A 288,358-nucleotide genomic window follows, 5' to 3' on the forward strand; every position below is an offset into this window, starting at 1 on the left:
CTCACAGCCATCCACTCTTTTAATCCTCTAAGGCCAGTAATTGTAAATATGGAACTAGCAAAGCTACTATTTCAACTGTTGCCATACAATACCTTCTGCATCAGCTCACCTGACTACTCTGTTCAGTGAAGGAAGCATGGAGGGAAGTAATGCCATGGAGAACATAATGTTGAGTTCAGGATAAAAGGGGCACACTGACAAGAAACATACAGATTTTACTGTTCTTTCAGTGTCGCCTCTTCAGTGCCCTATCAATGGTCATTAACTTTACCATAACAGAATGGTTATAAGGAAGATGCTTTTAAAAAAAGGACTGTGGACTGCACGGTGTCTAATACCTATGATTTGTTGCTGCATGTATTGTTGCATTATGTGATATCTGCATTAATTTGAATTGTCATGTTAATACTTAACGCTTTGTTTTAACTTTGTTCCAGATTTTTACTTGGTTTTAGTTTCTGCAATCCTAAATCTATGGCATTGTTATTGGATGTCCCATTGTATTGAGTTATAACAGGAGCCCCCAACCTTTTAAAGACTGCAGGCACCATTAGAGTTCTGGCATACCATGGTGAGAGCTGCCACAAAATGGGTGCCACAGGTAGAACCAGCCACAAAATGGCTGCTGCAGCTCAGCTTCACACAGCAAAGATCCTTGGGCACTGGTAGCAACTGCCTTTTAAAAAAACCTACACAGCCAATTAGAAGACTTGCTGGGCAGAAGTCTCACCTGGACCCGTCCACTTTCTAAAAACACTTTGCAGGTGTCAGGTGTTGGTGGGCACCATGTTGGGACACCCTGACTTACACTGTGTAGGCTGCCTTGAAACTTAATGAGATTCTACATAAGAACATAAGAAAGGCCCTGCTGGATCAGACCAAGGTCCATCAAGTCCAGCAGTCTGTTCACACAGTGGCCAACCAGGTGCCTCTAGGAAGCCCACAAACAAGACAACTGCAGCAGCACCATCCTGCCTGTGTTCCACCGCACCTAATATATTCAGCATGCTCCCCTGATCCTGGAGAGAATAGGTATGCATCATGACCAGTATCTATTTTAACTAGTAGCCACAAATACCCTCTCCTCCATAAACATGTCCACTCCCCTCTTAAAGCCTTCCAAGTAGGCAGCCATCACTACATCCTGAGGCAGGGAGTTCCACAATTTAACTATGTGTTGTGTGAAGAAATACTTCATCAGTTTTGAACCTCTCACCCTCCAGCTTCAACTATTCTACTCTAAGAAACTTTTTGCAAAACGAGAACCAACCAGATCAAGATTTTGAGAAGCCTCCGTTTACTGAATCTCTGTACATCCAACTTCTTCAGCAAACATGGGCCATGCTCTTCATATTGTGCTTAGTCATTCATAATCCAGTTTTGCCCAGTAAAAACTGTCCTATCAATACAAACTGAGCATTCTGCACAATCATGACAGTGTGGGAAACATATATAGAAGTAGTAATCATTTATGGGTTTGGTTTAATATTGAAGCATTGAGATGTGCCCACAGGAAGCTGCTGTGAGGACACATTTATGGTAGAGGTTTTCAAACTTTCCAGTGAATGTTGAGATTCCCCAGAAGTTTATCAGAGATTTCTCAATGAGAAGCCTAGTAACTGTGAACTTTTCCAAAACTCTGTCCCCTACTACCAGTGATATGGGTCTTCTGAAAAAATCTGAATAGGAAAAATTTCCAAGATCTTAATTACAGTGTGATCTGATTTAACATGTTTATTCTATTTAGGAAGCAAAATTTAAGTAGTACTGCCACATTAATTTTATATCTCAGCCGCAATATGTAAACTGCAATATTCAACTAGGAAAAAATAATTCATGGTGTTCAACATCTTTATAAATGACTTGAAGAAATAGAGGGAATGCTCATTAAATTTGAAGATGATACTAAATTGGGAGGGGTAGCAAATACAGTAGAAGACAGAATGAAGATTCAGGATGATCATGACAGGCTGAAAAACTGGGCTAAAACTAACAAAATGAATTTCAACAGAGATAAATGTAAAGTTCTGCATTTAAGCAGGAAAAAATCAAATGCATTATAGGATGGGGGAGACTTGTCTTGGCAGTTGTACATGGGAAAATGATATTGGGGTCATAGTAGACCATACACTGAACATGAGTCAGCAGTGTGATGTGGTAGCTAAAAAGGCAAATGCTATTTTGGGCTGCATCAATTGAAGTATAATGTCCAGATCACACAAAGTGATGGTAACACTTTGCTCTGCTCTGGTAAGACCTCAGTTGGGAGTAGTGTGTTCAGTTTTGGACTCCACAGTTTAAGAGGATGTTTACAAGCTGAAACGTGTCCAGAGGAGGGCCAGAAAGATGGTGGTGGGTCTGGAGACCAAACACTATGAGGAAAGGTTGAAGGGCTGCGTATGTTTAGCCTGGAGAGGAGATGACTGAGAGGTGATAGGATAGCCAGTATTTAAAGGGCTGTCATATAGAGGATGGAGCGGAGTTGTTTTCTGTTGCCCCAGAAGGTTGGACCAGAATCAACGGATTTAAATTAAATCAAAAGAGTTTTCAGCTAAACATTAGGAAGAACTTCTTGACAGAACAGTTCCTCAGTGGAACAGGCTTTCTCGGGAGGTGGTGGTCTCTTCCTTCTTTGGAGGTTTTTAAGCAGAGGCTAGCTGACCATCTAACAGAAACGCTGATTCTATAAATTTAGGCAGATTGTGAGAGGGAGGGCAGGAGGGTATGAGCCAGTGCTCAGCTCTCATGGTCCTTTCTTATATGCCATGGGTAATGCTGATCACCACTTTGGGGCCTAGAAATTTTCCTCCCGGCCAGGTTGTCCCAGGAATCCTGGAGGTTTGTTGCCTTCCTCTGGGCATAGAGTAGGGGTCACTGGGGGAGGGGGGGAAGTAGTTGGGAATTTCCTGCATTGTGCAGGGGGTTGGACTAGATGGCCCTGTTGGTCCCCTACAGCACTATGTTTCTAAAGGTTATATTCAATCTTAAATATCTACATTAGGGTCCCCAATGTGGTACCCATGGGCACTATGGCATCCACTGACACCTTTTCTCATGCCTGCCAAGTGTTTTAAGAAAGTGGGTGGGGCTAGGAGGGGCTTTTGCCCTGCAAGGTTTCTGATTGGCTGCGCAGATTTTTAGAAACATTGCTTGGCAACATCTGCCATCACAGTACAAGGATCTTCACTGTGTAACTGAAGGTAAGCTGGGCAGCCATTTTGTGATTCCCCCCCCCCCCATGTCCTGCAGCAGCCGTTTTGTGGCTGCACCCACCACACTGTGTCAGAATTCCAAATGTGCCCGCAGGCTCAAAAAGATTGGGGACCCCTGCTCTACACAGAAACTATTTGTGTTGGAATACTTTAAAGATGACATGGCCTGTACATTCCCTTGCAGTTTAAGAAAAAACCTGGAGGCAGGGAAAATTAAATTTTAAAAGAAGTTATTAAGCACATAGAAAGAGCTATGCACGATGTGCCATAGCCATGACTGTCTACACATCTATTTCAACAGAATTTCACTCCTCCAGCAAGGTCACTGGGGCACCTCAGTTTCAGTCTCTCCTCGAAGCATTACTTGCATTATTTGCTACTTTCACATCAGATTTGCTGTGCAAAGCAAATAAAAATCATACCTGAAATTCTTATTTATATGTCTCCTCTTGCCCTGTGGATGGGACAGTGTGATTATTCTTCTGGTGAATTCATAACTTGATTTTTTATTTGGATTAATGTATGTATTTGTAGTTTAATCCCCCTCCACCCACACCCCGTTTACGTCAATGAAACATACAGTGTACTCTCACAAATTCCTAGGTATAATCACCTGAAAAACAATTACAACTTTGAAACTGCCATGCTTGCCTTATATTTTATTGGCAATGGTATCCAGTGACTATTAACTTTATGAACCTTTTTAAATGGAAAATTATGCATGGAAAAATAAAAGCCCTGAACTAATTTCCACCCACATCTCAGACTGCTGCTGATGTTTCCATGCAACTCACAGCTGAAGAGTGCTGGTTGCCAAGATGGCCTGGCTAATACCTCACATGCAGTTCATGAATTGCACATACATATGAGAACAGAATCTTCTGCAATACACCATAACTAATATGGACCAGCTCTTCAGCAAGCAAGGCAGAAATCAGGAGAATTCCCTAAAGATAGTTTGAAAACCAGTGGCTTTTGGGAATCATAAGCTAAAAGGCATTTTGCCTAAAAACAATGACCTTCCTTTAAAAAAAAAAAAAATCCAATCCCATGGTAAAAACTTTCCCCACTTAGCTCAAACCCATGCTATAGAAATTGCTATTCTTAAAAACAGAAGAAAACTAATTTTGGGAGCTGTGTAGTTCAGTTCAACCACCACCACCACCCATTTTGGATTTTTGTTCCTTTCTTCTGAATCTGTTTCAGTTGTTTCCCTGTGCTGAATTCTGCCCAGTAAAAATGTGCATTTTTCAAAGTTATTTTTGCATCATTTGCACATATGGCATACAACAAATGGCATACAACAACAATGGCATAGAAACAGCAACAAAAAACTAGGCTAACTGAAATTGATGACAATGAAAACATTAGGCACACTGAAACTGAGGACAATGACAACAATGACCAGCCTCATGGGGATCTCTGCTCTCAAGAATTTTTGAACATACTTCCCACTGTTTATTTTCACTTTCCCATACCAGTAATCATTATGCAAATTACCCTCCAAAACAGTCACCCATTTTTTCAGGATGGAAGGTTACAAATGAATACTCCATTTGAAAGATTCTTCCTTTTCTAATTTAATAGAAATAACCAAAACAAAGTGGTTTTCAAACAATGCTTCTTAAAACTGTTCTAGTACAACTGCTACACCACATTCCAGAGCATTTAACAAGAAATATTTACAGGCTGCTAAATGTATTAAATAATCACGTAAAAGGGGAAAAAATGCCTTTATTACACACCAGCCAAAAACACAGGAACTGAACAATTAGGAACGTTAACTTGTTAAAAAAAATTAAATATTATTCAGAGAATACAATACCACAAAAACAGCACTTTTTTTGAAGAATCAGTAAAGTTAACTATGTGCAAAAAGTACCAGTTTTAATTACCGTTAAGAGATTAAGAATGCTGGGAACTGAACCCTTTGATTTGTATGTTTACATATAAAATTAAAACAGGCTTTTAAATTGCACAAATCTTTATAGACCTGTTATATACACGTTTAATGGCATTTTGAACTGAAGAAATGTCCACGTCTGCAGGCCTTTAACAAACATGCATCATCTTCCATTTTGAAATTCATGTTCCTACTAAGGGGAATGCTGAAACAAATGAAAAGACCTAGAAAATTCTTTGCATTTCTTTGTACATAGTCACAAATCATGGTAAACGAAAGCAGCAGCTCCTCAACTGCAAAAAGCACTCCAACAGGAAAGGGGCAAACTGCATTTTGTTATTGTTAACTCAGCTACCAAATTAAGAACCAAATCAACTACAATTTAAAAAAATTATTTCAATTCAGACACATCACCAAAAGAAGAGGGGGGGAAACAAGCAGGCGAACACAAACAGCTATGACAGATGGAGTTTCTGTGCGTGCAACTGAGAAAATGGAAAACGTGGTAGCCATATCTGACATCACAGGTCTTGTGCATTAATCTGAAATAGGTCTATGTAAATTGTGGCATATAAAGTTTTTAGAAAAGTACCTCCGTTATTTACTCAAACACCTACTTTTTAAAAAAATATGTTAACTTTCCCCAATTTTTAAAATAAAATGCCACACTATAACTGCACACTTTTATTATTTTTTTAAAAGCTAGACTTGGGCAATACACATAAAACTTTCCTATAAAACCACTATCCAAAAGAAAGGATTCCTGCCATGCTAATAGGCAACAGACAAAGCAGTTTTATTGCTTTTTCCAAGGAAGAGAAGGAAAAAGAAAAAAAGCCTACAACCAACACATTATACACTCAACTTCAACATAACGTTGCCATTACCTTAAATAGGGCTGGCTAATAAACTAGGTTATACAACAGAATGGCAAATTGGTAGTGATTTGTTCAAAAAATATTGGTTGGTTGCAGATATGTTTATAAAACATTCCACATTATCTCTCCAGTGCTGAATATGCTATCAGTCAATACCACTCCAAACAGTATTAATGGGAATCTTTTCATTTGAAAAAGGCTATCTACATTTAACAGCATTTCTACTTAAAAGCTTGGGGGACACCCTTTTTTGGATAGTAACTCAGCCTTAATAGTATATGGTAGGACACTTAATTCCAGGGTACAATTAAGACCTGAACATACTTAGCTGGTTAAACTAACACTAATCACTAGTAATTACATGGCAGGGGACCTGCTGAGGTAATTGAGAAGTCCACAGTCAGCACGCTGTACACTTGTCCTTCCTGTTTCAAAGCAAACTGCCTTTTTCTTCTTTGGATTAACATAAACTTTAGGAACACACACAACTGAGATATTGGAGATTTTTGTTTTGTTTTTACACGAACATTTAAAACCAGAGCTTAAGAGTCCAATTAAGCAACAGAATATCTTGGAACCACATCATACATAAATTACATTGTAATTATGCAGCACAGGTAAACCCCTATCACATGCCAGGGAAGCCCCACTATCTACTACAAACCGGTGTGTTCTCAATCCCACTCTAACAGAATTATTGCACAGGCATCCTGCCAAATGGAGGCTGCTCTGACTGCACACATTTTGAACAAAAATTGTGCTGAGCTGCCGTTGATTGGACATAACAGGCTGGCAGGAGAGTTACTTTGGCTGACTGAATCATCAGTTCTGGAAACATGTATGAAATCTAGATGGACATATTCATCTAGCTCAGACATCCTTCATCACTAACAAAAATGTGGTAGCTGTACAGAATTTTTCAATTATCTACTGTCTTTCAAATACCAGATGGAAAAAGCAACAAAAATTAACTTGTTTGAGAAGGCTATTTATTTATTGTCTTGTACAAAATAGAAGTATCCTTACAATTTGAAAACACTATCGTTTTCTCTCAGTACTAAACTCTGCAAGGTTGCACAAATCAAACCATGGCAAATGCCAAATGATGTTTGCAGGAGGGGATACAGCAGATGTTATAGTTAGCTCCCCAGAAGAGCAGATCTTCTACTTTTATAAGTAGCATAGAAACATGGAATTAACCCAACATACTGAGAGGATAGTTTAAAAATTGTGACAATCAGATAGCAGCTTTCGGGCAATATGGAAAACCAGCTGATAAAACGTTCTTTAAAGTACAAAAGACAGAAACTCTAGGTGCCAGAGAAACTAGAAAATTTAAGTTTAATGGCACATGTTCGAATGCACACTGAGTCACACCAGAATATATGATGCACAATCACGTTACACTCTCTCCCAATGAAGTTATCAGTGTTTTGTTCTAGTTTTCCCTATGGACACTCAGCGGTGTTCCAAAATGTCAATTTTAAGTACACACACAAAACTTCCATAAGATCTGGCTGGAAATCCAACACAGTAAGAGGTGATGTCTCAAGTCCACACTCACCCAGCCCTGAAGTGCACACAGAAGGAAACATTAATGCTGGATTATACTGAATTTATCTGGCCTTGGGAATTCCCCAATGTCATGAACCCATACCTGGATTCGGTGGGTTCTAATGTCAAGAGATCCCATTAATAAAATATAATGCAGGCCAGGGTGAATATTGTTTTCGGTATTCTGAAAACAGTAAAGGGGGCAAGAGTTGGAGATTCATGTCCATTATTACTGTACTGAATTTCTATTAGGGAAAGTAATATTTGACCAGGCTATTAAATAGGGCAACTACCCACTAGGTTTAATACAGACAATTTTAAAATTACTTCATTTGCTAGACAAATGCCTTTTGAGTACACTTTACAAATTCTAGAATTCAGAATCAATTTGATTCTGATTGAAATGCTTTTTTAAAGATGGTTCAAGAAACTGAATCAAAAGCCATGCACTTCCGTAACCATTTTTCACATCTTAGCCACATACTGTCTTGAACTGTTACTTTGTCTGGATATGGAAAATGAAGACAGACATTTACCGTACATTAAAATTCTGTAGAGCATAACTGAGTCAATACATTGTGCAATAATAGCTATTCATTTCTCCTGTAGGGATGAATTACATTTACATGTCATGATGAATTATATGCTCATTACACATGTAAAAAATTTAGCCATTTGCTACCCAAAAGAATCTCAGTGTCACAGCAATCTTTACATTTTGGTCACCTCAATATGGTCTGCATTTATTCAAACTGGCATAACAAAAATATTCTGTACAAGGACTTAAAACCGAATAATACCTGGGCTGCTGTCCAATCAAGACCAGGCCAAGCATATGAGGGATTTTACCTGTTCAGAGCTAAATTACAATAATGCAGAGATATTCCTGCCCTTCAAGGCAGAACTGAAGAGCCTGCTTATGTACACGTTATCTCCCACTGGAGCTAGCCCATCTACCGACAGGTCTCTTGTCTGATGCACTGTCTATGCAAATATTTCATGCTAAGGAGGGACAAGACACGTTGTTTTCAGCGGGCTCATTCTCTTCTCCCTTAGACATTTCACTTAAGCTGCTTCTGAAGAAAACTCTGAGTAGCTCTAACAAAACAATATATAACTTCAAACTATGAACACGGTTTTAGAAATAGACAACATATTACAAATCTGTTCTTGATTAGGAACATTAGTAAGAATACACATTAGCTTAAAAACAGCACAGCAAATGTTGCTGTCCTGAAAGGATTTACAGTACCACTATTTACAAATAAGACAGAGTGAATACAGGAAAATTTTACACATTTGGTAATTGACAAAGTTATTGTTTGCTGATAGTGATCTATCAGAAACTGGTATTAGGGAAGACTGGATAGTCACCAGTTATTAACATCAATCTAATTCTTAAAATACTAAAAACTATGTAACCAGTATTGCAGCCAACATCTTGCCTCTAAAGGGGAAAAATTAGGATTAAATTCCAAGAGGAAACTCGCTTAAGTGTTGTGTGCATAGGACTTCCATTCAATACCATCAAATCCTACTGAAAAGCATTAATTTAAACCACACTTAAATGTTACATATATGAAGAACTCGCACTCCTGCATTCTCCAATTCGAAATGGTTTAATCATCAAGTTGAAGTACTTCTTCTACACAAGGCCAGTAAAGAAAAGCAGAACCTAGCTATTTGACCCAACATGAAATATGGTATCCGCAATACCATTTAGGTGAGACGATGATTAAAACACATTCCAGTTCACAATTAGGGACTGCACGAAGATGATCTTGAGGAAGGCTTGTTGCAGCTTAAGACTGCAGACCTGCATGAAAAGCGAAGCACGACTGCCTTGGTCCAGTCCTGCAGAAATTACTAAGCAGTGAAAGAATTCACTGTCTGTACAAGTATCATACAAAACCTGCATTGTCTTCATCCTGCACCTCTGTATCTGAGAAATGAGAGGGCAATCTCTGCGGAAAGGGAAAAGAAAATCCAAACACTAAAAAAAAAAAAGTTAAAAGCTTCCCCCCCTTTTTGACAAGAATGTTTCTGCACAAATTTTTTGTAATCTAATACTGTCTGAACACTATCAGCTTCATCAAGATGGCCCCTGAAGGCGTGATAATATCCCAGGAACACTTAAATATGTTTGTTTTTGCTTTTTACAATAGTTTAGGTCTTTTTTAATCAGGTTACTTTATATGCACCGGTCTCTCATCTGATTTTAGACGTTTTCTACGAGGCTGTATAAAATCTTCATCGGAGTCATCTGTAATTTCAGCATCATCCTCTTCTTGCTCAAATTCAGGTAATGGCTGGAAGGTCCTGTCTGGGTAGATCTCTGTAAGTTTATCTTCAAAGTACAATGCAACTGCCTTCCCTGCCTGTGCTACTTCTGAATCAGCCTGCAAAGTAAACAGACAGTAATAGTCACCATTGGGTAATGCACATCCCTTCAGCAAGTGTGCATGGTCTGAAAAGCTTACCTTCAAATTAATCTCTTGTGTTTCTGCATAAACTTGAACAACTTTCATCATCTAAAAAGGATACCAGAGTCAAAAAAAAGGAAATTATAATCCCTTCTAAAGTTATGAGACCACATAGGATCGGATGACTGAAGTCAGCTATACCAATTTATTTTTAAAATGCAGTGACGTAGAGGCGACTCTCTCTACGAGGCTCTGTTACTGAGTTTACAGTATGCAACCCTTAATGGAATCGGTGCAGATGTGGATCCCAATCACAGAAGCCCAATATTGTTAAACTCACAACACACTTACTCAGGAGACTGAGGTGAGAGTTGTCTCATTGGTGCACAGCAGCCATTTATTTCCTCAGGGCCCCTATGGAAACGTCTACTAAAGAAAAGGCTAACAGTTGTGTTCCTGTTGGGTCTTTTCTGATTTTGATAGTGTTAATCCCAACATGTTAAAAAACACAGAGAAAATCGATGCGACTTATGGTCTACAAATGTAACAAAAGAGCCAGATTTCCTACATTGTTGTTTCCTAGAGTTGGCATGGCTCCCCTTAAGAGCAACAGAAGTTCTTTCTCGTCCACAGTGAATGCTTTTCTGTTCCTTAAATCAATAAGCTCTGAGAAATGCAGCTTTTCCACATCAGTTAAGCTCAGTTAGTAAGGTCAAGTTACAAGTCATAAATGCATAGTGACTCATTTGGGGAGAGGGTTAAAGCTTTTAGTTCTTTACCATCTCAAAAGAGGAACCCAAAATATAATAAGTAGAATATATCACTGTTTTAAAAACTTAAGAGAAAGTGAGAGCTGTCTGAAAGCACCTCAAGAGAAAATAAAGAATATGCTGATGTTTCATCCTATTCCTTTCATATTTACAAACAGTTCAAGATTGTCCAGAGCAGGTGGAAGAATGGATCCTCTTTAGTGCAAGCACTAGCAAAAGCAAACTTTTTTGACATTTCCTGTGCAATCCGGAAGGGGGGGATGCTCTTAAGAGCCAGCGTGACCCCTATGACCCCATGCAAAGTAGCATGGACGCCGATGTAGGACCACTTGGCCGGCCCTTGTGGACCACCGTGGCAGCAAGGCCCTCGGACACTGGCGTGGCCTCCCACTGGCATTCTCCTGGTGCAAGTCCCCGCACCAGCATCCCGGTAGGCATTCCAGGGGGCAGAGCTGCCATTAGGGAGCTGCGTAATCCCGTTTGCCCTGGGAACACCCCCAACGCAATGGCATTGCTGTGTCACCATTTTTGCTGGCACTGCATCACTGTTTCCAATGGGGCCTCCCCCCTACCCCCCCCCCCATTTTAAGGTCTTTTTTGTTTTTTAACCCCTTTTTTGTCCGGGAAGCCTCTGTGGAGGCGCCGCAGCTGCACTGTCCCCAGGATTGCTCTGTACCTCGCCTGCTATGGCTCCTCCTCCTGACACTCTGCTCATGGGGGGGGGGGGGTTTAGTAGATTCCAGGAACAGAAAAGGGGCAAAATGGCCGTCTATAGTTGAAAGGTGCTATCAGCAGAAAAAGAACCGCTTTCCCACTAATAGATCCAGGCCAACTTTTCAATTAATAAACAAGGAGACTATTTCATATCTACAATGTCTGAATGGATTAAATCTTCTATAGCATCTATACTAGCTTTCTCACTATCCATCTCTATTTTTCTTCTAGTATTATATTACTTTAAGGCATTACCAGTATTTGAGTTCATAAGACATATTATTTATTAATTTGTTTATTTATGAGCAGGTTTGTGTCCTGCCTTTCCTCGTGGGTTCAAGGCAGCTTTTTGCAGGATGCAAGTGCGCTGGTGTGCATCTGAAAGTGTGCATTTGAAGCATTCAGACTTCTACACAGTGGTTGGACACCCATGCATTATAACCCCTTTCCGGACATTACTTGCCCGACACAGCCATAGATGGTGGGTCTTATGTTAAGGGCTCTATGTTATGTGGAGTAACAAGAAATGCTTTTGAGCCTTGCAAAAAGAAAGCGCACCACGAGATGTCAAAAAGCAACAAAATCCAATAAGACTTCCTTGATTCGTTATTTTCAAGCTATTTTGTTTGGCATTTTATTTACGTACCAGGGAGCAGCTAATGAGCTCTGCAGGATCAGACTGAGGATTCACCTAGTCCAGCATCTTGTTTCCAACAGTAGTTGGCCAGGAAGCTCAGACTGAGGGCAGGAAGGCAGTAACCCAATCCCCTTTGAATGTGAAACCCCGTTTAACTATTATAGCTGACAGCTATTGATAAAGGTATCCTCCATAAATTTTGCCCAATTTTTTGAAAAAGAGTTGTATCCCAAACTCATTTCTCAGGTTTATAAGTTCACTGGAGTGTTTAAGCACAAACCTTGTATATGTAATAAACAGAACTGTAATATACTTTTATTTACAAATAAGGTAACTTCTGGTTTATTTAATGACGTCATACAGCTGCTCACAGCTTTTTAATACAACTTGAGACATCTTGACAAAGAAGTCGCCTAGGCCAGTTTTGTCTCATCAGACAACAACCTGTCAACCCACACACACACACCAACCAAGATTTATACCCAATATACACAGATAGATTCTTCCCCTAGGCAGTATCATCCACAGTCTATCCAATATCATTAATCATAACATGCAGTATATTTGAACTGAAAGAACTACGATTAAGTACGTGTTTGCTAATTGTCTATGGACTGGCATGTAGACTGCACATCAGTGGATGTGAGGGTGATTGTTACATGTGCCCACCTTCATCGTGCCCAGCAATTTGAACAGGATCACAGCCCTACGCATGGAAGGGGGTAGGGGGAGGACAGATTGTAGATGATCTAAACATTGGGGCTTCACTATGACTTTTTTAAAAATTAGATATTTATACCCACTTTTCTCCCCAATGGGGACCCAAAGTGGCTTCCACCATCATTCGCCTCTCCACCGTTTTATCCTCACACCAATTAGCCTATGAGGAAGGTTAGGCCAGGAAGGAAGGAATGGCTCAAGGTCACCCAGTGAGCTCCCAAGCCAGAGTGGGGATCTGAACAGATCTCCCGGATCCGAGTCCGAAGCTCTAACCAATACACCACCGTGGTTCTCTCATGTATCAGCCATAAAACTGCCTCTGTTTCACTCACGCAGAAAACTCAGAAACAGTCTCAGCTAAGAAACTGTGTAGAATAAGTGCAGAATGAAATTCCAATATTAAACAAAACAATTCTGCTGGTTGGAAGTTAACATACTTCATTAAACCTTTCACAGTTCTTGAAGATCAGCCGCACATCTGCCACAAAATCTTCAGGTGTCTGGTAGTGCTGGGAATGTTTCTTTTGCAGTTTCTTTTTTACTGTAGATAAATCCATTGGTTTCTTTATTATTTTATAGTAGTTTGGTATCTGTTGAGAAAACATGCACTGGGGTCACAAGACAGCACAGTTATAGGGTGTGTTTGTATTGTGAAATCTCATCTCTCTCATAATGGAATATTCACTTTCAAGAACCAAGCTCATTCTTCTTTTCTACTTGTGTTTCTACACAGAAAATGTCACCCTCTTTGTTTTATCTGTAGACATTGGATTCTGCAGAATCCTTTCTGCTAGAAGTGGCACTTGCATTAGGAAAAGGCTCCTTGCAGCCCATTATGAACTCCTTCAATCAGCTACCCTTATTCAAAGAACACTGAACAGATGAACAACTCCAATGTATGGCCATTATAGGTGTAACAAGTGCAGCAGGTAAATGCCACTCATTCCAAATTCAGACCTACTCAACGTACAATCTCCCTTTTACCATCTTCAAGGTAACATGCAATAATTGACTCACCGAGGCTGGGACGGGCTCCTGGAATTCAATGCTCAGCTCATGACAATACAGGTAAAGGAGGAGGCGTTCACATTTCTTAGAGGGGGAAAAAAACCAATGAATTTTTTTTTCTTTTATGTTTTTGTTTAAAAGTTTCATACACCTACTGCAATTTTCATAGAAACAAGATTTAACAAAGTCTTACTCAGCCTGAAACAAATAAGCTTCTTATTCTGCTGTAGTCCCTTGGGGTTACAAGACAACTTCCAAGTTTTGCTATTTGCAGCCTACAGCCAGGATTCAAAGAAACATACAGCCTACTGTTTCAGGCCAACAGGGATTTTGACTCATGTTTCTCAAAACAGAAGTCCTACATGCCACAGGCCAAACAACCTTTGGAATCAAGGGGAGTCTCAAAAGCAGTCTGAAAAACAACATAAAGAATCTGTTGTTCCAAGTTAAAAAAAAAACATCCCATCGGGCTACAGCAAGTCCTTGAGCTCACCAAAATAGCTCTTTGAATTCCAGCTGTTGCCTTTAAGAGTCACTTTCAAAAGACTATGAACCTGAGCCAAAGTCTGTGCATATGCGCAAGGAGTTCCTTCTCTAATGTTTTAAAATATTTTTATATATATGTTTGTATTTTAAATGTGGTTTCAGTGTTTTAGATATTTACCGCCTTGGGGACTCAGAACAGAGTAGAAAGGCAGCAAAGACAAGTTTAAAATAAAAAGATCCCCTTGAGAGCATGTGGAACACATGCTCCTGAAGGCAAGGTCCTTTGTGTATGGAGCTCCATCCAGGAACCACCAAAAATTAAGCACTTATGGACAGACCAAAGATCTGTCTAGTCAGTCCAGTACACCTTCTCCAGCAGTGGCCAGCCAGATGACTCAGGAAAGCAAAGCATTATGGAAAGTTAGACTGTCCCCACCACCTGGCAATCAGAAATAAGATAACTCTGAACATGATGGTATCCTTTCTATCATGAGAGACTTATTCTCTGCAATCTTTTTAAAAGACTTCATATGCTAGTGGTCATAAAATTCTATGGCAACACATTCCAGAAGTCAGTATTGGTTGCTATTCACACACACATGAAGCTACTTTATACTGAATCAGAACACTGGTCCATCAAAGTCAGTACTGTCTACTCAGACTAGCAGCATCTCCCCAGCATCTCAGGTAGAGGTCTTTCACACCACCTACCACCTGATCCTTTTAGCTGGAGGCGCCAGGTATGGAACCTGGCACTTCCTGCATGCCAAGCAGATGCTCCACTACTGAGCCACAGCCCGCTTCTCATCAGAGGAACTGAATAACAAACTACACCATTAAATTGTGAAAGTGCTAGATACTAAACTATTCAAGATTATTCCCCTCCCATTTTCTTCCAAAGAACTGTTTGCTGGTCCCTTCATAGATATGCCATGTAACAAGATAAAGTAATCGTACAGGACCACTGTGATGATACTCTAGAGACAGGCAATAGTCAAAGCTATATATAAAAATGGATTCTTTGGGTAGTAAACACAGTTTATATTCTGGCTGCCAGAGGAAATCCCTTCCCCAGCTCAAGGATGGTTCATGTCAATTCAGTCAGGCAATACTTCTCTAAATATAATTATATTTTAAATACATTTTTGGACATTTAAGAGTATTTCTGAAAGTATCTCAAAGCATGAAATAATATGGACCTCATCAAAATAAGAAGGATTAAAATCAACAGTTATTTTAAACAGGTCACTCTCTAAGAACATTTCCTTTAATAGTCTTTTACCACAATGGGCAATCTCACATTCACACCACAAGTGGAAGTCAGAAGTAGATGCAGAAATTTAAGAGGAAGGTACTGTTTAAGGGACAAAAGAGAATAGAATTGATCATCAGGTCAAAGTGTGCAGGATATGAAGGGCACAAGTCAGAAGGGAAATAGAAAACATCTTAAAACCAAACACTGCCAGATGACTGATTTAAGTACAAGTTCACCTGTCAGAAACAAAAACAGAATTTAAAATACGCAATAAATACATGTATCACATCATCTGCTATCTAGCAGCACTGACTGAAGAATGCATAGTTGCACATTTTTAAAAATAATCTAAGAGAGGGAGGAGACAGCAGAAGATAAACCAAGAGCCTATGCTACTGCTAGGAACTAGGTTTCGGATGCATTACAGGAAACATACCCTTTGGTCCACAGGACTCAAACCTTGTGCAGTTTTCCCCTTCTTAGTGTGCTGCAAATTGTCACAATCATACTCTACTTCAGGTTTCATTAGATCTCGGCAAAACGTACATATCCACTCTCCACTAAAAAGGAAAAAAAATCAGGTGAGTTCTTAGCGCTATGTACTCTTTAAAAAACTGCAGCCAAAACAAATAAGCTGAAATATTTGAGATTCCCAGAAGGCCTGGAAGGAGCAGATGTAACACAGGGATCTTACGTATGCAAGTAACTCTGGAATGAACAAATTCCACTCGTCTAATAAGTGCCTGATAAAGAGTCTTTTATTTACACGTTGAGGTGTTCCTGCCTCACTACGAGAGCTACTGAATTTGCTCTTAGGACTGGAATTATATTTAATACTGTCGAAGGCTTTCACGGTCAGAGTTCATTGGTTCTTGTAGGCTTTCCGGGCTGTGTAACCGTGGTCTTGGTATTTTCTTTCCTGGCGTTTCGCCAGCAGCTGTGGCAGGCATCTTCAGAGGAGTAACACTGAAGGACAGTGTCTCTCAGTGTCAAGTGTGTAGGAAGAGTAATATATAGTCAGAAAGGGGTTGGGTTGAGCTGAATCATTGCCCTGCAAAAGGTATCAAAGATAATGTGTTAATCATTGTTAATATGGAACCATTGTATCCTGAAGTGATCTGTTAATGTGTGAAATCCAAAAGCTAATCTGCATGGCTATTGTTGACTGTAGTCTTTGTTAGTCTGGAAGTTTTCAGGACAGAAAGCCAAGCCTTATTCATTCTTAAACTCTCTTCTTTTCTGTTAAAGTTGTGCTGATGTTTATGAATTTCAATGGCTTCTCTGTGCAATCTGACAAAATAGTTGGTAGAATTGTCCAGTCTTTCAGTGTCCTTCAGTGTTACTCCTCTGAAGATGCCTGCCACAGCTGCTGGCGAAACGTCAGGAAAGAAAATACCAAGACCACGGTTACACAGCCCGGAAAACCTACAAGAACCAATATATTTAATATTATTTCACTAGAAATCTTTATTGACTGCACTTGCGATTTCTACTTAATAGGACATGTCACACCTTTCTTGGCTAAGTTTCCTACAATGAGAGCGATGTTTTAGAAGCTGACTCAGAAAGAATTTGAAAGCAATATGAAAGAAGCGTGAAAGAAGACTAAGATACATAATGGTAAATATATTATGACTTTATTACAACATTTTGACTATGCTTGTGAGGTTCATGTTCTTTGTATGGGTTGGCTAGAAGATGTTAAAGATATGGTTAAGGGCAGGAGTATTGTGTTTAGGCCTTATGGGGATCAAGTGACTGATGAAGCCACTGGCGCAAATGGAACTTAATCTTCTATCCGGAACTTCCGTCTCCCTTGATTTACCTTGGATATAGCTGGCTGTCTGCCATAAAAGAACACTTACCAGACCATTTTGGCGATTACCCTCTGCAGAAGACACTTTACCATGGAATTTGTTACATCTTTGTTAGACTTGATTCTTCTTTACCTCTCTTGTGGGGTTGGGTTGGTGCATTTGCGTTTATTTTGTGTCATTCATAATTGGTATGCTAGACCCTTATATTGTTTCTATGGGCATTCTTATCTATATATAAATTATGGAGTTTTCATAGCCTGGTGTTGTTTTGTTTAGTTTCTGCATCATTGTATACAACACTATTTTTTTTATTAGCCTCAGCTACCAGATAATGGCATCTTGCCCAAGAGCCCCTCAGAGGCATCTGATACACCCAAGGACAGAGATTGCCTGGTGTACAGTAGGATCAAGATACATTGGCTTGCTTTCTGTGTACTACTTAATTTGGCACTAGGGGCCTATTAAATTTGTGCACAAAATACGTGGCTGCTGGCCATCACAAGAGCAAAATATAACTGCTATAACATCAACTCTATGCAGTTGCCCAAGGGCTAATAAAAGGTAGATGCTGCTTATAGCCGAACATTCTGACCAACCCTACTGAGCCACTATTGCATAAATCAACAGCTTTTTTATTTTATTTTTAAATACCTTGGAAAGCTGAGGAGAGTGGGTACGTGACATGTGAGGTGGAAAACTTTGGGGCACTTTTCACAACATAGCAGGTCTCCTCCATTTTGGCACACAGCACACCAGTCCTCGTTGGGATCGTCATCTTTGTTGTTGCCTTCTGCTCCAGTCCTAGCTGATCGGTGCATGAGGCTGCGAACGGGAGACTTGCCATTGACAAGGCTGTGCCCCGACTGCTTGCAGCTTTCGCTTAGGTCTGCTGGTTCAGTCTTAACATGGTTTTCCATACTTCCCAGTGCTTCTAATTCACTTTCAAGATGCAAGTTGGTAGAAAGAGGTGGCGTCAAGCTGCTCTCAGGACTGCTGAGCTGAAATAAAGGCATGAGATGAAAATGTAAGAGGGGTTCCACCAGGTGTGTGTGTGGGGGTGAGGCCTCCTACTCCTCACTCCCTGCCTCTAGCACCCACTTTGGCTTCCGGCTCCTGCTCCCCTGCTTACTATATACTTTATTTATTTTGATTCAGCTAACCTGCCCCTAGGTTCCCCGCCTTTTCTTGGCCCTCTTCCCATCCAGCACTGCTTTTGTCAAAGTTATTTTGTTCCCCCATGTTTTATATGACAAACAATTTAAAAAGTTCTTGGTAGTCACTCTGCCATGTATTATTGCTATCTCTTACTTTCCGCCCCCACCCCCACCCCTGGCTGGATAATTAACTGGTAACAAGGACTTGGAACATTGGCCAAGACAGCGAGCAAGTATTTGTTCTGACTGACTCTCATGCAAGTCAAGACATGGGTAGAAGGCTCCTTCCTCCCACCCTTTCTTCCATGATGCAGGTCAATAGAGGCTTTGACAAAATCCTTCCTTAGCCACTTCTGCTCACCGCTACTTACCTGTGGCTTAACTTGTACATATGCGTCAACAGCCAAGTTGTCACTTTTCCAAAGCCTTGGTGCTTATTCATGCTGGGGGGGATGGTGTTAGACAGCCCTATGTCAAGTAACTAACTGACAAGTGGCCTGTGATGCATAAGCACAGAGGTGGAGGGGAAACCCCTTGGGAAATGCCATGGGCTAGACAGAAAGCCCCTGGGAGCAGGACCAATCCCAGCTTACAATCTGGATATCCAGTTCCAAGCAGAAAAAAGAACGGCAATAAATGGAATGCAAATTTTCTGCATTGTTTAACATGCCATGTTTAAAATACTTATGCTTCGTTTCAGATGTCTGCAATCCTACTCCTGTTACACTGCTTATTCGACACCTTATCCTGTTGATTGCATTGACTTACATTGTGCAATCTGCACTGAGTCTCAGTGAGAAAGGTGGACTATAAATTACACTATTTATCAATTCATTCCAGCAGCACTAGGTCTGTGGGAGGAGGCTAGTGTTTCTCTATACTATTAATCCTTAGATCCAGGAAGCATACATATGTATTTCCAAGGTGGCAGTCTATGTGTAAATCAAAGTCATGACTGAAAACAGCTTCACATGCTACCATGTGAAAACCTTCAGGCTGCTCCCAGATGGGGGAAAAACATGTTAAAATGATAATGTGCAAACTTTACATCCTCAGAAAAACATACAGTCTTGCATCCTGCCTAAAATCTCCTTAGATGGAAGAATTCTCATTCATGATGTGCTACATGCCTGCCTCCTGCTGAAGCCCAAAATACTCCCCATGCTACTCCTGGAGAATGAGGGACCCCAAGAATAGCTTGGGGGGGGAGTCAGTGGTCTACTGCAGTGGGAAGGGGAGACTTCACAAAAAATGACCCCTCTTCCAAAACTTGCTCGGTTTTTTTCCCTATTACATCACAGAAAGATACAACGTAGAAGACAAAAAAAAAAAGAGTTTTACCATGCAGGCACTCCTTCTTCCATCCTCTGATTTTTCTTGCTTTACCGGTCCTGAGAAACCGCATACCTCTTCTTCTGTGCCAGGCTCTTGCTTAACTTTCACATGGTCAGTCTTGAAACTAATATTATTCTTCTCAACTGTTCTGCCTGATGAACCACAGCTGGAAAGGTTAAGCACATTTTAATTGCAGATCAAAACACCCAAATGCTAGAACTGTGAGAATTAAGAATTGCCTATGGGAGCAAAAGCTCTTGTTAAAAGCAGATAAAGATATAAACTTTGCGAGGCATCATAACCAGGTTTGTTATTTAAGAATTGCAAGAATAGCTGTACAGTTCAGATAATTTTTTTCACCCTCTCTTAAAACCGGAATTCTACATCTACTATCTTCTACATCATGTATACGTCTGTAAATTTCTATTAGTTGTATTTTTTCCAAACTGTGAAGCCCCAATGATCTACCTTTGTAGGAATGGTGCTCCAACCTCTTCATTGTTATAGATACACCTTTTCCCAGGTCTAGGATATCCTTTTAAAGATGGTTGACTAGAACCAGATGTTTAAATTTGGACAAAGATCTTGGCTAAGAGATGATGATCTATTTTGGAGGAATACATACAGGAAAATCGAACTGGCTACCTCCTAAATAGATGTATGGCACTTAATGCCCACTGTTTAACTGATGTATTAGGTAAAATTAAACACAAGGAATGCCAAGCGCTTTAATTTTTTTTAAGATTCAGAAAAAGACTTGAATCAGATGAAATGTTTATTTTTTAAAAAGATTCTGGAGTCTTTCAACTGTGGAGGAAACTTGGTAAACTGGGTTCAAGCGAATTCTGCAAATTGTGGCCATTTACATGAAGACTTCCTTCTGCTGGAGTCTGGCATATTCTAGAGCACCAGGCAAGGATGCCTGGTAACACCTGTTATTTGTGCCATAGAATCATTTGGCTATAGCCATCACAAATCATCTAGGGATCTCTGGGACAAAATCTGGCAAACAAGAATGAAAATTAAATCTTTATGCAGATGATATTGTGTTGGCAAAATAAAATCTGTCCAACTGATGTAGGGTTTTGCTTCAGATATTGCAGGAATTTAGTGTTGTAACTGATTATAAAAATATAACTAAATCACAGTGGTTGGGCTTAAATATGCAAATTTACATTAAAATGACCTCCTGAGGACTCTCCTGGAAAAAAAACATGCAATAAGGTGACTAGGAATATAGATAAAAGATGATGTTTGTTTAGATTAGGAGTTTTAAACAATAAAAGAACAACTGAAGGTCTGGACAAAGCTCTCTTTCATAGCTAGGAGCGTGGCTTTGATAAAGATGGTTATTTTACCAAATACTTTGTTTTTGTTCTTGAATATAACATTAATATTCACTAATGAAAATCTTAGAGTGGCAGAAATGAGTAAATAATTTTATTTGGATAAGTAAAACTCCCAAAAGTTTCAAAGAATGTTACTGTTAAAGATAAACAAAAAGGGGAATAAGCTTGCCAGATATTTATACCGTTATGCATATGAATTAAAAAATAAAACTTAACAACCAAGTGCAAGGTGGCTCAGGTGACAAAGACAGAACAGGAGGCGGCTGGAATGGATCTAAGAGATATAATATGGTTTCATAGATGAAAGAAATAAAAGCAGGTTGCAATCTACTCAGTCCATTTTATTCGTTTGGGGGAAGTTCAAAGACACGTTGAGCCCTGGATTGTTACCTTTGTCACTGATAATGTAGAATTCTCTTCCTCTGAACTATGTGGAGACGCAAGTTATTGGCACAAATCTGGTTTACCACAAATTAGTGATTGGTTGGAAGGACAAACAGATTTGGTCTGATTATGTGGTATTATAAAGGTGAATGGGTTTTGTCCATCTTTGTTTCGAAACTTTCAGGTAAGGTCAATCACTCACATAATACTTTCAAGAGAATTATATAAGCGGAATAAATCTGAATTTGGAAAAATGTACAGAAGAGGGCAACCAAGATAATTAGGGGGCTGGAGCACCTTCCCTATGAGGAAAGGCTGAAGTGTTTGGAGGTTTTCAGCTTAGAAAAGAAACTACTAAGGGGGGACATAATAGAGGTTTATAAAATTATGCAGGGGTGGAGAGAGTTGGCAAAGAGAAACTTCTCTGCCTCTTCCAAAATACTAGAACTCAAGGGCAGCCAATGAAGTTGATGAGCAGCAGATTTAGAACGGAAAAAGCTTTACACAGCTAGTAATTAAAACGTGGAATCTGCTATCAGAGGATGAAGTGATGGCCACAAGCAAAGACACCCTTTAAAAGGGGATTAGATAGATTCATGGAGGATTCATGGCTACTAGGCAACCTCCACGTTCAGAGGCAGTTAACCTCTGAATTCCAGTGCCAGGAGTCAACACTGGGTAAGGCCTCGGCTTCTATGAAGCTAGAGGACAGCCAGAAAAATTGGCTGACCGCAAAGACACCCTTTAAAAGGGGATTAGATAGATTCATGGAGGATTCATGGCTACTAGGGAACCTCCACGTTCAGAGGCAGTTAACCTCTGAATTCCAGTGCCAGGAGTCAACACTGGGTAAGGCCTCAGCTTCTATGAAGCTAGAGGACAGCCAGAAAAATTGGCTGACCGCTGTGTAAGACAGGACGCTGGACTTGATGGACCACTGGTCTGATCCAATAGAGCTCTTCTTATGTTCTTAGGAATTATTATTAGATGGGAGACTTTATAAAGGCTAGGTGGGTCATATATTACAGATGGTTAGTAGTCAGAAAATAGGAAATATTACAGATATAAAGCAGATAAAGATACTGAGATCTCTATTCTGCTACACAAGTGGGATCAGATATGGGAGAACACATCCAGGAATATAATCAATAGACATATGAAACAAAACTATCGTAAGTTACATTGAAGATAGTATCTAGCACCATTACAGCTGAAACATATCTATGATTTAGGTACTGCAGATTGTTCAACGAATTCAGATTATACATTCAGAGATTATCAGTTACGAAATACCTTTAGAATCCAAGATATTCTTATTGGGATTTGTAAACAATCACATCAGAAACAATGATGTAGAATTAACTGTAAATTTGATCCCTGTTGCTAGAACGTGCATAGCAAAAGCATGTAAGTCAAAAATACCAATCTTAATTAGGGTATGGTTGGTAAGAAGGTATGGTTGGTAATGGCACTGACTAAATTAACTTTTTATAAAAGGGAAGCAGACAGGCCTTGTTAAACAAATTTCTGAAAAACTGGATTTTATTCCTTGACTACTGAAACTCAAGCTTCTCAGACTGCATACAGACTTGTGTATATTTTTCACTTATATCATGATCAAAACAAAAAGGACAAAAGAGTTTGAATTTATAAACTAAACGGGGGGGGCTGTGAGGAATTGCAGGGGGGTGGGGAAAGAGAACAATCTGGAAAATCTATACCACGATATCTCCCATCGCAAGATTCTGTAAGTGCTCAGTGGCTTGAACAAGCTACTCATCCCAGTCTCTCCCCTTCCCACCCCGAGACTCTCAATTGTCCTTAGCCTTCCGTGCCACATGCAGAATGTTCAATTTGTCACTGGCCTTCTTTACTGGTAGTTTCTCTCTTATCTACAAAACCACATTTTTATTTTTACATATGGAGGAAATATATAAAAACCACTGTGGTTTGATTTTGACACTTTCACAATCTCAATAGTGGCCAGCCACTTTACTATTAGAAAGAGTTGTTTATCTTACTGAAGACGGATATTGCCCTTGCACAGCTTCAGGGTTTTTAACTTGCAGAAGAAAGACCAAGAAAAAGTGAAGGTGCACAGAACATAACGTACACTCACCTATACCATGAGACACTGTAAGCCATCTTTCCTGCTTACATAGTACAGAAGATAGCATGGGAACCATAAACTTGAATTCACTGGAGTGTTTCCAGACCCACCCGCCCTGCTCCTGCTGCAGCCCACATGCTGTGCTAGGAATAGCATTTTAGAGGCATTTTGGGGTGCAGTGGGAAAGTCATGCTTCATGTGCAGAAATCCTTCCACCCATGGAAATGCTCCAGTGGATCCAAGCCATTACTTACAATTCCCATATTTTTTAGGTGCATGCATTATTTTGAATAGCCTTGTAGTTAAATTGAAGGCTTTCTGAGCTATAGAAAAGGCATTTGTTTCTCAGTAAACTTCAGCAAGACCTCAGTGACTGGTTTTCAAGCTATGCAACTCACCTGCCTCTACTGCCTGTACTGGAGGTACTGGGTGGCCTTACAGGGATGTGAGAATTCGACAAACCTAAAAGAAGGATGAAATTATGTTTACACCATGACCAGCTTATAACTGTTCATTTATAGCTTTGGAGATGATACTCTAGATGGTACCACCACTGGTAATGAAACAAGGATTTCCCCAAATCAATTACCTTCAGATAAGGAAATCTTCCCTCCCCCCATGAACGACAGCCACTACTTCATTTAGTAGAAGTTATAACATTCCTAGCCATAAATCCTTTCTAATTTTCCAATTAATTTTATTCCAGAGTGACTACATAATTGCTATGTTTTAAGCAATTTATATGCATGCATGACACATTCAATTTATATGCATGCATTCAAAAGAGAATGCATACTCATGTATGCTGACAACAACAAAAATGAGAGATGGACAATAGTTGGACAGGTGCCATTAAAGTGGGACTCAAAGCTATTTTATGAATTACTAGCAATAGTTTTTGAAGGGACTATTCAAACAATGGTAAACTGAATTCACTGTGACTGTAGTAGTCTCACCTGTCCAGATGTATAGGGAAAGGCCTATATGTTGAAAGTTCCCCTTCCTTGTATTTTTCAGTTTAAGACATCAGAATAACAGCACAACTAGCCAAATATGAGAGAATGAATTTCTGTAAGTTTTTTGCGGCTATCCAATTTTGGGAAGGTCCACTTTGGCAAAGTTTATTACATTGTTATAAGCTGTATATAATACAGAAGCATCAGGGTGGACCAGATGCCAAAATAAGCCCTATCAGCTCCATACAAGACACTTTTTCATAGTATGCTTGCCACAGATTAGAGCCAGCAGTTAGGAGGTAATGTTACCTATATGGGTCTAAAGCCAAGATGCTATTTGACTCCTAAATTTTCTGGCCAGGAAACACAGGGCTATGATTTATGACACCACACAGATGTTTGCTACTGAAACTCAGGAGGTTAAGTAGTATCCAGGAAGACTGGCCTTACTTGCTTTACAGTGCAGACTGGCCCACTCTTCATGGGCTAAAATCATATGCTATTTACATGTTATTTACATACAGTGAGGGAAAAAAGTATTTGATCCCCTGCTAAATTTGCCCGTTTGCCCTCTGACGAAGAAATGACCAGTCCATAATTTTAATGGTAGGTCTATTGTAGCTGTGAGAGACAGAATAACAACAGGAAAAACCCCAGAAACCCAGAAGACAAAAGTCAGAGATTGATGTGCATTATAATGAGTGAAATAAGTATTTGATCCCTTTGCAAAAGATGACTTAGTACTTGGTGGCAAAACCCTTGTTGGCAATTACAGAGGTCAGACGTTTCTTGTAGGTGGCCACCAGGTTTGCACACATCTCAGGAGGTATTTTGTCCCACTCCTCTTTGCAGATCCTCTCCAAGTCAGTAAGATTTCGAGGCTGATGTGTAGCTACTCGAACCTTCAGCTCCCTCCACAGATTTTCAATGGGATTAAGGTCTGGAGACTGGCTAGGCTACTCCAGGACCTTAATGTCCTTCTTCTTGAGCCACTCCTTTGTTGCCTTGTCCATGTGTTTTGGGTCATTGTCCTGCTGGAATACCCATCCTCGACCCATTTTCAATGCCCTGGCTGAGGGAAGGAGGTGCTCACCCAAGATTTGACGATGCATGGTCCCGTCCATCGTCCCTTTGATGTGGTGAAGGTGTCCTGTCCCCTTAGCAGAAAAACACCCCCAAAGCGTAATATGTCCCCCTCCATGTTTGACGGTGGGGATGGTGTTCTTGGGGTCGTAGGCAGCATTTCTCCTCCTCCAAACACGGCGAGTTAAGTTGATGCCAAAGAGCTCGATTTTGGTCTCATCTGACCACAACACTTTCAACCAGTTCTCCTCTGGGTCATTCAGATGTGCATTGGCAAACTGCAGACGGGCCTGTACATGTGCCGCCTTGCGGGCGGACCTTGCGGGCTCTGCAAGATCTCAGTCCTTCACGGCGTAGTGTGTTACCAACTGTTTTCATGGTGACTATGGTCCCAGATGCCCTGAGATCATTGACAAGTTCCCCCCGTGTAGTTCTGGGTTGCTTCATCACCATTCTCATGATCATTGCAACTCCACGAGATGAGATCTTGCATGGAGCCCCAGACCGAGGGAGGTTGACAGTTAGGGTTAGGGTTGTCACCTTCTCACCAAGCTGCTTGGCAATACTCTTGTAGCCCAGTCCAACCTTGTGCAGGTCTACAATCTTGTCCCTGACATCCTTGGACAGCTCTTTGGTCTTGGTCATGGTGGCTAGTTTGGAATTTGATGGATTGATTGCTTCTGTCGACAGCAGAACCCTAACCCTAACCTGGCTGGTTGATAGGGGATCAAATACTTATTTCACTCATTATAATGCACATCAATCTCTGACTTTTGTCTTCTGGGTTTCTGGGGGTTTTCCTGTTGTTATTCTGTCTCTCACAGCTACAATAAACCTACCATTAATATTATGGGCTGGTCATTTCTTCGTCAGAGGGCAAACGGGCAAATTTAGCAGGGGATCAAATACTTTTTTCCCTCACTGTCTATCTATTAATACATAAAAACATCTATTAAATTTGACTTAATTCTGGCCATGTAAAAGGACACATACACTAAGCAGGAAATGCTTATTGGCATTATTATGGGAGTTATAACAAGCAGATGGATAAAATTAATAACAGGACTCATAAGTTGGTTATAAAGTCATCTGGAAACATGCCATTTTCTTAAATTTAGTCTCACACTGGAGCTTGGAACATTTCATTACCGCTACTGGCGGTTGTGTTAAGCGGATGTTAAAAATACATACCACCTTTTCCAACTTACCTGATGAGCCTGGAGATAGAGCTGAAGGTCCAGGGGAGGGATTCATGCTGCTTAAGGGCTGGGGAGGCAGGTGGCTACCTGCGATATATCTGCTTAGTAAAGTATCTAAATTACTGGAACCAGCATCTTCCAGCTGAAATAAAGGTCAATGACACAGTGATTGTGCCAACTTTAAATACAGCATGCTAGAAATAACATATAGAGGCTAGCTTGTATTTAGTAATAGAGGAAAAACAGCTGAATGCTCAATTTTACATTGTTACTATTCGAACTCATCCAAGAACTAAACAGGATGATTGTAAGCATTTATACTAGATAAGCGCATTCGGACATTTCTGGTCCATAAATGTGGGTATCCAGAGCGATATTTGGGTATTCAGGAATATTGGTAATTGGGTCCAAAAAAATCTGGAAATATTTGGGGGCAGCATTTTAAGGCTCCCAGACTTGTTTTTCTTCCGTTTTACAGGACCGTGTGCTGGTCACAGCCTTAACGTATGTGAGGTTCAAGCTGCTGAATGCGGTCCAGATATAATTACATTCTTTGGCATAGTTCAGTACCCGTGCTTCTTATTCAGTTGCAGTACACAGAGATGGAAATAATACATGTAACAGTGGGGGCTCTTTGCAGAATATATCTGATACACAGTGGTCTGCTCGGATAGGCAGCGTGCAGCCCACTGCAGTCCACCATCCAGGTGTGATAGCACACCAACTGATTTGTTTATGACATGTGGTTTGAATCAGGGTAGTCTATGCGGGGGCAGATGAAATCTTTGTCCGGGGGCCCACTGTGGCTATCGGCAGTCCTGCTTTCAGATCACGCAGCTGGAATGCAGGCTTGGTTCAGATGAGCTATAAAACCTCTATTCTCAGGAAAGAGGAAGCTAAGGTCATTGTGACTAATTGATAAGCATAAAAAATAACTTCAGATTAATTTCACAAGAGAATATTTTTCAGATATGCAGCTTATTCGTAAAATCAAGTCTAGGCATTCCTGAACTATTCAGGGAAATGGCCTCTTTTGAGTTGCCAAAAATCATGTCTTTCATGATCTTTTTTAAGCAGTCAAAAAACTATTTGTGCCAAAGCTTGAAATATGAATATGTGATATTTTGAGGAACAAATGCATTTGCTTTCTGTTCCTTGGATTATCACTCACTTTCCTCTGTCATTCTTTTCTAAAATAGTGATTGATGAGGAGGGGCCACAGCTGAATGGTAGAGGATTTGCTTGGCCTGCAGAATGTTCAGTCCCTGTCATCTCCAGTTTAAAGGATCAGGAATTCATTCATGTTAGACTTCTACCTGGGATCCTAAAGAACTGCTGCTAGTCTCAGTAGGCAATACTGGTAAGTGTACCAGTAAGTGTTGTTACAAGTATCTTATGTTGGAGAGAAACTGCCAGATGAAAACTGCCCAGATTCACAAATCCATATGAACCCCAAAAACCTGCTGCATGAGCAGAAATGGGCACCCCACTTGAGAGCAGCTGGCACAAGAACTGTGGAATAGGACCCAGCATGCACCCCCTTGGAGGGCACAGTCCCCTGAATGTGGAGGTGTATGATATGTGGTGGTCCAAACTTTATTTTGGGGTGCAGAGGGCACACAACGGTACCGGTTCCTTATTCAAATCTCCTTTGCAATACAAGTTTCTAGGGGGACGACCCAAAAAGAAGCCAGTGGTGCCAGAACCAGTGTTTGGACCGGGCACCACTGTATATCTTCTTGCAGATGACATTCTCTGGAGTGTGAGGATGTGTAATATGGGGTGGTCCAAAGATTGTTTTGGAATACAGCTGAGCCTCAGTGTCTGTATGTGCATTTGTCCTGGGGGCACCCCACTTGGGAGCAGCTGGCACAAGAACCAGACTTTGGACTAGAACACAGATTGCGCCCCCTCAGAGGGCACAGTCCCCTGAATATATGGTATGTGGTATGTGGTGATCCCAACTTTATTTTGGAGTGCAGAGTTTTTAAATTGCCCTCAATATTATTCAGGAATTAGGAAATGTGAATAAGGAACTGGAAATGAACTGGGAACCAACTTCAGCCTCCTAAAAATTAAGATAGGTGGGTCCCACCTTGTCTGATCATGCAGAATGTACCTTAACATAATTTTACAAGAACATTTTATTCTACAGTGAACTGTAAGTGTTGCATCACTTTAACTATAGGGTAGTACAACCTACTCTAGTGTTCAAAGAAATAATTAAAAGGTGGTATCTGAAAAAAATATTAGATTTTGGTACTGTATGCTTCTTGCCAACATTTTCAACCATTTCATGAAAAAGAATATTAATGTGAAATTAAGCAGCTCTACAATATAAATCACAGACATCAGCAGATAGATTCGCTCTCTCATAATTACCAAAAACGAACTGCCCTTTAAAAACATGTTAAAATAGTAGAAAATCAAACTCTAAAAGTCAGTTTTCACATAATTTTACTAACCTGAATGGGAGGGATGTCTGGCAGGGAAGGAAGGTTTTCCGGGTTTGTTACAGAAGGAATAAGCTCTATTGCTGCTACGGAGGGGCTTGTTGGGCCACGGTTAGCATTGGCCATGGTGGCTGTTGTAGGGCTCGTTGGATTGATAGTATTATTGTGCACCGAAACAACTGGAAAAGGGCCAGCATGTCCTGGGTTTGAATGCTATTGGGAAAAAGCATAGTGGGGGAAGGGGGGGAAGAACAGATTATGACAGGGACAAAAGGAACAAAGTACTTTTTTCAGTTGCAAACTGCAGGCTTTCAAAAAGCATGTTCATTACTATCATTCAGTTCTTTTGTCTTTAAGTAGTTTCCAGTTGCTCATAATTACAGTGATACTTAAGCACTTCATTTGGTAAATTTCTTAAGAGGTCAAGGGTTCAAGGCAATTTCAAGAAAAATCAAATTGAGCTTTCTATTTTAATTTCTGAAACCAGATAGTGAAACAAATTATTCTCATGTCAACATGCTGATGCATCAACCAACATGAAGTTGCAAACAAGTTTTAATGTACCTTGTGAAATTTCCCATTAATCTGAAACCTGACCATGCTGCCAGCAAGACTTAAGATGTCTTACAAAACTAATGTCATTCAGTTTCTTCAAGGAGGAAGCAACAGAGAAAGGTATGCAAGCTACTCTTTCAAAAAGAGCTTTCCCTGCTAAAATGTACTGATATAAAATTCAAACCACATGTCTACATGAAAGGTGGGAAATCAAAGTGTGCACACAGCATATACTTGTCTCTGTAAGTGGGGCTGCATCATGGAGTACTGGGGCCCGTTGTGCCGTGGTATCCCTGGGAGACGGGCAGCATTCTGAGCCATTCTCATCTGGTGGGCTTGGAAAGCACCGCAGTTCATGCCCCGCTGCATGGTCTGCATACTTATCAATCTAGGAGGCTACAAAAGATTTACGCGTTTTAAAATTCTTGCTCACGGTTGAGGAAAAAAAGGATTCCCTGCCCCCAAGAGAAATAAATGCCATTTTTATTTTACATGAAAACCAGATAAGCTACCCTTGAATTTCACTGACTTACTGCATTTCGATGAAACAATCCCCTGCTTAATCTTTAGATGTATTCAGTGTCTACGTCAGAGGTCTGTCTTAGTGTCTATAATGAGCTGAAAATTAAGACAGTCTGAAAACTTGCCTGTTGCTGTAGCATCTGTGGGCCTGCCTGGCGGGGGAGCTGCCCTGCCGGCTGCCCCATCCTCATCTGTTGTAACTGCTGGTGTTTTTGTGCGTACACCTGCTGCTGCATATGCTGGAGCCGAAGTTGTGCAAGATTAATTTGCCCTGGAGGTTTGTTGATGTGGTTGGTTCCTGGGGGAACTTGTCCCACTACTACATTAGGAGTGTAACCTTGGGTTGGTTTATTTTCAATAACAAGATTACCTAAACAACAGAAGAGAGAGCCGGTTAACTAAAAAGCCCTTATCTCTGTGAAAAGAAAGTTTTATATTTTCTATTCCCTGGTTTCACAAATGTAAAGGTATAAACTCCTAAAAACATATATGGCACCAAATGTATTTTAAATATAATGTTAAGAAACTTTAAAAATAATATTAAAAATTGCTCACTGAGCTTACATTAAAAGGTACTGGTACTGATATATGCATCCCTTACAACAATTTCTAATGAAAAATTCATTCACATATATACATATACTATATACATATACTATATATATATATAAGTTAAGAACAACACCTTTACACTAATTTCTTGCATGAAGTAAACTGATTTAATTATATTGTTATATTGTTATTTAATTTTAATCCTTCCATATGGTTATAAAAGGGAGCCTTGTTTAATTCTGAAGAGAATGATTTTCTGTTCTCGTTCTCTCACTTAAATATAACTTGTTAATCCTTACATTAACACGAAACCCCATAACATCTATAACCATTGTTTTATGAAGGATATTTTGAATTTACAGTGGGGTGCTTTTCGGACTTTTGCAGTTTTTTAAACAGTCAGGAAGTAAGATTCATATATTAAAACATCCAAGCTCACTACCTTCACATTTTAAGAACATCTGGTATTTCAACAGATCTATCCATGATTGTTCTATCTTCCACTAAAATTTCTGGAACTGTTATTTGTTCAAAACTTGACCTATATCAGACACATTTTAGACTGTGTACATCTATGATCTAAAATGGGTCTTTCCCCCCTTTTTACCCAGTTTGTGTCTCAACACACTTTCCAGGTTGTTGTTTCCTTGATACACCATCTTCTACATTTTTGAATCCAATAATTTAATCCAAGTTATTTCAAACTGCTTATGCAGATATTATAGCTTGCCCGTTAGCTACTGTTTACCAACACTTTTATGGGTTTTTTTGTAACACCACATGATCTAGACTTGCAGCAAGTCTAAAATATATCCTTGGATCCAGAGAACCACGGACCTTTTTGCCCTCTTCTTCTTGCTGCTTCACTCTGCACCACTATTCCCCAAATGGCATGGGAAGCAGTGAGAAGAGGGGAATCTGCCTAAGCAGAAGTGCCCTATCACTCATGCAATGGATGAGTGATAGGATTCAATGGAGTGATAGGATTCAATGGATGAGTGAGTTGGTTTCAAGCCTAGGTGTGTTATGAAAAGAGTAAATCAACATATTTTTCATTGAATTAAAAAAGTCTGAACTTCATTATGAGGGTTTTTTTTTAAGTGGCACTGGAGGCCAATCAGCACTTGTACTGTTATCACCAGTTACCATGATGGGGGATCTAACGGTAGATTATTTTACGAAGGAATTTGACAATGGCACTTGTGGAGAAATGCCCTTGTGACAGACAGGAGGCTGTCCTGCCCCTGAAGAGAAAAACAGCCACTCCGCTCAGCCTATAGGAGGGCTACTCCAGCATCCCTTCACCTTTGAGAAGAGAGCAGTGACAGCTCAGGTCTGACTCAGGAAAAAGACCAGGCAGAGCGAAGGGTAGCTGTGCCTGGTAGTGTGGCAGAGTGGTTTAGCTCTATCGCTGGGAAAGAATGGGGTACCTGATTGTCGGGCCTGTCTTTGGAGTGAGCAGACCTTGTACCATTTAGTCTGACTCTTGGGAAAGGGCAGTCTGGTGTTGGTAGAATCCTGTGAGGGTGAGAGGATCCAACCTAGAGGCTAGTCAGCGAACGCCTGTTTGTGCCTGAAAGCATTATAGAAAAGTTTAACTACTCTCTGAAGTCATAACTACTTTAAATATATATGCCTCAGCCAGGTTTCTCCTGTGTCTACCTGGAGACCTGTACTGCTGATCTGTTCCTTTAAAGCAAGCTGTAAATAAATAAATCTTCTTAGTTGCTTATATACTAATCCTGCCTCAGTGATCTCAATAATCTCCTTGTCACCACAAAATTTATCTCACAGCAGGGAGCCCAGAGCCCTTGCTACCTTTAGAGCACCTGGTAATTGAGGGGGGAGGTTTATCGTTTAAAACAAACCTAGATCCCCCCAAGTCATAGGAGTGTGTGGGTCCCTCCAGTGAGGAAGATGAGACCTGTCACAGCCCTCCACCCAAGAACTCATCCCAGTATTTCAACTCTGTTTAAGAGTTGAGACCCAGCTGCAAGCTCATAGCTGGCAGAGTGGAGGGAGCCAATCAAGACCCAAGCACACAGTACTTTAGGGCTTACATATGCTAATACCTCTGGCCTAAGTAGGACAATGGCTGACCATCTCACCCCTTGTTGGAATGCCACATCCAAGAAAGAGACTAGACAGCCAAACCATGAGATGGTTTACCCTTCCTCTTGAGGCAGGAACCCCAGGGTGGGGGTGGACAGGCTCTCCAAGGGGAGATAATGGAGACACAGGGAAGTTCTCCTTTACGTTACAGCTTCTGACCAGAGAGGAACAAGCCATGAAGAACTAAACTTGTATTTAAGGACTTGATCTTGCCCAAGTGGCAAATGGCAATGGGGAGAAGTCACAACTCTTAGAACTAAGGCTGGGGTGGGGAACGTCAGGCCCGGGGGCCATTTAAGGCCCACGAAATCATTTGGTCTGGCCCTTCATGGGTCCTGGCAGATCTCTAGCTCAGAAGGATCTAAGACTGGCAATCTGCCCCCTCCTGCAGACAGAAATAGCCTCTATTCAAGGCGGAACCTTCTTTCCCCCTTGCAGAAGAGTCATTAGCTATGGAGCTGCTAGGACTGCCCAAGAAACTGTGTTAACCCTTTCCCACCTGGGCTGTGGAGAAACATATTCCTTCTGTACTACAAGAGGGCTGGGGGCGGAAGTGACGACAATGGAGGGGTTAAAGGCCAGAATGTGCGACCCGCAAATGATGTTATAAATATCTAAATGGCCCTTGGCAGAAAAAAGGTTCCCCACCCCTGAACTAAGGTAATGCTGAACTTTAAACTACTGCAACTCCAAGAACTACTACAGCCCATCCTAATTAAACACTGTTTAGGATAAGTATTGAATGCAGAGTGAGAGGGAACCACATGTTTTCATCTGTTCTTTGTATCCTAGCTTAGCCTGATGCTTGAACAGATCATGTACACTTTATTTTATTAAACTTTCTTATCTTTTGAATGTTTGAAGCCTCATCTCCAAACACAGCACACCTATTCAGTCTTGCTACGTGTAGTGTGGTAACAGGGAAGAGCAGTGAGTAAGCTTGCCATTCCTTGAGCGGGTCAGCTCAAAAATGGGAAAGCACAATCGACTGCCCCAACGCTAACTTCTAGGAGTGAAGAAGGAGACTCAACAACTAAGTGGAGGTTCTAAACAGCAATATGGGTACAGAGCACCAGATGTGCAAATCTGTCAAGAAGATCTGCTGATGGTGGTGGTAACTAACCAGTTGGATTTTGGCATTCCCCCGGCCCCTTGGGAGTAAGGGAGGGATTGAGGTGGAGCAAAGGCTTGGGACAGCCACAGGGCTTTCCAGCCTCCCAGGGACCTGAAGGAACAGGGGCTTGCGAATCTGCTCCTTCACAGCACTCCAAGCTTTTCCAAGTTTCAAAACTCTCCAGGAATATAGAGGTGGGTGCCGAGTTGTTTTATGTTGAACCAGAACCAACAGGTTGAAATTAAATCAAAAGAGTTTTCAGCTAAACATTAGGATGAACTTTCTAACAGTTAGAGCGGTTCCTCAGTGGAACAGGCTTCCTCGGGAGGTGGTAAGCGCGCCTTCCCTGGAGACTGTTAAGAAGAGGTTAGATGGCCACCTGTCAGCAATGCTAATTCTGTGACCTTAGGCAGAAGATGAGAGGGAGGGCACCTTGGCCATCTTCTGGGCATGGAGTATGGGTCGCTGGGGGTGTGGCGGGGGGAGGTACTTGTGAATTTCCTGCATTGTGCAGGGGGTTGGACTAGACGACCCTGGTGGTCCCTTCCAATTCTATGATTCTAAGTTTTGTCCTAGTTACATGCATTGGTTGAAGTCTGCACTCATCACTATTAATTCTTCACAAATTAAAGATTTTTAATGTTTCCTTTTGCCATTTTCTAATTCTAACACCCTGTTAAGTTTCTAATGCACACCCCCAGTCCAAAGTACAACAAGCTGAGCTCTGCCTATGTAGCACAGGTAATTTCCAGAAGTGCTCTCTCACGGCATTCACCAAGCTGCCACAAAGCTTGACGAACCTCAAGTGCCCTATAACACAGAGAAGCAGGTTGCTGCAGGGGGAAATCATAGGAGACACCCAGAATGTATATGTACCTAAAGGCTCTGTTTTTTGTTCAGCGTTCTATATTAAATTAGCCTCTCATCATTTTGCTCTAGTCCTTTATGTTTGTTGTTACTGTGAAGTATATACATTTACTAAACACAAGGGCTTTAATACAAAAATACAAAGCTAAATTGCAGGGATGCGTGTGTTATTGTCAGATTTCTTATTTTCCCTAGACTAGTGCCTCTAATTTGGTGCTAGAGCTTCTCTACTCCAAGGAGCTCACACACCTTGTTTCTCCATTGCGTCACTGAAGGAATCTTCTGATTTCCATGTTTTTGCTAATTTTAAATTTGCTGCTGTAAGAAAGGATAGCAAATCTTTATAAACTAAAAGCTCATTATGCCCATATACAGAATTAGCAACATTATTTGGGGACCATTTGGAATCTGGCACCCAATTATCAGCTTTGCAAAACAGCTAGTACTTATTTACTAAAGACCTGTAAAGCTTTCAAGTCCATTTCAAGGAGGCACCCACATTGCTAGGAACACAAACACTAGGCTACATTTTCCATTTATTTCCAATGCCTTCTCCTTTCTCCTTCACAGACGAAAAACAGAGGTCTCACATGAACTGTAGTGTGACTCATAGAGATATATGGAACTGACTCCAGATTATTTTCATCTCAAGACCACCACTTTCTAATTTCCTTATTACTAGACAAGCAAGAAAAGGTAACAGCCATTACAGCATATGGAAACTCCACTTACTAATACAGATGAGTCCTGAAATATCAGTCCCCATCCATTCTTCTCTCTCATATGATCCTCCCCCATTCTGCTAGCCACCCACCACCCTTGCAAGCATCATACTGCATACCCAGAAATCTGTGCCAGCCATCTAAAGCCTGAAAAAAAATCCACAGTCTAGCACTGCTACCTTTAAGCAAGAGACACCAGTGCATTGTCACCTGTTAAGAAGGACCAGTTTCCAAGTGAATATCCAAACAGTAAATATAACTACTTTAAGGATCACATGCAAAGTACAAACAGGAGAAAAACATCCAAGTGGTAGCTGTATATGAATCAGAACGACTGCTCTGAATCCAGTTCCTCCATGTGTGAGTGGAAGGCATTTGCCTGTGCACATGGCAAGGCATTCCCCCACCCACCCCATGAAGGTCCCTTAAAAAACTGCTCTAGAAAGTGGATGGGGGTGGGGTGTCACTGGAATGTGGAGCAGAAAAGTCATTCTACAGAAGTCCCTAACACTTTTTTGGGCCCAACCACTATCAACAAATCTGGTACAGAAAATATCTTCTATTCATATCACTGCTCATAGAAAAGAATTTTTACATATTACATTCAGCTTTCAGAGAAATGGAGCACCCTCTCACCTAAGTTGACTACATTCTTTGCCCAGAATGTGGGATCACAATGGAAGCGTATTGCTCCATTAGCAGCTGGGACGGGATCACATCGTGCTTTTAAAATATGTCGCAGCTGGAACGTGATCTGTGAGAAGACAAACACTCTAAGATTAGTGATGACATGGTGCAAAAAGTCAACAAGACAAAGTTGACATAAATCAGGAACTGGAGTGGGTTTGGGCAAGTCACTCTACCTTTTATCCTAACCCATCTCAAATGTTTGGGGTAAAGCTACTGCCCCAGTTTGAGACCCCTGGAGGTACAGCAGGATACAAAGGTCAGTCAAAACACAATCAGGGCACATATGAATAGAAAGCATTCTTCCTAAAATACAAGGAAAGGTAACTTCTTGACAAAAGTTTATTTTAGCACTATTAACGTGTCATTTACACCAGACATTAACTGTATATATTTTCAAATTATTACATGTAGAACAACAAATCACACTTAACTATTCCATAACAGAAAGCAAACCATGCAATCTGAAAAGGCTTATCTCAAGGTACAGCTTCTGAAGTCATTTCAAACTTTGATTTGCTTACAACGAGGAAAGAGCAAGCCCCTAGAAGTGAGAAAGATACCTTGAGAAAATAGGTGCTTCATAACTTTCCCACATGGAATTGTGCAAATATGAACATTCAGATACCCTAGCAATTTCAAAGTTACTGAAATTTTACTAAAAATTTAAAATTACTGAACTGTCATGCATAAAGAGATGATATTTCCCGTGCTTAGAAAACCTTTTTATTAGTTGTCTGGAGGACATTTAAACCACAGGATCATTTCCTCACTAGAAACCCACGAACATAAAGAAGTTGGGTTTGGGGTATAATTAGTTCTTCTGGAACACGACAGAAAGTGCTGTTGCTGTAACCTCCAACTCCTGGCTAAAAATGTAAAATACTGCACTTCCTGCCAGGCACTCAAACGGAGATGCAAGATCTGCTGAAGAAGATGGAGTTAAACACAGAGGCTTAGATCCTATGGAGCATACGTATAAGGACACGCATGGACTCAGTACCTTCCCATCTTCCCCTTTTCAACAGAGAACCCAAGATCGCCAAAACACTGACACTGGAGGTTGCAGGACTTGTGGACAAAAAGTTATGTAGACGGGGGGGGGGGGATGGGCTGTAGTGAGGAGGAGAAATCAGGCTAGCATGGCTCCTGAGCCAATGGAATTTCTTGCATTCACAGAAGCACTGCTGAAGGAGAGGGTTGTTTTGCAAGGTTACTCCTCCTCACTGCAGCCTCCAACATGAGATGTGACTTTTAGTCTATGCAAGTCTCCTAATCTCCAACATCAGTGTTCAAGCTCTCAGGGGTGAAGTCAGGAGACAGGGATGTTGGGAGCATCCTTATCTGACTGCTCCATAAACCAAACAGTTCAGCAACTGCTGATGGTGACCTAAGGTAGTCCACAAAGAGAGTAGCTACAGGACCTTCAGTTTCAGCCCATGCATACACAAGAAGAACTCGGTATCCAAAAAACTTCTAATCCATTAATTGTTTACAGGCACCAACAATCTGCAACTCAACGCAACTGACCAATACAGGGAACAGTTCACTCCCCAGAAAAACTACCACCTATATCAACTCTCGTATAAACATGAGAATGAGTTACAGATCAAGACCCACAACTTCTGCCAAAAGGGAGGTGGGGACAGACTACCACAGCATTGCATTTCAAAAGCAAGAGCTTTTGTGATATTATTTTCAGCAATGTAAATGTAAATGTATCAGGCCCTGACCTGGCTAGCCTGATCTCGTCAGACCTCAGAAGCTAAGCAGGGTCGACCCTGGCAAATATTTGGATGGGAGACCTCCAAGGAATACCAAGGTTGTGACATGGAGGCAGGCAATGGCAAACCACCTCTGAACGTCTTTTGCCTTGAAAACCCCACCAGTGGTCGGCAGAAGTCAGATGTGACACGATGGCTAAAAAAAAAAAAGTATCATGCTACTCCACCTGCAAACAGATGTCAAATTCTACAGTGACACAGGTACCAACTTCATAATAAAACATACAGGGAAAACTTTTTTCTAAAAATAAGCACATTTCCAGTGATCTTTACAAAACATAAGTTGAAAGAAAAGGTGAGTTCCCATTTTTTTCCACATCTTATTGCACTCAAAATCCATGCTGTGTTAACAGTTTGAATGTTTCTTACCAGTCGCTTGCTGTAAAGCAGTGCAGTGCTACTGCCACTTGCAATAGCCCAATTGGTAAAGTTCATTACATGTTTCACCTGCCGTGAGAGGCCGCTGATGTCATTCTGCTGTTGTATTAGCTTCATCTGTCTCTCTTTTGTCACACTCTGAAAAGAAAGAGCATACATTGAATAACATTTAAAACATCCAACATTATTCATAACAATTAAATTTCTAACTATGCAATAAGGAAGAAGAGAGGCATACGTGTATCTATAAGAATACATACAATTACTATTTAGTGAACCATACTTGAATGGTATGCTGAAGTAACGAATGTATTCTATCGTTATTAGTGGGAAGCTACAGACAGTATATTCTGGGGGGAAGATATCTGCAAGACTGAAGTTCGCAAATGTGTTCTAATAAAAATCTTAAGGCACTGTCAATGACTAGATATGCTTTTTAAGGTTTCCCTTCAACATTTTCTGAAGAACAGGAAGAGGAAGAAGAGGAAGAAGGCGACGACAACTAGCACGAGGTCATCCAGCAGGCTTCATGTGGAAGAGTGGGGAAACAAAACTGATTCACCAGATTAGAATCTGCCGCTCATGTGTAGGAGTGGGGAATCAAACCCAGTTCTCTGCCACTCTTAACCACTGTACCACACTGGCTCTCATCATGTTCTTCAAACACTAATCTACTGGCCCAAAGAGCATACGGCTGTTCTCAACCAGGGCCAGGGCTTTTTCCGCCCTGGCTTCTGCCTGGTGGAACAGTCTCTCCAATGAGACCAGGGATCTTATGGAGTTCCGCAGGGCCTCCAAGACAGCTATTCTGCCAGGCTTATGGTTGAAGCCAGCTGCGGGTTCTTTATTAATGCTGGCTTACCTATCTTATCCTACTTCACCCTGCCCAGAAAGCTTCTAATTCATCTATGGGCTGCATTCTTATGCGAACTCTCAGCAGGCCTTACTGTGGCCTTATGTCACAGGCCAAGCACCATTGGGGAATATTTGACATTATTATTTTATAGGGCTGTTTTAACTAATTGGATGTATATGCTTATGATGTTGTATTACTATGTGAGCCATTCTGAGCCCAGCGTTTGTCGGTGAGGGCGGGCTAGAAGTCTAATAAAATAAATAAATAAATAAATCATTTAAAAGCAATAATGGGATCCAACACCTATTTTTAGTGTGCTCAGTAGTAGATCCACCACCTACCACAAACTGATTCTGAACAACCAAGCAGTTTCAAAAGCAATTTTCTTTGTGGCATGAGGCACCACTGGCCCAGGCACAACAAGGTTCACAGTTGCCTAATCCCCACACCCTGGCAGCAATTCTTAAAGTACTAGTCCCCAGCTTTTCAAGTCAACTGAGATAGAAATGTCAAGTTCCCAGTAACAGAAAGAGGCTATTTTTTTCTTGGTGACAAATACTTGCCTTTCACTTCCCAATCATTCCATAAAATATGCTACCAACTTATTTTGTTTAATATATATATATCACTCTTCTACTGAAAAGATGCTCAAAACCACTCTTGCTTGGTGCTTGTTACTACATAGAACACCACTAGGGATTCCATAGTTTTACTTTCACCTCAACAACTTATCGTAGCACCAAAGACAACAGTGTGGCACTGCACTTTGAGCACTGCAAGGAACAGCAACATGAAATAGAAATATATTTTTCAGTAACTTCCGGGATAATTATGCTACACTTGTTAATGGTGCTTTTTTGTGTTTGTTTTTTACAAATAATTTCAAAAGAAGTGACAACTTAAAGGCAAGCAAACCACTTCACCTAGAACAGAGGACCACATGTTACATGAATTATCAAATGTTGCAATGGGAAGCTGTACTAATTTTGAGATCAGAATATTATAGACTGAGGAAATCAACCTGTATCACACTCACGATACAATCCTAAAATGAATTACATTCTTCTAGGCCTACTGACTTCACTCTATTTAGAAGGGTGTAGCTGTGCTGAAGGTGGCACCATCAGAAATTAATCTGTATCACACTCAGAAATATTACCCAAGCTGGTGGCGTGACCCCACCGCCAGCGTAAATGGACTCTTATCACGGAATAAGAGGCACGTACGCTGGTGGCGGGGGCAGTTCCGTCGGCGCCTGGGTGCCGTGGAGCTACACGCCTCTCCTCTGATGTTGAAGTTTCTCCAGGACCTAAATCCCGGAACAGAAATACAGTGCCGGTGGAGGGGGAGCATTCCTAGGGGCGGGGGCCGATGGTAGTCAGCTTCCAAAACCCCTCCAGCCTGGGAACACCACCTTCAGCAACAGCGTTGCTGCACCAGGTTTTTCCTGGAGCAGCATCACTCTTTTCATTGGGGCTTTTTTCTACATTTTTGAATTTTTGGTTTTTGAAGAGGTTTTTAAGACTTGCAGCACCTGGGAAACCTCTTTGGAGGCGCTGTGGCAGTGCAGTGGCCACGCCATCCCTGGCCACTGCAAGTCTCAGAAATGAGCTGTTAATCTGAAGAACAAAAGAACCACCAATAAGAAATACTTATAACAAAAATCTTGCATTCAACAGAAATTTTAATATAGTGTAAAAGAAAGCAGCATACTTAAGAATCATATTTTCATGCGGCTTCTGCTATTTGCTATTACTGCATGAATTTTTACAATCCACATAAATATGATTAGGGTAACAACAGGAATACTGATAACAGGGGAAGCAAACTCATGACTGCCAACATCAAGCCTTAATGGGACATCCAAAACAGAAAAGTCATAGACATGCAAAGTTCACAGAAGGGTACATTCGCTGGAATTTAGCTGTACCTCTAACTGCTGTAAGAGAGATTTTCCCTTTTTATTGATTTCATTAATGAGGGTAAAAATAGCGACTTTGATTTCCTGTTCTACTCGTTTGTTAGTTTCGTTTACTTCTTTTATCCTGAAAAAGAAAAAAAGTAATATTATTGGCTGACAACACGTTTCCTGTTAGTTTTCACTGAAGAAAAATTCAACATACTATATATGATGTAATTCTGCAACTAAAATAAAAATAAACCATAAAATCCATTCATTCTTTTTAAAAAGCATCTGAAGAGAACGGCTGTGCTGGCATGGGGGAGGTGTTTATGGGGACACCTCCCCCATGCCAGCACAGCCGTTCTCTTCCAGGATTTAGTTCCCAAAGTGGCTGCGCTGGCGGAGGGGCCTGGCAGAACTCCGTAGCTCCCAGACTCCGGCGTATTTGCATCTGCGCCGGCATGTTTATCCTGCGATAAAGTGGCATCTATGCTGGTGTGAGGTCACGCCGGCTCCTAAGGAGATCCCCCCCATCCCAGCATTGCAGCCTTAATCCAAGAGAAATGATTTATTTAATCCATGTGACAACTTGATATTTCAGCCAATTTGCAGGTCATCTAGTTGCCTGAAGCAAGAAGCAATTGCACCTTAATATCCTGCCACAGTAATGTGGGTGTCAAAACAGAATGCAGAACCATGATTAGTACACTGATGCTTTCTCCATTTCTGCCTTTAATTTTAGGCAGCCAATGAGACCACCTGGAAATAGCAATACTTGTTTAGGACATAGGACAGGACTCCCTGCCAAAGCTGCCCTCACTTCCCTTCCCAAAGTGTACAGACATGTACACTTTCCAAAGTGTACAGACTGTTCCCTGTGTAAGGGCATAAGGCCCACCTGTTGTATCAGCTGAGTTGCCATGGCCACAGTATTGTTACAGCACTGGGGGAGAATAAGAGAGAAACTCAGGGTGAGTGAAGCAGGACAGGTATATGGAAGGCTGTCTTATATGTAGGCAAGGTGAGTGTATGTTGTCTATTCTACCTCAGTAAAATTTCATTACACCTAATCCACAGAAAAGCCAGAGAAGTAGCAGATGGCCTGCTACTTAGTCCAAAGGTTCCAAACTTTGGCAAATATCAAAGCTCTTCTGGAGTTTTGAGTAAGGGTAGTGGGTGCCAGCACAAAGCAGCTGCCCATGGTAGACCAAGGTGCTGGATGATTCCCAGCCAAATACTGTCTGCGGATGCGGGCATCTATTTCCAGATTGCAGCTCCTTGCAGTCAAAACAGCAATATCCCCAGATTCTTCTACATGATGATCTGTATGGTGCAGCACTTTGCAGCAACCCATGCATTTCCACAGAACTGGATGCAGTCTGTTGTTACTCACATAGCAGGCCTTTGTGCATCTGGTACAGCAAATTTTGCCTACTAGAAGATCAAGGTGACTGACATGTGGTGCTCTACTTGCAAAGGAGGACATTTGAATAGCGCTATAGACTGACTGACTTGTCTTAAAAAAACATCATGGAAAACTGACCGTCACCTACCTATTTTGCACCTGAGTAGCTGCAAAGTTAACATAATTCTTCTTCTCGAGGAGTTTGAGTAACAGATTTTCAATAGCACCTTTTTGATTCTGAAATGCTTCTTCCAAAAACTGATACCTTTCCAAAGGAGAAGACAAAATACAATGTAGCCACACTGCAGCAAGAAAATTCAATTTAAACTTATGTTTGTTAATTATAAAGAGGTAACTACACAAAAGCGCTAGTAAGGAACACTTTTAAACCAGATTTGCTATAACTGACTGCAGGCGGCTCCAGCACCTCATCATCATATTTTATTAATAAAGTGCCTACCTACCAGGCACTGTACAATAATTTTTAGCAAAACTTTTTCTCAACATACAGCAACTCACGACAACCGTTTGAGTGTTCATGTAGATAAATAAAATAGTTATTAGCAAAATCTAAGCCTTTTCTATCCACGTGTCTCCATAAGTTTAAAGGAGAGTTCAGATGAAACTCTCAGTTTGACATTACACATGAACGCAGAGTTTGCATGTGCGTGCGCACAAATACACGCATGCCCTTGCATGCTGAGAGTAATTTAATTCTGCTTCAGTTTGTCATTACATAAAATACTGGGTCAGAAAAGCTGATGGAGTAAAACTTGCAGATCAAGTGAAGAGCTTGGGGTTACTTTCAGAATTACTGTTTGAAAAGCAGGTTGGTGCTGTTACTAATATATTATATTTTGTTTGTCAAATCTCCCCGTCAAATTTAGCTGACCTATCCACAGTAATCCTTGTTTCTGTAACCACACAGTCATGCTACTTTAATGCATTCTGCATGGAGTTGCCACTAAAGAGATGTCAATTTATGCACAATTATCTTCCCAAATGTTTGGGGTTAGTCAACAGACACATACCACAACTGTGTTGAACCATCTTCACTGACTGCCTAAGGTTTTCAGAGCACAAAGCTCCCCTTTATTACTGTTCTTTATGCTCGCTGATCAACAGGTCATGAGCAAAACAAATTCAATAATACAAAAATAACTAAAAATATAGAAATACAAAACCTAAGGTATACAGTTAAAAGGAAGTATCATTAAAAGCCATAGATAAAATTTTTGCCACAGCAAGAATTACATTTGAAACAGTATCAGCCAATAGCTTTGCAACTACCTCTTGCTTTAGGGCAGGTCCCCACTTCTGGATGTATATACTATGATCCATTTATCTCTGGTGAGAGCATACTTTTTACAATTAATACAAAATGCCAAACAGTGTCCAGATTTCCTGATTTACGAACATAAAATTGTTCAGAAAAGGGGATACCTGAAAACCTGCCTGCTAACTCCCCCAATGGTTGTGCATTTAATCTGGCCTTGGAGAAAAGTATTCTGTATTTGTGGACAGTTAAAATTTTACAATAAGCAGGTAGGATCCTTGGAATGGGGAAGGCCAAACAGTACAGGGAGCATACCCTATGCCAGTGGTGGCGAACCTATGGCACGCGTGCCAGAGGGGGCACTCAGAGCCCTCTCTGTGGGCACGCGCGCCGTTGCCCCAGCACAGAGTTCGCCTGTGTTCGTTACTAGAAAGCCAGAGGGATGCGAGGCTGGGCTGCTCCCCTCCCCCTCTCCACGCACGCCTGAGGGCATTTCTCACATCACCCGCCCCTCTGCGCAGCAGCCCAATGGGAGCGCTTCCTCCCTCCCCTGTCACATGCGGCAGGGCAGCTCACATGCGGCGTGAGGGTGCAGCGCAGACGGCAGCCTGTTGAGTCTGTGGCGAAGGTGATTCCCGTGGTGGGGTTGGAGAGGAGCTAGGTTGGAGGGGAGCATAGCTGACAGCGTGGCATACCTGGAGGGGAGCAGAGCGCCCGGGCCACAGCGCGGGCTTTGCAGCGCCTCCCACCTTTCAGTGAAATCCTCTACTAAAAGAGGAACACCCACTTACCCAGCATGTAATTAACCTGTGGAACTCCTTGCCACAGCTTTGTTATTGTGTTCTTTTAAGACAAAATATGTTAATGTATGAGTTGTTTTTTCTAAACTAAAACCTCAGTATTCAGATTAAATTGCCATGTTGGCACTTTGCAATAAATAAGTGGGTTTGGGGTTGCATTTTGGGCACTTGGCTCTAAAAGGTTCGCCATCACTGCCCTATGCTCTACAGCCAATGCTCCATTTGTCAAGGTGCACCACTCTAGATCTAACCAATTTACATGTAAAAGAACATTCCATCTGCTTTGAAACCTCAAAGGTCAAATTCAGTCTCTGCAATTTATCATCAACTAATTCTTGCCATGAACTCTGAAAGCCATCTTTAGCAAGTAAATGCAAATAGCACCCCTCTGAAGAATAAAGAATTTTAAATGTAAAGTTAAATGTTGCAACCCAAGTTTAAGATTCCAGCGATGGTTCCGCAAATTCCAAATGAATTGCTGGACCAGAAAAACATGTTGGCAAGTTGGACATGGAGTATAAAAATATATATAAGAAGAAGGAGACCCCCTTAAGCAGAAAGGTAGAATATTTTTAAAACCTCGCCAACAAAGCTTTGCATTTACCCAGCAGATACCTTGCTCATGGCATACAATCCTGGCTTAGAGAGCAACCACAAACAGTTTGCCAGTTCAAGGATAATAACAAACTGTAGTTTGTACTTAAAGCAGAAGTTGCTACCTAACTCCATAAGGGTTGTGGAAGAAGGGATGCACAAGCATACAGCTTATTCATATACAGAGAAGCCATGGTTAATGTTGAATATGAACCATCGCTAAGAACTCTGGCCACACACGAAATGTGAAAAGCACTGATTTGCATCATATGCAAGAACTTTATCCACACCCTCTCTTGAACAGATCCTACTGTGTGATTACAAGGTGGTCAGACTTCTGCGTAATGGACTGGGTACTGAACCATTGCCTGTTTTTGCAGCAGATATTTTGATTACACAGTTGAGAACAACGGATAAAATTTTAACATATTTACAGTGCAGTGGACTTAGAAGGATGTAACTATTTAGGATTGCAATTGACAAGACATCATCCTCTCAGGCTTTTTTCTTTTTAAATCACCAATTTACATCTTTATGCACTGCACTCTTCAGATTCTACCAGGGATAAGAAACTAAGGTACTCCAGTGAGCTATCAAAAGGGCAGAAAGACTCTATCTGCTGTCACTTTAAAAAACCCGAAATAGTAGTAAGGAAGTACCTAACCTTTGACTCAGCTCAATGGTTTAATACAGTACATCTCAGCTATCCACATATCTGCTAGCTTTTAGACCACTGATGTTTCTGAATTTACAAAATGGTATTCTAAAACCAGTAACAAAGTGATCTGAACTTCAGAATTACTGCAACTGTGAAGCTCTCTCCAAAAATCTTGAGTATTTAAACTCAGAAAATATCTTCACAGCATGCCCCCCAAAAGGCACAAACTTAATGGTTAGAATTCAAAGACCCCCTTCCAATTTCCCCCCCTCATCTGCAACCCCCTGCATACCCTTCCCCTCTGAAGCCTATTCATATCACCATTGAGAGGAAGTCCAACACTGTCAAAGTCAATGTTGTCAAGTGCTTACATTATGAAACTTAGGTGACAAACTTAAGCGTCTTCTTAAAGCTGTATTAATGGTCATTTATGCATGAGTACTTGGACTCACGTTCACCCCGTCTGACTCAGTCGTTCCTTCGAGTTCTGCACGAGTTTTCCGTCCATTAGAAATGACCTCGCTGCCAGCCCTCGCAATGTCCAGGTCTTTACATTCCTTTGTTAACCCAACTCTTCCTTCTCCCCTGAGCTCAGCCTGGCTGAAATCTCCGGGCAGAAGGCAAAGCACGGGCCACAGGAAGCTGGCTTTCTCTCACAGCCAATCACAAAGCTGTGTGTAAACAGGCAAGGATTCAAATTCTTCCTGCTTCCTCTGAGCATTTTCTGAGCAAAAGAAAGGCTTGGATTCCCCCGCCCCCCTTTTCTTTCAGATTACTCCATTTTTTGGTTTTTATTCTTAAAATGCTTTTTTATGCAGCAATTGGGTTTTGGGGGTGGGAATTTTCTCTCACAGTAAGCACTACAAGTAAGCCAATTACAAAGCAGCATTTAAAGGGGTGGGACTTGATTTGAGCTTGGAGGATGCTGGTGCAGAGATTCCCAGCTGGAAAGTGTGGGTCCAGCCAGCAATGAACCTCAGGTAAAACTCCCATGCATAAATGACCAATGTTACAAGAGCATCTGTATTTTTGCTCCGCTGCAGTCTGAAGACCATCTAAAGCAAGAATCTTTAACGATATACTGAAAGATTGCAGTATGCACATTTCTATCACTAAACAGCCAAAATACACTTGTTCATTACAGTAACTACACCACTACTCAGCTGATCACCCAGCTTTCAAATATTACTGTTCCTATCTCTGTGTAGCCTCAGATTTTAATACCCCATGTTCTTTGATATTTCTTCCACTGTAGCAGAATAAAGTTGTTCTCAAAACCAATATAAATACTGTTTTCAATATTATCCTCTGCAGTGACAACTTCACATTTAACTATTTTCTTACATGCCTATGATTTCTGGGTAAGAAAAAGCATGATCACTATATTTATACCGCAATTTATCTCTTTTGTTCATGAACAAAAAACAGAAAGCCAAGGCCAAAATGATATATTCACATGTAAAGTGGCTTCCAAATATACATAACTGACCCTTCCATGACTTTCATACATGTCTATGTACACATTTGTCTATAAGGAAGTTAGAAGAACATGTTTCATCTGTTCTATAGAATGCTGATTTATACAGAAGTAACCTAAACTAAGCATTAGATATCACAAACAATGCTCCATCTTGGAAACTTTGCTACTTCAAAACTATTCAACATTACATCAACCTATGGACTAAGCTCATATAATAGTCTAATTCTTGCTAAAATGACAGCACTAGTGCTGAGTACATCAGTTGATTAATAAAGTTTCTGAAACAGGCTGGAGTTAATCTACTGAAAGAGTTCTGACGATCTGCCACTCTCATTTGTTGTTACCCTTATTTCTCTCTGTTTATCAGACCTGGCCAACTAGGCACCACTGGAATTGCAATAATCTATTGTAAAAAATACCTCATTTTTAGTGCAACAACATTTCAGTCAAGTAACTGGTTAACTGATTTAAAAACTTTTGAGCTATTAGAGGTACCTCTAACTAAGCCACACACAGGAGAGAGTGATGCACCATCAAAAACACAGTTTTTCTTCAATTCATTTACATGCTGATTTAACTGAATAATCTCCTGAAACTTATGGCTAAGATTTGTTTAATTAGGAGATAACTGATACTCGTTTTATTTATTGCTTAACCTCCATTAGAATGAGCACTTAGAAAGAGCCCAACATACCACTTCCAAGTCTTTCTGACTGCATGTAGTAAAACAAAAAGGGATAACATCTTTAAAATTCATCTGCTCTGAGAAAGGAAATCATAGAAGATGGGAATATGCGTACCTATGTTCTTTGTGTTCCAATAACTGACAGTCTCTGCATGTCAATCTGTCGCAGGTTTCACAAAAAAGTTTTAACTGCTCTTGTTTGTGGACAGGACAAAACACAGGACGTTGACCGGATGCTCCAACAGCCTCTGCATTAAGGGGAAAGGACACAAGTTGCATCAAAATTGCAGCAATAGAGTAAAAAGATCAAGGAAGCTCAATTTTATGATTTCGTTCCCATTACAGAGGCACAGACAGCTGGCCAGAAGCAACAGAAGTTCCTTGGTCCACTCTTCACAGCCCTTTCTTCCTCTTAATCATTCCAGCAATTCATCCTCACAAAAACTCATCTCTCCCCTGTCCCTGACACTGCCACCATTGATACCCCCTTTACAGGTCTCTCCCCGCCCCACTACACAGCCTGAAGGCTGCAGTGGTGGTAATGACTTATTACTAAATTCTGCCAATTCTAACCCCTGCCCACTCCATCCTGCTGCTTGTCATCCTTAATTCTAGCAAAGCTGCACACTTCCATTTATATCTCAAATGCTGCTTGCCCCTTGTCCCGCCTTCATCTCATACTTTGATGTCTGGCTTGTCTTCTTCTCTGACTACATTCCTTGATTCCTCACTTCCTTGATTTGATAATCTATGTTAGCCAGCTGCCTGCCTTCTCCTTCCCAAAGCCATCTTTTTTGGGCCAATGCCTCAGGGACTTCACCTCTTTTTCAGCAAAACTGTTGACTGTTAATATTACCTCTTTTAACACGACACCTACTCACAATCTGCTTCTAGCTCCTAGTGGCTCTAGTACAGTGGCTCTCACAAAAATGTTGTCCCCTCCTCTCTCTTCTGCCTACTCCATTCACTTATCCCAGTCCATAACTCACTTATTTGTCCTGTTCTCCCAACTTTCTACTCCCCACAAATTCACACACTATACTCAGTATCTCTGCTCATGCTCTCAAGCAGCAAGGAGGTTGGTTTTGCCCATTATTTATTTAAATATTTATTTCCTGTACTCTCCATCTTCTCTTCCCTCTGTCATCTTGCTAAGCAACATTATTAGACCCCACCGATCCACACCAGCTCTAGAAATCCTCAGTGCTTCTTGATTCCGCACAATGTTGCTTTCACCCATGTTTCTAAACATGAGATCAGCACAAACAGAATAAAAGCTGCAACTAAAATCATTACTGAAATGATGCACTCAGTTTTCTGGCTATATCAGAAAGCATAGAATTGACATAGCATCATCAATTTTCTATAAAGTAATTTGGTTATAACTTTACTGAAACAGATAGTAACTCCAAAGTTAGCAGCAGAAATTTTACCTGAAGAAACGTCTTCCTTCTTTCTGATCATGTGATCCTTAGTAAATTTTACTCGCTGATGGGCTTCTATGCATGTTTTGCATAGCCATTCTCCACATTCTACACAGAAACCAACAGCGCTGGAATTATCTTCACAGCTGGTGCACACCTGAAAGCAGGGGGGAAATAATTATAAAGACTTATTTTCAAATGCCATAACTCTGCCATGGAACACCAGTCTAGAGATTACTAAAATTCACGATCTGTGCAAAGTACACACCAAGTAAAAAAGTACAGTAAGTCATACCTGTTCAGATTTCTCATCAGAGCTGCTTGGCACTTCAGACGTGTCTTTCACAAAGTAATTATCTACCAAATCTATTTGTCTGCATTCCTGGCGACAGATCGGACACCTGATTACACCAACTGCAACCAAAAGAGGAAACTGCTTATACTTCTCCAGGCTGTCAGCTTGATTTTTAAACAACTCAAGTTCAAGCATCATAAACATTTATTATAAACAGTTCCTTTGTTGCCTAAACCTTTAGCAATATGTCAGACAAACAACAGCATGATAGCACTTTGCACTCCCAATAATATGATCTTGTAGCAGCCAAAGCTAGAAAAGCATATTTTAATTTCCTCTGAGCCACAATATTTTGTATATGCTAGATGGGTAGGTTTCTTTCCAGTCCGATAATATTCCACAAGCTTTTAGAAAGATCAGGACTTTGTAGGTTTTCAGAGACAGAGAAAGCTACAAACTCAAACATAATAAGGGGAATTCCATGCCAAATAAAAAAAAACACATAAGTGTTACAGATTTTGCTGAATTGTTGCAGAATCATTATACATGCTGGAATATATCCATACCAAAATTTAAAATAAATTATTCCATTGGGGGCAGAGCTATATCTTTCCAAAAGTTTGTGCTCATCCTTATGTCTATAGTGAGATGCACTCTACCTACAACAGCCATTGGCATTATTGGCTTTCAAAAATGTAAATGGAAGTATGCCAAAATAAGAAAAAATGCAGAAATAACTGATGGTTAAAAGTTACTAAGAAATATCTAAACACATGATGTTTCTTTTAAATGGCTGTATAGAAATAGATTTTTACACTGTGTTAAAGTACAGAAACATTTTGCCCAGTTTGTACAGGTTATTATATATGGCCACACAGCTGCATATGAAGTATTTAATGACTGCAGTGTACTTTTTGGAATTCATGGTTATAAGAGAAAGTCTGGCAGTTGTTAAAACTTCTAAACTTTAATACATTCTTATTCCCCCTCTGCTTAGCTTCCCTGAAGAATGGGGCAAGCGAGGAAAACATTCCCAGTGTGAGAGGTGCGCAGCATACTGGAAAGAGTTGCCCTCCCAGATGATCCCATTTCACCTGGGAGACAGAGACTGTGAGATGGATTTTGTACAGAATAAAATAAGCTGTATCTAATTATTTCATTCCACTAGCCAAAGGAACCTCTGCTATCCACAAAATGAAGTAACTTAATCCTTCTTAATAAATTCTGTGATGCCCACCCTTCGCATGTAGAGATGTATGATTTCTGGAAAGGTTGAAGCTGCGAGGGGTGACTTTTTCAGACAACCACAGAAATGTTGAGAAGCTAAATATATGAAATGCCATTTTATAAAACCTAAATTTATTTTATCACTTTAATAGAAAATGTATCATTTGAAACATATAAAATGGCACTAGTTAGCATATTTATCAATTTTAAGAGAATAAAGTCCTTGGTTTTCTACAAGGGAAACCATAAATACATTTATGAGAGGCAGATGCACACTATGCTACCTTAGCACATGCATCTTAATTTTTGTTAATGCATCTTAATTTTACATAACGCTGTAAATTGTCTTAAGAAAACTGTCTTATGAAGACTGTATTTTGAGTAAAATCTCATCTTAAAAAGCATTTCACTCCTTTCTAAAGAGAAACTATTATGTACGTGCCATTGCTCCCCAAACTTTCCAATTTTTCTAGTCCTTGGGAAAGAGTCCCGATTTTTTTCACACACACGTACACAACTCAGTCAATTAATCTGCTAGGCAGCAGCCAATTTTGTTGAAGGGCCATTCTGATGAGCAACATGGTGGCTGGCCAGTTGTAATCTGTTTCCTAGTTTCAGCAGACTGCTGCCAAGTCCTCATATATCAAGAGCAACTAAGTGGGAAGGTAGCGTCCCTCTAAGCGCTAGATTTTCCCAGGAGGCACAACACAGTTTTCTTCCAGAATAGATCACGATGAGTAGCTGTGTTAGTCTGTCACGAGCAGTAGAAAACAGCAAGAGCCCAGTAGCACTTTAAAGACTAACAAAATTTCTGGCAGGGTATGAGCTTTCGTGAGCCACAGCTCACTTCTTCAGATTCAGCTAGAATGTGATTCCATCTATCCTTGAATAGAGAATAGTGAATTAGACACACAATGGCAATGCTAGAGTGGTGTAGTGGCTAAGAGCGGTGGTTTGGAGCGATGGACTCTGATCTGGAAAAACGGGTTTGTTTCCCCACTCCTCCACATGAAGCCAGCTGGGTGACCTTGGGCAAGTTACAGCTCTGTTAGAGCTCTCAGCCCCATCTACCTCACAGGGTGTCTGTTGTGGGGAGGGGAAGGGAAGGTGACTGTAAGCTGGTTTGAGTCTCCCTTAAGTGGTAGAGAAAGTCGGCATACAAAAACTAACTCTTTTTCTTCTTCTTCTAAATGTCAACAAGAAGTAAATGGCATTAGCAGGCGTGATTGGATTAGGTGTGATATGCAGAGGGGTAGCAGGCATGGAGAAATCAGCATTGGTAATAAGACAGGAATCCCAAATCCAATCACGTCTGCTAATGCCATTTACTTGCTTTTGACATTTAAATTGTCATTTTGTGTCTAAATCACCCAGCTCTCTTTAAAGATAGATGGAATCACATTCTAGCTGTATCTGAAGAAGTGAGCTGTGGCTAAGGAAAGTTCATAACCTGCCAGAAATTTTGTTAGTCTTTAAGGTGCTGCTGGACTCTTGCTCTTTTCTTCCAGAATGTCAGGCTCGCAGCTAATTCACAGATAGATCATACAACCGCAATGTGTGAAATACATCCAATGAAAAGTGTCATATCTGACACAATATCAGGTGACTAAAGTTAACCCAGGCTTGAAAGAAGCCATTTTTTTAATTAAAAAAAAAGCTACTGTCTTTGGGTATTAGTCACTCTCTAAGCAACACCTAACATCTCCAGGGGGGTGAGAAGACCTTCGTTAAAAACTATACACTGAAATAGAGAATGTTATACCTGATTTGTTCTTTTTCTGACCTCAAGTGGAAGAGAAATGTTTTGCATCTATGCCCCCGGAGGATGAAAATAGAATACCTATGGCTCCATAATCATGAGCACCTTGACTTTAAACTGTCTGGGCACCTTGACTTTAAACTGCTACAGAGACCTACGATAATTGTAAATTTAGAAGTCATCCTACTCCTATAATTAACCCCTGTGGAAGCTCATATAGAGGTGAAGAGGAGACAACTAACTCAAAAACATTAAACTAATAAAATGTGCTGGCTGCCAAGTTAGATGCTATGACTAATCACACATTAAAAACAAAACACAATTTAAAAAATACCAAAAATGTTCTCACAGGAAGACTAATTAGAACCAATATGAGGTAATTATATATGATAAGGATAACCATAGTGGTCCCAGCCAAATGCTACAAAATAAGAAAAGTATTCTTAAAGTAGATCAAGTTGTTGATGCAGGTAACCTTTTGATTTAAGTAAAACCTCTTTTCAGGCAAAAAAGAAGAGATTGCCAAGCCTTAAATACGATGATATTCGATGCAAGTTTCTTTTCAAGATGGGGGTTAAGTCATGGTACTATGTCTGCAAAGGGGAAAGAAACACGAGCGACCAGCAGCAGTCATAGCACAGTATTGGATTTTCCCAGTTAAGAAAACAAAGCACTGTACAGGACAGAAGCCCCAGCCAAAGTTGAGCAAGAGGTGAATTCCACTGTGTGCTGCAGCAGCTCTTTGACATGCCACTGGTAGCTCTTCTGAGCACCATTCTACAATGTGTCAGGAGGGTGGGTAAGGCCATGGCCCAATAGGACTTTTGGTTGACAGTAAGTGAGAATGTGCCTCTCTGGTAGCCACAGAATGAGTACCACTGCGGCCTTAAGGTTGATGGGGGTAGTATGTAGATCAGTGCCAGATTTACGTATGAGCTAAACAAGCTATAGCTTAGGGCCCAAGGGCCCCCCCAAAAAATGTAAAGGAGAAAAAAACCTGGATGTACATTTCCAAAATATAAGATAAAAAACAAATAAAATAAAACTTACATACAGCAACAGTGTTTTGTGTTGTGTAGGCTCCTATGATGTAAGTAATGGGCCCCGCCTGCTAGCCTGCTCCCTAAAATATCACTGGTTTGCTCCCTAAAATATCTTAATTGTATTTCAGTTCAACAATTACTTTGATAAAATATATATTTTGTTATGTGCAAATGGTTTTAGATACCTATTAGGTCCATAAATTACCATATAGCATATATTCAACACAAAAAACAGCGACAATTTGTTGTTGACAAAGGACAGCTGGACATATAAAGGGCCCCATTACCTTCAATAGCTTAGGGCCTAAATCCGGCCCTGATGTAGATTATTCACTGCAGTGGTACTTACTCAGCAGCTCCCAGAAAGCCACATTCACATTTACCATCAACCAAAAGACCTATGGGGCCATGGCTTGCCCACTCTCCTGGCACATTGAGGAATGGCGCTCAGAAGAGCCACAGGTGGCATGTCAAAGAGCTACTATGGCTTCCGAGCCACTGAGTTACTGTCACCAGTTTACCGCTGCAGTAAACAGTCCACATACTACCCCCATCCCCCTTGTCACATTGCTTTGAACACTTGTCTACTGAGCTGGGAAACCAACAGTGACAAAGATGGCAATCCTGAATATGTCATAGCAAGGCACAAAGACAGGTAGCGTCTATGTTAAGTGATAATGAGCTAATAATGAGGCTAAGTGGTTCGTAACAAGTATGATAGAAAGGCTACTACATATCAGGAGTTGTTTAAAGGATAAATTATGCAATCCTACAAAGACGAGTCATTGCCCAAACTGAGAGTCTTGCTTAGAAGATAATTTTAGCCTGTACAAGTGAAGCTGCTCTTCCTGCCTTCTCTCTTCTTCCCCATTCCACCCAAAGATGTTAAAGAATGTTAATACGTTTTGCTTTTCCCCCACAGCTGGTTTAAGAGCTTTTTAAGTTTCAAAAGTGACTCGTCAAAGGGAATAAAGTAAAACAATTAAAATTAAATCTTTAAAATGTTATAGGTTAGATCCAGTGCAGCATTTCCATGGGTGCTAAGACTTCTGCCTGTGGAGTATGACCTCACTAATTCCCCATCCCAAGGCACCTCAACATACCCCCTTCCATCTTGCTACTGTTGAGAACTATGGATTTTGCTCAGCACACGCTTAAGTCTTCTGTTAGTTTAAGGAACCTCTTCCACAGGCAGAAGGCTCCTTTTGCAGACAAAAAAGCTCAGCCATAACTATACTCTTAAGGCATAACTATTTCTAATGGTGTTTTTAGAGTCTGACTAAAGTATTTCAGTAAGTATTTTCTGAGACTAATGGACACTGTTACAGCATAACTATTTCTAATGTGTAGTATCCTTCCACCATTCTATTACTCATATCAACTATAACTTGCTCAAAGCTAACAAATCAAAATACTAAGATCAAACACAAAAGTTGAAATTTAAGAAGTATAAAGGCTTGGATCCAATGCCTTGCTACCATTTGTGCAGCGCCTTTTGTTGTTGCAAGGACAGCCCTCCCCTGTGCACTTCTGTCTCTAAATATAGTTCGGCAGGGTAAAAGGCGCAAGGGCTACAAGTTTTAGATTAGAATCATGGTTAATAAAAAGACAGTACTTTGTTTAAAACCAGCACTATTGTTGTACAAGCAAATTGTAATCACATTTGCTCAGAAGGTATGTGAATTAAAAATGGGAAATGTAATTTAAATAAATTATTTTAATCAGCCTTTTTAAATGCCTTAATTTAAAATCAGCATACACACTATCCCCATCCACCTTGAGGTTGCAGTGGTACTTACTCCATGGCTACCAGAGAGGCTGCTTTGAATGGAAGACTCCATGGCATTATACGCTGCTGAGGTCCCTTCCCTCCCCAAACCCTTCCCCCTCCGGGCTCCACCCCGATTCTCCAGGTATTTCCCAACCCAGAGCTGAGAACCCCAGGTATAAAGGAAGTGAATAAATAATAAATATAGTTGAGGATTGGAGGGGAAGATAAAAGGTTGGTGGGTAGGATGAAAGGAGAAAAGGAAGCAGGGGAAGGTGAGTATATAGGCCTTCAATGGAACAGAGGGACATAATTTTATGCGTATTACACCAAGGTGTAATGTCAAATTATAATTTACATCCACCAAATATTATTCCTGTAGCTCAAACTGTATTTAAAGAAAATGCTATAATATATCACTGTATCCAATTCTCAATGTGGCCCCATCTGTAGATACTTAAATCTGGAGATTAAGGCCCTGGAAAGAAAAGAGAGATCTTTTTACTTTATTTAAAAAAAAAAATCCAAACAGAAAACCACCATCCAAACAAACAGCAATAACAAAAATTTAAAAACAAACAAACATAGAAGCAATATAACAACAACAAAAATTCATAAAGTTGAATCAGATTAAAGACAGATTTTTTTTCAAATCTGAGACAAACCCCAGGTTTGTAGAAAAATCTGGAATCTAAAAAAAATGGGACTGGGGTTAAAATCCCTCAAAATGATAAAAGGAGCACCTTTTATAAGAAACTGGTGACCTCAATGGATGTCATAGGCAACCACAACAGTATTGCCAGCCTTCAAGCATTAGTTTCCATCAGTAAAATGGCAGGGGGAGGGTTCAGGGTCCTTTTCCAGGGATGTTTTAGCCTTTGAGGGAGGACTCACTGAGGCTAGGCCAGGGGTCGGCAAACCGTGGCTCGCGAGCCGCATGCGGCTCTTTGGCCCGTTGAGTGCGGCTCTCCGAACTTGGTTCGGAGCCCCTGCTCTCGCGCCTGCTTGCGCCGGCAGCCGGGCTGCGGAGCCAGCGCGCCTGAGAGAGAGAGCGAGCGCGAGAGAGCAGGCGAGCGGGCGCGCTGTCTCTCCCACCCCCCCGCCATGGAGAATGGCCAGGTCCCCCTTTCCCTTTCCCTCAATGGTTGGGAGGCTAAAGCCTCCCCTCCCCTCTAGCCGCGCGATTGCTGTTGGGCGGGGTGGGCTTCCTTTGGCGGCGCATCCCCGGCAGCGGCGCTGGGCCGCGGCGCCCCGTCTTCTGCGGCGCGGACTCCGTTCCCCCATCGTCTTCTGGGACTGTGGGTCCCTGTAGGGAAGAGGCACACTTTGGAGCCAGCAGGGGCTTGTCTGATAAGTGGAGGGTGGCGGGAAAGCCCCGGGGCGCGGGGTGGGGGCCCCGACCCGGGTCACACGTAATGGTACAACTCGGGGTCGTCTGCTGAAGTTGGAGGGTGGGAGTTTCAAAACTGATAAAAGGAAGTATTTCTTCATACAACGCGTGGTTAAATGGTGGGACTCCCTGTCCCAGGAGGTGGTGATGGCTGCCAACTTGGAGGGCTTTAAGAGGGGAGTGGACCTGTTCATGGAGGAGAGGGCTATCCATGGCTACTAATCAAAATGGATACTAGTCATGATGCATGCCTATTCTCTCCAGGATCAGAGGAGCAGGCCTATTATATCAGGTGCTATAGAACGCAGGCAGGACAATGATGCTGCACTGGTCTTGCTGCTGGGCTTCCTGGAGGCACCTGGTTGGCCACTGTGGGAACAGACTGCTGGACATGAAAGGCCTTGGTCTGATCCAGCATGGCCTTTCTTATGTTCTCATGTGTTTACTGCGTCTGTGAATCTAGAGAAAAGTTTGCTCACATTGTTCACATTGTTTGTCAGTCATTGTCATTCTGTTGTAATGTCTTGATCATGGAACTCTCCCCCAACATCTCTTTGCCTTCTGCCTACTCTTCTACATCTTAAGCACTAGATTAAGATATTTTTTACTTTCCCGAACTCTGTGCAGGCTCTGCCTTTTAATCTTGCTGCTGCTTAATGGTTTTATTGCTACTGTTCTGCCACTGTGTTGCTATAATGTATATTTATTGTTCATATTTAATTATGCTTCTTGTTTCATTTTATGGGTTTTTAAGGGTTTGTAGAACACCTCTATTACGAGTACAAGGTAAAATATTTAATAATGAAGTAACGATGGTTTGACAAACCATAGCTATAGCCACAGCCCCATCTGTATACCACTGCCTCTACAAATTCTGGAGTGCTGAGCACACAAACAATGCAAAACCATGATATTCCTATGGCATGGTTCAGCCATCCATAAAGAGCACAATAAGGAAATATTTCTGTTCTTGCAGAAAACTAGAGTTTGCAATCGTATTTGAACCACACTTTGTGGTTTCTTCACTTATTATTTATTAATTTAGAATAGTTCTATGCTGCTTCATCAGAGGCCTACTCGAGGCAGCTTACAATTAAAAACCACAGTATAAAACACAAGACATTAACATAAACAAGCCATTAGACATCAGCAGTATAAAAACTATCCATAAAACAGAGCAGACAATTACACAATATTAAAAGCCTGGGTAAAAAGATGTGTTTTAGCCTGGTGCCTAAAAGAAGTCAAGTAGGCGCCATGTGAGCCTCCCTACAAACAAATGAGGATTCCAAACCGGGGGGGGGGGGGGGGAGAGAGAGAGAGAGAGAGAGAGAGAGAGAGAGAGAGAGAGTGTACTGAAAAGCCTGATCCAACTCTCTTTAACCATCTGGGATCTGTAAACAGAATGCTGCTCTATAAAGGCATGAAATTCTTCAGCCAAGGCTCTACATAGCCACCAGGTTACTTCAGGGAAAGCCTGTAAACACAGTGAGCCCCCCCCCCCCATTAATCTGCGCTCTGCGGTGCTCTGGACTAAAAGTTGAGACATTCCAATGCTGCTGTGAGACTGATGGCAGCATCATGGGTTCCTCCCACAGAGTAAGGTGCTTCCTCATAGACAGCATCCTATTTCTCCTCCTCCCTGGCCCTGCCCTAATAGCTAGCCTTTGAGCCATGCATGCCATTTCCCCGGGTCCTCATTCCCTACCAGGACTCTGAATGGCCATCACATCTGCTTCCTCCTGAAGTGAGTTTCCTCCAGCTGCCTCCCTGCTCTGGGAAGCAGGATCAGGCCCTATTCCTCTGCAGGGGATAGTCAATCAGAGGCTTGAGATGGTCTTGCCATAGCCCCAGTCAAAGCAGTGCAAAGTGTTTCCTCTCACTCTCTAATTTGAGAGGAAAAAGTAGAAATGGAAGTAGATGGAGAAGTGAAAATAAGCTGAGGAGAAAAGAGGAAAAGGTAACACCTGTCTGAAGAGTTCCTCAGTAAACCTACACAACTTCCTAGGAAGAAAACTAATGGAGGAGTGGGGTAGAAAAGAGCAAGAGCCCAGCAGCACCTTAAAGACTAACAAAATTTCTGGCAGGGTATGAGCTTTCGTGAGCCACAGCTCACTTCTTCAGATACAGCTAGAATGTGATTCCATCAATCCTTAAGTAGAGAAGAGTGAATTAGACAAACAGTGGCAATGTAAATATCAAAAGTAAGTAAATGACATTAGCAGGCGTGAAGAAGAGGAGGATGTCACCTGGTGAGACAAAGGATGTGGAGAGGAGGGAGGGGGGATGATCTAGGTTAAAAGATTATTAGCAAAGGACAAGTGGAGGCTTGATAACGCCTCCAGGGTTCATAATCACCTGGGAAGTTTGTACTGCAGGAGATTGTGAGAGCCTTGGTGAGTATCCTGCAAATTTGGGTCCTTGTTTATAGCCATAGGAGCCCCGTGGCACAGAGTGGTAAGCTGCAGTACTGCAGTCCAAGCTCTGCTCACGACCTGAGTTCAATCCCAACGGAAATCGGTTTCAGGTAGCCGGCTCAAGGTTGACTCAGCCTTCCATCCTTCCACGGTTGGGTTGTACCCAGCTTGCTGGCGGGTAAAGGGAAGATGACTGGGGAAGGCACTGGCAAACCACCCCGTAAACCAAGCCTGCCTAGAAAACGCCGGGATGTGACGTCACCCCATGCGTCAGGAATGACCCGGTGCTTGCACAGGGGAACTTTACCTTTCTTTTTTATATATAGCTATGGGTGTGAGGAACTCTGGAGGGTCAAAAACAGAGCCTTGATTAATGTTCTCCTGGAGCAGCCAGGCTACTTCCTCTTGAAAACCCCTAGGGGAATTCCTACCTTAATCCAGAAACCCTGCTTTAATAGCAAAACAGATGGCTTTCATCCCCACCTCTGACTGCAAAAGGCCAAAGGAACTCAAAAAGACAGGAGTGGGGGGGGGCTCCATATACCACCATCCATTATTGTTAGCTAGATTAGCACAGCTACTAAATGGTCCCTTGAAGATAAGTTTCAGAGGATGGCCGGGTTGGTCTGCAGTAGAAAAGCTAGATTCAAGTCCAGTAGCACCTTAGAGACCAACAAGATTTCCGGGGTATGAACTTTCAAGAGTCAAAGCCCCCTTCACTGGATTTCCGACTAAGGGAGCTTTGACTCTCAAAAGCTCTTACCCTAAAATTTTTGTTGGTCTCTAAGGGCCTACTGGATTCAAATTTAAATGGTCCCTGAATTTTTTAAATTAGATTTGTCTTTTTGAATGACCACATTTCACACTGTGTTTCTTGAAAATTAACATGATGAATATAGTTACCAATCAAATTGGTTTCTGACAAAGTTAGAACTTTGAGTCAATTAGCTCTAGAAACCTTATATATTATAATTACATCATATCACATCTTGTGCTTTAAAGAATTTTCTGTTAATATTCAAGTTGAAATGCTTTCAGCTATTGAAAAATACTTTGAAGTATTTACACAGCACATGAAATTAGCATGGAAGACCTTTCTGGTTTTGCTTATGAAATATAAGTCAAATGAACATGCAAATAGAATTGATATCTGATTTAGCATCAGAAAATTTCCCAGAAAACCCACCACTGTTAACACTGAGGGAAAGCATGACTTATGTGCAATTCTCACATATGTTTTCTGTACTTTATGTTGTAATAATTCTGCACAGCATTTCACAGTAAGTTTTGGAAGTTTTGAAAAGATCCACACCGGACAAAGTGACGGCAAATTACTGTCATAATTTCAGATGTTCTCCCAAGACCATTCCATTTACACCACAGATCTGATGAAGGGAGCTCTGACTCACAAAAGGTCATACCCCAAAAATCTTGTTGGTCTCTAAGGTGCTACTAGACTCAAATCTAGCTCTTCTACCGCAGGTCAACAAGGCTATACCCTCTGAAACTACAGATCTTACACACCTTGGATTTCATGTCAAATATCACCTGATAACTTTACTCCTATTGTGTCAAATTATTCTTATGTCAAATTAGGCATTCTTACTGGAAAAAGCTACACTATGATAAGTGATTAAAAATGAAAAAGCAGCAGGAAGGCAGGACTAACTGCACAATTCTAAGAACACTTACCCAGGAGCAAACCCCAATGAATAGGTCTGAGTAGGATTCTGAGTAGACCTGCTTAAGATGGCTCTCTGTTTGAAGACAGGACCACAAAGTGCCACACAATTTTATTAGTTCAAAACTTACTTTGGATACAAAATAGTGCATCAAATTTTATTTGAGCACAATTGTCAGGAAACTGACAGCCCATTCCTGAGCTGAGGAATAGGGGGACGGCAGGAAAGAGGGACGCAGCGGCGCTTCTTCCTAAGCCATTTAACAAACAAAAAAAGCCGTTTCGCGGCTTTCTTTGTTCAACTGGGGCTTTTCGCCCCATTGAAAACAGCGAGGCTGTGCCTGCTAAATAGCAGGCGCAGCAACGCTGTTCCGGCCGCCAGCGCAAGTGGCCAAAAGTGGGTAGGAAGCCAACTAAGCAGCGGCTCCTCCCCCCAGCCCACCCCCGGAAAGCCCCCCCTGCACTGGTGCGGCCTCTCCATGCCATTGCCGGCGCCACAGAGAGGCCGAGCTGGTGGAGGGGGAAGGCGCAGTCCTACGGCACTCGGCCGCCGGCGGGACTGGCCTTGCCCCCAGTGTGAATGCATGTAATCGCGTGATTACACGCATTTATGCCAGCGGCGACGTGATGCCACCTCCTATCCACTTTCGGCCCGATTCTCAGGAATGGGCTGTGAGTCCCTGAACAGTGGTTCAGGCTTCAGTGTATACAAGTTTGTTGGGAAATTATTGTGCTGTTGCTTGGAATTAGCAAGCCGTGACCTTTGTTCTTGGTGCTATATTCATGGCTCCTTAATCTGACTTTGGACCTCTTGATTTTGTGCTTGCTTGATGGGTCAGACATCCTGTCTGTCCATGTTGACTCTGGAAAGAGGGGACATTGAATGCTGGAGGATCTCCGCTGGAAGCGTAACATCTGGTAGACTAAACTAATGTTATTACTTTGTGTTTAGTTCTTTTGATCTAGTTTTGTTGTTTTACTTCCTCACTGCTCACTGTTCTTTTTAGAAATATTCTTGCACAAATTTAATAAATCACTTTAATTGTATCTTGTGGTGTTTTGTCTTCAGGTGGCTTCAATCTAATTCCAGTACCTGGACCAATGTGGCTACACCTACCAGGTTGTTTTGTGAAACTCTGCAAGTGGTCTACCTTGCAGGTGTGACTTTCTTAACTTTGATCCCAGGAAGGTTAGAAGCTTGCCCCTTGGCTTCTGGCTGTTGGGGTAGTGAAAAGGAGCTAGTGGCAACTACCAAGACTGAGGTGTGATGATTCATACCCCAGGGTTTTGTATTTTTGTGTTTTGCTGACCCACCTCAAGAGAATCGCTCCGACTACGGGTTCTCAACAACAATAAGTTCAAACAATGCTAACCTGTTGGCTCAATTTAAAGTGCTGTGAAGTCCACTGACACTGCCTAATGTTGTACTTCCAGCTGATACTGCTGTGTGACTGCATGCAAATGTATTGCACAGATCTTTCAAAAGATCAAAGAGGGAAAGATTATATTAGGCAAAATGCTCATTGCATCACACATGATTCTGCACAGTAAGGAGTGTATAGAGTTCCAGTCACTGGAAGTCTTGATTATGTACCATTTACTATGCTATTTATAGTCCATCTTTCTCATAAACACTTAAGTCATTGTCAACAATGGAAATTGCGCAAAACATATACATAGAATTACATCATATACAGAATCACTGCCCAATGTAATTTTTCGTTGTACCCAATGAAGAATTCTGAGCAATTCAAAGTTTGAATATTGATGCAACTTGTTATATCATTTTAGTTTGTACTTCTCATTGATTTTACAGTTTTCCAGAAGAGAAAATAGAGAGACCTTTATGTGACAACCTGGAATACTGTTGCCAGTCAAAGTAGAGAATACTTGTCCCTGATAATGGTTGGTCTCAGTATAAAGGATGTTCATGTGTATTTGAACATACTGCCAAAAGCACAACCAACACAAAACTGAATGACAGATTATTTATTCGAGGAATAGTTGATTGAGAGCCAGTGTGCTGTAGTGGTTAAGAATGGTGGACATTTTGCAAGTGCATTTCGAACTAAATCCCAAATTCATGCTATTGGGGATCATCCCTTTGCAACTGAGTTCAATTCAGAGAGAATTCTTTCAGTATGCCACCACGGCAGCGAGAATCCTGTATGCCTCATATTGGAAAAACTCAAAGATTCCAATGAAGAACGAATGGATCTGTGAACTATTTTACTTTGCTTCGATGTCAAAACTAACCTGTTTGATAAAAAACCAACCACTTAGATGACTTTTGGCGCAAATGTCAACCTTTTTATAATAAATATGCACAACGATTGTACACAGCTAATTGTATTAATAGGCTAGCTAGATTATAAACTAGGTATTAGAAATACTAAAGAACAGTTTTAATTGTAAGAAAAGTTCATATCTGATACTTCGAGAATTAATATTTCTACTGGTATAGGTAATGATTATCAGATGAATAGAACAGAATACATTTCAGTATCCATATATGAACAACAAAGCTGTATTGCAGGGTCCAGGTTAATTGGGCTCCATGAATATAGATTCTGGGAATTACCTCCCAAAGTGGACTAAATTACAGAGGAGGGACAAGAACAGGAGGCACTCCTTAAACCTAAGCTTCTGCTATAAACAACTTCTTGTTATAAAATATGTTACCATCCAACCCGTTGCACAAAAAAATTGATGCTTGAAGTTTGGGTTAACATGTTGCTTTTCATTCTGACATCAACCACAGTTACCCCTTTTTTTATACTAAAACTTTTTTGTCGCTGTGTTGAAGAAACAGTAGGATTAGGTTTACTGGTAGCAATAATTAGGAAGTGTGATAATTCAATTATGAAACCCTGAAGGCTGAACTTTGGGGCTAGATTGACAGTTTATCAAGGCTTAAATTAAAGAAGTTTTTTTTATTAGGTATGTAGGAAACAGTGAACAATTGTGTGGTCTGGTAGCTTTTTTATTCATTTGCAAGCCTAGATTTATACCTGAAATACCTTCTTAATGCAGGTTGCCTGGCCATCAATCAGTGAAAAAGGTGAATAATGTCCTCCATATTATCAAAGGAGTTGACTTACTGAAGGCCACAGTAAACAGGAGTTTTTATAGCAAATTAAAGACTAATTAAATTTTATTCCAGCATAAGCTTTCATGGCCAAGAGCCCACTTCTTTAGATGCAGTAAGTGTATCCTCACTAGGCTTATGTAGGTGGTATGAAAAAGCAAACAGCAGAGCCAGGTGCCATGACATGCAAGTAGTACAGGGCAATTTTTTCCCCCCTGTCAAGTCACATCTGACTTATGGCGACTCCAGTGGGGTTTTCAAAGCAAGAGACATTCAGAAGTGGTTTTCCATTGCCTGCCTCCATGTCACACCCCTGGTATTCCTTGGAGGTCTCCCATCCAAAACTTGCCAGTATTTCGACGAGATCAGACTAGCTCTGTTTCGACGAGATCAGACTAGCCTGGTCAGGTCAGGGCGAGTTATAATTACAAAGTCAAATATAATCAAAATAGACACATTTAACCATTAATTACTTACGCTACACTAGTTAACATCTATAATGACTAGGGAATCCCAGGCTTGTTAAATGGTTAACACCAAGGGCACATACACAAGATGCATGATGAAAGATTATGGTTACAGGGGAAATCATTCTTGCTGTTAGATTTTAGAAGCTGAGGAGGGATGTAAGCATCTCTCCTAACCACCAATACTAAAAATGCAACAATACCTTCCAGCATAAAATCAAGATATGCATCAGTCACCAATGACAACCACACAATGAGACAAATAGCAGAAAGACAAGACTACCAATAGGTACACAGTAGAGGAAAATATGAATGTGTTGGACCAAGATCCAGAAATATATAAACGAGGAGCAAATTTCAGAAGATCAAAAATATCTGAACATTTTGGTACAGTTGATTACCATTAATCAGATGTGAATTAAGACAACAGATTATATTTTGCCATCTGCCATTCACCCACTTGCTGCACATTGTAGGCAAATGTGTGTGGCCAAGACAGAGGTGCATAAGACTGCCACTTCTACTGCCATAACCTATCCATGTGCTTTCCCAGGCTGAGCAGACATAGCCATGCTCTCTATCTGTTGGCTGTATTTCTCCCACTAGAAGGCAATGGTAGGTTGGGGGTAAACACATGGAGGATAACAGCTGCAAGATCTCCCTCCCACACACACTATGTTTCCTAGGTCAGACCAAAACAGAGGGACTCTTCAACTATGCTTTTTCCCACCCTTCACCCCTGCCAGAGAGAGGAGCACATGTGATGGCATGGGGGAGAAAGCCAACAGATCTGTACTGGGCTGGAAAACTGCAATTACAATATCTGCCTGCAAGACCGCAATAGCCTTTTAAATAAATGGTTAACATACTCATAGTATATTTAACAAAAGGTCTATATAATACTAAGAAGAACAGCAAGAAGAGCTTCATTTGTGAAATCTGTAATATACATAATGAAATGAATGAACCAACTATAAATACTGCCCTTTGTTATGCCATCCACATTAGAATCATGCTAAGACAGGCAACTTGAGCACAAAGTTTTAAATACCTCAATGAAAAGCTGATTAGGGATGGAAGAGTCTAGAATTACAACATTCTTTGGATCGCTCACATACAAAAAATCAAATTGCAACAACAAAATGGCTTTAAATGAATTCAAACTGAATACGGAGGCTAATGGGAGGAATGCTTTTCTTGCTTCCTTACCATATATATTTTTTAAAAGAAACAACAGAAACTTGGGGCTGGCAGAAGAGAAGAAGAGTTGGTTTTTATATACCAACTTTCTCTAACACTTAAGGTAGAATCAAACCGGCTTACAATCACCTTCCCCTCCCCTCCCCACAACAGACACCCTGTGCGGTAGGTGGGGCTGAGAGAGTGTGACTTGCCCAAGGTCACCCAGCTGGCTTCGAGTGTAGGAGTGGGGAAACAAAGCTAGTTCACCAGATCAGAGTCCACTGCTTCAAACCACTGCTCTTAACCACTACACCATGCTGGCTCCTACACCATGCTGACAACAAAGAGCATAATAAAAAGTTTTTACAAAGTTATAAACTATCTGAGTTGGGACATTTCCCACAGTTTGGTCAGACAAGTTCAGGAATTGCACACCTTTTTTGAAAACCAAGACTCTTGGAGATACCTAGGTGTGCCCACATTTCCTTGGAGCCCAAAATTTTACCGGGTGAAGGTGCATTTGTATAGCTCTATCTAAACCAGTGGTTCCCAAACTTTTCGGGCCACCGCCCCTTTGGTTCCACAAACTCAACCCCAGTGCCCTCCTACCCAATAAAAAGCATTATTCAAAATACGGGTTTGCATGACTCACTAAAGAAGATAATAACAGTAAAATTTCAAAACAGCAACAATTAATTGAACATCTATTCAAAATCAAAACTTTTTAGCTGAAATTTATTCGACAAAACTGATGAACTTGATCCAGTGGTACCAGCTCTTCAAAGTCTAGGAAAAAATTCTGACAAGTTTCCACTAAATTTGCCAGCATGGTGCAATAGCTTGATCCATTGTAAATTAGTGAACAACACAGTTGAAGGGGCCTACCTCTAGTGCCCCCCTAGGTAATCCCACCGCCCCCCAGGCAGTGGTACTGCCCACTTTGGAAACCACTGGTCTAAACTGAGATTAGACCAAAAAATTAAACTATAAGCACTTTTCATGTTTTCAGCTATAAAAGCTGTAACAAGGTAACATTCACAATACATTCACAATACATCTGAGAATTCACAATACATCTGAGAATTATGAGCTAAGCAAATTCATATCCTGAAACAGGTAATTTCATATTTCTACATCACTACCAATTATTATTGTAGACATAGCCTCATTTGGGACAAGCCTCACTACTAGGGCTGCACAATTTCCCCACCAGCAAATTTCAGGTTCGGGTTTATTGGTCCCAATTTTTTTTTGGGGGGGGGGAATACCAAATAAGCCAATACCCACACTAGTAAATGGGTATTTCAGCTTTTTTCAGGTTTCCCGAAAAAAATGGGTCTATTATAGTCTATGGGCATTTTTTTATGCTGGGGGGGGCATTTTTTGAGGCAGAGTCACCAAATTTGCAGGGTAACTACAAGGGACTCTCCTTAGACGGTCACAGAAGTTTGGTAAAGTTCAGGTCAACAGGTCCAATTGTATTCCCCATCCTCCATAGGAAACTATTGGAAAGTTTACAACAGTTTCCTATGGAGGATGCAGCAACCCCTTCTGGGGCCCATAAAATTGGACCCCCGACCCAAGCTTCACCAAACTTCAGTGTCTGTCTAAGGAGAGACCCTTGCAGTTACCCTGCAAATTTGGTAACTCTACCTCAAAAAATCCCCATAGACTTTAATGGCTGCATTCACATCTGAGATTCCATAGAAAAACTAACTTTCCCATGATTGCTTTTAATGGGCCCGTGCAAAGCAAAAGGTAGATCTGCCCCGCCCCCGTAGCTTTGCACAGGCCCATAACAAGCAATCATGGGAAAGTAAGTTTTCCCATGGAATCTGTTTTAAAATAAAACAGGTAGACATGGCCTCCGGATTGGGAGACCATGTCAACATTTTTTTTTAAGGCACATAACAGGTAATCTGAGCAAAGCCGAGTACCTAATTAGCAATTCGGGAATCGGCTATCCGGCTTTGCTCAGATTTGATGTTTAGCCAAAATTAAACCTAAAAAAGCCAAAATAGCTTTTTCGGGTTTATTTGCAGCTCGGCATATCAATATACACAGCCCTACTCACTACTATTGCTTAAATTCTAGCATCAAAATTGGACATGAGGAGCCAGCCTCAACAAACTCTGATTCCTGCAAGCAGAACCATTCAGTGGCTCCCAGCCTTTTTGGTATGGTCACCCACAAGTCCAAACTTACTTAGTATGGTGGCCCATCCAGGGCTGGCTCAAAGTTTTTTGATGCCCTAGACAAACTATGACCGTGGCACACATCTAATTCAGCACACCATTTTCTACAGTGGCTAACAGATGTTTCTGAGAAACAAGGATCGCACAAAGGGCTCAGCTTTCCCCACAAGGGGCATACTGACATACCCAGCCTTTGCATATGGAGATTACATTCCAGCCTTTGACCACTGTCTCCTTCTCCATTACTCCCTGTAATCCCAAATACTAAGAAACTCACTCTAGTAATCAACAGGACACATTTTGTTTGATCAACATGTACCTGCAGTGAAGAAAAAAATCACAACTAATGTATGACATGGAAGATACTGTTAGATTCAAGTCCAGCAGTAGCTTAGACCAACAAGATTTCCAGGGTATAAGCTTAAATATGAAAGAGAGCAATGTAAAGCACAGAGGTGGCCATTAGGGAGGGATGGCCCGCAACTAACTTTCAGAGGCCTGGCGACCCAATTTTGGGTCCGAACTCACAGATCAGGAAACAGTGCTTTACATCATATATACACACTGCACTTTGACCTGGATAGCCCAAGCAAGCCCAATCAGATCACAGAAGCTAAGCAGGGTTGGCCCTGGTCAGCATTTGGATGGGAAACCACCAAGCAATACTAGGCTCACTACACAGATGCAGGCAATGGCAAACCACCTCTGAACATCTCTTGTCTTGAAATCCCTAAGGGGTCGCCATAAATCAGGTACAATTTAAGGGGGGAACACTGCAGAACACTTTACATTACTCTTGAAATAATTAACAAACTTACTAGAATCAAATTTTCTTCCAGCGCAACTGAACTGTTCAAGACAAACTGCATAATCTGTTCATAAAATATACTACATCTTTCCTCAAGTCTTGCATGTGTGTGTTAAGTGCCATCAAGTCGCCTCCGACTCATGGCGACCCTATGAATCAATGTCCTCCAAAATGTCCCATCTTTGACAGCCTTGCTCAGATCAAGTCTTACATTCCCCTATATCAGGTTTTTCCAACACTCAGTTGTCTTGAACAATTATCAGATTATACCTAATCAGTAACACCAAGATCTGTTTGCATTTTAGACTTAATCAGGCCCAGCTCCCTAACAAGGAACTGGACTAGGTGTTTCAAATCCACAAAGAATACAAGGGAAAATCTGCAATAAATTCTGCATAAGGGTGAGTCTAAGCAGACATGTTATTCCCCAAAGTGTCACAGCAGGGCAGCTGCATTATTGTCCATCCACAAGTAGGCAATTACCTCTACCCCACTAGTAGGAAACTTTTTCCTTCAAGTCAAGAATTGGCAAGTTTGTTACTAGAAAATACAAGTCATTAGTGATCTGCCAGGCTGATTATTATAAGAGCATTCCAATACCTGACTTTATCAGAACCCTAATTATAGAAAAAAGACAACCTCGTACTCATCCTTTCCAGTGCTTACATTTAGCTTCCACATCACAGCAGGCCAACTGCAAAGAGCTACAAATACTACTATGAGAAGGTTGGCACCTTTTTTCCAGATAGACGGCATATAAAATTTAAAAATAGCAGCCTCTTCCATTTCTGCTCTTATGCTCTCCATGTCAGGAAAAGCATCAAACGTTGAGTTTCTGCCCATTACACAGCTCTTGGGACATGAGCCCTTTGCCAGGTAGGATAAAAAAGTGGCTACCTGACACTCCATACCAGTTCTATATTTCAGTATAGACAAATTGTTGGTCTGCACTGAGGGCCCTTTCCTGTGACTTGCTTCCCTTAATGGGTATCAGAGGATGCAACATATCAAGCACCTGCATTGCAACTGGCTCAAGTCCATAATAGCATATTTTTCTGGCTACTATGCCCAAATGGAATTAATTTACAGTGAATTCCAAACACACTGGTTGGAACCTCTAAAAATCTCAGCTTTCTGGTGCACATGGTTACAATTTGCTAACATAATAATCATATCAAAAATTTTAACACACACTAAACATGCTCTTATCAGTTGTTATCAGCATAATTTGTGGCTTACTCTGCCAGCCATTAAGTTCCCAGTTCAAATCTTGTCACTGCCATGAACTCGCTAGACGACCTCAAACAACTCTCTCTCTCTGCTCCCATCTACAATAGGAGGATAAGTCTGACCAACCTTACAGGGTTATTGTAAGGATAACCCCTACAGTTTTCCAACACTTGGGAAATGCTTAGAGCAATATAACAAGTCCTTATCCAAACATTCAATGTTTTATATTTTTAATACTAATTATGATCATAACAGTGATCATAATGTTTAATATCTAATATATGGTACACATATAAATTACATTAGTATCCATTTCAGCTTAACAAAGAACTTGGATCAACCTGAATGACTAGATTACTCAGCAAGTAGGGACCACTTTACTTGATGCCAATGTTTTCTTAAAAAATAAGTACAAGTAGGCTCAAAATCTAGGCCAAAGTAATGAGAATATGGCTTATGAGCAGGCTGCATGAAAAGTATCTCACATGAAATTTTTTATTCATGACAAACACTAGGAAAACACATGACAGTTCCACATGGATCATCATTTCATGCAATATACTAAACACACGAAAGAGACAACCAACTGCAGTTTCCAAGCACACATAAAGCAGCCTAAAAAGCAAATGTGATCTCTCTTCGTGATTATCTACAGGGCTACTTCCAAGTCATTGGTGATGAAGAGGCCTCATCAAGTGGCATCCTCACCAACTGAACTAAAGACAAATGACAACAGAATGAACCCTCTTTGAGACCCACCTGCTTTATGAAGGGAAAATAACAACTAGGCAAAGTCAGGAATCTTGTCACACACACCCCAGCATTCAGCTCCCTCCCTTTCGCCTGCAGCACCTCAACTAAGACAGAGAGGAGAAAGGCTTCATGGGGGAAATGTCAACCATTCTTGTCACTGTTCATCCAAACTTGGATCAAAACCCAATAGCAGCCACATGCTAGTCATGCTGCATACCTATTCTTTCTAGTATCAGAGGAGCATGCCTATTATTTTGGGTGCTGTGGAACACAGGCAGGATGGTGCTGCTGCACTCGTCTTGTTCGTGGCTTCCTAGGGGCACCTGGTTGGCCACTGTGTGAACAGACTGCTGGACTTGATGGGCCTTGGTCTGATCCAGCAGGGCCTTTCTTATGTTCTTAGGATGCTGAGTTCATCCTTCCAGGCTCTTGCTCCCCTCCTCCCTTCCTTGTGCATTTCCTTCTCAACTAGAGACGGAGCTGTCTGTTAGGACTTGCGCCCTTGCATAGCCTGAGCAATCTGTGGGTTGGAGCAAGTGGGCTGGAGTCATTACCTAAAGGAATCCCTCTCCTCCAAAGATTGACACTTTGGTTTCTAAACGAGAGCTTTATACCACTAAGCATCTAATAAAACTGAAAGCAACTTGCAGAAAAGGGAATTGTTTTTTTCCGTTTCAGTCACCTTTATTGGCATGATAAGAAAAGGGAACTATAGTAAAGGTGGCTAGAGAAAGCAAACAAAACATAGTGCTAGCTAGGGTTAACTTCCACTCTGCTGAACATCACCCCCACCCCCACCCCCGCCCGTGCTGCCGCATCTGAGTGATGGGTCAGCCTCTATCCATTTTTGAGGCTCATTCCCCTGAGGTTCCAAGACTCAACTAGACTGACAAAGAATAGTCCAAGCCGGGGTAGATAAACAGTAGACAAAGCGCACATGGTTACGCAACCATATATCATGGATTACAGACTAGGAATCACCCCATGAGTTCGGGTAGATAAAGAGTAGACAAAGCGCACATGGTTACACAACCATATATCATGGATTACAGACTAGGAATCACCCCATGTTTGGTCAATGACAACTGAAGTGCTTACTCTCCAGTTCCCATCACAAACCAATGCTAATTTCTCCACGCCTACTATCCCTCTGCATATCACACCTAATCCAATCATGCCTGCTAATGTAGTTTACTTGCTTTTGACATTTACATTGCCATTGTTTGTCTAATTCACTCTTCTCTACTGAAGGATAGATGGAATCGCATTCTAGCTGTATCTGAAGAAGTGTGAAAGCTCATAACCTGCCAGAAATTTTGTTAGTCTTTTAAGGTGCTACTGGACTCTTGCTCTTTTCTACTGCTAGTGGTAATTATATCCGTGGAACATGACCTGCAGTGTTCCTCACAGATCAGTCCTTTCACCAATGATCTTTAACATCTATGTACATTCTTTGGTGGACATCAACTGGAGCCAGGGGGCTGGATGTCACTAATATGTAGATGACTCTCAACTATACATCTCTTTAAGCCACCAGAAGTGGCATTCTTGGTGCTAAGCAATGCCTGGAAGCAGTAGTCAAGTGAGAAAAAGTTGAAAATGAATCCAAGAAAGATGAAGGTGAAAGAGAAAGGCCAATTGCTTGGGGTTCCCACCAATACAAACTGATGGCACAACAGCCCGGGAATAATACTGGATCCAAAACTGGTCTTATAAAAGCAAGCCGAGGAAGTGACTAGGAACACTTTCTATACCGAGTGCAACAACTGTCCACTTATCTTAATCATGCTGACCTTACTATGCTGATCCATGCCGCTGTAACTTTGATGTTAGATTAATGCAATATGTAATGTGAGGAGCTGCCCTTGCATACTGTTTGGAAGCTGCAGCTAGTACAGAATGCTGCTGCTAGATTATTGACCAGTTTAATTGGAATGATCATACTACACCTGTGCTTCATCATTTTCAATGGTTACTTATTTGTTGCCGATTATAATTCAAGGTGATGATTGTTACCCTTAAATACCTTAATGGCTTGGGGGCCGCATTATATAGTGGATTGCTCTTCCCCATATGATCTCATGTGCCAACTAAGGTATTCAGGCACTTTCAGAGGTCCTATATATTCAGGAGATCTACTTCTCTACAGCCCAGGCATGTTTATTTTCAGCGGCTGCACTCACAGAACAGTCTGCTGGATATGACATAGAAAGTTCCCATTTTCACTCTTCCATACAAGGTGCAAAGTGGAATTATTCTGAAAAGCCTTCAGAGGAAGAAATTAATGATTTACTCTGACAGATGGCGGAGATATTTGTTGAGGATCTGCAGTTTTGAGGTGATACACTTTTAATAATAAGTATTTCAAGTTTGTTTTAACTGTATATGTTTATATTGTATAAGCCATCTTGGACACAGTGGGAAATAATGATATAACTTTTAAAAAATAAAACAATTCAGCAATAATTTTCCTAGTTACAGATCAGATGCTTTCTAGCTCCACACCCCCATTTTGGTGTTGGGGCAATTTGTCTCAAATAGGATCCATCAAAGGAAAGGTGACAGCAAGCAGATACTTTACAGCCCCTGGCGAGGTTTTCCCAAGTCATGCATCACACTAAAAATGCCACATCTTCCCCGTAGCACAGCTGGGGCTATGATTCCCCTTCCAGCAAATAAAACTTGTACATTAGCATCAAAGCAACCCCCATTCATAACAACTTTAACATCCACAACTTGTGAAGCAAAGAATTGCTGTGCTAAGTTTCTGCATTACTTAGATCACTGGATGAAACACAAACTATAGGTCTAGGGCAGTCTGGTCACCATCACCCAAAATGTACCCACTGCATTTTCCCCATCCTTCCAACCTTCAGCTGGTAATAAACAATCTTGCTTTCATTTCTAAGCTCCAATTGCTTGCTCTAGAGTGAATCTGTGGAAAATAACAAAGCCAGGAGCAGTAGCCAAAAAAGCCAATCCATTCAAGCATCTCCCAAGAACAAACTGCACTGAAGTAGAAGTGGCTGGGAATTCTACAGAAGAAAGTAGGCAAGCTAGGAGACTGACCTATAGCCAGTGTGGTGTAGTGGTTAATGGCGGTGGACTCTGATCTGAAGAATCAGGTAGGGCTGTCGATTTGGTTTGTCCCGAACCGAAAAACAGCCGAATTTCCCCTGATTCCGCAGTTTTTAGTTCGGATGGAACCGAACTCAAAAAAGGCGGGAAAACGGGGAGCCGAATTCAGCAAGTTCAGGGTGTTCGGTGAATAAATTCGACAAATTCAGGGTTCGGCGCAGCAGCATAACCTTCAGTTAGTAAGCAGCATTCTCCTGCGGCCAATCGGTGGCCAAGCTGGGTCTTCTTCCCCACCCTTAATGTGCATCTCTGACAATGGAGGTTTGTAATTAGCAGAGCTTGCCACCCACGCCCAAAGCTCCCAGCCACGACAAACAGCTGAGCTGCGGGGAGCAAGGGCGGGGCAGGTGCGAAGAAGATGGAACAGAAGACATCCACAGTAAGACCCATTTTGGGGCTTTTCTCTATAATTTTTATCCTCTGTGTGTGTGGGGAGGGAGCAGTTTCTGTGGGTGGGGGAGAAGCCAAAAGGGGCTTTTGCCTGTTCTGCGGGGGGGGGGGGGTTGCCCCCTGATGGAACAGAAGACATCCACAGTAAGACCCATTTTGGGGCTTTTCTCTATAATTTTTCTCCTGTGTGTGTGTGGGGGGGAAGCAGAGTCTGTGTGTGTGTGGGGAGGGAGCAGTTTCTGTGGGTGGGGGGAAGCCAAAGGGGGCTTTTGCCTGTTTTGCGGGGGGGTGCCCCGAGGGGGGGCTTCAGTTGTGTGTCCTCAGGTTTTCCCTCATTCATAAGATCGGTTAGGTCTATTTTGATGCTTGCTCAAAACTGGTTTTCAAATTGTGACTTAAAGAATGCATTTGCTGGTCCTGAGTCCGATGCAAAAGGGGAAATTCCACCCCCTCCTGCTCCTTATGCATAGCTAGCTGCCTCTGTCCCTTTCCATGGTTTGCAAACTCCCAGGTGTCAGGTATTGCTTTGCATGGTTGCAAACGTGTTGCTTTGCATGGTTTGCATGGTTGCAAACATGTTGCTTTGCATGGTTTGCAAATTTCTTCGCACCTATCCCACCCTTGCTCCCCGCAGCTCAGCTGTTTGTCAGGACTGGAAGCTTTGGGCCTGGGCGGCAAGCTTTGGTAATTGCAAACCCCCATTGTCCGAGATGCACATTAAGGAGTGGGGACCCCTTTCGGGGCCCATATCTCAGCCCCCCCTGACCCAATCTTTACAAAACTTGGGTGTTCTTGCAAGAAGGGTCCCCTCAGGCTACGCTGGAAGTTTGGGACCTCTACCCCCAAAAATGCCTCCCCCGAACTGCAGAAAGGCGCAATTGTGCTTTTAATGGCTTTATTCGACCGAATTTTTCCCCGAACTCCGGATCTCATGCCGAATTGCACGGACCCGAAGCAGGGGAGTTCGGACTTCGGCGTTTCCTGAATAAAAACGGGCCGAATTTTGCTGAATCTGAATTTTACCGAATTTTTTTTCCAACAGCCCTAGAATCAGGTTTGATTCCCCATTCCTCTACATGAACAGCGGACGCTAGTCTGGTGAACTGGATTTGTTTCCCCACTCCTACACATGAAGCCAGCTGGGTGACCTTGGGCTAGTCACACTCTCTCCGCTCCACCTACCTCACAGGGTGTCTGTTGTGGGGAGGGAAAGGGAAGGTGATTGTAAGCCAGTTTAATTCTTCCTTAAGTGGAAGAGAAATTCGGCATATAAAAACCAACTTTTCTTCTTTTTCCATAGCTGTGCTAGAGTTGCAGCAGTTATATGTGTTAGGAAATTAGTTCATCTTTGAAGACTACATTAGACATATATATATATATATATATATATATATATATATATATATATATATATATATATATATATATATTATTTTTTCCACTCATGGCAGGCAAGAGAACTGACAAACATTGCTAGATGCCCATACAATTTATATTGAGCATGTCAGTAAACATCCACATCTCTCACCCCAATTTTTCTAAGATACTACTTCTACAACTGGCTACTCATGCAAAACAGCCTTCATACAGCATGCTCTTAAGTCGCTTCTTTAACACAGAGCTTGAAACCAGTCATGTTTGTTCTCAACAAAGCATGATATGAGATGAATGATTTCCTATGCACTGAGTAACCTAGTCAACTCAAGGTGATCCAAGATGTATGAAATTTCCAACACCGGGCACTGATGCCCAAAGCCACAGTCTCTGGGTTGCATGCCTAGCAGCACAGCACATTCTACACAGATTGCCCAAGATAACATCCTCTCCGAAGCTGTGCAAGCACCTTGGCGATGCACCACGTCCAGCCCTGCGCACCAACCTTCTACGATGCATCTTCACTGTCGCTCCTCCAAGCGGGCCAAGCCCAGCGCCACTCACCTCTGTGCCAACGACACTTAGTAACCTGCCTGTCTCCCTCCGCGCCCCTTGCTCAGGTCCACTCCTCGCCCCCCCCTCTGCGAGAGCCCCGGCCTCCGCACCCACCGCCCAGGCCCCGAGGCTTCCCACTCACTCACCCTGCTGAATGTCCCCGTTGGCGCCGCCGGGCACGGGCACGTTCAGCTGGCGTTCCGGCTCCGGCAAGCAGCGGCGGCAAAAGGAGTGCAGGCACGGCAGCAGCTTGGGCTCGGCCTCCCGGCTCTGCAGGCTCTGCGCGCACACTGCGCAGGTGTCCAGGAGCGACAGCGGGCCCGGCGCGGCGCTGGACAGAGCAGGGGGCGCGGGGCTGGGGCCCAGAGGCGCCGGCACGGAGCCCGAGCCGCCGCCGCTCACCACCACCGGCGCCGCGGCCTCCGCCTCCCCGGGGCCCTTGTCCGCAGCCAGGACCACGGCGGCAGGGCTCTCCCTCTCGTCGGGAGGGGCGGGGGCCGGAGGGGGCGGGGACGCCACTGTCGCCGCGGAGGTGACAACAGCAGCCGCTGCCGCGGCGGCGAGCTCTGGGCCCCCTCCGGACGGCGCGGCCTCCGCGGCCCCCTCCCCGCCGCCACCGCCACCGCCGCCTCCTCCTCCTCCTCCTTTGTTTTCCGCCATATTTCCTCCTTTGAACCCGACTCCCCGCTTGGCTTACGTAGAGGTCCGCGCATGCGTCCCCACGCACGGCATCAGCCTGCGCGCGCGCCGCCGACACACATCTGGCGCGAGGGGAGAGGGAAGCGAGGGAGGGGGGCGGGGCCAGGCCTGCGCGCGCTTCGGAGTTAAAAAAAGAGCAGGGGCGGGGGAGTCGAGGGGGACAAAAAGGGACGAAGCGCGGTGCGGGACCGTGTGGCCGTGAAAGGTCGCGCACGGTCTGTAGGGGGCGCGCACGTAGGCATCAGGTTCGGAGGGGGAGCTGCGCAGGCGCAGAAGCCGGACGGCGTCCGAAGCGTGTGAGGCGAAGTCGAATCAACCTCAGAGGGCTGTTGTTAAGGGTAACATGGAAGAGGACACTCTTGTTAAGCCGCTTTGGGTCCCTCTTGTGGAGAAAAGGAGGTATAAATTGAAGTCAATAAAATAAACGTGTTGGGGGGTGTGGAGAAGTTGCCCCTTTAAACAATGAAACGTAGAAGATGAACGCTGCAGTGCGGGAAAACAGAAGAACAGGAACTTTTAAAGAAAAATACTTGAAAATGGCCTGAAATATGGAGCATTAACTGAGTTAGAGAGGGGGGTAACTTCATTCAACTTAACTTCTGTGAGGGGTGGGGAGAAAAGCAGAATATTTTTAAAATGCCATACACTGAGTAGACATGTTTCCAACAAGCTTGAGGAAATCCTCTGTCTCTTTATTAAAGCCTTAATAGCATGTTATTTACCAGATGATGCGATTTACCTCTATACCAGGGGTGTCAAACGTAAGGCCTGCGGGCCAGATCCGGCCCCTCGAGAGCTCTTATCCGGATCGCAAGGCAGCCGCCGCCTCCCAGTCCCGATCTGGGCTGGAAAAGCCCGGCCTGACCAAGTGGCATTGATGTCATATCCAGCCCTCGTAACAAATGAGTTCAACACTTCTGCTCTATACCATGAACATTTTCAGCTGCCTATTTCTACACATCAAGCTTCTGTTAAAGGACAGGATATTTTTCTCCAGGCTTGATGGCAACCTTACATTTTAGGTGAGATGGGGGTTTGGAATTCTTTTCATTATCACAGATATTATCCAATGAATGCCTTTAACAGTACTGTAGTATTTACAGCAGTCTCAGGGGTACTAGAGATACTAGTGGGGGGGGGTTCTTGCTGTATGACCTTGGGCCAGTCACACACACTCAGCCCTGACCTTGGTTAGTATCTGGATGGAAGACCTCCAAGGAATACCAGGATTATGATGCGGAGGCAGGCAATGGCAAATCATCTCTGAACATCTCTTCCCTTGAAAGCCCTATGGGATCGCCACAAATGTGACTTGACATCCCCCCCCAAAAAATGTGTTCAGTCTGTATGCAGAATATATCATAAATAAAACTGGATTAGATTAAGTGAAAATTGGATGGAAGGAACATTAACAATTTGAGATATGCAGATGATACCACATTACTGGTAGAAAATTGTGGACTTGAAACTACTACTGCTGAAGGTTAAAACAGAAAGTGCCAAAGTAGGATTACAGCTGAACATCAAGAAGACAAAAGTAATGACTACTGGGGAATTACACAAATTTTAGGTTGATGATTAAGACATTTAAGATTTTCAAGATTTTTTGTTCTTTGGTTCCATCATCAACCAAAAGGGGAACTCCAACCAAGAAATCAGAAGGAGATTGAGACTGGGAAGGGCAGCCATAACGGAGCTAGAAAAGATTCTTTAGTGTAAGGATGTGTCACTGGCGACCAAGATCAAGTTAATTCATGCCATAGTATTCTCCTTCACTATGTATGCGTGTGAAAGCTGGACAATGAAGAAAGCTGACAGGAAAAAAGTTGATTCTTTGAAATGATGGAGGAGTTTTATGAATTCTGTGGACCACCAAAAAGGCAAATCAGTGGGTTCTAGATCAAATCAAGCCTGAACTGTCCCTAGAAGCTAAAATGACTAAACTGAGGCTATTTTACTTTGGTCACATTATGAGAAGACAAGACTCACTGGAAAATACAGTAATGCTAGGAAAAGTGGAGGACCTAACATGAGATGGATTGAGACTATAAAGAAAGCCACGTGGCCCTCAGTCTGCAAGACCCAAGCAAGTTGGTTAATGATAGGACATTTTCCCGGTAATTTATTCATAGGGTCGCCATAGGTCAGAAGCAACTTGACAGCAAATAACATATACAAGGCATTCACCAAAGGCATCCACTGTTCCACATTTATAACCTTCAATACAGATCACACTGCATGTAATGGCAGGACTCCACCCCCTTCTCCAGCTGGTAAAAGGTAAAGGAAGTCCCCTGTGCAAGCACCGGGTCATTCCTGACCCATGGGATGACATCACATCCCGACGTTTACTAGGCAGACTTTGTTTATTGGGTGGTTTGCCAGTTCCTTCCCCAGTGATCTACACTTAACCCCCAGCAACCTGGGTACTCATTTTACCTCAGAAGGATGGAAGGCTGAGTCAACCTTGAGCCGGCTACCTAAAACTGACTCCCATCAGGACTGAACTCAGGTCGTGAGCAGAGCGTTTGACTGCAGTACACCACTCTGTGCCATGGGGCTCTTGCTTTCCAGCTGAGACCCCCTCAAAAAAGGTTTCCTTTTTTTTTCTTTTGGACTTTTTAAATTATTTTTTTTAATAGGCACTCCCTTTTGGAGCTTTAACTCCCAGAGGATCTGAAACTTGGGGAGTCTTAGAAAGGCACCTGGGCTCATCCACGACATTGGAGAGTCCCAGGGAAGAGGAAAGCTGTTATTGGAATTAAAACGGATTAAGTGCAATCTCCCCCAGTTCCATGGGGTATCTTTCTCAAGAACAAAAGACTTTCCAACACTCAGAATTTTACCCAATGTCCTCACACACCCTGGAGGTGTCTGCCCAGTCCAAGGTCAGCAACTCAATCAAGGAAAGCACTTCAGTCATTAAATTGCCCTCCACCCTTAATCCCATTAGTCAGTGTTGCCTTTCTCTGGGCCTTTGCACCCATGCAGATCTAGCTCACAATAGCCTAATCAAGGTTTCCCCCCAACATTTTCCCAGTTTTCCCCACCAAAGTACGCCAGCAGTTAACTTTAAACCTGCAAGATTCAAACTTATCTTGACCCAGTCCTAAATCAGGACGGCCAAACACCCACCGGAACCTTCTGTCCATAAAAGGACCCTAAGTTCCAGGAAACTGTTCCTCAGAGATCTCTAGTCCAGATTTTTGCTGGTCAGAACTCTGGTTTCCCTTTGAGAACCCCTGCTGCATCCTACAGGCCTTGCTTTGCCAGCTCCTCACTCTGGTCCTTGGACCTCCACTGTATCAATCGCTGGACCTCTTCGGACTTCAAGACCTCTGATTTAAAGCTGTATGACCCTCCCTGAAACGTCTCAGTTTCCTCCCTCCAATAAGGGGCAATCCTTCGCTAATGTGTGTGTGTGTGCTTACGGGAATCAGTTCTCAGATACTTAGTGTAGGTTCTTTATTGTATATAAAATAATTTACAAATTAAAGATATTTGTATGTGTTTACAATCCTGCCCTTTCTTAGTAATTTTATTTTGAGGCATCATTACTCTGATCCACTCTGGTATATATGGAAAACAAGATCTTGCATTATCCATTTCTGGAACCCCTAATTCCCTCGCTCTTGAGTTCATTTGGGGTAAGTGTACTTTGATAGTAACCTACTTTGTAGGTTAAAGTAGGGTAACCTACTTTGGTAGGTTCTACAGAAATATTAACTTGATACAGAGATTTTCTATTCTAGTAAGTATGTTTTAACTCCCCTGCCAGGGTAGAGATGAGAAAAAATGAGCATAGAAAGTGGTGGGGGGCAGCAAACACATAAGAATTTGATGGGGGGAATGAAGGCATACTGGGTTGGTTGATAAGCTTAGGAACAACTCAAGATAGGAATTTTTTTCCTCACCTTGTTAAAGAAGTTTGCAGCCATGGAAAACTTTCTTTAAAATTGCTGCTAAAAAGGGTAGCAAGCAGCACCAACTAGGAATAGCATTGTCTGTTTGCTCTGCCTTTCCTGCACCCCTAATGGCTGCAGTGTAGAACTGCACTAAAACTTAAAAACCTGAAATTATTCTAGATCTACCAGGCCCTCAACCTGCCTTAGACCCCAGGAATTTTGAACCCACAGTCCCCCCTCCCCCATCAGCAGCCCTGGGCAAACCACTCCTCGATTTCCTACCCTCCATGGACAGAAGGCATATAGAGTTTCCTCACATTCCTCTACACTGCTGCAGCTCTTTCTGATTCCTGGGCTTGCAGAATCTTTGCAGAGGAACAGCTGTAAGAGCAGGTGGGCTCTAGTGAGGCAAAAGAATGGGATGAAATTAGTCCGTCCCTTCTGCAGAGCTGCCCTTATGGAAGAGCAATTTCAGCTGCTTGTTCTTCCTAACTCCAGCACCCTCCTACCAATCCACACAGGTCCCACAACCCTGGGACTAATCAGAAAGGCCAAAAAGAGCTATGATAGTATGAGAGTAGGAGACTGTCCACTTTGTACAAAAAGTACAGTGTTAATCCAAATAGCATTACCTAAGGAGGGATAGCACTAAAGCCAGATTACAAGAAGAGTTGTGCTACAACACAACTGGCCATCCTACTTGGCTCAGTGATTACCAAAATAAGACTGACCTCTCTGGCATCTGAGCCCACTATTGATGGAGGCGGATAGGCTTTCTACTAATCCTAGGGGAAATTTTACGTTGCCAATTTGCCAATGCTGTATGAAAATCAGTCTCAGGCAGTACCAAAAGTACTCTGACTATTCAGTTTGTGTTCAAGACAACTCAATTCAAGGCCCAGAGTAAGTTTATTACACAGGCTTTTTAAAATTGAGCATACACACGATTTTAATTTGCAATATTTTAATATGGGATTCTTATTTTCAACGTAGAACAGATACCTACAAACAGAACCTAGATTAATGCAAAGTAACACAACTGGGGCAAAACAAATATCAGTAGTGCTCAAAATGTATAAGGCAGAATAATGCTGGCTCCTAGGTAACTCACACAGACTCTCAGGTTCCAAATTATTAAATTTCACCCGCATGCCTTTGGGAAATTGAAACCTATTAGTGAACAATCCTTAATATTTGACAACTTAATTTTGCATGACATGGGACATGCACAGACTTCTACAACATACTGTTCTGCTTAAAGAAGAAAGTGTGGTTGGAAGCTTGGACAGCGGAAGCATTAGCCTTAAGAGGGCTAAATCCAGATCTCCAGTTGACGCAGACAGTGCAGATGGAGAATTAAAATTCCTCAAGCCCTTAAGAAAGCTCTGCAAAAGGAACTGTGAAAAGATGGCTTGTCACTGATTAGGCGATAAGCTGCTCATGTGGCTAAGTGGATTTTAATGGATGAAATAGACAGGTCACCACCTTTTACATGTAACAGAGCAGAAAGGATCCTGTGAACAAGGACAAGCACGCCAAGCATTCCAGTGCATCTCCGCTTCTAGCTTCTTCTCACTTCGTCTGATCATTAGACGGAACCTCCCCACACCACCCAACACCTCTCCACTTCTAGGTCTTCTACAATTCTGCTCCTGTTTAGTGTTTTCCAATACTTAGAACTGATACCTTTGTGACCTTTTAGTCCCTTTTCAAGCTCCACTTCTGTAGCAAAGGATTGCCTAAACCTACTCAGTTACTTAAATATAGAGTAAGAAAGAGGGGGCTGGACAGGTGATTGAAGTGTGTTATGACTGGATGGTAGCTGTACCCTACTGGTTTGCAGGAAGTGTTCAGTAGAGGGAGGAGTTGAGTGAGTGGAGAGTGGGGGCTGTGAGAGAAATATCTGTTCTTTCTGCAAGTTATTAGCCTAAGTGGCAAGTGAAAAAATAAGCCTTTGTGGCTAGGTCTACTTAAGGAATGTTGGAGAAAGAACTATACCCATCTGTAACAGTTACGCTATTATACTTCTAAATAAACTCTATAAGAGAAAACAACCGTTTTATTTCGAGTAAAGGATCCCCTTTTACGTCAGAGCCACCCCCCACATGCTGACTGTTCTGTCATTCTACCAAATGTAACTATGCCATCCAGTTCTTTGGGTCCAAGTAAGAATTCAAAGGTGAAAGCCTTTTGATGGCAGCAAAATTAAGAAGGAAACACTAAGGAAGGCAAGGAAGCAGCATAGAACACATCACTTCAGAACACTAGAGGGGTGCCTTTACAGGTGTTACATATAAGGGGTCTCAAAAAAGAGCAAAACTATATCCATCAACTCCCAATAAAACAAACTGTGCTTACAGTTGCTTGTCAGGAAGGCATGAAGCAACTATCATGTGCAAAGGATCATGAAAATAGGCTCTTAAGGTTTGTAAATATCCTGGATTTCGGAACCCAAAGCAAAGACTCTTCATTCAGTTAGAATTTATGAACTCACCAAATTATTTTCAGCCAACTCTTATTTCATGCAGCTACCCAGACACCCACAATAAATATTTGCTCAAGTGATTTGTGTATCAATTATGTTCATCATCTTGACTAAAATCTATTACTGAATCTTCCCTTTTTAAACCTGATTTGATGTGAGCCTTGTAACACGTCAAAGCTTGCATTCTCTTCCATCAACTAAGCTGGCAGTAGATACAATGTCATCACTAGTTTAATTAGTAATAATGCTTTTTTGTTCTTACCAGAAGTTGCAAAATGTTTATTTTCAGATATCTTTTAAAAATCCAACAATTAAATAAGGCTGTTCCAAAAAACAACTTGTTTATGCCAGAAGGTGGAGGAAATGAGTCGTTTTAACTCTTCCAGGAAATAATTCTGTATTCGGATTTGTAAAGGCCAAGGAACAGCTAACACATAAGATTCAACCTATTGCTAGAGACACAGAAATGAATATCTAAACCATGTGTTTATTACAAGCAAGTTTTCTGTGCTGGCAACAGAAGGCCAAGAAACGTCTCAGAAGTCCTGTTGAATATTTTCTTTGTTTGCTTCTCCATGTTGTTGTTTAATTTGAGAGATTTCATTTTCCAGCTGCACAATGGTTCGTTCAATCTCATAATTTTTACTGACCAGAGACACCCATCTGAAAAGAAAACAAAATCATGGTTTAAACAACTATTTAAGATTCCTTAGTGCTTAAATATCAAGGAAACACAAACGAAAAGGAGGATCCAGCTGGTGCTATACAACACCACAAGCTCAGTAAAGCTATGTGGATATATATGCTTCTGTGACTGTGTCTTAATTTCTTCCCAAAATTAGCCTTCTGTGTGCCTCTCTTTATCACCCTGCACTTTCCCCATCTAAACACATTTTCACATGTCTCAATTTGCCTACCCTCTATCCATATGTGTGCGTGGTGTGTGTGCGTGTGCACGCACCACTGTTTCTCAACATGTTATTTCTTCAAGGTAACTAGTGGTTACAATTGAAGCTTGGGACAAGACATACATTGAGACTAGAATACTGTAATGCACTGCACACTGGTCTCCTTTCAAAGTCCAGTAGGGTACAGAATGCCACAGCTCAACTATTACTGGGAGCCACACAGAGCATGCACATTACTCCTATTCTGCAGACTCCATTGGTTGCCCATTTGTTACCATGCTCAGTTTACTGGATATCATATCTAAAGCCCTTCATGGCCTTGGACCTTCCTATCTGCAAGACCATCTCTCCCCCTATGCTCCACCATGACATCTTCACTCATCTGAGGAGGGCTTTCTGCAGGTGCAAATGGGCAAAATCAACAACTGCCCATGTTATGGTATCCTAATAGGCCCTAGGCTACCCTAGGACACCCTAGCTCAGTACTGGAGCTAGTGTGCAAAGGATGGAACAGTGCTGTGTAGCCAGAGACTAAAGGGGTCTCCTGGCATCCATCTTGTTTGGGCCAACGCTGCAGAGAGCTGACTGGACTAAGTCAAGACTTGTTTTACCATACTTTCCCCCAAGACACCAGAGGTGCAGGGCAAACAAAGAGACAATGGACAAGCATTTAGCATTTCTATAGTTTTCCTGCAGTAGATAGCAAGCATCCTGCCAGATCTCATCAGCTCTATTCAGAAGAACTCCTAATCCTATCCTGCGGCCAGCCAAGCCCTCTCTGACTCACCTTCTCAGATCCCACCTTAATTTCCAATTTCGTAACTCAATGCTTGGGGACTTAATTCTCAAGTATCCAGACATCATTTCTGATGACCTTACATCCTGGCTCTATTCACTGCACCCTCTTAATCCAATCTCAAGCAACCATGCCTTTGTCACTGGCAATGACCAGACATTTGCAGACACTGCCAGGCATAGCCTCCAGCTACATTTAGAGGTATAAATATAGCCCAATTGCCCACAGTTCTACCTTTTTCCTGGATCCAAAGTGTGAGCCCGATACTTGTGTGTTATCGTTTTCCTTGCCAGTAGTGCTGGTCGCTACTTGCTTTCTCGCAGCTGCCTCTACCTGTGACCTCGCTCTTCAGGAAGGTATCTATAACCCCCCTGGGACCCTTTTATCCTTGTGACCACCCCCTCAAACCTTTGCTTTCATAGCTCTGTATGTGTTGGGAATTATGTATGAGCAACTAATTTGACTATTAATAAAATCCTTAAAATTCATAAAACGTTTTGTTATTGGGACTCTTTCCACTGGTTTGCTCATCTGGTATATAAATTGGTTTAAAGATCCCCACGCCACCCTCTTGCAAAAGCTCTATCAGTCTCCAGCTAATTTCCCCCAATAAAAGGAGACCCCGGTGCTTGGCGTAACACCCATACATGTGCTTTCTCTGTTGTGGCCCCCACCTTAAGGAATGGCCTGCCCAAGGATGTCAGGAAGGCTCCCACTCTCCTGGCTTTCCACAAACTATGTAAAACTGAATTATTTAAGGGGGCTTTTCTGCATAGGTAATAGGGTAGCAATGTACAAAATGGTTCACAAACTTACTTGGATAAATTATTAGGGACTGTGGTCTATACTGCTGTATATAGTTTACTGTAAGTAGGATCCTACTATGTAATTTTTATACTGCTTAATGTGTCATGTTAATACTTATGCTATGCTTCAGCTCTATTTTAAAATTTCTGGTTGGCTTGACTTCTATAATCCCAATGCATTATTTATTGTCTCAGTTTGTTGAGTATTGACTCACTCTGTGTAATCCGCTTTGAGTCCCTTTGAGAAAGGTGGACTGCAGAGTGGTATCTCCCTCTCTCTCCCCACCCTCTCCCTCCCTCTGTTGAAACCCTTTGCATTAGAAAACAGCGTGCAAATCAGACTAATTTTGTACCTGAAGTGGTTATGACACCTGTATTAGGACTTGACCTCCAGGAAGCCACTCAGTCAACTAGAATGCCAAAGGCTGAGTTACTTGAAGCCAGCAGTCAATGAGCATGGTTTCTAGCTAGTGTTCTGAAGTAATCTAAAAGCAAGGTAACTGGAGGACAAGTGGCTGTACAAGCTCCCACGCCTCAAGTAAAAGCAGGAAGGCAACTTGGTCCCCTTCTTCTGAGGGGGACACCCTCCACCCCCATTCCTAGAAAATGGTCTGTGTTCATGTTATCTGAATACACATTATAGGGGCTCACCCATCTGTCCTTACAAATCACTTTTGACTGCCTGTAGTACCCTTGTGGATTCTAGATCCCAAGAAAAACTATGCTGTGCAACACTGAACTAACTCTGCCTGATCAGTACAGTGAAGAAGAGGAAGACAAAGAGTTGGTTTTTATATGCCGATTTTCTTTACCACTTAAGGGACACTCAAACCGGCTTACAATTACCTTCCCTTCCCCTCCTCACAACAGACACCCTATGAGGTAGGTGGGGCTGAGAGAGCTCTAACAGAGCTGTAACTTGCCCAAGGTCACCCAGCCGGCTTCGTGTGTAGGAGTGGAGAAACAAATCCAGTTCACCAGATTAGCCCCCGCGACTCATGTGGAGGAGTGGGGAATCAATCCCGGTTCTCCAGATCAGACTCCACCACTTGTGTACAAAACATAAGAGTTAAAAACACTTTATTCAAGAACTCTAGTCACTCCTGACAGCTCAAATAAGAATTTCTACATTAGATCTCTATGATTTTTCAGTCTGCATCAGTGCCTTCACCAAGGGATAACCTGACATGTAGTATAACTCAATCTGTGTGGTGTAGTGGTTATGAGCAGTGGTTTGGAGCGGTAATGTCTGATTTGGAGAACCGGGTTTGATTCCCCACTCCTCCACACGAAGCCAGCTGGGTGACCTTTGGCAAGTCACTCTCTCAGCCTCATTCACCTCACAGGGTGTCTGTTGTGGGGAGGGGAAGGGAAGGTGATTGTAAGCCAGTCGGCATATAAAAATCAACTGTTCTTCTTCTTATATCTTTTCTGCAATAATATTAGCTTTTTGGTTCTTGTAGCTTTTATTTCTACAAATAAAAAAGTGTTGATGAATACATAGTTCAAGGACAGTGCAGATGCAGGAAAGAAGTACTAGATACTTACGTAGATTCCATCTCCCTAAGTTTAGCACCAGCGGTGAGTTGCATATTCTTCCGCTGCCAGTTGAGGTCCTGAATATGTTTTCTGAAAGAAAGGGAGGGCATACTGAATCACTTAAGTCATTTTCTCTGCTACTACCTGGAACACGGTCCAGTGGAATGAACAGGATCCTATACAACCACAAGCTTAAGCCTAAAGTAGAAGCCTGACAACCATTTTTGATCAATCAGCAGTTTCTGTTTTAGAACAAACCTTACTTTGCCATTATATATCTGAACCTGCAAACAAAAGGTCTGTGCCTCCCCTTCAAACTAGGATGGCAAAACATAGAAAGGGGAAGGAGGAATAACTAAAGGGCTCAGTCATACAGGACCAGACTATGGTTTGATGGCACCCCTGAACCATCCCCAAATGGCACATCACGCACACACACACACACGGAAAGGCAGGATGAAACTCATTACATGGACTCCAGGATTTGTTCTGGGCCTTTTAAAAACATTATTTCTACAGTGAGCAATGCTAGCTTGCTTCATATTCCAGGCTGATGTTTTCACTATAGCCTCCTGTACTGAAGATGCCATGCATAGCAGATTTAAAATCTGGTTTCCATGAAAACTCAGATATGTCTGACCATGAACATTAAGAGCATGTTAAAGTAAACTACCGGTAAGCCATTTTCTCCATACAGGCTTTGTTCAGAAGACATATAAAGCCATGGTTTAATTCAACGAATGATCAGCCCATTATCTGAATTCAGTCCATCCCATTAATCCTAGTTAGTTTAGCTATGTAAAAGTCAGATCTGAAGTTGGTTCATTAACCAGTCACTCTTAATTATGGTTTCATATGACATATGAACTTGGAATCCTGGCTTGCCACTTCTCGCACCCTCCAGGCAATTGTGGAATGAAACAGGGTAGTGGTCTGTTGGACATTTGTATTATGTATGTATGTGGCTGTATTCTTACTGAGTGTGAAGACAGGGTTAAGAAAGGGCAGTAAACTGGGCATGAACCAGTGGCTTATTCTGGATGACTCTGGTCAGACCTGATTTAGATAGGGATTGCTAGTTAGCATTCCTATATCAGATCATTTAATTCTTGGCATGAAGTACATCTCAACATTTTGGTCTGTTATTGGTATAAGTACACAAGTAATGCTACCATATTGTAAAGGGCACCTTTTAATATTTCCATTCCTTTTGTATTGTGATTTTATGCCAATAAAGGAATGACGATGAATACTATTAGAGAATCTTTGCTTCCATTTTATTACAACAAAACTACATGCATCTTTAACACTGACTAACTCAGCGGAAGATTATACCATCCATTACTGCGACAAAGATAATGAAAGGAGAGCAGTTAAATGAGTCCATAAAAATAGCTTACCCGAAGATAAGCAGGTCACAAGCAAAGATCTCCTTCTAAGCAGCAGCTCCCAATCCATCCAGCTTCCCATATTTATAGGTTTTAAAACTTATCTCCTAACAGCTAGCTGTCCCACTTGATAAGGGTGCACATTCCTGGCTAATCTCATATTCTAATAATCAAGTGTGGCCCAATCTGCAGATACTTAAATCTGTGTATTAGGGCCACATTGACCAAAACAGACGAACTGTTCTCGGCAGGTGTGCAACGAGGATGGTGCGAGAAGAAGAGAGACTGGGAGACACTTACAAATGAGGAAGACATGGGCAGATGGGTGAATTATTGCTGCTGCAACAGCAAAGCTGCGGGGTAACCAGGAGAGTTGCTGCCACCAGCAGCAGTGCAACAGTGAAGTTGTGGGGCAGGTGGGTGAGTCACCATTAATGCCACCGCCAGGTGAGGCCTGCCACAGCTTCCTGCCTCATTGCCACTGCAAGTGGGGGGGAGGCAGCTGCAGCAACAGTGGCCGGCATGGAGCCAAGCTGGCACAAAGCTCCTGCTCCCCAATGTTGCTGCCTCTGCCCTCTATGGCCACCATCCCCTGGACTCTGCAAGTTTCTTGTGGGTTCTCGCTTATTACCTTATAACTTCAAACAATGTGCAAACGTATCTAGTCTAGAATTTTTTAAAAAATCTTCTTAAAATATACAAAGTATATAAAAAACTGATAGTTCATTCTTGCTACCTGTAACCATTAAAAAGCCTATTTAAAAATAGTGATTACAAGCTTCTCACACATTGGAGTATCTGTTGGCCCTCATCCAATACACCCCCATCTTTGGACACTATTTTCACTTTTGTGAAGTTTGACAGTCTTACCATTCTCAGATACTAATGGACCCAGATCTCAACACATAATTATTCACTGATATGGGGTTGTATGTGTTAAGTGCCGTCAAGTTCATTCTCTGGCATTTAATTAGCAAACCATATCATCGTGTGGATGTAGAACGTGTCGTTCTTCAAAAAGCGTTTTTTTCCCCATTCATCTTTCAAATACAATGAGCCCTAATGGGTTGAACGCCGACATCGACTTCTGCTTTTTGTGAATGCCACTGAAAGCAGTAGAGCTGCTAAGGTGAAACCTAAGTGTTGTCGGGTAGCAGCACCTTCTCTGTTAAGTGAGAACACACTTGCATTGGATGTTATTTGTTACAATATTTAAGTGATGCGTGGTTATTTGCCTTTTGAATGTTATTATGCATCCCTGAAGAATGTAAATGAGAGCGTTACTATGATGAATTACTATGAAATGTATGGTTACATGATGAGGTAAGCCTGTATACTAGTCTGGTGCTTATGTTGTTGTTCAATTAGTAATTTCATGTTTGCCTGTTGCGTTTGTGAAGCTTACATCGGGCACACTAACGAAGTCTGACAACAAAACGGTGTATTTTCTAGAAGACCGTCTGTGCTAATATGAATTATTGTGTGCTGTTGGTAGTCAGTTTCACAAAACCATCCACCTTGTCTCTACAAGAAGTTCACTTGAAGATTACATTGCAAGAGTTGGTAATTCAAATTTCAATACCTTTATTGACATATCATCAAGCAGTCAATCAAATAAAACCAACCCTCTAAGAGTTGGTAGTTGATTATTGCACTTCTTGGACTGTTTGGCAATTTCTGTATAATTAGTTGTGTATGTTACTTATCTAATGTTGGAATAACAAGACATTTGGCATCCTATACTGTCTATTGCATCTACTATATGGACAATAGAAGTGTTGTATGCATGGATACTTGAAAGTCTTGCTGTAAGCATCCCAAGATTCTCTACTAGCAATCTGCAAAGACTGCATCCTCATACATTTAGGTCCCATTTTTAGAATTCTTTACAGTTCAAAGGTAATAAAAAAAGCAGGACTTACCTCAAACTTTGCAGCTCTTTTTGTGCCTGTTCAATCATATGAACTAGATGCCTAGAAGCAGAGGAGTTCTGTTAGCTCAAATTATTAGAGCACAGTGAGAAAGGAAAGCCTGAGCTTGCATTTTAATTTTGACAGAAACAGACATGACCTTGTTGACCAGGCAGTGAAGCTTTTGGTTATCTATCTGTTCAAAAACTTTCAATTAAATAACACACTCATGCTATGCATAAAAGCACACCTGCAAATCAGCAGTGACAGTTCCACATACCAGCCTGCAACTCTACAACAGTAAAATAATTTATCAGAATTATAACCATAATTATATGTGTTTCATATCTCATTACATGACCAATGAAGACAGTGTAAAGAGCACCATCTTGTTTGACAAAGCATGGAATGGCCTCATCATTTGTTTAATGTACCCGTAGCGCATATTCTACTACTACAAAGGAAATGTAAAAATCTGGAGAACGGGACACTGAAAATATAAATCCTTTCAACTAAGTCTTTTCAGTGGAGCTGCTGGAGGCAGAGAAAAACTACTTACTCATTATACACTTTCCAGGCATTGCAGCCATACTGAGACATCAACTCCAAGTTCTCAATTCGAACTGCCTGATGTTCCAGCTGAGCCATTGAGTTATTAACACATTCCTGCCATGCTGTGATATCATTCTTCTGCCCAGAAGAGGGAGCAGGCAATTCATACCTGTTAAAGCACCAGAAAACATAGCGATTAAAGCAATATGACAGGTAGTGTTCATCTAGTTTTTGGTGAAAGATTCAAACATAAAAGGTTTTGACAAATGACTTTATACAGTCTCAACCTTTTCAATACTTTGAAAGCACAATGTTGGTTCATAGGTAACAGTGCTAGACACCTGTAGCACCAACTGCAACAGAATCAGCCAACACATACTTCCCCATAATTATCAGCATGATGCATCTTAGCATTTGCTTTTAATTGCTGAATAAATATTACATAGGTAGACCAAGACATTTCTTGAAAGCACAAAAAAACACGAATGGTTGTTCCAGTAGGATACATTATCATGATGGCTGCTGGAAAACATGCAAGGTCTGGACCACCACAATTTAATACTTTTAAAAGCCATACAAACCAGTGCTGATTTTTTCCTAAACTTTTCTTTAGCATAAATGCTGCATACCTTACCAACCAAGATTTACCTTTTCATACTCAGCAGTTCTAAAGGCTGTCGGGCTGCTAGGCGTTCAAACTCATTCCGCATTATTTCAGTCTGCAGATGAAAATCAAGCCAAATTAGTCAAGCAACTTTTGGTCTTGTTAATTATTACATTTGTTTAGTGTGTTTTTTTAAAAAAAATTAATTAGTTTTCAAAGTAAGTTACCATTTAAAAACTTGAGTCAATTGTTACATGAAAATAAGACAACAAACCTAACAATAACCCCAGCTAGATATGAAAGTAGCAGTCAAACAGAGGTCTCACTCAAAAACAAAACAAGGCATTACGTTTTATAAGTTTTCTAAAAGAAGCAAAGAATGAGCCACATATGTATTCTGATGAAGAATGTTCCATAGCACTAGGGTAACTACTGAAATCCCTAGCGGATGCCAATTCTGCATCCATTAAATTCAATATTCTGAATAACACTATTGGCAGATCTTCAGGCACAGTAAATTGACAAGATACTCATATTTAAAAAAAGATACTAATGGCTAAAATCAATAACCACCCATACTTGTGTATTCTTTCTTTGTTGAGTCCCCCATCTTATGGAATGGCCTGCCTCACGAGGTAAGGAAGGCTCCCACACTCTCCTGGCTTTCCACTGACTATACAAAATGGAATTACTCAAGAGGGGTTTTTTGCACAGGTAAAAATATGGTAATGCAATGGTTCAGAAAGTTGCATTGGTAAAGTGACCCATTCTACTGTGGCCCACTGCTGCCTATCACTATAAGTATGCGCCAACTATGTAATTTCTACACCACTTAACATGTCCTGTTTAAATTATTATGCTGTTTCAGCTCTTTGAGTTGTTTGTTTTCAGATTTCTGCAGTCCAAAACCTATTGCACTGTTCAATGGATGTTAAATCTTATTGATCATATTTAACTTACACTATGTAAGTCACCTTGAACCTCAGTGAAAAAGGTGTGCTATAAATAATGTAAATAAATTAATAAAAAAGTACTCCAGCTTAAAAACTAACTCCTAAGGAATTTTAAAGGCTTCTTGAGAGTGCTGGAAGCAGGGATGATTTTTTTTGTACAAAATTACATTTTGAAATACTTTGGCACTGCTGTGGGAACAGATTTCTTTCACACTATTTTCTGCTGAAAGGGCTTCATAATTTATTTTCATTTATTTACAGCCTGCATTTCTTACTATGACACAAGGCAGATTACACGGTGTAAAACCATGTCATCAAACTGCATGAGAAATGCAATAATAATGATTATGATTGCCACATGCACTTTACCTATTAAAACAACTGCGTGAAATGAACATGGGAAGAACGAGTGTGCCCACAATAGTTCTATGCATCTGTTGCTACAATACTGGTGTTGCTACAATACTGGTGACTTAGTTTTGGCTTTCAGCAGGTACTTACTCTTAGACCTATTGCTTTAATACTTGGGGGGTGGGGGGGGACAGACGTCTGTATAACCAGCATTCATTGAACACATACACATGAAGCTGCCTTATACTGAATAAGACCTTTGGTGCATCAATCTGTATTGTCTTCTCAGACTAGCAGTGGCTCTCCAGGATCTCACGCTGAGGACTTTCACATCACCTACTCGCCTAGTCCCTTTAACTGGAGATGCCAGGGATTGAACCTGGAACCTTCTGCATGCCAAGCAGATACTCTTCTGCTGAGCCACAGCACCTCCCCATTAATGAAGCAGTCAATACTTCTGGGGAAACTTCCAGAATAAGGCGGCCAAATATTTCCCTGCGTTATTACTTCTCTACTTAGAGAATGATTTTAAACAATCACTCCAACTTTACTACCTCCCTCTGCCACGCGTGCAGACCAGGCCATGTCGAAACCCGGCCTCCCTGGCTCGATCACAACCACATACATGAACACATGAAGCTGCTCTAACCCTTCTATGGTAATGCAGGGCAGAATTCTGAATATACCATACTCAGACAGGATCTGCCCTTGCTCTTCTGGCTCTATTGACTCATTAGCCCATGCCCTTTTGGAATGCCGCTTTTACGAGGAACTTCGATCGCACTATATTTCCCCCTTTTAATATACAAATCCAATGCCTCTGTGACTGACATAATGCCTTTTTTACTAAGCGATAGGGACCCCAAGGCTACATTGTCAGTGGCAAGATTTGTTTCAATCCTTATATCCCTCCAACACCAGATATATGCTGCTCAAGATCAACTGATCAAGGAGCTTCTAAGGGATAAAAGGATAATTTGGCAAAAATGGATTTTATAGTATTAATTAACAAGTTATAGAAACTAGTTTTAATAATATATTTTTGTGTTATTAAGTATAATAAATACTGTTTAGACACTTCTTCGGAAGTCAGGTGAAGGGTCACTTTTCTAGGTGGGTGGAGGGGGAAGGGGTATCTTTTTGAATATTATAATCCAGCAATTATGAATGTAATAATTAAGATATATAGATACCCTTCTGTATTTTGCTTTTTCTTTTTGTATTTCTTTTATGTTAATTTCATTGTATTTGTTTGTTTTTTATGTTTTGTTAGAAAAATTAATAAAAATTTATATATATATAAAAAGGAAAGGACATGAAGCTGCCTTACACTGAATCAGACCCTTGGTCCATCAAAGTCAGTATTGCCTACTCAGACCGGCAGCGGCTCTCCAGGGTCTCAGGAAAAGGTCTTTCACACCAATTACTTGCCTAGTCCCTTTAATGGAGATGCCGGGGATTGAACCTGGGGCCTTCCGTATGCCAAGCAGAGGCTCAACCGCTGAGCCACGGCTCCATGCTGACCGGCTCTTAACCTCCACCGGAAACGACGCGTTCGATAGCCGAACACGGACCCTTCCTCACCTCGAAGGCGCTGTAGTCCGGCGCAGGCAGGTAGCTCAGGTAGTTCTTGGTGGGCCGGTACCGCCGCGTCTCCTCCTCCACCAGCGCCGCGGCCTGGGCAGACAAACAAGCGGAGAGGTTAGGCCAGCTTCTCCGACGGGGGGGCGGGACGCCTTCAACCCGCCGCGCCACTCACCGCCTCCCGCACGCCGGGCGCCTCGTAGCCTTGGTCGAAATAGGGGAGCGCGTCCACGGCCACCTCGCCGGCCACCAGCCCCGGCCCCGCCATCTCGCGCCGCCCGCCTCCCACCCCCCGCCCTCTGGCGGCGCCGCAGCACATGCGCTGTCGCCCGGAAACGCCTTGGAACTCGTCTCTGCGCGTGCGCGCGTTTCCCAACGGTTTTCCCAACGGTTTCCAACGCCTACGACGCCTGCGTACATTGGTCCGCCCGGCAAAGCCGGCAGCCCCCCCTGTCGGTCAATCTCCCGTAGTGCCGGGAAAGAGTGCAGAGTCGGCGTCGCGATTCAGCTGCTATGGGTTAAGTCCCGTCCTCGAAAGAAAAGCGAGTAAAAAAAAACACATTTTAAATAAATAAGTCCGTGTGTCAATAACCGCACGATGCTCTTGGAGTCCTGGAATCTAGACAGCATCCTGCAAAGCTGCAAATCCTACAGACTAGAATGGGGGACCCTCATTACATTGGAGCAAATGGATTGGGACAAAGCGATGGGATTATGATTATTTTTTTAAAAGCATTCGATTGCAAATATAAAATTAAAAAGGCATATATTAACCCGCCCCCTTTTCCAAATAATATGATTTCCTCTTGAATGCACATTTCATCTCCTGAGGTGGAGCCTGAGAAAAGGTTTATGATACTGAATATTGTCGAAGGCTTTCACGGTCAGAGTCCATCTGTTCTTGTAGGTTATCCAGGCTGTGTGACCGTGGTCTTGGTATTTTCTTTCCTGACGTTTCGCCAGCAGCTGTGGCAGGCATCTTCAGAGGAGTAACACGGAAGAGACAGTGTCCTTTATTAAACTGGGTTCCATATATTTGGATAAACAAATTTGGCAGTTTTCACAGTAGGAGAGTTTCTAATTGGAAATATTTAATTCATTCATACCCCACCTTTTCCCCCAATGGGGACCCGAGCAGCTCACATCAGTTTCCTCTCCTCCATTTTGTCCTCACAACCCTGCGAGATCGGTCAGGCTGAGAGAATGTGACTGGCCCAAGGTCACCCGGTGAGCTTCCATGGCATGGGTGGGGATTTGAATCTGGGTCTTCCCAGTACTAGCATGACAGTCTTAACCATTACACCACACTGGCTCTAGAACTAGCTAGAACTAGAATTTGCTAGAACTAAGTTCTGATGAGTACACACACTAGAGGTGGATATTATACAGGTATGGTAATTGGGAGTCTATAGATGCTTTGTGTAGGCAGCAGCTCAAAGTGCAAACTCCTAAAGAAAACAACATTTTGTCTGTCAGTGTCACATTTAAATCAGGATTTAGGCCCGGTCTACATTACATCCCATTATATTTAAAACTAGAAGAACATGTTACGGGTAGACTAGAGACTGTGATACATTTGTGCTTGTTGTGCACATTTATTATGTATGACAGAAATCACCTAATACATGTTTACTTTCTGAAATGTAGTAGCAAGCGGGGTTTTTTTGTACTAATACAGATAAGTGTGCCACAAGTATTATGTTAGACATAATCACATGATTATCTGTATATTTGTTTATATTCTCCTTGCATAATGCTTGTTCGAGGTGCTGACCTTGTTTTCTTTTTTCCTCTTTGCAAGGCTCTCTTCCCCTTTTTCTTTCTTTCCTTTTTTTCTTTTTGGTAAGATTAGGCGAATCTTCCTTCTTGATGTGCTACTTTTGTATCTGCCAGGAGATTTTATGTTAGGAAGCATTAAAAATGTGACTTCCTGATCTCAGGAACTCTCCTTTCAGGGATAACTAGTAGCATAAGGGACAGCAACAGTGTGGTTTTCCTAGCAGTTAGAAATAGACATACGTACATATGACTCAGTACAAAAAAACAACACATTTTATTTGAACCATGTTCCCAAAGGAACTTGGTTTATTACAGCTGTGTTATGTACACAGTTTTGGTTTCATTTATACATCACAGAATATGGCTTTGTCCAGAATGAGTAACGAAGGCTGCAAAACATGGAAACACCACAGTGAAGAGAGACCAGCAATGGCAGGTTCTGTTTCCATGGAGATGAAGGAAGGGAGCCTATTTCCCTTATGCGAGTGTGCAGTGGTGTGACTGGAATTATAAAGGTGGACGAGACATCCTATAGCCAGACCATGTCCCAGAGATAGAGGTGGAGAGTGGAATCGCAGGAGCTCGAAGCAGGTTTTTTCGTGCTCTTCCAACCAAGTGCAATCATTTTAAGTGCTGAAACATATTAGAAATGAGTATCTTGCTCTGCTTCCTCTTATCAAACATATAGTTCAGTAAGATGCTACAGCATGTAACATTCAAAACAGAATTGCAGCAGCAATCTAAGCCAGTCAGTGGTTCTCAAACATTTTTCTCAAAGGGAACCAAAGAAAAATTATTTCCTTTACTTGTGTTTTGAACTTATTTGTTACACCGTGATACTACACATGTTTGCTCACAAATAAATCCCTGTAAATTCAATGGACCTTTCCATCTAAGGCTGAAATTCTGCACACATTTAACTGACAGTAAGCACCCATGAACACAAAGGGACTTGGTTCTGCTCAAACAAGCACAGGTTTGGACTACAGTGGTACAAAGGACCACAGCCTTGCAGCAGGGTCCTATCAGATTTATACAGAAGTATTATACCATTCAAAGGCACCTTTTTGTCAAGAAAAAGTGTATTTAAGATTACTGTCTAAAGCTGAAACCTAAGTGCACTTTCTAAAGAGTAAATACTACTTAATTCAATGGGTCTTACTGCTGAGTAAGCATGTGCAGAAAAGGGCTGTTGGCCTCACACAACTGGAGTTGGAAATTATATTTTCTCCTGGTTTCCTCACACTCCACCAATGGGGAATCACTGAGTGAAAACTTGAAACAGCTGGCAGTACAGAGCAAATGGAGAAACTTCTCTGGGTACAGATTCCGAAGTAAAATGTTGGCCAGTTCTGCAGGATTTTTTTCTCTCCAATTTTTCCCCCACCGTGGTCTGGTACACTGCAGGTTGTGGGAAAGAAATATTCAGGATCTCTCACTGGCCTGTCAAGCCATGCAAAACCTTAATCCAATATTTCATCCAAGCCCAAAGGTTAATGTGGCACGGACAGTTCAACCCACTTCAGCAGCACCTAAAGCTTAAAAATTTCATAAGAAGTGTCTTCTTCACTCCAAGGTTGCACAGACCCATGTATTAAACCTGAGCCCATTTTTTTTACATGTAAACATACAGTAAAGCTCCATCGAAGAGTGGTCTCTGACTACAGTGACTGATCCACAGAGGCAAGAGTAAAGGCAAGAGTAGCCTGAGTAATCCACTGAGCAAATGTCATTATTTGTTGTATTTGGTTAAAAGCGACACAGATATCGGTCATTATACATCTAGGTAGTTATTGCGCAAGATGTGCAAATGCATGAGGAAAACTGGCTACAAAAGGAATCAATATTTCTTAAAAGCAGATCACAACAAACCTAGACTTAAGAAATGAAAGTTAATATTTGTGATGGATGTTCAGCAGTAGCAAAGGAAGGCAACTATCCATTCAGAGACGACCAATTTCTCTCTGACTCCACACTCACAGCAAAATAGTCTTTAGGAAACCCTTATCTTTCATGCTAGCTCCATACCAAACAAAAACTAGCTCATTTTAATTCTACCATCTGAGAAAAAAAATCTCCATGCTCCCAGTTAGGATCAAATGGTATTTTCTTGGCACGTACAAAATTCCTATGTGAGGCATATCCCCCCCCCAATAGCAGAGATGGTCTTGTAAAAAGGCAAAGAATGTCTATTTTTACAATATCAATGGAAGTCCACGGCTTTTGATATAAAACCAAAATAGCAAGAAGCAGAAGTTCTCATTTTGTTTGCAACAGCTGCAAAATATAAAGCTTTGCAATATATAAGTACAATCAGCCATGAGCATGAGAACATGGATGGATCCAGACCAACACTAGAGTAGCTGAAAGGCTGGTGTGACAGACAAGAACAGATGAAAAGGCTTTGCCATTCCAGTTTTAAAGGATGTTCCCTTGTGCAGAGAATCTCTGCAGTGCAGTATTGGTATAGACCACTTCCTAGATTTGTTGTTCTTCCCTAGCTCATGCATTCTTTTAAAGGTATCAATTTAGCCCTTGGATTGCTTCGAGCCGAAGTCTTTTATGAACAGGCCAAGCAGCATAAACAGGGATATTTCACTCAGTTGATCGAGTTTGACCTTCGCAGATCAGAAAAGTCCACCTTCTCTTAGCAATACTCCCCTTGTACCAGGCAGGGTAAAGGTCAAGAGTTCCACTCAGATTTCATGCAGTTTCTTCCAGATTCCTGAAGCTCATCTGACCCAAGTTCCAGTGACCCCATTGGTCCCATAGCAACAGGCAATGGAGTGACATCTTGTCATGACCAACTGAGAACTTAGAACCACCTTTAGCAGCAATTCTGCAACTTCTCATTTCTTTTGTAGAAACTTCATTTTACTACCTAGCAGAAAAACATATATAAAACAAGAGATTAACAGGTTGATTTACGTGTATCTTGCCTTCTTGCCATTTACCAGGCTGCAAGCAAATTAAGGAAATGTAACTTCTTCAACCAGGATCCAAGAGCCACAGCTGGTTCTGGAGGTCCAGAGAAATTCGGGCCTTGTGTTTCTCAAAGTCTGTGCCATATGACAGCGCTTCTGAAATGGAGGGAGCTTTAAAAAGACGTTATAGTAGTGCTGGAATGCCTGCTATTCAAAGAGGGGGGGAAATCAACGGAGCAAGCCCAAATTCTTGGGCATACCTAGTTCTTTTGGATCCTGGTCTTAAAGCTCAGAATCAAATATACTGATAGTGCCATCCTGAGCAGAGTTATACCTTTCTAAGTCCATTTTAGTAGTAGGGTGCAACTACTAAAAACAGCCCTGTTACTTAACTGCAGGTGCTGGATTTCTATCATTGGACTTGCAGCCCTGTTTGGCCCTTTAAAAACAACCACGAAGGGGGGATCATATGGATTGGGGTTGCTGCTGTAGCACAGGGAAGTGTGGTTTCTGTGAACAGAAACGCACATATACACACACTTGGGTTTTAAGCCTAGGAAAGGGGGAAATGACAGGTACAATACAGGTCCCCTTAAAATAACTGATATAAGGATTTTTACTGGGAAACAGCACCAGGGAAGTATTAATCCCCCCTAGCACTATTGTTCTGATCTATATGGGGCTGTCTTTTTAAAAAAAGGTGGAATAGCACATTTGGAATTCCTGTCATGGAACCCCAGTGTCATGTGCAGTTTAGCTCTTAGTGAGCAAATCTTTTTGCAAAATGGAAGCAATATCTTAAATTATGTCCATATTTTGAGTGGATTCAGTATTTGCTCCTAAACACTACCTAGTTACTTAGCAAAGTAGTAAGTCCCAAATCCATCTGGTGGGTATAACAAAAGGATTGATGGAGCTTCCAGATTCAAAGGGAGAGATGAACAGAACAAGATACAAAACTGTATGGGGGGGTCTCCTTTGTAAAATTGCTGTTGGGAGTGGGGTATTATTGTATGCATTTCCTGAAATGAAGCAATTAACACAAGCAAAAATTAATTGCTAGAACTTAGAATGGAACAGACATATGGAAAAGGTAGATTTGCAGAGGAAAGACAGAGTTCATAAAATCAGATTATACTATTCCCAGTAATTGAGAACTGTTATTATGACAGAGATTGCTTCTTGAGTAGACTGTTATACAAATGATGAACAACCAAGGACGCCAAGAACAAAACTGAGCATTTATTTACCCAGACTACGAAGGATTTTATTCATCCCACTTGGCTCTGACTCCGGAATGGTCTCCAAATACTCCAAAGCACGGACTTCAAACAAGCCTAGAAAAAAGAAGCATAATTCAGACATTCTCTTCTTTGCAGAAATAAGCAAACTCAGATTTTTTTATTTAAATAGCCTGGCGTTTTAGCCGCAATATATTTCATACTCCATGACCAGACCTATACACAGAACCTCTGGAACTGCGTAGTAAAAAATCTGCAATTTCTGCTGTTCTGTTCTTTGGCTTTAGTTTTATTAAACAACTAGCTAAGCAGCTGCTGGGCAAGCATATTCTATGTGGCTTTGAATGTATCTGAATTTCAGTCTAAACTTGATTTAAATTTAAAGATAAGTTATCTATAATAATGCAGACACTCTCACAGCAGGCAAGAGTTGGATCTTTGAAAAGTCTGTTGACACTTGCTGTCTGGGTAAAAGATGCCTTAAAGGTAACAGTTACCTAGGCACATTAGAGAAGCTATTAAACCTCTGACGTGTTTCAGTTTTCGAGAATTAATTAACAAAGAATGCTTTTTGTGCTGATGGCAATGCACCATCAAGATTTCCAGGCTCAGAACCTGTGAGGGCTTGCACCAAAAGCACCTTCCAGATCCTGGCAGGAATTCAGACAGTTTCCAGGCATAAAGAAGTTCTGGATTTGTACCAAGTTTTCTTCTATGAAAGGGAAGCCTGTGCACTGAGAAAAGCAGGGCTGGATTTAGCAGTCCTCACCTTTAACCGCACTCTTACGAAGCTCTCGATCTTGTATGAAACCAGCAAACATTTGTGTCTCCATGAAGATGTCTAGGAAATGGCGCACATTGCGTGAGGTGTGTGATTTCCGGAAAGGCTCCCGCTGGAACACCCGTTCCCCTTTCTCTGTGACGTGCATATGCAAGGAGTAATGTCCCACAATCTCCACGAAGAAACGCACAAAAGCTTCCGACACCAAGGAGGCCAGGGTCACATCACCTATCAGAAGGCAAACAGAACAGTCACATCTCCCCTTTGGAGAGAGTAACCTCTTTCCCAATGTCTATGTAGAGTCCCACCCATCCCCCTGAATAGGTCAGAGTCACCATGTCTAAATTATCTAACAGAAAGCCAATGAAAATGACACAGGCACAGGATGTCAGTAGCTAGAGCAGGTGCTGAAATTGCGTTCTGAAGTCACAAAGAAAGAGCAACTATGTAAACACTAGATCTTTCGTGGCAAATACAGGTTTGAGAATGCAGGCCACTGCTCCTCTGATTCCAAGTGGCAAGGTATGTGTGCAATTTACAAGGAAAAGCAACAAGCTGTGTGTGGGTTTGATGCTTTACCCTTTTCCCACCTGCTGTTTGCCCCTTGAAACTCCTCCCGGCAACCTGCCAGGGTTCCCCGATACATCTTATAAAAGGAAACCCCCCCACACAGTCATTCATCCCACACCAACTGATTCTCCCCCTTCACTACCTGGCAATGGAGAAATGGCAGCCTAGATTTCCAGGCTCTGTTTGTACCAGAACATCAAATTTCATCCTGATGGGTTTCCATTCCTGTGAAACCCGGTGATCTGAAAATGGGCCTCATGTCGGCTACAGGCCAGAGCAAGTATGAACGGCTGGCTTTCCACTTTGAGCTATTTTTGAGGGAAAGGGCCTTTTCCTGTGACCTTTTCAGGTGTGCCCTACATCCTAAAACTAGTACTCCAGAACACAATTGAAAAATCACATAATCTTAGGAAGTTTTTTAATTTAAATTTTAGATCTATCACAAGGCCCTTCTATCAGTTGTGTACTGTGAATTCCGCTCCTCACTGGGAACTCACTTCTCTGGCATTCAGGGTCTCAGTTTGGATTGTAACCACAGCATGTGGGGAGAGGGTACTTGGACCTCCCCTTGCATCAATTTCCTGATGTGAAAAGGACCTGGCATATTACAATTTGCCCCACTGAGTGCTCCATATGCATTGATGGGGTTCACATAGGTTTACCCAGTGGAGGAAGTAGCAGACCTGTGGCCAGTTCAGGTCAGAAAAATGGCACGGAGAGAAAAGTCTAAGCCCCTTTCTTCTCACACACCATGATCCTGATCTGAATTGGGTCCCCATGCACCTGGGAACTGAGTTCCCCATGGGAAACTTGCAGCTTACATCTGATAAAAAGTCCCCATGGCAGACTGGGCCCTGATGTGAAGGCTGTGAAATGTCTAGTTCGGCTCTGAGGCATAGTCTAAAACGCATGGTCACTTAGCACAGTTCCAGCCCAGTTCCATCCCCGTTCCACCCAGGATCAAATGAACTCGCATTACCTGGAATGAGCAGGGACTAAACTATGTGCCAATGGATCCACTTAAACAGAAAATGCGGGTTCCTGCTGAGTAAGCCCTCCCCCACCACCCCAGCTCCTGGTGATTGGTCCTTTCGAATTGACTAATGGAGGCTTCCCCACCCCCCCACCCCGCTTGTAATTTTAAAAGCATTTTAAGAACTAAAAAAAACAAAAAACAGAGCTACCTGAAAGAAGGGGGGGGGGAATCCAAGCCTCGTTTTAAAAAAGACTTTCTTTTTCTCAGAAAAAGCTCCCAAGTAGCAGCAGGCAGGAAGCATTTGAATTCCTGCCTCTTCACAAACTGCCTCGTGATTGGCTGTGAGTGATGCCAATCATCTGTGTTTCCCTTATTTCTGTTTCTGTTTCTCCCAGAAGAGGAATGGGAAAAGGCGGGTTCAGGGCTGAAAGAAGAGTAAATAAGGTACCGCCCGTTTGCAAAGATTTGATCCTGGGAGGGAACTGGGCTGTAACGGGGCTGTAACTGGGCTAACTGACCATGTGTTTTAGACCATAGAGTTCTCAGTTCTGACTCTTACCTTGCGTATAATTCTGCTCCTGAGATAAGATTTCGTTCCTTTCCTCCAATATCTGTACAAGTGCTGCCTGGAGCTTATGAGGTAGAATCTCATTTTCATCTGAAACCTTTGAAAACACAACAAAGGGATAGTTGGCTTGTTATATCCAGAAACTGAAGATAGCAATGTCACCAAAACGTTGCACAAACAGTGCAATCCTAACCCGGAGGGGCTTAGAGGGGTAGGGGAAAGAGGGGTATGGGGAGGAGCGGAAGAAGAAGAGTTGTTTTTTATATGCTGACTTTTTTTCCTACTTGGGTTTAAAGTAGCCTGAGGTCACTTTTGATTGGAGAAACAGCTTGTGTTTGGGAGGAAGAAATTTAAAAAATGTACTCTTCAGTGCCACAGCCCCGTTCAATATCAAGCTTTCTCCACGCACTTCCCAACCTGAGGATTGCTTTTTGCAGCTAAACTACATATCTGCTATCTGAGCACCAAACCCCTAGTATCACATGTAGTTTGGTCCTTCACTATTCCATAAATTTATATTGTAAGGCAAGGACCTTTTTTGTTTACTCTGTCTTGATATAATTTGAGTATTACTTGGTAAAGTGCCATGCATATGGATGCTATACACACACACACATACACACACACACGTCAAGTCACAGCTGACTTATGGTGACCCCTGGTGAAGTTTTCAAGGCAACAAACATTCAGAGGTGGTTCACCATTGCCTGCCTCCACATCATGACACTGATATTCCTTGGTGGTCTCCCATCCAAATACTAGCCAGGGCTGACCCTGCTTAGCTTCTGAGATCTGACGAGATCAGGCTAGCCTATATAAATAACAACTAGGGGTAAACAACAACTTCCCTCCAGCATTCATATGGATAGCTGATACACTGAAATCCTAGATATTGGAAAAGGAAACAATCAGTCTTTCAAGTCGCTAAAATGAGTTGGGGACACACATTAGAACCACTGACAAACACTTTTTTTTACTACTACTTAGTGAAATGATAATCTCTACATGTTTTTGTCTATAAAACTCTCTTCTGTCAATAGGGAACAATGAAAACCAGCAATAAATGGCATTGTGAGAGTTTATTTTAAGAACAGTAGTCCACAGGAAACTGACTGTCTAGACAACAAGAACTCTTGTGGAGAGGAAATGCAGAAGACAGAGGAGAGAGGTGGAAAGGAAAAGAGCTCTCTGATGCCTCTCTCTTGGCTTAAGAAGAAGCACCATTTCAACTAGAAGACACCAGTGGACACCTAGGCCAGTCAAATGTATAGACAAAACAAGGGGAGTCTTCTCTCCCATTAAAGCTGAGCCTTATCAAACCATTTACCAACCAACCAGTTCAATGCTCTGCCCCAACTTCAATCACATAAATGGCAAGAGTGATACTCATCCCTTTCATGTATTTATTCCTCCCTGCAAAGTTCCATCCTTAAACCCTATGATCAGCTTGCTTAGGGAACTAGCTGGCAGAAAAACAATTTTACTCACCTGCTGCAAAAACTCATCAGCACAGAGATCAACAATCAGTACCTAGGGAAAGGGGGAAAGACACGTTTCATATGCTCCATAATGCTGATACTCTGGCCTTTACCTCAAGCTTCCCATCATGCTGATTCATAAGATTAAGATTTTTCCAGGTGATCAAAAAATTGGATGGCAGCCTGACAGCGATGTTATCACATTTGGCACTAGTACATTCTCTCTTATCAAATAAATACAGTTCTCATTATTAGAAGGGGCTATGATAAATTTATTGTTTCAGAATGATAACTTCACTGATTGAGTGCATAGGGCTTTTGGACAGACAATAGTATAGTATAGATTGCATTCATGCATCACTGGACTGTGTGCTATTGTTTCACTACAGTAATCCTTTGCAAACCTTGTGGACAAGCCCACCCAGTTGCAAATGACCAGTACAACACAATAATAGTGAAATATCTAACAATGTGCAATATCTAACAATGGCCCACAGACTGGAAATGCTCAAATTACCTTCCAATACCAAAAAAGGAGCTGTCAAAGCCACATAAATCCTGCCCATGATACTGACTTGTGACTGACAATTCAATAACATGCCTGTGTAGAGGTTCAAGTAGATATTACACTCTTGTGGAGTGTTTTGGGTTGTTGTTTTTTAAGCCTTGTGTGGCTGTTTTGAATCTCAGGGAAGGCAACTGGGGAGTGGGTGTTTAATCCTTTCCACTTGTGCCTCTTCCATGATTGAAACCTCTCATCCCCCAAAACTGCAATTAGCTTTATGGGAGGGAAAAGCCGGGCACAGCCCCTGTACCTATCCCCACCCCCTAACTCAATCTAATTGCAGCTTTAAAGGTGCCATTAAAAACACTGAAGAGGCATGAGAGAAAAAGGCTCCACACACTCTCTTCCAGCAACCTTTCCCCAACCATCAAAGCAGCCGCATGAGGGCTGCTAATTAGTCTTCAAAACAAACCAGTCTTGCAAACACCACCACCACCCACCAGCTTCCTCTTTTCCAATCCAATGTAGTCCAGTGGGACCATCCCCTCTCCTTGATTTCTCCCCTCATTTTCCCAAATCTTACCTCTTCTATAGGCAGATCCTGGAGTTGTGTTAAGGAGCAGGAGAGGATGCCAATCAGGAACGGGGTGGGAGAGCAGACAATGTCTATCATGGAATCAGGCAGGACTGGGATATAGGTGTGTTGCCAGGTAAACGGGTATAGTGTTGCAACCACTGAATGGCCACATTTCGACAAGGTGCTGTGTGGAGAAAAGATGCTTGTCAGTATACGAGATCCCCGGATAACAAAAGCATCCCTAACCTAGAGAAAGTAATTCAGACTAAGTCCCAAATAGAAGAGAACTCACTTTGTATTTTCGAACATGCCTCTTCATTCTCAGAAACAAGAAGAGCAATGGAATGTACAAATATCGTGATAAGAACAGTTCTTCTGCTAAGCACAGCTAAAAGGTATGACGATGTCTTCAGCTATAGCCCAACTCTCAAACAGGGTTGGATTCAAACCTCACTTTGAATCCTACTGGAACCAAGGGCAGCTGCAGATATTCTTAATATGGATATATGCCATAATGTGGAGCTCCCTTTAAACTGCCTATACCAAACACATGCCTGGGATCATGTTGTCAGAATATACAGAAGAAGTACATGCTAAAAACATAATGTATAAAGTGACCCTGACTCTGAGACATACTCCACAGATGTGAAGTCCATATAGAGGCCAGGGAATGACACCTTGGGGTTGTAGTGGATAGCTCAATGAAAACATCGACCCAGTGTGCCACAGCAGTAAAAAAAAAAGGCAAATTATATACTGTAGATTATTAGGAAATTGATTGAAAATAAAACAGCCAATATTATAATGCCCCCATATAGATCTATGGTGCAGCCTTATTTGGAATACAGTGGGCAGTTCTGGTTTTCCAAAATACTAGAACTCAAGGAAACCCAATGAAGGTGATGGGCATTCAGGACAGACAACAGGAAATACTTATTTACTCAACAAGTGATTTAAAAATGGAATTCACTGCCAGAGGATGAACTGATGTCCACAGGCACAGACAGCTTTAAATGGGAATCAGACAGACTCATGGAAACAGGTGACTAAAGGGAACCTCCACATCTAGTGCCAGGAGGCAATATCAAGGGAAAACCTCAGCCTCCATGCCCTGTTGTGGGTCCTCCAGAGTTACTGTTCGGCCACTGTGTGAGACAGGATGCTGGACTAGATGGACCACTGGTCTGATCCAGCAGAGCTCTTCTTATGTTCTTATACGTATAGGTTGATCTGTGCATTCTGAAAGAATACAAGGTACAGCTTTCTTGCAGCTATACAATACATAATGAAGGCAAGGGATTGCAAGAATGAATCCTCTCTTATACGAAAAATACCTGACCATGGAAAACCAGCATGTCAAGGATAAGGGATCTAATCTAAGGTTGCTTCCACATGGATATTTTTCTCCAACTTTACTTCCAGTACTTTTTGGGGACATCCATACAATGTCATCCTGTAATTGTCCACTTCCCAGATTTTCCCTGTACTTGGCAAGCTTTTTTCCTAAATTCACTTTATTATAATCTTTTCTGAAAGAATGCAGTCCAAAGTGCTATCTGTATGGGAAAGCACCCATTTTTAAGGGTCCTGCCCACATCAGCGCCATTTTTCTTCAGTCAGCTTCTCCCGGCTGCCATTTTACTAACCACATCACCAGAGGCCATTTTGAGAGCTTAAATCCCCTGCACTATAATACAATGGAAACTACTGGCTTTTTAAAGTGCTTGAGAGAGAAAATACAGGGTAAATGGCAGCTGATGGTGGAAAGCATGCAGAAACTGCATGTGTGGATGCCACACTGCCAATGCAAATGCCTTTGCATTTGCCGTGTCCATTAATGCAAAATGGAGAATCCTCAGCCTGTAGCAACAGCATGGGTGGTTTTTCCCCCTAACATGCTAGCCTTCTAGGTGCAATTTAGTTTATATGGAACAGCGTTTAAGAATACCATCTCACACCAGCATTACAAAGAGTTATCCATGTTACAGTAGCCCAGTTGCCCCTTGGGTTGAGAAACTGCTTCAAGAAGGGGACATAGCCCTTTCCTCACCAAGCATTTCCCTGCTCCCTCCTTGCAGTATTCTACCCTTCCTCCACAGAGTTTCAAATATGAGTTTGTAAAAACATATTTGAAAGCCTAACATGGATAATGCCACTTGGGTTTGATGCAGTTTAAACTGGAGAGTACTAAACCTGGATCAGCATAAAAGTCACTACACACAGAATGCGTAAGTTATTGTGGTACACAGGTTGAGAAATGAATGAAAATCAGGATTCTCATCAATCAGAATGAGGGACTGAAAGATTTATCTCACCTTAAATTGTCAGCAACAAAGATCACTCTCCTTTCCAGCAGGAGAGAAGCACAGACTTGGATCAAGTGAGAGACACTGAGGCACTTAAACAGACATTCAAAGTCCACATGCTCCAGCCGGGAGTCTAGTGGACGGCAAAGTTCAATCACCTAACAGCAAAGGGATAAAAAAGAATCAATAACAAGGACTGCCTGAATTGGGAGTTTGTGTGTGTGTGTGCGGGGTGTGTTCTTGAGGGGGGGAATCTGGTAGGCGCTCCCAAGACAGACTTGACAAATTCAAATCTGTGTTCCAAAAGACAGATTAAAAAGGTATCACCCAGCATTTGTTATGATGCAAACTAATCATGCCTTTGCTATTACCTCATTTCCTGCACCTGGCAGGAAGCTCTTCACCGTGATGGTGCGCCCAGGAGCAGGGAATGGCGCCTCCATGACACTGCGCATGAATGGGTGCACCAGGGCCGGGGACATCTCACGCCGTTTCTCCACTTCATCCAAGATCTGCACAAAAAGAGCTTGCTGTTACTGAGTTGATTTTTCTTGGCCAAAATTCAAGGAGGCAAAAGAGACTGAAAACAGAATTTCTATGCACCATTCTTCACACACATATAAGTTGTGATTATCAAAGGAAAGGCCAGAGAGATCTCAACCTTAAAAGAGATGATTACCCACTGGAAGACTGCTATTTGGGGCAAGGAGAGCAAGCCACGCCTCTCACACGCACCCAGGAATTCATTACTAATCAGTCTCTTAGCAGAACATGCCTCTGAATATGGCTTTTGGGCAATTCCAGCAGGGAAGCCTTGGGAGACCTACATGGGTTATGTGGAAGCTCCCCAAAAATACAGGAGCATGCTGCTCTTTGTTTGAGGGGAAATCCCTAGGAGGAAACAGCCAGCACTGCAACAATCCACACTACGGATCTCCTTTACCACAAGTAGTAAATGCTCAATCAATGCACATGTGTCAGTTTGGCAGAGGAGCTGAGCTTATTTACAAGTAGGAATGCGAGACAGTGCAGATATACATCTTAGAACTACAACTGCATACAAATCTTCCGCTGGGCTGCTAATTCATGGTATCACTTTGGAATAGGTTACAACAATATTACAGCATAATTTATTCTCAATTCCCAGTCTGCAGAACATACAGAAGACAAGACAGTGTTCCCTGCAGCCCTCCTCAAAATACTACCCCTTTCTTCTAGAAAGAGAAGAAGTGAAAGCAGGTTTTAAAAATACATCTGATCAGGTCACTGCTCACACCCGCTCTCTGCAGAATGAGGGAGTGAGGTCTGCCCTCAGTGAACTTCTGCAGTCATAGAAGGTTGATTTTTCTTGCCAGTTGAAAACTGCCAGTCCTATTTCCCACATCCCTCAGACTGTCACCAGGTCAAATGTGAATTTTAAGACCAAAGGAGTCACATTTACTATGAAGTGAAGGGCAATTCACTCACCTTAGAGAAAAGGTTGAAGCATCCCAGGCGGCTCACCATGCAGTACACCTCAGGTAGCCGTTTGCCTTTGCCTTCGGGCTGAAAGGCAAAAAACAATGACAGTAACCCACCAAGCCTAGCTCACCACATGGAACAAGCAGTATGGCCAAAGCTTCCCACACTGGACCTTTTCATGCCTTTCATTTGCCAGGCTGAAGCATTGTTCGTATCTGCATGCTGGTTAACGTTGGACTAGGATCTGAGAGACCCAGGTTCGAATCCCCGCTCTGCTATGGAAGCTTGCTGGGGGACCTTAGGCCAGTAACACTTTCTCAGCCCACCCTACCTCACAATGTAGTTGTTTTTTATAATAAAATGGAAGAGGGGACAACAATGTTATAAGCCACTTTGGCTCCCCACTGGGGAGAAAAGCAGGGTATAATTATCTGAATAAATAAAACAAGCTGCTAATCACTGTGTCAGCCCACAGGATTGTGGGCAAGCAGGCAGGCACCCTTCACCCACAACTGTACAAATTCCACATCAGTGTAAAAGACAAGGGTGCCACCTACCAGAAGCTTCTTACAATATCCAAACCAGCGGCTGCCATCTTCACCCGTCAGTACGAAGGAAAAGGTTTCACTGGACACCAAAAATAATTTGTCAGATTAGCTGAGCAGGTGGGGCAGGAGTTAGCCTATCTTGCAGGGGGGGCCTACCCCCTGGCTTTGACAGGGCTGGGCACCGACAACTCTGCTCTTCTCCCATTCCCACAGGGGGGATTTTTCAGAGGACTGGATGTTTACAGCAGATATCTCATCAGCTCCCTGCCTCACAAGCTTCTCCACCCTGCTGTAAATTACAACCTCTGACAGCCAAGGAATGACCTTCTTACCACACCCTGTCAAGGGGTCCCACTGGGGGAGGAGGCAGGATGGGGCGTTTATGCCACAGCAACTCCTAAGTCATGGTGACATAACAGGACCCAAGGGACAGGAAGATCAAAAAGTAAAAGAGCAAATTAAAAGATCAAAACTGTGGAGTTTTTTGGGGGGGGAGTTTACTCTCAGCAAAGTTTCAAAAATGCAATTTCTCAGGCTAGCCGAAACCGCCCCCTATCCAACCCCCACTCCCTGGAGATCAGGGAGCTGCAAAACTGTGTTAAAAGGGCGACATGCAATTTCTTCCTTAGGCGGGTACACAAATAGTTCCTTTACTTAGACACAGAAGAACTGTTTTCCTTCCCCTGCTCATATTGAAATGAATGTTGGTAGTCTTTAAGGTGCCACTACATCTTTGTTTTAGTTTGATATAAAGGACTAACACAGCCACCCCTTTGTAACCGGCCCCTGCAGCCTTCTGCAGCTCTGCTTGTCATCCCTACCCCACAACTTCAGCATTCAGTCCTCAACAGAAAAGTTGCTCTTCATAGCTAGCAACTGCCCCTCAGGCATCCTGTTTCCCCTCAGAAGACAGAGGAAGTTACCTACCTCTTGGACTCTGATGTTGGACACCAGTCTTTGGGGTCAGGGAAACAGAATTTGGGGATGACCTTCAGCCTCTCCTCAGCGTCCTTTGGCTGCCGAAAGGGGTGGTCAGGCTGCAAACGGAACATATGCCATGTCAAGGTACTGGCGGAGACAGGGAGGTCCTCTCTCTGTGTGCTCAACAAGCCAGGCAGAGGACAAGATGGTACAGTCCATTCTAGCTAAACTAAAGTTTCATACCCTCATCAGGTTTCACCCTCCAATAATTTTGTATGTGTGTGTTTGTCAGGATCTTGTTTTCATATGTGCACCACACAATTCTCCTACCTGGGGCTCTGGGTAGACGTTCCAGAAGTCCAGATTTGTGACCCACTCAAGATTTGTGATCCACTCATGTTCTGACAAAACTGCTTTGCAGGGCATCCTTTCAAGCCTGAATGGCTGCTGCTTTGAAAAAGACTCCCCGTCCACCACTGTGTGCCCTGTGGTTCATTCAGAGATGGAAACACAATGGCCTCTCTGGATTCCAGCCCCTGTAAAGTTGCACTGCAACAGGAAGGACGTGAACCTACTATGGAGGGGCCCTCTGGGGCCCTCTTCCTTCCTTGAGTATCCACTGACCCAGTGCCAGGGACATTGAGGGGGATCCAGTGGAAGCCCTGGTGGGTCACAGAGGCAAGCTGGCAGAACACGTTGTCAGAGGTGCATCTTTTTCTGAAGCAGCAGCAAATATTTGCACTGGAAAAGCTGCCCTGTAAGGCAAGGCTATGAGCCCTGTGGCGCAGAGTGGTAAGCTGCAGTACTGTAGTCCAAGCTCTGCTCACGACCTGAGTTCTATCCCGGGAGTCAGTTTCAGGTAGCTGGCTCAAGGCTGAATCAGCCTTCCAGCCTTCCAAGGTCAGTAAAATGACTACCCAGCTTGCTGGGAGTAAAGGGAAGATGACTGGGGAAGGCACTGGCAAACCACCCCGTAAAACAAAGTCTGCCTAGGAAACGTCGGGATGTGACGCCACCCCATGGGTCGGGAATGACCCGGTGCTTGCACAGGGAACCTTTACCTTTTAAGGCAAGGCAACACCATTTTCTCAGCTTGGATCATGGATCTGGACCACTGAATGGGTCTAATCAGATGTAAGTATACAGTTATAGGTTCTTATAAAGGGACACATGGAAAATGTCACATCTGCCTAGGCCCCTAGGCAGGACTGTCACTGTTTCCTGGTGCAATAATCTCAGCTTCACCATAAGGGCATGCACATCAGCTGTGGCTCACTCTTCCATTCCTACCATCGTCTTAATTGTGGACCACACTGCCTGCTCCCATCTAGCCCAATTTGCTATAGAAACCAGAGGACGTTTTTTGCAAGAGTTGGAATTCACTGCAAAGTCTGCACAAGGAAGTGACTGGCAGGTTGTTTTGAAACAGCACTATTCTGGGAGTTGGTGAAAGTCTGTAATCACTGTGGTCACGGTAGAATCGTTGCTCCATAATTACTGGGGTGCTGTTTCCTACTGAAAGACCCTCTTGTGCAAATCCTGTTAGTATCCAGCAAAACATTCCCAGGCAAACCAACTGGCAGACTGCCATCCACTTGGTCAGCAATGATACAAAGAGCACACAGTCACGTGAGGCGTTGCTCATGGTGTTTCCTGCGTAATGTAGGCCAACACATTCCCCTCCCTGTTTTTGTTATCAACAGCAGCCTGGATGAAGTCAGCAGAGCTCTGGGATTACAGTTAAGTTAGCTGCACTTCCTCTCCTCTTCCACCCCCAGCCATGCAGCTCTAAAAACTGGCGCGTATTTTCCTGAAACAAATCCAAGGTTCTTTCCTGGCTCTGACTATACCATCGTTCAGATGCAGTTGCTTCAGTCTGTGGACACAATTACACATTACACATAAATGTGTACAACCAAAGACTGATAGCTGCTTTTCCTTGGACGATTAGACTTTGGGAGCAGGATTTGGAGGTGGGGGAGAGGATGCTTATTCTCTAACCCTTACCTCCCCTCTCCAAATTACCTCTTCTTAGAAGATACTTTTTCCACACCAGAGGCTCCAAATATGTATTTGATGAAATAAGCACATTTGGAAAAGCAACATGCAGTGGGAACTGCCACGGTGGTATAGGATCTAGGAGACCTGGGTTCAAATCCCAGTTCCTCCATGAAGTTTGCTAGATGAGCTTAGGCCAGTCATTCTCTCTCATTGTAATCTGTCTCGCAGGACTGTTGCAAGAAAGGAGAACCACGTATGTTGGCCTGAGTTTCTGGGATGGGGTAAAAATGTTAGGGTGGATAAAGGGATAGATGGAATGTGCACAAACACAAAAAGTACAAAAGCGCCTAACCAAGCTTTTGTTACTCATATTTGTGCTTGAGGATGCTGATACAAGATGTGGGCAAACTCTATCCCAATCATGTCAAACATATCATCTAGTTTGGCCCACAGTTACCAAAAAATGTAGATTAGAGCAGGGTATTTAAAAGTTATCCACAGATGGCATTATACCTCATGTTAGTTATCTGCAAATGTTCTGAGTATGTGCTGGAGATGTGAACAGCAAAATGGTTCCTTTTTCCATATGCAGTGGGACTACTGTTTAGTAAAAGAATACTGGAAGAACATACCAAACAGGATACGTGACACTGTAAGTATAGATATATTGCCATCTCCGTTAATATCCTTGTTAGGAAATAATACAAATCAGCTTCCTCAAAATCAGTAGTGTTTTGTATTTCATCTAGCGGTGACAGCTAGAATGGTATAAGCTCACGGATGCTATCAAAGATGGAGATATGGTTCTGCGAACTGTAGTTTGTCATACTAATAAATAAGATCTTGATGCTGAAACAAGAACCGCTAAAGAAGATGCACACCCAGAATTTGTTCATTCATCAGTAGTCTCCCTTTGCTGAATATTGGAACAGAAACTTTCCGTCAGAGCAATATAAACTGGATATAGGAAGAAGATTTGGACTTTATAATTTTTATTAGTTTGGGGGTATTTTTAGTGTATTTATGTAAACGTTTGTGTATGGTTTTGCTATTTAAATAAAAAAGATTAGATAGATGGATAGACAGATAGTTCGGCATGTCGACAAACACACCCTTCTTCCTAAACTGGAAAAGCAGCCACTGAGCTTTTGTTACATATATTTGCGTTTGAAGATGCTCCTAAAAGGTGTGGACAAAATCAGTCCCTGCCCTTCACACCACCCACACTATGGGCCCTAAATATCAGTCCCACTAAATTCAATCTCTTGCATATTACTGGGATTGCACCAGAGATAAACAGAACATCGCCAAAGGATCCATACATCAGATAGGTACACCTACTCCAGCGTGGAGTATTTTAGGGCTGGGGGAAGCCTAGTTCAAATCTGTGATCTGTTCACTGGGAGAACGTAGGCTAGACACTCTCCCTTCGCTTATAATCTACCTCACAGGTTTGTTGTGAGGGTAAAACGGAGGTTGGAAGAACCAAATACAGTGCCCTGAGCTCCATGGAGCAATGGCATGATACAAGTATACTAGACAGATAGTTACACCTGTGCTTCTATTAATCCTAATGCATATACTGCTGTGACATAATAGTGGCAAGGCTGCAAAAATCCTGCTTGCACATAATAAACAAACAAGTGGGTGACCCATAAGGATTTGCTGGGGGGGTTCATTTTCCCCTTCCCCACTATTTCCTCTTTTGCTTCCCTAAAAGTTCCAACTGCCTCTCCCCTTTTCCTGCTTCTTTTTTTTCTTCCCACCCATCAGCTGGCTTACCTTTATCTGCCCCCACCATCCTCAGCTTTCCCTCCTTCCTTCCCCCAGCAGCGTCTCCCTGGGAAAACTCTGGGCAAGTTGGGCCCAGTAGCACAGTGGGGAACCTGCAAGACTTGCATGGGGTACTTCCTTTGTATGCCCTCCCCACATTATTTCTGCTTTCCCTCCTCATGGCAGCCCCAGTATTCTCACCTTTCCCTGCTTTCTTCTCTGCTTTACACCCACCAATCAACCTACCTTGTATCTGCCCCCTTCAGCTATATTTATTATGTATTTATATCCCACCTTTCTTCAGAATGAGGACCCAAAGTAGCTTAAACCATTCTCCTCTCCTTCATTATATCCTCACAACAACCCAGTGAGGTAGTTTAGCCTGAGAATGAGTGACTGGCCCAAAGTCACCCAATGAGCTTCTACAGCACCCTGGTAATTCAAGCAAGCATCTCCTAGATCCAAGTCTGAAAAGGGATAAAGAAAAGGGGGAATAAAAAGAAGGAAAGCCTGAAGGAGGAATGGAGCCACACACTGACTAAGGAAAGCCCAGGTGCTTAAACCATTTCATTTGAATGAGGATTGCCAGTAACATGTGCACAGGCTCACACTGGAGAACCCATATCCTAATTAGTTCTGTCATCCACCCAGAGCAAGGCCAGATGATTCCTCTTCAGGTTTTCAACCTGATACTAAATCTGTAACAAATCTCTCATCTCTCCAAAGTCAGACACTTCATCTTTGTAGGGCTGAAAGACCACAGACAAAATTCAGAAACCACGCCAAGAGCCGAGTAAAGACAAGATGCTCCACAATGTTTCTTGTTCACCAATTAAAAGACAGAATTCCATTGAAATCTCCCTTCCCTCCTCCTGTCACATCCCACTGCACACCAAACCATATAACAGTAGAGAATTTAAACAGCTGCAAGCAACATACCTTGCTGGGAAACTGCTGTATAATCTGTGGGGTGTATGTGGCTTCTGACGGCTTCTTCTGCAATGACACCACTACAAAAAGCTCAAAAAGCTGCTGTTCCTGGAACTCTATGAGGTCTCGCTCCAGCGTCTGGTAATGGGGGTTCCTCTTGGACTGAGCCTGAACTTGCAGCAGGCGCTTATGACGACCTATGGGAGACAAACCACTCTGTGAGGGATTTAACTTTAACAGCACATATTAAACAGAGTCACAGGAAACAGCATGGCCTCCATTTAACAGGAAGACAGTGGGAAAGGCTAAGGATTTGTCCGTTACAGATCAGTGGTGGAGCAGGACAGACAACCCCAGCCCTGCACAATAGAAACTCATGGTTATGTTGTGAACACAGTGACAGCTAAAAAACAAAAAAGTAAGCTTAACAGAGCTATATGGGTTGCTTCCATAAGTGTTTTGTTTCAGCTAGGTTCTAAGGGCCAAACGACACTTTCGGGTTTTTAATGAGTTAGGTACGGGTTTCTCAGGTTCTCGGCAGCCACACAGCAGCTGTGGGGAATGGCTTTTAAAAAATTAAGGAGAGCCCAAATGGGCATGGAACACCGCCATGGGGAGAGGAAGGGCTCCTGCCTCATCCCAAAATGTTTTCCTGCATGTGTGGGAGTTATTTCCCTGTTTCTGCTGCTCCATGTACACAGAATAGTCCACATGGAGATGCAAAAATTGGGGGGTGGGACGCCCAGCACTGTTTCCATGCTGGAAAACAGCTTGGGGCGAGGCAGGAGCCCTTCCTCCCCCAACAGCAGAAAGTTCTGAGCCCATTTGGGCTCTTTACTTTTCAAAAGCCATTCCCCATAGCAGTTGTGTGGCTGCTGGGATTAGGGTTGCCAGCTCCAGGTTGGGAAATATCTGGAGATTTTGGGGGTGGAGCCTGAGGAGGATGGGGTTTGGGGAGGGACTTTATAATGCCATAGAGTCCACCTTCCCAAGTGGCCATTTTCTCCAGGTGAACTGATCTCTGCTGCCTGGTGATCAGTTGTAATAGCGGGAGACCTCCAGCCACCACCTGGAGGTCCTCAACCCTACTGGGAACTCAGACCCAACTTGTTAAAGACCCAGAGTGAAATTTGGCCTTAAAACTGAAGTATATATGTGGGTTGGTTTCCCCTGCTTTGGTCTATTCTTTCTCAAACCAGCTTCAGTACAATCTTTCCAGAAAGGTAACACTCAAAGTAGGTTTGTCCACCAGGTGCACAGGAAGGTGCAGATTTCCACATGTGCCACCTACATCCACACCATTTTCCCCTGTGCCTGCCATTGTCTCCCCCACATACCCCAAGGTAGTAGTATAGATACTTCTGATTTAGAAAAAGGCAAAAACCCCAACAGCAGAAATTGAGGGCATGACAGAAAATGGAGGAAAGAACGGAATCATCTCCATGTGGAAATAGCCACAGATATGGGAAGATGTTTAGCAATACATCCTAAGTAGACAAACACGACAGCGCCAGCAAGCTGGAATATCTAGAACTGGGACCGAGCTGGTCTCCTCCCTCCCACCCTAGTGAATTAACACAATCTGAACACACACGGCGCTGCAAAAGAACAGCAACGACATTGTGGCAACTGCAATGTCACAGGCTTAGCGTCCTTATACCAAGTAAGGCAAATCCATGGTTTTACGTTAGGCTGGAGTGCACCATCTCCTCTCCTACCTCTAGCATCAAGAGAGGGTGCTTTCCCAACTGCCTGTATAGCACTGCGTGCAGGAAGGAAGCCAAGGAAACAGCATGGCTAGCCATATGCTAATGGGCACCGCCAGTGCATTACTGCAAAAGGCTACAAGCAACTCTTTGCTCTGCCAGGTCCCAGACATGGAGAGCAGGAAATGCTGGTGTGTCCAGAACCCTGGCTGCCAAACTAGAGCAGATGAGTCATGGCACAGAGCCAGTTTGGAGCCTGTTGCTCTCGTTGTTCCTCCAGTGTTTACATGCAAACCCAGGATAAAAGGCCAAAACTCGTTATGTATAATCTCACTCTAGTTTCTCCTTTTCCCAGCTAAGGGCGTTTCATAGTCTTGCAGGAGTCTACGGACTACAGAAGTGACTGGGCTGCAGCCCTAGCAAGCAATTCTCAATGGGCAACCCTGGAAATAGTCTAAGCAGGAATGTGACCTGGAACAAAAGGGCAGATTTCACGTTTTGTTGCAAGAATAAGATTGCCAGCTGGCAAGGGGAATACAGTGCCCTGTCTTTTTAACAGTGGTTTAATGAGTGGAAACGGGTAGCTGAAGCTTTTCATGGCACGCAATTAAATAACCTCACCCGATGATTGCTTGCAGATCAAACTGCTATTAAAGGGACAGCTAGAGGGACCTGTTTAAAAGTTGGCAACCCTATGAAGAACTTCATAAGTTATTTCACAGAATGACGGAGTTGGAGAAAACCTCAAAAGTAATCTATTCCAACTTCAAAGATTGCCTAGCTCTGACCCTTTTCTGCTTGGACAGATGTTCATACAGTTTAGCCTTCAGAGAAGGAGTTCCACAGCTGGCCTGAGAAATTGATTCCATTGTTCTTACGGTTAATACACACACACACCACTGCCAATGCTACATCCAAGTACTCAAGCTCACTCCCTCTCATTTTCCCTTCAGCAATCTGGTAAAACTCTTGTTGGTTTTCTTTTAGGACATGCTTTTCAATTCCCAGCTCCCACTGCCAAGCTGTGGCCAAGCAGAGTAGGTGGGTTGATGTGCACACAGGCCAGCACTGCCAAAAATGCCCAACCGGGAATGAGTGGGTAGGTTCAGTTTGGGCATTGCAGGGGCTATCTTGCCATGCCTATACAGAGGCCCATAGTTGCCGGTGCAGGCTGATGATGTCACAGGCACAGAGCAGCAGCACCTGAGCTAGGCGAACCAGGACTGCTCCCTCTCCTTGGCCAACACTTGGCAGAAGCAGCTAAGTACTGCATGGACTCCCACGGCTTTCTTTTTTATGCCATCCTTTCAGTGGCGTAGCGTGGGTTGTCAGCACCCGGGGCAAGGCAAGTAATTTGCGCCCCCTAACCCGTGGATTTTAGCACTCGAGTCTCTTCCACTAGATTAGTTAAAGAAACCCTTACCCCCTAAGCACATGTATTGTTTGTGCTGATGTAATTAAAGTAAAATGACTGAACCTGGGGCCTTCGGTATACCAAGCAGCTGTGGGACTTGCAAATACCTCTGTACTTAATAATTTGTGTTTAAGAGGTGTTTGGAAGATGCAATACAAACCTTATGCCTGCTTGTCTTTGGGCCATACTCCTCCTGTGTTGTTTAGGTGGAAAGCAGCCACTGGCTTCCTTTTGGGACTTCATGTACCCCCCCCCCATTCATTTTCATATGCCCAAAACATATATTTACTGTTTACTGATATGATGCTTGCTATACACCTCTGTGCACATCCTGGCCACAGGAGGCAAAGATGTATAGTAAATTGGCCCATGCTGCAAAACTAAATTAACTGTATACAATTCAAATTCACCAATTAGTAATAAGTGGAAGATGAGTTTGAAAAAGAAAAGTCCAGGAGGCAATTCTCACTAAGCATCAAATTCTAATCCACAAGTGGTTTCTCTAACAATGTGTGTGTGTGTGTGTAAAGTGCCGTCAAGTCGCAGCCGACTTATGGCAACCCAGAGGCCACTTACCGGCATCATCTTCGCCCCGAACCGCATTGAGGCGGGTGGCGCCGGCTCCCACCACCCGGGACCGAGGCGGAGACCAACGGCCGAGGCCTGGAGGAGTGCGGCGGCCTCGCGTGCCCAGGAACCTGTTGCAGGCGGCGCTCCCGGGCCGGTGGGACGGCCCTCGCGGGACCGGCGCCTCTCTCAGGGCCCAGCGCCGCCCCGCGCCCTTCAGCTTTGTCTCGCCTTCGCCCCCCACCCCTCCTTCCCCGCCGCCTCTGCTCGCCACAAACAAGACGGCCGCCGCCCTCCAGCCTCCTCTGAAACTCCCCCCCCCCTTCCGCTGGCCCGGCAGGGAGGAGCTGCTGAGTCCCACCCCCAAGGTGGGCTGGGCCGGGTGAGGCCGACGCTGTGGGCTCCGCCGTGCGGCCCTGCCTCAGCGGCGAGGGGGAGGGAGATTAATGCCTGAGGCGGCCCTGCCGTGAGTTGGGGAGCGGGGCCGCGGCTTTCCCGCCCCCTGGAGGCCTGCTGAGAGTTTGAAAATGTTATACAAAAAACACCGCTTTGAAAGGGTTTTTTGGATACCGCGGCTTATGAATGGTTGGAAGACGTCTTCACTGCAGTGAGAGAGAGTGAGTGAGTGAGCCAGGCAGGGGCAGAGAGCTGCGAGTGCGCCCCCCCAGATGTTGCGCCCGGTGCGGCCGGCCCCCCCTGCACCCCCCACGCTACGCCACTGCATCCTTTCTATTCTGTGTATTCTAAGAGAGTAGCTTTCAAAATTCTGGCCCTTGGGAAACTTTCTGAATTGATCTGTGTGCCGTGGAATTCCAGTGTGTGCCAGAATTTTCTAGAATGCGGGGAGAGGGGCAACTTTTTTGAGCGCCTTGGAATTTTGAGAGGGGATAGTGAGCACCACTCCAAGATGGCTGCCACAGGAGGTGGAGCCAAGACAGAGGTAATGCTGGTTGGGATGGCGGATATTCTACAGGGATTGAATCCACTGGTCCTTAATGGAATGACTTTTTTTTAAAGAGCAGGTTAAAAGCTCAAGGGTGCTCATGAATACCGCTTGCTGTTTGAAAAGCAGCCTGGCATGGTGGCCCCTTCTATCAGCTGCGTCCGATTAGCCAATTCTCTCATTACCTAGAATCGGCTGATCCGGCCACGCTGATCCATGCTTCTGTAACCTCTATGCGGGGCTGCCCTTGAAGGCAACCTGGAAACTACAACTGGCCCAGAATGCAGCATCCTGGCCGCTGTCAGGGGCTAGCCACTGGACACATACGTCGCCCTTTTTCAAAACAGCTACATTGGCTGCCAGTCCATTTCCTAGTTCAATTCAAGATGCTGATGATGACCTTTAAATCTGCTGGTCAAACGACTGTAAATAAACTAACTATGACCTTTACAGCCCTTCACAGCCTAGGACCCACATATTTGAAGGACCCTCTCCTTCCATATGTCCCTGTGCACCAACTATGGTTGTCAGGGAGACATCCGTTAACTATCCCACTACTTAGGGTGGTCCATCGAGCATTGACCAGAGCCCGGGCCTTTTCCGTCAGAGCTCCACGTCCGTGGAATGTGCTTCCTGAAGAGGGGGAGAGGGCCATTCCTTGGAGATCTTCAGGAGGCGCTGCAAGTCCTCTCTGTTTGCCAGGACTTTTAAAGAGGTCTGAATGGCAGGCATCTTTTAAGGGAAGGAGGGAGGAGAGGTTTGAGGTTTGCTATTTTATTGTAAGCCTCCTTGAACCATGAGGAAAGGCGGGATAGAAATATTTTAATAAATAAACCCCCAAAAGGCTTGTGCAGGATGCAGAACTGACAAAAATGGCTTCCACAGGAGGCATAGGTGAACCATATGCCTCCCTCCTCATTTTGCAAACAAACAAACAAAAACCCACACACAGAAGGTGAATTAAATTAAACTAAGGAAAGCCCAAGGGGGAAGGAGGAGAGAGCAAGAGAAGGGAGGAATAAAACAACGGAAAGCTAAGTCGGGTATGATCTTCACTGGGATCCTAGGAATACAATCCTCACACCAAATGTTTAGCACAGATGGCCACCAAGCAAATTATACCATCCTAGAGCCTGGCAGGCGGTCTCTAAATACTCAATGAGAGTTCACAAGCAAACCGCAGTTGTGCCAATCGGTCAAATGGTTCACAGACCCTCGAAATCCCCATATAGCATCAGGTGCCAAAGCTGCACATAGTCCAGCCATTCCCAGCATTAAGTATGCCAGCAAGTGCTTTGGCACCCGTAATTATGTCCCAGGAACGGGCTCAGCCCCTGTGACTCACTCGCTCACTCACTCACTTTTCGGCAGATTCTCTGGTTCGCTGTCATACCCATTGGTTTCACCTGAAACAGAAAGTTTCCGTCAGCATTTGCCACCTGGGTGGGAAAAGGGCGTGCTAGAAGGCAGCTGGCGACCTATCATGAGCCTTTGACGCCAACAGGTGGTCATAACTGCACCGTCCAGCAAGAGCACTTTTCGCCGAGCAGTTGGTTACGACACGCACATACTCTCTAGCTATTCAATAAAGCGAGTAACGTTCATCTTATAGTTCCAGTGAAGCATCTGCACAATTGTGCAATACAAAGGACTGAGGGAGGATAGAGCACTGTAATTGTTTAATCCCATTAGGTAATTTGACAACCCTGATTTGCAGCATACAGATTAACTAGGGAGCTGCTATTTGCCAAATTAGGGAAATTTATGTACAGCCCATCAATATATGTAAGTTTCCTCTACAGGAAACTCCCAGAAGACATCTGTTTGACAGGAATGGTGTGGACACTCAGGGGACACAAGGACCTTGGTAACACACATCTATACCTTTGGCTGGAGAAGCTTCTTTTCCTGTCTGAGCCACCAACTTCACCTTCTTCTTCCCTCGTTTGGAGTCAAAGATCTCCTGTATCTTCAACACAAGCTGAAACCCAAATGACAAAGTGGAAATCAATAGAGCCTCACAAGTCCAAGCAAGAACCACAAAGCCTGCTAGGCAATTAATATACCTGTTTCATGAAGAACTATAGCTAGGAAATATGATATGGGTTATTATTAACCCCATGGTGCAGGTGTACCAATTGACCCAAAGAGCAAACCTTGAATAATCTGGTTTCTGGAAGCAGCATGCAAAAGCACTATTTGAAAGACACCAAGTGGGTGCTCTGGACATACACTCCAAACAGAAGTCGGATTTCAGTGCCAGAAGTGAGAACTATGAACTACCAAACAAATTGGGGACACAGCACTTCTCCAAATATTATAGGGGATAATGTGATGGTTGCAACTATAGAGACCTGCCCAAAGGCACCCACAACTCTTGGTAGAGGTACTCCTAGCCTCCTTAGGCTCCAAGTAGAGTTTCACAGCAGAACTTGGCCTAGCTCTCTAACTGGACATAAGCAAACCTGTGCAAATTTAAGGGTATAGGGATCTGCATGGATATAACCGTGCCTTGGAACAAAAACATGTTCAGTATTCCAAAACTGAGTTTCTCTCAAAAAACCCACAAAAATCTCCATGGAAAAGCAACAATCAAACCTCCACTATTATTATTGCTTAAAATACATTTGGGGGTACAGCTTTGCTATTCTTATCTCTTATTCTCACAACAACCCTTTGACACAGTGAGTTTCTGAAAGCTATCTTAAGAAATCTACAAGCAAAAATTTTTTAACCTAGGTCTCCTGTGTATACATTTCCATTCCTCAAACCAGTGCTAGCCTGTGCCATTATTTCTCTCTCTCTCTCTCTCTCTCTCTTTAACTTCTTGTATCTTGAAAATGTGTGAGCTCCATCCCTCCAGAACTGATGCATATATCTGCCAAAATAAAAGGAGGGCCATGGTAGTTTGTAGAAGCAAGCTATCCTTATCTGGGGACTGGGATGTCTAGATGTGTCTAACATGAACAAAGCGCTTAGGCAAAGAAGCATTGATCCTGTGGGAAAAGGACACCTTCTGGAAAGCTTTTTAGAAACCAAAGAAGGGCTTTATACAAAAACACCCAATGGTTCACGTCAGGACGTGTGTGTAGGGTTGCTGACTTCCAAGCAGGCCCCGGTGATGTTCCAGAATTACAACTGATCTCCAGACTGTGGAGATCAGGACCATTGAAGATAACAGCTGCATTGGAGGATGGTCTCTGTGTCATCGTATTCCCTATTACTATGTATGGGTGTGAAAGCTGGACAGTGAAGAAAGCTGATAGGAAGAAAATAGATTCCTTTGAAATGTGGTGTTGGGGGAGAGTGTTACGGATTCCGTGAACTGCCAAAAAAACAAATTAGTGGGTTATAGATCAAATCAAGCCTGAACTGACCCTAGAAGCGAGGCCTACACTGAGGCTATCGTATTTTGGTCACGTCATGAGACGACAAGATTAACTGGAAAAGACAGTCATGCTAGGAAAAGTTGAGGGCAGCAGGAAAAGAGGAAGACCCAACAAGAGATGGATTGACTCAATAAAGGAAGCCACAGCCTTCAGTTTGCAAGACCTGAGCAAGGCTGTCAAAGCCAGGACATTTTGGAGGACTTTCATTCATAGGGTCGCCATGAGTCGGAAGCGACTTGATGGCACTTAACACACACACTCTGTGTCATTATACTCCACTGAGGTCCCTCCCTGGAGACGGCAACCCTACTTGTGTGTCACCCCAAGGCTTGAAAGCCCCCACCAGCTCAGTAGAGGTCATACCAATTCTCCTTTGTCTATCTTTGCATTCAGAGCCAAATATTCCAGTTTCTGTGGAAACCTTAATGTGATAGTGTATTTATAAAAACTAATTCATTTGTGATGCAGGGGGAATTATTATTCATTTCCTTGGGACAAATCTGGACTTGCTTTGAGCAGGTTTGGCTTTTAAAGGTAGGGTTGCCATCCTTCAGGTGGGGCCTGGAAATCTCCTGGAATTATAACTCATCTTCAGACTATAGAAATCAGTTCCCCTGGAGAAAATGGCTGCTTCAGAGGGTGAACACTATCGCATTATACCCTGCTGAGGTCCCCCCCCTTCCCCAAGCCTCACTCTTCCCAGATTTCCAGACATTTCCCAGTGGAGCAGGCAACCCTAGTATAAGGCAAGGTAGGGACTGTTGTAGCACCCAGTTGGTGTGACAACTGCTTGATTCCCTCTCTACTAATGAAAAAGGGGTCATTTTAATGTTCTCAGCATCACGAGCCTCTTTGCAAGAAAACCAGCAGCAAGGGATACCCAAGCGTCTCCCACAGTTGATTTCCACATTCTCAAGACCAGTCTAAAGGGAGAGCTCATGGATCTGTCCCAGAGAAAATGAGGAATAGTTTGTTCTCACAGGTCTAGAAGGAAGGAAAGTTCTAATGCTTGGAGAACCGGATGGGCAGAGCAATCAAAAGGACAACAGGGTACCAGATTCCTGGGCAGGCTAATCAGCTACTGGATACCCCTTGCTTTGGCTGACCGGCTTCTGTTGTTTCCATAGAAAGAGCCACATGCTCAAAGCGAGTGCCATCAGCAGCCCAACCCACAAGAGTGTCAGGCAACTCAAGCCACAGGCAGGCTGTGAGCTCTTTGCCTCAACATGTTAAGTTCCAGCCTGCTGACACTCTGGTCTCCTGCAGAACTGCTTTCCTATTCTAGACACGGCATGCCGGCCATGTTCCCTCTTGCCCCGGCCTTTAAGAATGCATTCAGCATTCCAAGCAAAGGCAACAGGGTGGGGTCCGCTTGTTCCCACAACCTCAAATAATGCAGAAAAGCAAACACTAGAGACACCAGGTAAATCCGTTCACAGTCCCAACCCTTTCTCTGACCTCAGCAAACCCAGCAGAGGCCGGCTCACAGAGGAAGAAGGGCTTGCAGAGATCCAATCCGCCACCCTCAGGTCAGGCAGGAACACAAGGGAGTGCAGCTTGACCTTAGGCCACCACGGCCCTTATGCAGGAAGTGCTGAGTTTCCTGCATGAGCTTCCTTCTGCCTGTCTTCCGCGCCCCCCAGTGCTTTCCCAGGTCCAAGATCTGCTGAACAGAGAGCCCCTTTGCACTTTAAATAGCTACATCAGTGTTTGCTGAGATAAACTTGTCACAACATGGCCCCCAAACAGCCAGGAACACAGACCAGGGAGCTTCTTAGAAAATGACTAGGGTGACTCTGAAGATGTGCATCTTCTCTTCACACTTTACACTATAAACTGCAACAAACAGTAGTGGGATTCAGCCACCGCACAAAGCAGCTCCAAGGCTCCAGAAGAAGTTGCCGGGAGCTACAGATGCTGGAGAGCACAGGCTTTTCAGCTGGGGTTGATGAAGATACATTCCTGCCTCATTTGGGCCTCCGTCCAGCAATCGCAGCCAAGTTTTAGGAGTTCAGGGCGAGAGAATAACATGCGCTTCCTCTCTCTGTAAATTACTCCCACATTTCTGGAGGTGCTTTGGGGGTCTTGAGGCAAGATCCATTTGTCTAAGGCAGGACATTCAGAGTGGGACATTTCATCATTCCTCCTGGCTGGGTGGGTGTTTATGATCATCTTTGCATACTTTTGAGAAATGCTGATGTGTAACATTTGGAGAGGCAGTTAGCCAGGCCAAAATGCTTGCGTTCCCCTCTACACACACATACACACAATTCCCTTTGCAGCAGCAGAAAGAATTCTTGCGGAGCTCTCCGGCTAGCTCTATCCAAATAGGTGACAGAACTGGGAGTTCCTATCGCTTAAGTTTTTAGCTACACAACAGTGCATCTTACTATATAAATTGTGGTTGCTGTTTTCTTATTGTAGGACTGCTTCTAGAAACTGTACATGAATATGTGCATTTATCTGCGTGGTGCTAGACGTTCATCTGAACGTGCAGAAGTCGACCCAAAGGCACCTAGAGTCCAATTCCTCCGACACATGGGGAGCACAAAGCCAATTCTCGCTCCTCTGACTACCTCATGCATGCATCTCCGTTACTCACTCACCCACGGGAGGGAGCGGCAGGAAACGCATCAGGAAAAATATATTCAAGTTTTAAGAAGCAGGCTCATTCCTAATGAGCTGTTCAGCAGCATTAAGCACAAAACAGTTTGGAGGTTAAATGTTCACTTGAGAATTAGCAGATTCAGTGAAAGAAGCTACACAAATCCAGGGAGACTAAATCACCTCAGGATCACATCGAGTCTCTGCAAATATCATTAAGGCACCTTCGTGCCAAGGCAGAGGTTAATTTTCAGCCTGAAGGAGGACTAATTGTATATTAATTGCATCTTGCTACATATTGCCTACTTGTCAATAAGTATGAATGCAGAAATATAGCATTCAGATAAACAAAGGGGAGGACTGAATGCAAGCTGAAACCCAATTTCAGCTATTCTTCTTGTCTTTTGTTTTTAAAACCTCCCTTTTCTATTTACAACAAGATTGTCTTGAATTCTAAAAAGGTATATTAAATAGTTCCACATAGTATAGATTTACAACCTAGAATTAGATTATAATTACTGAGCATTGTGGGATGAATGTGGTATCCAGCTTTGTAAACCAGACACAGTACAAAGGAAATCAGTGCAGCATTGAGCACTCCAGTGAGCTCCTATTCCATATCTGGTGACCATTTCTTTAGCCTATGCCAGCATCCCTGCTGCACATTCACTTGACTGATGCTACATCAAGCCTATGTAGGACAGCGCACAACTGAGATAATCGAGAGTATGCTCCCAAACTATGAACTTGAATAGGAAGAGTTGGTAGCTATAGAAGAAAAATAGAGAAAAGCTTGGCAGAAGATGCCCAGCATAGTGGGAAATGGCAGCCACAGGGAGCTGAGGCAAGGAAAGTGGGAGGGGGGAACTCCCACGTCGACACTCCATTGCTAGGGTGCCAACCTCCAGGTACTAGCTGGAGATCTCCTATTACAACTGATCTCCAGCCGACAGAGATCAGTTCCCCTGGAGAAAATGGCCGCTTTGGCAATTGGACTCTATGGCATTGAAGTCCCTCCCCTCCCCAAACCCCACCCTCCTCAGGCTCCACCCAAAACAACTCCAGGTATTTCCCTATCCATTGCCAGCAACAAGAGCCATGCGGAGAACTGTTGCCATCTGGAAGCATCCAGAGTCTTTTACCCATCTCGATTTGAAACCTAATTACATTAATACTGTTTTGTAATTAATATCTTTTGATTAAATAAACATGTGTTGATTATTCAAAATCTAAGAGTCTGACTTTGATTTCACTGATCATGAAAAGCTAAACTGTAGAACCTTTTCATGTAAACAGTAGAGCGCTCACCTGGCTTTCCCAAATCTACCTTTGTGACTCGAAACTATAAAATCAACTGGCTCCTTATGCAATCCAAATTCACCTCTTTCATGTCTACATGATCCACATGTTGCTGGCTTTCCCCCCTGGTATGGTTTGTATAATATGGCATAGCCTGCATGTATGTTCTCCCCTCCCCCAAAAAATTATTTTTTGAATGTCAGAATTTGCTACAAAGTGCTAAATCCTGTACTTGTATTTTGTGTACAGTCCCTTCAATAATGCCAATCCAGTGTCAAATTCCAAAATCCAATCAATACCAACAGGAAGATCTTCTGCTTCCACATAAAGGAAGTCAAAGTAGTCTTTCTGTGATTGGGAGGGGTAAAGATGGAACACCCACACTATTGTTTGCTTGAAAACAAAATTTGGACAGAGGAACACAGAAGCTTCCCTTTCAAAAAATGAAATAAAAGAGCATGGGCAGTGAAGTAATGGATACAGTACTGGTCTTAAGGTACAAATCCCTTATTTGCCAAACAGTTCACCTTGGGCCATTCTCTCAGGGCCTAACTATAAAACGTTACCCTCTTGTCCTCCCCAGATCCACCATGAGGGCTTTCAATCAGATGTGCCTTATGAGTTTATGTATTTATTTTTATTCTGTGCTTAGAAAGCAATTCAGATAGGGCTGCAGCACACAGGAAGAGGAGACTTAAGCCTTCCCGCCAGCACTGTTCTTCTGACCTGAAGTGGTCCTGGGGAACCACTAATTGCCCCACTGAGGAAACCTGCATGTACTGATGGCTATACATAAGGCCCCTCTCTACATGCACCATAATAATGATTTGAATGGGGCCCACACATGCCTGGGAATTGAGTTCCGAACCCAGAACTCACATGGCACATCTGATCAAAATTCCTCATGGTAGACCCCAAGAGGATGCAAGGATAATAATGTAACATATAGTTAGGCTTTAGCCTAGCCTACTTCATAGAGATGTTATGAAGATAATGCAGAGGAGGAACCCATGTACGCTGCCCTGGAGTGTATGAAGGGTGGGTGGGGTACATGCTTGATAAATAAATAAATGAAAACTATATGAAATGGCAAGGCAGAAAGAGGGGATAGATTTGCTGATGTTCTCAAGGGCTGTGGCTTTTGAGCCATACTGACAGAGTGGAATAAGTAAAGAATTCAGAACTTGAAAAATAAAATGCTTTTTTAAAAAGTTTGTAAAATGACATTGCAGAAGAGGAAAATTTTGTGTCACTTGCTACCAGCAGAGTGACAGGCACAATCCATTAGGAATTAGTGATGTTAGTGGCAGGCCGACTGGGAGAAGAACTGCATTTTCCCACCAACAAAAGATGGATTTTTTAAAATCCTTCCTCACCCGTGGAAGATTTTTCCTCTTCCTGTTTCCAGCCTCTCCTGCCTTGAAGAACTTCCATTCGGTCAGTGTAACGGGTAGAGTTGTGTCTTTTGCCAGCTTCCCACGCAGGCAGATCCGAGTACTCTTTAACTCCAGGGTTTTACGATGAAGGAAGTGTGGTTTGGGGGGAAGCTACACAAAAGGAAATGAAGACAAGAGAATGACAACTTTACTGTGAAATTGATTCCAACACACCTCATCAGGACAGCCAAATAAAATCAAAGAGTTTTGCTAATGGGGACCAATTGCAATACATTACATGAAAGGTCTGTGATATATTTGATAAATATATAGGCCACCTCCCTGGAGACCTGCTTGATGTGCTCACAAAGTGACCAGATCTTCCACTGTGTACTTGAATCTTAAAAAGCATCCACCTAGAGAAGAGTGCTGATCTGAATTGGGGCCATGGTGCCGGGGAAGTGTGGTGAAATCTTTCCCCTCTGTGCCCTTTCCTTGATAAACAACCACTTCCCTGAGCCCAGCTGCTATAGGGAAAAAGACTGTACAGTATAGGTGCCTGTCTTTTTTCCCTACTGGGGCAAATTGCAGCTTGGACAGTAAGGGATTTCTATCAGAGAATGGCATGGGGGAAAGGATATTTTCCCATACCATGGCCCAAATGCAAATTCTCATGGCATTTTTTTAAAGCTAAAGTACAATTTGAGTGACCTGATCACAGATCCCCAATGGAACATGTATTTTGGTCCTGAGTTGTCATGTTTCTGGCAGTGACAGTGAAACAAGAGTCAAATGAGGAATGGGAAATGTCCTCTTAGATGCTCCCTTCCTTTTTATGCTCCCTTCCTTTTTAAACACAAGATTTGCTACCGACTGTCCTTGAGCTGGAATAGCAGAAACCTTCAGCAGAGACATTGGTAAATAAGGATATGGCTATCTGTTTCTCTGAGGAAATTCTTCTCCCGCCAACATAAGACAGAAGATAAAGAATAAACCCAAGGCCGATAGTGCAAAATAAGTAAAAATATATATTACTCAGATAAAATTCCCTATGAATTTTGCCCAAGAGGCTTCTTCATGAAAATCTGTTAGTTTTACGGTGCTTTTTCAAAGACTAGTATAAGTTCAGCAGCCTCTGCAAGACTAACAGATTCCCCTGAAGAAGCCTCTTGGGCAAAACACGTAGGAAATTTTATCTGTGTAATAAAATACATTTTCACCTATTTTGCATTATCGGCCTTGGGCTTATTTTTTTATCTCCTGTGAGTGGTGTGGTCCTTTTATTTCTCCTTGGTATCATAACGACAGAAACCACAACAGCCCACAACTACAATAAACTCTGCGGGTCCTCTACACACACAACTGGAATACTGTGAGAGGAAAAAGCAGCGGGAAGAGAAGTTCCTGCCAAAAAACAGGGGCCTGGACAATAGTACAGAGTACTGCTGCAAGTTGTACCTCCTCTTTAAGGGCATATTCACACACACACAACATCAAGAGACGGCTTCCATGTGTGAAACCACCATCACAGATAGGGTTGCAACTTGCCAGCTCCGGGTTGGGAAATGTCTGGAGATTTCTGGAGTGGAGCCTGAGGAGGGTGGGGTTTGGGGAGGAACTTCAATGCCATAGAGTTCAATGGCCAAAGCGGACACTTTCTCCAGGGGAACTGATCTCTATCGGATGGAGATCAGTTGTCATAGCAGGAGATCTCCAGCTAGTACCTGGAGGCTGGCAACCCTAATCACAGACCAAGCATAACATACTGACCAATTATATCTCCTTAAAACGTCTTGACTGGAATTGTTCACATATTCAGCTGAATGGGCAAGTGTGTATTCCATTTCACTGAGCTTTTGGCAGGATGGAGCCTGATCTCTGGGAAGCAGGAGCTGAGACCAATATCAGCTGAGGATACTGGGCAGGGAGAGAGAGACATCGCCCTCACCTTGGGTGGCTTGTAGGTGTTCCGGGCAGGAGGCAGCTTCCAAGCAGATGGGATCTTCCACAGAGGCTTCACTTTAATATCTTCATATAAATTCTCCTTAGCAGGATCTGGAGCAAAGAAGTCTATTTAAGGAAGTGATCAGAACCACCAGCCAACCACACACATGCGTGCAAAGAGAAGCCCAAATCGGGTCAGCGCCTCTCTTCCCAGCAACCTTAGACAGGCAGAGGGAGCGAAACATCAACGTGCATGGCAAATCCCCACAACCCTTCCTCTCAGTCACCTGCCTCCCAGAAAAAAACATAGCATTTGATCACCAGGGACTCATTAATAAGGTCATCAGATCACCAGCAGTGACTAAAGACTTCCAGTGCTAGAAAGACAGTAGAAGAATTTTATCCAAGCTACTAAGCATCACTCTTTTATCTAAACATACCGATAATGTCCTCATAGAGGTTGTCCTCTGACTGTGTGCAATAGAGGCGGACACCTGCGGTGCCATTCAGTTCTTCATGGAGCTTTTGGTACTCCATGGCGGCCATCCTGTTTCGATAGCCTTGGATGTCTTCAAATTCAAAGGACTTTCTGAAAAGAAAACAGGTTTTCTTTTATCCTCAGAGATATCTCACGTACAGAGGAAGAACACAACACAGCCTGCCTATCCACTGCCTTGTGTTCACTGGCTGGAACTTTCAGAGATCTTTTTCCCCCGACCAGTTTTTCAGACCTTTTAGAAAGGTCACATTATGTGCACTTTTTAGATAAGTCCTGCCTTTCATTTTCACCAATCTGTACGTACAAAGACAAAGAAGGGGAAAAATATTTAAACATCCAAAAGTGTTAAAATCCAAATTTCATTTCTCTTTCCCCCCCTCAAGGTAAGGCATGGAAAGTAACTTATATATTATGGAGAACAGAGATGTGAGTTCCAGCTCCTTTTATTTTCACACCCATAACTCAAAGTCCACATCCCAAGGCTAAACTACATGCAGGTGTCTACCCATTCACATCTAAAGAACGAGAGAGGAAGAAGGACTCCTTTGTAACAAAAATGGGATGTACAGCTGCGGAGATCTAAATCCTGGCTCCCTCCCTCACTCCCTACTTTCATTTTAAGGATTTTCCTCCTAGCTTGGCTCTGGTAATGGAAATGAGCTGGATTGGAGGAATAATGCTGGAAGCTACAGAAAGCAGTGAGACTGGGGTGCAGGAGTGACCCTTGGCTCTGCACCCTGTTTTGGTTAAGGAATAGACTCCTCACCTGGCTTTCGATGTAAACAAGTGGAAACATATTTAAATTCATAAGGAGCACCTCCTATCACATCTCGTTCCTCTGGCCAGAATTTGTTACATCTGTGCATATCAGGTGCATTAGGAGCAGCATGGGTGGGATCTACAAGTGGTCCATGTATTTCCTTTGCTTTCATTAAGCAGGGGGTTGGACTAGATGGCCTATACAGCCCCTTCCTAGGGTTGCCAAGTGCCCAGTGGTGGTGGACAAAATCCCACCAATCCACCCGGCTGCCCGCTGACCAGCTGAGGGTCAGCAGGCAATGTGGGCACGCGAGCCCACACACCGCTGGGTTTACACAGAAGCAACGCAGATGCTCTAGTAACCTCCACCAAAACTCTATGAAAACCACAGAGTTTCGGCACAGATTGCTAGAGCGACCATATTGCTTCCGGGTAAACCCAGAAGTGACATAGGCACAGCGTGCAGGGTGTGCACACACTTTGCACCAGGCGCACACACGCATCGTGCACCCCAGCCACGCCCCCAAAAAGCTCCCACCAGTGGAGCTAAGGGACCTGGCAACCCTACCCCTTCCAACACTATGATTCTGACACTTAGGTTTCGTGTTTACATACAATTTACTGGGATGCCAAATCACAGCTAGACTATCTTCATACAGGGAAGGCAACTGTGCTTCCCTCTCAAAGGAATCTCAAAGGATAACTGATAGTGGGGAAAGAAGATGAGAGGACTCTACGCTTCTAACATAGGAAAACCACTCTGAGAACACCCACCTCTTCGATCTGGCCCGGAGGCCTCTCCTGGCCACTTTCTGTTCAGGGTCATGGGAGGTGGTTGCAGGGCAGCCGCCATTACACTGGTGTTCTGGTGGTTTCTGCTCAACATGGCTTCCATTAGGACAGTCTGCATGGTAACGGAAAGTCCTTCGTGGTTTGGGTACTGGGTTAATGGCTGGCGGCTGCCCCTCCTGGCCTTCAACGTCACAGTATATGTTCTCCAAGCTCTTTGTTGGCACAACATTGAGCTCCTTCTCTGTTGAGCCACAGCTTTCCCTTTTCCTTTTCAAGTCCAAAGCTTTTTTGTCAGGGGTAAGGGCTTCTATTTGTTTCCACAGGTCCCGAGAGGTGTAAAAGTTTCCTGGGGGAAGCCTCTCCCCTCCCCAGTCCTCATCATCCTCTTCTTCAGGTATCACACCATTGGAGAGTGGCTTAACCACAAGGCTGACTGAAAGATCAGCCTCTTGTAGTTTCTCTTCCTCCTCCTCCTCCGTCACAGAGCAGAGATGAGAGTTTTCCCGGAAATCTAAGCCAAGACTCTTGACATTTAGTAAACCTTCTACCTTCCTGCCATGCCCAGGATTTGCTGGCTGATCCTTGGAGTCATGGCCATATTTGACCCCAAAGTCTTTGGGTTTCTGGCTTTGCTCCTGGCAGCTCTCTTTTGTCCGACCTTCCCATTGAGAGATCTTCTGTTTTATGTTCCGGCAGTGGCTACGAGACAGAGTTTGCACAGCCGAACGGGAAAAGCTGGCATCTACACTCCCTGTGGGGTGCATGGCAGGCAAGCTTCATTCACAACTGCCCCATCACAGCATGCTGCCCAACCCCCTTACAGAGTGTCTGAGATTTGTAATTCCAAATCAAGTGTTGGTTGGTCTTCAATCAAATCCAGTTTGTAGAGTAAACCAACTCCTGTACTGAAAGGGGAAATGCATCCTGATGCCACTCTGAAGAAGAAGAGATACAAAACATGTATCAGAAAAGGCGCAAGGCACCAAAATGTTCAGTAAACAAAACCAACGGGTTGAAATTAAATCAAAAGAGTTTTCGGCTAGACATTAGGAAGAATTTTCTAACAGTTAGAGCGGTTCCTCAGTGGAACAGGCTTCCTCAGGAGGTGGTAAGCGCTCCTTCCCTGGAGGTTTTGAAGCGCAGGCAAGATGGCCATCGGTCAGCAATGCTGATTCTATGACCTTAGGCAGTTCATGAGAGGGAGGGCATCTTGGCCATCTTCTGGGCATGGAGTAGGGGGTCACTGGGGGTGTGGGGGGGAGGTAGTTACGCATTTCCTGCATTGTGCAGGGGGTTGGACTAGATGACCCTAGTGGTCCCTTCCAACTCTATGATTCTATGACAACAGATACTGGAGGGAATGCTACGTTTTGATGGATTGCCTCTAAAATGTGGGCTTCTTTTTATTCAAACACTTTGTTTTAAATATTGTGTACTGCTTCTCCACCAAACAGTTTGCGACCAAGATTCTTTCAGGACTGCCTCTTCCCATCTGAATCTACACAAGAACTGAGAGGTCCTATGGAGACCCTACTTCAAGTGCCCTCACTTTCAAAGATGAGGTGGGCGGCCCAAGATAGTGTTGGGACCCTAACTGTGTGACTCCCTCCCTACAACTCATCATTTGAATTTTAGGCACCAGGCCAAAGCCTTTCCGTTGACCCATGATTTTGTCTTTTTTGGTTAATTACTGGATGTTTGTTTTGTTATGTGTTGGTCTTGGTTTGAGATGTTAAAGGCTGGTTTTATGGATTTTACTTATTAAGCTGTACAATGGCTTGTTTTATTGATTTTTACTGTTTCTAAATTGACTATTGTGTTTTTCATGTGGATATTGTCAGGAAGCCACCTCAAAAGTCTACAGCTGTAATTAAATACATAAATGAATCTTATTATTCTAACAAGAATGAGAAACAGAGGACCTCAACACTGCTTGAGCTTGTACCTGAGACTGGCTTCGTGTGAGTCACCTTTCTCTTCAACTCCCCCAGATCCAGAAACTTAGCACTGAGCTGAAACAAAATCATACGCAGCACTATTAATATTAATAAGTCTTAACACTGTGAGGTAGGCCATGATTTTACAGATAGAAGAAACACACATTTCCCTCAGAAGCAGAGACTTTAATCTAGGCATACTGCGACCAAGACCAATATTCTCTCCACTGGACCCCAATGTCTCCTTTTAATAAGTGCTATGCACACACAATCACTCTAGGAAATTTGGTTGTACAGTTCACCATAGCAAGTGGTATCCTACAAAGCCAACACAGATGCTTACAAGATGGTGGGAGGAAAGAAGATGAAACAGGTTTCCAAGGGCCACCACCATTAGTTTCTGGGAATTTCAGCAGCACCAACAAATTACTCAACTACAACCAATGGAGGCTGGTCTCAAAGTTGATTGTGCTAGAAGCAAGATGCCCCCTGGGGTGGATCTGGATTGCTCTTATTGTTAAAATGCTACCATGGCCACACTTCCAGAGGCTCTTTTGGTTGAGTAACATTCAGGACATTTATTGAAAAGGTTAGCAATAGCAAGGTCCCTCAAGGCCATGCTTGGAGCTGATACTGTCTTCATTTCACAAACAGGAAAATAGGATGAGACAGTGATGCAAGCCACCCACAGCCACTGCAGGCGGAGGTGGTGGAGACAAGACTGGAACCCAAATGGGCTGGCTCAGATATATTCACCCCACACCCTACACTGTGCAACGCTGTACTTTCCCATTAGCAATACATTTGGGTGCAGGTATCTTCCCAAACCAATCATTGCCTCAAAGTCCACCACAGCTACAAGGGCATCTGCTCTGAACATTGTCAAAGACGCCTATGGGATCTTTAAGATATGGAAACTCCAGAAAGAGTGAGTTTGCTATAGCTCACCTACAGCAACTGCTTCACTCACAAGCTGCAGGGACTAGCAACAGTGGTTTTTACGCTGCCAGTCACAAAGATATCAGGGTTTTATGACTGAAAAGGGACTTGCACAAGGACCAAGCAAAGGCTATAGTGAGGTCAGAAAGTCTCCACTTTCAGAGACTTCCTCAGACACAGGACAAACATTTGCAAACTTCCCTCTGCAAACACCACGGTTAGAAAATGGTATAAATACAAGCTGAGATGAAGAACTTGAAACAACACGATCCCTGAACAGCTGACGAAGGCTGCTCCAGGGTTAATCCCGGGACTCCTGACAAAGGATGGCAGCATCACAGAGTGGGAGCCCTCCATTCTGGGTACACATTCCTTGCTCTGTTATTTACTCATAGGTTTCTACATGTGCCCCACACCACCCACTTCCCCGAACATAACCCAGTGCTTGCTGACTAGCCTTACGCTCCACACCCACAGCATTTGACAGGCAGAGCCTCCCTGTGTATGGCTGCTGTGCTTCCTCGTGCAGGTGGGACCCCTTCTCAGCCCCACACAGAAATCCATAAATAGGCCTGCCTGAAAACATTCCTTCCTCCTCTCCCCCTGCCTGCAGCCTTGATTAGCAGCAACAGCAGCAGGGCCCCTCCCCAAAGTAACAGGCTGGCATGGAGTGATAATGCACCCAAAGGAACAGCTGTGGACATCCATGCAGGCTACGGGGGCTGGGCAGCTAGGACATAAAGGAACTAGGCCAGCCTCTAGCTCCCTGCTGAACACCACCAAGCTCTCTGCAACACACAAACAATCTCGCATTCTCGCCTGCCTGCCCTGGAGCTTGAGCAGACCCCCGACCCCTTTCCTTTGCTTCCCTGTGGCTGTGACACTGCACATCTCCCTCTATCCTATCAAAGCTACGTAGTAGACATCAAAGTGGTTGGCTAATTCACGCACCCCGCAAAACCATGCAGTCTTCCAGGGGCTGTGCCATTGCATAGTGCAGATGCAGGATGTCATACGAATGAGCACACCCCTTTATAAACTGCACATCAAAAACTAGTAGGCCAGGGGGAGAGAGAGACTCAGGAGTCTTTTGTGAGGTACCTCGTCAAACAAGCCTTTGAAAGTCCACTGTATAACATCTAGAAACTCACCATTATCTACATGGCTCTTCTCTTTTTCAAAGCACTCTAAAAGGCTAGTGAGGCAGGTCTTCCATTTGCAGAAGCCATGCCGATTTTCCCTCAGCAGGCTTTGTTCCTCTATGTACCTAATAATTATATCTTCAATTTGTTTCTATTAGTTGCCTGGGATAGACATTAGACTGCTTGTAGTTCCCTGGTTCCCCTGTAGGCCCCTTTAAAAAAAACCTGATGTAACATTTGCTGCTCTCCAGTCTTCTGGTACAGTGGCTGATTTTAGCACATTTTTAATTTCCCCAGTAGGAAACTTCTCTCATTGCCTCAATTTGATACAGTTCTTCAGACTCCCTCTCTCCATTTATTCCTTGGCCATCTAAAGGCCCAATGACCCCTCTGACCAATTTCCTTCTCGGAATATAGAGAAATGCTTATTGCCATTCTTGATGCTTTTAGCAATCCGCTCCTCAAATTCCCCTCTTGCTTGCATAATTATTAACTTACATTTCTTTTGCCAGAGTCTGTGCTCCCTTCTGTTTACTTAATTGGGGCAGGCCTTCCTCTTTTTTAAAAAAGAAGCCTTTTTTCCTTTTATGGCTTTCTTGACATTATTATTATTATTATTTATTACATTTCATAGAGATGGAAGGGACCACCAGGGTCATCAAGTCCAACCCCCTGCACAATGCAGGAAATTCACAACTACCTCCCACCCACACCTAGTGACCAGAAGATGGCCAAGATGCCCTCCCTCTCATCAAGTGCCTAAGGTCACAGAATCAGCATTGCTGACAGATGGCCATCTAGCCTCTGCTTAAAAACCTCCAGGGAAGGAGAGCTTACCACCTCCCAAGGAAGCCTGTTCCACTGAGGAACCGCTCTAACTGTTAGAAAATTCTTCCTAATGTCTAGACGGAAACTCTTTTGATTTAATTTCAACCCATTGGTTCTGATCCGGCCATCTGGGGCAACAGAAAACAACTCGGCACCATCCTCAATATGACAGCCCTTCAAGTACTTGAACATGGTTATCATATCCCCTCTCAGTCTTCTCCTCTTCAGGCAAAACATACCCAGCTCCAGGCTAAACTGAAGGAAATGGAGTTTTTCTTAAGAATGATCCTGAGTCTGGTTAAGGACTAAACAAGGTGAGTTTATTCAGAAATCACAAACTTGGTAAACGACTGAGAGACAGGCTTATTTCTATCTAGGGTACATAACTATCAGGGCAACATGCGGCCTGTTGCTCCTCTCTTTCACTGTAACAAGAAGGAAGAGGAGGGGTGCATTATGGAAACAAACAAGAACACAGGAAGAGAAGGGTGAAGGATCAGAACCTTTCTATCTATCCAACTCTCACACTTGCTGCCCCTTGCTGATTTTCCTTTCTTTAATCAATCTTTGTGCACTAGACATTGTATTTCCAACATAAACATACCCAGCTCCTTCAACCTTTCCTCATAGGACTTGGTCTCCAGACCCCTCACCATCTTTGTTGCCCTCCTCTGGACACGTTCCAGCTTGTCTACATCTTTTTTAAATTGTGGTGCCCAAAACTGAACACAGTACTCTAGTTGAGGTCTAACCAGAGCGTAGTAAAGCGATATCACTTTGCGTGATCTGGACACTATACTTCTGTTGATGCAGCCTAAGACTGCATTTGCCTTTTTAGCTACCGCATCACACTGCTGACTCATGTTCAGTGTTTGGTCTGCTAAGACCTCAAGATCCTTTTCACACACACTACTGCTCAAACAAGTCTTCCCCATCCTATAATTATGCGTTTGATTTTTCCTACCTAAATGCAGAACTTTACATTTGTCTTTGTTGAAGTGCATTTTATTAGTTCTAGCCCATTTCTCCTGCCTGTCAAGATCATCCTGCATCTTGGCTCTGTCTTCTACCGTATTTGCTACCCCTCCCAATTTAGTATCATCTGCATATTTAATAAGCATCCCCTCTATTCCGTCATCCAAATCATTTATAAAGATGTTGAACAACACAGGGCCCAGCACAGATCCCTGAGGAACTCCATTAGTCACTTCTCTCCAAGTGGATGAGGAACCATTAACTAGCACTCTTTGGGTACGATCTGTCAACCAGTTGCAGATCCACCTAACAATAATAGGATCTAACCCACATTTTCCCAATTTGTCAACTAGAATACTATGTGGAACCTTATCAAAAGCCTTACTGAAATCTAGATAAACTATGTCTACAGCATTCCCCTGATCCAGCAAGGTAGTAGCTTTCTCAAAAAAGGAGATAAGATTAGTCTGACATGACTTATTCTTGAGAAACCCGTGCTGGCTCTTAGTGATCAGATCCATCCTTTCTAAATGCTCAAGGACTGACTGATGATTTGTTCGAACACTTTTCCTGGTATAGAAGTCAAGCTGATGGTTCGGTAGTTACCCGGATCCTCCTTTTTCCCCTTCTTGAAGATGGGGACAACATTTGCCCGCCTCCAATCTTCTGGTACCTCGCCTGTTTGCGAAGACTTTTCTAAAATTTCTGTGCTGCCCTCCCCTGCCAAAGGGGTTCTTGGGTTATTAACCACTCAGGCTTCCTTTTAGACTGGGCAGTATCGTTCCTAACACAGGGAATGAATTCTATCTGTGCTTCAATTAGTGTGGTTTTAAATAACTTCCAAGCATCATCTAGGGATCTGACTCCCTTGAGTTTTCCTTTCAGCTTCCTTCAAACCAGTCGCCTTATTTTTCTAAAGATCACTCTTTTGAAATCAAATGTTAATCTTTTGGACTTTCATGGTAACTTTCCATGGATATTAATCCTTTCCATGTAACCTCTTTATTCCCATCCCCTCATGTAAGCTTCTTCCACCTTTTCCTCTTCTGTCCTTTCTCAATGGCACCTGTTTCCAGAGAGCCAGCATGGTGTAGTGGTTAAGAACAGCAGACTCTAATCTGGAGAACCGGGTTTGATTCCCCACTCCTCCACATGTGCGGCTGACTCTAATCTGGAGAACTGGGTTGGTTTCCCACTCCTACACATTAAGCCTACTGGGTGACCTTGGGCTAGTCACAGTTCTCTCCAAACTCTCTCAGCCCCCAACTACCTCACAAGGTGTCTGTTGTGGGGAGAGGAAGGCAATTGTAAGCAGGTTTAAGCCTCCTTAAAAAGGTAAACAAAATTGTGCTATGAAAATCAACTCTTCTTCTTCCTGCTCTAGAGGGGAGAAGCGTCTCCACAATGCCTCAATGGACACAGACAGCTTAGAGCAATCCCTGCTACTATCTTTTGCCCTTGCATCACCACTGCCAGAGGCTGGAGCCAGTGAGAAGCAGTGGGGGCATATTTAAGACAAGATAATGAAAGCAAGGACTAAATAGATCAGGGGTGGGGAACCTTTTTCCTGCCAAGGGCCATTTGCGCATTTATAACATCATTCGGGGGCCACAACCAGGTGTAGATCTCCCGGAGCGGGGTGGGTGGGGGGGAGAGGCTAGGGTTGCCAGGTCTCCAGCCACCACCTGGAGGTTGGCAACCACAGGGGAGGCCACGCAGAGAAGGCCTGGAGGGCATCCCGCTCCCCCATCCCCCATCCCAGGCGGGAGGGCAGCCAGCGGTGGGCCCCAAGCAAACAAGGCGCCAGGGGGGCGCAGCCCGCAGCTGATCCTCAGGGAAGGGAGGCCCCAGGAACACCCTCAGGGAGGGCCGTGCTGTGCTGCACCTCCGCGGCTGGGCCCTGGAGCTCCCCCGGGCCAGACGTTCCCCATCCCTGAAATAGATGAACGTAACCTAGAATTGTAGAGAAGAGAAATTGTCTTTTCTGAAGCAGAATTAAACACACACACTCAGAGAGAATAAAGCTGGAAAATGAGAATGAACTAGAAAACAATACAGTGACATCTCTTTACACCTAGCGCAAGAGAACTTACACTAGCCCATATAGAGCAAAGTGCAGTCTTTCCCATTCCAGATGGTGCTGAGGAGAAATATTTTGTGGCACAACCTTAGTCAACAAGAACAAATGGCAGCAGGGTGACAAAAGCCACAAGCAAGCACTCTCAGATATTGGAACTCAGGTCCCAAAGGCGGCTGTGAGACAGCCAGACTTCAATGCGAGGGACTTTGCAACAGGAGAACATCCATCCTGGCACTGCTCCCATGCCAACAGTTGGAAACGGCAGTACGTGCGCTCAGAGGCAGCCCTGACTAACACAGCTTCCCTGACACACAGCCTCAAGTAGCCCTTCCAGTGTGGGGAGCAATGGCCCCATTTCTAGGGCACAGCAGCCTCAAGACCTTCTGATGTCCCAACTAATTGATCTCAACAGTGGGCCAACAAGATGAGCCCCCCGAGTCAAGCAACAGCTCTGTGCAAAATGGTTCAGCTCTTGCAGGTACTCACACATAACACTGTTAATGGCACCCAACAAGAGCAATCAGGAGATCAGCTTTTTTTTCCCCCAATGAAGTGAGACGTCCTATACTAACAGAGCATCAAAACAAGGCCAGGCGAGAACTTTGAAATCTGTGACTCATATACAATGATTCTCTAATGCACCTTGCAATTTCAAGGCTGATTTGATTCATGGTTCAATGGAAATGGGCCATAATCCAATAAAACGATTCCATCTCTATCCTGTCTTGGAATTCAAAGTATTACATTTCCAAGACAGTCTTTCCATCCAGGCAGTGACCAAACGAAAACCAGTTTAGCTTCTGCAAGTTTGCTGCATTCAGGAATGAGCCGTATTGAGCTTGCAGAAAGGAGTTTTTTTTCATATTTGAAGTTTACTCATAGAACGAACTTGATCTTCCACTAACACATGTTCCTTTGATTGACAGAATGAACAAAGGCCCCGGTGATGTTGCCCAAACCAGCAAATTAGGAAGATCATCAAAATTCAAATACTTGGGAAACAATGAACAGTGCTGAAAAGACACACAAGCCTCCCGCTGCCACCAACCAATGGCCACCTACTTACATCAGTTTCAAGTCTGACACCTACAAACTGGCATTTGTGTTCTGAATGCTCTGTGAGGGTAAAGACAGATCTAAAATATCTTCCCCATCCCCCTGTTGAGGAACAAGGCACCCAGCCTCTCCATTAACCAACTGCATGTAGGAAGCCACAGCCAGACAAATGGAACTGAAATAACCCATCATCAAGCACTCTCCTCAGCAAGGTATGCAGCTAGGGTTGCTGACCTCCAGGCATTAGCTGGAGTTCTCCTGCTACTACAACTGATCTACAGCCAATAGAGATTCCCTGGAGAAAATGGTCGCTTTGGCCATTGGACTATATGGCATTGAAGTCCCTCCCCTCCCCAAACCCCGCCCTCCTCAGGCTCTGCCCCAAAAACCTCCCACAGGTGGCGAAGAGGGACCTGGCAACCCTATATGCAGCTCTATGTGTAATTCATTAGCAGTGTCATAGCCTGATTTCGATCCTTCCTCTGGTTCATAGCAGTCTCTAGGCATGGATAATACCAGATAAGACATACTAGATAATCAGCATGGGGCCGCTTCCCAAATAGGGAGGTAAATCTTTCCTGAGTGACTCAGCATATTAATACTATATCTTCAGCTTCCCAGACGATGCGCACAGTGATTAATTTCTGAAAAAAAGAGCTGCCAGGACTGATGCAGGCCTAAAAGCCCTATCATCTGCCCTGGAAACCCCGCCCCGTAGTAGTAATTTTGTAGAATTAGGATAACTTTTCTTCCCTCCCTTTCCTCTGACTGCACACATTCAGCCACTTGAAAAATTCCTTTGAAAGACAATATGCATATTATGTAGGTAGGTGGATGGGTAGTAATGTGTGGGGAGACAGGTTGAGGGAAAGGAACTTTCGACATGTTCACAAGCAGTTTTGTCACAGTTTCCAGGACTCCGCTTTGATGAACGCTGTAGCATAAATTAGGCCCCAGATAGGCAGTTTTAGCATTTTGCCATGCACATCACGTATCACATCCCACCCTTGATGCCCAACTCCTCCCATCAGACATGGTCATCTTTTACTTTGGGACTTAGCAGTGATGCGGAGGAAAGCTTCCAGGTTATCTTCAGACATGAACATCACAAATCAGTTTAACAGAGTATTTCTTCTTGGACTCAAAGCCAGCACCATCCTAGAATAACCACTCTAGGAAACCACACAATACACATGACCAGTGCTGCCTGGGATATTCTTTTGCATCCCATCACTACCTTAGTCTCTAGCAGCTTTTTAAAGAGACAATATATTCCCATTTCATTGAGGTCAAAATCTGCTATGAGACAGATGCTTTCACTTGAACACATGAAGCTGCCTTTTGTTGATTTAGACCAATGATCCATCAAGGTCAGTACTGAGACTGGTAGCAGCTCTTCAGGGTCTCAGGTATAGGTCTTCCAAATCACCTACTATGGGATCCTTTTAACTGGAGGTGACAGGGGCATAGCCTGGAGCTTACAGCATCTGCAGGTTAGCCACTTACGCCATTTTAGAGCTGAATCTGGCCATTTTAAAATGCCACAAGGGCTGCCACAGCTGTTTTGGCACTTGAAAAAGCACAGGGAGGGGAAACAAGATCACCTTGTCATCGCTCCCCATGCTGCAGGACCGATCAGTATTGAGCCTTCACAGCATTTCTAAATGACAGAGCTTTTCATGATGCATACCTATTTTCTCCAGGATCAGAGGAGCATGCCTATTATATTAGGTGCCATGGAACACAGGCAGGATAATGCTGCTGCAGCTGTCTTCCTAGAGGTATCTGGTTGGCCACTGTGAACAGACTGCTGGACTTGATGGACCTTGGTCTGATCCCGCATGGCCTTTCTTATGTTCTTAGCTAGAAGATGGCATCAGCATCCACAGGCTGGAACCATGGACACCCTAATATCTAGTTTGGTCCAGGAATTGAGACTAGGACCTACTGTAAGCACAGCAGATGCTCTCTCTCTGAGCTATGGCCTCTCCCTGATTCACCAACCCCCAAAAGCTCCTCTTGCTGCTTTCTCAGTCCAAACTTCCCCCCGGTCTTTAACATGTTATTCTTGAAACCTGTTATCATTAAAATACTGTCAGATTCTTTTCTGTTCCTTACAAATAATCCAGTGGACAAGCTGGCTGTTCTTCTTGTCTGAGGAGGCACAGCCCTGCACTGGGTGTCTATTAAGCCTCCACACCCAATGGGAAGACTAGAGCGTGTCAGTGTTGTAACTTGCATGGGCTTGCCGATCAGGTGGCTGTGACTGCTATCAAGACAACTGACAGCTCTGGCAAAATCTACCTTTGGGTTCTGGCAAGGTGCTTAGTAAGAGTTGGCTCTGGGCTGCTGGCAAAATCTTAAGGAGAGCTGCTTTTATGACATGTGGCCGCACACACACTAGCAAACAACCTCTGCAAAATAACGCAATTCAGTGTCTCCCAAACACCATCAGAAATACGGTTCCTTGAAATGTCCTCACTAGGACACACCAAACAACATCAGCATTATGAAGGTTCTTTGGAACTACTGAGAACACTGGAAGCTCCCAAAGACTTACAAAGTCAGACTACAACTTTTATTCCAGAAACCAGCTAAGGTTTTCCAACCTGGGGTGCAGCTGAATCAGAGCAACTGTTTAGGCTCATGCAGGATTTAAGATGAAAGAAGCAAGGAATACAAGAATCAGCATTCTGACTCTTTCCTAGCAAACGTAGAGCTTTTCTCACCATGTATTTCCTACATTTGCTTCTATGGGGGGAAAGCCCCAGCCATAATTACAAAGTTCCTTCAACTATGATGAAAAACAACTCATCCAGTTTCAGAACAAGCAGGAATGTAAGAAGCAAAGTGTCAATTATGGCCTTCCAAGTGAAGATTGTGCTGGCAACAAGCTCCACTGATCTAGAATTGCCTTCTCCAGCCACAAAGGAAAAAGAATTCAAACTAATCCAAGGTGTCCAAAGGAACACTCCACGTCCACTGCCTTATTAAGATGGACTTTTGCCATATATACCCCTCCCTTAGTCCTATTGCTCAGTCACATAGAAATGAGCATTCCCATTCTGTACAGTTAAGACAGCAATGAGAAATTCTTGTTCAGATTTTTTAAATTATAGTCTGTTTTAATCTCATTTGCGTTTTTAAGAGTTGCAATTTTCAATACATCTGGTCTCCTGAAAAAATACAGAAGAATTTCTCTTCCATGTACTTTCAGGTTAGAGCTGTTTGACATCTATGGTGTTGTAGCATTATTGCTAATCAAGAAAATTTTGACACCAGAGAATACACCCTTACTTTCAGAACACTGCAGCTATAGGGAATCTGCTGAACGAATAGGACAATTCCGATGAGTCCTTCTCTTTTGGAAATTTGATCTGGTAGAGAAAGCACACCCACAGAAAACCATTTGCACATTCCTTTTTCTCTTACCCTTCCCAATCCATATTTATTTTTCGTATTGTACATGGTTGTACTTTCATATGACAAATTTTCACATGATGAATGTTTCCTGAAAGCCAGCTGACCAACAATTTTAGCCCACAATCACAAAGCTGAGACTGACGTGCACAGTGAGGCATTTGCACCCCTGCTTCCCTACACACACAAACGTACACTATGGTCATGCAACCTAAATTTCGGACCCCTCTCACAACTGTAAGAATAGGAGTGGCAATGCTCAATACTAGCTCACCCCCTGCCTTTCCGTATGTTTTGCCCGCATTTTCAGGGACCTGTTTTATCTCAAATTTGAAAATGTGAACAAAACATGGGGAAACGCAGGGGAAGAGCGAGGCAACCTCTGACAGCTGGAAACAGCATGCATAATCAAAACAAAGACCCCAAGTCATTGGAGGGGTGACTGCAAGAGAAACAGCCATGCATAAAAGGCCACAGTCCGCCTGTAGGGTTGCCAGGTCCCCTGTGGCCACTGGCGGGTGATGGAGGGGGGGGTAGGGGTGCCAGATCCAGGATGGGAAACTCCTGGAGATTTGGGGATGGAGCCTGGGGAGGACAGGGACCTCAGCAGGGCAAAATGCCACCTACTCAACCCTTCAAAACATCCATTTTCTCTAGGGAAACTGATCTCTGTAGTCTTGAGATGAGCTGTAATTCCAGGGGATACCCGGTCCCACCTGGAGGCTGGCATCCGTATCTGCCTGTCATCCCAGATGCTGCCTGGTTCCTGCTGATGAGAAACCTTTTTCCTGCTCCAGCCTCTTCCTGCCCTATCACAGTATACAACAAACAGCAAAATTCACCACTTATGCAACCACAGTAAATATACTCAAAATAAAGCATAAATGGCCACAAACCAACTTATTCATAAACAATATACTATGTATTTCTTATTAACATATACTCATTAAAGTGTAATACCATACATGTACATAAAAATTACAACAAAAGATAATCAACAGGCAAATAGTGTCCATGTGGTAATCAGGCAACCAAAAGCCAAATTCCAGTCTCTGTAAGAAAAACAAAGGTTTTCCTTGATGGTCCCACATGGTCATCAGGGTGCCAATATATGCATAATCCAAAAAATTTTATGAACGGTATTTCCAGAATCACACTATTTCATATGAGATATACTTCATCAGCCCAATAAACCAATAACATCGCTCATAAATTGGAGACTACCCTACTGTGGGTCTTCACAAGCGATGATAATGGTTTATTGGGCTGATGAAGTATATCTCATATGAAACAGTGTGATTCTGGAAATACCATTTTTAAGATTTTTTGGACTATGCATATATTGGCTCCCTGATGAGTGGATGACCACATGGGACCATCAAAGAAAACCTTCATTGTTCTTATGGGGACTAGAATTAGACTTTTGGTTGCCTAATTACCACATGGACACTATTTACCTGTTGATTATCTTTTGTTGTGATTTTTATGTACATGTATGGTATTACACTTTAATGAGTATATGTTAATAAGAAATACACAGTTTATTGTTTATGAATAAGTTGGCTTGTGGCCATTTATGCTTTCTTTTGAGTAGACTAGCACAGAAGAGAAGCAGGTTGACTTCTATACCAGGAAAAGTGCTCGAACAAATCATCAAACAGTCCTTGAGCATTTAGAAAGGATGGATCTGATCACTAAGAGCCAGCACGGGTTTCTCAAGAATAAGTCATGTCAGGCTAATCTTATCTCCTGTTTTGAGAAAGTTACTGCCTTGCTGGATCAGGGGAATGCTGTAGACATAGTTTATCTAGATTTCAGTAAGGCTTTTGATAAGGTTCCACATAGTATTCTAGTTGACAAATTGGGAAAATGTGGGTTAGATCCTATTATTGTTAGGTGGATCTGCAACTGGTTGACAGATCGTACCCAAAGAGTGCTAGTTAATGGTTCCTCATCCACTTGGAGAGAAGTGACTAATGGAGTTCCTCAGGGATCTGTGCTGGGCCCTGTGTTGTTCAACATCTTTATAAATGATTTGGATGACGGAATAGAGGGGATGCTTATTAAATATGCAGATGATACTAAATTGGGAGGGGTAGCAAATACGGTAGAAGACAGAGCCAAGATGCAGGATGATCTTGACAGGCAGGAGAAATGGGCTAGAACTAATAAAATGCACTTCAACAAAGACAAATGTAAAGTTCTGCATTTAGGTAGGAAAAATCAAACGCATAATTATAGGATGGGGAAGACTTGTTTGAGCAGTAGTGTGTGTGAAAAGGATCTTGAGGTCTTAGCAGACCAAACACTGAACATGAGTCAGCAGTGTGATGCGGTAGCTAAAAAGGCAAATGCAGTCTTAGGCTGCATCAACAGAAGTATAGTGTCCAGATCACGCAAAGTGATGGTATCGCTTTACTCCGCTCTGGTTAGGCCTCAACTAGAGTACTGTGTTCAGTTTTGGGCACCACAATTTAAAAAAGATGTAGACAAGCTGGAACGTGTCCAGAGGAGGGCAACAAAGATGGTGAGGGGTCTGGAGACCAAGTCCTATGAGGAAAGGTTGAAGGAGCTGGGTATGTTTATGTTGGAAATACAATGTCTAGTGCACAAAGATTGATTAAAGAAAGGAAAATCAGCAAGGGGCAGCAAGTGTGAGAGTTGGATAGATAGAAAGGTTCTGATCCTTCACCCTTCTCTTCCTGTGTTCTTGTTTGTTTCCATAATGCACCCCTCCTCTTCCTTCTTGTTACAGTGAAAGAGAGGAGCAACAGGCCGCATGTTGCCCTGATAGTTATGTACCCTAGATAGAAATAAGCCTGTCTCTCAGTCGTTTACCAAGTTTGTGATTTCTGAATAAACTCACCTTGTTTAGTCCTTAACCAGACTCAGGATCATTCTTAAGAAAAACTCCATTTCCTTCAGTTTAGCCTGAAGAGGAGAAGACTGAGAGGGGATATGATAACCACGTTCAAGGTCTTGAAGAGCTGTCATATTGAGGAGGATGCCGTGTTGTTTTCTGTTGCCCCAGAAGGCCGGACCAGAACCAACGGGTTGAAATTAAATCAAAAGAATTTCCGTCTAGACATTAGAAAGAATTTTCTAACAGTTAGAGCGGTTCCTCAGTGGAACAGGCTTCCTCGGGAGGTGGTAAGCGCTCCTTCCCTGGAGGTTTTTAAGAAGAGGTTAGATGGCCATCTGTCAGCAATGCTGATTCTGTGACCTTAGGCAGATGATGAGAGGGAGGGCATCTTGGCCATCTTCTGGTCACTAGGTGTGGGTGGGAGGTAGTTGTGAATTTCCTGCATTGTGCAGGGGGTTGGACTTGATGGCCCTGGTGGTCCCTTCCAACTCTAGGATTCTAGGTGATGGCAAATGAGGACTGGTTTTGGCCCTTTTTTCTGTTGCAAGCAGGTGGTGTTACTGGCAACAGCAATCAGGAGTGGCAAACATGGAATGTGTCAAGTAAAATGAATTTTCCGGAGACCTTCAATAAACAGCACTTTTGGGGAGGTTGCCTCACATTGTTGGATTTTGAGCAGCAGTTAATACAGAAAAAGGTCTGTATCAACAATGAAAACATTCCCAAGAGGCACATCTGGAGAGGGATCAACAATACACTAAAAATGGCAAGGGGTAATCCTGCATAGTGTAATGCCAGGGCTCAGAGAGCACCTAACCTCTTTGCCTGAGTCAGGGCAGCTGAGAAGGGTTTTGACCACGCGACAGGCAGTTTTAATATATTTCCAGCACTGAGAGCCAGAACACATTTTAAGCATTTTCCATGAAAGATTCCCAACAGGATTTGATTTCCTGAAGCCACGAGTTCCAAAACGAGAGTGCTGCCAACACTATTGGATATCACTGCTCTCCTCATTGTTGAGGTTGAGCCCACCCAATGAAAGTACTTCTGGATCTGCGCTAACCTCTCTTGACACAGTCCTGCTATCGCAGCGGACTGGTAGAACAAAGGCACTCGCACACGTACACATCATCTCATATGACCGGGCTGCAATTGCGGAAGCCAGCAGAACACTCACAAATTGATTCCTTGTGACCGTGTCAGCTTTCCAAGTCCCCCTTTCTATTGGGATCTTCTTGATTCATTATTGCTTGACAAGAGAAAAGTCTGCCTTCCCCTGTCTCAGAGGGTTTCTTTATAGAAAACAGAATGAAAGAGGCTATTCTGTGCCAAACAGCCCCCCCACACACACACACACTCCAGAGGTTCACATCTGTGTAAACCCTCATTCTGTCCTGCTCACCCTGAATGTTGCCTATCCCCACAACCTGTTCACACTTGCATTTCTCAACTTCACAAACAAGTGGTCTGAGGACTCAGTTTGGGAAATCCAATTCTAGGGAAGACTTATAACTTATATTTAAAAAGAGCCAGCTGGATCAGTAGGGTTGGCAGCTCTGGGTTGGGAAATACCTGGAGATTTTTGGGGTGGAGCCTGAGGAGGGCAGGGTTTGGGGAAGGGAAGGACTTCTATACCATAGAGTCCATTTGCCAAAGTGGCCATTTTCTCCAGAGGAACTGATCTCCGTTGGCTGGAGATCAGTTGTAATAGCAGGACATCTCCAGCTAGTACCTGGAGGTTGGCAATTTTATGGATCACACCAACGGTCCATATAGTCACCATCCTGTTTCACACAGTGGCCAGCCAGTTGCTCTGGAGGGCCAGCAGGGGACAGAGGCTGAGGCCCTCCTTCCCTGCTTCTGCCTCCCAGCACTAGAATTCAAAGGTTTGCTGCCTCTGGATATGGAAGCTCCATTCACTCACGATGGCTAGTAGCCATTGATGCATCTCTCCTCCATAAATCTAAAAGCTACCTATTTGCTTGTGGCAATCACTACCTCCCCTGTCAGTGAATTTCAGTTTAATCATTTGTTAAGTAAAGAAGTGTTTCCATGGAGTCCAGGGCCTGGATAGGTGCCTTCAACTTAAGACTGAAAGTCTCATTTCAATGCCCAATATCTAGGTGGAGGTGGGTTTTAATATTTACTGAAGGAAGATTCCTTCAGAAGTGTATAGGTGGAATGTGTGGGTAACTGATTAGACTTTCTCTCCTGCTGTGGTTAGGGATATGGTAGTTATGTGATTATGAGATAGGATATGCCAACTCTGGGGCGGGCAACTCCTGGAGATTTGGGGTGTGTGGGCAGGGTTTGGGGAGTAGGGTTGCCAGCTCTGTGTGGGGAAATAACCTGGAGATCTTGGGGGTGGAACCTGAGGAGGGTGGGGTTTGGGGAGGGGATGAATTTCAATGGGATATAATGCCATAGAGTCCGCCTTCCAAAGTGGCCATTTTCTCCAAGAGAACTATTCTCTGTCACCTGGAGATCAGTTATAATAGTGGGAGATTTCCAGCCACTACTTGGAGGTTGGCAACCCTTTTGGGGAGGGACCTTCGCAGGGCATAATACCATAGAGTCCATATTTCAAAGCAGCCATTTCCTCCAGGAGAACGAATCTCAGGGAGAGGTCTTTCACACCACCAGCTCCCTGATCCTTTTAATTGGAGTTGTTGGGAATTGAATCTGGGACCTTCTGCATTCAAGCAGATGCTCTGCTGCTGAGCCATGAGATGTTTATAGAGGTGTGAGACAAACTTTTCAGAAATGCTTCTTTCTGCCATTTCAACATCCTAAACCCTCATGTTTTCTCCAAAGTGAGATAAAGAAAAAAGATAACGGAAAGAAAGGGTAATGTAGAGAACACAGGCAATAACAGATCAGAGTAGGTTTCTTCACTCTTCTCTGTGCCTAACTAGAGACTTGTGTGCTCTAATCAGTAATGGGCAGAAATGCAATTATCTGCTGGCTTTCAAGTTCTCAAAGGGACAGTGACCTTTCTTTCTTTCACTTCCCTGAACCTTTGATGCCTGTTTCCACCCATCACCACCTAATCTCATCTGCAACACATTTTGCATTCCTAATTCACACATTCACATATTTTTGAGAACTCAGGTTGGATCTGGGGTCTCCATCCTCTGTAAAAGTCACAGGAGTTGGGTGTTCTCCTCAATTCACACACGTGTGGTACCCAACGTGGAATGCAACTGCGGAGAAGGGTCTTCAGCCTTCACCTCTGTGCTGTTTCCCTAAGGGGTGTGTGCAATTTGGCTTAGTAAGGAAACCCACGAGTACACTTGTGGGTTCTCCAAAAGTGCAAGGAGCCCCCCCCCCCATGAATTGGCCCTAAGACTCTACAAAGTACAAATTCTTCCAACATGCCCTGCAACTTCTCCCCCCATCACTTTTTTTTAAAACAAAGAATCCAGTCTAATGAAGAGTTCCAAAGAACTCAAAAACTTGATCACTGTTTTGTGATGTTTTAGTGGTCCTAATTTTTAAGTATTACACAACTGTCATTTTTCAGTCACATGTGGATTAATGTTTAAAGACATCGTCAATGCCTTTCGTAACCATTCCTACACAGTGAAAGCTCAGAGACAAGGTATGAAATGCTTTCAAACGATCCTTCATAGCCAGGCCATTAGCCCTAGGAGAGGCCGTTTCACACTAAGATGCAGGATTTGTCAGCAAAACAGTGGGAGAGAGAATGCCAAAGTGTCTCCTTAAGATCAAAGCTCATTTTCACTTGAGAGATATCTTTAGGAAATGTTAGATTTGAGTCCAGCAGCACCTTAGAGACCAACAGGAGTTTTAGGAAATGGATATCTTACTTCAGATTTTCCTCACCAGAGCAATTACGGCCCTTCACACACCCCTTTATCTCCCTTCCCACAGGATTTTCCTCTCACGTGCAAACAGCCAAGTGCTAGCTATGATTCAAGCTGTACTCAGATACAACTGGCAAGGATGTTGAAAGTAGCCACAGACACTTCTCAGCTATTATGATCACAACAACAATAGCTGAAGAATCTATCTACAAACCACCCAGTTTACTCCCAGGTTTTTCTATGCAAGTGTGTACCCAAAGATTGCTGGCATGAGGGGAAAACACACCACATCTCACTGTCACTACAGGTACCATGCCAACTGTACATGCGACCCATAAATGTATACAAAACATCACTCCCAACGATGATGCCTCTGAAGAAAGCAGAAATGTTTGCATCAAGAGGAGAAATACCATCTGAGCTGGCTCCAGGTTCTATCATTTAAAGACAACCAGACAGAAACTGAACTTTTACTCTTCCCACTTCACTTCCTGTCACCAGCAATCTCGAGCTAGTTCCTCAATGGTTTATTGTTGCTCAGAGAAGAGTACAGCTCCCTGGAAGTATCCGCCAGCAATTCCCTCATCACCGGAGCTTATCTTATAGGGAGCCCTCTAGGTATCTTTCTTAAGAAAATACCACCAGAAATATACAGGAAATGCTGATTCTAGATATCAGGATCATCCAAGACACTCTGCAAGTGGTGAGGCACTAGAGTGGAAGAATAATGAGTAGCATTGTCCTCCCAAGTTCCAGAAGGCTCCCTTCTCTGGAAATCCACTGATTCTTCATAATGTTAACTGGCTGTAAGTGCTTTCAAGTCAGGACTGGGTCTTCCTCAGGGCAAGAGCAAGATGCCAACATTGCTTGTATAACTCCCAGGTTTTGATCAAGTTCCACATTTCCTGTCTCTTTTCTTACACCCTCATTCCAGCACCCATCTCTTGGTCTTCTCTGTTCAGACCCTGGCCTTAAATTGACTTTACCACAGAACTATCAGTGGATCTGTCCATTCCAACTCCTGCCTTAGTCCCACCTTCAGCAATCAGTATGCCCAGCAGTGACACCGGGGATTATGTCGTGCACTTTAAATTCACCTGTGCAGCAGTGAGTGCAAGGAGGCATAAGAGCTATCCTGGACTATTTTACACAACACCCCAAAAATATTTAGACAGATTTTCTTGCGACATAAACAGCCCAGTCTGGAGTATGGCATGATAGGCAAGAGGAAACTGAAAGATGCTGACGTTGCTATTGCACACCGTGGGATACTTGCGTGCCAGCTCATAGCAGGGTAGAAGAGATGGCAACAGGGAGAGGGCACTGGTGACCCTAACAATGCCATCTTTGACATCCCATTCTATTTCATTGAAAACAAAATAAATTAGAAGAGGCAGATAGCTACACTATGGCCATGTCCTCTGGCAAAATCAAATGAATGCTCGAGAACTCTGTCAATCAAGGCACATAGACACAGTTGTTTGTTATCTGGGCTCTGAATGGAGAAAAACGCCAGAAATCTTTCTCTCTCTCTCTGCACAGCACCTATCCTGACCAGCTGATAGGACCCTGACAGTTCCCTCCAGGCTGTAAGCTCTGCTAAGGCTCCAGCAGTACACTGAAAAAATTCAGCTTTACCAGAATGACTCATATGTACAGGGCAACTTCCCCTCCTCTGTCTGTCTGGCCACAGATTTCAAAGTCCCACTCCAACAAAACATAGCAAGCAGAAATGTTGAGTCAGCAGTCAGAATTACAGCTCCAACTTATTTCGTCTCCTACATGAAGCAGAAAGCATCTCTATTTATTTATGAATTATACTTATATATCTCTCATCCTTTATTTAAAAAACATAAACTTACTTGGGACTCGCAATGATCTCTCATCTAGACACCATTCAGGTCCACACCTGTCTACCTTCAGTGGGACAGTACCGGGTAGTCTCACAACACTGACTGGGCCATAGAAGGTATCATGTAATATTCTGAAAAAGGGACATTCGAAAGCTTAAACCCTGGAAAGCTTCTTGGTTTTAAGGCGCTACAGTAAAATTGTGCTCTTCTACTGTGGACCGACATGGCTACCCACCAAAACTATGCAATAATCTAAATGCCCACAGTGATCTACATTGCAATCCTAAAAATAGTTACATCCTTCTAAGTCCACTGAAGTCCATGGGCTTAGAAAGATGTTACTCGGCTTATGACTGCACTGCTACACAAGCAGATTTCATCAGATTCCAGCACATCTGAGGCACCTGACAGTCAGTGTCGGGGGGAGGGGCCATGGCTCACTGGTAGAGCACCTGCTTTGCATGCAGAAGGTTCAATCCCTGGCATCTCCAGTTGAAAGGATAAGGTAGTAGGTGATGTAGAAGACCTCTACTGAGACCATGGACAGCTGCTAACAGTATGAGTAGACAATACTGACCTTGATGGACCATTGATCTGATTCAGTATAAAGCAGCTTCACGTGTTCAATGTATTCTCCAGAGACACAGGAGCCTACTTTCCTTGCCTATGTCAACCCAGTTTGCTTCTTCGAGGTACAAACACCCCATCTCTTCAGTATATAAGCCTCATCCCAGGCGTTATGACTCAAAAAGCCCTTCTCAGCAGAAAGCTTGCTGCTCATGTGGTCACACAAAAGGGTGAAATCAAATGCCAAAGATGAATGGATGTGAATGAATCAGGGAGAAGAAATGCTGTCTCCCAGTTGACTCCAGAAGTGCTTGCTCAACGCTGCCAGTCCAGACAAGGACATGAACCAAACAGCACTTCCTGTGGTGAGTCTTCAAAGTTGCAAGTAGCAGAAATTGCTAAATGAACTAAGGCTTGCCTCACGGTTGCAGTGAAATGATCGTAGGGATCACTCACACTCAATTAGAGCACAATCGCCCAGCCTGAGGCACACTGAAGGAAGGAAGTACTATCATGTCTCATCAATCCGGAGAACTGGGCCGGAGCAGCCACAGGAACAGAGTGAGTTGGGTATCGACCAAGTTCTCTCACAGCAAGTTCCCCTCAGAAATGCAATTAAGCAAGCGCCTGTCCTGACATTCGTAAGACTGGATGAAACCCACTGGCAAATTTCTGGCAGCGTCATTTGGAAAAGCCTTCTGATGTGTCAGTGCCCCATTTAAATGCTAATTACATACACAAATACCTCCCTGCCCATAATATATCTCTGTAGAGCTGGGCATGGTTTAGGAACTAGAACACACATAACCAAGACTCAGTTGGATCCCCACTATTTATACAAGAATGAAACTTTTTTTTCCAGAGCAAGGAATTAGTCATCATTAGTGATGTTAAAAGAGAGAGGAGGCAGCAATGGAAAGTGAAACCTGACATTGCAAGTGAAAGACCAGCCCTGCTGCTGTCACTTTAAAGCTTTCTCATGTTCACCTGCTCGGAAATATGACTTCCTTCTTGCCCCGCTCTCTTCTCTCAAAAGAAGGCAGGAACCTTTTCCTAACGAGAACTGAAATTTTGTGTGGGGGCTGTATTTACAAAAAAGTCAAGACATTTCAAGTTAAAGTTGGTGTAATCTCTGGTGTAATCTCTGGTGTAATCTCTGGGGTCCCTTCCACACAGGGCTCTCGCTCTGCATTCCCCCTATAAGTGCATTGGTTTTAAAGTAGCCTTCCACCCTTCGTCATGCAATCACCCACCTACTGGGCTTTCCCTGGCTCCACTCTGCAGATTCCCAAACCTGCTTTTGTATTACCTTTCCTGGAAGATTGTACCCAAAGTAGATTTGGGAAAAATGTGGACAGTTTTCCACGCCTCCCTGCTCCCATCTGCACCCGCCACTGCACCCCTTCCATCATTGGTGGGCTTTTTGCCAGTTTGTTCTTTTTTAAATTGGTAGTAGATAAAGCACTGTACCAGCCATAATAGCCCAGACTAGCCTGATCTCAACAGAGAATGGAAGCTAAGCAGGGGTGGTACTTGGGTGGGAGACCTCCTCTCGCCTTGAAAACCCCAAGAGGTGGAACTTCATGGCGTCACCATGAATCAATTGTGACTCGACGGCATACTTTAGAAGAAGAAGAAGAGTTGGTTTTTATATGCCGACTTTCTCTACCACTTAAGGAAGAATCAAACCGGCTTACAATCACCTTCCCTTCCCCACAACAGACACCCTGTGAGGTAGGTGGGGCTGAGAGAGCTCTGACAGAGGGGTGACTAGCCCAAGGTCATCCAGCTGGCTTCATGTATAGGAGTGGGGAAACCAACCCGGTTCTCCAGATTACAGTCCGCCGCTCCAAACCACCATTCTTAACAACTACACCATGCTGGTGGTTAAGAATGGTGGTTTGGAGTGGTGGACTCTAATCAGGAGAACCGGGTTTGATTCCCCACTCCTCCATATGAGCGGCGGACCCTAATCTGGTGAACCGGGTTGGTTTCCCCACCAGGTGACAAGCGTACCACCATTTTTTAAAGGCAAAAAGCCACTGGGCATGTGAGAGATATGAGGGGAAAGCATGGAGGAAATCCCTATGCAGAGACTCTGTTGCTGCTGTAAGAGCCTTTACATTGGCAACAGTGATGAGAGTAAAACAGGGAAGCACCCCCATACAAGAGGAACCTGGGATTCTCTATACTCAACATTAAGCGTCTTCTTTCAAGAATAATGATGAGGGGCTTGAAACCCACAGATCGGTTTTACTAATGGTGGTGTTTTCCTCCTGCACAAGGCCCCTTCTGCTGTCCCCCCCCCTTCCTTTGCTTATTAAAAGTATCTGTTCTAAGCCCATCTAAGCTTGTGCCTCTTATTTCTTATGCTACCTAGATGAATATTCATTAGGAACGGATGTGGTGTGTCTCTTTTCCCTTTTCTTTCCTGGCAAATATTGGGATTAAGTTCCAGATATGCACTGGATCAATTATAAAACACAGATATATTTCAGCAAGACCTTATTTTCTCCTTTATCTCCAACAAAGAAATTTGCTGCATTAAAACAAGTTCTGCCAATAAGTAAATGAACACACAGAGCACATTATACTTGCTCTGCAACGGCTGTCTAAACTGCTAGTTGGTTGGCAAGTCACAATTTAGAATAATACAGAGCACTGTACATTGCTTGGGACCATAGGGATTGCCTCTTTCCCTGTGCGCATTCATAGGAACAAAGATCAACTACCTTTTACCACCACCCCCCCATTGTCCTCTACTTTCTCTTTTATTGATTTATAGATTTTAATCTATTTCAATTGTTTCTGGTTTTTAAATGTGCATTTGACTTGCTACCTGCCCCGAACTTCACTGTAGTAGGGAAGGGCGGGATATAAAAATATAAAATATAAATAAATATAAAATATTATGCACACATGACTAGACTAGAGGATGTATCTTGAATACAGAATCAAAGCAGACAGATATTTACAGCATTTGGGGCAAACCCCACAGGCAGACAGATGACATAACATCTACAGATTCTCACTGAAATGGCAAACCGCTTGCCCCACTAGACACCACCCATCAAGGATATGGGATTTCCCTCCCCACACACAAGTTGGGGGTATACATACAGGAAAACCGTCTTCCTGCTCCTCCCAGTTCCCTCAGGAGAATTGTCACAGTTGTGGATTCCTTCTTCTAGTGACTGTCTTGAGTTGTTTCCTCTTTTATGATGACAAAAACGATGGTAAGCAATGCAAAACATCATTGTTAAGTTATAAACATCTCCAGGAGCTGCCCTTCCTGACCAACCCACCTTTTTTGCTTTAGGCAGTGGAATACACGAGGGAGGGAGCCCTCTTGAAAGAGCTCCCTTCATAACCCCAGACACAGAGAGGTCATTAACAAGAAACCCAGACTCAAACTGGACATGTATAATGTGTGTGTAAAGTGCCATCAAGTAGCAGCCAACTTATGGCGACCCCTTTTTGGGGGTTTTCATGGCAAGAGACTAACAGAGGTGGTTTGCCATTGCCTTCCTCTGCACAGCAACCCTGGTATTCCTCGGTGGTCTCCCATCCAAATACTAACCAGGGCTGACCCTGCTTAGCTTCTGAGGTCTGACGAGATCAGGCTAGCCTGGGCCATCCAGGTCAGGGTGGACATGTATAATAGTTGGACTTTTATTAGGAAAAAACCAAAAGCAATGTGGAAAATAGATGCCATGGAGAGATGGGGTGCTTCGTCCTTGACCTATCCACCACTTTTTACCCCACACTGCTGCAGCTTTTCTTCCCATGGCATTCCAAAAATGTGTTTGTCCTGCTAAACATCCGCTGTTCACCTAAGGACAAAAAAAAATAATGTACCTGATGCTGCTTGATCACATAGAGAGACCACTGGTACATCTGACTCAGCATAACCTACTCTGACTAGCAATGTGTCTCTATTTGCCTGACCTGAAATGGTCCCAGGGAAAACAGTATGGGGTAGGAGCAGCTGAAGCACCCTCTCCAGTCCCAATCCAAATAAAGCCCCCGCTCACCTGGGAACTAAGTGCAATTCTAACCAGGGTTACACTCTTCTAAGCCTGTTGACTATACGGACTTAGAAGTATGTGACTCCACTTAGAACTGCGCTGTGAGTTCGCAGCATGGAACTCCAAGCACATGTCTCACCCAAATTACTTGTGGGGGCATGTGACTGCCACATTGGCTTTGTAATGTGTAAATCAGCCCCAAGAGTGTCCAACTGGAGATGCCAGAGGTTGCACTTGGGACCTTCTGCCTGTAAAGCACATGTTCTACCACTGTGAGCCCCACCCTCACATATACTTTGTTTAAAGGAGTTCATTAGATAATGAAAGTGAAGTAGTAACAGCTTAAAGGTAAAGGTCCCCTGTGCAAGCACTGGGTCATTCCTGACCCATGGGGTGATGTCACATCCCGACGTTTCCTAGGCAGACTTTGTTTACGGGGTGGTTTGCCAGTGCCTTTCCCAGTCATCTTCCCTTTACCCCCAGCAAGCTGGGTACTCATTTTACCGACCTCAGAAGGATGGAAGGCTGAGTCAACCTTGAGCCGGCTACCTGAAACCAACTTCCGTTGGGATCGAACTCAGGTCGTGAGCAGAGCTTGGACTGCGTACTGCAGCTTACCACTCTGCGCCCTGGGGATCTTAAATAACAGCTTAGCATATTGTAATACCTCTTTTCCTCATTCACACAAACACACAAGCAGTCAAAGATGGACTTTCAGTACTCTTCCAAGAAGCATTTAAAACAGAGATTTTCAACCTTGTTGAACTCGAGGGCACTTTTGGAATTTTGAAAACAGGGAGTGGGGGCCACCACAAAATGGCTGCCTTGGCAATCAGCCCAGTCACAAAACATTGGCAGCTTCTACAAAATGTTTGGAATTTCCAAGCCTAGCATGCTCCTATGATGAAGGCAGGCGTTTCCAAAGGGGTGCTCCCTCCATACATACAAGCGATGCCCCCCTGGGCTCTTCTGAAGCACCTCATGCTCCAATGAAGTGTATGTGTGTGGAGGGGAACCAGCATTGGCTCTTGCTTTGGGAAAGAAACAAGCGTGCACCAGGAAACACTTTGGCGCCACCACGGTGCCCGTGAGCATATCAGTAGGGATCACTGATTTAAAGTAGGAGATCCTAATCCACAGTATTGATCCCATTCCAACTTTATTTGCCCAAAAGATATTGTAAAAAAAAAGAGGAGAGGTAGACATCTGCCCGTTTTAACTAGCTGTCAGCACTTTGAGTGTGGGAAAACAAGAGACTAAGCACTTGAAGAGTTCGCTAATCTGTGCCAACCAGTCCTGAAAATGTATCCAAAGAAAACAAGTAAATTTTTCAAGAACATTCCAAGCTTTCATTATATGTAAGACCAACTAAAGATGCCAAGAGCTCAATGACTGCTCATCCTCATAGGTGATTTGCCAGAGGCAATAAAAGTTTTAGCTTTATCTAAAAATATCATTCACTGTTGGTAAATAGTCAGCCCTTCAGAAACACCCTGTTTCACTCATCCCCAGAAAAGGTGTGTGTGCAGGAAGAGTGACTCATCTAGGGCATCAAGTTGGGCTGGAGCTGGTTTCGGCTCCAATCCTAATATTCCTTCCCCAGATATCATCACCTGTTAGTTCCCCCTTCTGGAATTTGGCTTTCATTTTTTGCTTGTAGAATATAGCCAGAGATGCAGTAGATTCAGCACCCAGAATAGTCCCCTGTCCCAACTCTTGGAGCGGTAGACTCTGATCTGAAGAATTGGGTTTGATTCCCCATTCCTCCACATGAATCCAGCTGGGTGACCTTGGGCAAGTCACATTCTCTCAGCCCCACCTACCTCACAGGGTGTCTGTTGTGGGGAGGGGAAGGGAAGGTGATTGTAAGCCGGTTTGAGTCTCCCTTATGTGGAAGAGAAAGTCGGCATATAAAAACCAACTGTTCTTCTTCTTCTAGCTGAAAATAAGAGTGAGCCTCTGATGATGAAACCAGAATGCACATTGTATCTTTACTTAATGTTCAGCCTTTTCCTTAGGACAAGCCAATGTGAACCACTCGTCCCCAGAAAATCAATGAAAATGGCACACTTTCAATTTCATTGATTTCAAAAAGGCATAAGCATTTAACTTTCTCAGACTGCATCCAACATTTTTACTGCATGGACCCTGTTCTCTTCATCTCAATGGTTGTTTCCTCCGCATGGTCTTACAAACAACTGTCCTTTGGAAAGTATTCCAAAATTCCCAAAGGTATTGCACATGAACACAAATGAGGCTGCCTTATACTGAATCAGACCATCAGTCCATCAAGGTCAGTACTGTCTACTCAGATTGGCAGCGGCTTTCCAGGGTCTTGGCAGAGGTCTTTCCCATCACCCACTGCCTTGTCCTTTTCAGCCAGAGATGTTGGGGATTGAACCTGGGACCTTCTGCATGCCAATCAGAGGCTCTTCCACTGAGCCACAGCCCTGCCCCAAAATACAGAAACTGCAAAAAGGCATGAATCCACTTAGAAGTGTTCATATAGAAACCTTCTCTTCCTCCCAGGGACTAACAGTTGATGCCTCTAAGCATTGACCCACTTCCATCTCTCTTTTCCCTTCTCCCTCTTTTTCAAACCTCTCCCCATGTATCTCTTCACTCCATTCACTGCACCCACTGAATCTGGGTTAGAATACCACTGAAAGTAGGCCCCCTGACATTTTTACTATTATGCAGAAAAAGGGAATTTCAGCAGATGCTTTTTGACATGTCCTAGTAGGAAAAAAATGCTGAAAGTGCTACAAAAACGAAACACTGCCAGGTAAAGTGCAGAAGTGGGCAGGGCTTAACTTCCTTCACTCATGCCCTCCATGTTTGTTGAAAAATAGAACTGCCCCACCCCCACTTTAGACCTGCAAACGAATTTAATTGTCTACACAATGAGGGTGCATGTTCCTAACGGAAATGTGTCATGCTGCAATCCCTTGGCTGAGGAAAACAATTTCATTCCACTTGGATGAGGAGGAAGAAAGGTACAGCCAGAAGTGCATTTCACATTGAGCCCAACGGGAACATAAACCAAACTGAATAATTAAAACTAACAGCTTCAACAACAAATTTAACAAAAAAACAAATCAATTTTTTAAAGGTTGACCAAAAATGACACCAAAAATCTTTTGGTGCACTCATGAGTAGTTAGACTGCAAAGAAGAGTGCCCTTGAGAGAAAGCCCTGGATTTCCAGAGGATACATTAGTGCCCCTCAGTCCTCACAAAGAAGTCCTGAGTCCGCCTGCAGTTTCCTGACCCCAGTTACAATATGGATACAACACAAATCCTTAAGATGAGGGTCCCTGATCTTAACCAGGAAATCAGCAACTCTGCATTCTTTAATGACCAGGAGCATGTACTGCATGCCTGGGTTTCCTCTTTCTTCTGAGGGAGCTCTCCTGCTCTATAAAGTAGGTCACTGGCTCAGGGGCAGGAACTGCAAGCCTGACTGGGGCCACAGCTGGAGGGACACCTGCCTGCAGCTGCCATGGAGAGAGGAAACGAAACCTGGGTCCTCCACACTGGCTCATGCATGGAATTCCAACATTTCCTCAGCCTGAGGACAAAGCCGGGCGCTCTTTGCTGAAATGCCATGAGTCTCACAGGTAACCATGGAACCACAATCGCAAAACCGTCAACACCGTTTCACAGCAGTGGCCTCTTCCATGGCTTCAGCAGTTGAACAAAACAAACTCCGCTGTAGGTGCATTCTGAATTCCTGTTTCCACCCCATAGGAAGCATGAACTAGCACAAGAGAAAAGCCGATTCTAGGGCATGGACCACTCTAATTCAGGAAGGCGCTTAAATAAATCCCAGAGAAGCATCAGTAGAAGTGATTTGTTTTTTAACCAAACTCATATGTAAAATATAGATATTTTTCTGAGAAGCAGCAAAGGACCTAAGCAAGAGAGGTTTCATTTCCAACATAACTCCATTATGTGCCTGCTGGAAGTTCCTAGCATGCAGAGTTGGCTTCCAACTACTCCACAGTCTACCACAATGAGGAATCTACAAACAAGCCTAGTTTTTTTCCCCTTGCCAGTAGGCCAGGGCAGATTCAGGTTAAGGCTCTGGCTAAGAGCCCAGAGATTGACAGCTGATACCGAGCAGCAGAAAGGAAGAACATTGTTGGGGATATGTTCCGTATCTACATAGGTATAGACTTCAAGGGCTGGGCTCCCCAGGAGAACACAAAAGGATAGCTTAAGATATTAAGAAAGCTTTCTATGCAAGCTACATTGCTCACTTTCCGAGCACCAGATATCAATGCTACCTACCCTCATCTTCTAAGCTTATGGGCTTCTCTCCTGGAAGAAAAGCAGTGTTCCAGACCATGTACAGTGAGCATGGCTCACTGAATATGGTCTGGAATACTGCTTTTCTTCCCGGGTTCTCGATCATGCAGTGAGATCCATACATGGGTGTATGTAGACTTTATGCATACATTCCACTGAATGCATGAAGGTCATGGGCAGAGCTTGCTGCAGTGATGCCACCCCTCCTCCCCATATTTAGTCCGCTCGCACTGAACATCTGAAAAGCCCTTGCCGGGAGTGGGATCATAGCTCAGTGGCAAAGTACACACTTTGCATGCAAACAGTCCCAGGTTAAGTCCCTGGCATCGTTAGTTAAACAGATTACAGGCTACGTCTGGGGGGAAATAATTCTTTGCCTGAGATCCTGGAGACCCAGAGCTGAAGAGAATAGTTAGACAGTACTGGGCTAAATGGACCAATGGTCTAATAAAGTAGCTTTATAGGTTAAAGATAAGCTGCAAGGAAATGTGAAGATCAGCTGCAAAGATCCATACTAATTCAAATAACATTTTCCATTTTGTAATTTGGGTATTTTTTGAACAAAATGTGCATTATTTTTGATTGCTATAACAATTGATAAAGCCTTCACACTTTGCAGTACAATACAAACTTTTTACTTTGAAGCCTGCATGCCTTTTGCTCTACAGAATTATATTTCCAAAGAGGTAAGAAGGAAGGGGCAGCTAACTGTGCTAATGGATTTCTAGATAGCTTTCTCTGCACACATGCAAGGACACTAAGAAAGATCCCTACTTCAGGGCATGGAATTCTATCCACAGTAACCTGCGTGCAAACCCCAGTGAACGCAGTAGTACTTATTTTCCAGTCTGATCAAGCACTAAGTGCCCAGAAAATTCTAGCAAGAAAGAATAGCTGTTAGTGGGCAGAACAGCTGTTTTTCCATAAGACAGAAAGTAAATGTACATGCTCTTTGGTGGACAAAGTATAAGTGGACTCTCCTATTTTTAAATCCGAAGGATATCATGCACTGTTTCACCCTAAAAGCATCTGTGGATGCTCATGTTGGAGTGAATGTGTCACAAACGAGATGACAGCTGCATCAGCCAGAAAAGCAAAAGTGATCCTGTCCAGCTTTAGTCATTGATCATCCTAACAGATGTGGTGGCAGTCAGGAGCAAATACCAAAAAGAAATGCAATCTGCAAAGTACAGCTCCAAAGACCAAATCAGGAAGGCAAAAGGGTTGGGAGGAGGCAGATCAAGGCAAGCCAGTATAGTGTAGTAACTGGAGTGGGGAAACCAGGTTCAAATCACCACTTCACCACAGAAGCTTGCCAGGTGACCTTGGACCAATCAGTTACTCTCAGCCTAACCTCTCTCACAGGCTGGTGTGAAGATAAAATGGAGAAAGGAAGAATGCTGTAAGCCACTTTTGGTCCCCACTGATGAGAACCATGGATTAATAAATGAAGTAAATAAATATTGGCCTGGTATTCAAAGGTGATCCAATACCGACAATGTACATATTCTAATCCCAAAAACTGGCAACAAGTTGGTATTGAAGGCCCCAAATTTCTAAGAAAAGTCTTGAGAGAAAAGGTCCATAACCCCTATTTTTAAAGGAGTGGGTTCTAATTCCTTCATGACAGATCTGTGTCTATTAAAGAATAAGACTTCTTCAGATCTGCATCAGTCAAACCTAAAACTGCAAGCACAAATTTTTAAAAAACCATTGCCCTCAATGGCTCAAGGTTGATCCCTTTCACTAAACACACACAGACACACAAAATCAGTGATTTATCCTGAAGATTTACATCCCACTGGAATAAACATCATTTCTGGAATAAACACATCGTCAGCTTTGATTATCAAACAGAGGAATGACCCTGCTAGGGTTTACCAAATGCCACCACAGCAAACAGTGGGAAGCAAGCCACAAGGACTGTAGGGATGTCTGGCAGGGACAGAACCCATGACAATCTCTGCCAACTCCCAAGGGTAGGGTAGGTACAAAATTCAATGCAGTTAACACTGAGGCTGTGGGAGATAAAGAGAAAGGACTTACACCTCCTGCCAGTGGTAGAAAGGAGACTTCAAATTTCTTAAAATGTAATTTTTTGGCTCAGATTCACTCTCTGAAAACCAGTCTCTCCAGCCCAGGTGCTGCAAACCTCTGCCTCCTTTGTTCACAACAAAAGGAGAAAAACTTCAGCCACTCAACTGGAAAACACTACACAGACATGGAGGTGTAATCAGATGGCTATTCACACACATTTTGGAGAGTAAACAGCCTTGCCGGTCCAGTATCCTCCTCAGAAGACAGAAATAAGCCCTCCTGTGGGAGAGATGAAACCAGCTATACAGGCATCACCCACAGCAGAAATACAATATTGCTAAATAGTGTCATAAATAAAAGTCAGCGTAGTGTAGTGGTTAAGAGCCATGGATTCTAATCTAGAGAACTGGGTTTGATTCTCCACTCCTCCACATGAGCGGCAGACTCTAATCTGGTGAACCGGGTTGGTTTCCCCACTCCTACACATGAAGCCAGCTGGGTGACCTTGGGCTAGTCACAGTTCCCTTTGAACTCTCTCAGCCTCACCCACCTCACAAGGTGTCTGTTGTGGGGAGAGGATGGAAAGGAGATTGTAAGCCAGTTACAAGTTCCTTAAAAGCTGGAGAAAATCAGCATATAAAAACAAACTCTTCATCTAAAGCCGCAATCAAGGGGTGATAATGAAGAATGTTCCATGGGCTGTTTCAAAAGCATGCACAGACAGGGAACCAACCTGTACTGGGGCTTTGGCAGAAGTGTTGGACCCAGGAGAATCACTTCAAACAGTGATTGTTTTACAAACTCACTGTGTAACCTTGCACAAGTTGCACCCACTCTGTCATGTGTTAGTCTCCATGTATGGATGTAACAATGATATTGACCAGTCTCTCAACAGAAGAAAAAAAGTTAATTGCTGTAAAGTACTTGATACAGTTGCAGCCTGTTGATCTTTTGGACTTAAAAAGGTAAAGGTAGTCCCCTGGGGTGACCCCCAAGCACATGGGGTGACATCACATCCTGACGTTTACTAGGCAGTCTATGTTTACGGGGTGGTTTGCCATTGCCTTACTCATTTTACCAACCTCGGTAGGATGGAAGGCTGAGTCAATCTTGAGCCGACTACCTGAAACCGCCTTCCGTCAGGATCAAACTCAGGTCATGAGCAGCGCTTTTGACTGCAGTACTACAGCTTACCACTCTGCGCCATGGGCTCTTACACTCAAGTAAATGTGCATAAGATTGTGGTCTACATGATAAATACATATACTTGGGTCAGATTCTGACACAAATCATATCTGTAATATTTATTATACATTACCCCATTCCCAGTAAGAAAGGAAAGAGAATAGTCAACAGGTTACGGGAATGTGAGGGGGGCATTTGACAGTCCAAGTGAACAAAATGGGAGAAGCTCCAACTTTTTCATTTTTTTAAATTGCCAAATGTGCATATTGGGTTGGAGCCAACCAGGTTTTCCGCTGGTTGGATCCAACCCAAGGGGAGGAGGCTGCACTGCGGATTATGGGATGTGCATGGACAAAACCCATGAGTGACAGAAGCTGAAGTAAAGAAGGGAGCTGGGCAAGATGGAGTGAAAAGCTGGCTGGATCCAGCCCATTATATCTGTAGTTTTTAAAAAAAGCTTTCACAAGTTTTCCTGCAAAAAGCTACTAGTGCCAGGGAAACCAGCAATGATATGTAGGTTATTGGAAGATTCCTTAAAACGCAGCAAGCTTTTCTGATCTCCACATCCACAAATAAAGAGCTGCTATGGCTTCCAGTTGTCTTTCCTTGCCTTCCTTAGCGAGATTTAAGACAGCAGCCTAGAGCTCAGGCCCCAGCTACCCTCTCAGCAAGCAGAAGAACCTGACAATTTAATACAAGTCTCGTCTCTTTTGACTGTGGACACTGTTGTGGCATTGTTCAAAAAATTTTATCCAACATTTCCCTTTTTTCTCTATTAGGAAAAGTACCATTGTCATTCTCTCCTAAATATAATAAAAGGTCACAGGACACCATTACTCCATTTCCTGGTTTTACTGTGAAACAGCTTCAAAACACGGAGAGGAGGAAAAATCTACAGTTCCGACTCTTTGACTCTCCCCCAACCCAAATATTTTCCAGACAGCAGAATGTGCACAGTGTTGTCCTCATATTCACCCAGAACGCTGCCACCCCCGTCCTTCTAGGGTGACATGTATTCCCTGTGGGTCGCAAGCAACTTTGTAGGGGAGAATCTGAGCATCACCACATTCATGTCCCCATTTGTTCATTATGTCCCATGGAACTGCAACCTTATCCAGTCTCCATATCTTAAAACGACAAGGTGATAAAAGTAATTATTATTATTAAACTGTATTGTACTTTCCAAAGTAGCCAACTCCCTTCCCTGAGTTTTCAATATCAAATGCAGATCTGGGGATGCCTGCAATTTTGGATTGGAAATCGGAACAAGTATAGGCTCAAGAAGCAACAAAAAGAAACTAGCAACTGGTGTGCATGATTCCCCACTCATTTGACGCTTGGTGAACAAACAGCTGCCCGCATTTCTGGTTTGGGATTACAGAATACAACCTGAAGTACAGGCAGCGGCCCTGAACTAATTAGATACCTTTTCCACCACAGACACTACCTTGGGCTGACAGCAAGCATCACTTCGCAGATGTGCTGATGGATGTAGGCCTAGCATATTCCCCAAGTATGTTCAAATTCAGGATTCAAGTAAAAAACACAAATGGATACAACCTACAAAATTGGCAGGTGACCCTGGGAGACAGCCAAGACACCTTAAAGAAGAGCATCGTGGTTTCTTCAATAACACAAGGCCTTTCCTCACATGCTCGACTTAACTCCTGATTTTCTTGGGAGCTGATCCGTTAAGCATTTGAATTCGCTGGGGCAGGTTTCTTCTGCCTCTTGGAGGCCAAATTAATACCACCAACCTGAGCTATACCAACAGATGATTAGAATCATCATTAGCGGTCTTGCTGTCTATAAAGCCAGAACCACCTTACACAGATTATTTAAACACAGGTCATTACCTGGGTTTGCAAAGAACCGGCCAAATGCCGAGCAACAGGTTCTCTGGACATACCAGCCCTGGACGTCACATTCTCCGAGTCTGAACAGGCACTCTGCACAGCACTAGCAACAGGCACTCTGCACATGCCCCTACACTGCTTTTTTTTTATTATTACTTCACCTGCTCCATAGCCGACCTCTGGCATTTTAACAAAAGCACAGGGAATGATCCTCGCGTTCGGGGTAGCTTTTTGCCAAGAAAGAGCAGACGCAGAAGCCCCTCGGTTCTTCGGCTGGGCCACTGGGAGCCACGATTTATCCGCGGAAGGCGCATCTGGGTGCCGCCAGAGCCAGCGCCGCATCTCGGCCCAAAGGCGACCCCGAGCTTCATTTATTCATTTATTCATGGCAGGTTTCGCCTCGGGTTTGCCCTTCTCTCGATGCACCTTTGCCCCACGTGAATGCCCAAAACTCAACCATGAGCCCCCGTGCAGAGTTTTGAGCATTCAGATGGGGGAAAGGTGCATCGAGAGAGCGGCAAACCCAACCCCCATCTGAATGCTCAGAACTCAACCATAAGCCTCCCTGCAGAGCTTTGAGCATTCAGATGGGGAAAAGGTGCATCTATAGAGTGACAAATCCAATGCAAAACCTCCCGTGCGTAAAGCGACCAAGAACCCGTTCTCCGCCAGACGAGACCCCGCGCCAGCCTCGAACGCGCCCCGCGCTGGGCGAGCGGCGATCCCCGTGGGGAAGCCCCGTCGCCGCGTCCCTCGCTCGCTCACCGGCTGCCCCGGCCGCGGCTCCGCCCGGGCAAAACTCCCAGTCCGCGCGCCCTCCGCGCGCTCGCTCCTGTGCCCAGCCAGGCGAGAGCAGAGGCGCTCTCCCCAGTTGACACATCCGAGGCCGGCCCCATTGGCTGGCGCCTCCGTCGCTCCGTCATCAAGCCCCGCCCCCCCGCGCACCGCCCACTCTTCTCCCCCCCTCCCCCGTGGTACACGTGGGAGCTGGACCCCGTGAAGCGCCCAGCGGGAGGCGCGGATCCTCCTCCCCTGGCGGCTCTGCGCTCCCCGCCCTTGGGAGACATGATAGAATAAAATAGATAGATAAAATCTATAAATAAAATAGATAAAATAGATAGATAAAATAGATTAAATAGATAAAATGATGCATGGTTTGGAGCGAGTGGACAGGGAGAAGTTTTTCCTCCCTCTCCCATAATACTAGAACAAGGGGTCATCTGCTAAAGCTGGAGGGTGAGAGATTCAAAACAGATACAAGTATTTATTCACACAACGCGTAGTTAAATTGTGGAACTCCCTGCCCCAGGATGTGGTGATGGCTGCCAGCTTGGAGGGCTTTACGAGGGGAGTGGACATAGTCATGGAGGAGAGGGGTATTCATGGCTGTTAGTTAGGATGGATACTAGCCATGCTGCTTACCTATTCTCTCTAGTATCAGAGGAGCATGCCTATTGTTTTGGGTGCGGTGGAACACAGGCAGGATGGTGCTGCTGCAGTCATCTTGTTAGTGGCTTCCTAGAGGCACCTGGTTGGCCACTGTGCGAACAGACTGCTGGGCCTGATGGGCCTTGGTCTGATCCAGCAGGGCCTTTCTTATGTTCTTATCCCCGGAGACAGAGGGATCTGGAAGGCGGGCTGTCCCAGCCGCAGAAAGAGGCTCCAGGCTGCTTCCCACATGACAATCCCAGCTCGCTCTCATGCCGGGGTGGGGTGGGGAAGGGGGCTCTGGCGTCCCCAGCTCAATCGTACGGGCGATTTGAAAGTTAATGGATCCCAGCAATCCTTAATACAGGGTATATGTAATGCCATTTTTTCTCCGGCAGAATAATATATAGGCCATTTATGCATGGGAGGTTTTGCCTTGGATTTGCTCCTCGCTAGAGGCACCTTTTCCCCATCCAAATTCTCAACACTCAAAAATATGCCCCCATGCAGAGTTTTGAGAAATCAGATGGGGAAAATGTGCATCCAGAGAGCAACAAATCCAAGGAAAAACCTCCCATGGGTAAATGGTCTATGAGTGCTCGGATTCAGGGCAAGAATATGCCGTGGGGAGGGGGAAGGAATCTTCCTTGCACTCTTCCAGAGGCTCAGGCATTGAGAGGTGAAGGCCTTGTTCAGTCATGCAGGAATATTATCTGGCTTCTCCACTCTTGTCGGCTCACAGCCAGATGTGTGAACTGACTCCATTGAGAAGCATTGCATTACACAACCAACACCTGTTGGAGTTCTCTTTGGTCTTTTATGTGTGACTGGGCCATCACATCCCAATAGGGTTGCCAGGTCCCTCTTTGCTATTGGTGGGAGGTTTTGGGGCGGAGCCTGAGGTGGGCAGGGTTTGGGGAGGAACTTCAATGCCATAGAGTCCAATTGCCAAAGTGGCCATTTTCTCCAGGTGAACTGATCTCTATCGGCTGGGGATCAGTTGTAATAGCAGGAGATCTCCAGCTGGCACCTGGAGGTTGGCAACCCTACACTGCAAGGAGACTGAACACACATTGGGGGGGCATAACTGCAGCAGCAATCTCTGCCCTTCGCTTCACTCCTTTTCAGACATTACAATCACTTGTACAGCAGGAGTATGTGCTACACAAAATGCTCCATCTACACATGGTAATGTATACACAGCTAGTGTGGTAAAGTGGTTATAGTGTCAAATTGGGAACTGAGAGATCCAGATTCACATCCCTACTTGGTTGTGGAAGCTGGTTGGATGACCTTGGGCCAGCCACTCACACTCAGCCTAACCTACCTCACAGGGTTGTTGTGAGAGTCAAATGGAGAGGTTAACGATGGAAGCCACTTTGGGTCCTTATTGGGGAGAAAGATGGGATACAAATGAAGTAACTAAAATTAATAAAATGAAGTCTGTTTTGCCTGGTTCAGACAAAATGGCAGCCACACATTGCAGGAGCATCACAGGTAGCACACATCCCTGTTGTAACATCTGAAAAGTATTTTCCTACATTCAAGTGAAGGTTTATAAAATTCCTGCACTCGTGGGATGCTCATTCTGCAGTCAGGAAACCTGCTTTTTCAAGGTTCCTGATAATGAACACATGCAAATCAAGGGTGGGGCTAGGTAGCGCATTGTGTCTCCCATCTCTGGCACATGTGTTCAGTCTTCCCAGATTGCTGTCTGGAAAGGACTACAGCTATAAGTCATCACCAGGTGATGATGATGTGGTCACGGTATGATGAAGTAAATATAGCATATAGCATTCTGGCAAGAACAAACCAGCAATTTCCTATTACACTGCTCTCAGCATGCAAATGTGTGAGTGTGTTTGTTAAGTGCCGCCAAGTCGCTTCCGACTCATGGCGACCCTATGAATGAAAGTCCTCCAAAATGTCCTATCTTTGACAGCCTTGTTCAGATCTTGCAAATTGAAGGCTGTGGCTTCCTTTATTGAGTCAATCCATCTCTTGTTGGGTCTTCCTCTTTTCCTGCTGCCCTCATGCAAATAGCGCCAACAAATCTAACCATTTTATTGCAGTTTACACAACTAGACAGCTCAAGACCATTCAAGTGGGTTCATATTTTAATGGTAAAGGTAGTCCCCTGTGCAAGCACTGGGTCATTACTGACCCATGGGGTGACATCACATCCCAACGTTTACTAGGCAGACTTTGTTTTTTATGGGGTGGTTTGCCATTGCCTTCCCCAGTCGTCTACACTTTGCCCCCAGCAAGCTGGGTACTCATTTTACCGATCTCGAGAGGATGGGAGGCTGAGTCAACCTTGAGCCGGCTACCTGAAACCGACTTCCGTCGACACACATATTATTGGTGTGGTGGTAAATAATATGAATACAGACAAAAAATCAAAAATATCCCCCCTTTTTAAAAAATTGTTTTAAAAAACATTTAAGAGATCAGTCCAGAGAAGAAGTAGAATTGATACCTACAGATACTAGCTATGGCTCTTTACAGCATCATCTCATTCACAACATAAATGGCTGCAGTTCCAGGAGACACACAAGGTGGATTTTGAATTTGTTGCCAAAGCTGAGATTATCTAAATAAAACTTCCACTGACAGAAACAGAATCTCATTTCCCCACACCCACGAGCTGACACACCTTGTGGACTCACCCATTGCAAACTCATCTTCAGGTGCTGAAATGGCACAGTTCCCACCTACAAATATCAGGCAGTGGTTTCTTTACTAGGAATCAGCTGCCCCACATCTGTGTGTAGGTATGGCAGAGGAGGACGTCACTGGGACTGGCAGACTTTCAAGCTCATAGTCTTAACACTAACGTGTTAAGAGTCCATCGGGGAACAGAGAAAGAGGGTGTCATTTTGACTTAAGAGATTAAGTCAGCAAATGGGAAATCCAGTTAGAAGCAAATGGCTCCAAGCTATTGTTACATGTGGATGTTGTGAAAAGAGACTGGCTATTTAGAGCAAAGGTGTGAGATGTCACAGTGTAATGCAAAACATATGACTAGCTAGCAAGACTACTCATTCTTTAGAATAACAGCTCTCAAAAACATTTCTAAAACCAAGGTTCACAAAGGATTGCCTGTTGGCAACAACAGTCTTAGGGGAAACCCACTGGTCCCAGCCTGCCTAAATCTGAAGAACGTTGGTGTGGTGCATTAGAAATATGTGGTTTATTAAGCCATGAGTTTCTATGAGCACCACCTGCCTCATTCCATGAGTATCAGCACAAGGGGAAAGGGGGCAATCATGAAATCTACCTACCGGTACTAACTAAAATTAACCCAATGCCTGATTAGTTTATTTATTTACTTGATTCATTACTATCCCGCCTTTCTTCCCAATGGGGACCTGAAATGGCTTAAATCGTTCTCCCCTGATCCATTTTGTGCTTTCCACAACCCTGTGAGGTAGGTTAGGCAGAGAGGTTTCAGACTTACCTAAAGTAAAAGCCCAAGCCTTATAAGCCAATCAAGTCTCTCAGTTGTTCCAGTACTTTGGGTCTTCTCCTCTCTGGATCTGGTCTTTCTAAACCAGTTTTAGTTTGCTTTGAAAGTGATGTGATCATTTGTCTCCAGCCAGCCAAATAGTGCAACATGACTGAGGAGTATGCCAGGAATTTGGCGTAATGATTTTCAGTGCTCTTGCCAACAGGACAACCACCTGGGTTGGCTGCACTATTGTTTTGCTTCCTGGGATTACATCTTCCATGGACTTTAAAGCAGCTGGCACAACTTGTGACTTCTTGACCAAAACAGAGCCCACCAGTTATATGTGGTGGCACAACTCCTACTTTTGCTGCCTACTGAAAAAATGGGGAAGAAGAAGAGTTGGTTTTTATACCCCAATTTTCTCTACCGAAAGGAGTCTCAAATTGGCATACAATCACCTTCCCTTCCTCTCCCCAAAACAGACACCTTGTGAGGTAGGTGGGGCTGAGAGAGTTCGGAGAGAACTGTGACTGGCCCGAGGTCACCCAGCAGGCTTCATGTGGAGGAGTGGGGAAACAAACCTGGTTCACCAGATTAGACTCCATCGCTCTTAACCACTACACCATGCTGACTGTAATATGGAGATGCTGAGCACTTAGCCTAATGTAGCATGGTGTGCCAAGTGGGTCAACAGATGCACAGCCCTGCATTAAAGTATGCTGGGCCTTGTTTTGTCTTGGTGACACATAGAGATGCCCAAACAGGTTATGATTTAATTACATAATGAAGAAGCTTTTTAGAAATGGTAGCTAGGAAGACAGGAACATCTTTCTTCAAGCACCGGCAGCAGTGAAAGGTCCCTCTCCTGAAATCTTCTTTTTTATTTGCTACCTGAAGCCATTAATCTTAACTCTGAGTTTCAGAGTTGTTTTTTTTTCAGCATTTGCTAATATCCTTGGCTTTCCACTGTTTGAAGTGCTGACATTTTTAGTAAGTGAACATAGAATCCTGTGTGAGTAACTGCCACAGCAGTCAGCAGGTGGCAATATGTAACTGTGTAGTCATCGTGGCTGCTTCGCATCAAACTTCACATCAGGAATTAACAGGAACAAATTGATTATTTTACAAGTGACCGTATATATCTTTGGTACACTTTCTTTTCCTTTCCTGGAAAAAAAGATCAGTGTTCACAAAATGTCTTCCACAAACCAGTCTTCCTTTTGAACCGAGCTGTTTTTTTATCATAGTGAACTCTTCATAATTTCCAGGAATCTTGTACTTATTTACTTCATTTATACCCTACCTTTCTCCCCAATGGAGACCAAAATCAACTTACCAACATGGTGTAGTGGTCAAGAGTGGCTGACTGTAATCAGGAGAACCAGGTTTGATTTCCCACCCCTCCACATGAAGCCTGCTGGGTCACCTTGGGCCAGTCACAGTTATCTCAGAACTTTCTCAGCCCCGCCTACCTCACAAGGTGTTTGTTTGTTGTGACGAGGGGAAGGGAAGGTGATGGTACGCCAATTTGAGACTCCTTTCAGTAGAGAAAATAGGGGTATAAAAACCTACTCTTCTTCTTCTTGCATTGCTATTTCATCTTCTGAGACCCAGGTGGCATAATGGTTAGAGTATTGAAATAGGAGCTAGGCTTCAGCTCCCCACTCTATCACAAAGTGGGGGTTTGTTTCCCCACTCCTCCACATGAGTGGCGGAGGCTAATCTGGTGAAACGTGTTGGTTTCTTCACTCCTACACGAGAAGCCAACTGGGTGGCCTCGGGCTGGTCTCAGTTCTCTTGGGGCTCTCTCTGACCCACCTACCCCATGGGGTGTCTGTTGTGGGGAGGGGAAGGGAAGGTGATTGTAGGCCGGTTTGATTCTTCCTTAAGTGGTAGAGAGGGTCGGCATATAGAAACCAACACTTCTTCTCTCAGTGGTAGAGCATCTGCTTGGTATGCAGAAGGTCCCAGGTTCAATCCTCAGCATCTCCAGTTGAAGGCACTAGACATGTAGGTGATGTGAAAGACCTCTGCCTGAGACCCTGGAGAGCCGCTACCGGTCTGAGTAGACAATACTGACTTCGATGGACCAAGGGTTTGATTCAGTATAAGGCAGCTTCATGTGACCAAGGCCAGCCACTTTCTCTCAGCTGCTTCTCACAGTGCAGATGTAAGGATAACATTAACACCAACAAAATAAAAATTCAAAATGATCCCCTCCCTGCTCCCAGAGATAACTGCAGTCTACAGTCCATTAAGAGCTATGGCAAATAAAATGACCTTGTAGAGTCTCCTGAAAATTGCCAAAGATGCCCCCCATCTCCACAGGGAGCCCTTTCCACAAAGGGTGAGTTACAGTGGAGAAGGTACAAACTCTGCTTACCTGGAGGTTGGCAACCCTACATATTGATCATAAATCCTCTTCCCTCTCTATTTACTGACATGGTGGAAATAGATCTCCATAATTGTGTTTGAGCTGATTAATGCTATTACATCATTATACCAGGAATATCAAATTGAAGAAACAGAAATGGTACCAATTCACAACAGCATCATGGTGCCAGTTTCAAAAGTGGTGACCACAGTAAGCAGTTCAGAGCTTGACAATCAGAACTATGCTTTCAACACACAGCAAGACACACATCATCTTGAGAACATGGCACAATAGTAGCACAAAGGCCACCCACACACCACAGGGGTTGCACTTCCATTCCGTACAATGATAGTAACTGCACTACATTTTGCTAGCATAGAGCCACTCTTATGGAGACCACCACTGTCATGACTCTGAGGTTTAAAGTTTCCACCAAAGTTCACTTTAAACTGCCTATTAGAGGAGCAACTTTTAAATTAAGAGAGAAACTGCCTATTAAGAGAACAGTGAATATACGCACAGGCATCTGAGGGATCAGGTGATACTCGGCCTGCTTGTGGCGCTGACAGCTCAGAGGGAAGGCAGCAGCTGCCTGAACAATAGGATGATCTAACAGTCTATCCAGAGCTGGGGCATGGGCCTTTCAACTGTGCCAGTTAAGCCCATTTTCACTCCAGGTTACACACTGCAAAATGGGATACTAAATTCACAACTAACATGGTAGAGTGAATATCAGAATCACTTTTTTAGAACCAATGTGGTTAAGAGTGGCAGACTCTAACCTGGAGAACGTTGTTTGATTCCCCACTCCTCCACATGAAGCCTGCTGGGAGACCTTGGGCTGGTCACAGTTCTCTCCAAACTCTCTCAGCCCTGCCTACCTCACAAGGTGCCTGTTGTGAGGAGAGGAAGGGAATGTGATCGTAAGCCGCTTTGAGACTAAGGAGTGGAGAAAAGCAGGGTATCAAAACCAGCTCTTCTTTTTATTTTTTTTCAATTGTCAGAATGGTATAGTGCTCATCATTTTTAAAATTTATTTTCTCCTCTTGCCCCTTATACTCCTGCAAGAAAAGATTTAGCTCTGTTAGAGGGAAGGAAGCTTTGTATTTTGTGCTATCTTTTTACACTGTGACCCCTAGGACTCTTCTAGTGAATAAAACATATAATGGTGGAGAAGGGGGAAAGAAAATTCAAAGCTTGCCTCTCAGATCAGGGAATGAAGAACAATAAGGGGAACAGAAAGGCTTTATATATAATTAAATCAAATGCTGCCATCTGTTGTGGGCCAGTGCCTAACTCCACTGGTCCAGTGGCTGACAGAGAATAAACCTTCAATGAATCCTGACAAGAGGAAGGTGATACTGGTTAGCAAGGCACTGGAGGGGTTTTTACTGCACATTCCCGAGATTTGGTGTGGGTGGATGGTGGGGAGGAGGTGCTGCTGTGCCACCTCCTAAAGCCATTCCCCATACGCCAAGAAGGGGGAAAAAAGCCTCACTCTTCTCCACACCAGCGTTCACGGGGAGAAAGGGGACAGGAAGCTGCCTAGTGACAGCTTCTCCCCCCAGCCCACCCCAGGAATGCCTTCCAGGACGCTGGAACGCCTCCCGGGATGCCGGCGCGGGCTTTTACGCTGGTGGGACGCCGGCGGAAGGCCCCATTGGTGTTCCAGGGAGGTGCTGCCATGGCAGCACTCGGCAACCAGCATCCAAGCCTTCCCGCCGGCGTTGGGGCCACTAACACTGGTGTAAGCGCAGGGGGATCAAACGCCGGCGCAGCGCCTTCCTGGCCTCCTAAGGGCTTTTGCCCTTCAGGCTCAGGAATGCGCTGTTACTCTCCATGTTCAGTTTTCTCTGACCAATACAGTAAAGAGGATTTGTGTTAGACCTAGACCAGGGATGGGGAACCTCAGGCCCGGGGGCCGTATGTGGCCCCCGAGGACATTTTCTGTGGCCCTCAGTAGCTCCGGGGCCGGGCGTGTGTGTGTGGGAGGCGTGGAGGCTGGGGCCTGGTCGCGTGGGGCAGGCGTGCACGGTTGTGCGCGGTTCCTCTTTTTCTGTCACTCTCCTTTCTCTCCCTCTCTCCCCTTTTCTGTCTCTTTGTCTGTCTCCCTCCGTCCTTTTCTTTCTTTCTTCCCCTCCCTCCATTTCTTTCTCCCTTTCTCCCTCTTTTTCCCTCCCTCTTTTTTCCTCTTTCTCTGTTTTCTTTCCTTCCTTCCTTGCGGATCGGCTGCGGGCTGCGCCCCCCTGGTGCCTTGTTTGCTCGGGCCCACCGCTGGCTGCCCTCCCGCCTGGGGGGGGAGGACGACGAGAGTGGGGGTGCCCTCCAGGCCTTCTCTGCGTGGCCTCCCCTGGGGTTGCCAACCGCCAGGTGGTGGTTGGAGACCTGGCAACCCTAGCCTCCCCCCCCCCCCACCGGGAGATCTACACCTAGTTTTGGCCCCCGAATGATGTTATAAATGTGCAAATGGCCCTTGGCAGGAAAAAGGTTCCCCACCCCTGACCTAGACCAATGAATAGAGAGCAATTATTGGTATTTGGCAAGAGTGCTGTTTACCAACTACATTTGACCGGCAGCTTTCCCCCACTTAGTAGGGTTGCCAACCTCCAGGTGGTGGCTGGAGATCTCCTGCTATTACAACTGATCTCCAGCCAGTAGAGATCAGTTTACCTGGAGAAAATGTCTGCTATGGCAATTGGACTCTATGGCATTAAAGTCCCTCCCCTCCCCAGACCCCGCTCTCCACGGGCTCTGCCCTAAAAACCTCCTGCCAGTGGTGAAGAGGGACCTGGCGACCCTAGCTGCTCTGTACTCCAGGATGAACTTAAGCGAGTGTGCTACACCACAGGTAAGCAACAGCAGCTTTTAAACCAAGCAGGTCATGACTTGTTGAGTCCCCTACTACAACCCACACAATTCAGTCTTTCTTTTATACCAGGCACAAACGTTCTGTTATAGTTGCCCATATGTGGTTTGATTTGAGGGGGTGGAGTGGTGTATTGACAGGAGCAATGACTATAGCCATAGGATGCCAAGACGTGGCCTTGAGGCAAATATTTAATTCTGTAGCAGTAGAAAAGAGCAAGAGTCCAGTAACACCTCAAAGACTAACAAAATTTCTGGCAGGGTACGAGCTTTCGTGAGCCACAGCTCTCTTCTTCAGATATTCTGGAGGAATTTTAAACTTCTGCACTATTGAAATGACTCACATTCTGACATCTGCTTAGTCAAATCATGTTACACTGGACACTGCAATGCAATATCAAGTACAGCACTTCGGATACAGGGCAAGGCTTGTTCCATTAGTAACTTCTGCCAACAGAAGATATTTCTGTCATTGGAGGGCAACTTCTTTCCTTCCCCTTCCTGCTGCAGCCCCAAATGACTCCTAAATTCTGCACCTGTGGGGACAGGAAACCCCCGGGAACTGCAGGAGGGTGAAGCCTGAGGTCTGCAGCAGAACCAGTGAAAACCACCCTCCCTTCCAGTCATGAAAATCCTCTAGTGGATCCAAGCCTAGAGCTGCCCATTGGAGACGCTCTAGATCAGGGGTGTCAAACATAAGGCCCGGGGGACGGATCCGGCCCCTTGAGAACGATGGACTCTGATCTGGAGAACCAGGTTTGATTCCCCACTCCTCCACATGAGCGGCAGAGGCTAATCTGGTGAACTGGATTTGTTTCCCCACTCCTCCACACGAAGCCAGCTGGGTGACCTTGGGCAAGTCATTCTCTCTGAGCCTCACCTACCTCACAGGGTGTCTGTTGCGGGGAGGGGAAGGGAAGGTGATTGTAAGCCGGTTTGATTCTCCCTTAGTGGCAGAGAAAGCCGGCATATAAAAACCAACTCTTCTTCTATCTGGCCTGCGAGCCAGCCGAGGCAGCCCCCCTCTCCATTCTTAATATGGGCTGGAGAGGCATGGCCCGGCCCGACCAAGTGACATTAAAGTCATATCCGGCCCTCGTAACAATTGAGCTTGACACCCCTGCTCTAGATACTGTGCTTCTGGGGGGCTTATGTAGAAAAACTGGTACAAAGTGTTGCTATGAAGACGCAATGTGAATTACTGTAACCCTAAGTATTCTCCAATTTTCTAAAAGCCATAACAAAGTCACATTAGGGTGGCAAGGCAGGAATAGAGCTACTGAGCTGTTTTTTAGATGGGCATGTCTGTCAGACTTGCATCAAGATGTGTAGTGTGAACTGTTCCCCAGGATGTTGGATATAGTTCTCTTTGCACAGTAGAAAAGCCCAGAAAAGCCCAGTAAAGACATTACACCATTTAGATTCCTCATCAGTGTAATCTGAAGCAACAGCCCTGAGGTTAACCCCCACCCCAATTGCCTGGTGCTGAATGGAGCTGCTGCTGGTTTCTCTTCTTCAGTCCGGCTCTGTGGTTCTGGCAAGGATCAGGCATGGCAGGCTTCAGCACTGAAGGGAAACTATTCAGCCGTTTTCAGCCCCTCCGCTATAAGGTCAAGCTCATAGCACCACGTCTCGTAGCGGTAGGCCATACGGATCTGAGCCACATTGGTCTTGCGGATGTCATTACCCTGCGGCCCCTCTTCCAAGTAATTCTCCCCCAGGGCACGGAGCTTTTCCTGTAGAAGTGAAGAAAATGATAGCCAGTCCTCTTGGAACCATTCTCAAAACTGTGGGCTCCTGTCAGCTCTCTCAGATCCTCACAGGCATATCTCCCAGTGTCTCGGCTTCCCTCTTAGGCCAACCCCCAGTTTAATACACGGAACACCTTATTGCACCATTTCCTTTCCTTGCTCAGAGCCAAACTACATAATATGTTTTTTTGGGTGAGTGGGGTCCTGGAAACCCAGACCCTACTCACTTCCCCAGCAGCCACACAACAGCTGCAGGGAGTGTCATTTTAAAAATCAAAGGGAGCCCCAATATTTTTTTTTTAAGTACTTTAAGGGCGAAAACGCACGGTCGCTTTAGCCTCCTTTCTTTCCTGTTCCAGCCAGGATCGAACGCACATGCGTTCGATCCTGGCTAAATCCTGGCTGGAACAGGGAAGAAAGGAGGCTAAAGTGACCGTGCATTTTCGCCCTAACATTTAATCTCCACAACTTGTGTGTACACTTCTGAGTGACCGGGAAAGCACCCTGAGTGCCTCTGCTGCTGTAGCCCCCTTTGATGGAGGGGAGAAAGAGGGGAATTACCAACATTCGGCCAGGCATAAGCCCCTGAACCTGTTTTAGTGGTCACCCTCTGCCCTTGCACATGTTTGAATAATTTTAAAAGTTGCCTCTGATCATGGGAAGTATGTGTATTCCTTACACCAAACTAGCACATCTGAGCACGTGCAGGGTGCATGTGTCTTACTACTTAGAGTGCCAAGTGATGTGAGCACAAAGAGTGTGTGCCTCTGATCATGGGCAGAAAGCATGTTCCTTATGCCAACCCGTGACGTTAGAAAGGTTGGCTGTGCATGGGAAGAATATACTCTTTTTATCAAAAGATTCTGAGAAGAATATAGCTGCCTTATGGGAGCCCAACTCAATTCTGTACTGTGGAGTGGGAGGAGTGCCTGCTTTTCCCCAGCACCATTTTCCTGAGACAAAACATCCCTGGCTGGGAGTTATTTGCATAACTTCAGAACCTGGACTGGACTTGCCAAAAAGTATCATTTAGTTTGGCCCTGAGTCCTTCTTCGCCCACTAAGAGTCTGTACTTCTCCGAGATATGCATGTGAATTCCATACCTCATGAGACATCCCACACTGCAGGACACTATTGCGTGCAATCTCACACATGTCACAAGTGCTGAGCTTGAAGACTTGGGCAGCAATGGCATATTCTTCCATTAGAGGCTCCTGGGAAGAAAAGGAGCGAGAGCAAGAGAGAAAGAGGGAAATAGGTGCAATATACTGCAAAAACGAAAAACCTGTCCCTCACGCCAACTCTGGGAGCCAACACGTACTGTAGTTGAGGACTCAGCTTCCTACTAGGGTTGCCAACCTCCAGGTACTAGTTGGAAGTCTGCTATTACAGCTGATCTCCAGCTGATAAGAGGTCAGTTCACCGGGAGAAAACGGCTGCTTTGGCAATTGAACTCAATGGCATTGAAGTCCCTCCCCACCCCAAACCCCACCCTCCTCAAGCTCTGCCCCAAAAACCTCCCGCCAGTGGCGAAGAGGGACCTGGCAACCCTACTTCCTACCTTGGTGTAGTGGAACTGCATGGGATCATCTGTAGACAATGTCACCATCAGGCCTTTCTGGTGGAAATCAAGAAGTGGGTTCTTGGCATATTCTAGGAAGAGGCTGTTGTTGCTGAGTGGGGACATGGCTATGGGGATCTGGGCTAGGAAGTAGAGATATTGTAGTACAGGAGTCTGTAAAGAGAAACACAAAGGCTCATGGCAATGTAGGCGGAATCCTTTCCAGCCTGCCAGTCACGGTCTGGGTGGTAGTCTACTGCGCAAGATAGAAGGAAGACGAACAAAAACAGTTTTCTCTAGTCCTCTTTCTATTCCTTTCTTCTGGTGACTTTCACCACCACCACCAGGCAGAAGTCTTTTTTCTCCTCTTGGCTGCCTCCATCCAACTTTCTTTTCTTACCAGGTAGAATGGGATGGTTTTTAACCATGCAGTGGAAAGCAAAACTTCAGATACCAAGGTACTTACGTAACAAAGTCACATTTTTACTGAAAATTTTATCAAGCATGAATAACAGATTTTTTTAACTAATTTTTTTAAACAGCTAACAAAAATCATAATAACATTAACAAGAGAAAACTCATTCAGCTAACTTAACTTATCCTGTGGCAGATTCGAGAACAAATTAATTTCTTTAGCTTAACCAGGTTTCTTAGTCAGATCAGCTTCTTCCTTCTTGCAGCAGCAAAAAATTATCCTCAGCTCTCTTCTTTGGTGTTCTGATTTGTACCTATTTCAACCTCTTTCTCCTTGCTACTTGGTCTTGGTTATATACCTTAGATCTGGTACTCCCTCCAAGTTATTGACTTAACATTAAATACAACTCAAAGTTTCAGTTCCCAAAATCTGCACTCTTTAGTTTCATTTCTTCAAACCCTAAGAAGACCCTTTCTTTAAACTCTATATTTCCAAGGATAACTTTATCAACTCTCTGCTTGAAACTGATCACCCCCACCCCATCATTTTAAACATTAAGCATAAGAATTAAATGCAAACTGGAGAAAACTCTTACACTCTTTCACAGTGGTTTCCCACATTCATTCTAAATGGGAGATGAATCTAATTGTTTTCATGTTCAAAACAGATCCCACAGTTGTTTGCACTCTTCGTTAGTCAGTTTATTCTTAGTCAGCACCACCGGCAAGCACCAAGCCCTGCTTTCCTAGTAATGCCCCCAAGTAAATATTCATGGCAAGATCTTAGAACTGATGAGTTCCTTCTGGGAAACGATGCATCCAGATATGACAGGTCTCAAGGCCTTCTGCCATCTTTTGGGATATAAACAGACGTTCAGAGAATGCACTGGCCAGATCAGTGGTATGGTACTCCACCGATGAGTCAGCGTGTGACTTTTCATTTTGTGAGGAGCGAAAAAACCCACTAAGCATTTCCATATGAGAACCTGGCCTGATATCAGAGGGTAGTATAAAGGGAAACCATAACACATAAAGAGACAAGATCTTCATGTCTCATCAAGGCACCAGAGGAGAGTGTGTTTTTTTCCCAGGCTCAACTCACCTTCTTCAAGTTCAGGCCATGGGAGATATTATCTGCAGTCATGAAGGCAGCCAGCAGGTGGGTGATAGCACCAGCTTCGCCACAATGAGGGCGGAATAGGAAGGTGTTCATGCCACGCTCCCTGAAGAGGAAAAGGCAGCCTTTATGCAGATCCCCATAGTTGGATACACTTAATGTTATCTAGGGTGCTTCTCTGGAAGAAGCCAGCAGACTAGTGTAAGTTCCAAGTACATTCGCAAGGGATTAACAAACAGAAGAGAGACCTTATTTCACTTCTCTGCTTTGCATTGGTAAAACTTCATTGAGACTGTGGGGGTTACCGCACTTTGTTTTCCCAGCTATGTATTAAGAGTTTGAAAATGTTATAAAAAATACTGTTCGCACTTTCTATGTATTCCCACCAATGTATTAAGAGTTTGAAAATGTTATAAAAAATACTGTTCGCACTTTGTTTCTTCCAAACATTTTTGTCTTCCAACCATTTATTAGCCATGGTATCCAAAAACCCTTTTAAAGTGATGTTTTTTATAACATTTTCAAACTCTTAATACTTCGCTGGGAATACAAAGTGCGGTAACCCTCTGTGTTGTCTTCTGCTTTTCCTGTGTTTCAGGGAGCTGACAAACGAACTATAAAAAATATGTCAGGACTTCAAAAGTGGAGAAACCACAGAAACTGAGAAGCTAACTAAATACTACCTGCAGGTGCATGTAACTAAATCCCAACAGCCACTTTTACAAAAAGGAAAAAAATACAGTTTGGGGAGAAGCAATTTAGAATGAGGAAGTGTGGAGGAAGGCCTGAAGTTATTTTCATATATGCTGCTCAAATTGCCCTCTTCACCAGGTTCCTGCCACTGGAGTGGGGACAACTAAGGGAGGCAGAAAAGCATCAGCGGTTAGAACAGTTAAGTACTCTCTCCACCCACAGGTTCACCACTCTGAACTGCACCCTCCAAATGCTGCTTTTTCCTTTTAGAAAGCAGCCCTCTGGTTGCAGTTGCATCCATCTAGTGGTGGAAAGTGCAGTCAAATTACGGCTGACTTCTGGCGACTCCATAGGGTTCTCAAGACAAGAGACTAACAGAGGTGGTTTGCCATTGCCTGCCTCTGCAACCCTGGACTTTCTTGGTGGTCTCCCGCCCAAATACTGACCAGGGCTGACCCTGCTTAGCTTCTGAGATCTGATGAGAACAGTCTAGCCATCCAGGTCAGGGCATCCATCCATATGTAATATTTAGTTAAGCTCATTCACATTTCAAAAAAGAGGTACATATAAGATTTTATTATGGTGTATAATCACCACAGTCGACTACTGGACTAAAATATATGAATATCTGAGGGGGATAATCTCAGCTCTTCTAACCTGAGCCAGAGTGGTGTAGAGGTTAGAGTGTTGGACTGGGATCTGGGAGGCCCAGGTCTGAATATCCATTCTAATCTGGAAGCTTACTGGGTGACCTTCAGCAACATTCTCAGCCTAACCTACCTCACAGGCAGGGTTGCCAACATCCAGGTGGTGGCTGGAGATCTCCTGCTATTACCACTGATCTCCAGGCAACAGAGATCAGTTCCCCTGGAGAAAATGGCTACTTTGGAAGCTGGACTCTATGGTATTATACTCCATTGAAGCCCCTCCCCAAAGCCCACCCTCCTCAGTCTTCGCCCCCAAAATCTCCAGGTATTTCCCAACCCAGAGCTGGCAACCCTACTCACAGGATTTTTGTGAGGATAAAACAGAAGAGGGGAGAATGGTGCTGTAAGCTGCTTTGGTCCCCATTGGGGAGAAAATTGGGGTATAACAATATCTAAATAAATTATCATCTGAATCCATAGAACAATTTTGTCTGTAGTATAAATCTAGCAGGGCCTGGAATAGTGCTTGCAAGGGAAGGACTAATAAACAGAAGGGACTGATGCAGATGAGTTTGGGAAGTAACATATTATCCTTCTGGGGTTAGTAGATAGCAGAACTAGCATATAGGGAAACTCTTACCACCAACCAAGGGTTAGTATGGAATATTTGAGCATCGCAGTCTTCCTCCCCTAAGCAACCCCCTTGCCAAGACTTGGGACTCACTGTCGGAGATGGTTGAGCACCTGAATGTTGGCATACATATAGTACAGGTAATATGAGTAGGATGGATTCTTCTCATAGTTCCATTCCTCTGGTTTGGGGCTCTTGGTGCAGAACATGTGTCCACTGTGCTTGGATTCATCATCGACACTATCAAAACCAGTAATCTGCAAATCATACAATTTGTTGTAAGGAACAGTCCAAAACAAATTCAGAGTATATTCCTCTCCCTCACCAAGTGTGTGTGTGTGTGTGTGTGTGTGTGTGTGTGTGTGTGTGTGTGTGTGTGTGTGTGTGTGAAGTGCCGTCAAGTCGCTTCCGACTCATGGCGACCCTATGAATCAAAGTCCTCCAAAATGTCCTACTTTAACAGCCTTGCTCAGATCTTGCAAACTGAGGGCTGTGGCTTCCTTTATTGAGTCCATCCATCTCTTGTTGGGTCTTCCTCTTTTCCTGCTGCCTTCAACTTCTCCTAGCATGACTGTCTTTTCCAGTGATTCTTGTCTTCTCATAATGTGACCAAAATACAATAACCTCAGTTTAGTCATTTTAGCTTCTAGGGTCAGTTCAGGCTTGATTTGATCTATAACCCACTGATTTGTTTGTCACCAAATACCATTAAAAACATCTCCACTCCCATTTCTCTAGAATTAATATGGCTCTGTACTGTGATTGGGCTGGGATGTCCACTTTTGTCTAAGGGGCTTCCTTGTTGGGACAGAGGATTAGAATCCAATTTGAGCCTAGGTTTTCTTTATCATTCTTGGGCACCATCTGCTACAGGGGACTATTGGGGGCAGGACACTGGATGAGATGGGTCACTGACCTCCTTTGATTAAAGATGTTTGCCTGAACCTCACTTAGGAGCTGATTGAGTTCCTGACACAAGAGCTGTGTTTCCTTCCATTCATTTTCCGAATACTTGGCCTATTTCTGAGGTGAGGATTGGACCTGAGCTACTTCTCTCCCTCCATGGCAGCAGAACTCACGTGGCGCAGAAACACACTCAGCTCCTTGTTGTTCTGTGGGCTAATGGTTGCCTCGAACACTGGCAAAAAGATGTTCTCCAACATCTTCCCAAAGTGTGGCAAGAAATTCTTAGACCTGAACACATCACTGAGGGAAAGACAGAAACAGTTTAGTCAAATACAGAAAGAAAAAGTAAGCATGTCGCAACTGTAGATACAGACTAGAAGAAAAGAAGAATTGGTTTTTATATGCTGGATTTCTCTACCACTTAAGGGAGAATCAAACCAGCTTACAATCACCTTCCCTTCCCCTCCCCACAACAGACACCCTGTGAGGTAAGTGAGGCTGAGAGAGCTGTGACTAGCCCAAGGTCACCCAGCTGGCATTGTGTGTAGGAGTGGGGAAACAAATCCAGTTCACCAGATTAGTGTCCGCCGCTCATGTGGAGGAGTGGGGAATCAAACCCGGTTCTCCAGATCAGACTCCACCACTTCAAACCACCTTTCTTAACCACTACACCACGCTGGCTAGGGGAGTCAAACTTTGCTTTCTGCCCTGGACAGTAAATAACTAAGTCTATAGGCCAGGGGCAGTTGCATTCCAGATTGATATCCATTGCACCAACGTGAGCCATTGAGAATCTGCATAGCTCTGTCTATCTTTCTGCACAGCACTATCCCTTCATCAGCCCTGTTTTATGATCACATAATAGAGTGTTCACACTAGAGATATAATCCGGCAGTTGGCTTTTTAATACATGTGATATACAGACTCCATCAATATACAGCTAAGTTGGTACTTCTGATGTGCTACTTTTAAGTGTCCCCATTCTTTCTCCACAGTACGTACTAGATCCTGGGCACCTGGATCATCCATTTCATATTGGGAGAATAAACACGGTGTTGATTGAACCAGTTGGCTAATTTGGGCCACTCTTCTGGTGAACGCCCATAGATGGAGAGTCGTGGCTCTGCATACTGGTACCTGGCATCCTCCAGGTCAGAGCCAACCTCCTGGGAATCAGAGGGAAAAGGGATAACTTGCACCTGATGTGCTTCGAGGAACTGGCCTCATCCTCAAATTACTGTCCATGAAGACACAAATGCTCTCCTACCATGTTGTCTAACCTTGATGATTGTGGCAAAGAATTCACCATTGATGGCATTTTCAGTCTTGAGGTAGAGATCACGCAGCTCACTTGCACCCACTGGATTATACTTGGCATTGAACTTGTCGAAGCGCTGGAAGGTCTGGCGACCCTGTAGCATAAATGAGTGCATAATAACACATTAGTGTATTATTTGAAATATTTATATCCTAAAAGGTTCTCAAGACAGAAGTCAACTAATAGTTGGACCCTGTGTGGATGCCAAAAGCTGCAGAATTGGGCCACCCACAGATAAGGTGGGGCCCTCTACATATTCAGGGGATTCCCCAGGTTTGCAGAAAAATATAGGTTTGAATCCAGTACAATACGAACTTCCCCTGGCAGAGGGCAGCTTTCTAATTTCCCCCTCCTGTGGTAGGCCAAATACCCCCCCCAAAAAAAATTCATGTTCCTAGGTGTCTCTTCTCACTCTTTTAAAAACAACCTAATGAGGACTGAAAATGCTCCAGAAGGAATATTAAGTTAAAGGGGAGAGGAGGGAAATTAGCCTAAAGCACCTGAGATTTCATAGAACGTGTGAATGGGGCATATTTTGGGAGGTGAGGCGGGATTTCCCTCTTGCAGATTCTCAAGGGTCCCCTGCTCATAATATAAAATAGCAAAATAGCTGAAAACAGACCCATAGAAACAAATACAAATCAATATCAGTCAGGAACGCCATCAGAATGTAGCAGAGAAACAATCCTGGATACTTAAAAAAAAAAGTTTTCACCCAAGCATGGTAGATACTAAATGAATGGGTGCAGGGAAAGTGCAAAAAACAGTTGCTGGACCAGCGATTGGCAGAAAGGTTAGCTACACCCAGGGGCAAAGAACATGGGTAAGGGAAAGTGGGACTCACTGCATGCACATCAAGGGAGTCTACAGTCAGGTCATAGGGGTGAAGCTTCAGCTGCTCAAAGAGCTGCTTCAGTGTCAGCGTCTTGTCCTTGGACTTGTACACCACCCTTTCAGCATCAGTCCGGTATGATTTCTTAATGAATCGTAGCAAGTGCTTCTGGTTCATGCAAGCTGCAGCATGGATGTGTGTGTCCACCTGTCAGAGAAGACAACGGTCAAGCCAGGATCCGGCCAAATACTTCCATGTTCTCCCTGCTCCAGAACTATCACAGCAATTGCGAGAGACACTGATCAGGAAGGTCACAATAATCCTATTTAGAAAACTATGTGATCAGAATAACTGTGAAATTGTATGCAGTTGCTACAGTCTAAGCCTACTTGAAATTAATGAACAAACTGCAGAAATGCCACATATGATTGCACTGTTACTTGTATAAATGTAAATTTTGCTTAGATGTACTTGATGTATTCTGTTTTTTCTGTTGAAAGATCAAAAGTATTTGGAATTTTTGGGAGGTTGGAAGAAGGCACATTGTACAGCAGGCACTGAGGGAAATGCAAGACAGGTAAGACATCGTTAGTCTCAGGGATAGGAGACGGTGGACATTGTCATGCCCCTGGATCAGTGATAGGAGTATATAAATATCCACATGATGGTCTCAGATAGTTGTGGCCAGCTGACACTGGACTTTCACTGTTGCTTTGGTAGGGGAATTAACTCTCTTGCATGTGCCAGTCTCAGGTCGAATCCCCAGCATCTCCAGTTTAAAAGAGTCTGCTCAGATTGGCAGCAGCTCTCCTGGGTCTCCAGAAGTCTTTCACATCACTTGATTCTTTTAACTCTATCCCTGTAAGCTCCTTAGGGCAGGGACCTGCCTTCTTGAACTATGTGAAGTGCCATGCACGTTTATGATATTATTATAATAGCAGTTTTATACCTTCATAAAGTAAATTTCCTAAAAATCATGAAAACTATCAAGAAGAGGACAGGGTTGTTGTTTTTTAATGGATCAGGCTCCAAAACCTTCAAGAGACCTATAATTCAAATAAAGTTCTTGTCCTGATTCATAGGTTCTTTTCTCCCCCATTATAACGGCGACCTTCTCTGTCATTATGCTCTCCTGTCTGTTCCAGTAATGGCTTGTAGCTAGAGCAATTCTTCACATATGCTGCATCGTGGGGCATATACCTTCTACCCTAAGAGGACAAATCCTTGCCTAGATTCCCCACCTTCCGACAATTATAGAAGTCCCGATGAGGGTTGTTCTTCAGCTCCTTCAGCTCCTCCATCTCATTCAACATCTCGTGCACGTTGAATTTGGAGGAGAGGAACTTGAGGCGACGGTGCGTGTAGGTTTTACTGTAAGAAGCAAAGGAAACATTATGGCCGCACACAAGTCTTCCACAGAATAAACCAAAGAGTGCAGGTTCACTGGGGCTCACCAATGCAAATAGTGTCTACCAGAACCACCAGCACTCTTGTATCCTTTGCCAGATAGAGTTACCCCTGCCACTGAAGACCACATTCCAGGGTGACTAGAGACAGAAGAATCCACTGCAGCAGGGACAGGTATGCTTCTCTAGGACTGCTCAGTTCTTACTTCTTTTCTATTGACTTACCGCCATAAGAATACAGCAGCCACCTTGGGCAGCAGAACTAGAGTGTCAATAAAGGGTTGCAAATTGATAGCTATGCCATTTACAGTTTTCCCCATCATGGGCAAGATGCCTTCTAGATGTCCTGCCTCGGGCTTGCCCTGTTTTTTGTGAGTGAAGGCCATACCATAGATCAGGCTCTCTAGGACACTTACACAGGCCCCTGAGCTATAAGGGCCAGCAGGAAGTTCATGTCATCAATGAAGACCTCCAGGTCAGGGTAAGGCAGGTCCTTGGGCTCACCCCGGGCTGCTGCCGCTTTGTCAGCATAGACGTACACCACACCCTCCTTCATCTGCACATGGTAGCCCAGATTCTCAGGGAGATTGTCAGACTGGAAAGGATCCTCACCAGCCTTCATAGCTGCAGTGAACACTGAATCAAGAGAAGAAACACAATAGTGATGGGCAGGAAACGGGGCTATCTGGGAAGTTAAAATGGCCCTGGAGGAAGCCAGGCTGAATGGCCCCGTGGCACTTCCAGCCAGTGCTATAGGGATCAACAACAATGGGTGTTGTCTCATCTGTGGCCTCCTCCTGCATCATACCTCTCATTGGCCATGTCTGAGCCTAGTGACATTATTGGCCAGGTCTGAACCATGTGGTGCATGCAGTGCTGGCAGATAGGGTTGCCAACTGCCAGGTAGTAGCAGGAGATCTCCTGCTAATTCAATTGATCTCCAGCCAATAGAGATCAGATCACCTGAAGAAAAATGGCCGCTTTGGCAATTGAACTCTATGGCATTGAACTCCCTCCCCTCCCCAAACCTTGCCCTCCTTAGGCTCCGCCCCCAAAATCTCCCGCCGGTGGCGAAGAGGGACCTGGCAACCCTACTGGCAGAGCTCCTAGGACTTGACTCCCCTTTGTTCCATGCTGCTAGCAGACTTCCAGGGCAGAGCGCACTTACACTATAGCCGAAATGGCCAGTCCACCCCAGTGGGAAAAGAGAAGGCGTATATGTTATGCCTATTTAGATGACATTCTGTACCTGTGAGAAAACCAACTGACTGTTGGCATCGGCTTAAATCCCCAAAGTTCAATGACATTATTGTATGTTTCCTGCAGTTAGGAGCTTTTGCTAGATTTTTGTCTTTGTCCTGCCAACCTCGCTTTGCTTCCCACCCCCCCACCCATTTTGAATCCAACCACCCTTTCTCTTTTTTCCCCTTTTACAATAAACTTTCTTCTACAAACGCTTGGAGGGGGGGCCTTTGTTTCAGTATGGTGTATTTCTTTGGGATATTTCTCTTAATCTCCTCCTTATGTGCTAGACTGCACAGATGCTACGAAATTTTCTATAACACATTCTCCATGGTTTACACCAGGTTATTTCTGTATTGGACTAGTACTGCGCTAGAGGGAACCTTTCTTAGTGGGTCAGTCTAGTTGTTCTCGGGGGGTTCCCTGAGCGGCAGCAGCCGTTATCCGGTTCTTTCCAGGGAACCCTAAGGGAGTTTCCCAGCAAGGAAAGGCAACCTTTCCCCCCTTCCTTCTGTCCCAGTGACCAGTATCTAATGTGGATATGTTTTACTTAGCACACAAGTCTTTTTTTGTTTTGTGTATATAGTGAACTGTTTCCTTATTAAATATTACTGATAAAGTATTTCTGGTTTGCACAGCAATTTGAAAACTGTCTTGTTCTCAAACAACTTTCATATCCACTATGAAAATCCAAAGTGTACAGAAAAATGGATGAGTTGTTATTTTCTTCATTTATAGACTGCCTTTCTTGCTGAGACTCAAGGTGGACATTAAATAAAGATGTAAGGACTCTGGTCTAGCTCAAGATGATGGATGCCTTGCGTTTGAGTTCTCATATGCTGTGTCCTATCCTCTTTTGATTTATAGTTCCCTTTTTAATCTGTGTATAAATAGAACTGACAACCGGTAGCAGTTGAGTTTGGGAAATTATGGTCTGACTCAGACTATGGGCAAGATTGAATGTATGTGATAGAAGCATTCGCGCTCACATTTAGACCAGGCTGCACCTGTAACACATGACTACACCATGTCGCGTATACGGATGGAGAAGTGATCCAGCATGGGAATTCAAGCCCAAACTTCAGGGCTGCATGCCTCTCAAACTCTGATTCCTTCCCTCCCAACTAAGTGCTATATTTGATAATAAAATACCAAAGAAAGGCATCGGCAAAGACGGAGCTGAACCTCTGCAGCTCCATCTGGCAAGATCATTTGGGCAAGCCTGGCTCTCCCAGGAACTCGTGGGACGCTTCTCTCTCTATTGCAGACTCCATAGTGGTCCTCAGCACCCAGTTTCTGTGCGGACAGGGTTATTGCTTGTATAAAGAAGCCACTGAATGCCCAAGGCGGTGAATCCACTTTCCCAGACACCTGCAGGTTCCCCACCCCCCGCAAAAGTACACCCGCAAGCAGGACAGCCTTCTTAAACCATTGCTCAGCCCCCATGGCCATTCCTAATTGCCTAGAATTACCTGGCAGTAGATTATCAGTGGGCTTCCACACTTTATTCTCAATGCTGCACATGAACTGAGAGGGAGTCCTGGGGAAACGCTGCAATGATTTCCGCATGTACTTCTCCCGGATACACAGGGCACGATACAAACCTCTGCAGACCTGCTCAAAGTCCTCCACTGTCACCTGAAAGATACATCTGCTAAAATGCGTAGGCCCATAGAGAACACAAAACAACTGAACATGCAAAAACTACATGTGCTAAACATAACAGTCATTGTGTTATTCTCGCGTGATCTCTACTTGCAGTTTCACACTGATTTGGGGGAGGGGGGCAGGATAACAACAGTGATGAAGATGGAGCACCAAGGAAGTAATATTGCTCCGTAAAGGACAGAATACAGCAATATGCTTCAAGCTGTCTAAGGCTAGCAATGAAAAGTGATCAGGGGCTGCCTCCAGTCCCAAATGCTAGAGCTATTTTAAGACCCAAGATGGCTTCACTTCTATTTCATTGATATCTCTTGACCCAGCAAATCCATATCAGGGTTTATTTCTCCCAGGTTCAGGTAAGGTCAATCAAATTACAGATGCAGTTAGCCATGGAGACCAATCCAGTTAGAGTGAGAAGAACCTTTGGGGCATTTTGAAACCACTCCCCCAATTTCATGGCTCGGCTGTATTCCTCCGGGCTAGAAGTGTAGGATGATTTCAGGGGATGAGGATTCATCAAGGACTTTTCTGTGTGACTGGGTTTGTTGCACAATAAATGCGTCTTTCCTTCCATTTTGTTGCATGTGGTCAACATACCTTCACTTTACTAGCAACAGTATTTTATACCTGGGGCAAAACTATTCTTTCCTCAGACAGTGCAGCCATGTGATCGCAGGGGGGGAGGTTGCATGAGTATCATAGGCATTTCTTGACAAAGAGACTTGTAGGAAATATTGTCGAAGGCTTTCACGGTCAGAGTTCATTGGTTCTTGTAGGTTATCCGGGCTGTGTAACCGTGGTCTTGGTATTTTCATTCCTGACGTTTTGCCAGCAGCTGTGGCAGGCATCTTCAGAGGAGTAACACTGAAGGTCACTGTCCTTCAGTGTTACTCCTCTGAAGATGCCTGCCACAGCTGCTGGCGAAACGTCAGGAAAGAAAATACCAAGACCACGGTTACACAGCCTGGATAACCTACAAGAACCAGTCTTGTGGGAACCTTAAAGACTAACAAAATTTGTTCCAGCATAGTGGACCACAAACTGAACATGAGTCAACAGTGTGATATGGTGGCTAAGAAGGCCAATGAAATTCTGGGCTGCATCAATAGGAGTATTGTGTCTAGATCAAGGGAAGTAATACTACCACTGTATTCTGCATTGGTCAGACCTCACTTGGAATACTGTGTCCAGTTTTGGGCTCCACAATTTAAGAAGGATGTTGACAAGTTGGAGCATGTCCAGAGGAGGGTGGCCAGAATGGTCAAAGGTCTGGAATCCTATGAGGAGAGACTTAGGGAGTTGGGTTTGTTTAGTTTGGAGAAGAGAAGGTTGAGGGGAGACATGACAGCCATGTTTAAATATTTGAAGGGATGTCATGTTGATGAGGGAACTAGCTTGTTCTCTGTTGCTCCAGAGACTAGGACACGGAGTAATGGATTTAAACTAATAGAAAAGCAAATCCACCTAAACATTAGGAAGAACTTCCTGACGGTGAGGGCTGTTCAATGGTGGAATGCACTGCCTCGGAGGGTGGTGGAGTCCCCGTCTTTGGAGGTCTTTAAGCAGAGGCTGGATGGCCATCCGTTGGGAGTGCTTTGATTGTGGGATACTGCATGGTGGGGGGAGGGTTGGGGTCACTGGGGATGTGGGGGGGAGGTAGTTGTTAATTTCCTGCATTGGGCAGGGGGTTGGGCTAGATTACCCTGGTGGTCCCTTCCAACTCTATGATTCTATAAGCTTTTGTGAGTCACATTTGCTGACTGTGTTGCTTGCTCCCTTTATCCAACGCATCTGTTACATTCAAGTGAGCTCTCAGCTGATGAATCCTTATGCCGCAATAAATTTTGTTAGTGTTTATGGTGCCACCGGACACCCATTTTATGTTGGTGCTACAGAGCAGCATGGCTGTCCATATGCAATTATCACCAAGTAATTTAGTGTCTGAAACATCTGAGTGATCTAGTAAGGAGGGAGAAGTGATGAAAGAATTGATCCTGCCCTGGCAAGAGATGGCTCAGCTCCTCCAGCTACTGACCCCTGCTGCATAGTCCCCCGTGATCTGCACACGCTGGAATTTGGGCACAGCTTGATATTGAGTTGAGGTAGAGATGACCTCATCAATAGTCGACAGTTTGGTTGAAGACTTTCCTGCAATTGGAAGAACCAAGGCAATGGTCTTCAGCCGCAAAAGCCTCTTCTTCCTGTGATGAATGACGAACAAAAAGGGAAGAAAGGCAACTGTAAGTATAGGCCAGCACTGTTTGGGTACATGCTTTGGAAGCAATAATGGGACCCCCATACCATACCAAGACTGGTGATCATCTACTTCCCATGGCTTTTATATCTTTCCTCTAAATACATTTGAAGCCTGCCCGAGGGCTTAAGGCAATAGTTTAATATTGGACATCAGAGTTTAGATCGATTATTAGGCAAAGCAATAAGACCATGGCTTAAATACTAAGCTCCCTTTTCATTGATGACAGGAACTCTGGTTGCAGAAGATTTGGAGGGTGATTTTTTTGTCAATTCCCCTTGATCACTGTTGCTCCCCCAACGATGTTCCTGTGGGTCCAGTTACTGCCCCCCGCTGCATGGGATACAATCCCATGCATAGGATACAATCCATTTACCCCCCCCCCCCATGCTGCATAGGATAAAATCCCATGACTTTCAAATTGGCTTATAGTACAGAGCCCCCTACCAGTAATTTCTACAATCACATTGGAACGTTCCTTGGCAGTCCAAAGGAAATAATAGGCTTTGAATCAATTGTGTGCTATTCAGTTACTAGAAAAGCAAGGCAAAAGTTATTGTTCCTAGACATGCTTTGCTTTAGGTTTTGAAAATCTGTGCTGACAGTATGGTTGCCAACTCTGAGTTGGGAAATTATTGGAAATTTGTACAGCCTTGAAAGGGTGGGGTTTGGGGAGGGGAGGGACCTTAGTGGGGTATATTGCCATAGAGTCCACCCTCCAAAGCAGTAGGGTTGCCAACTGCCAGGTAGTAGCAGGAGATCTCCTGCTAATTTAGCTGATCTACAGCCGATAGTGATCAGATCATCTGGAGAAAAATGGCCGCTTTGGCAATTGAACTCTATGGCATTGAAGTCCCTCCCCTCCCCAAACCCCACCCTCTTCAGGCTCTGCCCCCAAAAATCTCCCACTGGTTGCAAAGAGGGACCTGGCAACCTACAAAGCAGCCATATTCTCCAGGGAAATTGATCTTTGTAGTCTGGAGATCAGTTATAATTCGAGGAGATCTCCCGGCCCCACCTGGAGGGTAGTAATGCTACAGGAGTGCTAGTTTAAGTTTTAGGCTGGGTATTCAAATATTGGATTCCTTGGTATTTCTCTAGTGGGATTAACCAATGCAAGAACAGACTGGTCACTTTGTGCTGGAAGCTGCCCTGACATGGCTTAATCATATTGCACATTCCTCCATATTACTGTACTGTACGTTACTGTGACTTGTTTGGTGGCTTGTCACTTGCACGTTCATAACCACCTCAATGCACTTGTGTGAGAGCACATCTGAAGCATGACCAAGCAACATGATTAGCCTGCCTTCCCTCTGACACTGTGGTCATTTTTTCACGGAGGTTTGGCACGGTTTCGCCTTTGTTTTGCCCCGCGGCAATTTTTTGATTTTTCATGAACGCTTCGAGTTTTAGCAGAAAAACCACGTCAACTCCGCGTCTTCTCAAACCTGTGTTGGTCCGTTCTTTGTGATTGCTACGCGTTTTTTTTTCACTCCGTGAAAAACATTCCTGGGTTCGGACCAATTGTCCCCGCCCATGTCGGCTAATTTCTCCTCCCCTGTGAACCGCGATTGGCTGGGAGAGTTTCAAGCCCGGGGGACAGCCTCCCTCCAAGGCAGGACAGATCTCCCTCCTGCAAATCCAAGCCAAAACTCCCGTCACCCTTCTGAAGAGGGGCAGCCAGTCTGCTCTGGGTCTCCCTCCTGCCGGTGCGATCCTGTGTGTGTGTGTTGGGGGGGGCATCCTGAGAGCGGCAAATCAAAGCCAAAACTCCCATCACCCTTCCGAAGAGGGGCAGCCAGTCTGCTCTGGGTCTCCCTTCTCTATCTGGATGGAAGTTCCTGGCAATGGATGGCTGGAGCTCTACGGGGGGGGGGGGGCACAATGATGACTGTCAAAGTCTGGGAAAGGGGGAGAGTGGCCAAGTCCGGGGGGGGGGAAGCGGGGAGCATGGTAAATAGAAAAGTTATATAAGGAAACTGGAAGGACTGGTGCTTTTTTTGGCTGGGGCTGTGTCCACAGAGGTGAACTGCACTGGGTAATCCGCTAGGGGGAGTTGGGGCGGAGTTGGGGGCGGGCATAAATCATGAGCTTTTCAGAAGGGCACAGACCAAACCGTTGTAGAATACTGCTTGCTTTGTTCCCATGAAAAACCAAAACTACTTCTGGATTGACAGGGATATGAAAACATGAATTTAAATCGCGCCCATGAAAAATAAATTTAAATCGTTGTGTTTTTTTTTTTTGCTTCGCGGCAAGAGAGCATCAAAATCTTCTGTGAAAAGTGGGCCTGTGTCATCTATTTTGTGAACATTCAGCTCAGAAGGGCTTGATAAGAGTTTAAGAGTTTGGAGCAGGGTGTAGTTTCTTCCCTCAAGCAACAAACTTGTCAATTATTTTTACCTCCATGGAGCGGGAAGAAAATGACTTGGATGTTCTGTCTCAGACATCAAAATGCCTTCAGTTACCTCTGGCTTGGATCTTGAGAGGAGTTATCTTTTACACATATTACCTTGGTTATACAACTGTGGCTTCTCCTGGCTCTAACTGTTCCTTTCATTGGTCCTAGTCATTCAGTGTTAATTTTCCATGTCTCCCAGACTCCATTTTTACCGTTTGTCAGTGTCAATTGTGGTCTCCTGCTGGATCAGATGCTCCTGCATTTCATGGTGAGAGATGGGGCAGACCTCTTCCACATCAAAGGGGGAGATTTCATGCCGATTGCCTTCATCCTTTACCTCTGAAGCAAAGACTTTCTCAGCAAAGGAGCGCATGGCATCATCAGTTTCTGTAGTGAAAAGGCAATAGGTCATTAGACCAGTGTGGTGCCATCATGAAAAGAGAATGGGATCATTTCACACTATTCCCGCAAGCATCCTAGGAACCTGAGGTCCTCTTTGAGAGCACACCAGGGCCCTTCTCAGGCGTTCAGTTTCTGGTGCCACAATGCCTTCATTTTCACCCTCAGTAGAGGATTGCGTAGAACAGTAGTTCTTAACCAGTCATACACATGTACCACTGGTGGGTCACATTCTCTCTTCCTTAATACCCATATCCACCTGCAAGCGTGATGTGCAATCTCCTGCTGACCCTACCTGCTACAGATTATCCCTCGGTTGCCTTTTGGCATGCTACTAGTAACCTTGGACACTCGGTGTTTCTCTTAACCCCCATTTCCCCTCCCACCAGCAAATGCCTTTGATGTGCCGCATCCTGCCACCTTTACCTGCCAGGGGTAATCCATTGAGCTTCTGCAATTTTTAAAATGTAAATGATAAATATCACAATGGAATGCCTGTAAACATGTAAAGGTACTTCTCAAAAAGTTTATTTTGTTGTTTTGTTTGATTCTGTCATGGTGGAACCCAGTTTCTTAGATAGGTTGGTTGCTGGCACATAAGATATGAGAGGTTGAGAAGCACTGGTACGGAGCATCTTCTCCTCAGACATGTGATCCCAGTGTCAGAAACTTAATGCCTAAAAAGCGCTAGGGTCTTCATGTTTTTTGATACCACAAGAATCTCAAGAGTTTCCAAATGCACAACAGTTTCCATGGAACTGGAAACCAACCTGCTCCACAGCTTTGGGTGTGACCTGAGGGTTACAGGAATGAACCCAGGGCAGGGGTATAATGTGCTGCCTTATACCAAGTTGTTCCATCAATCAGTCTCCCTCAGTAAAATCTACCCTGATTGACAGTGTCTCCCCAAGATGTTATGGAAGGCTTTTTATCAGCACTTCTACCCAAGACCCATTTATAACTGGAGATGCCAGGGACTAAACCTAGGAAAGTGAGGAGAGGCTGGGAACAAATGGCAAACAACGGATGCAGAGATTAAAGATGGGATGGAGAAGACCAGCAAGCTCCTCTTAATACCCACTCGACTGTTCTAGATTCTGAATAGCTGGAGCTTGTCTTTCTCTGCATCCTGGATATATTTGTGACCCTGAGCAGGATGGCATGGCAATAGGGTTGCCAGGTCCCTCTTTTCCTCCAGCAGGAGGCTTTCTTGTTTAAGCATGCGCTGACGCATGCACGACACTTCCGGTTTAGAATTGGAAGTGCTGCCTCGCAAAGGGCCTTTACCTCTTAGTTTGAGTGGTAAAGCGACCCTTTAGCACTCAAACTAAGAGGTAAAGGCCCCTTACGAGGCGGAATTTCTGGTTCTAAACTGGAAGTGTCGTGCACGTTTGCCAGCTGACCCTCAAGTAGTTGGCGGGCAGAGGGGGCAATTGCCGGGGGTTTGCCCGCCACCAGTGGGCACCTGGCAACCCTACACGGCAATGAAAGTAAGGGGAGAAACAAAATGAAGGCAGATGACTTTGGCTTTTCACACCCAATAAGCATACATGACATCATCATAGAATAGGCTACCAAGAAGGTAGTTCTCTGACCAAGCCACTGAAATGTTTGCTTGGGGAAGCACAACAAGGAGGATAGTATTGGGGTTTGGCAGCTTCCCACCTATCAGAGACATGGGCTTGCATGAGTGCTGCTGAAGCGGCCTGTCTTGGACCAAGCTGGTGATAGTGCAGGCCCATGAAGGGGGTGGGTGTATCTTGCTTGAAGTGTCCAAATACCTTGACTTGGCCCTACCTACCAGGGACTATGAACTGGCCGTAAACATCCAGCTTCATAACAGGTAGGATTCCAAGATTATGAGAAGCCATGCAATTCAGAAAGAAGAGTCTTACCTGTATGGGGTTTCCTCAGAGAACCCTGAAGACCCTTTATCTGGAGGTCAGAGTCGGTGGGTAACCTAATATCCTTTATCCATTACAGAAAATCACCTCATTTATGGTGGGAAAATTTCATAGAAAAGTGCAGGAATCACAACTGGTTTTGGCCAGAGAGTCAGACCCCCAAACACCAGGCTTCTGACCTTCTGAATGGACAGAGGCTGCCACATGGTAGTTTCTTGTTGCAGCTAGCAATGATGGGATGTGCACAAACACTTGCAGAAGTGGAAAGATTTCACATACACACACTTATGCAAGACTAAATATTACTCTACTATGGATTGGTATGGATCCCTACAGTTTGTGATATTTGTTAAAATTCGGCCAACTCAGATGGCACCAAAGCAACTTCCTGCACAAGGTTCTTATAGATTTACATCCCATTCATATACACACTTACTCCAAAGTAAATCACACTTAATTTGGTGGGATTTATTATGAAGTAAGTAGGCATGGAATATGGCTGCATTGTAATAAAAGAGAGGAGCTGGACTAGACCAACCAGCTGCTGTCTGGAGAAAGCTGCTGTGTGTAAGCACTGCTTTTATGGTGGCTGTGACAGAAGCAGAAACACAGGGCGAAAACGCATGGTTGCTTTAGTCTCCTTTATTCCGTTTCAGCCAGGATTCAGCCAGGATCGAACACACGTTCGGCGAAACGCATGCATTCAATCCTGGCTGAATCCTGGCTGAAACAGGGAATAAAGGAGGCTAAAGCAACCATGCGTTTTCACCCACAATATGCTTCAGCAGACAATATGGTTGTGGAATAAAACAGGATGGGCACAGGATGTCATGCAATGGGATAGGGATGCTTAAGGCCATGCTAGTGACAGATGCATGCAATGCCACTTCCCAGACAATGCGCATGGAGAGCAAACCAGGAAGAAAGCCATCACCCATAGTAGACTAGGAGATAAGGGGGAGGAATCTGGTTATTCTGCTCTGAGTTCCTAGCACTTGCTTAGAAACACTATATGTTTTCCAAGCAGCCACTGGTTCAGCTCAGCTCCATCCTGGCAGCAAATTCTTCAGGGACAGAGGCTGCTAGGCAAAGTAGTCCATGCTCAGCTGGGCAGCCCAGAAAGACAGTCATTTCTCAGCAAGGCAACCTGTGCCCATGCCCAGTCTTCAGATTCCAGTATAGGAATCCACCAAGAGCTTAAGTAGTAGACAAGCCTAGAGTCAGGTTTACAACCTCAGGTCTGGGTGAGAGCAACATCAGGAAACTTCGGCCATCATTCATCCCCTTCTTCCTATTTCCCAAGCATGTAGGTACTGGTTTTTCCAGCTAATTTTTGAATAAAACAAGGAACACATTTTTCCAGCGAGTTCTTGAGAAAAACAAGGGACAGAGGAAATTGGATTGTATCAATTGTACTAAAGTATTGCAACTTAATAAAGAAATTAGAAGTCACCAGTCTGGTTCTGAAAAGCTTGTTGGGGTCCATGAACAGTAAGCACAAAACCCCAAGTGCATATGGGCCACGTGAGCTCCAGACAAGTCATCAGAGGCCAGGAAGCAACACAGGGACTCTACACTATTATCTGTTTGCTTAAACCACCGATGTGTAAAGTAGACAAGACTGATCCAGTGAAAGCTGGAAAGGACAGCTACTGGTTAAAAAGTTATAAGGGAAAGTGTTATCAGATCTTGGAAAAACAGAAACTCTCACTACAATAAAGAAAAGTGTATAAAAGAGATTGATTATGATAGCACATCTTTTCGTGCTTGTCACGTTTGCTCATCTCAGTTTTTTTGGAATACCAACACCACGTGGTTTGCCTGCCTTTACCTACTTTTTGTCAATTCCTCGCCTCTCTAGAGCCTTCTTTCTAGCTAGATTAAATGCCAATCCTTCAATTATTATGCAAGGCAGAATTTTGAATTGACCATACTTGAAAAGGACTTGTCTGTGCTCTTCTGGCTCCATTGGCTCATTAGCTCAAATGCTCTTGGAATGCCATTTCTATGAGGACCTTAGAGCACTATATATATATCTCCTCTTTTAATACATAAATTCAATTCCTCTGTGTCTGACATAATGCCTTTTTTATTAAGTGATAGGGACCCCAAGGCTACATTGGCAGTGGCAAAATTTATGTCAGTCTTTATATCCCCCAAACATTAGATTAAAAACTATGCTGCTCAAGATCAATGGATCAGGGAGCTTCTGAGGTATAAGGGAAAGGGAAAGTGATGAATTGTTGTTTTGAAGGAACAAAGCCAGTGCCTTAGTCCCTTGCTCCATCTGAGCAGGGGGGAAACTTCTAGATTTAAGCTAGGCCCTCATTCTGTACAAGACATTTTTAATGGAGTTAATTAGGCTACTCCCAGTACAATCAACAGCAAGTGCCATGAGGACTGGAGCTTGATTGCTCTCATTCCAATAATAATTTTAGGGTTTCTTTATATCATATGGATGCATTCTGGATCAATTCTGCACTTGGAAACTGGAGCAGTTTTGCGGACATATGGACTGAACAGACATAAGACATCATAGCTGTTGTTGGGTCTGTGATGGAAATAGTAAAGTTTGCACAGGGTTCATATACAGCTTCATCCTATTCCTGGTTGGAATTTCATAAGCATTTCTCTGAAAGGTATGATGCAGGATGGGTGAAGCTTCTCTCCATATTTAACCAAAAAGGATAGTGCTCTCCCCTCTGACCCCATGACAACGTCTTTCTGCCATGCTCCATGCAAGCTCATCACTGGATGAGTCTCTCGCTCTTGGCAATTGATGCTGAGAAAAGGACAGTCCCTGGGCTGCCATGATCATTTGTCTGTCAAACGTTGCCAATGATCATCTGCTTGACAGGGCAGCAGAATAATAATAATACTCACGTTTCTCCTCCGTTGCTTGAGATTAAAATTTAAAAAGTGATCAGATCTCCAGGTTTACTCACAGGATAAAGGTTTAACATGTTGTCCATATTTATACAGACAAAAGAACAGTTATATATTTTTTCAAGTTTTTCCAGAATCCTTGTCTACACACGTTGCATACCATGGCTTTGGACATCTTTACAACAAGAACCGCCTACAATTAAGAAAACAGTTGAAGCAGTTTGCTCAGGCTTCCTCGCTGCCGTACTTTGTTTTTGGGATTGCAGTCCTTCCAATCCTACTTCCACATTCCAGGGGCTGTAAAGCAGTACCTGGGATTTACATTATCCAAAGCCCTTTCAGTAAGTTCATTTGGGTTCACCCCCCCACCAACCTTATGTATTCAGAGATACTATTGGATAGAGAGTTTGGAATATGCATACGCTCCTATATGCACAATTCAAGACCGTCTGTTCTCCAGGATACCAGAATACATGCGCAGGAGTCTCTGTATGTTGGTTGTACATTGCTAAATGTGGACAATGTGCAAATGGTAACTTTGAATTAACACACAAGGGTTAGTGATGGGGCCAGCAGCAGTGACCCCGATAATCCTTACACCAATGAACATAAGAAAAGGGGCTGTAGAACAAATAATACTTTTGCATCTTTATTGAAATAAGTAGAGAGAATCCTTGCATATCAAGGTTGGGAAACACACTTGGAGACCAGAGACTGCAGCAGGAAAGTATAGTCTGAAAAAGACGTGCTTATCCTAAACTCATTGCTTCAAAGGGCTTAGAAGGGTGTAACTCTAGTTAGGAGGGCTCTGTAATACAGCAAAATTTCTGTTCTAAAGTTAGTAATTCTCCTGTTCAAAAGCATATACAATTACAAATTGTGTCACATTTGTTAAGCATAACTAAATTGTTCCAAAGAAGTTATGGCACTATTAGCATTTTCTCAGAAGAAATCAGCATCCCTGACTCCTGATTGGGAGATGGCAAAATGTTATGTGGTATGATTACTGTAGAAATTCTTGGCCATTGGTTGCAGCTATATGTTATTATTATTATAGTATAAGGGGCAGGTCTATTGTATACCAATATTAGGGGGGTAACTGGTTGAATCATTTCCTTTGAATTTCACTAAGCACCTTTACTGAAATACTGTGCAAAGAAAAAAAAGATTTTAGTACACCATTATTTTGTTGTATGAATTGGGGGTGGGGAAAGGTTGTTCCTGTGATTTTTAAACTGAGATCACCTTCGGAGAGGAAGTTCATATTTAAAGAATATGTAGACAACACAATAGCAATACTGTGCTCACAATAGCACAAGATAATTCTGGAAGGACCACTGAGGACAGGTGCTTGTAGACAAAAGGAACTAATATTTAAGTCTCACTTTGGAATTACTTTAGAGCATGTCTGAACAACATACAGGCCCTTTGAATCAAGGGCCAATTATCTTGCTATTGGGACAAACCTTTTACAATCAATGGAAACTATATGGCTGAGCAAGCCTGCGTTCTTTTACAACTCTTTTGATTTATTAACACTGTGTTGCTGGGCTCTGTGGAACTGGAATGGAGGCCTCGCTCAACTAACTTCCTATCTGCAGTACAGCAGCCACTCCCTTGACATTTCCATTCAGATTACTCATTTTGCAAGGCTAATGGCCATTCCAGACCATTCTTTGAGTGCTCATTCTTTCCACTTTCTTCTCTAGCACATTAAAAAGGGGGAGTTTCTTTCTGAATTAATACCTTAAACATTGGGCAATTAGCAGCTGCCTCATTATACTGGAAGGCTGCAGTAGCTACCTGGGCTAATTGGCCTACTTTCATTTCAGGATGAAGATTAGACCTACCTGGGACTTTCACCTGCGGCATTTTTCCTACCAGTTCAGAGGAGTCCTGAGGAACTGAGTGCAGGGCAGGCAAGTGGAAGAACAGAGCTGCACGACCACCCAACACTCATTTTACTATTTATCACTCTGCTCCTGTAACCCAACTCTCCTTCTCTAAAAGGAGTGGAGAAAGAAGCAACAGACTATTTAAAGCCACAACTGGGGAAAGTCTCAGTTGCAACAGGTGAAGTTGTACAGTGGGGTTAACTCCATTGGTTCTGGGATTCATGGACAGTGATATAGAACCCGGGGTCACAGAAATGGCTGCATATTGGCAGGACCATTGCCAGAAAGCAGGGCTTTCCAGGAGTTTTCTAAGCCTTGAATGGATCTCAGATTCACACAGGTTCTCCCCCACCCCTCCTGAATGGATATCTTGAGTTGCACATGAGTCCCCTGGATGCATTCTACAGGGGTCTCTGCTGCATCCTTTCTAAGGACATTTATGCATAGCTGTTTCTTCGCAGTCACCCTGCCGACTACTTTGGGGCTTTACTTTGCTAATGCTTGCATTTTCCGACCGTCAGAGGTCGCCTAGCTCTCCTCGCGCATTTTCCATGCGTCTTCTGCATGCTGGCTAAACACGAATCCAGAAAACGTAAGCAAAACATGCGGAAACACGCAGGGAGAGCAAGGCGACCTCTGACGGTCGCAAAATGCAAACATAACCAAAGCAAAGACCGAAGCAGTCGCTGAGGTGACCGCGAGGAAACAGCTATGCATAAATGGCCTAAGAGAGTTTCTTGCTATCTCAAACTGTGTTGTAAGTCTCAGGTCAGTGGCAGATACAGTGCTGCCTGGCAATAAGGCTGCATCCACACAACACCAGATGTTGCACAATCATTTAAAACTGGATTCTCTTGTGTAGATAGGACTGTTCAGAAAACCACTGATTGCCTATAGTGCAACATCCGGCAGTGTGTGGATGCAGCCAAGAGTGGCAAATATAAATAGGTGTTGCAATATAAACAACATTCAGAATCAGAGCTAGTTTTATTAGCTGTCTTTTCTGGCAAAGGCTCTAAGACAGCTTACAAAATCAATGCCACAACCAAACCAACAGTGGAGAGCCAGTGCCAAATAATGGTTAAAATGTCAAGTAGCAAGCAATTTATATTGAACCTGTTGATGGTGAAATAGACCTTGGGAGGGCACAGACTTCACATTTCTGGGACCTATTTAATCCCCCCCTCCCAACGCCATGGGAGCTACAAGTCACAAAATAGTGGCTCAGTGGGTAGAACCAGTCATAAAATAGCAATTGGATAACAATTACAGCAGTTTAGGTTTGGAAGGGAGGGAACTTTTCTCTCACTACAGCTAATTATGAAGCAGCATTTCAAGGGAAGATAATTCAAATACTTCCTGATTTGAGCTTGGAGACTGCTGGTGCATAGACTCCCAACAGGAAAGTGTGGGTCCAGCGAGCAACGAACCTCAAGCTCCCATGCATAAACAACCTTAGTCTGTTGCCTTGAAAACCCTACCAGGTTGCCATACGTCAACTGCGAGTTGAGGGCACTTTACATACACACAGTATAAATGCAAAGGAAGGGGGAGGAGCTCCTTTAAGCAAGCCTTTCAGTCAACCTTCTATAGGGCTAGGAGCCTGGTGGTTTCTAGCTTGGAAGATCCCATTTTCAAAAGCCAATACACAGTCTACTGTGTCACATCTCTGCCTATAAAAATTGCCTTTGCTTCTAATCTTTCGGTCCTGAATGCCAAGAGCATTAAATTTGCATCTGAGTGACCTTCAGGTGTTACCCAAATTAGATTGTCTTCCCTTTTGGTTGGGGGAATTAGCTGGGAAGACTATATTTTGCAAGAGGCAGGGGTAACCAGGACTTTTTACCTTTTGTATACAGAGGTCAAATCCTAGTGGAGATTTGTTTTAACAATGAACTGGTTTTTATTGCAAAAATAATTTTTTCACACACACAGCAACACATACACAAAACCTGATACATACAAGAACTAGGAAAATAAAGGTATGAGGGGGGTGGACACAAGGATTGGAGGTTCTGAGGGGAAAGTATGTTTACCTTTCAGAGGAGCAAGGTCCAAAATGGCAGCTGCAAGAAGGGAAAGAGAAGAGGAACTGCACACGCTTTGAATCCAAGGGAAAATGCTAGCAATTTGCTATGGCAGGGGTCGCAAAAGTGCGGCTCCCGAGCCGCATGCGGCTCTTTGAGCCCTTGAGTGCGGCTCTTTCCATGTCCGGGCCCGGCTGAGTAGCGAAAGGGGCGGGGGGCGGGAGAGAGTCTGCGCAGGAGGCGCTTGGGTTACGTAGAAGCGACCACGTGCCACTGCTGCTGGCGGGCCTGCTCTGGGGATTGGGGGTTTCTTAAACAGCGGAGGGAGCAGCCGCCGTTTCAATATTTGCACGGTAAGCCCACCCGCTGCCTCTTGGCTTCTACTGTTGGCTCCTCGAGTCCCTCTTCAGAAAGGCTCGAGAGAAATTCTCATTGCTTTGGACGCGCTTCGCCTGGACGAGGAAGCCCCGCGCAGCGCCTTTCTCGCTTGAGGCCGCCCGCAGCCCAGAGGGGAGGGGGAGGCAGAGAGCGAGCTGCCCCGGCAGCCGCCACCTCCCCCCTCCCTGCCGCGCGGGCCTCTCTTTCGGTACTGCTGCTCTCGCCCCCAGGGCTACAGAGCAGTCCCAAGGCCGTGCTCAGGCCGCCCCTGGGAGGGGGGAGGGGGCTGGCGCCGTGGCCTCGAGTGAGGGAGGGAGGAAGGGGCAGTTGGGGGACTCTCCTTTCTCCCCCCCCCCGTGGAAGCCGCCTGGGCGCGCGGCCCTGCCTGTCTGCCCCCCAGCTGGGGGGGGGCCTCCTCCAGCCAAGCCACCTTGCCCGGGCACCCGCCTGCCTGCCCTGAATCTGGAGCCCGTTGGTCCCAGAATGGTGGGGGGGTGAGCACCTGCCCCTCCCTCTGGCCAGGAGGGAACTGGCATGTCCGTGGCGGGGGGAAGGAAGGATGGACTGTGCATCTCCCCCGTGTTTGTTTGCATGGAACACACACAGACTGGGGACCTGCTGGCCTCTTCCTCTGTGCCTGGGATCCCTGGACATCTGGACCCTCGCTGGGTGATGGTGGTGGTGGGGAGAAAACAGTGGGCCTTTTTGTCTGGCAATTGTTAGCCCTCCCCTGGCCTATTACTACAGGTTTCCCCTCTTCCTGCTACTTTGTGCCTCTTTCAAAAGGAACGGGGGGGGGGGTTACACTCTCCCCACAGCCATTCACCACCCCACTGTGCAGTAGGTGCTCTACTGGTTTCCACTTCTGCTAAATTTTAATTAGTTTATTAAGTTAATAAACAGTGTACCTACCTATATAGTTTGAGTTTAAAAAATTTGGCTCTCAAAAGAAATCTCAATCATTGTACTGTTGATATTTGGCTCTCTTGACTAATGAGTTTGGCGACCCCTGTGCTATGGCAAATGGGGCTATATTTATACCCAGGAGGGGAGTTGAAGCCTTGGTCTTACTACGCCTGGCAATGGCTTGTCATTGCTAGTGGACAAAGGTTTGATTGCTCTAGATTGGACTAGGAGTAGGAAGGAGAATAGAACAGGAGATGAGGTAGATCAGAAACAGTACCTAGGTATTCTTGGCTAAGTACCCCTGAGCATTGGCTATAGAGTTGGAGATGAAGGTGAGGTCTGGGAAACGATCTGCTAGGGTGAGTCAGAAGGCTTGGCTAGCAACTTGATGAGATTGTTTGTGTCCATCCTGATTCTCTGAATGGAGTTCTCTTCCTGAGGAAATCTAGTAAGGGGTGTCATATCTGCTGCAGGGGAGCTAAAGAAATGCTGAAGAGGTCTGTCCCTTGGTGTTCCAAGGAACACCAAATGTTCTCCCAACAGGAAACAGTTAAACAAACCTGAACTTGCCCAGTCAGCTCTGAAGCATGGCACACAAAATGGAAGCCAGGAGACCCCTTTTGTCTCTGGCTATACAGCAGTGTTCCATCCTTCCACACTTGCTCCAGTCCTTAACACTTTACCTGGTGTACCGGGGTCACCTAGGGCTGTCAGCATACCACAACACAGGCTGCATAGTCCATCTCAGTTCTTTTTAAAATAATGTTTATTTAATAACACGTTACAGCCGCATCTGTTTTTTGAGCTCCTGAGCCTTTTTTAATCTAAAAGAACAAATTCAGCACCTCAAGCTTCATAACTAGGATCAGCAGGAAAGAAGCTTCCATAGTGTGTGTAGATATGAAATAGCAAATACTTTTGCTATGTGTTGGCTCTCTTCCAGTGATGGAACCCCATTTAAACCAAATTTCCCTCCTTTGGGTGAGGCTACTTTCCACATATACCCCTGTATAATGGCTTTTTGTTAAGGTGTGTATCTTCCTGCACCTGAATTCTTATCCCAGCTGTTCATTCACATAGGTTCTCTCAAGATGCTGCAAACTTTGTCTGCAAAGAAATTCAAGCTGAAGCTGCTGGCAGCACATGGAGCCAACACTTCCGCTTGGACCAGGGCTCTTCACATAATGTGCACATTCTCTGGTGAAAATGAGAAGGCGACTGGGAACACCCTGAGCTCCCAACTCTTCTAGTGCGAAGGAAGTTTTCAATTGTACTCTGAAAGAGCACTAATAAGGAACCTGCTTCTTTATAGTATACAAAGAATTTACCAAGAATTTATCTGTCAAACTGGGTTTGATTCCCCATTCCTCTTCATGAAGCCCGCTGGGTGACCTTGAGCTAATCACAGTTCCCTCAGAACTCTCTCAGCCCCACCTACCTCACAAGGTATCCGTTGTGGGGAGGGGAAGGCGGTTGTAAGCCGCTTCGAGACTCCTTAAAGATAGAGAAAAAGCAGGGTATAAAACCAACTCTTCTTCTTCATGACACCACACAATTCTCTCTCTCTCTCACACACACACATACTTTTTTTGGAATTTCCAGTGAGGACAAATTACACAGCCACAGAGGCTGGCCATCACATCTTTTTTTCAGTCAGTGTCTGCTGGGGCAATTAAGCTGCATACCTGAAACAGGGTCTGCTCTGGATTAGCGAATCACTCCTGAGGCAGAATTTTCTGCCCTTAGAGGAGATATGCCCAGAACAGTGACTCATGCAGAGATACAGGGGGCAGGCTGTTCCAGAGTTAGGTAGATCTTACCCTAATCCTTTCATGGATGGGAGAAGTGTGCTTCCAAATATCAAGAGTTTGAGAAACATTGGAATACATTGGAATTCAAAGCCAACATTGATACATCCTCCCTGAAAACAGCTCCTGCTATGCAATTGTCACATATCCAAGGCATGCTCTGGTGCACCTCCTAGAAACAGCTGCCCTTGTCTAGTTTACTCTCGTCTATGGGCATATCAAATAACTCAAGAGATCAAGTTTCCTCTGCATGACCTTCAAAGTTACTAGCCAGCTAGAGTATTTAGGGAGAAGTAAACACTGCTGTGGAGTTCAGACCATTTACACGATTGACCTACCTGCAGAAGCTTTAATGCAGTGGTTCCCAACCTTTTTTTGACCAGGGACCACTAGGACTTTTTTGTTCGGTGCAGGGACCCCAAGGTTCAAAATAAAAATTCCGAGAATTTGAAAATAAACTTTAATCATAACTGTTAGTTAAACATTAAACTTAGAATAATATTTGAATATATTTTTATAATAGAGAACTTTTAATTGAAAATATTAATTTATTATGGGTTTATAACTTTGTTTCGCAGACCTTAATTTAGTTCTCGTGGACCCCTGGGGGTCCGCGGACCCCTGGTTGGGAACCAGTGCTTTAATGGAAGGAAGAACATTGTCATCTCAGCAACTGCAGTCTATTTGCCCAATTAAATGTCTTACTGTTGCTAAAGGAACCCAAGTCACATTTGATTAGCATTTTGTCATTCCTATTAATATTCTGTCCAGCCACACAGCTCTTCCACAAGGGCTAGTAAACACTTGCACAGCACTGAGTCAGGGTATAGGCTTTCGAGAGTCTAGGTTCACAATCCCCATGGTGCAACTGGAGGGGCTGGGAAGTGCCAAGCATCCCACAGCAAATTTGTAAAAAACGTGCCAAAGGAAGTCAGGAATTAAGAGACCCAGGGCAGTGTCCTAACTACCCAGCTAATGCCAGTGGAACATTCTGAAACCAGAAGGCTAAATAAGCCATAGTATTATTCATTAAGATAGCCAGGTTTTTAAGTGGCTACTATCCCCTGTGACTCTTGCTAAGGAAGCGGATCAGACACTAGTTAAAATGCTTTCTTCCAGGTTAGAGTTTGTTATCCATAACTATAGCTAAACCCTGAGCAGTTTCTGAAATCATGTTGAATATGATTCATAAGAACATAAGAAAGGCCATGCTGGATCAGACCAAGGCCCATCAAGTCCGGCAGTCTGTTCACACAGTGGCCAGCCAGGTGCCTCTAGGAAGCCACTAACAAGACGAGTGCAGCAGCACCATCCTGCCTGTGTTCCACCGCACCCAAAATAATAGGCATGCTCCTCTGATACTAGAGAGAATAGGTATGCATCATGACTAATATCCATTTTTACTAATAGCCATGAATACCCTCTCCTCCATAAACATGTCCACTTCCCTCTTAAAGCCTTCCAAGTTGGCAGCCATCACCACATCCTGGGGCAGGGAGTTCCACAATTTAACTATGTGTTGTGTGACGAAATACTTCCTTTTACCTGTTTTGAATCTTTTACCCTCCAGCTTCAGCAGATGACCTCACATTCTATTATTATGAGAGAGGGAGAAAAGCTTCTCCGTCTACTCTCTTCATACCATGCATACTTTTATAGACCTCTATCATGTCTTCCCTTCACAAATTGAAGACACTAAAGCCCATCCTTGACCCAAGTGGGAGGGATAGGGAGATGAAGGAGCTATTCTAGCCTCTTTCTGGTCTCCCAACCACACCAGACCTCCCCTCATCATTCCAGCCAGCCTCAAGGCCCCATTGGCCAGTCTTTACCTAGTGGTCAAGAAAGTGCTTGTAGTTCTATACTCCTTAAACAGCAAGGGGTGTAAAGGAAAGGTAAAATCGTGGCAGACACTACCCATTGATAGGTCTACCATGGGGCATGCACTCTAACTGATTAGTAGCCAATGGAGCATCTGCAGAATGGGAGTAATACGCATGCTCGATCTAGCTCCTGTTAATAGCCAAGCCACGGCATTCTGGACCAGTTGGAGTTTCTGAGTTGATTTTGAGGGGAGATCAATGTACAGTGCATTACAGTCGGCTAGTCTTGATGTTACTGTGACATGGATTCAGGTGGCCAGGTCAGCCATGCCAAGGTAAAGGGACGGCTTGCAGACTAGGCTAAGTTGATAGAAAGCCTTTTTTTGCAGCTGCATTAACTTTCTTCTTCAGTAATAAAGATGGATCCAGTATGACTCCAAGGCTTTTAACTGAGTCAGCAAGGGTCAGTTGGACAACATCAAAAGTGGGGAGAACAGTGTCCTTTAAAAACCCCACCTTCCCAACCAGCATGACCTCTGTCTTTTCAGGGTTTAGTTTCAATTTATTCACTTTTATCAAGTTAACCACTACATTTGGGCAGCGATCCAGGATCTCTACTGCATCACCAGGAGATTTGGATAAGGATATATACAGATGAGCATCAGAGTATTGATAACAACCAACCTCAAAGTTATGAATGATTTGTCCTAAGGGATATTGAAAAGCATGAGGGATAGAACTGTGCCCTGTGGAACCCCACAAGATAGGTCCCACAGTGATGGCAACTGGTTTCCAAAAGCAATCCTTTCAGTCAGATCCATGACAAATTATTTGATCCAGTTCAATGCACATCCCGAAACCTACTCCTGCCTCCAGGCGCCTCAACAAGGTGGCATGATCTCCTGTATCAAAGGCTGCAGATGAATCCAATAAGAGCAACAGAGAAGCTTGGTCATTGTCTACACTCAGACAGAGATTGTCAACTAAAGATAGCAGAGCAGTCTCTGTCCCATGCTTGGCCTAAAGCCAGACTGAAAAGGGCAGACAAGTTATCCAAGAAGACTTGGAGTTTATTTGCTACTGGTCTCAATCACTTTGCTCAGAAACAGTAAATTAGAGGACAATAATTGGCCACATCACTTTTCGCAGGAATGGTTTTAAAGTAGTGGACGAATAACTGCCTCTTTGAGTGGCAGAGGGAAAGTGCCCTGAGCTAGTGACTGATTTATGACAAGGGGTTGTTGATGTGATCCTTACATGATTTTATCAGCCAGGATGGGCAAGGATCCAGGGTACAAGTAATAGCTTTCACAGATCCTATGATCTTGTCCACATCCATCACAGAAACTGGGTCAAAATGATCCATAAATAGCCCAGGTGGTGCTTTAGGCCTTTCTTCTGGTGTACCTATAACTTCCATCCAGATCAGAGTGTATTCTCAATATTCTACCAGCAAAAAACGTCACAGCTTACTGTCTGTTCCTGGAACATTAAGCAGCTCATATTCAGGCACCAGCAATTGCTGAGCTACCTTGAACAACTGGGATGAACGTGAACTAGCTGAGGCAATAATAGTAGAGAAATAACCTGTCTTTGTCACCATCATTTAGGTGCCCCTAAAACATGCTTTCTCCTAACCACCTGAAAACTGAAATTTCTATATATCCTTGTACAGGGAACTTATTATAAAACTGGGAAGCCCCTGCCCAGCTCCACTATGAAGTACCGTTTAGGAAAGAGGATGGGGGAAAGTCACCTCAGCAAAGAGAACACAGGACATGTGATGGGCAAAAGAGTTGGGAGACATTTCCCCCCATTTCAAGTGGTTTGAACAAAGAAAATGGGAGGTGGGGTGGATAAACAGCAAGCGATCACATGACTTTGGACAGCAGCACTAGACCAGATCAATGATCAATCCAAGCTTCAGACTAAATCAGGTCCTAGGCTGTATTGTTACTCATGCACTTCAATGGACTCAAACTCATTTGTCAGCAGCTTCCAGGGGCAACAATAAGATATTCCCATTCCAGAACACGAAGTGCATGCAATCTTAGTATACGTAAGCAGACATCATGTATTGCACAAAAAAATACACCACACAGAATGTTTTAAGGAATTTTTTTAACCAACACTGAAACATTAAAACAGAATTTTTGAGAAATGAGTTACATTACAATTGAACTTTGATAACATGTCCACCTAAAGTGGTGATGACGGGCAGTCCAAGGACATCAAGAGCTATGCAACTAAAGCGGAACAATACCTGTTCTCATACGCACATACAGAACAGGAGCCAGTCTTAACCAACTGCCTTATATTAGCTGTGGTGTTTTTCAGGGCCTGGAAATCAGTCCACTCCATAACAAGAGCATAACCACAGCAACACTGGGGATGGGGAAAGGGAGAAAAAGAGGAGTGCTAGAATGATATTGAGGTTAGTTGCTGCTTTCCTAACTGAAGGAAACACAGAGACTAGGATCCCCGTAACTCCGGCATGCTGCCTTCTATTAGCTGTCACAGAATTAGACGTCATCATCATCTCAGCCTGGCTGATTTGGAACCAGAAACACAATCTTGCAATTTGCATGTACACACATAAGTTTCACTTCTTGACCAGTGGGCAGAAGAACAGAATGGCAGTGGTTAGTTTCTGCAACATATACATTCAGATGGGTCTAAAAAGACGAGCAGTGCAATGGGGCTTTCCCATGCACAAACAACAACAACACATGCTTAAAATTACATTTAAACATCTCATTATACATTTAAACATTCATTAGCCACTCTCAATACATATGCTGGAGCTTCCCCCTCCCCCCACTGAAGCATTCAACCTCATATGCAACCACTGACCTAGGCCTGGGGGAATGCAATTATCAGTAGCTTGCTTCACACTCGATATGGTTTAACAAACAAGAGCACCATATTGTTGTCTTCTGGTCAGCTAAGCCTCTTGTGGCAGAGCAGACAATATGTTAAGAGTAGTCAGTACACAAGGCACTTGCAACCGTATTACTGGTACAGTCTTACTAGTAGTATCAACTCAGAAATCGCCCCAAATGAAGGCAAAGAGGAAAAATTCATGTATCTGATCACAGCTTCAGCTAAAGGTTTTCTATACGCAGGCCTTGTTAAACCCAATTATGAAAGTAAGAAAGAAGTCAGCAGTTTCCCTAAGGCCATGGTGCCCACTGATGCCTTTTCTGGTGCCCGGCAGCAGGCAGGGCTATGTGGAGCTTTGCCCGGCAGGGCTTCTGAGTGGCCACAGGAGATCTGACTGGCTGCTCAGGTTTTTTAAAACTTGCTTCAGCAGCAGCTGCCCTTACAGCACAAGGATCTTCACTGTATCACTGAAGGTAAGTTGTGTGTATGCAAGAAAATATGTTTAAGGAAGAAGTTCATATTAAAAGACAGAGCAGTTAAAGCAGAGCTTCTGCCTGAAATATTGAAGACTTACTATTAGAGCTATGTAGCCTCGCTCCCTGACATTTTGTGGTTGACTCTGCCTTCTGTGGCACCCATGCTGGGGCTGTGCCCACCACCCCATGTCAGAATGCCAAAGGTGCCCAGAGGCTTGAAAAGGTTGGGGACACCTGTCCTAAGCGACTTCAATATGGGACATCTACAGAATTTTTCAGGGCTGCCTTTGGCATCCAGAACTAGTCCCAAAGACTGTGCTTTAGTATGTTATAGTGCAAGGGTCCTGAGAGAGTACATGGGTTACTGATGGATTGTTTCTTAAGTACAAAAGAGGCATCCTTTGGCTATTATGCTCAAGCACATATTGGCCTGCCAGGACAGCCATTCTAGCACCCTCCACACCCAACTAAATGCCACGATTCTAGAAGCAAAAATATATATATATCAACAAGATTTCTCCTCCTGTGTTCTCCAGACTCCACAAGGCCCAGCATGGATATGCAAATCCATAGTCAAGCCTTCTGAGATCATGTTTACTATGCTGCAGCACATAGGGGCTTTGAAGACTTGGTTTCATCTGTACAACAGTTATGCAGAGGAAAAGAAGCATCTTCTGTTTAAGACAAACCCTAGATGTCACACCGGCTAATATTTTAATGTGGGCTTCTCAAATGTGTTAGCACTTGCTAACATGCAGAAACCACAGCCAAATATGAGATTTAATCTTCAGGCTCCTGAAGTCACCGCCTTTGAAAACAGCAAGTGCAAGCTAGGGGAGAAGATGTCCTATGCCTGCAGGTGTCTTTTAAATCCGGCGTTTTAATGTGGTGCCACCAGAATTCCCCAGCAGAACTCCTGTGCCTTGAATAGCTGCATGGGAGCCTGAACGTTATCACACCTTTCCTCATTAAGGCATCTGCTGGATTAGCCTGCCATGTTGCTGTTCTAGACACAACAGCCCTGACCCAGGGAGGTGTGGGGAGCAATGAAACACTACTGTCCTTTCTCACGCAGGCTGGGAAAAATTCATGAGCAGGAGCTTTAGCCAATTCATGCAATTTAGCTGCTCAGAAACAGCCACCTCTCAATAAAAACCCCAAACCCTGTGCGGGGCCTTAAGCCTGAATTGTAATGGTTTAAGGCATAATTATAATGGTTTAAGCCACATGTAAGGCATGTACATAAACTGCCATAAAACTACATTTTTTCACATAATGCAGTTTGGAAGCGGACGTTCAGGCACAGATTTGTTAGAAATGATGTATCACTGCCACATTAGACACCAGCAAAGCTATTTTTAGAAAACACTTGTCCAACATCATTCGAGGTTTATGATTACACAGTTGCTTGCTCCTACGTCTTCACTCTTATGCAGTAAAATGACCATGTAACAGAATCAGCAGGGAAAGGTTTACTATCTGGAACTTGTTTCCACTGCAGTACAACCCCAGACTTTGTGCATATCTATTGGAGCCACCCGAAACAACTTGCATGCAGGAAACAGCCATCACAGGTTCATGCTCCACAGAGCTGTCATGGTACCTCTCATCATCACAATACAGTATTTTTCAACACCCTACTTTAAGTTCAGCGATGAGAGAGTGGCGTCCAGACATGAGAAATTCACATTCTCAAATCTTACATATTTCAGACAAATAGGGGTTATCTATTCAGTCTGCAGTGCAGGAAGAAAAGGCTACAGTTCTTGCACAGTTCTTGGCCTGCTGGCACACAGGCTAGTAAAGCATCCAGCTCCTAGTTTTGAATGTGCAACAAACAGCAAGTTAACTTCTTGCTCCAAGCAACATTAAGGGGACCAGTGACCATTAAATCCATTTTATTCCCTGCTCTGCCCAAGCTCTTTTGAGTTACTGCACAGCAGTGACCTAGAAATGGCTCTCAAAAGCATATTAACATTAACCAAATGTTCCCCAGATACATTAACAAGTGAGGTATTAGAGAGGCCATTCTGGACAAAGTGTCAACTAATGAGGAAAAACCTAATTAAAACTAGAAGTGCACACACAGCTAGGGCACCTCACTCCTCGATACATGGTCCACATGATTGGCACTGAAGTAGGTCCAAGCTGTAGTAGCATCCACAGCTGTTAGTTGCCCTTGGTGGGAAGCACCAATGGCTTCAAACACAGTAGAAAAGCTAATTGGAATGTAGTTAACACCAGAGAAGGGCAGCCAGCTCTGCTAGACACTCCCACTGGTTCTTTCAGATCAAAGTGCCTTTGTTAATGGTGCAGAGAAGTCCTACAGCATGACTTATGACTGGGTAGATAGAGGCCATAGTGCATACAGAAAGAGTCCACCTTTCACCCTCCACTAGTCCAGTTAAAAAGACCTCAGTGCCGCTGGGAAGAGGACCTCGGCCGAGCCCCTAGAGAGAGACTGTTAATCACAGCAGATAGATGACCACTTGCCTCTGGGTAAGCAGCTTCTATGTTCGGGATGGTCCAGCCAAAAACCAACACTGCAACCTGTCAAGGTAAGATCCAGCTCTGACCTGCCTTTCCAAATAGGCACTTGGTTAGCAAAGATCTCTCACTATTTTTTTAATTACATAAAAGCAAAAGACTGAAGAGGCCAGACTAGGTGCAATAAGTAGATGTGGTGTAGAAACATTTATGTAACTCAACGTTGAGCAAGTTGCAAGTACTTCCCTCTTTGAAAATGGTGCATAGGAAGGAGAAGAGTTACATGCAGCATTGCCAACAATACCATGTTAAGTAATGGCTTTTCAGAACACAGCCTGATAAGTCTCTCTGGAAGGAAAGAAAACCGGAGAGAAAGATTATTTTTCATAGTATTTTGTCTCTACTATTTCACACATAACCAGTTGCTCCAGTTGAACCTACCCGAGAAAAAGAGAGGGGGAAAATCCCACAATCTTAACAGAGGAGCCTTTCTTTTCTTGCTCAGCTGAGCAAAGAGGTAGATGGTCAGAGACATTCTCTTCAGGTGATAACAGAAACATTTAACCCTGGGCAACGGGCACCAGGATACTGGCTGAATGTCATCACAGAATGCAACATAGTGGAATGAAAAGTTCAACCTCCAGAGCTGTGTTTTTGCCAGACAGCTGAAATAAATAGACATATGTTAGTTTTCCTTCTTATGCAATGCTGAGTACTTCATTACCCCACCTTTTTCCTCAATGGAGACCCAATTCAGTATCAACTCCCAGTGCCATAGAATCTGAACAGACTATAGGGCTCACTGTGGATCAATCAGCCAGGAAACAGGGAATTCTAGGAGCCCAACAAGCTGAAGGCATTTTATAATATCCCTATAAGCCTAGGCTAGCCCAATCACGCCAGATCTTGGAACATAAGCAAGGTGTGCCTTGGTTAATACTTGGATGGGACACCACCAAGGAAGTCTAGGGTTGCTATGCAGAGGCAGGCAATGGCAAACCACCTCTGTTTGTCTCTTGCCTTGAAAGCCCTGTGGGATCACCATAGGAAAAGGCTAGAGAGCTGGTATCCATTTCACAGTGTTCAGTTAAGTTATGAAACAACATGCATCACCCACTATGGCAGAGGTCCTCATAAACTGTTGCCAAGCTCTTTCAAGTATTTACCTCTGACTTTGCAGGTGAATTCCCACAATAACAAGGCACTCTCCCCATGCAGACAATCTACTGAAACCCCCCACCTTCCTTTTCTGTACTGCAGCATCCTACCACTCTTATCTTGGCCAGATTCAGCATTTGCTCCAGACTGTCTAGAGCTTCCAGACCACTCACGGCTTCTTATACCTATTTTGCAAGACTCATTCTCTCAGGAACTAAGAACCAGCCCTCAGAGAATGCTGCCTTCAAAAAAGAGATTTTAAAAGGCACTGGCCAAACAAAGGTTAGCAATGAAATGAGTCCTGTCCCACCTGATCACATCACAAGGCACGATAGCCCCATGCAGCCTTGACTCCCATCTTCGCTGCTGCTCAACCTTTTCATCCGATACTGGCGAATTTCCCTAACCAGCGTGTAAAAGGCATCTTCTACACCCTAGATAAGGAGGATACTGAGGTCAGAGGAATGCTCTCTTGGATTCTTCACACATCCTTCTTATCTAATATTATGAAGTGCTTTACTTTCCCCCACCACATAGAAAAATGATTAATGAGAAATAGAGACATGGGGGTTGGACTTGATGGCCCTGGTGGTCCCTTCCAACTCTGATTCTGTGATTCTAAGTATCCTCATTGCAGTGGAAAAGACAACCCAGCAGCTGTGAGGCAAAGCCTTGCAACTCAGGCTTTTGCCCAGTTGGCAAAATTGCCATCACGCTCCATAACAAAGTAAAAAAGGGCTTAAACTATTTTCTTCAATAGCGTATTACCTCGCTTCCAAATCCAACCACTGCCGTTTGCAACTAACACAACTGTGAACTCAGGAGTAGGCACTGATAAATCCCTCTAGCAGTACCGTAGACTTTCCCAAGCAAACAAGCAAGAGATTTCAGCATTACCTAGAGGAATCCCCAAGAAGAAAAATATTTCCTTTCACCCTCCTTAAAAAGAGGAAATTTTCCTGCCCCCCCCCCCCAGTTTCCACACACAAGGAAGTGTTTGAGCAATTTTCTGGTGCTGGCATGGAACCCTGGCAGTGTGAGAGAAGAGTGCAGGTGCAAGCCTTTGCCCTGTGGCTATTGAATTTAAACACAGGACTGGGAAATTCTCCTGAACTGCCTCAAGAGAGGCACATAAATCCCATAGGCACACAAAGCCCAAGTGGAGATTGCCAAGTAGGAAGCCTTCACAAGCCTACTTGGGGCTCAGTGCAGGGTGAGGGAGCTTCAGGAGAGGAAACGGCTGATTTAGCAATCCATATTGCAGGGGAACAAGCAACACTGGAAGCCCACAGTCCCTCCTCACGTTGCAAGAAATCTGCTTGATCTTGCTTGATAGCATGTGAGCTTGCCGAAAGTAATTTAAGCAATAGTCCACAGGTCTTATCAGCAGGTTCCAACAACTGTCCACATGGTGATGACTTTTTGATCAATTTGTCAATGTTCTTGAGTTATGCCAGCAGTTCCCCTGAGAAAGTGCAGAACAGTAGTACAGAGATCTTTTACCTGTCTTGTTTTGGCAGATGTCTCAATGAAGGGAATTCCGTAGCTCTTGGCTATTTCTTGAGCTTGTTTGGTATCTACCGTCCGTGTTGGTAAGTCGCATTTGTTTCCCACTAATACCATTGGTACATCTTCTGAATCTTTCACTCTCTTAATCTGCTCTCTGGAGGAAGAGATCATTGAGAGTAAAAAAAAAAAAAAATTCCTTCATGCTTCAATCTGGCATGGTACTATACAAACCCGACATGCAGAGTACAAAGTTTCAACAAGTAAGTCCCTCTCCAATCCTTGCCTTGGTATCTACTACTACAGCATTCTTCCTACTTCTATAGCTCCCTTCTGCAGATTTTGATTGTGTGTTTACACATAAATTAATCTTGAATAAAACAATCTAAAAGTCTGAGGGCCATGGCAAATGGTACGTGGCACTTATACGTGACTGTGTCTTTCCCACTATGTTGTCTCCTCTGAGCAGAGATTACCTGTAAAGATTGATGTCTGCAAATGATTTGCTGTTGTTAATTGCAAAAACACAAAGAAAGCCTTCACCAGTTCTCATATACTGGTCCCTCATGGCACTATATTCTTCCTGCCCAGCTGTGTCCAGGATGTCCAGCAAAAAGGTCTCCCCATCGATAACTACCTGCTTCCGATAGGAGTCCTATAGGAAACACAAGGGTAATTTCAAAACTAAGCAGAATCCCGCTCACAAAACATTTCACTGACACCCTGAGTGTATGCACTATTTCAAGAACTGGCAGCATCTCAAATCCATATTGTATTTTCTAGTGTTCTCTGAACAATGAATATTTCCTGGCAGCAGATCCCACATACTTTCCTACAGCCTGCCCAGATATCAGTCCATCAACTGGAAGAACTGCGTAACATCTTGCCAAACAAGGAAGGAGATTCAGTACAAATCATCCACTGTAGGAACAAATAAGGCTTGCACTGCAAGTATTTGGGGGTTGGCAATGTGTCATAGAATCATAGAGTTGGAAGGGACCACCAGGGCCATCAAGTCCAACACCCTGCACAATGCAGGAAATTCACAACTACCTCCCCCCTCCACACCCCTAGTGACCAGAAGATGGCCAAGATGCCCTCCCTCTCATCATCTGCCTAAGGTCACAGAATCAGCATTGCTGACAGATGGCCATCTAGCCTCTTCTTGAAAACCTCCAGGGAAGGAGAGCTTACCACCTCCCTAGGAAGCCTGTTCCACTGAGGAACCGCTCTGTTAGAAAATTCTTCCTAATGTCTTGATGGAAACTCTTTTGATTTAATTTCAACCCGTTGGTTCTGGTCCGACCTTCTTGAGCAACAGAAAACAACTCGGCACCCTCCTCTATATGACAGCCCTTCAAGTACTTGAACATGGTTATCAAATCCCCTCTCAGTCTTCTCCTCTTCAGGCTAAACATACCCAGCTCCTTCAACCTTTCCTCATAGGACTTGGTCACCATCTTTGTTGCCCTTCTCTGGACACGTTCCAGCTTGTCTACATCTTTCTTAAATTGTGGTGCCCAAAACTGAACACAGTACTCTAGTTGAGGTCTAACCAGAGCGGAGTAAAGCGTGATCTGGTACTATACTTCTGTTGATGCAGCCCAAGACTGCATTTGCTTTTTTAGTTACAGCATCACACTGCTGACTCATGTTCAGTGTTTTGTCTACTAAGACCCCAAGATCCTTTTCACACACACTACTGCTCAAACAAATCTCACCCATCCTATAATTATGCATTTGATTTTTCCTACCTAAATGCAGAACTTTACATTTGTCTTTGTTGAAGTGCATTTTATTAGTTCTAGCCCACTTCTCCTGCCTGTCAAGATCATCCTGCATCTTGGCTCTGTCTTCTACCGTATTTGCTACCCCTCCCAATTTAGTATCATCTGCAAATTTAATAAGCATCCCCTCTATTCCTTCATCCAAATCATTTATAAAGATGTTGAACAACACAGGGCCCAGCACAGATCCCTGAAGAACTCGTCACTTCTCTCCAAGTGGACGAGGAACCACTAACTAGCACTCTTTGGGTACGATCTGTCAACCAGTTGCAGATCCATCTAACAATAATAGGATCTAAACCACATTTTCCCAATTTGTCAACTAGAATACTATGTGGAACCTTATCAAAAGCCTTACTGAAATCTAGATAAACTATGTCTACAGCATTCCCCTGATCCAGCAAGGTAGTAACTTTCTCAAAAAAGGAGATAAGATTAGTCTGACATGACTTATTCTTGAGAAACCCATGCTGGCTCTTAGTGATCAGATCCATCCTTTCTAAATGCTCAAGGACGGACTGTTTGATGATTTGTTCGAACACTTTTCCTGGTATAGAAGTCAAGCTGATGGGTCGGTAGTTACCTGGATCCTCCTTTTTCACCTTCTTGAAGATGGGGACAACATTTGCCTGCCTCCAATCTTCTGGCACCTCACCTGTTTGCCAAGACTTTTCAAAAATAATGGACAGAGGTTCCGAAATTACATCTGCAAGTTCTTTGAGTACCCTTGGGTGCAATTCATCTGGCCCAGAGGATTTTGTTTCATTTAAAGAAGCCAGATGTTTGTGCACTACCCCAATGCCAATTCTAGGCTACAAATCCCTTCCCTCATCACATGTTCTGTCCTAATCTGTTCTATGAAGCACAACAGACAGGTAGGCTGATACATAATGCAAGAAGCATATGATTCTGGGTAATCATAAATGTACTGGAACAGATATATAGCTCTTGCAACAAAACTTTCACTCTAAGTACCTTTTCCTAGTTCCTTTGGTTACAGAAAAAAGTTTGAAAACAGAAGTGTTTGATACGATTTCAAAAACTAAAAGTAGAATTAAAGTAAAGTATCAAGTGTTCCAGCTTTGCAAGCTCCATATCCCTCATCCATTTTTCCTACAGCATCCTCTGCCCTAGGCCTCCCCCCTCCAAAGAAGTTTTCAATCCAAGCATTATAAAAATACATCAACAAACATATTTGTCTGCCAGGTGTGAAACCTTAACACATACACGACCCTGCCTTCATTCTAGATTTGCTACTTAGCTACCCTTAATGATGCTACATGCTAGCATTTCAGAGAAGTGGAAGCCATACAATCAAGATCAGAGGTTGCTTTAACAGCAGACAGCAACCAGGGCAACACTAAGGACAAATTCCATCAGCGGATCAAGGGGTAAAGCTGTTCCTGGACAACATTGCTTCATGGTGTAGGTGTACACTGCTGCTACATGTGTGAATGAATGGTCCCAGGGCTGCAGAAAACCACCACCCTGGCACACTGTGAAGTCAGTCTAATCTGAACCAGCTTCCTGCACCAGCTAATTACTCAAATGCAGAGAGGTCTTCAACCTATGTAGAACATTAAACCTGATCTGGAATAGCCCAGGCTAGCCCGACCTCATTAGATCCCGGAAGCTAAGCAGGGTCAGTTCTGGTCAGTATTTGGATGGGAGACCACCAAGGAATACCATGGTTGCTATGCAGAGGAAGGCAATGGCAAACCACCTCTGAATGTCTCTTGCTTTGAAAACCCTACAAGGTCACCACAAGCTGGATGCAACTTGATGGCCAAAAAAGAAAAGAAAAAGAAAAGAAAGGACAAGAAAAGGAAAGGGAAAGAGAAAGGGTAAAAAAAGAACAGTAAAACCAGCAATCCTCAATGCTATCTGCAGCAGTATAACCCTCAAATGCTTCGCCACATACCGTATATACCCATGTATAAGCCGACCCGCGTATAAGCCGAGGTGCCTAATTTCTCCCCAAAAATGGGGAAAAATTAGGCACCCGCGTATAAGCCGAGGGTCGGCTTATAACCCCTCCCCCCCCGCAGGCTTACCTGACAGGGCTCCCGGCGAAGGCGGTGGTGGTGGCGGCGGGCCCCCCACAGGAGGCTTCCAGGGCGGGGGGAGGCAGGAGCGCCCGGCTGCCGGCTTCCCCTGGCCCTTCCAGGGCGGGGGGAGGCAGGAGCGCCCGGCTGCCGGCTTCCCCTGGCCCTTCCAGGGCGGGGGGAGGCAGGAGCGCCCGGCTGCCGGCTTCCCCTGGCCCTTCCAGGGCGGGGGGAGGCAGGAGCGCCCGGCTGCCGGCTTCCCCTGGCCCTTCCAGGGCGGGGGGAGGCAGGAGCGCCCGGCTGCCGGCTTCCCCTGGCCCTTCCAGGGCGGGGGGAGGCAGGAGCGCCCAGCTGCTGGCTTTCCCTGGCCCTTCCAGGGCGGGGGGAGGCAGGCGCGCTCGGCTGCTGGCTTCCCTGGCCCTTCAAGGGCGGGGGGAGGCAGGAGCGCCCGGCAGCCGGCTTCCCCTGGCCCTTCAAGGGCGGGGGGAGGCAGGAGCGCCCGGCTGCCGGCTTCCCCTGGCCCTTCCAGGGCGGGGGGAGGCAGGAGCGCCCGGCTGCCGGCTTCCCCTGGCCCTTCCAGGGCGGGGGGAGGCAGGAGCGCCCGGCTGCCGGCTTCCCCTGGCCCTCCCAGGGCGGGGGGAGGCAGGAGCGCCCGGCTGCCGGCTTCCCCTGGCCCTTCCAGGGCGGGGGGAGGCAGGAGCGCCCGGCTGCTGGCTTCCCCTGGCCCTTCCAGGGCGGAGGGAGCCAGGCGCGCCCGGCAGCCGGCTTCCCCTGGCCCTTCCAGGGCGGGGGGAGGCAGGAGCGCCCGGCAGCCGGCTTCCCCTGGCCCTTCCAGGGCGGGGGGAGGCAGGAGCGCCCGGCAGCCGGCTTCCCCTGGCCCTTCCAGGGCGGGGGGAGGCAGGAGCGCCCGGCTGCCGGCTTCCCCTGGCCCTTCCAGGGCGGGGGGAGGCAGGAGCGCCCGGCAGCCGGCTTCCCCTGGCCCTTCCAGGGCGGGGGGAGGCAGGTGCGCCTGGCGGCGGCGGCCGCAGGAGGCCCTCACAGGGCGCTCCTGGCCGGGGGAAGCCGCATGGGCCCGGCAGCGATGGCGGCGGCGGTAAGTTGCCCCCTCCCTCCTCCCCTCCCCTACCGTATTGACCCGGTATAAGCCGAGGCCGGCTTTTTCAGCCCTTTTTTTGGGGCTGAAAAACTCTGCTTATACGCGAGTATATACGGTAAATGTATAAGCTACCCCACTGTTTTCTTACTCCTTTTAACAAATGCATAAGGCTCAAGCCATTGTGGCATTGGAAAAATCAGGTAAAAGGTTAAAACTCTCTGAAGAAGATCCTTCTGATGCTACAAAGATCCATGGATTTGCCAGTTTTTGGACCACTTCTCTAACCTTTATTTGTGAAATCTAGAACTACAGCAACTTCATAACATGCTCTATCTAGCTGACAGCAGCAAAACAAACACAAAAGAAATGCTTCACACACACACATACTCAATGCGTCACTGAGGAGGAAAGTGTCTGCAGGTGCTCACCTCAATGGTTGGATCATATTCATCCACAAAGTGATTTTGGATAAGCTGGATGGTCAGGGCACTTTTTCCAACGCCACCAGCTCCCACCACCACCAGCTTGTACTCGGTCATTGCCCTCCTCAGGGACCTGATGGAAACACAGATTGGCAGAAGCAAGAGCTACAAAACTACCTTAAACACACAAAAAGCTTCAAACCATGACTAGAGAAAAAACATCATTGCTAACAACAATACATAAAAGCCCTGTTCACATGTTACAGTGAACACATGCACAGACTGCCTGTATGTGTGTACATCTGTTAGTAAGAAAGAGCCAATATGAGTTCATTTTACAAATGAAACCAGGGACCATAATCGTGCACAAACACAATTTGTATCATATGTTCAGCTGTACATACACTGAGAGTAACAGAGAATTACTCAACACTTACATAGGGAACAACAGTGCACAGAGATTGTATACATTCACTGAAAGTTGTGAACAGGGCTCCATCTGTGACATCAGGAGGGAAAGAAAACATCTCAATAACCTCATCATAGGCTAAATAGAAAGCTACATATTAAGTAAAGGGGAGGGGCTGTGGCTCAGTGGTAGAGCATCTGCTTGGTATGCAGAGGGTCCCAGGTTCAATCCCTGGTATCTCCAGTTCAAGGGACTAGGCAAGAAGGTGATGCGAAAGACCTCTGCCTGAGACCCTGGAGAGCCGCTGCCAGTCAGAGTAGACAGTACTGACTTTGATGGACCAAGAGGCTAATTCTGTATAAATCAGCTTCAGTGGCTCAGTGGTAGAGCATCTGCTTGGCATGCACAAGGTCCCAAGTTCAATCCTCGGTATCTCCAGTTAAAGGGACTAGGCAAGTAGGTGACATGAAAGACCTCTGCCTGAGACCCTGGAGAGCCGCTGCCAGTCTGAGTAGACAGTACTTATTTTATTCCCAGGTTCAATCCCCAGCATCTCCAGTTCAAGGGACTAGGCAAGTAGGTGATGTGAAAGACCCCTGCTTGAGACCCTGGAGAGCTGCTGCCGGTCTGAGTAGACAAAACTGACTTTGATGGACCTAGGGTCTGGTTCAGAATAAGGCAGGTCAACCAGCAGATTCATGGACGGTCAAGAATCTGGGCTCTGTTCTCTCCAGTAGCTGCTCAACAATGCAGAGTATGTTTTGACTTGAGGAGACTCAGGTTCAAATCCCTGCCATTAAACTTACCAGGTGGTCTTGGCAAGTCACTTCCCGGCGCCTAAATGAGTTCATAGGAATGGTGTGAGAATAATATGAAACAGTCTCACTTAAACTAACTGCAACTCTTATAAAGATAATAGACATTGTAGCTCAGCATTAATATAACATTTGCCTTCAAAATACTGATGCTACAAGAAGAACTGGTTGGGCAAGTCTGGCGAGAACCCAGTACTTATCTACTGTGCAGCTTTACTGTGTGTGTAAAGTGCCGTCAAGTTGCAGCCGACTTATGGCGACCCCTTATGGGGTTATCAAGGCAAGAGACTAACAGAGGTGGTTTGCCAGTGCCTTCCTCTGTATAGCAACCCTGGACTTCCTTGGTGGTCTCCCATCCAAATACTAACCAGGGCCGACCTTGCTTAGCTTCTGAGATCTGACGAGATCAGGCTAGCCTAGGCCACCCAGGTCAGGGCGCAGCTTTACCAGGAAAAGTAAAAAAAAAAAAAAAAAAAAGGCATTTTTAAACGACCTCACAACCAAGGCAGATTCAAAAGATTCAAGGCAGACAACAAAAATAGGCAAACAACAAGCAAGATAACGGCCTGGACAAGTGATACAAGTTTTTATAACGAGGGAGCACGCCTACAGGGGATCAAAGGCACGTACCTGGGCACCGGCACCACAGGAAGCCCTCACGCCGCCAACCTGAAAGGAAGAGATCTCCTGCGGGTTGGTAGGAAGCAGCTGCCCCAGGGCCGCGGGGAGCACCCCGTAGGGAAACGGAGGCTGCCCGGAAGAGAGCGGGCGGGGCCGACCACCTCACGGCCGCGGCCCCAGTGACTCCATCGCCCATTGCTAGACGATGGCAAGACCGGAGGAGGAGGAGGAGGAGGAGGAGCGCCGCGACCCCAGCGCGCCACGAAAGGAGCACCGCGGCTGGACCCCAGCCCTCCCTGCTCTCCGCACCCCGCACGCTAACCAGGAAGGGTCTCTCACCTCCACGGCCGCCGCTCCCGAAAGCGGCCCTTCCGGCCCGCAGTGCTACTGACGTCAACTCCCGGCGCCGGAAGTGGCCGAGCGGCGGCTAGGCGGGTGGCGTTGTCGCAAGCCCGGGCTGGTGCAGTCTTCTGCTGTTGCGTGCTCTCCCCCGGCCCCGTAAAAAATCTCCCCAATCCTTGGTACTCAACTTTGTGATTTTTGCCTCGGGAGTGTAGGAGCAATAAGCGTTCCTGTCACTTATATTGTGCAGTGGGTAGCCGTGTTCGTCTGTCTGCGGTAGTAGAAAAGGGCAAGAGTCCAGTAGCACCTTAAAGACTGACAAAAATATTTTCTGGCAGGGTAGGAGCTTAAATGTTTATGGGAGATAATGTTAAATGCAGTAGTAGAAAAGGGCAAGAGTCCAGGAGCACCTTAAAGACTAACAAAATATTTTCTGTAATCAAGTTGTAGAAAAGGGCAAGAGTCCAGTAGCACCTTAAAGACTAACAAAATATTTTCTGGCAGGGTAGGAGCTTTCTGAAGAAGTGAGCTGCGGCTCACTTCTCAAAACAGTAGTAGAAAAGGGCAAGAGTCCAGTAGCCCCTTAAAGACTTAACAAAAATATTTTCTGGTAGGGTAGGAGCTTTCGTGAGCCACAGCTCACTTCTTTAGATACAGCTAGAATGTGTCACCAATGTCAGCCGTACTATCTCAGGTTCATACTCCTGCTCATCTTCTAATGTGATTTATGCCATCACATACCAGCAATGCCCTTCCACCCTCTACATTGGACAAACAGGTCAGTCTCTTAGACAAAGATTAAATGGACATAAAGATTAAATGGACATAAATCTGACATCAGAAACCCCAATATTCAAAAACCAGTGGGAGAACATTTCAACCTTCCAGGACGTTCTGTTGCAGATTTAAGAGTAGCAGTTCTCTTACAAAGGAATTTCAAAGGGAGATTGGAAAGAGAAACTGCTGAATTACAGTTGATATTCAAACTAAAGTCAATGCATTTACCTGGGCTGAATAAAGACCTTGCATTCATGGCTCATTACCAACGCTGATTTCTCCACACCCATCTCTCCCCTGGACATCACAGACTCTTCTGCATACCACACCTAATCCCATCACGCCTGCTATTCACATTTACATACTGTTAACATTTACATACTAATGCTTGTCTGGATTCACATTCTAGCTGTCTCTGAAGAAGTGAGCTGTGGCTCATGAAAGCTCATACCCTACCAGAAAATATTTTTGTTAGTCTTTAAGGTGCTACTGGACTCTTGCCCTTTTCTACTACTTATATTGTGGTAGACTTTACTTAACTATCTACACAGAAGGCCTCTTAGGAGATAGGTTTCATTGATTATACATCATTGGGTCCATCTTGCCCTCTACTGTCCACTCCCTTTGGATCGGCTGGCTCCAACTCTCTTTAAGATGCTTATTTTCGAGGATCTTGGGCATTTTCCCCTGAAGCCCCGCTGCTGAACTCGGTTTTTAAGATGGGAAATACTGGAGGATAGAAACAGTGAACTGTATGTAGGGTTGTCAGTCTTCAGATGGTGGCTGGAGATCTCCCGCTATTACAACTGACCTCCAGCTGACACAGATCAGTTCACCTGGAGAAAACAGCCACTTGGAGGACTATATGGTATTATACCCTATTGAACCCCCTCCCCTCTTCAAACCCTCCCCTCCTCAGGCTCTACACTCAAAATCGCCAGGTATTTCCCAACCTGGAGCTGCCCACCCTATCTGGATGTCAGGCACATCATTTACACTATGGAAACTTTACAGCTACTTTAGATGGATTGACTCTACAAATGAAGCCACAGTCCCAAGTTTGCAAGACTTGTGGAAGGCTATTAACAATAGGACATTTTGGAAGACACTGATTCATAGGATCGCCACGAGTTGGAAGCAACTTGACAGCACACAAACACAATCTGGAGACAACTTTATTAGCCCAGTAGGGCAATTAATAAGGCTGTCAACTTCCAGGTACTAGCTGGAGATCTCCTATTACAACTGAGAGAAATCAGTTCACTGGGAGGTCAAGTGTAGATGAGAGGGGAAGGCAATGGCAAATCACCCTGTAAACATAGTCTGCCTAGTAAACATGATGTGACATCACCCTTTGGGTCAGTAATAACCTGGCGCTTGCATAGGGGACTACCTTTACCTAGAGGACATTATGCTTATGCAATAGCCTTTCCACAAAGCTTTGCTGTTTAAATTGGGGTGCTTATTGAGTATAAATCCAATAGCCTGTAGGTAGGGCATTTTTGAGTAAAGTCTCATATTTTGCAATGGCCTTTGCTTTTAGTAAATACATTAATAGGATGAGAACTCTGCCCTAGTAAAAACAAAGGTAAGCCCAACCCAAGGATCTTTCACAATAGTCTTCCTAAGCTGTTCCCCTGCTGTTAGCTAGCAGAACAGAACTGTTTAATGGCTTCTTGAAACATTGTGTAAAGGTCTGAATGTAAATCAGCTGGGCTGGGAGACAGAAGCAGAGCTGCTGGCAGGGTGAGGTGAGTGCTGATTTTTGCCTATCCTAAAGCTGCTGGGGAGCCTTAACTGAGGTTCCTGTGAGAGGAGTGTTTGAGGGACAGTGGGTGCTTGTAGCCTAATTGGAGCCTGATTGTAGCTTTCTAAAGAGGGTTTTTTTTATTGGTGCTTGGTGGAGCGTGTACGTGAGAGGCGGGGGCTGTGAGCATTTAAATTGCAAATATTCCTCTTTGCCAGAGCTGAAGGGCAAGGGCACAAGGGCTCTTGCCCTGTGGCTCTTAGTCTGGGGACCCCATAGGGTTGGGAAAGAATCCTGTTAATGGGGCAGAGTAGATCTGTGTGCCCTCCAGGAGTACTAAGCAAGTTAAACATCGGTGTGAATTAGCAGCAGGGCAAGGAAGCCAGGGCACTAGGTCCTTTCAGTACAGGAAGGGCACAGGGTATATAGTGCAGGACACTTTCATTTCCAGGGTTAAAACACCAAAAATAAATAATTAAAATACCAGTTATGAAGTTAGAAAGCCAGCAGGGGTCTGGGTGCTCTCCAGTGTGCTGCATGGAGTGTCACATGTATGACTATCTGCCTGCTGAACAGAAGTCATGGGTGTGTGCTCGGTGCTGGGAGCTCCTGGCTCACAAGTAGCGAGTTCTCTTCCTTGAGACCAAGGTAGCTCAACTAGAGGAGCTGAGACAGGCAGTTCTTGTTATGTGACTTATGGTACTGTAACCTTATATTCCAAATAAGACAGATCATACATTGAAGCAAGTTAACATATACAAGAGAATCACTGACAATTTTTTTAAAAATTCCTCATATCAAATCAGGGCACACATAGCCATAACTAGAAAAGTTGGTTTTTATATGCTGACTTTTTCTACCTTTTAAGGAGAATCAAACTGGCTTACAATCACCTTCCCTTCCTCTCCCAACAGACACCTTGTGAGGTAGGTGGAGCTGAGAGAGTTCGGAGAGAACTGTGACTAGCCCAAGGTCACCCAGCTAGCTGCATGTGGAGGAGTGTGGAAACCAACCCAGTTCACCAGATTAGAGTCCACCGCTCATAACCACTATATAACTAAGACGTTATAGACTTATTTACTATTATTTAGTTTTTGCTATAGGTGAGGAATAAGTCCCCTGCTCTGTCACCTGTCCAGGGCTCTTTTCAAGAGCTGCCCTTCTGTACTGTTTACATCTTTCCAAGTAGGTTAACAAAGCTACAATCTAGAAAGTTATATACACATGCACATGGGACAACTCTACTTCCAACAAGCAGTTTTGAAAGTTTCTAATGCTACTTGAATGGTTGGGAAATGGTCTGCTTATTTAAATATGCAAGCGTTTTCAGAAAAGCCTTCAAAAATATTGTCTGGGTGTACAGAGAGGCCTGTATCCAACTCTGCCATTCCAAAGACTTAAGGGCATTTCTTTTTTGAAGATTTTTGCCGATTTCCTCCTCCCAGTGCAGATCCCCGTTTTACTCCCTATGCAACTTTGACGGTCTCCAGAGCACATTTCAGTGGGCAACACTGTGGCAAGTCATATAGGAACAAGTGCACTTGAGTCTCTGGAACTGGTTGGATACAGGCCAGTATTACTGTAGTCCAACTCTTTAAGGACCATCAACTAGCAGCTCTGATCAGACCCTCACATCTTACCTGTTCCCAATGACCCAACCAAATTTAAATGAAGGTTTGGTATAAACGCATAGTTACATTTTTTAAAAAGGAAATGATTCTAATTGCATCCCTTTAAATATTGCCTTTCTTTCCAAGGAGCACCACTGCTATTTTACTTCTTGGGTAGAGAACAGATTTTTCCTCAGCACTCACCCCCAACTTTGAACTTCACACCATTTAAGACATGTGCTCCCTTTACTGCTACTGATTACTTTATTAAATTTATTTGAGGCTGATTACCTTAAGAGTGTGGTGAATTCTAGCCCTGAGATCAGTGCCTGGAGAATAGAGTAGTTTCTGAGAATAATGAAATTGGCTAGCCCTATGAAGCTATTTTTTGACTAGGAATTGCTTAATAAAGACTTACAAAAAATCAAGGCAATTTTTCAAAATCAGTAAAACTTTATTCTATTTCCATTCTTTGCCATTAACAGAAAAATTGGAGAAAGCAATGTTTGTTTTACAAAGATAATGCATCTCCCAGAGAAGAAAAACCCTAAATTGAGAATAGAGGTAACATGGGGGAGAAAAAAAAAACACAGTACTGCCCTCTATTCAAAGAAAATAACTCCTGATCTTTTTGGTTAAAGTAATACTTAGACCAATCATTCAGTTTGCTTGCTTGATAAAGTGTGGCGGGGGGGGGGGGGAGAAAGGGCCTGGAGGGAGAAAAAAAAAAGCACACAGACATCAACTATTTCACCTTGATGAAAGTCTCAATACAGCTATGGAAAGCCTAAGTATTCTTTTACAGTACACTGGGTGCTGGCTGCAAAAAAAAAAAAAAGTATTCACTTCAGGCACAACTTTTTAATTCTTTTAATCAGTAAAATAAACTGGGTTTAGAAGCTGCAGTGTTCTAAGCAGCAGCAAATTTGTGCATTGTTTTAAATATTAAGTTACCACACTGATGGCACACCTCATCCTTATGAAATTCTGCACTATATATACTAATTGCAGATAACAAAAACTATGTCTACTCTGGAAGATACTTTCAGTGAGATCTAGAAGAAATTTGCTTGCTATATGGACTCAAGTTTAAATGAGACATAAAAAAACATTTTAACATTTGGCCATCAACTTAAGGAACTTGTTTGAGTGCTCATACAGGATTTTATATAAAGAGTTACTATATTCATCCTCATATGGTCCTCAAAACTGGAGAAGAATGAACAGGAAATTATCCTCCCCTATCTTGGAGAAGGTAAAGCAACTGAGACCTAAGGCATAAGACCTTGGCAGAAGTAAATTAAGGAAAAAACATAATATCTTTTCAGTGCAGAATTTCATAAGGTCTACCAGAGTAGAACTTTCAATAATGTTTACTTAAAGAGGCAAAGTAGAGTTGCAGTTACCAGTTGCGTTAAATGCACCATTCAAAAAGCTTCTAAAATGTGATACTATAAGGCGCCACCTTAGGTTCTCCAGGATGCAACTGTGCATATTTTAAAACTGTTTCATAAATTTATTTTTAAACATAACATGAGGAAGGTGTTAAAACTGGTGTAATAGCTCCTTCCTATTTGGAAGGGATGAATACAGGGATATTCAATACCCTTCACCAGACCCCACCACTTGCTCATATGTAGTTATTTGCTCTGTAACCAGTTAGTCGATAACACCAGCTTGACGAATCTTTCTCTCTGCAACAAATCCCTGTAAACAGGAAACAATTTTGTAAGTGTAAATTGGAACCAAAAATTACAAATAAGACTTCATAGTGGAGATATGGATGCAAAACCACAATATTATCTTGCTACGGAGTACATTTTATGAGAAACAAAAAAAGCTTTAGCAAATTTAACTATTTTGAACTTGAACACTCAACTGTATTGTTGAATGCTGCCACATGCAACCTGATCCCATTCCCTTCAAATACAGACTCCCCTGCTATCTGTATCCTACTCGTGGCTCCTTCCTTATTGTGCATAAACAGGACATTATCTCCCCTATTCTACAAAATCCCTTGCCTTTACCAATTTTTAGCAAAATTTTGGCAAGTCACTTTCCCCCTCCAAACTCCTAAAGCACACCATTCACTCCCATCATACCAATTGTATCTCCCAACTCCTTGATGTGGAGTAACAGTGCATCTTCCACCCACGTTTCACTGAAACTGCCCTCAATAAAAATCACATATTTCACTGCCAAATCTAAAGTCTCACCTGTGTGTTCACTTCCTTGAGCATCCTACTGCTCTTAAGACAGGCAGTTGACTATCATCTCTCTAATCCAATGGTACCCACTCAGCAGTTTGCAAAGAGCCACATTCACAGAAAAAAGCCACATTTATTTATTTCCTGGCATTAGGTCTGCAGCTCAGAATGGCTTGTGGCTTACCCGTTCCTACAATACTCACTGTTTGAAGATGGGAACCAGCCGCCAACCACAAACCCCACCAGGCAAGTATCTTGCCCACTTTCCTGAATATGAGGCAAATGCCACATTGGGGAACAGAGCTCAGACGAACCAGACGGGGCGTCCCAGCCACTGAGTAGCACTGCTAATCCAACATTTGGGGGGGGGGGCTTCTCAGCTAGGTTCCCCCATCAGAATCTGGTTCTTGACTGTTTTCTTTTCACTCACTCATAGGATTACATAAAATCACATGGTTTACAGTACCACGTGCTGACACCAAGCTATACCTATATTCCATGTCTCTCCCCACCTCATATCTTCACTTGCCTCTCCAATACATCCATTTTTGTCATACTGCAATCTCAAACTCACTAATCTTTTCTTTCAGTCTTTCCTCAATTGAATTAGTCTCTATATCAGTCAAGATCACCCAATATTTATCCTGTTAACTGGGGATGCTGTCTTGGCCTTCTCCTTTGCTCCCAGCATTCAAGCCTGCTGTCAAATTGTGCTGCTTCTCAATGCAGTTTCTAAAAACCCACCATTTCCTTCTGATAAAGCACTGCCCTAGTAATCAACTACTGTAATCTCCTGCCATCTGTCCTTCCTCTTTCATACCTTCTCCCATAAATCTATTTACATGACACCCCTCCATCAACCCCTTCAACTGGCTCCCCATTGCCTTCTGCACCCAGCACAGACTCCTTGCCCTTAAGGCTATGGATTTATTCTGACTTATCTTTCTGTTTTTGATTCTCATTTATATCCATTCCTATGACTTTACTCGTTACTCTATCATGTTCAGCTGCCTCAAGGTCTTTTTTTCTTAAACACAATTCTGCCTAACCTTTTACTGACCTCTATGTATGAAACTCCCTGCTTTGAACCCATACTGTGCAAACTGTCTTTCAAAACCCTTAACTTCTTAATCCCCATTTTGGTCTATAACTAGGTTTGTTTATGGGTATTGGTTTACATTAATCTCTTCCTATTTTTGTTTCACCTTTTTCCTTATGAGCTTTGCTATTATTGTATTTACTCAAAGATGACTTCTTTTACCTTTTTGGACTTCCTCAAAAGGGAGGTGGTCATCTTCTACTTGTGTACAGATCCAGTGATGTGAAAGGTGTTTCACTCCGCATGTGGGGAGAACTTTGGACAAAGTGTGCCAACTCATGAACTAGCAGAGAAATGTAGCAGCGAACATGATGCTGGGTCCACAAAGGGATTCACTGGCAAGTTTAAGAAACCACAGCTCCTTGCCTGGCACATGGTAAGAAGCAGTAGGAACCGTGGGGATTAATTTGCACTGCTAGGATCCATGTTTCTGTCTCAGAATAGTACTCCACTCCAGCTTTTGCGTCTTCCCGTGTTTCAGACCAGAGCTGCCTAGTAATTCAACTTTTTTCCCCAGGAGAAACTCAAAAAGCTGACTGGTTTACAGCAATTTAATGCATTAGCTATGGTTGTTATGAGCTTGTGGACATTTTAGACAGGGAAGTATAAGGCAAGTAGCTAATTTTAAACGGCCTACTGGATTGGAGATATAACATTGAGAAATGGGGGCAGAGACAGAGACCAGTGCATTCTTAAAGAGAGTTACACCCTTCTAAATTCATTTATTTTAATGGATTTAGAAGTGTTAATTTTAGTTACAATTGAATGGCAGGTAATCTTATCTGAGCCTTTAACTAGCAGATCAACCGGGGTTGTTTTTTTTTTAAGCCAGTCTCTTGCCTTTTTATATTTGAAACAGCACAATCCAATTCACCTTGTGAACAGTGAAAGGAATTATTTTCTTCTGTAGCCTATGTTATAGGGATTACTATATAATTAAAAGCTTCTTTTTTTTACAAGGGGGTCATTTTAAATTCAGTGCCATCCATGTTTACATGTAACCTCCTTTTTTTTTCTAGGGGGCCATCTTGCATTCAGCATTGTCTTTCTTTGGAGTAAATACAGTATACATTTTAGATTTCAAATCCCTAGTTTATAGCAAAGCCTATAAAAATCCCGTATAGAAGGTAATAGTGCTATACAAATAACTATGTCTTCCATCTTGCTTCCAGCTTATCTTTTGGCACATTTTATCTTTTAGAATCTATGCACATTCATGTCCAGTTCACAACTACACTTATCTTCAAGAAGGCAACTGCCTCTGGGGAAATACAAGTTTCTACAGTTCTTTGGGATCTTTCTCTCAGATCCCATTTCTGAAGGCCAGTTGGCTAACATTCACTAGAGTTCTCAGGAAGCAGCAGGCTTCTGATTAAGTGTGCCACAGAAGCTAAACTCAGTGTTTAATAAACATGTCACTCAAATGACATGCCACAAACTGGGCACAGCTCTTGTAACATACCTTTGAATTATCCGGTCCCCTTGGCTGACGAAGAACAGTTAGACGAGGAGCACTGGCATCATCCAAATTAATGCTCTTTAAACGATTAACAAGTCTATCAGGACGTGGAGCTGCTACAGCCTTAGCGCCTTCGCTGTTAACAAAAAATGATCAGATTATTGGGAGAACCAGTAAACACACATAACTCAAAATAACATTTAAATGTGAGATAACTACCTATGATAGAAAAAATCGTGGTGGCATTTTAACACGCTCCACCAGAACCCACATGAGTAAATTTGACTTTTAATGTACCAGAGCACAGGATATATTGAAATCCTACTACGATAAGGGTACTAAAAAGTCAAACAAGCACAGAATGAGTTATGTGCAGATTACAAAGTTACTATGTAGTTGAGAAAGTGGTATTTTAACTCTTAACATCTATCCTATTTACTTCAAAATACTGTTCATCCCCCATCACTGAGTTCAGTGACACCTGCTTCCTAGTAAGTACATCAGATTTCAGTTTAAATGCATTTCTGCTGGTAACTGTGCTGGTTTCACAAAAAGAAAAGGTGTAACAAGTGACTGCAACTATTAAAATGCTGCAAGCAAAGTTTTTAATAACAAGCTCTATAACTTCAAAGAGTAGAAAATACTTAATTCTAAATTTCTTTCCAAAATATAGTAAACACTTGCCATTCAGCAAGACTATTCAGACAATTTATTTTTCTTTTTTTGTATCGTGCATGAGGATGTAGAGTTCCAAAATGGGCTGGGGGGGGGGCAATCTTCCCACCCCAAGTATGCAAGGAAGTGCTGGCTTTAAAAAGAACTGAAGAGTTCCACATCTTCCCATAACATACAACAGGCTGTTCAAGGAAAGTAACCATGGGCAATGCTCAAAGAGAAGGAATCTAGCCGGTAAGGAAAGGCATAGTACATCAAACAGAATGCAAGCAATTTTCTGTGATATATTTAAATGTATATTCAAAATGAGTATTATGTTACTTGAAATTTTGCTGAAATCTCTGAGTTAGGAAAGAACTGGTATAGAATGGCTTAAATGGGCAAGCCTGCAACCAGCCCCCTTTTAGAATTTAGGGGAAGGTAACTGTTTAAAAAGTGACAGCTGAAAAACAGCAGCTTGGGATATGACAGCAGTACACTGGCTAAAACTCAGGACTACAGAGTGGTTTAATCTAGGGAATTAGAGAAAGCTTGTACTAGTGTTGGACGAGAGAAGTTAAGGATATGTTAGAGGTCCGAGACAGGATACAATTAATCTAAATGGTTGTGATGTATGTATGAAGCAGCATCAGGGTAGTCTGAATCAATGCACTCATTCAGAATACTACAACAATTTAGAATACTCAAAACAGTATCATTCTTAAACAATTAATAAACATTTCTGGTCAATAATAAAAGAGAAGGAAGGAAGATATGTCTTGAGAAAACCAAGAGCATACATGACTCCATTTCGTATGTCTGAAATGGTAGTAAAAAAAAGTAAAGCTAAAGGTCCCCTGTGCAAGCACCGGGTCATTCCTGACGTCGCATCCCGACGTTTCCTAGGCAGACTTTGTTTGCGGGGTGGTTTGCCAGTGCCTTCCCCAGTCATCTTCCCTTTACCCCCATCAAGCTGGGTACTCATTTTACCAAGCTCGGAAGGATGGAAGGCTGAGTCAACCTTGAGCCGGCTATCTGAAACCGACTTCCGTCAGGATCGAACTCAGGTCATAAGCAGAGCTTGGACTGCAGTACTGCAGCTTACCACTCTGCGCCATGGGGCTCCTCTGAAATGGTAGTAGTGAGAAGTAAAAGGATGCAAAATGATATATTGTTCAATGTGGTGAAAGATTCCTCCTGGTTTTTTTATAAAAGCATACAGTACAGCTAGGAAAAGTTGAGGGCAGCAGGAAAAGAGGAAGACCCAACAAGAGATGGATTGACTCAATAAAGGAAGCCACGGCCTCCAATTTGCAGGATCTGAGCAGGGCTGTCAAAGATAGGACATTTTGGAGAACTTTCATTCATAGGGTCGCCATGAGTCAGAAGCAACTTGACGGCACTTAACACACACACACACACACACACACACAGTACAGCTAAAAAATACAATGCAACCTATTCAGTGTTGAAAATGACTGAGAACGCTGCACTTGAAAAACCAGTACACTGAAATATGCTTCATTAGAATCAACTGAACTTTTTTCAAAGTAATTGTGCTTAGGTTGCCAGTATAAACATTTAAATTAAGTTATGGGAAAGTTGCAAAAATGTTTTTAAAAGGTTTAGGCACAAATGTCGGCAGAAAATGGGATGGAGTAGGAATACTATTATTGGTACAGCACAATCCTGACAAATGATCTGCTTTAAAGTCGAAAATACACTGTTTCACAAGACATAAGATTGTAGATTGGATTGAAAGATCCTTCAACCATTTAGAAATAGTTCCACTTGCTAAATGTGGATGTCACAATCTCCCTGTCCCTTGCCATACCACTAATTCCCTAACAGAGGGTACAAAATCCTGTAACTCAGGTGCAGGCAGTGTTTCTACTTGCAAAAACAGATCTTTGAATCCAAGCCAATATTTGCCAAGGCTGATGTTTGAATGAAGAATTAATTTACGCACAACATCCAAGCTACCTCCTTAAGCAGGCTATTGTCTTCAGCAATCCAAAATACTGGACCTACTCTTCATTTTCTACCACAACATTTGGAGAACACACACAAAAACCATTGCTATTCCACTTTTATATCACAGCAGTACGTACCAGTGTCAATTTCAGGTGTGGCACGCAGACAATTATTACAGTACTAAAGGTGATCTATATTAGTAATTTAAAGAATTCAATGCTTTCTTATGTCCTACATGTGTAATACTTAACTGGAACACACAGAAATTTCCATCTTAGTTCCAGAGAAAAAGCTACACTGTAAGAGTATACAAAGTGTCAGGGATGGCCAAGACTGCCATCCTCATCTTATTCCACTCTTTGGCAAACAGCATGTGAAATGTCTTGTTTTTGGCCAGCCATGTTTGCACAGCCCTCTGCCTACATGAACACAGCCCAAGGCACACTAACTTCCAACTCCTCCCCAGAACAAGATTCACTGAAAACATACAAAATTTGGCAGGCCAGATGTTGTTGCTGTATAGACTTCCACGTTTACACAGAACTCAAGTCATTCAATGTAACATGACACATTTTACTGCCCCTGTATAAACATATATTCAACCGTAATCTCATAATCACAGAACAAAGCTGCAACATATGCCATTTAATCCTAAATGTGCATGAAGTAGGTGAGGTTTATTTTTGAGTAAGCATACAAGGACTGGGCTGTAAATCAGATCTGCAGCAACCATTCTCTCGCAACAGAATCTTCCCTGCATTAGAAGTCACATTTGTATACCAACTAAGAGTGTGCAATGCGATACTGCTGAATGATAAGATGCCCAATATTTCGCGATCAACCACATTCAATATTGTGAAATGCACTCCCAATATTTCCCAATTCTGATATTTCACCCCCAATAAATATAAAAATATCTCTAATTGGGAAGGGGGCCTTTAAACCTTAAAGGGCCACTGTTTGAATGGGTGACAGGAAAGTTTAAATGCCCCACGTAACACAGACCAGTTGGGGTGTACTACTTCCTCCTTCCCTGCTGCTGCTTGCTGCCTGCAAGCTCTTTAAAAATCATTTAATCTAATTTCGTAATCCTGGAAAGGGCAACATTCAGGTTTTCTCCCCTCTACATACAACTTTCCAATTCAATATCAGTACTCCCCATATTTAATGAAAACAATAATCATGCCCTTCCTAGCATGGAATAAAAACAATTTTTGAAGTGGACACCCCTACCACCAATCCCCTTACAGCCATTATACCCTTATCAATCAGTGCCATAACCAAAGAGCAGCATACAAAAAAAAAAAAAGGTTTCCATGAAGGAGTGCCCAGTTCAGAAAATAGCTGAACTAGTTTTGACAGATTTTCAAGACTGTTGTCTCTTTCCCAATAATGGGTACAAAGACCTTGTGTCAGATTTCAGTTATGGCTGCTCAAAGTAACCCTGCAAGTTGCTCCATAGGAGAATAAAAGCAAACAATTAAAAGTAATACCAATTTCTTACCTAACACGCCACACGTTACAGGCACTGCATTTTCCTGTGCGTTGATTGAGGATGACTGAAAACTCAACTTCATCACCAGCCTGCAGTTCCACACCATCCTGAACTTCTTTCACATGAAAAAAGAGCTTTTTGCTGTCGCCTACTTCATAGTTTATGAAACCAAACTGCAAGAACAATGGGAAATGCCTTATCAAATTAAGATGTACAATTTAAGGCACTAAAGGTTTCCATACGTAGGGCCGAAAGGAACTGTTTATAGCACACAATTTCTTATCAGTAGAACACAGTTTGTAGCCTTCATGATTTTAAAAACACATTAGTTCTTTGTCGTACTGCAACTCAAAGAAATTTGGAACAGGATTCTAGGAGCCTGTGATTGTTTCATTCTTCCACATGCAAGAACTTCAACACCTTTACACCCCAAAGGTACAAGTTCTGTGGACCCCTAAATAAACACAAACTCACACCATACATAATGTTCTATGGATACATAGCTAATGCCCTTATATCTACAAACATATAAATTGTGGAATGACAACATTCAGCCTTACTGGAAGTTAATTTTCTTCCTTAAGAGGTCAGGTACATGGAATGAAACCAAGCTAGGCTTCTACCTGTACAGAAGCACCTTAATACCAATGCTGTGTGTGTTATATGCCATCAAGTTGCTTCTGACTTACAGTGACCCTATGAATTAGTGTCCTTCAAAATGTCCTATCCTTTACAGCCTTGCTCAGGTCTTGCAGAATGAGGGCTGCGGCTTCCTCTATTGAGTCAATCCACCTCCTGTTGGGTCATCCTCTTTTCCTACTGCCTTCAACTTTTCCTAGCATTATTGTCTTTGTCTTCTCATTATGTGACCAAAGTACAATAGCCTCAGTTTAGCCATTTAGCTTCTAGGTACAATTCAAGCTTGATTTGATCTAGAACCCACTTAGTTGTCTTTTTGGTGGTCTATGGTATCCATATCCTGACCTGGATAGCCCAGGCTAGCCCAATCTCATCAGATCTCGGATACTAAGCAGGGTTGGCCTTGGTCAGGATTTGGATGGAACCACCAAGGAATACCAGGATTGCTATGCAGAGGCAGGCAATGGCAAACCACCTCTAAACATCTCCTGCTTTGAAAACCCTACAGTGTTGCCATAAGTCAGCTGCAACTTGATGACTAAAAAAAAAAAAGACCTGTAAAACTTTCTTCTAAGGCCATATTTCAAATTAACCATTTTTATTCTTGCCAGCTTCCTTCATTGTACAGCTTTTACATCTGTACATAGTAATGGGGAATACCACAGTACGAATTATCTTGATCTTGGTCTTTCAGCAATACATCCTTACACTTAAGGATCTTTTCTAGTTCCTTCATGGCTGCCCTTCTAAGTCTCATTCTCCTTCTGATTTCTTGGTTGCAGTCTCCCTTTTGGTTGATGACTGAGCCAGAGAACAGAAAATCTATAACAATTTCTTCACTGTCAACCTTAAAATGGCGTAATTCCTCAGTAGTCACTAGTAGTACCAATACTACATAATGTTATATTTAATTTATGGCACTTCCTGTTACACAATACCAGGTACCAGACACTGGGAGAAAAGCTGTTGCCAGCCAGAGTTTGCAATGCTAAAGCTAGATGGTATGACTATATTAGCTTAATGTCTACACTGAAGGTAGCCTTAAGGCAGAAACAGTGAAGCCCATAACCATAAAGACATATCTAAAACAAATCAATACAGAAAGAAAGTGAAAGGCATGGAAGTATTAGGATTTCCCCATAATTACAAGGCAAGCAATATACGAAGATTATTTTCCTTGCCCAAGAGACACAGCGTTAGAGACTTTAGGGAGATTTAGTACAGCGACATTAACTGAAACTACACTGAAGGACAGAATTACTTGCAGTCCAGCTAAATTACCTGTTTACCATTATTTTCCATCTCTCCATGAACTTTTACAGTGTTGATCAGAAAATACAAATTAGTGGTGTTGGACAAAGTAAAATAGCTTTTCATAGTTCATTATGTTTGTTCCTTACATATCTTAGGCTCGTAACACATCAGAATTGTTTCCATGCTACTTGCCCCCACAATGTTATCCTGCTAACATTTTAAAAATTTTTGCATACAATACCTGCTCTTCCTATCTGGGAATCTGAATGATCATGCATGTGGATCTAAGGCAGTGGACTTGGTAATGCTTTCCAGAATTAAACAGAAAGCTTTCCTTCTACAGCCAGCTCCAATTCATTCTGATATGCAGAATAACTGGCCATTAAAAGAGACTGATGGCAACAAAACCCTTAGAGTGAAGCCTTCATCAATATTTGGTCTCCTTACTTTTTTAATTTTGCATTTCGAAACACTGCCCAGGAGCCTAATCTGACACTGGAAAAAATGCTTGGTCACACTACTTTGAACCTGGCATTCTGAAAATCCTTTATTCTTTCAGGTATAAAGTTTAAATTCCACCGGCAGAGCATTAATGCAGTAAATATGAAGTGTCTTAAGGAGCCAACTACTGACCTGATCTTTCACACATTCCACCGTGGCCCTGCGGAAAGGTGTAATGTTGCAAGCCATTGTTTGTGCATTCTGACCAAGGACACAAAGTTGGAACTTTACAGTCTCTCCTTTTTGCAGACAGTCACTTTTGTTTGCCATACCAACAATTCCAAAGGGATAGACATCAGTTTTCATTTCCCCTAGAGAAGGGAGCACAAGGGAAAGATGTGTTGTCATTAAGAGTTCAGAATTAACAGCTTTTGTATACATTTTGTACTTTCTGCCCTAACAGGACAGAAAAGCAGGATATAAATATTAAGTATATTAAGTATCAGCTTACTGGTTTATCAAAATGCAAGGCTCATTTCAGCCAATATTTCTAGGCAGGAAAATCAGTAAGGTACCAAACCACTTAATTAAATGGACCAATAAACTACTAAAAAAACTAAACATCATTCACCTTCTTCCATGACTTCAATCATTCCCTGGTATTCAGTCTGAGTGGGATCTACACTCCTGAGAGGGCGAATTACTTTACCCGTGTAAACAGTCGGATCAGCTTCATCTGTGATGCCATTCACTACAAAATGAAGTAACACACATTACAAACTTTCATCAGGAAACTTGCATATAGAAGTTAGAGTATTACTCTAACAGGTTGGATCACATAGAACCAGACAAAGCAAATATGTGGAAAGATTTTGTCATCTCCCCTATTCCATTCAAAAGGAATGTTGTGGAACGCTAGATGGGAAGAAAGGATGAATTCCCTACAAACCACAAGTTATCTTCATGAGAGGGGGAAGTGGTATAGAAAGAAAGGAAAAGTGGAGTATGCAGTACTCAACTTACATGGCAAACAGCAGCCATTTCCATATTTCCATGATTCTTTTTTTGAAGATCATTCAATAGCAACTTTTGTCAGCAACTCTTTTCCTACCCCCTCACCCAGACCTCATATTTCTAACTTCCATTCAAATGTTGCTATAGTGGCTGATTTATTGTGAAGTAATAGCATAATTCGTTCAACATGTTAAGAACTTGTGGTTAAGGTTTTGATAAAGTAATTGTTCACTCTGAAAACCTATGCATTCCATCTGATTCCCAAATTACAAAGCTACCTCAGATTCCCTGGACTGAAAATGATGGGGAACTATCTGATCCTGGATTTAGCCCAAAGTAGCTGAAGTTAAGAGGAAATCAACTCATACAAATGTGAAACTTCGCCCTATTTATAATAAAGATTTGTAATGGAAAAGTGACAAGGGCAGTTTAGATGAGGCCATAAAAGACAGGCCTGTGTGCTCTGAAGGAGCTGGATATCTGCCCACATAGTATTTTTATTCTACCAAGCAACCATTGTGTTGGATGCAACATTTGCACAGGATTCATAGTTTTTCATCCCATGATAATTCCAGGGAAGAACTGTGAGGATCAGGCCTCTGCACACTGGCTTTCACATATATACAGCCTATGCAAACATTATATCAACCTTACAGGTTGCCAGAGTAGCCTGAGGTAGGACATGCAAACTCGACGAACAAGGACAATTCTTCTGCCCCACTATACATAGGTTCTACCCAGCTAGAAGTCTGCTTGACTAATACTACAGAAGATAGTTCTAAACTATGGGGTATTCTTCACGGTGGATTTTGCTTCCGTTTCGAATCGGAGCAAATAATAAACTGATTTAAATAGCTTTTTCATGGCAGTGCAGATTCTCCCCACATCCCAATTTTTCACGGGAGAAACAGCGCACTTCTCTGCGCTGCTTACGTCTGCTGCCGCTCATGACTCACCGCTCCAAATCCGCCTAATCCCGCCCACTCTTCCCATGATCCTGTGTGTGTGTGTTTGGGGGGGGGGCGTCCCGAGAGCAGCAAATCCAAGCCAAAACTCCCGTCACCCTTCTGAAGAGGGGCAGCCAGTCTGCTCTGGGTCTCCCTCCAGCCGGTGTGATCCTATGTGTGTGTGTGGGGGGGAGACCATGAGAGCAGCAAATCCAAGCCAAAACTCCCGTCACCCTTCTGAAGAGAGGCAGCCAGTCTGCTCTGGGTCTCCCTCCAGCCGGTGCGATCCTATGTGTGTGTGTGTTGGGGAGGGGCATCCTGAGAGCGGCAAATCCAAGCCAAAACCCCCATCACCCTTCTGAAGAGGGGCAGCCAGTCTGCTTTGGGTCTCCCTCCTGTCGGTGCGATCCTATGTGTGTGTGTGTGTGTGTTGGGGAGGGGCATCCTGAGAGCGGCAAATCCAAGCCAAAACCCCCATCACCCTTCTGAAGAGGGGCAGCCAGTCTGCTTTGGGTCTCCCTCCTGCCGGTGCGATCCTATGTGTGTGTGTGTGTTGGGGAGGGGCATCCTGAGAGCGGGAAATCCAAGCCAAAATCCCCATCACCCTTCTGAAGAGGGGCAGCCAGTCTGCTCTGGGTCTCCCTCCAGACGGTGCGATCCTATGTGTGTGTGTGTTGGGGGGGCATCCTAAAAGCGGCAAATCCAAGCCAAAACCCCCATCACCCTTCTGAAGAGGGGCAGCCAGTCTGCTTTGGGTCTCCCTCCTGCCGGTGCGATGCTGTTAGAGTGGCAACTCCCCCAGCCAATCACCGTTCTTGGGGGAGGAGAAAGGAGACGTCCCGGGGAGCGAAGCAAACATTTCTTCATGGGCATCCGAGCAACAAAATGCTCTTTTACTGGAAAGTACGGCTCAGAAGTGGTTTGGATTGCCTCTCTTTTAAACCGGCTTATTTTGCTCAGTGGGGGAAAACACGGCTCTGCAGTGAATAACCAAAATTTGCCTCCGACGCAAAACAGCGTCGAAACAGCACCAAATCTCCATGAAGAATACCCCTATGTGAAAGTCCACTCACTGGGGGAGAAGAGTCTAATTCCCCAATAATTGTACTACAAGGTAAAAGTAACACTAAAGTTTTTTATTTCTTCTGGAGAGTAAATATCACTGTATGTCCAGATAAACATACGTGTTTGCATTTTTTTGCACTCGTGTAGATCCCCCCCTCAAAATGGTGAGAATTTAAGCATATCAAGAGTTCTGATTGAGGAGCTCCTTGCAATCTGGGTAATATTTATCCCTTCTTTCTTAGACAAAAAAGAGCTTCAACACAGAATTTGTCCCAGCAATAACCACATCTGCCTTACTTGTTTTGTACTTTGAGTCTGATCTCATGGCAACAGTTAAATTCCAAAAGGCACAAAAATAAGCAGACAGCTAATATGAATGCCTAATATCATGTGACCAGAAAACTCTACAGTATCTTATTCCATTAAATGGCTTCTTTAATTTAAGAGTGCTTAGACTGTTAAAATTCCATTGGTTTGTCAGAGGACTTTTAAAAAAAAATAATGGATTAAATTCCTTTCTTGAATTAACATTGTTACAATGTCTGGTAAAATCTGTTTAGTGCAGCTGTCAATATTGAAACACTATCCTAAACTGAAGCCTCTGACCCAAAGATGCCATGATTTAGTGATACGTATTGTTACATGTGTGGCTGGATATTGCTGACCTGCTAACATGCCTGGTATTGGAGGCATTAGATTGGATCAGTGATAACCAACACCACTGCTTTCTTCACAACTCCCAAATCCAGCACCACCAAACACAATAACACTGGATTTGAGAACCCTATCGGGAAGACAGGAACAACAGGGGAGGAGCTTTACAGTTTTCTAACCAGTTTTGAGAAATTTTCTATTTCATTCAGTTATGCTTAGGTATGTGTGTTTGCCTAGCAATTGGTGTGTACTTTATGAAATACAAATCTGTAATAAATGAAATAAAGGATAATTGCTTCAGTTTGAATGATAGCTACAGTAAGAGGTGACATTAAAGACATTAATCTCTGCAATACCAATGCTAACAGAATTTTACTCCCCTTCAGAAGCATTTTCCCTGAAAATGTCAATGTAATCTATTAAACATACACTTTCTAAATGGAATTCCTTCAACTTGTTATTTGTAATCCAAATAAATACATCTGTGTTACGTGTAAAAAGATTTGCATTTGTAACCTCAACTTTTATTTTAGCCAATAAAGTTACACTGTCCTCCCTTGAAACACTTGCTTAAATAGAAACCAAACATGTATTTTTTTGGACAAAACCTGTTCTTGCACACCTTCCGTTCCCAGCTCACTACATAACAATTGTAGCACTGTAAAGACAAAATCAAATATGCTGTCAACAGCCACCACTTTTGTTTGTACTACAACTAAGGCAGCATTATTCATACGACATGCTGAACTGAAATGTTTTGTTTGAACCTATCTGGAGATGATCCTTTTATACTATTTCAAAAGGCACTTCTAGTCTCTTCCTGGAAGTTATAATTTCCTTTCAGACTAATTATTTTGGGTAAGAAATTATCACTTTCCTAGTACATTATACAGTTTAAGCCATAAACCAACATCCACTCAATTGTTATCACTATCGCATTCCCTGAAGATTACTTCTGGGCTTAAAAGAAAAGCTTGACTTTACCTGTATGAGTCTTGTTCACTTTCTCTGCACTGACTTTGTTTCCTTTGCCTTTTGATAAACTGTATTCAACCATATCTCCAAGTTCCAGGCTATCGATATCACCACAAAATTCACTGCACACAGAGAAAAAAATCTTCAGGATACATGAATGTGACTGAATGATTTCCCTTCAGCAATAGGAACCATTAAGACATTAACACTTCAACAAGCAAATTGCTAATATAAACAGAATGATCTTGACAAATCTTTTTTCAAAGGTTCAAAACAGAGTACAGAAGGCCATTGTAAGCAACCAGCTTTATTTTGTGATTTACAAAACCAGTTTAACCATCATATGAAGCAGCCCCACATCCACAGTGCCCCGCAAATGCATTTTCTGTGAGAACCCTTTTCCTACGTTAGATGGTTAACAGGAACAGATCATTTGTATTAACTATTTGCACAAATTAGGGCCAGGTCAGTGTTAAGAGGATGATGCTCAAGGAACTGTATGTTTAAATAAAAATGCCTAAATGCCATATTTAATTCATTAATCAAATTCACCTGAGTTCTTCATCTAGATGTATTATATATTTGTCACTATTAAGGTGTACACTGGAGCAATATTGTTGCATACAATACTGCTGTTCCAACTACGAAGTGCTTCCACATAAGTATCGTTGCCTCAGAAAGCCAGTCTGCTTGTAATGCTGCAAACATACCCAATTATGACTTCTACTATTAACATCAGAAGTCTACATAAAAGCATGGTATCAAATTCTAAACTGGGCCCTTTAAAGTGAGTTAAAAAAATATCTACACAATGGACCAGAGGGGATTTCTCTCCACCTATTAGAGGGAAGCCCAGTTTTATAGAAAAAACTGAAATCTTTTAAAATGATTTGGGTTAAAAATCCCAAAATAACCAAAGCAGCATTTGTAGCTTTAAAAGATTAATGTCCACTGAGATCTTGCAAGACTCCATTCTGAGATCTCAGTGTGCAAGACAACCACAGTATTGCCAAGCTTTTAAAATCTGTTCTTCTGTCAGTCAAAACATGGGGAGGGGGACTGAAAAAGGGAGTTAGATGAATGGGAGAGAAGAAAAGGGCTGTGAGAAGGAGAGAAAACAAGACTGAGTGGGTAGATAAAGGAAAATTTGTTGATGAGAAGGCAGCAGGTAAAGGGAACAGCTATGGGGCTGCTCATGTAAGAAAAAGAAAATAGCGTGGAGAGGAGGATACATGGGGAAACAATTCTTTGTGGGTCCCTTTTATTTTTATTATAATCCTAAATAAGCATTTTGTAAGAAAAAGCTCTTAAGTTCTCTCTTGTTAAGGCTTAAGGGCAACCTTATATCAGCAAAGTCATACCAGTTAGCATCAAGATCTAAATTTATTTTACCTTCTTCCCCACCCAATCAATCTGTTCCACAGCAGAAAGTGCAAAAAAAATTGCATACAACAATCTAGATGCTGGGACACTAACCCAACACTAACATTAGAAAGGGGACCCCTCTAAAACCCACACACAGAGAAATGCCATTAGATTAGAACATGGAAAGAGCTTTTCCTGCATCAGGCTGTGATGGTGGGCAACTGGAGGAGCAGCCATACCCACAAATACTATGGGAATTCAATTAGGACTCTGTAAAAGAGAGGAATAAGCTAACAAGGGTAGCAAGGCTCCACTTTTCTCAGGATACTATCCAATCTCCCCTTGGAATTTTGTAACCTTCCAGATATTTCAGACAACTCGGGAAGGGAGGTTCATGCCACAGTTTTGAGTTCACACTTGAACCAAAGTACTGAGGCTCTATGTAATGACTGCTTCACACCACATGTAGAGCGGCTCACCACTTAGATCTCCTTCCACTGTAAAGAAGGATCTTCAAGACTGCCAGTAGTCACTGGGAGCCTCAAACAGTAGCGCAGGGATTCCAGTGACCAGCAAAGTACATAGAAACTGTTTCAACTGATCTCGTTATGGCTGGTGCAGTGTGCAGAGCAGCTCTTAAATGCAGTCACTTGCCTGTAATGGAAGAAGATCTCCTTATCGTGATTGGCTGTTTCAATAAATCCAAAGTTATCCTTTAAAGTTGCCACATATCCCAAAAGCCTTTTTGAGCTGTAGTTCCTACCAAGCATTCTGACAGATGTGGCTGTCTGTAACCCAGTTCTCTTCACTTCACAGACAGTGAACTCAACCTGCATGGGAAGAATACATGTTAGAACAGCTGAACTAGGGAACCTTTTAGCAGGGTTAGAGATTACATACAGCTTTGGAAGTAGTTTAACTATATTGTTCACTCACTGAAGTTACCATAACTTTGACAGAACTGAATCTCTTCTGAATGCCCCTTATTTGTCACCCTACCCCCTACCTTCTTACGCCAATAAGTTCCTATACATTGTGCTGAAAAATTTAGAAGGCAATAATGCAGACATAGTAAATCGTAATTTAGTAGAGATCGCATTTTTCTACTAAGTAGGTCCTATTACTATGAGAATACTTCTAAAAAGCTGCAATATGCCAGATATTATGAATAGTTGTATTGCCTTATCTCCTATTTGTGGAGAAGTAGATCCTTCCACATCCTTGGCCTGATAGGGAACGGTCAGCTTCACACCACAGTCATCATAAGCAATTATTCCCTCTTCAGCTTCCTAAAAGAAACATAAGAAGTGACGCTAATCAACATCCAACCGATGTTGGTCTGGTGGTTAATACAACTATGGCACAGTAGCTGGAACTGCAAATACAGCTTATTCATTAGCAAGAAAATACAGCTTATTCATTAGCAAGAAAATTATCCTAGCCTTTTCAGTTTGTGGATTCCACCTGTTTACGCACAGTGTATCATATACCGTAAGAGTCCCTGCAACAATTTTACAATATAAGTGCTTCAAACAAACATACTGTACTTTTTCAGCTTACGATAATACAGGAAGTTGATCGACTCCTAATAACTTATGACCCATTTGCAAGTATGAATTACCTAGCACCCCATGTACAGTGACACTGCTAGCGTTGGGGCTTTTCATTAATCCTAATTAAAAGAAGATTTCAAGTGGGTTTTCTGAAACAGGTATTCCCTTATTTCAAGTATCTAACTGAAGTATCTTTTAAAAAGGTATTTTAAATGGTTCACTAGCTTTTGAAATTCCATTACCATGCAGGAAAAGAGTAAGAGACTCTTGACCAGTCTTTACTTGGTGCTTCGGAGTGACTTATAAACAAGGGCTCCCTGGTAAGGACTTTGATTGCTCATTTAATGCAAAATCTGTACACACACACCACCAACACTTGACACACTGCATATGGCATATACTTGTTGAAATCCACTATTTTCAGATTTGCCTGTCTAAAAGGAATGTTTGAGCATATTGACAAAGGATGCTCCTAGTTCCATCCCAGGAATTATAATGAGCATTCATAAGCAGCCTCCCTTCAGTCTGATGCATGCATGTGGTTTGGTATTAAGGTATTGTGCTTCACCCTTCTACCAATTTATTTTCATGCAGCTTCTAGAGGTGCAACCAAAGTGAACATCCTTTAAAAGCCACTAAGAACACAGTCACCCAAGCCTCGTTAGATGCTGATGGTTTAGTTTACTTTGACATGAGGGGTATTTGAACAATATTTTAGGGCTTTAAATTTAAACTCAGTGCATCATCATGCACCCAGTTGCCAAGTATCTACAACTAGTTGTGTGTACTCTCGACAAACTTGCCTGAGGTGAGACTACATGAATCAGCTATCAAGCACCCCAGTTTTTTCTTGCTCAACACTAGTGTCAATATTTTCGTAAGTAAGATGCAACAGACTATCCAGAATATGCTTTTGGGGGAGGGGGGAAAGCTAATTGTTCCAACCCTGGAATTCTGTGCCTACAAGATGCAAATCAAGATGTATCACGTGCTGAACCTCGTCCTCCAACAAGCAATATATTTATTTAGAGCATTTACACGCCGCCAAAGTGGCAAACAAGGCATGAAAACATTAGAAGCATTTAAAATATAAAATATTTAATAAGAATAAAAACATACAAACGCAACCAAATGGGTTGGTTGTCTGATACTTCAAGAAAATTACTATTTGCCCTGAGGAGGCGAAAAGCCCCAAAGCAATTATTACCTTCTCTTTGCCTTTGTTTGGACTAGTAGATTTGGCAGAAGTGGCTTCCTTTTCTATAGTGCCCACAAAACGATGATCTGATTGGGTATGAAATGAAACAGTACCCTTGGGAAGTTTTTTAATTCTTATAGCATGATTTCTTTGAGCAGACAGCATGTCCTGGAAGAAAAAAGGCCAAGAAAATGTTACACAAAGTACCATAAAAATGGGGCCCCAAACTCTGGAAAAAATCGAAGTTTTGCTTACAGGAACCACTGTGAACTCTACTTCATCTGAAATGTGGAGCTGATTGCCATCTAGAATTTCACTGAAGTGAAAGAACATGCGGGCATCTCTATCAACACATTTAATGAAACCAAAGCCATCTCTCATTGCTGCAATCACACCCTGTGGACATAAGACATGGGTTATTTCAGTTAGTGAAGCATTTGTAGAAAATCTCTCTCTCTCTCTCTCTCTCTCTCTCTCTCTCTCTCTCTATATATATATATATACACACACACACACACACACACACACACACACAGTAATTACTGTTGGCTACCAAGCAAGTCTCCCTTGATTCAGAAGACAATTTCATTAGATTCTCAGAATTTAGTCCTCCCAACTTCTGAGGAACTAAGAAGGTTAGTCAGCTCCCTATACAGTGAATCAATGCATCAACACAACATTCTTCAGATCAGGCCAGGATTGCCATCTACTTAGATTAGCTCAGCCTTGCAAATTAAGCCCACAAAAAATTACAGGTCCACATTTTTTTTAAACAAGTCCAACTGTCTACAAATTACTGTGGTAGCCATTGTCACCCAAAAGTAAAAAAGAACCACCACAAACCATTACAAATTTCCAGAATGCTCCCATATAAATCATCAGATCAGAAGCTGCCTTTAACACCTACAGTAATCTGGTACTTGGGATATTTGTATAATGCAACTGCATGATGAACAAGGCTACAACTTATTTCTTTAAGAATTAACTTGCTACATCTTCTGCTGAATATGCATCCACTCTATTCATGTTAACAGCCCATAAGCCATACACCAAGAAAAAATTTAAGAAATGGAAATGGCAAAGAAAAAATTTGCCACAGCAACTGTAAAGGTAAAGGTCCCCTGTGTAAGCACCGGGTCATTCCTGACCCATGGGGTGATGTCACATCCCGACGTTTCCAAGGCAGACTTTTGTTTACGGGGTGGTTTGCCAGTGCCTTCCCCAGTCATCTTTCCCTTTACCCCCAGCAAGCCGGGTACTCATTTTACCGACCTCGGAAGGATGGAAGGCTGAGTCAACCTTGAGCCGGCTACCTGAAACCAACTTCCGTTGGGATTGAACTCAGGTCGTGAGCAGAGCTTTTGACTGCAGTACTGTAGCTTACTACTCTGTGCCACAGGGCTCTTGTACAACTGTACATGCTTTTAAAAACTGTACAGCAACTGTAAATGCTTTTAAAAAGCCACTCAGAAACAATGGGTATCAGAAGTGGCTGAATATTTTAACAGCCATTTTGCAAAAAACTTTTCCCTGGCAACAGTGTGTTTGGAACAATAAAAGAAAACATGCAATAATGAAATAACTACTGACAAGGAGCAATCACAAAAACATTGTTCTGCAGCAATCCCAGCAAGATACCATCTTAATTTAGGATATCATCAGCATATACATTTAGGATGAGAATTCAAAGTATTTGATTCCCAGATGGATTGGGGAAAATGTTCGTCTGGCATCTTGGATTAATAGGCTCCAGTCTTAATAATTAAGAAGTGTTTTTACACAATACTCTTTCCTGCTGAAAATGCATCACTGCTTCATGGCAGTACAATTATTCTCAAAGCCAAGGGAACTGCAGTGTGCTGAACATTCAAAATAATTCCCACTACCTCATTCATCGCTACAGGAATCTGACACCCTAGGCTTAGCTGCAGTCCAAGCAAAGCAAAAAATATGTGACTATAATACCACGCATAGAAGTCATATTCCACTCCCATCTCTCTACAGAGAACGCTTAATGCTTACCATTTCTCTAGCCTCACTAGTAAACTGGAAAGTATTGGGAAGAACTTCAATATTAGTGGCTCGTTCCAACTTGTCACGCCGATCCGTTGAAATGTTGAATCTCACGTGGTCACCTTCTAGCAGTGTCACCTTTGATTTTGTATCTTTATCTCCAAAGGGAAGTTCTTTAGGAATCACAAAGTCAACTTTTATACGCCCAGGCAGTGGGTCATTCTGATCACAGGATTTTTAAAAAAGAGAGAGAGAGTTGAAATTAGAACAAGGTGAGAACCAAAGAAACAACACAGTGCTGCAGAGGACTGCACCCACAATGGAAAAGGCCACAGAGCGAATGGAAGAAAAGCTTAGGATTGAAGGCATTACCTTGCCCATGTGAATAGTTTCTCCAAATTTTCTTTACTCAGTACCATTTGTCACAATGTTTAAAATCAAACCACACTAGGTGTAAAAAGCCAAAAATTGAATAAGCTGCACAATTACCTGATTTTTGTTGGGTACTTTTGGAATTACTTTGGTTACTGTTCCCTCAAAATGTTCAATGCTGATATCTTCAAAAATAACAGTTCCTTGAGGCAAAAGTCTTACTTCGGTTGCAACTTCTTTACCCTATAAGACAAGGCAGGTATTCAGCTATGTGGAAGCTGTATGTCACGTACAGTCAAAAAACTAATAAGATATTTAAGGCTGCTTCCAAAGCCATTAACCTAGAATTTAGATTTTAAAGAATTTGGCCTTACATTTCTGTCTCTGATTGTGAACTCCACATCATCACCAGGCTGTAAGGCTTCTAGGTCACCTTTAAATTCGCTATAGTGAAAGAATATCTCCTTTACAACATCACCCCTTTCAATGAATCCAAAGGCTTCCTAAGAGAAGGACACAAATATTTAGCAAGACATTATCTTGGCACAGCACACCTAACAGATCTTAGCTAAAATGAATGTTTTAGGAGACTAGCAGTCTCCGACCTGGATTGCCAAGGCTATCTCATCAGATCTCAGCTAAGCAGGGTCAACCCTGGCTAGTATTTTGATGGGAGACCATGAAGAAATACCAAGGTTATGACTCGGAGGTAGGCAAGGGTAAGCTACCTCCAAAGAAAACCCTATGGAGTCTCCATAAGTCAGCTGTGACTTGACAGCAAAAAAAGCAGTCAAAGAGGGGGGAAAAACCCTCAGTGTTTTAAAGAAGTTCAGCAGTTTAAACCGTTCTAAGTATTTCAGGATTGGTAGAAAGAACATTGTTATCCATAATAAATGCTCACATTTTTCTGCAGGCTTTGTGCACTTTTCCCTTCTAAACCAATAAAAGGGTAATCATCAGGGGACCCTGTTACTTCACACTTAAGTGAAAGTTGCAAAGTGTTAGTTACCTTCATGGCACAAACTACTCCTTGACACCGAGCTTGTTTCTTTTTCAAAAGCATAATGTTACGAGCACTTACAGCACCAGTACTAGAAAGGGGGAAAAAAAGACAAACTTACTCCACAAGATTTCTCTCAATACCTTTGTTACAGACAACATTTTTTGAAGGGTACATATTTGGTATATACAAATCTCCTCCTGTTAAGTGATTCGTTATTTCAGAAAGGCAATGTCAGCTTATATACTTGAAAAAAAAACATCTGAAATTGCCGTGGCGTCTTTCAAATTCCCAAATAAAGAGCTAGACTGAGATTCACTATTCATCAGTCTGACGTGCTTCCCTTGCGGCCCTCCCTCAACGACTGGTCCACTGCGTCTTACAGCCCCGGCGGGCGTCAGCTTCCCAGGCTTCAGAATTGGAGCTTAGAAGTGAGGACGCTCTCCAAACCGTCTTCTCCCGGCACAGGGTGTTTTGGCTGCCGCCTAGCACACCCAAATGCCTCCTTCCTCCTCCGCTTCTGCTTTTATGGGCTTTCCTCCCCATAAACTCCCATGAGGCCCGCCCTCCGTGGGCCGTTGGGCTCAGTCCTCCCGTTCCCGCATTCGCGCTGCCGCGCCCGACCGCCCCAACCTTCCAGGGGGCGACCACTCCCTGTCCCGGCGTGGAGTCGCTCCGCTCTCGCTTGGGCTCCGTCGGCTCCCATTCTTCCCCTTCCCAGTGCTCCCGTCTTCTCCCCATTCCCCTCTTTCTCCGACGGCTCCTCCTGGGAGCCGCCTCCACCCGCGGTGGATTCCCCCTCCCCTGCTGGAATGCAGGGCCGAGTTCCAGCCTCTGCCGGGTCCCCCGGTCTCAGGGTGCCCACTGCCCGGGAAGGGGGTGTCCCTGCCTCTCCCCCAGGGCCGGTGCCGTCTGCATTGGGCCGGCACACTCCCCCCTGGGGCGCAAGGTTGGCGTTCTTGCCTCCTTCCGTTTCCCCTGCCGGCTCTGTCTCCTGCCGTGCCGCTGGCGGGCCCGCCCGCCCCCGTCCCTCCCTCCCGCCTGGTAAGTGGGGTTGCCTCCCCAGGGGTTGGGGTTCTCCCAGAGGGCCGGGTGTGGCGGTGGGGTCGAGGCGCAGTCCCGAGGGCCCGCCCCAGGCCGCGGACCTGGGGCAGTTTTGAAGAAGCATACAAATGAACTATGAACTTTAATAACTGTTCCAAACCACAGCACTTTTAGCAAGACTACTATGATTGAGAAGACAGTGAATGTTGAACAGCAAGTTTCACCTTAAAGTAGAAACACCAGTTTCTGGTAACTCTAGTTTCAGGAAAGTTTTAGTACTGAAAAGAGCATGAAATTACTACACAGTAAGTTACTTCATAATAAACGATCAACTTACTGTTTATTTGTATCAATAATAAAGTTTATTTTATCTCCAGTTTCCAGCTGAACATTTCCTTCAACATCTTCTGGGGTATAAGTTAAGTAGAAGACTTCCTGCAGGAAAAAATTGATTTAGGATTAATATTTTGCTAGCTCAAGAGAAATGATAAGATTATTTTGACTGCTGAGGTTTCGAGCTCTAGAAAGTACTGGGTATTTGTAGTATTGCGTACAGTTTTATGAAACTAAAAAAAATCAGCAATCACATTAGTGAACTTTAAACTTTTCTACTTCAACATTTTAATTAATTTAGCTCTAGTCTGAAGTCCTGAAAATATTTCAGAATTATATATTCAAGACACATCAGATTTCTTCTAATGAACTTTTGTTTAAAGATTACAAGATTAACAATTTACATTTAAACTTTTCAAAATTCAGGTACAGTTTTAGCTACCTACTCTAACAAGTATTTTAGCGTAAGTTACATGGGAGGATCAATCAAAAGTTTTAAGTAAATACATAAGTTTTACCCCATTACGTTCGTAGCATACACTCCCTGTTGGACTCTGACCCGGGGCAGCTGGAGACTTACTCTCTAAGTTGTGAGGAACAGCACACACAACCTACCAGTCAAAAAAAAATCCATTGCTAATTATTTCCAGAGGCAGCATTACGCATCACAGACTGTTAGTTATCTTCTATTATACACTCAGGGATGCAGTTTACAGGTAACCCACAACAGTACGCCATGCTGCAAAGGTTAAATCTTACAGAACTTATGTGAACTGTAAGAGTTGCTCTTGGTTAGGTAAAACCCCAATTTTATGTACTGCCAAAAACAAGAAAAAATTAAATTTGATTTGAGAAAAATGTGTATGTAACTAAGGAGAGGCATGCTACACTCAACTCTGCCCTTGTCTGTTTGACCACAGCAGATGCAAATGGCATGCATGGAAGAAAAAAAATAAAAACATCACATCCACTAACTTGTCCATTTATTCGCTCTTCAGGTAATGTTTCGGTTTTTATCTTCACCAGTTTAATAGCAATAGGTTTTCCAGTTCGCCGATCAGAAGAGACTTCAAATTCAACATCATCTGTAAAACAATTAGAGCCACAATAATTTTTACAGATTTCAGTTATACATAAACAGAATAGGCACTGACACACAAACATAACTTTTTTCCTTTACTTAGGCAGCACTGCTGATGACCACAACAAATAGCCTAGTTTCAAAAGTGCTTGTAAGGTGCTATTATGCCTATAAACAAACTACAGCTATTGAAAAAGGGTTCTTTGGATCTCAACCAAGAACAGACTTTGATCATGCATCAAAATGAATAGCCATGTGAAACAAGTCCATTCAGGGTGTTTCATGCTCACCTCAGCTCCTTCTGTACAGCATTTATATCCCACTCTTTCTACCATTAAGGAGCATTTTCCACACTGATGTGTCTGCTAAGGAAGTAGAAGAGTTGGTTTTTATATGCCAACTTTTTCTACCACTTAAGGATCAAACCAGCTTTCAATCACCTTTCCTTCCCCACAACAGACACCCTGTGAGGTAGGTGGGACTGAAAGAGTTGTGACTAGCCCAAGGTCAACCAGCTGGCTTCATGCGTTGGAGTGGGGAAACCAACCCAGTTCACCTGCAGCTGTACACTATGTACCATTTTTGATCTCTGTTGCAAACTAGTCTACCATCAATGAACTTACAAGGAAGCTTGTCTGATATCTCATCTCAAAGAGGAACCCCCCCAAAACACCCAAGGAACATAGCCTGAAAACTATTTTAGTACACTCCCCCAAGGCAGCACCTCAGGAACAGCACTACAGCAAGGTAACAGTTTTACGGACTACAGGTGGATGACTCTGTAGCAGGAAGAGGTGTTAAGCTTTGTAACACAAGTTAAGATAGTTCTCAGTTATAAACTCTGAGAATTCTACCGGTCCTTTAATTACCTCCTACTTTAAGTTCCTGTAGGTTGCCATTATACTGTGAACAGTGGAAGAACAGTCTTGCTTGCCGTTCTGAACACTGAATGAATCCATAGGAGGTCAGCAGTTTTTCAATAACCCCAGTTTCACGCAGTCCTGCAGAAGTACCATTGGGGTACCCGTTGTGTCCATTGTTATGGAGAAGGTTTGGATCAAAGCTCATCTGAAATCAAAAGGAAACTTGTTAACTCTTCCAAGAGCAATCCCCATTCCTTTATTAGTCTTACTCAATATAATACAGTAGAAAAGAGCAAGAGTCCAGTAGCACCTTAAAGTCATACTAGCTAGTCATTCTAGCTGTATCTGAAGAAGTGAGCTGTGGCTCACGAAAGCTCATACCCTGCCAGAAATTTTGTTGGTCTTTAAGATGCTACTGGACTCTTGCTCTTTTCTACTGCTACTGACAGACTAACACAGCTACCCATCATGATCTATCAATATAATACAGAACAAGTACTGAATGAATGCCAACAATCAAAGACTATCAAACAAGAAAGTTGGCAACTAACAGCTAATGAGACATAGGGTTTATGAGATACCTGCCAACAGCTGTAGAACTCAGCTTTAACTAACTACACATGGGTAATTCAACTTACTGTATACACGCCATAAACTCAATACAGCACTCAAGATCAGCCTAATACAGCCTGCATTTGACAACAGATGTCATCAATAAAGCAAAGCCAAAACATTATGAACAAACTTCGTCTCAAAATGACTTCCATAATTGCTTTAGTCCCAACATCACCCTTAAAATTTTACAAAATATTGGGACTACCAGGTGTCATCACTTGCCATAGTAATTGATCTTAAATGTTCCTGCAGCATCTGAAATGGATCTGTTAACTCCATTAAAAGGAGTGGAAATATTAGAGGTAAATGGCTAATGTTCAATATTCCATAGCTTTTCTATAAATAGGTAAAATAAATCAGTCTTCAAGTCTTTAATCATATGGGACTTTTACAACAATTTGGCTAACAAATAAAATCCAGCACAGTTATTATTAGGGCACCCCTCGTAATGTGTTAAAGGAACCAGTGAAAACACCATGCAAGTTCAAAACAAGGCAATGGCAAAACCATGCATTCTGAAACTATATTACACACATGCTGCAGTTTCCTGTGTATCTGTTTAAGAAAAGCAATTTTCTGCTACTCTGAACAACCACAGGGGTACAAAAATCCCAAACATAAGACACGTTAGAAACTGCCAAGTTGTATGACTTAACAGATCACCTGCCAAACTGAACTGAAATCTGATAATAAAAGCAGTCTGTATCATCAGCCACAGTAAGTTCTTGACCTACCATTCAAGAACAATGTTGCATATGAAGTTCACAGGCAGTTTGAAGACAAAAACTGCAATATTAAACTCACTAACCATGGAGTAACTCCAGATGAGCTCAACAAGAAAAGCAAGTATGCATGTATAAGTATGGACTGGAAAAGTCTTTAGAGGCTTTTTAATCAACTGGGACTTGTAAGAAGGTGATAATATAACATATTAGAAAAGTGGGAACTTTTTATCTCCAAAGTAAATCACTCCCCCTCCCCAAACCCTAAACCACCCAAAATAAACATATTACAAAGGTGGCAACATTAGAGATGCAACAATCCCTCTGGAGAGGATGCCTACAACGTTTAAGCTGGTTTGTCACAGATCATGTCATATTGCAAGTGTGTCAAGGCAAGCTTCTCTCTTAGATCGGCACTATGATTTTTTCCAAATTTAAATTTAGTTTTGCTTGTTTACACCTGTAAGCAGACAAAATAAATTCAACCAACATTTCATAAGACATAAAATTAAGTTGCAATCCCCACCCACCAGACACCACACACAAACACTGAGACATTAAGTTTCTGAAACAGATACAGGAATGCACAATCTGAGAATCCAGCAAAATTTCCAGCTGGTTCAGGTGGCATTTTAATCAGTTAACCTGTTGAGGAGATTTAATATCAGTGACATTAGAAGGGAGAACAAAAACACATAAGAGTTAACAGCTAAGATCACCATGCTGTGATGACATATCTGTTAACTGACATCCTGACTTACAGATCTTTGATAAAGGGGGGTCCTCTTCTGTTTTTTAGACCCAGATGAAGTAGAAGATGAAGAGAAAGGTAAAGGATGAGAAGGAAGGGGAGCTGCAGGAGGGGGGAGAGGATCTGATGACACAGTATAATGGTTCTCCATCTCATACAGCTGTGATAACATAGTACACAGTATAACTAGTCAATAGTTAGCACATCTTTAAAATACATCCAAGTAACTATCAAATTCCATGTCTCAAGAGACTTAGCTGGAAGTCAAAAGTAGTCAATCCAAATTTTGCATTTCATATGATTACAGCATCAATTGTATGAGAAAGCTCTATTTCTAGGACAGTAATTCCTCGCCAACAATGCTTGAAGTAGCTCACTACCAAGATCCTTGTACAAGAGTAATCATAAGGAGAGATGTCACTGGAGAAAAATACACACAGTAGACAAAGCCAATGGTTGTCATGTTATTCATGTTCTTGCACTACAACAAGAACTTGCCCAAATAAGACAGTATTAGATTTCTCTCCTTTCCCACTTTAAAGGGAGAACCTTAAGTCTGAAGAGAGTAATAGGTACTTTATTAAGAGCCAGAAAAACTGCTTCTTGTTACACAGGTTCTGTTTTTTGTAGCTGAGGCTTTGAGTAAGAGGCTCAAGGATCTATGCCCATGGCATATCCAACAAACCCTCTAGAAAGCACATTCACATACTGAGGTTTCACGAGCTCGATTTTAGGACAGCTAACCTATCTTTTGCAATACTGTAAGTCTTTGAAAGATAGCCAATCCTACCTTCGCCTTCTCATGACTTGGAGAACACAGCATACCACCTGAATTTAATGCATGATCAGTTCAAAATTTGGTCCTCAATTCAATTTAGCATCGCTTCAGCAACAGTGGCAGCAAGTTTACAGAAGGCATCAGCTCGACCACAGCTTTATTAAATACATTATGCAAACACTATTGCACAGAGTAGAACTCAACAGAAAATATGCTGCAGACTATTTATTTAAGGCGTAAATTCTATTGAATGTATTATGTCACTCTTATATTTGCAGACAGTTGCTAGTTAACTGTTGCCCCATGCCAAAACTATAATGGAGGAAAAATATCCCGTTAATGGGTAACTTTCAGTTCTTTAAGGCAAGAAGATTTTAAAGTCTTATACCCTGGAATGTTCCTGGTTTTAAATGTATGACAGTGCCTTAACTAGTGGTTCATTTAAGCCAGTGTTTACTTAGACTGACAGTGGCTTTCCAAGGTTCAGAGACAAAACTCTTGCTACCTAGCATCTTTAATTGGATATGCTGGGAATTAGACCTGGGAACCTGTACATGTAGAGTATATGCTCTACAAGAAAGGGACAGCTCCATCCCATGCTAGACTGAAAGCTCCATTTTAGACATCCTCAACTATTTTCAAACTTGACTTTGAGAAACCTGACTCAAGTTTTAGATGGTCATGACTACTGTAGCCATTTGTTTTTTATTTAGACAAGACTTCAGAATGTTTTAAGTTAACCCATACTTAAATATGCCAAACATGAGAACAGCCACCCTATTAAAGTGAAAGAACACTGTATCAGTTTAACCTGTTGAAAAATTAATCGAATAGTTATTTTCTAAACTCACTGTACCACTTTTTTGCTAATTTAGAACAGTGGTGGTAAAGTCTCAATTAAATAGTTATTAACTATAAGTCCCAGCTAAAGGTAGAGTTCCTACACACAGAACAGGAGATTCTGTTAAATACTCCCAAAGGCAGAAAACTCAGATTTTTAGAGTATGGACACCTTATGTTTTCCACAGAAGTGACAGCAGAATTTCAAAATTCTGTATGGATTGGGTTTTATTTTTAGGAACAGCTGGAGAGGTAACCAATTGCCCTGCTATAGGAACTAGGCCTGGTACAATGACCAATGAAGAGAATGATTGGGAATGAGGGGGAAGAGTGTGAAATGACTTTCAAACTGAAACTATCAAATTAGAGAGTTTTAGTCTGCTCACCGCACTCTGGTAAAGTTACAAGTTGATAAGAGGCCCCCAATTGAGCAGGTATTTCTGCTAGTAATTGGCAAACTGGCCACATATTTCTTGCTCAAAGGAGGTTGTTGCATCACACCATCTGAGCTAGCTTGGCTTTACCTTTAAGAATATTGCTAGTATGGCAAAAGAACTTACTGATTGGCCATAAGGTGATAAATTCAGTCCGACTGGAGATGCATTGCCCAGGTTGGCACTAACGTATGCAGTAGGGGGAGAAGACGGCATGGAAAATTCAACAAATTCTTTCCAGGTGCTTGCCATATTTTTACGCCTGTTTCAACTTAATTTTATAATGCTGCATATAACAAAATCAAACAAGACAACCTTGTCAATGTAAATCTGCCACTTATCCAGCGTCATCAAAAAAAGCTGCCATTTTGGCAGCCTCCTAACATTTTAGACAAGAAGGGGTTGATGTGCTAGTTAAGGAAGCATTTATTAGCTTTATTTACTTCAGAGGGGTTCTGAAATGGAGAAAGAAGCTGGCTGCTAACTGAACCCATGGTTACTATCAATTTTGCTATCCTTACAACAGCAGATAATTCACATTTAACCTACCAGCTTATGAAATGGAGACTCACTGACGGATACCAGTACTTGGGAAAAGGATATGAAGAAAGTTTGAGACCAGATTCACAATATTAGAGTAAACTGATTTTGAAAGTGAGAAACTGGAAAATAGTAGCAGAAAGCTTTGAAGAACAGCTACAAGACTGCATCCTGTTAACTCAACAAGTATAACCAACGGTAATGCTGAGATGCCGGAATAATTTAAGAGGAGTGCCATATCTACTTTGACATTCTGACCAACAGCAGTAGTACAGATTTAAACAAAACAATTTAACTGTTTTATCAAACAGTAACATTAAAACTATATGGTGCTATTAAACAGAGTACATGCACCAACCTCGCAGTGATATTCTAATATTGCACTTTCAGTAGTATTCGCCGATTCTTCGTTTCAGCACACGTTTCAAAGTTTGAAGATTGCTATTGTTAAAAAAAGAGATAGCAAGAGAAAAGTGATCTATCAAGCTAATAAGGAATAACTGGTGCTGGGCAGTTTCAGCACAGCACTGAAGAAAACAAAGACTACTAGCAGCGTTGGGACGTGCTCTTTTGAAGCTGTTGAGTAGGCACAAACTTCTTGTTTCAGATCAAGTGTTGTGTCTTCAGTGTAAAGTTTACTCTTCTTTGGTCTTGTTTTGTTGTTACGATGTGGTATGTTCCTTTCCTGATCTGAACTTGAAGCAGCAGTTTCAGGTGGTAAATTCTGTTCTGTTACACTTCATACTGGAGAAAGAGACAAACAAGGTAAGTTTAATAGGCCACAGGTTTACAGATGTACTATGGACATTTGACAGAAGAGAACCTCACCCCAATTCTGAGCAGAAGAGTTAACCTCTCACCTTAGGCTCTAGAAATGTTATTAATGCTTTAAAAATCATTTCTAGCTGTTCATGGACTATACACCAGTTAGAAGCAGTACATTCTACAGCAGTGAACAAACCTCAGTGTTCAATCTCAACTGCTGCAAATTTAGTTATTACACTAACTGTTCAATCCTGAAGAGGAGGGGAAGCTCCATAGGAGCCAGTGTGACCCTGCACTGGCATCCGTGCCACTTTACCATGGCACAAAGTGGCATGGACTCCAGTGCAGGGGCAAATATGCTAGTGCCAGGGAGTTGTGTTGGACTCCGCTGCCATGGAAAATCTGGAAGGGAAAGCCAGCATGGGGGGGGGGGGCAGCGCGGATGTCAGTCAGCTTCCAGACCCCTTTTGCCCTGGGAATGGCCCCTTCTCATTGCGACGTTGCTATGCCAGCAAAATAGCTGCCATAGCCTCGCTAACCACAATGGAGATTTTCAGGGATTTCCTAGTTTCTTTATTTTTATTCACTTCTTTTGTGGCCACGAAGCATCTGAGGAGGAGGCAGCTGCACCAATCCTGATGATGGTACATGCACCACCACCCCGCCAGGAATGGGCTGCCCATGTAAAATCTAGCCAACTTATCAAAACCACCTGTGATGGTTAAATAATAGCCAGGGGTCTGCCCAGTTTCAAATGGTTCATGTACATGTTCCAAGTACAATATTCAAAAGCATATTTATTCTACCCCAAAGGGAATTTCCTCAGTGTGACGTTTTCCTGAAAAGCAGCTGACCTCAACATTTTGATACTGACAAGCTGTAATTCAGTTTGTCTAAAATGCAGCAGCTAGGTTATTGTCGGGCAGGATATAGGGACAGTGTCACACCAGCACTGAAAGATCTGCACTGGTTACCCACTTGTTTCCAGGCACATTTCAAAGTGCTGGTTCTTATTTTTAAAGCCTAAAATGGCTTGCGGTTGTTGTACTTGAAAGACCCCCTCCAGCCCACCTGCCTCACAAGCCCTATTCTCTGTGCCCTCATCTTCACAGTTAGGCAAGCAGCAACCAGACACAGGGCTTTTTCAGCAGTGGCACCATACTTGTGGAATGCCCTTTCCCTTGATGCGTATCTGAGTTGCTTTCTTTTAGGTGTCAGCCAAAACATTTCTGTTCACCCAGACTTTTAATTGAGGGGTTGATTTTTAACATGATTTTAGTCTGAAAACTGTTATTTTAATTTGCCTGTGAACTGTCTTTATGACCTACGTTATTATACTGGATTTTATATTACTGGAATTTAATTAATATATTTTGTTGTTTGTGGAGAGGGAACATAAAAATGTTCTAAAGAAATAAATAAAACGACACTGCATAATATGAATAATCAACATAGTTACACAGGATACACAAGGCAACTACTAGGCCACAATTGGCCTCTCCATGCCAATCCCTACAATTCGCAGGCTAAAATCATATATCTCCACTCCAAGATTTAAGAGCTGAAAATATAACCATTTTTGTTTCCATCCATTTTCCAACCTAAAACTGTAGGACAAGGCCCGAGTGAAATTCATGACTTACATGTACTTTTTATATTTGATTTTTCCTCTCAGACTCTACGTACTCCAGAACTTCAAAAAGCTGTATATTCTATAGTTCAAGGGGTTGAATTAGGGTTTTCAATAGCATCATATTTATTGCTTTTCTTTCCATTTGCTCATTAATTAAGGGTTGCATACATTTTTTTATGCATACAAGGTTAGAATGTAATAAAGGACAGAGGATCCTCACTCCAAGAGGAGTTCTCTCAGCATCCAATTCTCAGTACAGAATGGACTGTGTTAAGTTACAAGGAAAGGAGGGCACATTAAGGCTGTAATGAAGAGGAAGGACTGATCAGGACAAAGATCTAGGAAACAGAACTGAATGAGGGAGAATTATTTTAGTTTTTATAGGATTACTGTTATATTATTGAACTCTTCCCAAAGCTCTAACTTCTTCAGAGGTCCTTTTTTGAGAAAAGGTAATAGGGCACAGTAGAAAGTGCTTCTTTATATTATTGGTGGCAAAAATTGCACAATAAAGTTAAATGCTTTAAAAACATCCAAACTAGTGTGTTCATGAAAAAAATGGAGGCTACCCAAACTTTTCTTCTAGCCAATAAAATATTACTGTAAGAACACACCCTAGCAGCTTGATCAAAAGACTTGTGTTTTAAATACATTTATTCTGTGATCATAGAAACGTTTGCTTAAAATATACTTGAAACATGTCATTTTTCAACAAGGTTCCTGCTCTAGTGAATCCAACAGGGACTAATGACTCAATCCTAGGCATGTTTACTTATTTTTATTTACTTGTTTTATACCTCGACGTTCTCCCAAATGGGGACCCAAAGTAGCATACATTGTTCTCCTCTCCTCTGTTTTATCCTCACAACCCTCTGGGGTAGGTTAGGCTGGGAGTATGTGACTGGTCCAAGATCACCCAGCAAACACGCATGACAGAGTAGGGGCCTCTAAGATCCTAGTCAAACACTAACGACTAGAGCAAACTAAGTGTGTAATGTTGAACAAGTTCAAATATTCCTAAGAAAACTGTGCATAGGATTGTGGCCTAAATCAGCTGAAATCTAAATATTTTATATATTTTTATTGTGGAAAGTCATTTGCTTTACCAGCAGAGGTCTTGGCCTGAGCCTCAATGAAATCACTGTGTATGTCTGTGCTTTAAATTCCTTACTTTTCAGCTCAGCTGCTATAAATACTCCTCCCAATAGTAAACACCCAGTGCAGCTGCCAAACCTTCAATGCAGCAGTCGCTGCTATAACACATGCATTCACAAAGGATTATCTCAAGTCAACGTCAGTAAGGAGAAAGTTAACAGCTGTCCTTATTTTTTCCTATTTTCTTCTCAGACGCATAAGTAATTTTGTTTTTTATATGTCTGCAAAGCTGATGTCATACACAGAAGCCATATTATGCATTGTAACTTTAACAAGATTTTTGGCTACTGTGTTTCCAGAGACCCCTACAAAAAAAATTCTCAACAACTCTGCTAGGGCATTTAAGAAATGCACTTCCACACATGGTATTTGGTAACATGTAAACTTAATATTCTGAATTATAAGAATCTACATGCAACCACAAAACAATATTTATAAATACCACACTATGGAAGTGAGAATGGTAGCACAATACCTAAATTTTGGTTTGAAAAATATAGCATCACCATCCTTAGCAAACCAGTGAATGAGTCCACAATCGTTTTCAATCAAATAAAACAGAAGAGGGAAGAGTGCTTTATTCTTATAACTATTTAGGGTCCAGACATTATTCCCTGCCGTAACAAAGCAGCGCTTTACTAAAATGGTCTGCTTAAAGGCGGTTTTTCCACAACCAAAACATTTGCGCTACACTCTGAAGGTATGATTACAATTATTTTAAACTTCCAGATCTCAATAAGTGATTGCGACAGCCCTATTGTAAAGTTAGCTATCAGATTCGTGCGAGAGAATAAACGCCGCTATCCTTTTCATCAACACGTAAGAGAAAGGAAACATGGCTGGCTGTCCCACCCCATACCGCAGCATCAGACTCAAGACAGCAGACAGCACATGGTCCCTAGGCTGCAAGATGGTGGCTCTTGCTACCGAGGGGCGATAAGTCTAAGGGTCTGCATCTTTACAGCAAAGGATGCGGAAACCCCGCTCCAAGCCCTAAAGCTGCTGACGGAAGCAAAGGCATCCAGCACTGGGCGTCCCTAACTGCCGGTTACGCCAACGGGGAGTTATCACCCTCCGGCGCCTGGGGCGTGTCCACTGTTTGCCCCTCTCCCCAGACTGAGGAGGAGGAGGGGGGGGGAGAAGAGAAGCAGGAAAATGGCGGCTGCTCCCCCTCACACAAAGGAAGACTGACCTACTCTTCCCCTCCCCACACCCTCACGCTGCATGCTGGGAGAGGTAGTTACATCACAGCCTTTGCTCCACGCCGTATGAGACATCGAAACTCCATCCCCCAGAAGGCCCAGGGGCCCAACCTCTTACAGGCGGCACACTGGGAACTGTAGTGCTTCCCGTCTCCGCTATCGTCGAAAGCGCCGCGCCCCTACACTCAATCCCCCGGCGGCCCCCGCGAAACGGCAACTGACGGAGTGCATCTCGGGAAACGTAGTGCGGCCGGGGTTCGGGCCCACCAGAGCGCTTTTTTCGCACTGACTTCAGGCAACCGGGAGGTAAAGAACAGGACAACCGACATGGCCTCCCGGATTCAGCATCGTTTTCTCTCTCTCTTTTACGCCCGTCTGCCAAGAGAGCAGACGCGGCGGGTGGGGGAGGGGTCCTACCCACTTAAGACCGTTGGCCACCAGGCCACGGAGAGCAGGCATCCCAAGCCACTCCCGCCCTATTATCTACCGCCCTCAGAGCCGCACGGGGCGGACACGGGAGACTGCGGTCTTCCCTCAGGGATCCGACTTACCCCAACAGCTCAGCGTCCCCGCTCCAGCGCCGCCATGAGCAGCACGGCACAGCACGTAGGAATAAATCCCGGCTTCTCGCGAGATTCGCGGGCAGAGGAGTGGGGCGGAGGTGGATTGACGCGTGCGCAGAAAGGCCACACCGCAAGGCTGGGACGGGGACAATAAGCGCTTAAGGATGTTCGGCTAAGCATGTGCGCTTTGCGCATGCGCGCTTTTCTCGGTTCGTAAGGAGCCGTGGAATCGTTTTGAGTGTTGTCCCGTTTCTCGGGTGTAAAACTCCCTCATAAACTGTCCTGGTCTAGAATGGCTACCTTTTTTTTTTTTTTGCATGTACCTTTCAATTAGAAGCACAACAAGCAGGAAGTTATTTAACAGGGAAACTTGACCCATCTTTACCTGTTGAGTAGCCGCCACACAAGGGACTGGAGCCTGGTAGGAAGGAAAGCCCTAACCTCAGTTCATTTAATTTTACCCTCCTATTAACCGACTCTATGATGTAAATATTAATTTTCTGATTAATTCTCTCCACCTGCAAAGCCTTAACTTTTGCAAGTACACCCCCACCCCCTCATGCTGGAACATTTGATGGGGTGCAAAAAGCAGTATTGAAAGCTACATGCCATTGGCTGCTAAAATTCAGTTTGTTATGTTGATATCTGAACTGTGAATGACAAACCTCACACCACCTTTTATTTCAAAAGGGGGAGCATTTGAGAATGGCTAAAGGTATATTTGGAGGGGGAAAGAGCAGTCCAGCAAGTGACTCTGAGAGATAACTGAGCCCATTGTAAGTCTCAACACAATGGTGGTGGTTCTCTAAACCTGGCAAAATAACAGGACAGTTTGGTGTGAGAATCAGTTGCACAACCATGCTTGGGCCTTATTTTCAGTCTGTGCTGCCAAAATATGCTGTCTTTTTTCTCTAGCTGTTAAGGTTTTCCCTTTGGATTCAGGTTCTATTTCTTTAAGCCAGAGGTTCCCAAATTGTGCTCCGAGGAGCACTTGGTGCTCCGTGAAACACCCCCTAGTGCTCCATGAAGAGATTGGAAAGAAAAATACTACTGTCATTCGGTTTAGTATATAGGTGCTAGGTGAAAATTAGTTCCCCTTGGCAAATTTCTCTCCTGAAAAGTGCTCCATGCCTCAAAAAGTTTGGGAAACTCTGCTTTAAGCCATTGATACATAACACAGTGCATGGAAGTGGGTATAATACTGGACTAACAGTCGGCCAGGAAGATTCTGCTTCCAATCTTACCTTAGCCATGAATTTACTAGATGGCTTTGGCAAGCCACTATCCTTTTATTTATTAAATGTATATTGTGTCCTTCTTCTGAGGAGCTCAGTGCAGCTCCCATGGCCTCCTCCTCCTTGGTTACCCCACAACTCTGTGACGTAGATTGGGCTAAGAGAGTAACCGGCCCAAAATCACCCCGTGAACTTCCTAGTTGTGGCAGAATTTGAATGCAGGTCTCTCCAGTCCTAGTCCAACAGCTACACCACTATTTCCTTATCTCAGTCCTCTTTTCTGCACTATAGAGACAAAACAGTGACTTAACCTGCAGTATTCTTATAAAGATTACTGAAATAATGTAATATATGTGAAACTACACTTGTATTATCATTTCCCTTCTCTGCCCTCCAAACAGTAAAACTACAGTAACGGAATGACACAGAGGACAGTTTACCCTATTCAAGAAGTGCACCTTCATAGAGAACATATATAGTTGCAAACGTCATACCTTCATCTGTGCACTAGGCCTAAAAGACCTCTAAGCATGCAACCCTTGCAAGCTTCAAGAGCTCCATTGGCTATCAAACTATTTCAGAGCACAATTCAAACTGCCTTTAAAACCCTATATGGCAAGAAAACAAGATAACTGAAAAACTGTTTGCCCTAGCGTTGCTAGCCTCCAGGTGGGGCCTTAGGATCTCCCAGAATTCCAACTGATTTCCAGACTACATAGATCTGTTCCCCTGGAGAAAATGGCTGCTATGAAGGGTTGGACTGTATGGTATTATACCCCACTATGTTAATTCCCCTCTCTAAACACCACCTTCCCCAGGTTCCACTGCCAAATCTTCAGGAATTTCTCGGTCCAGAGTTGGCAGCTCTACCATGCCCTCATAAAACCTGCCATGGTTTTCAGAGGCCTTGCTGTGTATGCATTCCTTTTGGCGGCGAGGGAAATGTCTATTTGGGACATGCGTTTAATTTGTGGGACATGCCATTTACCTCGTGCTTACTTTACTGTGATTTAGTGGCAGGTGAAAACTGGTTTACCCAGATTTTTGGTAGCACATAGGCCTGTTTTTTTCCATTGCTCTCTATGGGTTGGATCCAGACTAACATTTCCACGGGCACAAGCATTTCTGCTCACAGAGCGGAATCCTGTACCTAAGGTTAGGGGACACCAGGGAACAGGATTTCAGGGGGCATTTCGGACTGCTGCAGGAGAGGAGAGGAAATTGCAGTCCATGAGGTGAAATGCTTATGTCCACAGAAATGCAAAGGCTGGATCCAAACCTGTGTGATTCAGTCTGATATTGGTTTTTTTAGCTATTTACCTCTTTTATACTATATATATGTGTGTGTGTGTGTGTGTGTAAGTATATATGTGTATACATATATATTTAATTGCTGTTAGCTGCCTCTAGAACTCTAGAGCAGAGAAACAGGCACAGCAACACTATTTACAGTACTGTTCCGCACTCCCCACAGAAATTCCTCCTTACCTTTGTGACAGGAAAAACTTCCATCTGTTGGATTCCCACCTGCTATTTCATTATTGTATTTTCAGACTGAATAGCTATGTAGCAAAGTGTTCCACCACATCCAGATCCCAATGTATAGTACCAGTTTAAATGTTTGTGATACTTGACATCTGTACTGTGAAATACTCAGTTTACCAATGTACTATATGTTCTTTCAACCCAGCTTCCCCTCCCCCCGGGTCATCTCAAGCTGGAAAGCAAGTTCACCAGGCAATCCTGTGACTTGCCCATAAACTGTCTTAAAATACTTGCTTAATGGTAGCAGTGTCACTCATGCAGACCTGACTCACAAAGTAGAGGGCCCACTGCTCAGGAATATAGCATGCTGTGAAAGCATTAATAGGTTCAGTTCCCAACATTTCCAATTAACAAACAAAACAAAACCTTATTTGCTTGAGAACGTGGAAGGCCGTGCCAGCCCAGACTGTATGGGGCCAGTGGTGTGACTCCATATGAAACATGTTCATGTATAGTCTCCAAAATCATGAGTCTAGATTCTAATTAAACTAAATATGCTACAGTACAGGAAGAAAAACTCAGCTGCAGCTACTTTTTTTGAGGGTCTTGTTCATGTGAAACTCATCACAGCACTGGGAGTATGGAATACCAAGGACGAATCAGGGATTAGACCATAAACCTAATATAAGCCTGTTTTCCATAACCATGGCTCAGTCCTTGTACATGTAAAACAAGAACGACTTGAGCCCAGCCAGCCAGTGACTTACTGGAGGATGCAGTTTGTTTTATAATGTTCAAAACATGTAACCAGTTGGAGAGTCTCACAACATCCAAATGTTTGGAAATAGAAGACACAATTGAAGGGTATAGGGATGTCAACAATGCCTTCAAGTAGGACACAGAAGACACAGGGTGGATGGAAGAAGGGGAAAGAGGAGAAAGGAGAGGTGATGTTTGCTCAGCATTAATAGTCCTCAAATATTTTCAAACCCACCTTGTTCACCACCTTACAGGAAACTGTTGAAATACCAAGGAGCAGTGGTTCTCACTCTGTAGCTTCCGGAGAGCCATTACCATCAACCAAAACAGCCGCATAACTATTGTTTGCCCTGTGCATTACCCCAAACACACCCATACAAGGATATAAAGTTATACATATTGCATTTATAACTATATCAGTAGCCTGTTAAATTATCAGAGTACCTCTGAGCATGTAGGGCTGACTCTTCCCGCCACTTACACCTCAGCCAACCCCTGTATATCAGGGGCAGGGGGGTCTTGCAAGTCAGACTTACGACAAAAAGCAGTATACAAGCTTTCAAGTCCTCCACAACTCTTCCCTATGTTAAAAATTTCCTTCACATTGAACTCTTAGTACTGCAGGAAACAAGTTGATTAGAACTTCTGTCCGCAATAAGTTTTCTGTTTGCAAGGAGATTTGTTTTATGGGCTAGCATTCAACAGGGATATGCCCTGCTGCATACGTTGACCCAGCCTCATACACAGAAGCGCTACACCTCCACAACCTTGACATAATGATACACAGACAAGTTGTGTTGCGCTTTAAAAAGAAAACTTTGTTTTCTCTTGAGCCCATATTGATGAAATCATCCCAGTTTCTAAAGAGCTTCCATCCCTAGAGTGGGTCCTGCAGCTCAGGAAGGCTTGCAGCGTGCTTGTCCTGTCCCTCAGGGGTTGCCTGTTTCAAAGTAAGAACCACATGCCAACCACAGGAGCCCCCAGGCAGTGGCCTCGTCTACTTTCCTGGAATTTAGGGCAGGTGCCACACTGGGGAGCTTTGCTCAGAAGAAACGCAGGTGGCGTGTCAAAGAACTACATGTGGCTCCTAAGTCACTGAGTGGGTACCACTGACCTAGAGCTTCAGACTGGAAGCATCCTTTCTACTTTAATACCTGTTTAATACTTTCTAGTCCTATTATACGCCACAGAGAGTCATGTGTGTGTGTAAAGTGCTGTCAAGTCGCAGCTGACTTATGGCAACCCCATAGTGGTTTCAAGGCAAGTGAGTAAACAGAGGTGGTTTGCCATTGCCTTCCTCTGCAAAGTCTTCCTTGGTCATCTCCCATCCAAGTACCAACCCTGCCTAGCTTCCGAGATCTGACAAGATTGGGCTATATTATACCATTCCACATCCCCCAAGAGACACATATACATTAAGAATAGTGTGGGAATATCTGTAAATACAGAAGCCACAGGTTCCTCAGTTCCTCAAGTGGCCACCCAGTACTTCAAGAGTTCCTTATCAACAAAAGTGCTGTGACATCACGTAGAACGATGCTTTGGGAGCCATGCTGGACAGCAGGATAAAAATCCCCAATATAAATAAAGCAAGGCAATTCAGACAAGTCTAGTCTAGCCTGCTACATTGTATTTTAGTTGCCACCTCATTGTAACAGCTTATTTCCATGTATCAAATAAACAGATGTGTGGATATAAATGGTGGCTACTTTAATTGGATTTAATATAGCACATACGCAATCCTTTGTGACAGCTTTGAAGGATATTACTATGCCCCATCTAATAGTGGTAACTGTTGCTCCTAGGGCAAGCCCATTTCTGGTGCTAGTGAGAAATGTTTGGGCAGGCTGGGATCATGATGTTAAGGGCTATACCAACACATGGTGCTTTATCTGGATTGCTTCCTTAGTGATGCAGTGACTCACAGGCAGAGCTTTTACTCAAAAAGCCAAGGCTTTGATGCTGATGAGATTTCCAATCTTTTGTCCTCTTCCCCACACATTGTAGCTCCTTGTACTGCCTTCAAAAGCCAATCAAGGGTCCATCAACTTTTAGGATAGGGTGGGGGGTTTGGGGGGGGTGGCAGAGGAGTGAACATCATAAGAAAGAAGTAGCAAAGTCTCTTACATGAGTAAAAGCAACAGTGTTGTACTCTGGATCCAAGCCATTATGACTATAATGGTAAAGTAGTCCAGTGCAATTTTGGACTATTAACTGAATTACTGTTTTCCAAATTACAGGTGCTGTGCTACTCCAGCAGAGGCCTAATAATTACAGTGTATGGTTCAGCTACAGGCAGCACACTTATGAGGAATGTAGACAAACTTGATGGGTGGGAAGAAGGAAGCAACAGATTGTTTACAAGAAAAGTCCTGTGAGAAAAGACTGAAGAGAGGGAAATCGTTTTGTATGTTAACTTTCCGAAAGGGGGGGGATTTCTTCAGTGGCTCCCAGAAATAAATATTTTGAATCTGCCAAGATATTAGGTTGCTATGAAAAGTTAAGATACATCCCTTCAGTTTCTCCCAGGATGGTCTATTAGCGAGTCTTGGATTGCTACCTGTGTTTGAAAATTAGGACTTAATGGTTAACTGTAGCACTAGAGAAAGATGTTCTACATTTGTTATGGCTGAAACCCCTTTTTCCTGCTAGACAATAGTTCCTAAGTTACCAGACGTGCAACATGTTTTGCACTGACTACAGACTAAATTCAATTATGGATGATGAAGCTGTGTGAATTATGCCCTGTTTACTCTGCAGGGGATATTATATCTGCTTGATCTTTACATGGCATGGAGCAGGGCTCTCCCTGTGGGGGCTCACGCTTTCTGAAACTCCCTTGCCTTGGGAAGTCTGCCACGGAGCTTTGCTGCACAACTTGCACTGGTTGGTGAAGGCATTTTCCTATCAAAAGGGAGTAGCAATTAGAAAGTGAACTTTGTTTATGCTGCTGCTGTTGTAGTCTTTTGAAGCATTAGCTGTACTATTCTTACTATGGCTCTGCATGTATTATTACAGAAAACCTAATAAATATGAACTAAAAGGCTTGCTGTTTGTAGTTGTTTAATGCATGGAAACAAACCAACTCCCCTCTTTTAAGCCTTGTTGGTGACAACGACCAAGTACAATAAAATTTAGTTTTACTACATCAAACAAACTCATATATGGAATTATTAAAGTCCAGATAGCATTGCATCACTGGCCAGCCATTCACAGTAAACAAGTTCTTTCAATATATGGAAAGTTCAGTACTTCTTTTATTTAAGCCTGACTTCCAGATAAATACACAGAACTATACCTGGCGCTATCAAAGCAGGTAATTAGTGATCTATTCAAAGCTGAAGAGGTGTCCAGAAATTATCACCAGTACAGAAGGCCACAACCTGTGATATTGCCTCAAAAACTTTATTTCAAGAAAATAATAACCCAATATCCATATTTAGCAACCTGAGAGGTAAAGTTTCAAATGCACTGATCCGAGCAGGCAGGCAGGGCACACAGCACATCAACACTTCAACCAGTCACATATTTGCATCATAACATCCTGTTGGTATTTACAACGTAACCCAGGACATATTCAGAGGCTGAGCACCCGCTGCTGCTCCTTACAAGAGCTTGTCTGATTCTCAAGGTGGCACTGATGGCGTATACTTAAGGCTTAACTCTGCAAAGGGATGGTCAGCAGCGGGGCCTGTCCTGTGAAAGGGGCTACACTTGCATAGAGCACAGAAGCAGCAGCTTGGTCAGCTCTACCTTTGGTGGCATAAGCAAAAACCGAGTCTGAGAATTTTAAGACATCAAAAGATGAACATGAAGAATGAGCCCAACTGTCCTTCACACCATATTCATGGGGAAATAATATAACAAGAGGGTGGGTGGGAGTATGGCTATTTTATCTTCGTGCCTCAAACTCAGGTCAGCGTCAACAGCTGTAAAAGCCACAGACAGCACTCATGAAGCTCACAGATCTTAGTCTAAAACTTTACTGATGGCGGAGCAGGAAATGTAAACACCTCTGTTCTTAGTAGGGATTTGGAAACCGGGAAGTGTTTCTTTATGGTTTACAACACTGTAGCAACAAGTAGTATGCTGTACAAGCTGAGAGTGTGCAAAGAGAGCAGAGACAGATAAATGATCACATGACATCTCACTTTCTCTCTTTACGCTCTTAAGCACAACAGTGAAACCAATCATGGAATCTTCCAGGCGTGAGGATGTGTGGGTCTGCTTGTAAGCAGCTAGAGGCAAAAAAACCACCCTCAGCCCCAAAACACCACCCACCAAACGTCAGCAGGCTACAAATTAAGAGAGGATTTTGCTGGTTCCCATACAATTGATTTATAATTTGCTTAACATTTGCCATCAAATCTGTCTGAGGAATGTCTTCCTGAAAATATTTAAGATAAAGACAAGACATTTCTCCCAGTCATGGGTACACAGCTTGAAATTACCATGCAGCACTCATCAGAATCCTCAAACCCCAGCAGAAAACAAAGCAACTCTTTCACAACAGTGGTAGCTTGGCATTAGTTCCCCACAAAGGGTAACTTTTGAAACACTTAGTCTGGCTCTCAAGTCCTACAGCAACCCTTCTGCTGTAGGGGAAGGCTCAGGACCATAGAATTTCAGAGAGTATTTTTACAGAACTGTATGCTATTTTCTATATTGATCAGTGTTATGATGCAGGTGATTTGGAAAGTTGTATTCAAACTACATAGTTTATCAGAAGCATCTTTACTTGGAAGGAAAACTTGCTGAAATCAGTAAATTTATATCATGTTGTAAGACTATTTTACTGCGATGCTGATGTAAAATAATTTAAATCCGTTTGCAAAGGAAAAGCCAAAGCTGATCCAACAACCCAGCAGAGCTTTCTAAAACTGGGTGGCGGGGGGTGGGAGGATGTGCTAGGGAATGTAAATGCTCTCTATGTGACTATGCTGGGCAAATCTTGGCCAGCAGAGGGCATGACTTCCAAATCAGTGCACAGAGGACACAAGTCTGAAATACAGCAACAGCAGGAAAGATATGCAAGAGGAAATGATGAAGGAGTAAAGGAACGCCTTGGAAAAGCAGTACACACTTTCCTGCAACCCAGTTACCAGTTTCTGGGATCAAGTATTCAAAGGCAGTTGTTTTGTGGATTGAGATGCATCATCAGGCAGCTCTTCTTGACTCACTTCAATAGATTCTCTGCTGATTGACAACAACGTGCGCAATTCCTTGTTTTCCAGCTGCAAAGTCAATGGGAACAATTTAAGATACACTGGTGAAGACAGCAGCTGCAAAGCAAAGCAGAGGTTGTTTGCAACAAGAATTACCCTGGCTGATTTTCAGACTGATGGGTTCTCTTCCAGCAGAGAGCCAAAATTGCGGGGGGGGGGGGGGGCGGCGGCACAACCTCCAGTTTTAGGAAGTGTTTTGATTGAATCTGTTGCAGCATTCAAAATATGGTTGCTTCAACAAATTGGAGAAAAACTCTCTAGACCCCTGGGATAATCCTTCCTCCACTCTCCAATGTCAGCAAATTGATGCACGTGGCCACAGTAGCGAGACATCTGTAGACCGGACTTCACACCACTGTAACTCTCATAACAAATGCAGTTCCCCAACAGGGAAAACAGTGCCCCCCTAGGCCAGTTTTGTGTTGGGAAAATGGCACATGGGGGGGGGGGCAGAGCTGAAGCCCTTTTTCTCCCTCACACCACAGTCCAAATAGGGGCCCCGTGCACTTGGGAACTTAATCCCCAGCAAGATGATTAGAGTTGGGTCAGGGAGAAGCCAGAGTCCGATTCATAGCAAATATCTTGTCTAATTCTGCCCCCAGGGTTCTGTGATTCTAGCTTCCTAATAACATTTCCACCCTAATTTACTGCGCCTATGATTTCAGTAGCAGAGTCATAACTATTGAATGCTACAGAAAGAGCTGCATGACTATACTTAACACACTACTTCACTGGCAACTTGACATAGCAAGGACCACAGCCGTCTTTCATATGGAGGGGGGGGGTCATCAGCTTTTAACAGAGCAGTGGCCAGCCCAGGAGGATGAAGCTTCCACAGACTCCCCTGTCACAAACACAAGCACACATTTCTTGCTCTTCTGCACCACACTTTAAAGCTGCCCAGTCTCTTACCTCCAACTGTGCTAACTTTTCTTGTACAGTGTAGTACTGGTCGTCATCTGCTTGTACAGCTTTTCTCATCACCTCTCCCATTTCGTATATTCTGTCTATTTCATTCACGATTTCCTGAAGACAGTTTTTAGGACAAGTTATTTTCCCAGCAGAGAGCATGAAAGACAAAACCAAGGCATGCTAGATTTCTTTGTCATATTACTGCTTTTCTCAATAAGGGAAACATTGCTAGGCCTCAGAAAGGCTTTTAACCTATTCTCATGCGAGAAGCATTAAGGCAGGCCAAGAAACACAGACTTCAAGTCATAATATGGCTATGTAAATGGTTAGCAAGGGGATGTCTGTACAAAATGGAAAATTATTAGCCAAGCAGCAGTAGCTCCAAGAAATGAGACTCTGGGCCACAGGAGTTGAAACTAAATATGCACCACTGATAATCGTATTTGACTCTTCACCACAAGGCCTGTTGTGAGTGCAACCAGTGTGTGATATGCCAGGATACATAAAAAAGAATATTTTTAAACTACGAGCTTTTGATCTCAAGACTTATCAGCCTCCAGTTAAGACCTACAGTCAAGACACACTTCACAAGTTCAAACTGAATTGATGGCTAACAAGAATTCATTTTGTTTAACCCATGATTGTTCACCCCCACTTTTGTCCTTTTGCATTTATTCCACATTTCACCATAGAAAACTCAAAGTTGATGGACCAAGAAGTCACACCCTTGTCTTTAACTCCCCTTGAGTGAGGAGCACTATATTTATTTCGTTTCGATCCCATTTTTATACTCCCCCACTGGGGGGAAAGGTGTAGTATAAATGAAAGAAATAAGCATTTTTCTCCTTAAGGGGGATCCCAAGTGACTTACAACACTCTCCCCTTCTCCAGTTTACCCTCACAATTCCCTTGCAAGGGAGATGAGGCTGAGTGCGTGTCGAAGTCACCCAGCAAGCTTCCATGGAGGAGTGGAAACTTGGGTCTTCCAGATCCTAGTCCAAAACACTAGCCACTATACCATGGTGGCTCCTGCAGCTCAGAGACCCTCACGCCTGTAAACTCAATCATCAGCTGTGTCTTGAGTCACATTTCTACATTGGCTCCCTTTGCTGGCTGTGAAATAAGATTAGATTTATGCTCACTACAGCAGGCAAGGGGAGGTGGATAAAGGGCCGGTGGAGAAACAGGACAGGCATGTTGTTCCATTTCCTTAGAAAATGTAAAAGGCCAGGCAGGATCTCTGGGTTGCAATCTGACACAAGTAGTCAGAGCACACCAAAGGCCTTAAGGGGAAGAGGTGGAATCTCTTGGATCTTATATGTATTTTCATGAGCAGTACAACAGCAAATTTATAATAATTGTTGGCTGTCTCAAGGAGTTTTATATTGCTGAAGTCACCAGAAACCATAACATGGCTTACAGGTGATACCAAAGCAGATCATTTGCTTAATTAAGAATCCTGAAGAAGGTACCTGCTGGCTGAGTTGAAATGCTTATTCTAGAAAGAGAAGCTATTTCTGAGCTGAGGGCACTATTAGAAGGAAGATGTTTCAAGAGCATGATCTTGAGGGAAATACAAAAGAGGCAAGCAGCAGCTTCACAGGAACAGAGCACAACACCCCAAGTGGCTACTTCAAGACTCCTCTTTATTCCTATTCTCAGCCCCTCGGAGAGAAGATAATGTAATAATTCCTTACGGCAGACTGAGTTTGATGCACTTTCAAAACCGGCTGAGCATCTATATCTTTTCTTTTCATCATCAGCTGTAGCATGTGTTTTCTGTATTTGCTCATAATAAGTTCCAGAGCATCCTGGTGTTCCTCCAAGGAGACCCACAGCTCTAAATAATAATAATAATAATAATAATAATAAATGTCAAGCCCAAACTCTATAAAGTAACTACAAAGACAGATTCTGCTGACCTGGGGCAATAAAAATTCTAGTTTTTGCAAATGGAAAATTACTCAATAAGAACATCACAACTGAGGCTATAGAACTTTCCCACTGTACATCGACCTATTTAATCTTTCATTTCACTACTCCTTCTCAACTATGGGCACAGCTATATACACAATCTGCCATAGAATATATGTTGTAGCCAAGGTTTGGCCCCTGGCTAATATCCAAATCTGCACAACAGGGCCAGCTGCAGCTACAATACAGGTGTCATCAAATCTTATTTATCCTTTTTAAAAATTAATTTTGGGGTATAAACCATCCCAAAAGTCAATAGTGACATCTGAGCTGTACAGACACTATACCTCTCCCCCAAATATCCAGAGTGCGAACAGCGTTTGGAGTTTCAAATAGAGCACAAAGATGTGACAGCAGCCGCCAGGAGCAGGTGAAGCTGGAGCCAGAGTAGGCTTGCTTTCCCCTGCCTGCATCTCCCCTCCTCGCCACACTGGGGAAGCAGGAAAGGATAGTGAATGGACAAGAGGATCTTGGAGTGGGAAGCCAAAGCGAGCAAGCAAGTGATGGTGGGGAAGGGGGACCCACCTGCCCCCAGATATCCATAAGAACTGGAGCCCAGTGAATAAATAATAATTGCGAGAACTCCATACAGTAGCATGACATATATATTGATCCACTCAGGGCTGTACATCAAGGGTTATATCCTGCTTTTTCAATAACTTAGCTGTTGAATCAATCCAAATATGCACAATTTGTTACATTCCAGAAAGATGCAACAAACAAACATGAATCTTTTGCACCTTAAAGACTAATGACTTTTTATTCTAGCATAATTTTTGTGGATTAGAGCCCACTTCAGAAGCATGCTAATGAATACACAAACATTTATGTGAGAATAATTTGTTTCATTATGAGAACAATCCTGTTTGTGGTTGTAGTAAGACAAATATGGCCACCCCTCTGGAATTTGATATGTACATACATAAGTGCTGATTTATGGCAAGCCCAGCCAGAAGCTTTCAAGGCAAGTGAGAAGCAGAGGTAGTTTGCCATTGCCTTCCTCTGCAGAATCATCTTTGGTGGTCTCTCATCCAAGTACTGACCCTGCTTAGCTTCCGAGATCTGACAAGATCGGGCTATACCATGCTGCCTTCCCTCTCCCTGGAATTTGATACCTGACAGAAAACACTAATGAGAATGTACTGGAAACGTTACTAGCCACAAAACCCCAAAGTTTAATTTTTTTAAATTTAAAATAATCCAGTAATTATTTAAAATAATCCATGGCATACATTTATAAGTGATAGGATAAATCACTTCAGTGGATTATGACAGAGTGCATTGTTCAACAGCAGACTGTATTTTGGAAGCAGTGAAACAAAGAAGAAAATAACTTAAGGTCAAGAAATGGAAGCAGGTGCCAGTAAAGCAACAATTTCATTCATGGGTTAAAAACAAGCATCCGCCCACAACCAAGACTGAACATTTTCCAGGTCATAAGCATTTCAATCTCACATTCTTGTTTCTTTCTCAAGATGACTTTAATAAAAATCCAATCCCATGAAGAATGGCTGCTGATTGTACATAGAATAACACCTGAGTTAACAAAACTTCCAGCAATTCCTTTGTCATCGATCTCAGTTGTATTCTTTTTTGTACGAGTGTGTAAGTATTGAGTATCTGTAAATGCACAGGATTATCAGGCTACAAACTGTAAGTGGTCAGGTGTAGTTTTAGACTACAGAGACATGGCTGTTTAGATGTTGTGCTCCTGTTATTTAATCTTGCTTATGCACCAAGGAGTTATTTTTCCCTGTAGCCATCACAATGAAAAAGACTACAGCTTACTCTTTATTAGGGAAAATATTTATACCCTGCCTTTCCCCTCCAAAAAGGGTCCAAGTCAGCTTATTAAAACATATGATAGTTTTTATCTGGTATAATGTATTAGCAGTCTAACTAAAATAACCAAACAACTAGAACACTGAAGTGCACTCCACAAAACAGCTCGAGCCACAGACAAAAAAAGACATACATTCTAACCTCCCCCCAAAACCCTTTGCAAGAGAACTGTCTTGCAGGCTTTCTTAAAAGCTGAGATATCCCATAACAAATCCATAAATTGGGGGGAGGGGAGCTTGCATGATAATACAGGTTGAGTATCCCCTATCTGGACTGCTTGAGACCAGAAGTGGTCCATATTTTGGATCTTTCTGTATATTGGAATTTTTGCATATACATAATGAGATATCTTAGGGAAGGGACTCATTCATTAAGTTTTATATATACTTTACACTTTATACACATAGCCTGAATGTAATTTTAAACATTTTTAAAAATAATTTTGTGTATACTGAACCATCAGAAAGCAAAGGAGTAACTATCTCACCTGAATACTTGTATCAGCTGTTAAACAAGAGCAACATCAAACAAACGGCAGGCTTTCAGTCTGCACCTGTGATACAGTGTACACTGTATTTTATTTTTTTAAATGAGAAGAAACATTGAAAGCAGGCAGCAGGGATCTGCTTGCAAGCCGGCTCGAAAGGTTCAGTTTTTGGATCAGTCCAGATATGCGATGCTCAGATAAGGGATACTCTACTTGTAATGGATTTACAGATTAACTAAATGTGTTGAAACTTATCCACAGCCATTTAAAAATATTTCACTAGAAATTTGTTTAAAGTTCACAGCATACTATATATGCAGAATCCCTTGTACTGTACACTCCCAGTAATTAGAAATGATATGGCAGATCTGGAGGCAAAGAACACCTAATGCTTATGTATATTAAAATAGTTTTAAAATCTAATAGACTGGATTAAGCAAGATGAATTTTCCTAGAGTCAATAAACATATTCTAAACTACCTAGGAAGTGCAATGTAAACACTACTCTGCACATACTGATTTGAGGGGGACAACAGTAGAGGATTTTGACATTTTTAAGAACACTGACAGCTGAACACATCATGTGTGCATGAAAATAATGCTGTTATATGTGCTCAGTGATCTGATTACTAGTAGGTAAATTGACACAACTAAACCCTTCACTGGTTCTACATGCACAGAGGAAATAAAGGGTGCAGAAATGCCTGAAAATCTGGAGGTTTCCTATAAATGTTTGGCCATCACTTACTGCTGTATTTCTACTACTTTTGAATCAGAATTTGAGCATAAAATGATGACTTACTGACTGTTGTAGGCAGAGAACATCTCACTCAATAGTAACAAGAATGAGCACAGATTTTACAGGAAATGTGACCTTGAACAAACTACACACAAAAAAGTCAAAGTAATTTTCAACATGTACAAGGCCTCTGCAAAAATTCAACAAAATCCTTGACTATGGTGCCACCCCCATATGTCAAATTTTATTGGACTGGCATGGAATGACTAAGCCAACAGGTGTGAGCAGCTTCCTCTCCTCCTCTGGGAGCTCAAATCAGAAGGTTGGGGCTACAGCTGAGAAAGTTCAAGGTGGGACAAGACCAATCTCACACAGCCCCATGAGATGTCACTAGAGAAACTGCTGAGAAGGACATAAGTGGCAACCAGGGAGAAAAAATCCTGAAAAAGAAGCTAGCCCTGCAAGCCTCAGCAAAACTCACCAGTAAACATTTATTGGGCTGGGCTGCATGCAAGCACTTCCTGACATCACAATATTAGGCCTGTCTATAGTTGTGTCCTGTATATAGGTGTGTCCTGACCCTACAGAAAGTGACGCTTTTCAGTCCACAGCAATCAACAAAATTAGAGCCTAGAAAGAGGAGCTTTCAGTTGTAGCCAACAGGGCACTTAATCCCCCACAACTATATCATTAGCAAAATTCCTCACCTCTGTTTTCCTGCTGCAGGTCTCGGATCTGCGTGTTCTCCTGAGATAGCAGGATGTGAGGTTTGTATTTTGATGTGTCTTTCATCTCAGCCGCATCTTCTTGGTACTTGTAAAGCAAAGAACTCTGTGTGACTCCCGAGACCTAGAGCATGCATAACTCCCCCTCCCCACTCTACTTATGCAACTGATTCCTGGCAATGCCAGTTCCCCACTCACCTTGTGGGAAAGAGCTGTGCCAGCCTCCTTCATGGCCACCACCCGCTTGTGCAAAACAGTGGACTGGTCAATGAGAGACTCCGCAGCGTTGTCATGGTCTTTCAACCTTTCCAGCAGCGTCCTCGCATCCGTCAGAATCTTCTCGATAGTACAGGCCATTGCCAGAGAACTGAAGGGTGAAAACGCACGGTCGCTTTACCCTCCTTTAAATCCCTGTTTTAGCCAGGGTCGAACACACGTGAGGCGAAACGCATGCGTTCGACCCTGGCTGAAACAGGGATTAAAGGAGGAGAAAGCGACCGTGCGTGAAATATTGTCGAAGGCTTTCACGGTCAGAGTTCATTGGTTCTTGCAGGTTATCCGGGCTGTGTGACCGTGGTCTTGTATTTTCTTTCCTGACGTTTCGCCAGCAGCTATGGCAGGCATCTTCAGAGGAGTAACACTGAAGGAGAGACACTGTCCTTCCGTGTTACCCCTCTGAAGATGCCTGCCACAGCTGCTGGCGAAACGTCAGGAAAGAAAATACCAAGACCACGGTCACACAGCCCGGATAACCTACAAGAACCAATGGACCGTGCGTGAGATGGGAGAAAAGGGTGGGTTAAAACTCCACAGGCGCCAAGGGGGAAAGATGGAAACTGAACCCCCGGGATATAACAAGGGCTGACCCCACTAGTCAGGCCCAGGCTTTGCTCAGAAGCCCTTCTACGACCGACTAGGAACATAAAGGCCACTGACCCTAGAGGCCTTGACCAGCCACACGAGGGCAGCACCGTCCCACCCCGGCGTGGGCTCTACAGAGGAAGCGGGGAAGAAGAGACACAGCAGACCCATGGCCACCCCCCACCCCCCAGGACCCACCTCCGTTGCTGTGCGGCGGCCCCTGTCTTCCGCCTTTCCTCCTTCCGTGTGCGGCGCCTGGAAGCCACGCGGGGAGACCGCAGAGGCTCCGGTCGCCGCTTCCGCCGTGAAGCTGCCGCGGGTGTTTTGCTAACGCTTCCGGTTCACCTTTGCAATGGGTGTGCGGTGCAAGAGCCGGTGGAAATGCTGGCGGAGCGGAGGGATAGTGCGCAGTGGGTCGCCGTGTTAGTCTGTCTGCAGTAGTAGAAAAGGGCAAGAGTCCAGTAGCACCTTGAAGACTAGCAAAAATATTTTCTGGCAGGGTAGGAGCTAGCTTTGGAGTAGTAATATAATATATTGGTGGAAAAGAGCAAGAGTCCAGTAGCACCTTAAAGACTAGCAAAAATATTTTCTGGCAGGGTAGGAGCTAGCACTGGAGTAGTAACATAATATATTGGTAGAAAAGAGCAAGAGCCCAGTAGCACCTTAAAGACTAACAAAAATATTTTCTGGCAGGGTAGGACCTAGCTTTGGAGTAGTAACATAATATATTGGTAGAAAAGGGCAAGAGTCCAGTAGCACCTTAAAGACTAACAAAAATATTTTCTGGCAGGGTAGGAGCTAGCACTGGAGTAGTAACATAATATATTGGTAGAAAAGAGCAAGAGCCCAGTAGCACCTTAAAGACTAACAAAAATATTTTCTGGCAGGGTAGGAGCTGTGGCTCACGAAAGCTCCTACCCTGCCAGAAAATATTTTTGTTAGTCTTTAAGGTGCTACTGGACTCTTGCTCTTTTCTGCTAGAGTAGAGGGATGCATGACAAAATCGCATGCGCACCGCCCGCCTCTTCCTTGCAGAGATTTAGCAAGCACCGATCAGCGTGCAGTTGCAGCAGCGGCTGAGAACGCCTTTGCTCAACGTGGCACGGCGTTGTTGTTGTTTTCAAGCCGGGGCTCTTTCCCCAGTTAGGTCGCAACACGAAAGGTAGCTTGACAGTTGCAGTCTCGGGGCGAAAACGCACGGGAGGTTTGGCCTTAGGTTTGCCGTTTTCTGGATGCACATCTTCCCCCCCCCCCATCTGAATTCTCAAAACTCTGCATGGGGGCTTATTTATGTACTTTGAGAATTTGGATGGGGGAAATGTGCATTTAGAGAGTGGCAAACCCAAAGGCAAAACCTCCCGTGCGTTTTTGCCCAACGCCTTAAAGCCCTATTTTGTTGCCCAGTAAGGGGAACCGAAGCCCATTCATTTGAGTCTCTTCCACGGGGCTCTTTTCGTTTTCCGGCAAAATCCTCTTTTTGCTGGTTCTTCTCAGCTGCCCTTTTTTTCAACCTCTCTCTTTTTTTAATTGTTTCTTTTTATACAAATTTCAAATATATATTTCTTATTCTACATACATTGTTTGTATAACGTACTTTTCTATTTTTTTTCAACCTCTTAATGTATGAAATAAATATACTTTTACATCTTGACAGTTTGCCTAGGTGTGGGAAAAGGCAGACCAAAGCGCTGGAGTTTTCTGCATTAACTCGCATTTCAAAGGGCTGGACGCCAGAGTTTGGTACAGCCACCCACTCAACTACCTTTTCTATTTGCGAAACCTTTTTAAAGAACTCTGTTTTAGCTGACAGAGAAACTATGGATGTATATGAGGATGGCCACATTAACAGAATTCCTACATGGAAAAGATATGGAAGAATTTAAAAAAAACTTGGGCAAAGGCCGTCACATATTGGGATAAACTGGCAAAAATGGATTTTACTATTTTAGTTAGTGAGTTATAGAAACAAGTTTTATTACTTGTCTATTTTATTGTTAATAATGTAATTTTTAAAACTGTTTCGACACTTCTTCGGAAGTCTGGTGATGGGTCACTTTTTAAGGTCGGTGGGGGTCAAAAGGTATTTTTGTTTTTGAACTTCATAACTTTGTAAGTATGAATATATTAATTAGAGCATATAATTGATACTATTTTGTATTTTCTATTTATTTTCTTTTTATTATTGTATTTGTTTTGTTTTATGTTATTAAAAAATTATATATAAAAAAAGAACTCTGTTTTAGCAACCGACGAGAAACATGCTCATCTAGGGAGTAAAGGTATCTTTCATTAACCCTACCAGGCGTTATTTGATGTTTTACATCACAGTTACCGCACGTGCCTCGTGCATGAGGAATTCTACTGGGAACTGGAAGAAGTGAGGGGTCGGTGGAACCCTTATTATTTTCATATCTCTTTGCTCAGCATGCCACAGCACAAGCTCTGAGCATGCTCACTGGAAAGAATGAAGTCTTATGCCTGGGCTTCATTGCATGCGTCTTCTCTTCCCAAGGGTTTTTTGGTCAAGCAAGAGACCCTGGGAATTCCCCCCTCCCCAGCCCTAAATCCCCCGTGCGCGATCCACAACGGACCCGTTTCTGGGACCCTTTCAGAGCGGGGAATGGCGCGGGCCAGAAGGGTTATTCGTTCAGTGTATTTAGAAAAGCAGAGTCAGTGTAGCGACTGGAAGAAGGGGGAATCAGGTTCATTTTCCTGCCTGGCCACGGCAGCAACCTTGGGATAAGCTTAATAATCTACAGAGTTGTCAGAATAGAACCATGCATGTTCCCCTGAGCTCATCAGAGGAAGAGGAATTTTTAAATACGTTTATAGCAACGGTGTATAAATTGTGTATTAGTGTAAAAGGTAAAGGCCACCTGTGCAAGCACCGGGTCATTCCTGACACATGTGGTGACATCACGTTTGCCAGCTGGGTACTCATTTGACTGACCTCGGACGTTTGGAAGGCTGAGAGTCAACCTTAAGCCGGCTACCTGGAACCGACTCCCGTATTAGTGTTAGGAGTAATTATAAACAGGGGCTGTGGCTCAGTAGTAGAGCATCTGCTTGGCATGCAGAAGGCCCCAGGTTCAATCCCCGGCATCTCCAGTTCATGGGACTAGGCAAGTAGGTGATGTGAAAGACCCCTGCCTGAGACCCTGGAGAGCCGCTGCCAGTCAGAATAGACAGTACTGACTTTGATGCACCAAGGGTCTGATTCTGTATAAAGCAGCTTCATATGCTCATATGGCCATTTAGAAGTAAGACCCATTTTATTCAATGGGACTTACTCTGAAGAAAGTATCGATAGGATTCCACCTTTTCCCACAAAAATGCCTGCTCTGCCACATGAAGCACAATGAGGTGATAGGATAGGCTGCACTACCTCAGACCATTTCCATCCATTAAGTTGTTATTGAAGAGATGGAACAGTTTTCTCGAGGCCTGTTGGCAACCCTAATTATTTAACACAAGTGGACCAATGGGTCCTGTACTGCACCTCTTTACATCTGTGCTATCCTGTCGCCATCGTTGGACAGCTGTGACTCACAATGCTAAAAATTACATAAAATAGAACTGCCCTGGAATAAAGGGGTAGCAGACCACATGCATATTTAGTGCATATTTACTTGAATGCAAGTGTCTCTGAGGACAATGGTGCTTACTCTCCTGTAGGTGTACGTTGGATTGTACTGTAAAACCC

General features: G+C 43.5%; 7 protein-coding genes and 1 non-coding gene across 10 annotated transcripts; 1 reads left to right on the plus strand and 7 right to left on the minus strand.

The window, feature by feature from the left end:
* Nucleotides 1–9,512: 9,512 nt before the first annotated feature.
* TRIM33 (tripartite motif containing 33) lies at nucleotides 9,513–77,247 on the minus strand. Its single transcript, XM_056844476.1, has 21 exons — nucleotides 76,681–77,247; nucleotides 50,070–50,188; nucleotides 49,784–49,931; nucleotides 48,466–48,598; nucleotides 43,006–43,122; nucleotides 41,480–41,594; nucleotides 38,685–38,831; nucleotides 36,481–36,598; nucleotides 35,372–35,440; nucleotides 30,603–30,847; nucleotides 30,181–30,351; nucleotides 29,413–29,613; nucleotides 26,957–27,089; nucleotides 24,108–24,171; nucleotides 19,873–20,032; nucleotides 18,029–18,375; nucleotides 15,997–16,120; nucleotides 13,829–13,903; nucleotides 13,249–13,401; nucleotides 10,028–10,078; nucleotides 9,513–9,946 (listed from the first exon to the last, which is right to left on the minus strand). Exons 1-21 carry the CDS (start codon nucleotides 77,192–77,194, stop codon nucleotides 9,734–9,736), a joined length of 3,417 nt encoding a protein of 1,138 aa, XP_056700454.1. The 5' UTR covers nucleotides 77,195–77,247; the 3' UTR covers nucleotides 9,513–9,733.
* Nucleotides 77,248–84,081: 6,834 nt separating this feature from the next.
* On the minus strand, nucleotides 84,082–209,059 carry BCAS2 (BCAS2 pre-mRNA processing factor). The gene is made up of 8 exons (XM_056867492.1): nucleotides 209,055–209,059; nucleotides 95,190–95,301; nucleotides 95,015–95,107; nucleotides 92,171–92,241; nucleotides 91,530–91,691; nucleotides 90,983–91,033; nucleotides 87,682–87,762; nucleotides 84,082–84,286 (listed from the first exon to the last, which is right to left on the minus strand). The coding sequence occupies exons 2-8, from the start codon at nucleotides 95,280–95,282 to the stop codon at nucleotides 84,160–84,162; spliced, it is 678 nt and encodes a 225-aa protein (XP_056723470.1). The 5' UTR covers nucleotides 95,283–95,301; nucleotides 209,055–209,059; the 3' UTR covers nucleotides 84,082–84,159.
* On the minus strand, nucleotides 99,572–134,449 carry DENND2C (DENN domain containing 2C). Its single transcript, XM_056867488.1, has 18 exons — nucleotides 133,628–134,449; nucleotides 132,036–132,184; nucleotides 131,600–131,706; nucleotides 129,652–129,822; nucleotides 122,868–122,964; nucleotides 122,345–122,389; nucleotides 116,363–116,550; nucleotides 111,656–111,765; nucleotides 110,738–110,807; nucleotides 110,187–110,264; nucleotides 109,091–109,231; nucleotides 108,729–108,877; nucleotides 106,420–106,597; nucleotides 105,342–105,383; nucleotides 103,845–103,950; nucleotides 101,728–101,967; nucleotides 100,968–101,054; nucleotides 99,572–99,674 (listed from the first exon to the last, which is right to left on the minus strand). The coding sequence occupies exons 1-18, from the start codon at nucleotides 134,407–134,409 to the stop codon at nucleotides 99,643–99,645; spliced, it is 2,772 nt and encodes a 923-aa protein (XP_056723466.1). The 5' UTR covers nucleotides 134,410–134,449; the 3' UTR covers nucleotides 99,572–99,642.
* On the minus strand, nucleotides 180,154–204,623 carry AMPD1 (adenosine monophosphate deaminase 1). Of its 2 annotated transcripts, XM_056867489.1 has the most exons (16): nucleotides 204,547–204,623; nucleotides 202,694–202,708; nucleotides 197,720–197,894; nucleotides 194,885–195,050; nucleotides 192,657–192,822; nucleotides 190,359–190,578; nucleotides 189,778–189,907; nucleotides 188,549–188,743; nucleotides 187,667–187,798; nucleotides 187,389–187,552; nucleotides 186,560–186,686; nucleotides 185,574–185,737; nucleotides 183,495–183,615; nucleotides 181,979–182,152; nucleotides 181,521–181,631; nucleotides 180,154–180,402 (listed from the first exon to the last, which is right to left on the minus strand). In XM_056867489.1, exons 1-16 carry the CDS (start codon nucleotides 204,566–204,568, stop codon nucleotides 180,244–180,246), a joined length of 2,241 nt encoding a protein of 746 aa, XP_056723467.1. In that variant the 5' UTR covers nucleotides 204,569–204,623; the 3' UTR covers nucleotides 180,154–180,243. The 2 variants fall into 2 exon arrangements, with proteins under 2 accessions (XP_056723467.1, XP_056723468.1); XM_056867490.1 differs by lacking the exon at nucleotides 202,694–202,708.
* Nucleotides 209,060–218,844: 9,785 nt separating the features above from the next.
* NRAS (NRAS proto-oncogene, GTPase) lies at nucleotides 218,845–225,525 on the minus strand. The gene is made up of 4 exons (XM_056867650.1): nucleotides 225,400–225,525; nucleotides 220,520–220,698; nucleotides 220,041–220,200; nucleotides 218,845–218,971 (listed from the first exon to the last, which is right to left on the minus strand). The coding sequence occupies exons 1-4, from the start codon at nucleotides 225,508–225,510 to the stop codon at nucleotides 218,852–218,854; spliced, it is 570 nt and encodes a 189-aa protein (XP_056723628.1). The 5' UTR covers nucleotides 225,511–225,525; the 3' UTR covers nucleotides 218,845–218,851.
* A 448-nt stretch (nucleotides 225,526–225,973) lies between these two features.
* Nucleotides 225,974–226,045, plus strand: TRNAT-GGU (transfer RNA threonine (anticodon GGU)). Its single transcript has one exon. It is a non-coding gene; the product is annotated as a tRNA-Thr (tRNA).
* Nucleotides 226,046–232,147: 6,102 nt separating this feature from the next.
* On the minus strand, nucleotides 232,148–268,532 carry CSDE1 (cold shock domain containing E1). Its single transcript, XM_056845616.1, has 22 exons — nucleotides 268,400–268,532; nucleotides 263,452–263,837; nucleotides 262,680–262,839; nucleotides 260,512–260,661; nucleotides 258,420–258,618; nucleotides 257,445–257,554; nucleotides 256,988–257,080; nucleotides 256,474–256,571; nucleotides 255,102–255,183; nucleotides 254,467–254,595; nucleotides 254,210–254,335; nucleotides 253,730–253,942; nucleotides 251,963–252,103; nucleotides 251,717–251,875; nucleotides 250,138–250,245; nucleotides 249,611–249,786; nucleotides 247,601–247,713; nucleotides 243,568–243,687; nucleotides 243,129–243,307; nucleotides 240,612–240,775; nucleotides 236,483–236,615; nucleotides 232,148–233,421 (listed from the first exon to the last, which is right to left on the minus strand). The coding sequence occupies exons 3-22, from the start codon at nucleotides 262,803–262,805 to the stop codon at nucleotides 233,374–233,376; spliced, it is 2,667 nt and encodes an 888-aa protein (XP_056701594.1). The 5' UTR covers nucleotides 262,806–262,839; nucleotides 263,452–263,837; nucleotides 268,400–268,532; the 3' UTR covers nucleotides 232,148–233,373.
* Nucleotides 268,533–276,786: 8,254 nt separating this feature from the next.
* SIKE1 (suppressor of IKBKE 1) lies at nucleotides 276,787–284,157 on the minus strand. 2 transcript variants are annotated; one of them, XM_056844969.1, is made up of 5 exons: nucleotides 283,993–284,157; nucleotides 283,777–283,882; nucleotides 279,725–279,867; nucleotides 278,028–278,141; nucleotides 276,787–277,124 (listed from the first exon to the last, which is right to left on the minus strand). In XM_056844969.1, the coding sequence occupies exons 1-5, from the start codon at nucleotides 284,149–284,151 to the stop codon at nucleotides 277,005–277,007; spliced, it is 642 nt and encodes a 213-aa protein (XP_056700947.1). In that variant the 5' UTR covers nucleotides 284,152–284,157; the 3' UTR covers nucleotides 276,787–277,004. The 2 variants fall into 2 exon arrangements, with proteins under 2 accessions (XP_056700947.1, XP_056700948.1); XM_056844970.1 differs by lacking the exon at nucleotides 278,028–278,141.
* Between the last annotated feature and the right edge of the window lie 4,201 nt (nucleotides 284,158–288,358).

The sequence above is a fragment of the Euleptes europaea genome, chromosome 2 (assembly GCF_029931775.1).
Source record: "Euleptes europaea isolate rEulEur1 chromosome 2, rEulEur1.hap1, whole genome shotgun sequence".
Classification (NCBI taxonomy): Eukaryota; Metazoa; Chordata; class Lepidosauria; order Squamata; family Sphaerodactylidae; genus Euleptes; species Euleptes europaea.

Bases quoted from the DNA above. Each gene is read 5' to 3' on its own strand.
- TRIM33 (XM_056844476.1), bottom strand. From the start codon at position 77,194: ATGGCGGAAAACAAAGGAGGAGGAGGAGGAGGCGGCGGTGGCGGTGGC. The intron at 50,189-76,680 runs GTGAGTGAGTGG...TTTTGGTTGCAG, and splicing joins CAACGGGGACATTCAGCAGG to TTGGTGTAATCAGGTGTCCG. The intron at 30,352-30,602 runs GCAAGTTTTCAG...AATCTTTTGTAG, and splicing joins CACAGATGCTACAGCAACAG to CCTCCTAGATTGATAAGTAT.
- BCAS2 (XM_056867492.1), bottom strand. From the start codon at position 95,282: ATGGCGGGGCCGGGGCTGGTGGCCGGCGAGGTGGCCGTGGACGCGCTC. The intron at 91,034-91,529 runs GTAAGTAGTTTT...CTCTGCTTCTAG, and splicing joins GCCTGGAAAGTGTATAATGA to GCATCTAGTTCATATGATTG. The intron at 87,763-90,982 runs GTAAGTCCTGCT...CCTTTCTTTCAG, and splicing joins AAAGAGCTGCAAAGTTTGAG to AAAACATATTCAGGACCTCA.
- DENND2C (XM_056867488.1), bottom strand. From the start codon at position 134,409: ATGCACCCCACAGGGAGTGTAGATGCCAGCTTTTCCCGTTCGGCTGTG. The intron at 110,808-111,655 runs GTAGGTAACTTC...TTTGGTGTCCAG, and splicing joins CCAACATCAGAGTCCAAGAG to TGAAACCTTTTCCTTCGTAC. The intron at 101,055-101,727 runs GTGAGGACTGCT...TCTTTTTTCTAG, and splicing joins TCGTAAGAGTGCGGTTAAAG to GCTTGTTTGAAGTCCGTGCT.
- AMPD1 (XM_056867489.1), bottom strand. From the start codon at position 204,568: ATGCCGCAGGTGAAAGTCCCAG. The intron at 192,823-194,884 runs GTCAGTAGCTGG...TGTATCTTTCAG, and splicing joins CGGGGGACTATGCAGCAGGG to GTGACAGTGGAGGACTTTGA. The intron at 189,908-190,358 runs GTAAGTGTCCTA...TGCTTCTTACAG, and splicing joins CTTATAGCTCAGGGGCCTGT to TAAAACCTACACGCACCGTC.
- NRAS (XM_056867650.1), bottom strand. From the start codon at position 225,510: ATGACCGAGTACAAGCTGGTGGTGGTGGGAGCTGGTGGCGTTGGAAAA. The intron at 220,699-225,399 runs GTGAGCACCTGC...TGTTTCCTATAG, and splicing joins AATATGATCCAACCATTGAG to GACTCCTATCGGAAGCAGGT. The intron at 218,972-220,040 runs GTAAAAGATCTC...CTCCTTATCTAG, and splicing joins CATCTGCCAAAACAAGACAG to GGTGTAGAAGATGCCTTTTA.
- CSDE1 (XM_056845616.1), bottom strand. From the start codon at position 262,805: ATGGCAAGCACCTGGAAAGAATTTGTTGAATTTTCCATGCCGTCTTCT. The intron at 243,308-243,567 runs GTGAATGATGTT...TCCCTTCTCTAG, and splicing joins GATTGAAGTCATGGAAGAAG to GGGAAATGAAAACTGATGTC. The intron at 236,616-240,611 runs GTAAGAAATTGG...TTTTGTTAACAG, and splicing joins TGTAACGTGTGGCGTGTTAG to CGAAGGCGCTAAGGCTGTAG.
- SIKE1 (XM_056844969.1), bottom strand. From the start codon at position 284,151: ATGGCCTGTACTATCGAGAAGATTCTGACGGATGCGAGGACGCTGCTG. The intron at 278,142-279,724 runs GTAAGGAATTAT...AACTGTCTTCAG, and splicing joins TGCATCAAACTCAGTCTGCC to GAAATCGTGAATGAAATAGA. The intron at 277,125-278,027 runs GTAAGAGACTGG...TTGACTTTGCAG, and splicing joins AAAAGTTAGCACAGTTGGAG to CTGGAAAACAAGGAATTGCG.